At 42.2% G+C, this 288,358-nt stretch overlaps 3 protein-coding genes across 12 annotated transcripts in view; 1 reads left to right on the forward strand and 2 right to left on the reverse strand.

The window, feature by feature from the left end:
• Positions 1-46,338: 46,338 nt before the first annotated feature.
• On the forward strand, positions 46,339-128,975 carry KANK2 (KN motif and ankyrin repeat domains 2). Of its 8 annotated transcripts, XM_070741732.1 has the most exons (14): positions 46,381-46,712; positions 69,473-69,590; positions 107,892-107,957; positions 109,975-110,086; positions 112,443-113,966; positions 116,964-117,086; positions 117,166-117,268; positions 117,731-117,967; positions 119,122-119,209; positions 121,571-121,790; positions 123,795-123,937; positions 124,541-124,741; positions 125,788-125,886; positions 126,760-128,975. In XM_070741732.1, exons 4-14 carry the CDS (start codon positions 110,050-110,052, stop codon positions 126,832-126,834), a joined length of 2,850 nt encoding a protein of 949 aa, XP_070597833.1. In that variant the 5' UTR covers positions 46,381-46,712; positions 69,473-69,590; positions 107,892-107,957; positions 109,975-110,049; the 3' UTR covers positions 126,835-128,975. The 8 variants fall into 8 exon arrangements, with proteins under 8 accessions (XP_070597831.1, XP_070597832.1, XP_070597836.1 ...); XM_070741733.1 differs by lacking the exon at positions 69,473-69,590 and having other exon boundaries at positions 46,381-46,481; XM_070741730.1 differs by lacking the exons at positions 69,473-69,590; positions 107,892-107,957 and having other exon boundaries at positions 46,339-46,481.
• Positions 128,976-148,795: 19,820 nt separating this feature from the next.
• Positions 148,796-187,757, reverse strand: LDLR (low density lipoprotein receptor). The gene is made up of 18 exons (XM_070741646.1): positions 187,513-187,757; positions 175,425-175,547; positions 173,562-173,684; positions 172,588-172,965; positions 165,540-165,662; positions 164,590-164,712; positions 161,386-161,505; positions 160,726-160,851; positions 160,422-160,593; positions 159,850-160,077; positions 159,208-159,326; positions 158,847-158,986; positions 156,868-157,009; positions 156,545-156,697; positions 155,645-155,842; positions 155,165-155,242; positions 154,751-154,908; positions 148,796-152,189 (listed from the first exon to the last, which is right to left on the reverse strand). Exons 1-18 carry the CDS (start codon positions 187,586-187,588, stop codon positions 152,154-152,156), a joined length of 2,616 nt encoding a protein of 871 aa, XP_070597747.1. The 5' UTR covers positions 187,589-187,757; the 3' UTR covers positions 148,796-152,153.
• A 42,192-nt stretch (positions 187,758-229,949) lies between these two features.
• Positions 229,950-288,358, reverse strand: part of RASAL3 (RAS protein activator like 3) — a 91,885-nt gene continuing 33,476 nt past the window's right edge. For 2 of the 3 annotated variants that reach the window (XM_070741648.1, XM_070741647.1), the window contains exons 3-19: positions 275,467-275,576; positions 275,245-275,323; positions 273,926-274,005; positions 273,274-273,362; positions 258,915-259,020; positions 258,296-258,394; positions 256,956-257,498; positions 256,496-256,640; positions 255,342-255,486; positions 253,399-253,635; positions 247,884-248,085; positions 246,365-246,468; positions 234,706-235,009; positions 234,270-234,392; positions 233,083-233,282; positions 232,321-232,396; positions 229,950-231,799 (exon numbers count right to left, since the gene is read on the reverse strand). In XM_070741648.1, the coding sequence (XP_070597749.1) occupies positions 231,677-231,799; positions 232,321-232,396; positions 233,083-233,282; positions 234,270-234,392; positions 234,706-235,009; positions 246,365-246,468; positions 247,884-248,085; positions 253,399-253,635; positions 255,342-255,486; positions 256,496-256,640; positions 256,956-257,498; positions 258,296-258,394; positions 258,915-259,020; positions 273,274-273,362; positions 273,926-274,005; positions 275,245-275,323; positions 275,467-275,576 (2,765 nt within the window). In that variant the 3' untranslated portion in view covers positions 229,950-231,676. The remainder of the gene's footprint in view (positions 231,800-232,320; positions 232,397-233,082; positions 233,283-234,269; positions 234,393-234,705; positions 235,010-246,364; positions 246,469-247,883; positions 248,086-253,398; positions 253,636-255,341; positions 255,487-256,495; positions 256,641-256,955; positions 257,499-258,295; positions 258,395-258,914; positions 259,021-273,273; positions 273,363-273,925; positions 274,006-275,244; positions 275,324-275,466; positions 275,577-288,358) is intronic. The other variant, XR_011558170.1, reaches the window with a different exon arrangement.

The raw sequence follows: 288,358 nt of genomic DNA on the forward strand, positions 1-288,358 counted from the left end.
CCAATGGCTTCTTTTCTTCATGCCAAAGGTTTTTGCAAATAGACAAAAGGCTTCGGGGGAGCAATCTCTCACTGCTTCAGGACTTCCATCCCTTTGCAAAAGCTTTTGGTGCAGAAAAGTCTGAAGGAGCACGAAACTGCACCCCAAAGGATTCTCTTTTCTCTTGTGTGAGTGGAGCTGTATATGTGCCAGTCCACTGCTCATACGGCCTGGTTCCCTTCTCCCCCATCAGCTGAGCCACTGAACCACAAAACTACCAATTAATTTATCAATCCAGGCCAGTTATTGTGTGATTCCCCTCTGTTGCTGAGCCCTCCATTTAGGGGGTCAGAAACTGAATGCTGCTGTGCTGTTCATGAGGTGCTGGGACAACAGCGCCGAGAAATCAGCTGGGAAGTTGGTGACTGCTCCAGGACACTGAGATGGAAAAACCTGTGAACTGAGCAAACCGAGCACAGCACCGGGAAGTGAGAGTGATGGGTGCCGAGGCGGCAGAGGCGAAGGGATGATGGAGCAGAGTTTAGAGCCGAAGTTGGGGTGAACTGATCTGCTAAGTGGGGCCGAAGACGCCAAGGAGCGGTGGCTGAAGATGCCGAGGATGCAGGCCAGTGAGAGCGGTCTGCTGCTGGTGTCGGAGGGTGATCGAGGAAATGTGAGCCGACACTGTTGGACGAGGAACAGCAGTCCAATCCCCTGCATGGCACGAGTAAGTGAGAGTTATGGTGCTGAGGGGGATGAAGGAAACGGGCAGACCGGAGGACATAAGAAGGAGGTCGAGGCGAGCTGGGGCCACCACATGGAGCTGAGGGCATCAGCTGGTGCTAAACTGAGAGAACTGAGTGACCAGAGCGACCAATGTTAGGGAGAAAGTGAATAATGGGACATCAAAGGCCAATTGACTGGGGGTATTAGTGAACATTAAGATCTTGCTTTGTCATCTTCCCCGCCATTCCCATCTTCTTTATTCTTTATTTTCTCTGAAGATCACTATTGAAGAATTGTGCCCCTAGTGGAAGATCTTATAACACAGCAGACTTAAAGAAAGATCTATGGAGGACATTATCTATTAACTTGACCTGGAGTGATTGATTGATTGATGATTTTTTTACAGAATTGATTTTAGATTAATTGATTAGTCAATTATATTAACTGTCTAAGTCTAATTTAATAATTAGCCGGTTAACCATTTTTAATTTTTATATATTATATTTTTAATTAATTTATTGTGGGGTAATTTTAGAGATGGATGTTTGGGACCAGATGGAAGGTATGTATGAGATGAATGGAATAATGAATGGAATGGATGATTGGGTCAGCCAGCCTGGCGATGTAGAGGTGGGAGGGATGGGAGAACCTATCTCCGGGGTAGAAGAGGGCCAGAATATTCCGGTGCTACTGGGGAGAGGCAGATATGGTGGGAGACATGGGGCAGGCCATTCCAGGGGAACGAGGGAACGCTGCTTGAAAGCGATCCCATGTTCTGGCCCCATGGACTCAACCCGGGGCTCTGGTGATGAGTGTAATCTGGACCCTGGACCCAGGCTGCTTCTGCTCAATGCTAGGTTGGTTGTGAACAAGGCTCTCCTCATCCAAGATTTGATCCTGGAGGAGGAGGCCGACCTGATATGTGTGACTAAAACATGGTTGGGCCCAGAGGGAGGAGTTCCTCTCTCGGAAATATGCCCAGCCGGGTTTCAGGTTTGGCATCAGCCATGACCCCAGGGAAGGGGGAGGAGTGGCTATTATAAGCAAGGAGACTATTAGCCTACGCAGACTCACTGCCCCCGAGATTGCGGGTTGTAAGTCCCTCTTTGTGAAGTTGGACCTAAGGGCTTAGGTGAGTTTGTTGCTCACATACCTGCCTCTCAGCTGCTCGAGGAGGTAGCCAGGCTGGCGGTGGAGTTCCCCAGACTTATTGTCTTGGGGGACTTCAATCTACCGTCACTTGGTGAATCCTCTGGGCTAGTGCCACCATGGCAACCATGGACCTGATCCAAGTAATTCAGGGTCTGACTCACAAGGGGGGGGACGCACCTGACATGATATTTCTCTCGGAGCAGTTGAGTGATGGTCTGAGACTAAGGGGCTTAGATGCATTGCCTTTGTCATGGTCAGATCATCTTCTGCTACGGCTTGACTTTGAGGCTCCAATTCTCCCCCGCAGGGAGGTGGAACTAACTAGGTGGTTCCACCCCAGATCCCTGATGGGCCCAGAGGGCTTTCAGAGGGCGCTTGGGGTTTTACCAGATTCACTCATACACAGCTCGGCAGAGTCTCTTGCTGTGGCCTGGAATAAAGCTGCAGCAGAGGCCCTTGACCGGATTGTGCCATTGCAACCTCTCTGTGGCACTAGGCCCCAGAGAACTCCTTGGTTTACCGAGGAACTCCAGGTGTTGAAATGCCAGAAGAGACATCTGGAGAAGCGATGGAGGAAGAGTACATTTGAATCTGATCGAACACTTGTAAGAGCTCATATTAAGACTTACAAAGTGGCACTCAAGGTGGCAAGATGCGTGTATCATGCCGCCATGATTGCATCAGTGGAATCTCATCCCGACCGCTCTGTTTAGGGTGACCCACTCCCTTCTTAATCAGAGGGGAGTTGGGGAGCCCTTGCAGGGTAGTGCCGAGGATTTTAACAAGTTTTTCGCTGATAAAATCGCTCAGATCCAGACTGACTTTGACTCCAATTGGACAGCAGTGTCGACTGACAACGAGTCAATTGAGGTGACTGGGGCCCGTCCTTGTCCATCTGTCTGGGGGGAGTTTGACCTAGTGACACCTGATTAATTGGACAAGGCCATTGGAGCTGTGAGTTCCACCACCTGTTTACTGGATCCGTGTCCCTCCTGGTTGGTTTCAGCCAGCAGGGAGGTGACACGGAGCTGGGTCCAGGAGATTGCCAATGCTTCTTTGGGGAGGAGGTCCTTTCTGGCTACCTACAAGGAGGCACAAGTGCGCCCCCTCCTCAAGAAGCCTTCCCTGGATCCAGCTGTACTTAACAACTACCATGCAGTCTCCAACCTTCCCTTTATGGGGAAGGTTGTTGAGAAGGTGGTGTCACTCCAACTCCAGCGGTCCTTGGAAAAAGCCAATTATCTAGACCCTTAGCAGTCAGGATTCAGGCTCGGCTACAGCATGGAGACTGCTTTGGTCGCGTTGATGGATGATCTCTGGTGGGCCCGGGACAGGGTTTTATCCTCTGTCCTGGTGCTTCTTGACCTCTCAGCGGCTTTCGACACCATTGACCATGGTATCCTTTGTTGCAGTATGGCATAAATGTTAGAATAGGATTTATATCTGGACCTCTAGCATAAAAATACTCTGCTTACCCTAAATCTATTATAAGCCAGGATAGGACAGCACTAACTTGCCTAGTCTGTATTCCTGGTAATTACTGGTGAAGGGAAACAAAATGGCTGAATAAACATCTCACTGATAAACAAAGTTTACATCACTCCGGACAGGACGTTATACAATCAAAGGGGGAGATTTACATTGCTTGAAGCATACACAGGACAAGGGGGTGATTAAGGAAGATTAGTTGTGATAAGGCAGAAGGCTTCAGAGAAATTAGGTGTGAGAAACATCTGCTCTCAGAAGTGTTTCTAGGAAATTGTTTTGTGATATCTGTGGGAAAAGGAAGAACTCAAAGATATGTTTGAAGTTATGTTATTGGATGTTTGTGTATCACTTGACATGTATGTGTAATTATCCCCATTTCCTTATGTTCCAAAATAAAAAGAGGTACATGGCTCTATACCATGTCACTTCACCCAGAGAGAGAATGTGTCCAAGTCTTCTTTCTAGGATTCGCGTTCGTGAGTGATCCCACACAGCTGGGTTGCACTTAGCTCCTTTTGAAGACATTGTCTTCATCAGGGACTTTGACAGCATCCACAATCCTTCTGCGGCAGCTAGAGGGGTTGGGAGTGGGGGACACTGTTTTGCGGTGGTTCTCCTCCTACCTCTTTGGCTGATCACAGTTGGTGTTGGTGGGGGGGTCAAGGTCAACCTCTAGGTCTCTCCCTTGTGGGGTGCCTCAGGGGTCAGTCCTCTACCCCCTGCTGTTTAATATCTACATGAAACCGTTGGGTGAGATTATCCAAGGGCATGGGGTGAGGTATCATCAGTATGTGTAGGGATTGTGTAAGCCAAATATTAGCTATGCTCTAGGATAAACACAGAAACAGTTATCTGAAATAGCATGGTGAAAATTTGCCCAGAGACAGTGAGTCATACAATAGCCATGAACTTTGGACACAGTAAGAAAAATCCCTCAACAGTGCTCCTGGCACGAGATAAGACACTAACAGTGTGATTGGCTGGCAACTCAGCTACCGATAGGTGCATAAAGTGAGAATTTAGTAGCCTATCATAAGCTGTAGATGATACCTTTTATAACCAATTAGAAGCTTAATAGAAATAGCCTATGAACAGTTGGGTGCTCAGAAGCCTTAATTTTGCATATAGATATAGCCTATGAAAACTTGCGTATTCAAAAGTTTTATTATTAGCCTATAGATTTGAAAAACCTTATATTTGTAGCCTAAAGGAAACGTATATTAGGAAAAATTAGACTTGTATTTAGCCAATAGAAAATTACTAGTTGAAACCCCTTCATTTGCATATGAAGGGTATAAAAGAGACATACTTGTAACAATAAAGCTTTGTCACTTTACCCAGACCATTGACTCCGTGTTTCATTGGTAAGCACTAGTAATGGTTTCAGGATCGGGCCTTGTAAAGTGAACCATCACAGGGTTGTTGAGACCCCCGTCCAGCGGGGATCGCGTCTCGTCAAGTGGTGACCCCAGACGGTGACTGATTGGCCTTAAGGACATCGCTGAGGGGGCAACGCTTGGATCACGCATCTCAGCGCACTCAATCTCCCATCTCTTACCAAGTACACAAATACGTAAGTATGGGAGTACGGCTGTCTTTGCAACAGGAACTTCATGTTTGGGAATTAGGACAGATAGTTGAAGCTAATAAAACTTATTTAAAAAAGAAAGGGCAATATCCCACAAAGAAGGGATTGGCCAAATTTTTATTATATATCTGGCAAGTTATCCTCATAAAGGAACATTACAAACTGGACAAAAATAGGTGAATATTTACATAAAGAACCAAGGGCGCCTCCACCTATTTTATTAACATGGAAAGTTGTTTTAACAGCCCTAAGGCTTCATTACGATGAGGACACTATAACAACTGATAGCCATAAAGAAGCCTTTAAGGAACCTAGCGCACCTCCTGAATATGAGGAAGTAGAAGCTAAAAAGATGAATAGATCTAATGAGGTGGTAGAAACCATATACCCTGTAACCACACTTAAAACAGAGAAGGGAGCATTAATGACGGGAATAGAACTAGCCAGAAAAGATCCCTCAACTTCAATTGATGATTTAGAAACTATGTCAGCGTTTCCCGTGGATTTTGCCGGGGTAGCGCCGGTATATACCCCGCTACCATTCTCTTTAATTAAGGACCTAAAATATGCTGTACAAAATTATGGGCTGGGATCCCCCTATGTATGTGGTTTATTGGGAAATTTAAGAACACTCTTGCCGGTGGAATGGGTCACCCTGGCAAAATCGCTGCTAAATCTGACCCAATTCATGATGTGGAAAGCAGTTTTTAAAGAAGAAGCTGCAAAAAAAGCTAATACACATGGGGTTCCCGATGCCCATGTGAGGGGTGTGGGGAATTTTCAAACCCAGCAGCAACAAATGGCTATTCCTCGAGCCACCCTAGATTACACTGCCCAAGCCGCCTTGACTACATTTTCAAAAATAGGCAACTTTGGAGATCAAACCTCCTCCTCATTTTTAAAAATTGTACAAAATAATGGGGAAAGTTTTGGGGATTTTGTTGAGAGATTGCAACAATCTATCAACAGGGAAATTACTAATGAGGAAGCAAGAAAACAACTCACGCTTAAACTAGCCTTTGAAAATGCCAATGCGGATTGTCAGCGTGTATTGGGTCCTCTGCGTACAGACCCCTCTAAAAAATTGATTGATTATGTGAAGGCTGCTGCTACAGTTGGCTCAGTAATATATCAAGCAGAACAAATGGCACAGGCTATAGCAGTAGTACAATCAGGGGATAACCATCAGAATAACCGTGTAAGGGGCCCACGAACGGGCACCTGCTATAATTGCGGCCGCCCTGGTCATTACAAGAGCCAATGTAGGGCCCCGGGGGGAGGGGCAGGTCCCGCGAGAGGTGGGCAGCGTCCTACTAGCCCTTGCCCAGTATGCCAAAAAATAGGTCACTGGGCTAGAGAATGTAGAAGCCACTATCGGATCAAGGACGCCCAAGACACCCCAGAAGCCAAATGGTCTCATCAGCCTCAGGGAAACTAGATGCGGGGCATGGCTCCAGCCCCGAACAAAAGGAAGCCACAACATTTGTAAAACATTTTTTGGACACTAAGGAGGAAAATGTGGTTAATATTCCCCCATATAAACCCCAAAGATATGAATCTAATATGCTTGTGCCCCCAGAAAAACCCCAACCCATGGCAGTTTTAAATTCTCATGATGAAAAAGAACTTTCTTATGTGCAGTCTATTATTGTGCAGGCTTCAGAGACTATAGACATGTTAACCCCGGGACTTGTGTATTTCCTCCCTGTAAATATAGAAGAACTTCACCTCCCCCCAGGCCAGCCCCTTATTATGTACCCTAATCGTAATCTTTTATCCAAAGGCATTTTGGCCTCACCCTATATTCTGCAAGAAGAAGACTTAGCTTCCCTAGCTTTAGGTTGCATACCTGATAGCCCCATGACAATTCAAAAGGGGGAGGATGTTGCTATAATAATATCAGTAGACCTGACATCCGATCCCTATGAACACAATGGTGACCGCCACTGTTGTATTGCCCCCTTTAAGGACTTTATTGAGGAAGATGTAAGTGCCCGGTTTACCACTAACGTATCAAATTCTAAACCCTATTTGACCATAGTTATTAATAATGTACCCCTTTCAGGAATTCTAGACACAGGAGCAGATGTATCTGTAATAAGCCTTCAGCAATGGCCCCGTGACTGGCCACTTCAACCGTCCCCAGCCGTTAAAGGAGTAGGAGGAGTTCAATTGGCTCAGTCCAGTGCCCAGTGGTTGGACGCTTCTATCCCGGGTTCATCACAAACGGCACGTATTCACCCCGTTGTTTTACCCTTGCATGTAAATTTGTGGTGAAGGGACTTATTATCCCAATTTCGAACCACCCTCACGCTGGACTAAGCGCAATGGACCCCTTAATGAAATTAACTTTAAAACATACCACCCCGGTCTGGATTGACCAATGGCCCCTCCCATACGATAAATATTTGGCACTCCAGGATATAATTTCTAATTTGATAGAAGAAGACAAAATTGAACCCTCTAATAGCCCTTATAACACCCCTGTATTTGTAATAAAAAAGAAATCAGGGAAATGGAGAATGTTACAAGATTTAAGAAAGATTAATAGTGTTTTAGAACCCATGGGTGCATTACAGTGTGGGCTACCGAACCCCAATATGATCCCCCAAAAATATAAATTAGTAGTAATAGACTTAAAAGATGCCTTTTTCTCAATCCCTCTTTATCCACAAGACAGAAAACTTTTTGCATTCACGGTGCCAGTAGAAAACCATGATAAGCCCACTAAACGGTATCAATGGAAAGTTTTACCCCAAGGGATGTTAAATAGTCCAACCATATGTCAATATTATATTTCAAAAATTTTAGAACCCTTTCGTAACAAATATCCCTTTGTTATTTTATATCATTATATGGATGACATCCTCTTGGCCGTAGAACAATCTAGATTTTATAAGACTATTTTTGAAGAACTAATACAGTTATTTAATAACCAAGGCTTTACGATAGCCCAAGAAAAAATTCAGCTTTCACCCCCCTATTCGTATCTCGGCCACAAAATGTTTTTTGATAGATCTGTTCCTGTGCTGCCACATATTGATCCTTTTGAGAATTGCACCCTAGTACAGTTACAACAATATTTAGGCATATTAAATTGGGCACGCCCCTATATGGGCTTAACAACAGAACAATTACAACCATTGTTTGCTTTATTGGGAGGCTCCAAAGAACCCTCCAGAATTATTCACATGGGCCCTGCTCAGGAACAATGTCTCCGTACTATTCAACAGGCAGTTTCTAATAAATGGGTGGATAGAAAGATAGATAAGGTGCCTATAGCAGCAGCAGTCCTTAATACCTCACGCCTTCCTACTGGTTGTTTATTACAATGTCATGAGAGTAAAGTGTATATTATTGAATGGATCCATTTAGCAAATACCCCAAAGAAAACTATATCTACTCGCCCTTTTTTAGTGTCTCAACTAATCTTTAAATTGCGCTTACGCTGCCGCCAGCTGGCCGCTGCAGATCCCTCCACCCTATATGTCCCATTCCCCTTACCTGTTTGGGAGCAACATTTTAAAGTGTCAGATGATCTTCAATTGGCACTTGCAGATTTTGTCTCCCCTGTAAAATATCATTTGCCTGTTGATCCCCGATTTGCCCTTGTCACTACTTTACCTATAACTATACAGTCACAACAGCAAGCCATGCCCATAAAGGGAGCCTTGACTGTTTATGCAGATGGATCAAAAACCATGGGAGCATGTGTATATAAGGAGAAAGATGACTGGATTGTACATCACACTTACCCTCAGACTTCTGCCCAAAGGGCTGAGCTAGCTGCAGCGACACTAGCATTTCAGAAAAAGCCAGAAGAGCCCTTTAACTTAATAGTTGACTCTTTGTATGTCTATCACACCATTCAGAATATTTTTGGGAGTTATATATCTCCCTTGGTGGACAAAAATTTATTGGTTCTGTTTAACACGCTACAAGATGAAATAGAAAAAAGAGCTTTCCCCTATTTTGTTGCTCATATAAGGAGCCATCAACCTTTTCCAGGCATGTTAACGGAAGGGAATAATAAAGCAGATGAGGCATCCCGAGCAATTTTTTCTCTTGAAACACCGTGGGAGAGCCATTCCTTTTTTCACCAGAATGCGTCTAGCCTTAGTAAACAGTTTAAGATTACAAAAACAGAGGCTATTATTCAACAATGTCCCACTTGTAGCAAACAAGCACACGCCCTCCCTATGGGGGTTAATCCTCGGGGACTTAGTCCTGCGCAAATTTGGCAGATGGATGTTACCCAATACCCCCCCTTTGCCCCATGGAAATATTTACATGTATCTATAGATACTTTTTCTAGCTTTCTTTTTGTAACCCCCCAGCGGGGAGAAACAGCAAAACATGTTATTAATCACTGTATACGCTCTTTTTCAGTATTACAGAAACCCGCTGAATTAAAAACAGATAACGGTCCAGCATATGTCAGTAAACAATTTTCGGAGTTTTGCAATAAATGGGGAATTGTTCATAAGTTTGGCCTCCCTTTTAATTCGACGGCTCAGGCTATAGTTGAAAGATCTCATTTAACATTAAAAAATATGCTGGATAAACAAAAGGAGCCGATGGTAACATCGCTGCCCGCTGTTCAAAATGCAATTGCAAAAGCTCTGTATACTTTAAATTTTTTAAATCTTACAGGCACCCATAACCCAACAACAGCCGCCCAGCGGCTGTTTCAGCCTAGTGTAGTTTCTCCCCGCCCCCCTGTTTATTACAGAGAACTCCCCGACCCGGAGTGGAAAGGACCTGCCCAGCTAATTACGTGGGGACGCGGCTACGCTGCTGTACAACTCCCGGACACTGATCGAGTTCTGTGGGTGCCAGGCCGCTGTGTTCGTCCGTATCAGGTGACCAAGAAGACACCTGCCACACCTCCCGAAGAGGATATTCATTTTTTATTCCAGTAAATGTGTTGGTTCTGCTTTTGCCCTTGCGCAGCTTGCTGCTGTTCACACTGTCCGGCTTGTGTTTTATGTACTAATTGTCTAGTGCCTTGTGACGTCGTCGTGATTGACCAATTCTTGGAAGAATATATTTCTCTGACACCACATGAACGCTGTACAACTTTGACTCTCACACCCACGGTATTGTACTCTTTGTTTCACCCCTTTTACAATCCTTACCACACAGAATGAAGATTTTTTCGACTCATACAAACGTTTGCCCTATGGGCTGCCACATTTGTGAACCCCGTCCCACTTCTCCTCCTCGGTGTCCAATATTCAGGGGACCTGCACCAGGACATCGTCTCACCTTTTGGGATCTTTTGATGCACCCGATGTCCCTTAAACACTTCATATATCACCTTTTGCCTTTCATTATATGTTTGTTGGTTGTAGGAGGGGGAGTGCACCTGGCTATGATATATACCCATGCCAATTCACGACACACTAGATCGGTGTCATTAGATGGGAAATCTGATACGCCCTTTCTTCAATGGATCGGCCCCCCCAAACAATTTAAAGAAGAAAGGCAATATACCACTATTAGATGTGGTCTATGGGAAACAACTGAAATCCCTTACCAGACTTCGCTCCCCTGTCACGTTAACTGGATGTTTTATCCTATTAACAGCAGTCAACCCGTACAATTTTTAAAAGGTACCCAATTTGGCAAAAACGAAGGATGTCTCAATGTTATACAATTTATAATTAGCAATGAAACCACGGGTACTTATGTTTGTATTCAATCCCCAAAATGGCAAACTTATTATATCCTGGCTCAGGTGCATTCCCAATATAGTTTTAATTTCCCTATTAATGATCCTTGGTTAAAGGCTTTTAGACAACAGCAATTTACTCGCAAGAAAAGAGCCAATGACGCTATAGAACAGACTTGTGCTCAATGCATTGTAAAGACCGTATTGGGAACACGCATCCAATACACTTTATTACATACCAATATCCCCCCAGTAGGAGGTAAAAAAGACGGTGTGTGTATTCATGAGGGAATTCAATACGATATATATCAAACAAAGGACAAGCTATGGTGCTCTAAACCGTCTGCACCAGTAGCCATTAACATCACTATTTACGCAGGGGATGTAGGTGTACGCAATTCACATTTTACATGGCTGTCGTTTCTAAATTCAACAAGTATCATTTTTATAAAACCCACTACCGTTTCCCTCATCATTGATGCATGTAATGCCATGTCCAGATCCGTATCTCCCGGAACTATTAAATGCGGATTGGACAGCTGGAAATCCTCATATCACTTTGATCATAAATATTTGTGTAAAGCAGATACCGGCCAACAAGCAGCCAACATCATGCGAAAAAAGCGAGTGGTCTCATCAGGAGACCGTCGGGATGATTTTTTCTCCCTCGCACCTAGCCCATGTCATGGACGGCACTGTCAAGGCTGGGGATGTGTATGTTATCATACGGGAGGGGGATACTCTGGTAAGGATTGTCCAGACATTTCAGAATTCACATGGCTTTCTGCTTCCAACCGGATTAACATCCAATGGAAAGTTTCTAGTAAGAACTCACTTACCCGCACCTATGGTTTGGGCATAGATGGAGCAGGCTCAGACCCCCTAACATATATCACCATTAAACAAACAATTTTACGAAATAATTCTGAAATAAAATGGTCAGTATATCAGACATTGGAAAAAGCAGGAAAGCAACAAATAGTTACCGATAAAGCCAGAAATTTGTTTGTAGAATTTGCCAGTGATGTAGCCACCACTCTAGGGATAAAAAATTGTTTTGTGTGTGGGGGAACAAATATGGGTAATCAATGGCCATGGGAAGCTACAGAAGCCCACGGCCATGTGTTTAACAGCATGAAAGAATCGGGAAATATCACTAAAGGTCAATTGTTAACAGATGAACAAATTGTGACATGGGCTCTTACCACTAACATAGTGGGGGTGGAATGTTACAAGAGAAATTTAACCAATGGGAATTATGTGGGAGATTTAATGTGTTTAGGATATTGGGAAAATGATAATTGGACTTCTCCTTCGAACTTGTCAAAACCAGAAAAACACAATTTTAACAACATAGCCAATGTAACATCAGGTAAACCATGGACTACCCCAAAGGGTATGTATTGGGTATGTGGGAACAGAGCTTATTCCCAACTAGATAGCGACTGGTCGGGGTCGTGTATTTTGGCATGGATAAGACCTTCCTTTTTTCCTCATTCCTCTAAGTAACGCCCAAACTCTGGGAGCCCCAGTTTATGACGCATGGAAACATAATAAAAATAAAAGAGACTTAAACACAGGGATAGGATAGGAGGTCTGCAGGTAATGGGAAAAACTGATGATATTTGGACACCTGAGAGAATCATTGCTTACTATGATCCTGCTACATGGGCAGAGGATGGGTCTTGGGGATATAGAACCCCAATATATATGCTTAACAGAATCATACGTTTACAAGCTATCTTAGAAATAGCAGGAAGGAATATTGACTCTGCGTTAAATAACATTGCAACGGAACAAGACAAACTTAGGACAGCAGTTTACCAGAATAGATTGGCTTTAGATTATCTTTTAGCCGCAGAGGGAGGCGTTTGTGGGAAATTTAACCTAAGCAATTGCTGTCTACAGATAAATCCCGTAGGCAAGGTTGTCGCTGATTTAATGGCAGAAATGCGAAGGATCATCCACGTACCTCCTCAGAAATGGACAGGAATCTTGGATGATGGAGGATTTTTAGGTGGAATATTCCGTAATTGGAAGCAAGCTATATTTTTTGCAGGAATGATTTTACTTGCTATTATTATGTTACCCTGCTTAATACCTATATTGAAAACTATTATGCAGTCGGTAGCTGAGTCTGTTGTTCAAAAACATTCTGTCATGTGTGTTGTTAAGTGTCCAGAGGAAGACCTTTTCATCCCAGGATGTCCTATGATGAACCAACTGCCAAAGTCACTGCCCACGTTCCCAGTCCCCTCTATATTTAAAAAGAAAGGGGGAGATGTAGGGATTGTGTAAGCCAAATATTAGCTAAGCTCTAGGATAAACACAGAAACAGTTATCTGAAATAGCATGGTGAAAATTTGCCCAGAGACAGTGAGTCATACAATAGCCATGAACTTTGGACACAGTAAGAAAAATCCCTCAACAGCGCTCCTGGCATGAGATAAGACACTAACAGTGTGATTGGCTGGCAACTCAGCTACCGATAGGTGCATAAAGTGAGAATTTAGTAGCCTATCATAAGCTGTAGATGATACCTTTTATAACCAATTAGAAGCTTAATAGAAATAGCCTATGAACAGTTGGGTGCTCAGAAGCCTTAATTTTGCATATAGATATAGCCTATGAAAACTTGCGTATTCAAAAGTTTTATTATTAGCCTATAGATTTGAAAAACCTTATATTTGTAGCCTATAAGAAACGTATATTAGGAAAAATTAGACTTGTATTTAGCCAATAGAAAATTACTAGTTGAAACCCCTTCATTTGCATATGAAGGGTATAAAAGAGACATACTTGTAACAATAAAGCTTTGTCACTTTACCCAGACCATTGACTCCGTGTTTCATTGGTAAGCACTAGTAATGGTTTCAGGATCGGGCCTTGTAAAGTGAACCATCACAGGGTTGTCGAGACCCCCGTCCAGCGGGGATCGCGTCTCGTCAAGTATGCTGATGATACCCAGCTTTACATCTCCACCCCATGTCCAGTCAGTGAAGTGGTGGAAGTGATGTGCCGGTGTCTGGAGGCTGTTGGGGTCTGGATGGATGTCAATAGGCTCAAACTCAACCCTGACAAGACGTAGTGGCTGTGGGTTTTGCCTCACAAGGATAATCCCATCTATCCATCCATTACCCTGGGGGGGGAATTACTGACCCCCTCAGAGAGGGTACGCAACTTGGGCATCCTCCTTGATCCACAGCTAACATTAGAGAACCATCTTTTGGCTGTGGCGAGGAGGGCATTTGCACAGGTTCACCTTGTGCACCAGTTGCGGCCCTAATTGGACAGTGAGTCTCTGCTCACAGTCACTCATGACCTCATCACCTCGAGATTTGACTACTGCAACGCTCTCTACATGGGGCTACTTTTGAAAAGTGTCCGGAAAATTCAGATCGTGCAGAATGCGGCCGCAAGAGCTATCATGGGCCTCTTTAGGTACGCCCATGTTTCATCAACACTCCATGGTTTGCACTGGCTGCCGATCACAATTCAAAGTGTTGGTAATGATCTATAAAGCCCTACATGGCATCGGACCAGAATACCTATGGGCCCGCCTTCTGCCGCACCAGTCCCAGCGGCCGATTAGGTCCCACAGAGTTGGCCTCCTCCGATGCTGCGATTTCACTGAGGCTTCCCTCGCTGGGAAACTCCACCTCTGGACTTCCGTTCCCAGCCGAAGCGCCCATTTTCACGCTGGTGGGATTCCCCTGCTTGGATTCCCCTGCAGCATCGCAAAATCCGGAGGTGGGGTTTCCCATGAAGGGGAGCCTCAGGGGAATCCCACCAGCGCGAAAACGGGTGCTTCGGCTGGCAACAGAGGCAGGGTTTCCCAGCAGCGGCGGCGGGTTCGTAAGGTGAAAATAGTTTGGAAGAAGAGGCAAAAAAATCTTAAACCCCGGGTTTGTATCTTGAAAACTTCACATGATGAGTGGTTCGTAAGACAAGGTATCACTGTATTAGATTTGTACCACGGTTTGTTGTATTTTATTATTGTTGTGAGGCGCCCCGAGTCCCTGGAGAGGGGCGGCATACAAATCTAATAAATTATTATTATTATTATTATTAATTATTTATTATTATTATTATTAAATGTTGTTGACCACTGTACTAGAGCCAGTTTCAAGGTTTTATTCACAATAGTAATAGTAGTAAAATCATTTTTAAAAACCCTAAAATTCATTAAGTCACTGGGAGTTATTGCACTTGCAGAGAAGAGTGCACTTGTTACATGTGCATATTGTGGAATGTGCTGCTGTCTAGACAAACCATAGCTTTCAAATGCTCTTCAGGGGCATGTAAAGTGCATTGCTCTCAGCCCGGAGGTGACTGAGGTTTCTGTTAAATAGGTTAATAGGATTAATAGGTTTCTGTTAAATAGGTTAATAAAAAAATATAAAGATTGAAATGTACAATGTATTTTTGAAAAAGTTTTATATTTGAAAAGATGAGGATTGAAAATATGTAAATTTTAAATAAGAAATATGAAGAAATGACAAAGGTTTCACTCAGGTCTGTGATGGTGAAAAGACAGGAATTTCACCGCAGGAATTAACATATTCTACATATTTCTTATTTAAAAATTTACATATTTTCAATCCTTTTCAATCTTCATCTTTTCAAATATCAAACTTTTTCAAAAATACATTGCATATTTCAATCTTTATATTTTTCTATTCTTCAATCTTATTCTGTTTTATATTATTTTATAATTTCATTTCTATATGTTACTCATTATATTTTATTCTTGTCTCAATAAACAATTTTATCATACTTATTAAATTAATTAATTAAATTAATCAAATTAAACATCATCTATCATCAAACTTCAAAAATACTTTTATTTCCCCCCCACACAAAACATATTTAAAGTTACATATTTTCAATCTTCATATTTTCTATTATAAGGGTTATAGTGTATTCAAAAATATTACTACTAATTTATACCTTTTTATTTTTCCTTTATCCCTTTCTCTTTTAACTTACTCCAAAGTTCTAGTCCTCTTTTCTTTTTTGTTTGCTTCCCCCACATTTCTTATAGCTTCCTCTTTTCTTTCTTTAACTCCTTTTTTCTTACTATGATCTCTACCTTTCTCTCTTCTCTTTATATTTATTTATATCCTTTTTATTTTCTAATACAGTGATCCCCCGATCATTGCGAGGGTTCCGTTCCAGGACCCCCCGCAACGAGCGGGTTTTCACGAAGTAGTGCTGCGGAAGTAAAAACACCATCTGCGCATACGCAGATGGTGTTTTTACTTCCGCAGCGCTAGCGAGGAGCCGAAGATTGGGGGCGGCGCGGCTGTTTTAAAACGTCGCCGCCGGCATGGGGGGCTTGCCAGCACCCCCCGGACCTCCAACCCGGGTTTGGGGGGCTGCTAGGAAGCCCCCCATGCCGCCGGCGACGTTTTAAAACAGCCGCGCCGCCCCCAATCTTCGGCTCCTCGCTAGCGGGCAGGCGGCGGACAAGCCGTTCGCTGGCACCGCTCGCTCGCGCTTCCCAGCTGAGTCCTGAAGCGAATTCGCTTCAGGACTCAGGTGGGAAGCGGCGAGAATGAACGGCGTGGGCGGGCGATGCGCGAGCGGGCGGCGGACAAGCCATTCGCTCACGCTCGCTCTCGCCGCTTTCCAGCTGAGTCCTGAAGCGAATTCGCTTCAGGACTCAGCTGGGAAGCGGCGAGAATGAACGGCGTGGGCGGGCGAAGGGCGGGCGGCAGCGAGGAGTTTGCGTGGGCAGTGGGGAAACTCCTTGCTGATGCCCGCCGCTCGCCCTCCGGCCAGCAAGAGGGGGAAGACCTAGGGAAGCCGCCCAGCAGCTGATCTGCCCGGCGCCATCTACACATGCGTGCCCATAGGAAAAAAAGGGCGCGCATGCGCAGATGGTGTTTTTACTTCCGGGTTGCAAAATCGCAAATTAGCCCGTTCGCAATGATCGGGAACGCAATAACCGGGGGATCACTGTATTGTTAGACTATTGTTAGAATGTGGCTTCCCTCTATCCTCCTGGTGGTCCCCCTTCACTTTGCCCCCTCAGGCATGAACTGTTCAGAGGCTGCCACAGAGGTCGTGGCTTCTGATCTTGCTGAAGGAGCAACCAGAAGTCAGAACTCCAGGCTTTTCTAGGCTTGTTAAACTTTTATAGTATTTTTCTGGCACAGAAGGTGACAGTATCTGAGCCAGTATACTAGTTGGTAGACAAGAAAGCAAATTGGCCTGGGGAGGAATGAAGCCTTGCCTTCTCTGATGTTAACTATTGTCATCTGATGGCATTCTTGTACAATATAATGAGACTCTGCCCCTCTCAGGAGCAATGTCTCACCATTTGGCATCAGGGATGTCATTTGCCATTAGATATCAAATGGGACCAAGGCCCCAATTGAGTTTTATTTGAAAATCCTATCAACAGTGGAACAGAACTGCAGCCAACTGGACAAGGAGGCGCTGGCTGTAGTGGCAGGGATCAAGTGTTTCCATGAATACTTATACAGCAGAGACTTTGAACTAATTACAAACCATAAACCACTACTTGGCATTTTTATAGGGGACTGTCCCACCCGAAACATTTTATTTCCATGTATGGCGAGATGGACAATTTTCATGGCAGCATATAATTACTGACTGATACACCCACAGCCAGGGCCCACTTCCAGACTTCATAGAGGATACTGCCCCCATTGCATCCGATTATAAGAAACAATAATCTAATCCAGGGTATTAATATAAAAAAAGAACAATTCAAATTACAAGTGTTTGCGGATGATGTTGTCTTCATTACACAAGATCCAATACAAACTGCCCCGATTTTATTAAAAGAAGTACATAAATTTGGTGAAGTATCTGGCCTAAAAATTAATAAGACAAAGACTCAAATTCTAACCAAAAACATGACCACCAATCAAATTACACTTCTGGAACAATTGATCAACAGCTAAAAAGATCAAATATTTGGGAATATGGATAACTTCAAATTATAGTACAATAAAAAAAGATAATTACGGCCAACTACTTAAAGAGGTACAAAAAGATTTACTAAGATGGTCAAATTTGAAACTCTCCCTGATGGGGAAAATATTTGCAATTAAATCTAATATAATATATTGGAGAAGACCAATATGGATTTGTTAAAGGAAGAAAGATTTATGAACCAATTAGAAACGTTGTTAATGTGATACACCATGCCACCACTACCAAAAGAAAACTAGGTATTTTAAAGTTAGATGTGTACAAAGCTTTCAATAAAGTTAACCATGATTACTTGTTTCAATTATGTAAAGATTTAAATATGGGAGACAACTTTTGTCAAATTATAAAAGCAATTTATAAGGATAATATAGCTTATATTAGGCTAAAAGGTAATAGAACAGAGAAGGTTAAAATTCAGAATGGAACTAAGCAGGGTTGCCCATTATCCCCAATGTTATTTGCATTGGCAATTGAGGTCTTAGCAAATAAAATTAGAAATGACAAGGAGTGGAGAGGTTACCAAATAGGAAAACTTGAATTAAAACTAAATCTTTTTGCAGATGATGCTATAGTATTGACTGAAACCCCAATTGAAATGATGAAAAGAATAAAGATTTTACTCCAGGAATTTAAAGATCAGTCGGGTCTTACAGTTAATATAGAGAAATCAGAAATAATTTGTTTAAATACAGGCCCTAAAGAGCAAATTGAGATACAAAAAGTGTCAGGATTGAAACTAGGACGTAAAAAAATGAAATATTTAGGAGTTTGGCTGTTAAAGAATCCTAATAAAACTGCGATGGTTAATTATAACTTAATATGGAAGAGACTTCAAAAGCAGATTAAAAGCTGGAAGAAAAAAAGGTTGAGAAGAATGGCTAAGATTAGAGCCCTTAAAATGATGATCATACCAAAAATGATGTATTTATTTCAGGTTTTACTAGGTACCTTTCCTGGGGCAAAATTGAGAGAATGGGATAGTAAACTAAATTTTTGGATTGAAGGAAACAAAAGGCCTAGAATAAGAAAAAAATGGCTGTTTGCCCATGAGAAAGAGGGGGGTGGGGAAGCCTGAGCTTAGAATTATATAGGGAAGCATTTCAAATAGAAAGATTAATGGAACTACAGTTATGGGGGGAAAAGAAGTGGGTGAAATTGGAAAAGGAAATCAATAATATAAATAATAAGGAGTTATTATTTAAAAAATTGAGTAAAATAGAAATTAATAATTTAACCGACCCTCTGAAAGCAGGTTTAGAAATATGGTTCAAATGGCAGGGGAAATTGGGAATTAGAAATTCAAAATTATCAACGTTACATGTATTGAATACAGGTAATGACATTAACTTAAGCAGAATTATAAAAGAGTTAAATAGTAAAGGGATAATGAGAATTGAATAATTATATGAGAAGGACAGGAGAGTTAGCAGAACTCGGCTGGAATGGTGGCTGGGTCAACAGAAATGGCTGCAGATTAATGCAATAAGTAAATATTTAAATAAAAGTGAGAATAAAGAAGCTTTCTTGGGAGAAGAAAATTGCTTAGAGAAAATATTAAAAGAAAAGATTAATGATACAAAAGCACAAGCTAGTAATATATATAGAATGTTATCGCAAGCAGAAGAGGAAGTAATAAAAGGCTTGACAAGATGCTGGCAAAATGATTTACAAATAGATGAAAGTGAAATGAAAGAAATAGTAGAAAATATACATAAGATTAAGAACACAAGAGTTAAAGAGATGAGAAGAAAAATTTTACATAAATGGTATTATACACCAGCACAACTTGCAGACTTCCAGGGGAAAGAGAAAGGTAATTGTTGGCATGGTTGCCAAAAGAAAGGAATTTTCATGCATATGTTCTGGAAGTGTGTAGAAATTCAGAACTTTTGGAAGGAAGTGCAGAACGAAATAAATAAAATGTTAAATATTAATTGGATAATTACAAAAGAAATAGCGATATTAATTAAACAAAGAGAACTAAGAGATTTTTAAGAAATAAAAACTGCAGCACTGGAAAGCACTCAAGTGGTGGTGGTATTGGGTTGGAAAGAGTCTATAAAATGGAGACTACAGAACTGGTACTGGTACATGGTGGGTCACATTCATTTTGAAATCATGGAAATAAGATTAAAGAACTTTGATGAAAATAAACTGGAGAAGCTGATGGCACGATGGAATAAGGTGAAAGGTTATATGCTGGGTAGAATCTGTGACGCAAAGGTGAAAAATAAACTCCAATCACTCTTTCAATAATAACAAATGCAAAGTAGAGCCAAGGAAATATATATATTTAACTAGTAAATATTTGAACCCCCCGCAATTGGTGGTGGTGGTTATTGTCAGTTGGGTGATGGGCACACGCACTGTGCACTGTTTTGTGTTTGTTTTATGTAACCATATCTACAAAATCAATAAAAATATATTTAAAAAAAAATAAATCTAATATCTTACCAAGATTTTTATACCTCTTTCAAGTTGCCAATAAATTTGACCAAATCTTTCTTTGATAATTTACACAGAGAAATCCAGAAATTTATCTGGTCAAAAAAAGAGGCCAGAATTAAATTTAAAAATCTCCAAGACTACAGAAATAGAGGTGGTCTAGGACTTTCCGATTTTCAATTATATCATGAAGCAGCAATGTTGACTATGTTAAAAGAATTGGTGATTCTTAAGAATACAAGACTCCTAAAGCTTGAGGGTTTTGACCTCGAATCCGGATGGCACTCGTTCTTAATGATGGATTTCCAAAAAATACCCAATTATTTTAAACATAACTATCTACGTAAAACGTTGATAGCAATTTGGCAAACTAAAAAACAAATTACTATCACTCCATCCCTAAATGGATAGCCCCCAATGAATTAATCACATACCCCAATCTTTTTTCATATTCTAGAACCCTAACATACCAACTATTATTAGATGAAGTTGACACTCTGTTAACAAGACAACAACTACAAGATATCAGGATAAATTTGGACTGGTTTACCTACACACAAATCAATTTTAAATACAATGATCATAAAAAAAGACTCGGTTTTCAAAAAATAGAACAATATGTTTAATTCTCTTTGGACCAAAAGTAAAAATGATATCTAAACTATACAACTATTTATTAGCCCAAGATAACTGTGAAGAACAAGTTAAAGGTTGCATGATTGCTTGGTGTCAGAATTTCGGCTATATGATCAATTTAGCAGAGTAGGAGAAAATTTGGGCCATCAACTATAAAATGACATTAGCAATGTCCTATAAAGAAAATCAACTAAAAATGTTTTACTGAAGGCATCTACCTCCGGCGAGATTATAAAAAATGTTTTCGAATCTATCGTCCCAATGTTGGAAGTGTAAAGTAAAATCAGTGACATTTTACCACCTATGGTGGACTTGTACTTATGCCAAAAAATATTGGAAGAACATTAAAGCTCTAATGGACCAAGTCATATTGATCGAAGTAACATTAAAACCGGAATTATTTTTATTAGGAATATTTAGACAAAAATTTACACGTCAAGAAAAATATCTCATGCTACACATTTTAGGACCCGCCAGAATTACATATGCACAAACTTGGAACAGCCAATAACTCCCTCGACTCTAACAGTTATTACCAAAATTATGGAATATGCTGAAATGACCAAAATGACTATGGAAATTCAGGACAAAAAAGAATCTGATTTTTATAAAATATGGGACAAGTGGTATCAATAGATAGCAGCAAAAAGAGATCAATCATTTACCTATTAATGATTAATAAACGCACCCCATCTTTGACCATTCTAAACAAAAACATTGGAGACTTCCGGGGTGGGGCAGGGCCGGTGCGACGTACAAACTTGGGGCTCCAGGTTTGTACTCGAAGTTTTCGTTCGTTAGCCGTGATAACGGAGACAGCTCCTCACGGTCGAGGGTGCTAAAGAAAGGGGAAGTCTCAAGGAAGGAGGGGTACGCAAAACCCCCGGGCAGAGAGGCGGATCCCCGTGAACGGGCGGAAAAAAAAGTTGGGGTTTACCTCAACCCGAAGGCCTAAAGGCCCGCCACACTAAACTACCACCAGGGAGTCGAAGTTACAGGCGGTGTAATCAGCGAGAATCAGCAGAGCACAATAGCAACTTTCCACTATTTAAACCAGAAGGTGTTGTGGTTACCTTTGCATTGAGGATTGTGAGTCTCCTGGAGTGCGGTAAAGCGGCGATCGTTGTGTTTGGAGCGTGAGTTAAAGAAAGTGAAAGGAAGTCGGAGTGAGTGAGAGGAAGTGAATGGTGGGAAGGTGGAGAAGAGGGAAGTGAGGAGAGAGACGGCCAGACTTGACTTCTGTGTGTTCTGCTGGCAACCGGAGCAATAAGTGGAGGAGCAGCGTTGGTAGCGTCTGTTCGGAAGGAAAAGCGGTGAAACAAACACACACAGAAGAGGAGAAAGGCGTGGTGGACGAGGAGAACGAAGGAAGGAAGAAACGAAGGAAGGTGGAGAGGCGGTGCGGCGGAGCAGCAACGGACGAGTGGTGGTGTGAAATAGAAGGAAGGAACGGAGAGGGTGAAACAGAAGAAGATTTGCTGATTTATTTGCCGTGTCATTTTGCCTCTTTTGAGGCCGGGAGAGCAATCGGGGGGGTTGTGAATCAGTTGTGTAGCGGAAGGCAACGGAAGTGACGCAGAGGGAACGAGGGAACGAGAGCCGAGGAAACGAGAGACGTCAGACGCCGAGGAACGAAGAGGGACGACGAAGAACGCACGAAAGAAGGAGGATTAGCACCTTAGCTCAGCCTGGAAAGTGGATTTTTATTAATTACTCCTAAACTAGTTTGTTTAGTTTGTAGCTTTTCTTTTCTTCCTCTTTTTCTCTTTCTTTTTCTTCTTTTTCCATTTTTTCCATTTTTTACTCTTTAACTGCTACCAAAACTTGCTTACTTATTAATTAGAGCATCTTAAACAACCTATATATTGTATATTTCAAATATTGTAAATTATAAATCTTCTTAACCTCAATCCCTTATTACTAACTGTTATTTAACTGTGATTATTATTAACTATTAATTATTGGTAGATTTAACAGATTTGAGAGATTTAATGAAGTTGATAACTATTATTTAATATTAGATAAACTGAACAGTAATATATTTGATATTTAAATTGGAATTCAATATATATGATCATTTGATATTTAAACAACCATTTTATGAATTGTATTTATGACAACATTTGTTAACATTTGATATTTAATATTTAATATTTAATATTTATTGAAGATTAATTTATTACTCATTAATAGTTGGTAGAAGGTATACATAAAACTATTCATTTAGTAAATTTTATCAGAAACTTGGGATTTAGGATTTTAGTAGTAAACCATTTAAACATTTCAAACATTTTAGGATGAAATAAAAAGAAAAATTTAGATACATGGTCTGAGGGCAAATGGAGAAGTGACTTAAACTTGTAAATTTGCATAATAGAAAAGAGTCAATCCAATCCATAACTAAATACTTCTAGATAATTGCATCACTCAAAAACGAATCTTGTACTATTAACTTCACAAGTAAATCCCTTCCAAGCATGTCAACAACATTTACGAAAACATCTAAGAAAACAAATATTGCAGGAAGCCCGAACACCCCCAACCTGAAACAGACCACGGAGATGGCCTCTATAGAAAAACAAAGCCAACTACCAACCTTGCAATCAATCCAAACCTCTCTGGATCTCATTCAAGAATTCATGGCAAGAAGTCAAGAAGCCTCCATTGCAACACAGGAAACAATGGTTAAAAACCAAGAAGAAACCAACAAAAACTTTGAGAAAATGGCAGACAAGATAGAAGGCCTAGAGGCAAAAATGGGCTCTGTCCAAGAAACGGTTAATAACCATGAACTTAAAATTAGAAGCATAGAAGCCAACATAACAAAAATGGATAAAAACATTGTTCTTGCCGAGGGGAGACTAAAGGCGGAAAATAAGGAGTTGGAAGGGGCCGTAGCGGTCCTAGAGATGGAGAAAGCCTCTTATTATCTTCATTTTCAAAATGTCCTGGAACAGGAGGATGAAGATTTGACCTCCAAAATGGTAAAGATTCTATCGGAAAATCTGCAGATAGATGAGGAAGAAGTGAAAAACCACATAGACGAGGTTTTCAGGATCCAAACTAATTACGCCAAAAAGAACAAAGTTCCAAGAGAGGTACATGTTCGTTTCACGAAAAAAACTGCAAGAGACGCGATCTACAGAAACACCAGAAACGAACAAATACTGTATAATGATAGAGAAATAACTATACTGAAACAGGTACCCAAGAGAATTAGAGAGAGGCGAAGAGAGTTCCACTTCTTAACCGCCAAACTGATGAGAAGAGAAATTCCCTTTAGATGGCTGATCCCAGAGGGTCTGTTGGTAACTTGGAAAGGCAAAAAGTATAAGATTGACTCTTTCGAAAAAGCTGATAATTTTATTTTACAAAACTTGGAAGGAGAAAACACATTTGGCCCTGAAGGAACCCCTCAGACCAGACTAGAAGAAAGTGAGCAAGGACAACAAAGTGCAGAAAGTGAGAAAGATCTCAGTTCTAGAGAAGAAAGTAGAGTGACAACAAGAGCAACAGCAAAAAGGAAGTAGAAAGGAAAGTACACAACACCAACTACAACAGAGCACACACTTAGATATAGATAAACAACAAACAATAAACACAGAAAGGGAACTTCAGCGAGCAAGCAAATAAAAAGTTAACTAAAAAGGTTCGGTTTTTTTTTTCTTTTTCTTTTTCCCTCTCCCTCTCTTTATCTCTCTCCGTATTCTTTAAAATAAATATGAAATCACTAAAAAATTTCTCAGTTAATATAAATGGACTAAACTCAATTATAAAAAGAAAACAAACGATGATTAAACTTAAGAAAGAAGAAGCGGATATAATCTGCTTACAAGAAACACATATTAGATCACAAGACCAGAACTTACTTAAGAATAAAAAATTAGGGAAATTGTTAATGGCGCTAGCAGAAACAAAAAAAAGAGGCATAGCGGTGTATGTAAAAGAGAGGCTACAACCAGAACTAATCTATGCAGATCCAGACGGAAGAATACTCAATCTGAAAATCAAAATTGGCCAAAGTCCTGCAGTCTTGATGGTGATATATGCCCCAAACACAAACCAATCTGAATTTTACCAAAAAATAAACGATCAACTAACACAACTAGAAGGGAAAAACATGTGTATATTAGGAGACTTCAATGCGATCCCTGACAAAAAAAAAGACTACAAAACAACAACAAAAAAGAATTCAGGATAGGAAAATTCTACCTAACAAATTTTTTGAACTAACAAGAGAATTTAATCTTTTGGACCTATGGAGAGAAAGACATCAGGGGAATAGAGAATATACTTTTTTTTCAAACCCACACCAATCGTGGTCAAGAATAGACATGGCCTGGGGTGACCTGAACATAGACAAATGTATAGAACAAGTGGAGATCGGCCCCAATATATGGGCAGATCACCACCCAATTATAATTAAGATAAAAGAACCAAAGAAAAACTTTCAAAAATGGTCCCTAAACCAATCATTACTTAAGGAAAAAAACTACACTGACCAAGTAAAAAGAGAATTAACTTTTTTTCTTAAAGATAACTGGAATGAAGACACTTCTATACAAAACCTATGGGACACCTTAAAGGCATATTTAAGAGGAATCACTATTTCATACTCCTCCAGAGTAAAGAAAATCAAAAACCAAAAAATTAAAGATTACCTAACTAGAATGAAACAATTAGAAACAGATTTACAACAAGATATTTCAAACGAGACACTTAAAGAGGAAAAGGATAAATTAAATCACCAAATCAATTTAATGACTCAGGATGAATTATCATGGAAACTAAAAAGGGCTAAATTAGACTATTTTGAAAATGCAAATAAGCCGGGTAGATGGCTAGCCTACAAACTTAAAAAAGAAGAAAATGAACGATATATTCATTCGCTAGAAGATAGCAGGGGAGAAAGACAATCCACGATAGAAGGGAAAAAACAAATTGCCACTGATTATTACACAGAATTATACAAAAGGGAAATAAAAACGTTAGAGGAACAAAAGAGGTATATAACAAAATCCGAACCAGGAGAACTGACTGAGAACGAAAGAAATAGGTTGAACAAAGAAATTACGATAACTGAACTGGAGGACACAATTAAAAACCTGAAAAACAATAAAGCCCCAGGTCCAGATGGTATCATTGGTGAATTCTACAAAGAATTTTCCACTGATTTAGGAGACCTCCTACTAACACTTTATAACGAAGTCCTAGAAAAAGGCTTAATGCCTAACTCTTGGACGGAGGCAATTACGAGTTTAATCCCTAAGAACGAAGAAGAGAAGCATAGAATTCAAAATTATAGACCCATCTCCCTGCTAAATGTGGACTACAAAATTTTCATGAGCATAATGGCAAACAGACTAAAAACAGTTTTAAATAACAAGATACATTCGGATCAAAATGGCTTTCTACCCGGTAGACACATTAGAAATAACACGAGGATAATATTAGACGTTCTAGAATTCTATGAAAAACATTCAGATAAACAATTGGCTCTCATCTTCCTTGACACCCAAAAAGCCTTTGACAATCTAAATTGGGGATTTATCATAGAATTAATAAAGCATATGAAATTTGGCCCCAAATTTATTAAAATGATCGAGACAATTTACTACAAACAACACACAAGAATCGCAATTAATGGGGATTTAACCGACAGACTTCAGATTGAAAAAGGGGTTCGTCAAGGCTGCCCATTATCCCCGCTATTATATATCCTTGTTACAGAAACCATGTTAAGACAGATTAGAGCCAACTCTAAAATAAGAGGATTGAAAACCAAAGGGCAAGAGTTCAAATTACAGGTTTATGCTGATGACTTAGTCTTAATATTAGAAAACCCACTGGAATCGGGGAAATACATTATGAAAGAGGTGGAGGATTTCGGCAAGGTGGCAGGTTTAAAAATAAACACTCAAAAAACTAAAATTATAACCAAAAATATGACAAAGGAGCAAGAAAATAATTTGGAAGAAATTTTGGAAATTAAAATAGTTAAAATAGTCAAATACTCACAAAAAAATGTAGCACCATTAAAGAAAATAATTATGAAAGATTATTAAAGACAACGGAGAAACAATTAAAAGACTGGGATAAGCTGCAAATTTCACTACTAGGCAGAATAGCGACAATCAAAATGTCAATACTGCCGAAATTCTTGTACCTCTTCCAAACAATCCCAACAAAACTAAATAATCATTTCTTCAATAGATTGAATAAAATTACTTCCAAATTCATATGGAACAACAAAAGGCCCAGGATAAGATTAAAATGGTTACAAGATAGAATCAAACAAGGAGGTTTGGGATTACCAGACTTTAAGATATATCATTTAGCATCTAATTTACTATGGATCAAAGACTGGATAGAGCTTAAAGCAGAGAGATTACTGGCACTAGAAGGCCACGACATGCTCTCTGGTTGGCACAATATGTTATGGAACCAGCACCAAAAGATTCCGACTTATTTCAAAAACCACATGATCAGAGATGTCTTAATAACAACATGGCTCAAATTAAAAAAAGATCATTATATAAAAATACCTAGATGGTATTCCAGTCTGGAAGCCCTTACCCACCCGAACATTACAGAATTAAAAAACATGATAACCTACAACCACTTATTAAATACAGAAGGAAATATAAAAACAAAGGAAGAGTTAGCAGAACAGAACAGAATTTTGGACTGGTGGCCATATAGGCTAATATTTTCAAAATGGCAAAAAGACACCAAGAATGAAGGAATACTGGCACAGGACACACCCCTTGATAAACTAATATTAGGAAGGAAAAAAAATTTTATTACAAGAATATACAGCTACTTAATAAATTATGAAATGGAAACTGAAATATCAAAAGACCCAATGACCAGCTGGGCAAAGAACTTTGGCTACAATATTCATATAGACCAATGGGAGACAATCTGGAATAAGAACTACAAAATCACTAAATCAGTATCATACAAAGAAAACATCATAAAAATGTTTTATAGGTGGCACATGTCGCCATCAAGACTAGCACAGATTTTTCCCAAAACCAGACCAAACTGTTGGAGATGTTCAAATCCCTCTGGAACCTTCTTCCATATCTGGTGGAGCTGTCCAAAAATAAAAAAATTATGGAGCAAAATAAGGTCCTGGATATTCGAAATTACAGACATTAATCTCTCATTCAAACCAGAGACCTTTTTATTAGGAATAATAGATACAAAAATAAAGAAAACAGATTACTATATAATCCAACACATTATAACAGCAAGCAGAATATCAATAGCTCAAAACTGGAAAAGGGAAGAGGTACCATCAGATAGAGAAATGATTAAAAAAATATTCGATTGCGCCGAGTATGACTCCTTAACACAAAAACTGAAAGACAACAAGGAAACAAAAAATATAACCACATGGGACAAGTTCTATAACTGGATCATTGAAAGGGAGAGAGCTAAGGAAGGGAAGGGAAACAAAATATAATAAAACAAATTATAAAAAGATCAAGAACGGGGGAGAGAAGGAGAAGAACAAAATATGACGATCTATTTGCTTGCTCGCTGACACCCTTTTTTTTTTTTTTTTTTAGGATAGAAATAAATTAGAACTATAATAATTATAATACTAAACACATTATTTAGAAAAGGAAGCTTTAGACCAACGATTAAGCAAACTTTAAGAAATATGATTCCGCTGACTAAATAGCCGGGAAAATAAAAAATAAATATAGCTGCAGACTGGCAGCGGGGTGGGGGGGGAAGGGGTTGTCTTATGTTCAATGTTATTGTTAAATGTGGTTCGTTCGACCCTATTGGAAACAATGATCAGATGCTTATGATATGAACACCTTGTCTTGTCAACACTGTTTTGTATTGTTTCTTTGTATATATTTGTATATAACCAATAAATATTATTTTACAAAAAAAAATAAACAAAAACATTATATACTATTATAAGTAATCCAAACACCGACAATAATCAATTGGATTCTAAATATGCAATATAAACTTTTTTCACCTCTTCAACCACTCCTAATTGAATTTATTTTTATACTAATTTTTTATATTTCTCCCTATATCATCTACACCTACTACTTCAACTTACTACTATATCGCACTTCCTACAAATGTCTGTGAATTGACAGACTCTCTTTATTGCTCCTTTTTTTCTTTTTTCTTTTCTTTTCTTTTTTCCATATCTGTTTCTCCCTCATCTATATTCTTTCTCGACTTTTCATTTCCTTTTCTTTTCTAATTTTCGGGTCTAATATAATGGTCCAATACTTATTTTTAGCTAACTGTTACTTAAAATACAATATATATAATTGATGCATATATGCTATGTGGTAAATATAATCATATCATTAAAAAAAAAATTAAAACTACAGAACCATCTGCACAATGATGTAACCACCTGTTTATCACTTTTATCTCTTTTGACCCATACCCCTCCCCTTTTGTGTCTTTTTTAAATGTGAAACTTAATAAACTATTTTTTCAAGAATTAGGGGAACTGGGAGGAGTAGTTGCATGAGAGGGAAAGTTACTAGCCAAATTCCTTTCTTAAAGTCCAAGGTCATCTTTTATTCTGCATCAACTGAAGTAAAAAGTCAGTAAATTCCCTGCACTCAGACTGGTCCTTGTGATGAACCTGTGATTATGGAGATGTGGGATGAACCTTAACCTGGGCGGTGTATTGGAAGGAAGTTAGTTAGTATCGGAATGGCAATGGCGTGACCAATATAGCTCTGCTAATAAATCGAACCTTGGATGAGAGAATTGGACTGGAATCTGATTTATTTCTCAGATGCTATTTGGGGAGCTGACAGGGTTGAACAGAAAAAATGGGAGATAAGTAATCTCAAATAACCTGGCCTTATGATTTCCCCCGGCAGCTTCCTGTAGATATTAGAGTGAGGAGAGGGCAGATTATTTGACCCTAGTAGGGTCTTGGGCTTGATCTCTCCCCACCTACCAGTCCTGGGCAAAAGAGAACTATGGGAATACTCGACCTCCCAATTCCAATCCTCCCCCCCCCCTCAAGGAAGCATTGACAATCTCCTGGACCCAGCTCCGTGTCACCGCTCTGCTGGCCAAAACCAGCCAATAGGGACACAGATCCAGTAAACAGGTGGCGGAACTCACAGCTCCAACGGCCTTGTCCACTTCATCAGGTGTCACCAGGTCAAACTCCTCCCAGACAGATGGACAAGAACGGGCCCCAGTCACCTCGACTGACTCGGCCGACACTGCTATCCAATCGGAGTCAAGGTCTGTCCGGATCTGAGCAGCTTTATCAGCAAAAAATGAGTTAAAGTCCTCGGCATTGCTCTGCAAGGGTTCCCCAGCCCCCCCCCCCCCCGATTAAGAAGGGAGCAGGTCACCCTAAACAGAGCGGCCAGGTGGGATTCCACTGATGCGATCAAGGCGGCATGGTACACATATGCCTTCGCTTCCACTCAGCTGATCTTTCCTGACAGGATGTATTAACCATCATATGCCATCTTAAGCAACCAGGAGGGACCTGGAGCAGAGGATATCCTCTGTGCTTTAAATTCTCCTGAGTTTAATCTTATTCCTAGATGTTCATATGGCAACTATAAATGAAAGTATTTATTGTTCCTTTGCAATTCCAAAGGAAGCTGATTATCTGGCTTTATCTTGAAGACATTCCACACTCAAGCCCACCCTATAGAACTATGTTCAAATTTATAATTAAATATGTTATTAAAAGAAGAAAATGTGTTAAAGGCTTATTTTGCTAAATAAGGCTCAATACTAAGGGTGGGGAAAATTTTGAGGAACTCAAAGCTTATGAAGCAGCAGGGTGGGGTGATGAAAACATGCATTTGGAGTCAGTATTATCAAATGTTAGAACAAGAAGTAGATGGGTGGGAAATAACATTCTTTACCCTGCAGACAAACTTCTTCCTGCTCCAATAAGAAAATATATCCCTCTTCATTTGACTATATGAACTGATACACAGATCTCTGGACAGTTGGCAATAGATCAACAAGGAACTCTGTCTCCTTAAATCTGAACAAGAGTCTTTACAAGAACTCTTTATTTACTCTATGAAGCAGGAGAGAAAAGTGCATTCTCAAAAACTAGCTCCTTTTGTGCAAACTCCAGTTCCACTATTGAAAGTAAAACCCATTGAAAGTAAAACCCACGTCAGAGAATATGCTTGCAAACACTTTGTGCTTGGGAGACACCCAGTTTGATGCCCGTCTTCCTGTTTTACACATGATGGTAGATTTCTGTCTATTGTGCAAAAACAAAGTTGATTCACATAAACCTTGATGCTACCTACTGCTGTCTTAAAATAGAAGGAATGAGGATATGTGTTCTTCTCATTATCTGCCTTAATGCAATTCTTTAACTTTGATTCAAATTCCATGTAACTCCTCAATTGTTTTGGTCTTAACTATCTGCCACCTTTCTCAATTTTTAACATAACTGTACCAGCAAAATGAATGCATATTGTTAGTTTTTTTAAAAATATACAGGATCGTTGCAATTAAATAATCTAAAGTAGTTTTGACTGCAGATGTACTAGACTATACTATTTCTTAATTTCTGTAATATAGCTGTGATATTGGGTAAGAATAATGGCAATCTCATTTCTGGTTAGAAAAAAATGAGAAAACATGACATATCTTCTCAATATAGTTGAATTGCAGCACTTGAGTATGGTGGCTCAGGGCCGCCGATAGACCGGTATTACTGGGAGTGGTGTAACGGGCCCAGCGAAATTGAAAAATTGGGGGGGGCGGCGCCCGCCAAAACCTCCCCAACCCCGATTGCGACGAACTCTGCCTCTGCGGAGCTTCTCCGACAGCCCCGCACCTTCTTCCCACCCCTGCGAGGAAAGAAGGCAAGGAGGCCGGCAGATAGGCAGGGAGCCCCGATGGCAGCCGCGGAAGGAGGAGTCACCGCGGGGGGCCGGAAGCCAAGCCGCGCTGCTGGGGAAGCGGAATTGAGGAAGCCGGGAGAGGGCTGAGCCCGGCCGGCTTCTCTGCCGGTCTTGTGTCCCCCCCGAGGATTGCGAGGGCAAGAGAGCCGCGCCTTTCGGCCTCTGGAGGTGCTGGGCCGTGGGTTCGGGGGGGGGGCGTGAACACCGCCCGCCACCCAGAGCCAATAGCTTCTTTTCGCTTGCATTCCTGCTGCTGCTGCTGCTGGGAGCAGGTAAGCGCGAGGGGGAGGCAAGTGGAGATCCAGGTCCCTCTTTTCATGCATCCGCTCAGTGAGCCTTTCTTTGGAGTTGCCTTTTTCTTTCTTTCTTTCTTTCTTTCTTTCTTTCGTTCTTTCTCTCTTGCTCTCTTGCTCTTTCATTCTTTTTTCTTTCTATTTCTTTCTTTCTTTCTTTCTCTTGCTTTCTCTCCTTCCTTCTCTCCTTCCATTTCTTTCATTCTCCCTCTCTATTTTTATTTATCTTTCATTCTCTTTCTTTCTTTTCTCCTTCTTTCTTTCTTTCTTTCCTTCTTTCCTTCCTTCTTTCTTTCCTTCTTTCTTTTGATTCTTTTTCTTTCTTTCTCTCTTTCTCTCTTGCTCTTTCATTCTTTTTTCTTTCTCTTTCTTTCTTTCTTTCTTTCTCTTTCTTTCTCTCCTTCTTTCCCTCCTTCCATTTCCTTCATTCCCCCTCTCTCTTTTTATTTCTCTTTCATTCTTTCTTTCTCTTTCTTGCTCTTTTTCTTTCTCTCTTTTACCTTCCCTTCCTCTATTTCTTCTTTTCTTTCTCCTTCCTACCTTCTTCCCTCCCTCCCTTCAGTCCTTCCTCTCTCCCCTTTCATAAGTTTCCTTGCTTCCTTCCTCTGTTCCTGTCCCTTCCCCCTTTCTTTCTTTCTTTCCTTCCTTCCTTCCTTCCCTCCATTTCTTGCTTTCCTTCTCCTTCCTCCCTTCTTTCCTCCCTCACTCTCTTCTTTCACTCCTTCCTCTCTTACTCTCCCCTTTCACACCTTTCCTTGCTTCCTTTGCACCCTTCCTCTGTTCCTGTCCCTTCCCTCTTTCCTTCCTTCCTTCCTTCCCACCCTCCGTCCATTCATTCACCCATTCCTTCCTTCCCACCCTCCGTCCATTCATTCACCCATTCCTTCCTTCCCACCCTCCGTCCATTCATTCACCCATTCCTCTCTTGATCGCCCCTTTTACCATTCCTTCCTTCCTTCCTTCCTTCCTTCCTTCCTCCCTCCCTCCCTTCCTTCCTTCCTTCCTTCCTTCCTTCCTTCATAGCTCGCCCTCGCCTTTCTTCCCTTCCTTCCAGATGGGAGTGCCCCCTCAAGACACCTGCCCGACTGCTGGTACCCTGCTTTTTCTCTCCCCTCGTCCTTTCCAACTCCTCGCCAGTGGCTGCCAGGTGTGGGATCCCCCTCCCCTCTCCCCTCGCTAGAAAGCACATGGTTTTGTCAACAAGGCCTCTTCCAAGAAGGGAGAAGTGCCAATGAGCCGTAAATAAGCCATGCTCCGCCTGACCAATGCCAGGAGGCTCTTTCTTTCATTCATTTCATTCATTTCATTTCATTTATTTAGATTTGTATGCCGCCCCTCTCCGCAGACTCGGGGCGGCTCACAACAGAATAACAGAAGACAATTTCAGCAAATCTAAATTTCTACTAAAAACATTTTAAAAACCCCATTTTCTAAGCACACATACATACACACATACCATTCATAAATTGTATATGCCCGGGGGAGATGTCTCAGTTCCCCCATGCCTGACGACACAGGTGGGTCTTAAGGAGTTTACGAAAGGCAAGGAGAGTAGGGGCAGTTCTAATCTCCGGGGGGAGTTGGTTCCAGAGGGTCGGGGCCACCACAGAGAAGGCTCTTCCCCTGGGGCCCGCCAACCGACATTGTTTAGTTGACGGGACCCGGAGAAGGCCCACTCTGTGGGACCTAATCGGTCGCTGGGATTCGTGCGGCAGAAGGCGGTCTCGGAGATATTCTGGTCCAGTGCCATGAAGGGCTTTAAAGGTCATAACCAACACTTTGAATTGTGACCGGAAGTTGATCGGCAACTAATGCAGACTGCGGAGTGATGGTGAAACATGGGCATACCTAGGTAGGCCCATGACTGCTCTCGCAGCTGCATTCTGCACGATCTGAAGTTTCCGAACACTTTTCAAAGGTAGCCCCATGTAGAGAGCATTACAGTAGTCGAACCTCGAGGTGATGAGGGCATGAGTGACTGTGAGCAATGAGTCCCGGTCCAGATAGGGACGCAACTGGTGCACCAGGCGAACCTGGGCAAACGCCCCCCTCGCCACAGCTGAGAGATGTTTTTCTAATGTGAGCTGTGGATCGAGGAGGACGCCCAAGTTGCGGACCCTCTCTGAGGGGGTCAATAATTCCCCCCCCAGGGTAATGGACGGACAGATGGGATTGTCCTTGGGAGGCAGAACCCACAGCCACTCCGTCTTATCCGGGTTGAGCTTGAGTCTGTTGACACCCATCCAGGCCCCAACAGCCTCCAGGCACCGGCACATCACTTCCACCGCTTCGTTGACTGGGCATGGGGTGGAGATGTAAAGCTGGGTATCATCCGCATATTGATGATACCTCACCCCATGTCCTTGGATGATCTCGCCCAGCGGTTTCATGTAGATGTTGAATAGCAGGGGGGAGAGGACCGACCCCTGAGGCACCCCACAAGGGAGAAACCTAGGAGTCGACCTCTGACCCCCCACTAACACCGACTGCGACCGGCCAGAGAGGTAGGAGGAGAACCACTGAAGGACAGTGCCTCCCACCCCCAACCCCTCCAGCCGGCGCAGAAGGATACCATGGTCGATGGTATCGAAAGCCGCTGAGAGGTCAAGGAGCACTAGGACAGAGGATAAACCCCTGTCCCGGGCCCGCCAGAGATCATCCATCAACGCGACCAAAGCGGTTTCCGTGCTGTAACCGGGCCTGAAACCCGACTGCTGGGGACCTAGATAATCGGCTTCTTCCAAGGACCGCTGGAGCTGGAGCGCCACCACCTTCTCGACAACCTTCCCCATAAAGGGAAGGTTGGAGACTGGACGATAGTTGTTAAGCACAGCTGGGTCCAGGGAGGGCTTCTTGAGGAGGGGGCGCACGAGCGCTTCTTTATAGAGTGATGGAAAAACTCCCCTCCCCAAGGAAGCGTTGGTAATCTCCTGGGCCCAGCTCCGTGTCACCTCCCGACTGGCCGAAACCAGCCAGGAGGGACACGGATCCAGTAAACAGGTGGCGGAACTCACAGCTCCAATGGCCTTGTCCACTTCATCAGGTGTCACCAGATCAAACTCTTCCCAGACAGGTGGACAAGTACGTGCCCCAGTCACCTCGACTGACTCGTTGTCAGTCGACTCTGTTTTACAATTGGAGTCGAGGTCGGCCCGGATCCGAGCGACTTTATCCCTTGCCGCTCCCGCTTCTTTCTTTCTCCTGGATGAGTCCACACAATCGGCTTAACCCAGTTCCTGAAATAGCCTATGGCAGTGTTTCCCAACCTTGACAACTTGAAGATATCTGGACTTCAACTCCCAGAATCCCCCAGCCAGCTGGCTAGGGAATTCTGGGAGTTGAAGTCCAGATATCTTCAAGTTGCCAAGGTTGGGAAACACTGGCCTATGGGACCGCCTCGCTTGGCGTGAAGCGGGAAATGATCCCCAGGGATCATTCCGGCCTCGGAAAAGGTGCCCCTGTGCCGCTGGTCATCCAAGAAGTTGAGGACAGGGTTCTTCTCTTGCAGCCCATCCTGCACAGGGAAGAGCGGGTGTCTTGGGCCGAGCCCGGGGCCACCACCTCGTGCCCCCAGCACCCCACTCACCCACTGCCTGTGCTCGTACTCTGCTCGAGTACAATAAAGACCAAATTTTTTTAAATAAAAAGTTGTACCAAAACATAATAAAAATTGAAAAAGGAAACATCTGTGTGATTGGGGACTTTAATATAATAATAGATTACGACAAAGACTATAAAGGTAAAGAAAAGAGTAAAAAGAAAAATACAATACCAGAAAAACTCAAAGATATTATAGAGGAATTTAAATTAAAGGATACATGGAGGGAAAGACACAGTGATGAATGTAAATATACTTATTATTCACACCCACACGACTCATGGTCTAGATTGGACATGATATGGACAAACATAGAATTACAACAAGAGATAATATCAGCAGAAATAGAACCCAACTTTTGGGCAGACCACAACCCAGTAAGTATTATAATTAGAGGAAACCAAACTAAAAAAAATAGATGGACAATGAATACAAAAATTATACAAGAAAACAAATACAAAGAATTTTCAAATAAAGAATTAGATATCTTTCTAGAAAAAAATTGGAATGAAGACACAACCATACAAAATATATGGGACACAACCAAAGCATATATATGGGGGATAACCATTGCATACACTAGTAAAAAAAATAAGGATAAAAATAGGGAGATGAGAGAAAATCAAAAAGAATTAGAACAAATAGAAGCCGAATGGATAAAAGATTAAAAAAAAACCGAACTAAAAGAAAAAAGAGATGTAATTAAACACAAGATAAACTTGATAGCACAGGAAGAAATAGCCCAAAAAATCAAAAGTGTAAAACAAAACTACTTCGAACATGCAAACAAACCGGGAAGGTGGCTTGCCTATAAAATTAAAAAACAGAAAGAGAAGAAATATATCCAACAACTGGAAGATGAAAAGGGGAAAAAACAAATTGACATAGAAGAAAAAAAAAAGATAATACAAAACTATTTTCAACAGCTATATAGGAAAGATGATATAAAAGAGGAAGAAATAGATCAATATTTGAACGAGATCGAACTACCCCAAATATCGGAGACTAACATAGATAGAATGGATAAAACCATAACTATGACAGAATTAGAGCTAGCAATTAAAAAACAAAACAATAACAAAACCCCAGGAGTAGATGGAATGCCAGCCGAATATTACAAAGAAATATACGAACCAGTCAAAAAATTATTACTACAGATGCTGAATGAGGTGCTAGATAAAGGAGCAATGCCTGAATCCTGGAAGGAAGGGTTAATAACACTAATACCAAAAGATCCGGAACAAAGATATTTAATAAAACAATACAGACCAATTGCATTACTAAACTCAGATTACAAAATCTTCACAACAATATTAGCAGAAAAGTTTAAAGGGATAATTAACAAAATCATACATCCGGACCAGAACGGCTTTTTACCAAACAGAAATATAAAAAATAATTTGAGAAACATTATAAATATTTTAGAATACTATGAGGCAAACCCAGGAAAGAATTTGGCATTAATATTTTTAGACGCGGAAAAAGCATTCGATAATTTGAATTGGAACTTCTTTATTAAACAACTGACCAAAATGAAATTTAAAGAAAAATTTATAAAAGCAATCAAGACGATATACTCTGCACAATCGGCAAAAGTTATAATAAACGACCAATTAACGCAAAATATAAAAATAGAAAAGGGAGTACGGCAAGGATGTCCCCTTTCCCCATTAATATTTATTTTGGCCATAGAAATCTTATTAAATCAGATAAGGTTAAATAAAAATGTTAAAGGATTAAATTTGAAAGGACAAGAATACAAAATTCAGGCATTTGCCGATGATCTAGTATTCAATATAGAAGATCCAATTGAATCAGGGGAAGTTTTATTAAAGGAGATCACTGAATTCGGAAAAGTAGCAGGACTAAAAATTAATAAACAAAAAACCAAAATACTGACAAAAAATTTAACAAATACAGAGAAGAAAATATTAGAAGACAGATTAGGCCTACAAATAGTAAAAACAGTTAAGTATTTGGGAATAAAATTAACAGCAAAAGCAATTACAATAAAGGAAGATAATTATACGGTTTTCATAAAAGAAATAAAAAGGAAATTAGAAAAATGGAACAAATTGCCTATCTCGCTCATAGGTAGAATCTCAACAATAAAAATGTCCCTCTTACCCAAGATTCTATATCTATTTAGGACGATTCCAATTATATTAAGAAAAGACTTTTTTCAAAAATTAAATAGAATGATTACAAAATTTGTCTGGGCCGGAAAAAAACCTAGAATTAGAATACAATATCTACAAGATAATATCAAACAAGGAGGATTTGCACTACCAGATTTCGAATTATATTATAATGCAGCAATTATGGATTGGTTGAAAGATTGGTTTAAATTGGAAAATAAAAGACTATTAATACTGGAAGGACACAATATGAGAACAGGGTGGCATGCTATTCTGTGGGAAAATAAAGAACAAACACATAGTTATTTCAAACAACATATAAAAAGAAACTCGTTATACACAACTTGGAAAAAAATCAAAAAAATGTACTACCACCAAATTCCCAAATGGTACTCGAGCTTAGAGGCGACGGTATACCCAAACTCAAGAGAACTAAACAAAATGTTAAATTATTATCAAACATTAGAAAAAAATGGGGAATTAAAAACTAGGGAACAATTAGAAGAAATTGGAATCAAAATCGATTGGTGGGCGTATAACGTAATTAAATCAAAATATCAAGAAGGGAAAAGGAAGCCGCCTCGAGTTTTCGGAGAGGGGCGGCATACAAATCCAAATAATAAATAAATGAAATAAATAAAGGAAATACAAATAAAAGAGATAGAATTAGATAAGATAATTTTAGGCCAAGAAAAGAAAATGATTTCCAAAATATATAGATATATGCTACACTACAAAATGGAGGAACACATCATTAAAAATAGTATACATAGTTGGGGCAAAAATTTTGGTTATAGCATAAATTTAGATAAGTGGGAATCAATTTGGACTAAAAACTATAAATTAACAAAATCTACAGCTTATAAGGAAAACATATACAAAATGTATTATAGGTGGCACCTTCCACCGGCAACATTAGCCAAAATGTATAAAGGAACAAACCCAAAATGTTGGAGGTGTAAAAAAATGGGGACCTACTACCACATTTGGTGGACCTGCTCAAAAATGAAAAAATTCTGGAATAAAATGCAGAATTGGATAGAAGAGATTTTACAAATGAAGATAAATAAAAAACCTGAAGCCTTTCTCCTGGGAATTATAGATAAAAAAATTGAAAAAAACAAACATTACTTATTAATTCATATATTGACAGCAATCAGAATAACGATAGCCCAAAATTGGAAGCAACCCGAACCACCTGACGACGATTTGATAATTAAAAAAATATTAGACTGTGCTGAATTTGACGCATTAACAATTAAATTAAAAAACAAAGAGAATTCTGAACACGATAAAACCTGGATACATCTTTATAACTGGTTTAAGAAAAGAAATAAAATTCAAAAGAAAAAATCAAATTAACAATACTTTATATCCTTTTTATTACATAGAAAAAAATACAAAAGACATATATACAAAAAACCTTTTTATAAAGAAAGATCTGTATGATATTAAAGAAATTAAATATGAATGAAAGAAGGCGGATAAGAAAGAATTAAACGATTTAAAGAACAGTGACAACCTACAAGAGAAAATGGTATACGCTGAGGACAAAACATACTTCACCAGAAAATAATTTAAAATTAAAAATTCATTCAAAACTTACCTCCTGAAGGGAATACAAGTACAAATATTATAAAATATGCTAAGTGAATAGTTATTGTTATTAATGTACTTAAATAAGCAATTAGATTTTTTTAAATAATATTTTCTTTTTGTTTGTTGGTTGGTTTGTCATGTTTGTTTGTCCGTTTATTTGTTACGCGTTGATTTAGCCTTGTATTAATATAAAACATATATTGTATGTAAATGTGTATATATTTGTAATAAAAAATTTTAATTTAAAAAAAAAAAAGAGAAAACATGACATATCTTCTCAATATAGTTGAATTGCAGCACTTGAGTATGGTGGCTCAGGGCCGCCGATAGACCGGTATTACTGGGAGTGGTGTAACGGGCCCAGCGAAATTGAAAAATTGGGGGGGGGCGGCGCCCGCCAAAACCTCCCCAACCCCGATTGCGATGAACTCTGCCTCTGCGGAGCTTCTCCGACAGCCCCGCACCTTCTTCCCACCCCCGCGAGGAAAGAAGGCAGGGAGGCCGGCAGATAGGCAGGGAGCCCCGATGGCAGCCGCGGAAGGAGGAGTCACCGCGGGGGGCTGGAAGCCAAGCCGCGCTGCTGGGGAAGCGGAATTGAGGAAGCCGGGAGAGGGCTGAGCCCGGCCGGCTTCTCTGCCGGTCTTGTGTCCCCCCCGAGGATTGTGAGGGCAAGAGAGCCGCGCCTTTCGGCCTCTGGAGGTGCTGGGCCGTGGGTTCGGGGGGGGGGGGGGCGTGAACACCGCCCGCCACCCAGAGCCAATAGCTTCTTTTCGCTTGCATTCCTGCTGCTGGTGCTGGGAGCAGGTAAGCACGAGGGGGAGGCAAGTGGAGATCCAGGTCCCTCTTTTCATGCATCCGCTCAGTGAGCCTTTCTTTGGAGTTGCCTTTTTCTTTCTTTCTTTCTTTCTTTCTTTCATTCTTTCTCTCTTGCTCTTTCATTCTTTTTTCTTTCTCTTTCTTTCTTTCTCTTCTTTCTCTCCTTCCTTCTCTCCTTCCATTTCTTTCATTCTCCCTCTCTATTTTTATTTATCTTTCATTCTCTTTCTTTCTTTTCTCTTTCTTTCTTTCTTTCCTTCTTTCCTTCCTTCTTTCTTTTGTTTCTTTTTCTTTCTTTCTTTCTCTTTCTCTCTTGCTCTTTCATTCTTTTTTCTTTCTCTTTCTTTCTTTCTTTCTCTTTCTTTCTCTCCTTCTTTCCCTCCTTCCATTTCTTTCATTCCCCCTCTCTCTTTTTATTTCTCTTTCATTCTCTTTCTTTCTCTTTCTTTCTTTCTTTCTTGCTCTTTTTCTTTCTCTCTTTTACCTTCCCTTCCTCTATTTCTTCTTTTCTTTCTCCTTCCTACCTTCTTCCCTCCCTCCCTTCAGTCCTTCCTCTCTTACTCTCCCCTTTCATAAATTTCCTTGCTTCCTTCCTCTGTTCCTGTCCCTTCCCCCTTTCTTTCTTTCTTTCTTTCTTTCCTTCTTTCCTTCCTTCCCTCCATTTCTTGCTTTCCTTCTCCTTCCTCCCTTCTTTCCTCCCTCACTCTCTTCTTTCACTCCTTCCTCTCTTACTCTCCCCTTTCACACCTTTCCTTGCTTCCTTTGCACCCTTCCTCTGTTCCTGTCCCTTCCCTCTTTCCTTCCTTCCTTCCTTCCCACCCTCCGTCCATTCATTCACCCATTCCTTCCTTCCCACCCTCCGTCCATTCATTCACCCATTCCTCTCTTGATCGCCCCTTTTACCATTCCTTCCTTCCTTCCTTCCTTCCTTCCTTCCTTCCTTCCTTCCTTCCTTCCTTCCTCCTTCCTTCCTTCATAGCTCGCCCTCACCTTTCTTCCCTTCCTTCCAGATGGGAGTGCCCCCTCAAGACACCTGCCCGACTGCTGGTACCCTGCTTTTTCTCTCCCCTCGTCCTTTCCAGCTCCTCGCCAGTGGCTGCCACATGGTTTTGTCAACAAGGCCTCTTCCAAGAAGGGAGAAGTGCCAAGGAGCTGTAAATAAGCCATGCTCCGCCTGACCAATGCTAGGAGGCTCTGGAGCTCCCTCTCGCCGCCGCCATCTCCCCACGACTGCCTGCAGCCGCTGCAGCCACCACCACCCCACTCCCACCGCCAGTGCCCTCCCGCCGGGCCACAAAGGACACTTGCCGCCGACGCCAGGTAAGCTCCAGCTGGGTGGGGCGCTGCCGGTGCCTCCGTCCTGGGGCTCCCACTCGCAGCTGTCCCCCGGCTCCTGCCTGATGCCGCGGTTTCTGGCGCTCTCCTGCTGGGCCCCAAAGAAGGAAGGCGGGAAAAAGGCGCGAAGAATGAAGTTCTCCTTCTTCCTGCCTTCCTTCTTTGGGGCCCAGCAGGTGTTCTGTCTGGGTGCCCCCAGACTTCAGCACCAACTGAAAAAAGCAGCCAGACACTCTGGTAAAACGCAAAGTCACTTTATATTTTTGAACACAAACACAGAGAAAAAACTGTTCTTACACACTGGGATGCTATGAGGCTTCACAGAAGAGTCATGACGGCCAGACAATACAACAGGCTTCTTGCTGGCACACCCACCACTGTAGAGAATAAGACCCACGCCTCCCCCAAGGTTTCAGCCTTCAAGGCCACAAGCCAGAATCAGAGACACCAAGGATTGCAGCAAGGTCACAGGACTCCCAAAAGATAATTCTCCACAAGACAGGAAGGGCGGGCCTGCCTTTTCAGCCTTTCTGGGGAGAACCACACCCAAACCCAGCTGTTGCCTATTAGGGATGGTAATACCTGGCTAATTGTCCCCTTCGTTGTGCTGCTCTTCTCTGCCTGAGATCGATGATGGCTTGTGCGTTCTCATCTAAGGACTCCAGGCTACTCGCTGGGGAGAGCTTCACCCCGGGGGTCTCAGGCTGTTCTGCCTCTTCCTCGGCCTGCAATTCCTCCTCCCCGTCTGCCTGGTCCTCCTCCTCCTCCTCCTGTTCCTCGTCCTCCCCCTCTGAGCATGGAGCCGGCAGAATGCCAGCCGTTCCCTGAGGAGCCTCAGACTGAATCACAACAGCAGGAGAGCGCCGAAAACCGCGGCATCGAGCAGAAGCCAGGGGACAGCTGTGAGCGGGAGCTCCAGGTCGGCACCAGCAGCGCCCCGCCCAGCTGGAGTTTCCCTAGGCGCTTCGCAGCACACCTGACCGTGTCTCGCGGCACACTAGTGTGCCGTGGCACACCGGTTGGGAAACGCTGATTTAGATGATGGACTTCTGACTCAGAGGAATTGCACCTAACTGGAATCAGTAAAATATGTTTACATGATTCAAGCCAAGCTTGATTAAGAAGCCTCTCAGCTGAATCTTGTGGGGATTTGGAGACAACGTCTCTGAAGTGTAGGCCTCGGGAAAAGGCACTGCTTGTGCATTATAGCATAAACAAGCAAGGGAGCTATAATAGATCCTTGGTTCAAAAACCGCACAGTCTTTATAGTCTAGCTCAGCTGTTTTCATAGGAATCACTGGATTTCCCAAGAATCTTTCAGGATTGTCTGCAAAATAAAAGAAGTAAATATTTTTACATTTCTTGGTTTTAATTTATAACACAGTATATAGACAATAGAAATATAACAACCCATATAAACAACAATTCTTTGGGGTCTTCTTCAGTCATTTTTAAGAACACAAAGAAGTCCTAAGATCAAAATATTTGAGAGCTGCTGGTCTCTAGATTCTAGTGCTGGAACTAATGCTGGAACTTGGCCAATAAAAAAATTCTATTCTATTCTTTTAAAAAAAAACCTATAAGGGGAAAAAATTCAAAGAGGCAAATATGACTTAACATTAACAAAAACTTAGCAGAATAAATTCTGTCACAGAAATACATCGATATAAATATTCTATTTGTTCAACAAGAACAGAAATAATAGAAAGGGAGGAGGAACAAATAAAACTTTGTGTTGACTGTTCCCCCATCCTAACAAGTAGATGATGATGATGCCTTCTGAAACAAATTGCAGGTCTTTCAAGCCTGAAGTAGCAGTGATAGGAAACTTTTATTACCTCAACATCTGTTGGGAGAGAAACTGCCAAGCATGGTCCTTCCCAAAAATTCTTGACTTACTGACAACTTTCAGGGAGTTGGGACTGGCAGAATAATATGTTATTTGCAATGATACTAAGCAATAGGCAAAGCTTACTTAGAATACTGAAACTAGCAGCAGGGATATAAGTGAACACAAAATGCTGGTATTATTGATTTTAAAGAAAATTGAATTCAAGTGTAGTCGAACACACAGCCTGGATTTTTATTTTTAAGTTGGACAAACTCCAATGAAGAATTAATAGGGGTATCCCATGGCAAGAAAAGCTCAAAATAAATGGGGTTTCTTTAAAAGGACATACGGAAACCACAACTACCAACAGTTCCAATAAAGGAAATGTCCTTAGGTTTAAACTTTTTTTTTTTACAGGAGAGGGGGTCAGCTTCATATACTTATCTAGAGCAGACAGGAATCCATCAGTTTGCATATAAAAACAAAATACAAAAATTACCAGGTCATTGTGGATTGGATTGCTATAGATCCGGAGTATCAATTCCATTGAAGGTCACATCAGAGTTATTTTTGGGGAGCTGAGGTGGGTGCGGCCAGCTCAACATCACTCATGTTGGGAGTGCCTCTGGTGGCCTAAGTGCTCTTCCAGTGAAAATGGGCTCCCAAGCTCCATTTTCACCTGTGACTGCCTCCTGCAACCCTCTTCCAGCGAAAACAGAGCTCGGGAGGGCCACAGCTCTTGCAAGCTCCGTTTTCACTGGCAACGGCACTGCAGCTTGGTCCTTTGTTGTTTCCAGGATGGCCCACAGGCCAGATCTAAGCACCCCACGGGCCAGATCTGATCCCCGAGGCCTTGAGTTTGACACTCCTGCTATAGATGTATCACCAAAACTTTTCACAGAGTACTCCACAACTATCAAATGGATGCATAATCCCTCCCCCAATGTTACTTGGAAGGTCCCATGGGGTCCATGATTCCGCTTCATCATGGGTACAGTGATCTCTCGGTTAGCGCGGGGGTTACGTTCCAAGACCTCCCGCGCTAACCGATTTCCGCGTTATATTGGATGCGGAAGTAAAACCACCATCTGCGCATGTGCGCCATTTTTTTCATGGCCGCACATGCGCAGATGGTGGAGTTTGCGTGTGGGCGGCGGGGAAGACCAAGGGGAGGTTCCTTCAGCCGCCCAACAGCTGATCTGCTCCGCAGCGCGGAAGCAGCGAGGAGCCGAAGATGGGGTAAAGGCAAAGGGGAAACCCCATCTTCGGCTCCTCGCTGCTGCCGCGCTGCGGAGCGGATCAGGTGTTGGGCGGCTGAAGGAACTGAATGTCCCTTGGTCTTCCCGCTTGCCGCTTGCCAGTCCACACACGCCCCCCTGGATGAGCCGGCCACAGGGGCGAGGGGTGGGGATGAAGGGGCAGGACTTCCCGGGCGGAAGGCATGCTCGGCTCTGCCGCTCAAGCCCCTTTCGGCCGAGCAGCCAGGGAAGTCGAGCCAGGCGTGGCGGCGGCCTGCGCCGATGTTCCCCGCTGCGACGGAAGGCAGTCGCTTGGCTAGGGAGGCTCGGCCGAAAGCGGCTGGAGCGGCAGAGCCGAGCACGCCTTCCGCCCGGGAAGTCCTGCCCCTTCATCCCCACCCCTCGCCCCTGTGGTCGGCGGGAATGAAAGGGCAGGACTCCCTGGGTGGAAGGCGTGCTCGGCTCTGCCGCTCCAGCCGCTTTCGGCCGAGCCTCCCTAGCCAAGCGACTGCCTTCCGTCGCAGCGGGGAACATCGGCGCAGGCCGCCGCCACGCCTGGCTCGACTTCCCTGGCTGCTTGGCCGGGGAGGCTCGGCCGAAAGCGGCTGGAGCCGAGCACGCCTTCCACCCAGCGATTGTTCCGCTGCCGCCAGCATGGCCTGGCTGGCAGCGGAAAATGTAACGGAGCCCACGGGGGATTCGCCTTCCTCCCACCCGCAGCCGAGACTGATTGTGGGCTCCTTCGCAACCTCGGAGAGCTTCCGGGGCAGGGAGGAAAGCGAATGCCACGGGGCTGGGCTCGGCTCCCCCCTCGGCTCCCCCCCTTACCAGCCCCGCCGCGGAAGGCTCCATTCTGTTCCCTGCCGGCCCGATTGAGCGACCGGCGGTCTCCATTCAGGGAACAGAATAAAAAAAAATTTTTTTTTTTAAAAAAAATTTTTAAAAAAAAATAATTTTTTTTTAAATAATATTTTAATATTTTATTTTTTAAATAATATTTTTTGAAAAACCGCGTTGCAGCGTTTCGCGCTAATCGAGAACGCGCAAGTCGAGGGACCACTGTATACCATAAGATTCGATTATGAGCAGTAAAGGGCTACCAAAAATTTTACTACCACACTGTGGGCGTGGCTTATGCAGGATGCCCTGCATTTTCTTTCAGTGCAAATTGGGTGCTTTAGGGTGGAGCTTCATTTTCACTACCCCACTGCGTCGCCCCCTCCCCCCACGTCCAGGCAGCAGCTCACTCCTAGTTCTGAGCCTTCTACATTTCAAGATTGTAATCAGTGATCAGGATGAAAAGATCGAGGAAATACTTATCAGCAGAGAACACAAAATTGAATGGGATAGCTAACACAGAAGAAACTGGATACATGGAGCTCATACTTCATCTCTGGAATAACACAGGGAAGATTTGTTAGAAGGGGTTAACACCTGAAAGGATGGTGCTTAGAAGGTTACTAAAGAAGGCTTCGGTGAAACTGTTCAAGAGGATGCCGGACAGTTTAGGATATTTTAATCTGAAGTGTTACTTGAATACCGCGGTGGACCCGAAGGCACAAACAGCACAAACAAGGCCTTCGAGTTCTGTTTTTATCGGGGAGGGGGGGGGGACGACAATAATCTGAAATAGAGCTGTCTCTGCTTACCTACCAGAAGGACTGAAAAGCTACTAGGTTAGATAGTATTTTCCTTATTAAAAACGAAGAACGGTTTCTCGAGCCCCTTTTAGATTTACAACATTTCCACTGACAAGAAATGCAACCGATCGAGACAATTTAATCCTCTAGGACTCCTTCGCGTAAAACGCAAAGGTCAGAAGACGGTTCTCCTGGCGCGGGTTAGGAACTGGAACTTTCCCGGACAGCCGCAGCCCGCTGAGGGTGGAGTCAGGCAGACCCGCTACTTTCCCCCCACCCGGTCGCTTGGGCCATGCAACAGAGGAGGCGCGGCCTCATTGGGCGGGGGTGGAGTCTCAAACAGCCGCGGGGTCCCTGCTGGGCAAGTCCGCTTCGTTGGCAAGGAGGTCGGCTGGAGTTAGGAGCGGCGCACCGCAGGCGGGAGAGGCCGTTAAGGTACGCCGGCCCTATTGACCGGTCCTGTCCGATCGCCTAACTGCTCGGCGCGAAGATGCTCCTCTGCTTTTGCTTCTTGCCCGCAAGCTCCCTCCCCTCTTCTAGCTTAACGCCGCTTCTTCCGAGGCTTCTCCAAATTCCGCACCTCCGCTGCCTTTGCCTTTCTTCCCTTCCCGCTCGAATCTGAGAAATGACTCCGCGGACTGAGGGTCCCAAAGCGGCTCTTGAAAGGTAAGCCGGGACTCATCCCGTTGGTTCCCCTGGCTCGCTTGTGCCCCTGCTCCTTTGATCCCGGGCGCCTTTTCCTTGATTCGTCGTCCCCGCTCTCGCCTTAGGTCGGCCTCGATGGCCTCAAGCGGCTTTTGAGAAACCGAACTAGCGAGTCCCTTCAAACTCCAGAGAAAACCTGTCCGCTTGCCTAAATCCTGTCCAAACTCCTTCGCTGTGTTATGGTTTAAATTTAATATAAGCCCGTTGCTGTTCTTCTCCGCTGCCATCCCCTGAGATGGAAAAAGAGCCGAAGAGGACAAACACCATCTGTACATCCCCCCCCCCGCCTCCTTTGATTCGCCTCTCAGTGCCTGTTTTTAGGCTGGAGAAAGGCGGGGCGGCGACGTAGTGTGGTCATCTACAGCTGTTTGCCATTAGAGTGAGGCGCTCTCTCGCTGTGAACGGGAATACTGGTGTTTAAATTTGTTTTCCCCGCTCTCTCCTCTCCTTTTCTCTTTCTCTCCACCCCTCCCCCCTTTCGATCCTCTGCCTACCAGGCTGATGTTGATAACTTACTGCATTGGGACGTCCCAAAGTAGAGAGAAATATTGGATTTCCAAGTGGTGGGGCAGGAAGTACATTATGAATTCTGGAGATGGAAGCTCAGTGCAAAATAACGAGGGAGTGGAGCAACAGGCCAGGTTCCAGTTAACCTTGCTCAGGGCAGTGAAAGACAGGATGCCTGCTGCCTCCCCACCCCCCAAGCCAGCTGGACAGTAGAAGTCACTTGGAAAGACTGTGGTTTTTGGTTCTCAGTTAACTTTGGATGGCTGTCTTGAAGGCAAGCCGGACAGTCATATGTCCTATCCAGTATGTGACAACCATGATATTCCTTTTGTCCTGGAACCTGGCAAAGTTGGCCAAGAATGACTTCTTTTTCTAGAACAGTGATGTCTTGAGCCAGAACTCTAAAGCTTAGCTAAGTGTGTGAGACCCCCCACAAGGGTAGTTGGCTCTTCTATGACTTGTGGATTTCAACTCCCAGAATTCCTGAGCCAATTATGCTAGCTCAGGAAATCTGGGAGTTGAAGTCTACATATCATAGAAGAGTCAACTTTACCTATCCCTGGATTAGCAGATGGCTACAATTCTGCAATCCTTTCAGATTTTAATCATGAAAAACATCCAAGTTTGCCTTTAAATGTGGTGTTTTTTAATATAAACAACTCCCATACTGTGTAATAGAGCTATTTTACACCCTTTAGTGTAAATTTCTCTAGCAATATTTTTTCATTAACCAGAACATTAATATTTGGTTTTAGTTCAATAACAACATAAAATCTTTGGACCTAATCATCTGAAACTTACTAGGATTTATACTCACAGCAGATAAAGTTGTGTTGCAAATTATTTCCAATTCTGCCATGAAGTAAAAAAAATATTAGCAGTTTAATCACACCACCAACTGACCAGACTAACACACAAGATATTTATAAGCCAAGGAAAATAGGACAAGAAAATCATACTGATGATATTACCTAGTCTGGTAATGAAACATTCAGAAACTAAATTGAAACATGCTTGGAGAGCAAACCAAATTCTTATCTCTATTTGTCATAAATGTTCTGGAGCAGGGAGTTTAGAATCTGTTTTTATGCAAGAGAATTTCCTGTAATCCCACTGAGATCTTCCATTCCTGGGTTTATATTAATTTCATGAAAAAAATTGTCATCTGAATAAGGCTAGTTGTTTATTTTGTAGAGACCACTCAAAAGGGGAAGGGCCTGCCAGATGTCTAAGCACAAGATGGAATGGAGTGTTGTCTCACTCCCTGATGTGATGCTTGGTATTTTGAAGTGATATCTGTGTTCATACTGAGATTTATCTGTAGGGAGAGTTTTTTAAAAAACCTAGATATAGTAGTTGAAATCATATGAATGAAGTTGCACCCCTTTTTTCATAAGTTGTGTCAATATGCATAAGAAAAAGATGAGATTTTGGTTGCATTGCCATGACCACCAACTTGACTCTCTGCTCTATAGACCATGCCACTCGGGAGTGCAGTTAAAAATCACTAGAGATCAACCAGTGCTTTATTCAACAGACCAAAAAGAAAAATCATTCAGTGTCTTTCTAACTGAGTAAGGAGTTACAAAAATTCCATGAACCAAAGGGAAGAGGGAAGAGTACAGTGCTCGTATTCCCCTGCTCCCTGTGCTTTCAATGTGTGTTACGTGCACTTGGTCATTTTTAGGAAAACTGAGTCATATGTATAAAAGGAAAATTGCCTAACAGGATTGCAATCTTCCTATATATAATTTCCCACTGGAAACTCTGCAGGTGGCAGGACAGGTAGTTTTTCAGGCAGGTGCTTTCCCAACAATTGTAAGCACAGCATGGTTTTCATGCAGTGTTACTGGGAATAATCACTTGCCTAAAGGCAGAAAGAAAGTCTGATTCTGCATGCTGCACAGTTTTGTTTTGTTTTGCAAGGATTGTGAAATTATCCAGAAGAATTAAGATTCTGTTGCTGATAAAAGTTCCCTGTGAAATCCACCAGGGAACTCCAAATTCAAATTACAATGCAAGGGAAGGCAGGAGTTGTTATGAATGGAAAAATGGCCCCATCCCACACCCACAAGGCTCCACCATCACCAATTGCTAAATTGAAGAGTTGCTATGCAAGTGTACTGTGTCAGAGCTGGAAGAATGTTGGGTTGCTTGCCCATGGAGGACAATGTTGTAGGAATAAAGCAGAGCCATGCTGATGCCAGATTAGGCAATTGCTCCATATTGAGGGGTCCTTGGTAATGGGTGTGAGATTTTGTAACACTGTGGTTTTCCCTAAGTACACCCCACAGAATAAATTTTTAAAAAATCAATTCAGCGATAATTGCCACACAGAGGCTAAATCTTTCTCCTCTCCTTGTAAATTGTGTTTGTAGAACAAGGTTACTTTTCTTCTTCAGGATTTCATGTTCTTGAAATCTTTGAAAAGAAAACTGGCTGTGCCCAACTTTCACTTTCCTCTTAAACCCACAGCATCTGATTTTGCTATTGGTTCACGAGCCAGAAATATCCCAGATGGGTGGGCGGAGCCTTCCGCTGGCGGAACTACCGGTTCTAAGAATCAGTCTAACTGGCAGCAACCCACTGCCGATCTGATGTTATAATATATTACATTTATCAGGTGACTGACAAAAAATTATGTGGCTTCATGTGGCTATAAGATTGTAACTGGACCCCAGTATATTTATGGTAGAAGGAATTTCAGTTATAGATATTCAATCTTCCCCCAAAGAGTATAATACAGAAAGAAAAAAAGGTTCTTCGGTTCTCAAGCAATTTTCAGTTTATGTATTTGCAGAGTATTTGACAAGATGATAATAACAAATTCACAGGGCAGGAAGCTCCTCTTCCCCAATAAGTTTCCTAGGAAGGAGATGGTGGGATCTCAGAATTGACATCTGGTAATAACACAGGTCTTGTCCCATTTGAAAGGTGGCCAAAAAGTACCTTAGTGCTGGGGGAGGAGAAGTAGAAAGCTTTCAATCTACTGCTTAGAGGACAGTGACTATCTCCCCAACAGAAGGGAAGAAAAGACAGCAGACTCAAGGCTGTGTTTGGGAAGGATGCAAACAAGATACAGGGAATTGCTCACACTCTGCCTCTCATGGGGTATTAGAGATCATAACACCACAAATTACTTCAGGCAACAGCGATTGACCCTTCAAATAATCTTGTGCAATGCACTTTTGTTCCATTTCTGTTCAGTATTCAATTCTCTCCTGACATGCTTCCTTAGTCTAAGCCCCAACTTTCCAAATTTTGCTGCTATTCTCCAGGATGTCACACCTCTTTCTCATAAAACCACAAAGGAAAAACCTCAATTCTTCAGGTAATGCACAATCTTCATTTGCAGAGCTCTCTCCCCAAACCTCCCTATGAACAAACCATTGCCTGCAGGACATCCTGCAGTTCCAAAGTTGTTGGCTGAAGGGCCTCATTGTATAAATAGGCTCTGAGAGTTCAGCAAGATCAAACAATTCACTCTTTCAAGCCAGATAGAGTCACTTATTAAAATCCAATACCCTCCCTCCTTTTGCCTTTTCCCCTCTGTGGGAAGAAGTTGGGGTATGGCCAACATAATTTAACCTTTGCTAAATTTAAATTAGCACTTAATCTCACACATCCATTTTAGTAACGTGAAGCATAGAGAAAGAACCTTAATGAAAAGTGCCATGTTTTCTACAACACCTTCAGTGTCAATCACCATTACGTAATTACTTCTTCCTAGTCTTGCAATACATTGGTGCAGTGCTTGTGGTAAAAAATGGGAATTCTTTTACACATTCTTTCCATTATCTGAGCTTTAATCATTTAATTGTGGCTGATCAATTAATGTTTGAATTTCAGATGATGTGGGTCTTCAGTAAGTTGTTCCTTTCACGCCCAGCTATATAGTGCAGATTGTCTGTCTTCCCGAATGGCCTCTTTCATAGGCAAGTGACAGAGTCACCAGTCCTTAGAAATCATGAGCAGCCTGTTTTGTAACTGACTTTTTGGAAGGGGGCTATGAGCACCAAAACTAAATGTAATTACGGTAACAATTGTGTTTATGATTTTTTAAAAGCATAAGTGGCAGGGTACCCAATGTGAATAGAAATTAGAAGAGTAATCTAATCTAGAGCAAAGCCTTGGGTTTGCTATTTTGTTTTGGTTTTTTAAAATTACATTGTACTTAGTTTGGCTTTTAGGAATCGAGCCTATGCACTCTTTTTGAGAGTTTTTATTGCATGTATCAACAGCAGTCTAGCAAGAAGCCGCCCTCTTTTTCCTTGGCATAATGTTCTGAACATCTAACCATCTTAACTTCAAGCTGGAAAATCATTGGCATCCAGCACTGGCCTGAAGCCTATAAAGAAAGACTGACTTTCTGGAAGAGAGCAGAGAGTTGAACTGTAAAGCTCTTTTAAGTTTTTTCTGCTTCTGATATCCCACAGAACTGCAATACAACATTTATACAGTGTTTTATTTATTTAAAAAATTCTGCCATCTACCTTAACAGATTAGTACTGATAGAATATACTGAACTTCTATATATCTGATCTTTCATGCTCATTTTTCCCTTCTCCACTTCTATTCATTTTCCTGAACATAACAGATCTGTGAGATCCAGATTTATGGAACTCCAGCAAGCCTAGGCTGCAAGTTATTTTCTAATAGCAAAGAAGCATTATTAATATATTAGCATTTTGTTACTTTTAAAAATAAAAAACCTGCATGTATTAATTAGCATTGTTCAGTAAATTAGCTAAGGCAAATTAATTTGTAAAATGAGAGAGGGAGAGAGAGAGAGAGAGAGAGATCCTCACTTTCTCAGAATTTGGGCTCAGACACAGCATGGAGATGATTAGAAGACAAAAAGAACTATATATGCAGATACAGAGGTACACCCAGGGGTGGGCAACAGGATGGGGTGGAACACAGTTCCACTGGCGGAAATCAAGCTACATGTGCAGCTCCAGCTAACCAGCAGCATTAGCTTCCTGGATTACCGGTTTCGGCTTGGCTCTCCTTCCCCCCCCCTTCTGTCGCGCATTCCTTGCTTTTTTCCTCTTTCCTCCTTCTTGGCCTCAGTCGAGCTTCCCTTTCTCCTGCCTGACTCCCTCCAGCCTCACGTGGCCACTTCCCAAGGCCAGGAAGGAGAAAAGAGGAAAAAAGCAAGGAGGATGCAGCAGCAGCAGGCAAAAAAAGGAGAGCCGCGCCGCACCAAAGCAGTCTGGGCTGCGGTCTTTTTCCCCTTGTGAAGCCCTCCACCCGCAGCTAAGATGTAAAGGCATTGTGCGGCAATAATAACCTTGTGACTCTCCCTCAGCTTTCCAATATTTTTAAATTCCCCCCTCCCGTCCTCCTCCTCCTCCTCCTTGGAAAGCAGCAGGGAGACCAGCACCAGCAGGATTTGCAGGGGGCCCTTTTCCTCCCCCCTCTTTTCTCAACAGCTGATTAGCACCTGTTCACCTAGCCACCCAGCGTGATGGGTGGGGTGACCCAGGAAATAGAGCATGGGAAATGCGAAGCAAATTGTCACCCCAGCGAGCAACACTGGTGAGGTTGTAAGTCGAGGACTTAACAGCTCACTTGAACGATGATGATCATTCAAGCCACTCCCACCTAGTCAAAATGGCCAGCAAACAACATCCACAAAATAAGCCACAGCCACAGTGTGGCAGTAAAATTTTTGACTGCCCATTACTGGGTACACCTCTGTATTAGTAGGGCTTTTTCTGTTTTGAAAGCAAAAGGTTAACAATTAGGCAGAGGTGAGATGGACAATTTCTCTATGCTTCGGGGTCCTGTGGTATTTTCTGTTTCCCTGCCAATGTGTACATCTCAAGCTAAGATCTATACCTCTCCAGTCCTGCTGGGCCAGACTAGTGTGTTTCTGCTCAGAGACTAACTATGAAAGTTGACCTATATTATCCTGGTGTTTGTTGAAGGATAAAACTGAGTTTCAGCTCTCCCCCGTTTGCTCATATATATCATATGTAATTATCTATAAGTAGAGGAGCAGGGAAGCTTCAATTCAATGTTCTCTGTTGATGCTAAGGGCTCCATTGGAAGACTATACCTGGGTGTGTTTTAGCAAGAGCTCTTTAGCTCTTGAGAATAATCCTGTTTCATTAAGAATATTAAGTGGCTTTTTTCTATCTCCAGCACTTAGTTTGAGACTAGCATTCCCAGCCCTAAGAACCAGATAGCCTTAGGAAATATTTTCAAAATAATTGAAATCTCAGTATATGAAAGAAGGGGTACCCTGATCCCATGATCTGAAAAGACAGGAGAAGGCTGATTGAGAAGGGCAGACTTTCAAGGGAAACACACCTAACTGCTGTGCTCCCAGACTTTGCAGAGAAAATCTAATTGAATCCTTTTGTATGAATGGCAGCTGGATAAAGCTGCTTTAAAGAGGTGAATACTTCTGCATTGATTTTAAAGTGCAGAGCTGTGCAGGCCAGAATAGCAAAAATGTGGTAGATGAACTATCTATCTCTTTGTGTATGACTTGTGTTGCTTTTTAAATGCTTTACTCAAGCCACTCTTTCAGATCAATTTCAAGTAAAAAAGGCTTAAGCTATTGATGTTCTTTTCGATAACAGCTGAACTGATAGGTCTAATAAAAACATAGGTCTGTTTAAATAGTTAAAGGACATAGAGGAATTGATGCCTTTAGCATATCCATCTTGTATAATGTCCTACTTCTCTAGTTAAAATCTAAGGTTGGTTCCTCCTGGTTTGCACCAGTTCTATAGAACTGATAGTGAACCAGTGGTGACGTCACGGAGCCAGTTTTGTCAGTACCGGTCTTTTCTTTTTTCTTTTTGCATTTTGTTTTGCTGGTTTTGCTTCTGTGCATATGCAAAATCTGAGTTTTTGGCACTGTGCATGTGCGTGTGCACAAAGCACCTGCATGGTGTGGCCACATGACACACAATGTGTGCGCAGCCATATGAGGCGCAATATTTTTGCAGCCACGCAGCACGGGAGGAAGCAAACTGGTCGCGAGGCAAGTTAAAACCCATCTCTGATTTAAACCAATTCACTGAAACACTTGAGAAGTATAATATTCCAATGATACGTTCCAAGTTTTTGTCCTATCATTGCATATTACATATTTTTAAATAAAAATTTATGTAAATATTTCAAATAGATCTTATCTTACCCATTCCCCAATAAACAAACTGCATGCAAGTAGTAGCAGAGTAATTTCCCCCTTCCCCTTTACCTCTGGAGTTGAGGTAGACCCTATGGCATGTCTTCTTCTTCCAAAGTTGAGCATAGAAACATGGAAAAAGTCAGTCACTCAAGTTCTGGAAAATAGCAAGGAGGGATGGGGAAATTTCTGAATCCCATAATGCTGTCAGCTTTCATCTGACTATTAGAAGAGTCCAAGTGAATGAAGAGGATGAGGAAGACGGAAGTAAATACCGGTACTGTTTTATTTTTTTACCAGGAACTCTTCTAAAACACCCTTTTGAAGTTTAGATCCTTTTTTTTCAGTTTGTTTGAAGAAGTACCAATATTAGAGAAAAAGGAGATCCATCATCAAATCATGTTTGATAAGTAGTTAATGTAGACTAGTTAAGGCCAGTTTTGTTTATTAATTTTAATAATTTCTGAGATAATTGGAATTCTAGATCTAGAATATCCAAAAGGTGAAGACCAAAACTTATGGTCTAACAAGGTGCTTTTAGATTGTTGTCAATCTCTGCTTTCTATCAGTGTTAGGAACACTGACTTTTCCACTGTTCCACTGGACAGTAATGCTGAATGGCAAGCACCATGCTCTCCTAACAGAATTTGTAAAGCTTATTCTCTTTCAGAATCTTCAAAATCCAGAAATCAAACCCAAAACCAATTATAGCAGTTTGCTATAAATGTTCAAGGATATTTTGTGCTGGAAAGGTGATTGCATCAGGAGTGGGTTCCTCCCACTTTGGACTGGTTTGCCTGAACTGGTAGCAACCCCTTAGTGATGTCATGATGACATCACCGAACCAGATCAGTCGGTGCTGGTTCCTGGTGCTGCCATCTTTTTTAAAAAATATATTTTTAAAATTTCCTGATTTTTTTACTTTTTTCTTTTGAACATAGGCAGAAGCCAAGTTTCCGGCACTGTGCATGCGTTACCATTTTGGTTTTGCTGTTTTTTAAAAAAATATTGGTGTGTGTGTATTGCACTGCGCACCACAGAAGGAAGTGAACTGGCAGCAAAGTAAATTGGAACCCAGCCTTGGATTGCACGTTCGCAAACATTTTTGTCATATAGAAGTTTGTTTCTTGGTTTGTTTATGCATTTATTTATTCAGTTTTTATAGCTAGCCAATGATTGTGGGTGGCTTACAATTCTAAATTTATGAAAATGTAACTCTAAACCTATGATACAAAATGAAAAGATATATTTTGCAAAAACCCACACACAAAAGCATGGAGATAAAGATTTGAATATCATTTTAAAAACAGACTAGAAAGTAAGCAAGCCAGATTGCAGTTGACTCCCCCAATTCTTCCACTATATTATATTGTTCCTTGTAACAGGAAGCCACATTTATTGCTAAAATAATGTTCTAGTTTCAGTCTCAGGCATTAGCCAAATCAATCCTAGCTCACCAAAACAATTAACATGAAGAAAGAAGTTATGCCTTATGCATCCCTGGCCTAATAAAATATTTGCTAATCAAATTAAGTTCAGCTACTTTTCATGGAGTCCAAGAGTGCATAGTCTCCTTGCCTTGCCTCTGGGGCATCGTACTTGCTACTTGCTAAGGAATTGTGCTTGGAGCCTCCACCTCAGGTCCAATCCTATGCAAACACTTTTATGCCACATGGAGGAAGAACTTGAGGAAGATAAGTTACCCATTTGGCTCCAGTTGATCCACTGCTTCCCATCTGGCCTTTAGGCTCTGTGCCTAACTGTGAGGAAGAGGAAAAATAACAGGTATCATCACCCCTGGGAGTCCATCATGAATCCTTCTAAGTTAGACACATAGCTGTGGCTGCCGTTGAGTCTGGTGGCAATGCCCTTGCAAACAGTAAAGGGGAGAGGAACTCATCACCTGGCAAGAATCCCCTTGCCTTTCCTCCTTCTTGCTTTCCTTTCTCTGATACCCACAACAGCAAGTAACACTCACCCTGGATTATTGTGGGGGTAGTGATATTTATGCAGCCTACATTCTTCCTGTGTTGAGGATGAAAATTAAACCTACCTTGTGAGCTGCATGAACAAGTCTTTATTCTTACTAAAAAGTATGATTTGCTGGAATCTCTGGAAATGCAGAATTACTTGCATCTTTTAAATGCAATATTGGGCACAGCTTTTTCACATACAAGGCTTAACCTCAACTGGATGAAGATGATACACGCATAAGATAATTTGGTGCAGATAATAGCAAACATGGCAAGTTGTAAGATAAAGTCCATCCCAGCAGTCACAGTGAATATAAATGTGGTTGGGTCTTTTTCAGTGACACTTTTTTCACTCATTAGGCTGCCCCAGTTGTTGCTATTTATCCAACAGCTGCCTAGTGCTGGCCTTCCTGTGGTCTATATGCACTTACCCTTCCTCATTCCAAAGTGATGATAGGTATCAGAGAACTTGGGAATTAGATATTGCTTCTTTAGTTATTTGTCCTCCAACATCAGACAGAGCAAATACATATTTTTACAACTGACAATGTCAGCTATCATAACCATAGCTTCTCCCCAAGGACTTATAATGCTGCCAGTGGAGAGTTCTCCCATCCTGTTTCCATAACAGTGTGATGAAGTGAGCTACTTAGTGTCAAAAGGGGTCCACAGCTGAACAGGATAAAGAATCCAGGTTTCCCTGGTCGAACAACAAATATTCTATCCTCAAAATGTGCAATTTCCTATCAAAGACAATTCAAGCACATGGTTTTTTTCCCCATGGGAACATTTCCTTGATATTGCACCTCTTGTATTTGAAAGGAGCAAGAAGAGAATTTCAAAGAGCACAGAAATCTTAATATTTGAAATGCCTAAGATGCTTCCTGAGGTCTGACCATGTACCAGTGTGAGAAATTATGAATAGCCCATATGGGCTATTATGAAATTATGAAAGCCCATATGAGCTTTCAGATGAATGTAGTGGGCTCTAAGAGTAACTTTAAAGAACAGGAAGAACAATTACAACTAGGACAATGGCCAGGTAAGAGAATTGTGAGTCCGAAGGAGGAATATAATTGGAGGAAATGTCTCAGATTTTATCTTTCCTAGTTTTCTCAATATAAAGTAGGGAGAGGACAGGTGTATTCAGACTTGCAATATTCTGTTACTGTAGTCTTATAATAATTACTGGAGAAATGCAGGGAACAGCCACTTTTTGTAGTGTTTATAGATCTTACAAAAGCTTTTGACCTGGTTAGTAAGGCTGACTTTTATAAAATCCTCCCCAAGATTGGCTGTCCACCCCAGCTCCTCAACATCATCAGGTCCTTTCATGAGGAAATGAAGGGCACGGTAATTTTTGATAGCTTAACATCAGTCCTTTGACATTCGAAGTGGAGTGAAACAGGGCTGCGTCCTTGCGCCAACTCTATTCAGGATCTTTTTTGCTGTCATGCCGAAGCATGCTTTTGGAACTGTAACAGAGGGAATCTATGTCCAGACCAGATCAGACAGAAAACTCTTTAGCCTCTCTAGATTGAGAGTCCAGCTGAAATGCTTACGGGATTTCCTCTTTGCTGATGATGCTGCCATTACTTCTCATTCTGCCGAAGATTCATTCACTGTTTTAGCAAGGCCTGCCAAGATTTTGGATTAACAATCAGCCTGAAAAAAACATAAATTATGGGTCAGCACGTGGATTCACCTCCCCATATTACAATCTTTGCACAAGAATTGGAGGTCATCCATGACTTTGTGTATCTTGGATCAACCATCGGCGACACTCTCTTTCTAGATACTGATATGAATTAAACATATTGGTAAAGCTGCTACCACATTCACATATTAAGTATGACTTAATAAGAAGCTGACAGAACTTACAAAGATCCAGGTTTATAGAGCCTGTGTCCTGTGCACACTTTCCTATATGCAGATAAATATAAACAAATCAGAGATGGGCAATGTGTGGCCCCATAGCCACATACCACTTTTGGCCTGAGGTCAAAGGCCCTGTGCAAAGAAGTAATTTTAGCAAGGTCAGTTTGGGTCTTTGTGAAAACAGCTATCAGAAAGCATGTCGACTGGAGAGGTGGTGTGGTCTTTAGATTATTCTGTTGGAAGTACAGGGTAGGGAGGCTGATGAAGGACATCAAAGATATTCATCAAATGTTTGAAATCAGATTGCACTCTATGGTGCTTGAAATAGAAGAGTTTCGGCAAACTAGAGAGCCAGTTTGATTGAAGCACCAGCTGCCAGAAGTGGGCAACTATAAGTTTAAGTCCTGCCTTATCATGAAAGCCAGATGGATATCCTTTGGCCAGTCACTCTCATATTAGCCCAACTCACCTCATAGAGTGGTTGTTGTGGGGAAAATAGGAGGATGAGGGAGTGTGGGTTATCTTCCTCACCCTGAATTGTAAAATAAAAGTTAAATGTGTGGTAAAGCTAAAATCTTTGCAGCTCTGAAATCTTGGCAGCAATCTATATAATTGTGGTTATAAAATAGCAGCTTAGGATATGGAAATCAAAGATTTCCCCAATTCTTCTTTCTTTCAAGATGGGACAATGTTAAATCTCTCCAGGAACTTTCCCATCTGCCTCAGAAATTCACGTGGTACTTGATAGAGTCAATGTAAACATTACAAGAATATTTGTACACATTGATCAATTAAATTTCACAAATAGCGCATTCATATTCCTCCTTGTATGTAATGACTCCTTTTTCATTCTGAAGCATGATCAAGAGGCAGTTTGAATAATGAGGGAGCAATTTCAGAATGGTAGAATTATTATTATTATTATTTATTAGGGTTGTATGCCGCCCCTCTCTGAGGACCTGGATAATTGTTAAACAGATGAGGTATTAATGGTTTTCCTTTTACATTTTGTATAAAAGATTTTTTCCCCTTTAGCATCTATACATTTTAGAAAGTAATGAGTCCTTTGGGATTGGGCAGCATAGAAATCAAACTAAATAAATAAATTTCTAACTCTGATTTCATTGAACGAACAAACAAACAAACAAACAAATAAACAAACAAACAAACAGGGAGAACCAACTGGAGTTTGGTAGCTGTGTTAAAGGGAAAGACCCATGACGTTTCCCCCCCCTGTTTAGATTGACAATATACAGATTAAGAAAATGGAAATAACTAAAAAGAAGCAACATTTTTCTGTTGATGGTGTCCTAAGAAACAAAACCTTCCTGTTGCAAATTTATGTAGTAGTGCCTGAAGGAAAAGAAAGAACATTGGAGTAGCAAATAACCCATACATTCATAACAAAAGAATTATGTTAATCTATGGTAGCCAAAATCAGGAGTCTGGTTTTCAGTCCAGCCAGTTTTATTGAAGGACATTAAGCATTCAGGAGCTATAGCTTACTTCATTAGACTCTTTCTGATTGTAATGTGAGGGCTTCAGGCACACTTGTTGGGCATGCAACCAGGAAGAGGAGCTGCCCAGGGGGCATGCTGGAAAATGAATTTCTGATTTCCAACATGTGCATGGGCACTGGCCAGCAAGTCTTCCAGTTGCTGCCAAACATGTACACGTGCTGATGAGCTAGGTGGCATGCATGTTTTCACAAAAAATGGGAGACCAACTCTTCTGGTTTCCGGCACTGCCACATGCACAAAAGCCAGCTGGTTGTCAAGTGCATGCCAGAAACCTGGAAGAGAATGGGCAATTCTGAGCATGCCAGGTGATATGGCTCCATGTGCCGCTTTGGGCACACATACCATAGGTTCACCATCATGGTGATAGACCATCACTAGTTGCAGTTCCATTGAGGACTGCACGTTGAGTGCAGTTGGTCATCCAGTTATGAATCCATCTGGTGGTGATACTGTCTAACCCACATTTTTTGTACCTTACCAAGAAGTAGGTTGTGGTTTATCCTGTCAAATGCTTTACTCAAGTCCAACTATGTCCACTAATTTAATGTTGTAAGCTGCCCCAAGCCCTAGGAGAGAGGTAGCATAAAAGTCAAATAAATAAATAAGCTGCCCTGAGTCCTTGGAGAGGGGTGGCATATAAATCCAACAAACAAACAAACAAATAAATAAACAAACAAACAACCTCACTGCTAATGTGGGCAGCCTCCTGCCCCTACTCCCTTATCTTTCTTGGATACCCCAATCTACCTCACATTAACCGAACCCTAAACAAATGCACAACTGAACCCATCCATACAACCTTATACAACGCTGTTACCAATCTAGGATTCGACCAACTAGTAACGAAGAATACTAGACTCAACAACTGCCTCAACCTCATATTCTGCAACAGCAAAAGCACAATTTTCCAACAGTGACCAGAGCATGATAGACCTCAGCCTCAATCTACAAGGTGGGAAAAAACGGGAGGGACCCATGGAGATCAAGAGAGGAGAAAGGTGCAGGACAGGGTGGGAAAAAATGGGAGGGACTCAAGTCTGGAGGTGGGGCGGCAGGTTTGTAAGGTGAAAAAAGTTCGTAAGAAGAGGCGAAAAAATTCCGAACCCTGGGTTCGTATCTCGAAAAGTTTGTATGACGAGGGGTTCGTATCATGAGGTACCACTGTACCTCTATAACCTCTAACACCTCTATGACAGTAATGGGCAGCCAAAATTTTTACTGCCACACTGTGGGTGTGGCTAATTTTGTGGGTGTGGCTTAATGGTCATGTGACTGGGTAGGCGTGGCTTGCCAGCCATGTGATCAGGTGGGAGTGGCTTGAACGACTATCATCATTCAAGTGAACTGTTATGTCCTCGACTTACAACCTTACCAGTGTTGCTCGCTGGGGTTACAATTTGCTTTGCGTTTCCCGTGTTCTCCTTCTGGGGTCGCCTCCCCACCTCAGGCTGGGTAGCTAGGCGAATGGGTGCTGCCAGAAGCATAAATGCTGCCAGTGCTGCTTCCATCCACACCTTCTCCCTGCACCTCAGGCTCAGGAGGTGGCCGCATGACGCTAGAGGGGAGCTGGGCAGGAGAGAGGCCAGGAAGGAGGAAAGATGAAAAAGGAAAAAGGCAAGAAGTGCAGACGCACAGCAGCAGCAGGGGAAAAAAGGAGAGCCGAGCTGAGCCGAGCTGAGCCGAGCTGAGCCGAGCCAAGACCAGTAATCTAGGAAGTGACAGCCAACAATCAGCTGGAGCTGCGCAGACATCTTCATTTCTGCCGGTGGAACTGTGTTCCACCCCATCCTGCCTGCTGCCCATCCCTGCTCTATAACCTCTAAAACTTCTTCTTGCTTGAAATCAAAAGAGCTATCAGACTACACATACCATTAATAACCACCATAATCAATAAAAACAAACTACCCATATCAATAAGAAAGCTACAATCCCCCCCAAAAGTCCCTCTGATGCAAAAACAAAACAAGCTACCGTGTTTCCCTGATAGTAAGACCCCCCCCGATTGTAAGACATATGGGGGGTTTCAGGGGGGTCGGCTAATATAAGCCATACCCCGAAAGTAAGACATATGTCTTACTTTCGGGGAAACACGGTACTAAAAGCGAGGGAGGCGTCCGCTACTCCCGCCGCCTTTGCTCTCCCCGCTGCGCCTGGGGCTGCCTGCCTGCCTGCTGCCGTAGCCGGGCTGGGCGCGGGGCATCCTCAGTGTTGGGCAGCAGCGGGAGGAGCCGCAGCCTCCGGAGCCGGCCAGCCGGGCGCCCCCAGGACGCGCATCACAGACCGGCCCCGCCGCGGCACAGGAGGGATGGAGGCCGGGCCCGACGGGCAGCCGCGCATGCCACGCAACACCGCCTAACGCCGCCCGCCCGGAGGAGAAGAGGCCTCGCCCGGGCCGAAGCCGCCTTTGGTCTCCCGGCCGCGCCTGGGGCTGCCTGCCTGCCTGCTGCCGTAGCCGGGCATCCTCGGCGTTGGGCAGCAGGCAGGCAGGCAGCCCCAGGCGCGGCGGGGAGAGCAAAGGCGGCTTCGGCCCGGGCGAGGCCTCTTCTCCTCCGGGCAGCCGCGCCTGCCGCGCAACGCCGCCTAACGCCGCCCGCCCGGAGGAGAAGAGGCCTCGCCCGGGCCGAAGCCGCCTTGGCTCTCCCCGCCGCGCCTGGGGCTGCCTGCCTGCCTGCTGCCCAACGCCGAGGATGCCCCCGCCCAGCCCGGCTACGGCAGCAGGCAGGCAGGCAGGCAGCCCCAGGCGCGGCGGGGAGACCAAAGGCGGCTTCGGCCCGGCGTGGCGGCGAGAGCAGGCAGCCCCAGGCGCGGCGGGGAGAGCAAAGGCGGCTTCGGCCCGGGCGAGGCCTCTTCTCCTCCGGGCAGCAGCGCCTGCCGCGCAACACCGCCTAACGCTGCCCGCCCGGAGGAGAAGAGGCCTCGCCCAGGCCGAAGCCGCCTTTGCTCTCCCCGCCGCGCCTGGGGCTGCCTGCCTGCCTGCTGCCATAGCCGGGCTGGGCGCGGGGCATCCTCGGCGTTGGGCAGCAGCGGGAGGAGCCGCAGCCTCCGGAGCCGGCCAGCCGGGTGCCCCCAGGACGCGCATCGCGGACCGGCCCCGCCGCGGCGCAGGAGGGATGGAGGCCAGGCCCGACAGGCAGCCGCGCCTGCCGCGCAACGCCGCCTAACGCCGCCCGCCCGGAGGAGAAGAGGCCTCGCCCGGGCCGAAGCCTGAAGACGAGCCGGTGCCCGGGACAATATAACACATACCCCCAAAGTAAGACACAGTGGGGCTTTTGGGGGTAAAAAGATAGTAAGACACTGCCTTACTATCGGGGAAACACGGTATGTAGCCAACTTCAAAAACCGCTACAAAAATATATGCCACCAAATATAGACAGAATGCTTTAACTATCACAACAAACGGGAAAACCTTCTGTGCACCAAATCCAACCGCGCCTCCTACAATTTTGTAAATAACAAACTCAAAAACCTGAGACCCATCCCACCACTAAAAGGATCCAACAACAAAGAATGACAAGTGGTCATAATAGGGAGCGCCATATCTAATCCTGTTCGGGTTAACAGCAGTGTACCCCAAGGCAGCATACTAGGACCAACATTCTTCATACTCTATATAAATGGCCCTTGTGATCACATTAAAAGCAACTGCGTTCTCCATAGTAGGAGGAGCTAGTTTCCAAGGATGGATGGACCTTGTCCGCAGCCAATCAGGACCGAGTCTGCCAGCTATAAAAGTTGCCCCTCACTTTAGGATACCCCTCTTTCTGACTCAATCTGAGTCCAGGGCACGTGTCTGTTCGCTTCCAGCAATTATCCCAAGCAATATTTATCTTCCATCCATCCTTGGAGACTTGCATCCATCATCCATCCTTGGAGACTTACATCCATCCACTGTTGACCTTGACCTGATTCCTAAGAGGTCAGTAAGGGGCGTGCATAAGTGCACCAGTGTGCCTTCCATCCCTCTCCTAATGTTTCCCTCTTATTAGTATCCATCTCATGTACATAAACTGTTATATCTATGTATACTACCAATACGTACTTGACAAAATAAATAAAATAATAAATAAAGTTAACATTTTAAAGCAGAATGAGTGAATGAAGTTTCTTTTTTTAAAAAAACAGCATCAAAAGGAGAAGAAGAAAGGAGAAAAAGACTAGGAGTGGCTTAAAACTGATCATTTGGCAAGTCTATGAGGTGTCATTCTTAATATAGTAGTAACTTTTTACATGAACAGCAACTGGGTCCTGGTGGGGCAAGAGTCAAATTCTGTTTCACTGTTTCCTGGCAACTTAGGGCTCTATTGCTATTCTTTTTTTCCAGACCTCTGGGCAAGCCCCATCTCCAGAAACAAGCCAGAAATTACTCAAAGGCAGCATCTGGACCAGGGAGATTTTTGTTGGGATCCCTAGTAAGGCTGCTCTTGATGTCTGCTTGTAGAGAATTTGTTCTTTTCAATCCTCTCTCTCTTTCCCGAGTCTTCTGTTTTTCTGTCCCTTTGTTCCTGAGTTCCAAGCTGTTTTTCATCTCCTCCTTCCCACATAAGCAGGCCTTTGTGCTTGAAAATGCTGGCTTCATTCCACCCTGAGTTCCAGATGCTAAGAATAGCCCTGAGCTCCTGCTGCTGCAGAAGCTACAACTCTTTTAAGACTTGTATCTGAGCATCTGATCAAGGCATCCTCTCTATTCTAGGGGATAAGGATTCAGCTAAAAAACCAGGATGCAATTTTCCAAGGGGTCCTCTACAGGAACGTCTATAGCAGTGTTTCCCAACCAGTGTGCCGCGGCACACTAGTGTGCTGCGGGACATGGTCAGGTGTGCCGCGAGCCCGGCCTGGCTGGAGCTTCCCTGGCGGTGACGGGAAGTGAGCTTTTGGAGCTCGGTGGGAGGGCGCCGGCCACTGTTGCTTCTAAACTGTGTGGGTGTGCGCCCGCACAGTCATTAGGACCCTACCCCCGCAGAATTTTTTGAAGTGGCGCAAAGCCACGCAGTCCTGAATTGCTCCCTTCTCCGGCCAGCAAAGTCGGCTGCCCGGGAAAGCGCCGCATTTGAAAAGCCAGCGCAAACTCTGCCGTTGCCTTCGCCTCCGCCTAAGAGGCAGCAGCCACATCCAACCCTTCGCCCTCCCAGGTGTCTATGGCGCTCAGCGCCTGGCCACGCACCGCCTCTGCCTCCCGGTACCCCGCCCGACTTCTACCTGCAGGAACGGGTGGTGGGGCGCCATGAAGGCCGGCACTTGGAGGCCACCACGGCACCGTTGTCATCACGGCGCAAAGCCACGCAGTCCCAGATCGCTCACTTCTCCGGCCAGCAAGCCGGCTGCCTGGGAAAGCGCCGCATTTAAAAGGCAGTCGGCTTGCTGGCCGGAGAAGCGAGCGATCTGGGACTGCGTGGCTTTGCGCCGTGATGACAACGGTGCCGTGGTGGCCTCCAAGTGCCGCCCTTCGTGGTGCCCCACCACCCGTTCCTGCAGGTAGAAGTCGGGCGGGGTACCGGGAGGCGGAGGCGGTGTGTGGCCGGGCGCTGAGCGCCATAGACACCTGGGAGGGCGAAGGGTTGGATGTGGCTGCTGCCTCTTAGGCGGAGGCGAAGGCAACGGCGGAGTTTGCGCTGGGGCCATGCGGGGCTGCTAATCCAGGGGGCCGCGGACCGGCAAGCCGCCCTCCACTCTCTCTCCGCTCTCTCTTTCTCTCTATGTTGCCGGCGTGGTGCACGAGAGAGAAAGAGAGAGAGAAGGAAAGCAAGAGAGAGAGAGAAAGCAAGGAAGAAAGAAAGAAAGAAAGAAAGAAAGAGAGAAAGCAAGAGAGAAAGAGAAGGAAAGCAAGAGAGTGAGAAAGAGAGAAAGCAAGAGAGAGAGAAAGCAAGGGAGACAGAAAGAGAAAGAGTGTGTCTGAGAGAGAAAGCAAGAGGGAGAAAGAAAGCAAGAAATAGGGAGAGGAAGAAAGAGAGAAAGCAAGAGAGAGAGAGAGAGAAAGCAAGAGAGAAAGAGGAAGAGAGAAGGAAAGCGAGAAAGAGAAAGAGAGAGAGAAAGCAAGGGAGAGAGAAAGAAAGAATAAAAGAGATAGCAAGAGAGACAGAGAGAGGGAAAGAATGCAAGAGAGAGAAAGCGAGAAAGAGGGAGGGAAGGAGGGCGAGAGAAAGAGCAAAAAAGAGAGGAAGGAAGAAAGAAAGAGGGATGGATCGAGAGGGAAAGAAAGAGGGGGGGAGAAATAGGGCGAAAGGGAGGAAGAGAGGGTTTTTTTGTCCAAACATTTTACACCCACCCCCCGCTCCCCCCCGCTCCCCCCCCCCGCACTCAATGTTCCCCAAGATTTTGTAAGTGTGAATAATGTGCCGCGGCTCAAAAAAGATTGGGAAAATCTGGTCTATAGGAAACATCAGGAGCATCAGAACAGATTGTAGCTAACAATCATGGTGGTTATATTCCAAAAATAACTCAAAGAATGAGATCACAAAGACTTCTGTGTGGCTTCTTATCATTATTTCCTTCCTCTTATATTTTGTATCTTAGATACTTTTGTGATAGGAGATTGGGTTTGAGGGGAATATTTTGTTGTCCTGATGTGTGAATGAGCTTTTAATACACCTACCTGGAAAAAATGCCACAAAGTGTAGGGAAATGGATTAGTAGAAATAATTGGATGAATTTACCAGAACACATTGTATCTCCATTTTTCTCATAATACAAGATTATTTAATGGATAAAGCTGCAAGCATAGGTAAATTTGACTTGTGATGTTGGCAAATGCTGCCAAGAAGATTTCAGTGTGCTGCAAGGAAAATTTTGCTCCTTATGAAGTGCTTTGGACAATTGCTTTCTATAGTGTTTTATGTGCAATGCTCATTTACTGTATATTATATTTTATAAATATGTCAAAAGTGCAACAAATAGCTGTTTGGTACTCCAGAAGACTTCTGCTGTTTTCATCCATCTACATGTTTGCTATATAATTTCACTGATACCTCAACTGAAATCAGTAATAGTGGTCAATAAACCAGAAAGCTTATGAAGGCATTGGAAAGATGTCCATAGACAAAAGTATACCAAGATAGAAAACAGGAGACTGAGTTCTAATCCTGCCTTAGATAGAAAAGCCAGGTAAGTGACTTTATGCAATTTGGAAGTGATGATTACACTGGTGCACTGGTTACTAGTCTGCTTCTGAATGCCATTCAAGACGTTCAATCCCTTCATGGCGTGGATCTAGGTTACTTGGGGGACCATCTCACCCTGCTGGGATTGGCCCATATCACTTGTGCCAGCAGGGGTTGCATCAGCCCGATTGTTGCAGCTGATGGGGTCTAGGAGGAGGGCCTCCTTTGCTGCTTCTCCTGCCTTCTGTGAAATCTTGTTATCCCTGGTGTGAGATTGGTCCTAAGCCTCCTATCAGGCCTAGGGCCTAAAGATGTGGCTTTGGCTGTTGGCTTGGGGCCGCAATAAGGGATCAGTGCAGTGGAGATGGTTGACTGAGTAATAATAGATTCCACCTCCCCCCCCACTCTGCCCCCACCCTCCCCATATATCTTTGATTTTAAGGTTTGATTTATAATAGTTTTGTTTTAACTAACATGTAATGTAAGCTGCCCAGAGTTACCCTATGATAAGATGGGCAGCCAATACATTTTATAAATAAATAAATTAAGGTGACCAGATCTCTTGCTTTTGGCTTTTTTGATAATTTGTCCCACGTCCCGCAGCATTTCAAAAATGTCCTGCTTTTTTTAGAGATCAACTGCCATGCAGAGATAGCTGGCACGACAGTCACCGCCAGAGTCATTAGCAGCTCTAGGCCAGGTAGCCTCCCAACAAGCCACCCCCACTGGCCTAGACCCCCTCCTGAATACCACCCAGATGGATTTTCTCCGGGCGGACCCTCCAAGTCCAGCTGAGCCGGACCGCTCCCTGGAGAGGCAGGCAGAGCTGGCAGACAGTAGGAGAACATTGCCATACTTTTCCATATAGAAGAGGCAAAGGTTATCCAGACAAGTTGTACAAACTTATGGTAAACTGCTCCAAACATGATTGCAAAAAATACAACGTCAGTAATAGATTGTCATTAATTATTTTTTAAATAATTATTATCAATAGTAGTAATTGGCAATGGCTGGAATGCATTACCTAACTCTGTGCTTTCTTCCCCATACCCCAAAAACTTTAATCTTAGACTGTCCACTGTAGACCTTGCCCCATTATTAAGAGGTCTTTAAGAGGTATGCATAAGCACAACAGTGTGCCTACCATTCCCGTCCTAATGTTCCCTTTTATTCATATCCATTTCATGTATTCATAGTTATGTTTATATTTACTGGTATATCTGTTATCTAATACATGTCTGATGAAATAAATAACTACATAAATAAAAATTAAAATTAAAAAATAAAATGTATATCAAAAGGGAAAAAAGAAAAAAAGCAATTAGAGTCCAGCAAGGGGTTGAAATAAATCAGCGTTCAATCACTAATCAACTTTTAAAGCAAAACAAAAGTCAAAAGGTGAAAAATAAAATTCTGGCATGCTTAGAAAATGAAACTGCTTGACAGGAAGGTGGATATGCCCAGGGACTTTTCAATTGCTTCCTGAGGGAATTGGAATCTTCAAGAACCCTCTCCCTTCCCCACTGGGTCCACGATCATCCAAAAGTCATCTTGGTTCACTCCTAACTGCTGCCATTTGAAACCAGGGAGCAGCATTGCCAAAGAACCAGTTTTTTAGCAGTGAAATTAGCAGATCATGGGTAAGTGGGGGGAAAGAAACTCTTACCAGGCATGCAACAGTCATCTTGAAAAGGGAAAGTCCTCATTTCCTGTGATCTTGACATTAAATCTCTGGCGTACCACCTCCATGTTGAATTGATCCACTAAGGAGCACCTGTTGGCACAGTTACTCTACTGGAAATCCATCTAGTAGTGAGACAATCCCATCTCACAAGAAGAAACAGTGGTCAGTTTGAGGTACTGTAGTTCTATATATGGTTTTCCTTTCTCTAAATAAAGGAAATAAATTTAGGAAAATATAAGCAACTATAGGGTGGCATTATTTATTATGCGGTGTTATGCCAAGTATGAGGCTTGCAAGAGACACAAGAACAAGATTTGGATGAAATTGTGTAAGCAAGGAATGCTGATTTTTACAGCACAGAATATTATGAGAAAATATTATGTTGAATTGGAGAGATTCAGAATAGAATTTTCTTGTTCTGCCCTCTTTTTTGTATATGGCAGCAGTTGCTGAATAACTTTAACAGTTCACTAGTGATCTCAATCTGAATATTTTAAGGTAAATTCATGTATTTCTAAATGTGTGTGTGTATGTGTGCGTGCGTGTGTGTGTGCATGCATGGGTGTGTGGGTGCGTGCGTGCATGCGTGCGTGAATGTATACACACACACACACACACACATATATATCCCTGTCTCACACCAGGGATAACAAGATTTCACAGAAGGCAGGAGAAGCAGCAAAGGAGGCCCTCCTCCTAGACCCCATCAGCTGCAACAATCGGGCTGATGCAACCCCTGCTGGCACAAGTGATATGGGCCAATCCCAGCAGGGTGAGATGGTCCCCCAAGTAACCTAACGGTCCCTTTCAACTCTATTAATAAATAAATAAATAAAATAAATATCCTTTTGTACAATAAAATGGAAATTTGGTGGGGAAATGGAAGATCAAAATTTCCTCTTAAATTTTGTTTTGCAGGGTTATAGTTACATTTGGACTGTTGGATAGAAAAGAAAGGAAAACAAAAGACAGACAAGCATGTGGTTTCAGCCTTCTCTGTCCGGGCAACAGTGATAGGAATGTAGGTCTGATCCAGGTGAGGAAAAAAACTTTCTCACTCAGGCATCTCTTATGGTTGCTTTTATGGCCTTCAAAGATTGTTTCTTTTTATTAGTACAATAGAATACATGCCCTGGCCTGTATTTGAAGAAAATTGCAAAATATTGCCAACTGCCAAGTCGAGCTGTGCTTTAAAAAAGCCAGTTCTTATTCTTATGTTGGAGAGCAACTGATCATTCTTCTCCTTCAGAGACCTGGGACCACAAAGTAATGGTTTCCTTCTCTGCCATGAAATTGAAATACTCTAAGAGATTCAGAGATGACTAGCTCAGGGTTTAGGACCTGGCTTATTAAATCTCATTTCATTGTGATAGATTCAGGGCTATTGCACAATACAAGATATAGCCAGTCAGTGCCAGTCAGTGATGGACCTGGAAAATGTGATTCAACACCTGAAGTTCAAAACATAGTCTCTTTAAATTATAAAGAAAATGGAGGCTTGGTTGAACGGGAATTTAAGACAAAAGACTGACTTCTTCCAAGGGCAATTTCTGAGGGAATGACAGAATTATTTCATGCTCTGGTTAGAGTATTGGGCAACTGTGTAATAGCTCCTCAATATTTATTTACTGAGAATAAATTAGTATTCATTGTTCTCTAATCAGACAAGTGAAAACAGAAATAAACATTTGAAAACAACATTGGAACAGGAAGAGAGGGACAATCTAAAAGGGCTTAAATGAAATTGCAGCCATTCAGAACAAGGTCTAACTTCAAAGAAAGATGGGGAAGATGGGAAGCTAGCCACTTGGTTAAGGATGCTTTTTGAACATGGAGATGATCCTAATAATATCATGTAAGTTTCTGAGAGGAGGAAGGGGAAAAACTATTTCAGGATTCAATACAGGTAGTCCTTGTTTAGCGACTGCCTCATTATTTAGTGACCATTTGCAGTTACAGTGGTGATAAAAAGTAACTTTTCAACCATGCCTTACAATTATAATTTTTGCAGGTCCCTAAAACAAAGGAAAGCTGAAATAAAGGCATAAGCATTGTCACATTTCACTTGACAACCACTTTGCCTATTGACTGAATTGCTGGTCCCAACTATGATTGCTAAACAAAGACTACCTGTAATCTGAAGATATTAAGGAAGAGAATGGAGTGGTGAAAATCAGTTTTAATTTGGAAATGCCTGCTTTATTTCTTTATATTTGTCCCATGAAGCAGGTGAGTTGAAGGAATAATTGTCCACAGATATTTATCAAAAGGGAGGGGAAGGTTGAAATTATCTGAAGTGATAGCTAACTATGAGCAAACTTGTATATTTAGAAAGCATACATGTGAATGATTTTCTATTCAAACTGATGTTTCTTCTTATCCAATTTGGATTCTCCTTTAGAAAAAAAGAACTATTGCTTAAGATTATCATGCTGTGGAACTCAGACATGTATTATGTGTATCCTAAAAGCATGTGTGTAGGCATGTGCAGTCACACACACATTCAAGCACACACAAGCACACATTTAATATGACCTGATAAAAATTAACAAACCAGGGTAGAAAATTATTGTACAGTATCCATGATGACAGACCTTCATCTGCTTTGGTAGTGCTTATCACCTGATCTTTTTTGAAGTGCCTAGCTTAGCCATTCCTCCTTGGACACCAAATCTTATTAGAATTAAATTATTGGAATAGATGCAACAAATTCCCATTTGTTTTCCTCACTGAGGCAAAATCCCTCCTCTCCCCTAGAGTTAATTCCAGGACAAAAATACGCTTAAGCGGTACATGAACATTGAGATTACATCTTGCCAAAGTGATAGTCAACTTGATCAAAGTACTAATGACCCATGTACAACCTATGCTTCTGGCAGAGTTGATACCATTTTCCTCTCAGCGTTTATTCTGGCCAGTTGCTGCGTTTCTGAAGAAGATAAATTTCACACTTACTATGCCATAAGATTCAGTTGTGAAATGTTTGTGCAAAGAAACTGGGCACTGTTTTGTCAGCATTGTAAAAATAAAAGATTATGAAATTGTCAATAGCAGACATTTAAAATTCAGATTGAATTATTAAACAAAGTGCTAAAAGTGGAAAAGAGGGTACCACATAACCTTTGTTTCCCTTCTGTTAGGGCAGTGTTTTTCAACCAGTGTGCCGCGAGACATGGTCAGGTGTGCCGCGAAGCTCAGCTTCCGAGATCGGAAGCTGAGCTTCATTCTTCCCACCTCCTTTGGGGCCCTGCGGGAGAGTGCTGGCAGCAGCAGCATCGGACAGTAGCTGGGGCGGCGGCTGCGAGTGGGAGCTCCAGGTCAGAGGCACCGGCAGTGCCCCGCCCAGCTGGAGATTCCCCAGCGGCACCAGGAAGTAGCCGGCAACACAGCACCCTTTTCCAGTGCCGCGCAAGGAGCCAGGCGTTGGAGTTTGGGATGAGGAGCGATGGAAGTGTGGAGGCCGGCGTCGCGGCCGCCCCCATCCCCCAGTGCCTCCGGCCCCGTCGCGCCCCTGGCTTCTCGCCACTGATGCTCGCCCGATCCGCCCCTTTCTCCAGCTCCTCCTGCAGCGGTGGCTGCAACAGCGGCGAACGCTCAGAGAAAACATCACAGCGGAGGTCGGTGAAAATTCTTTGGAATGTCGGGGGCGTGCGCGTGCGCCCCATCCCCCAGCCAGCCGACCCGGAACATTTAAAATAAGAAAAAGCTTTGCCGGCCTCCACAGAGAAGAAAGGAAGAGAGAGAACAAGAGAGAGGAAGAAAGGAAGAGAAAGAGAGAGAGACAGAATGAGAGAGAGAGAGAGAAAGAGAAAGAAAGACAGAGACAGCAAGAGGGGGGAAGGAGGGAGAGAGAAAGAGAGCAAAAGAGAGAGGAAGGAAGGGAGAGAGAGAGAGAGAGAGAAAGATTTAGCAAGAGAGACAGAATTAGAGAGAAAGAGAAAGAAAGAAAGAAAGAGAGAGAGAGAGACAGCAAGAGGGGGGAAGGAGGGAGAGAGAAAGAGAGCAAAAGAGAGAGGAAGGAAGAGAGAAAGAGATAGCAAGAGAGACAGAATGAGAGATAAAGAGAAAGAAAGAGAGAGACAGCAAGAGGGCGGAAGGAGGGAGAGAGAAAGAGAGCAAAGAGAGAGGAAAGGAGAAAGAGAGCAAAGAGAGAGGAAGGAAGGGAGAAAGAATGAGAGAGAGAAAGAGACAGCAAGAGGGGGGAAGGAGGGAGAGAGAAAGAGCAAAGAGAGAGGAAGGAAGGGAGAAAGAAAGAGATAGCAAGAGAGACAGAATGAGAGAGAGAGAGAAAGAGAAAGAAAAAAGACAGCAAGAAGGGGGATGGAGGGAGAGAGAAAGAGAACAAAAGAGAGAGGAAGGAAGGGAGAAAGAAAGGGGTGGAGAGAGAGAGAAAGAGGAAGGGAGAGAAAGAGGGAGGGAGAGAGAAATAGAGTGAAAGGGAGGAAGAGAGATTTTTTTGTCCAAACTTTTTTGCGCCCCCCCCCCACTCTATGTTCCCCAGGATTTTGAAAATGTGAATAATGTGCCGTGGCTCAAAAAAGGTTGGGAAACACTGTGTTAGGGGACTGGCTCAATCTCTAAAAAGTGATTTCCTCACCCATTAGGATAGTGGTGAGATACTGAATTTATGGCAACTGCAGAAAATAGTTAAAAGGACAACATATTACAAGACCTAATCCAGATAACTCAGTGAATTCTGAAAACCTGTTCCAATGTAGTCAAAAAGGTGTCATCTGAAGGGGAGACGGGTTATAACATAAAGCATTATGGGGAGAGATTTAAGAAGATTCTGATTGACTATATATCCTCAGTCATTGCAAGGATCCAATGACCCTGCACTCTGCCATCATGTTTCCTATTCTACTGATCTGTGGAAGGGACACCAAATTTCCACTTTCTTAAATTGGTTTTTGCAGCCTCAATTATATTTCAACTTTGTTCCTTTGTTCACCTCACCACTTCCTGCTCCAGGAAAATCCTGACTGCCAAAATTCTTGATACTTGCAATCCCTTTAGGTTTGTGTTTTAGTTTCTACTCCTCCCTCCTCATTGTGAAGATCTCTCTGTGGGTAAGAGGAAGTTCTCATGTAACAGTCTACAAAACTGTTTATTTTTGGAGAAAATTGCTTCCATATAGGGGGAAAAGGCCAGCACTGTGTTCTGTCTTGTCTCTTGAAGAATTCTCTCATCCTGCTGTTTTCACATAAAGCACCTACCTTGGGATAAAATGTTCAATTTCCTTTTGTCCCTCATCAGCAGCTCTTGAATTTATTATGTCATTAGTCCATGGCTCTTATTCTTGTAACTGTGTAACTGTGGAGAACATGGAATTTTTGGTAACTTTAGAGTATACTGTACATGAAATTATCTTTTTTTTAAACTAAAATTATTTTATTTTTTAATATAACACACACATATTTTGTGGACAGTGTATTGACTGGATCAAACCTTATTGAAATAACGATAACACTAATAATAAAACTAAGTATGCATAATACTAGTCTTCTAACTTCAACAGTACCATTCTCTCTCTGTAATTCTTTACCATTTTTCCATTTTGTTTGTTGGTTTATGCTGCCCTTCTGAAGTGACCCTGGGTGGCTTACAACAGAATAAATACAAATATAAAATGTGTAAGAAATTTAATATTAAAAATCTAAAAATTCTAAAATTCCATTTTTCCTAAAAACACAATCATCCACATTCATCCAACTGGATTTTGCCATTCACAACATCGGACGGAGTTAGTTCTTAACATTCATGCCACCCCCATGCCTGCTGGAAGAGATGGGTCTTCAGGGCCTTGCGAAATGCCAGGAGGGTGAGGGCAATACAAATCTCCCCAAAAGGCCAGAGTCTTCACAGAGAAGGCTCTTCCCCTAGGCCCCGCCAGATGACATTGCCTGGCCAACAGGACCTGGAGAAGACTGACCCTGTGGGATACATGAAGCAGAAGATTGTCCTGCAGGTAATCTGGTCCTAAGCCATGAAGGGTTTTATAGGTCATAACCAACACTTTGAATTGGATCCGGAGACAAATTGGCAACCAATGCAGTCATGGAGTTGAGATGTGGGCAGATCTTCGAAGACCCACAATAGCTCTCACGGTTGCATTTTGCACTATTTGCAGTCTCCAAACAGTCTTCAAAGGTAGCCCTATGTAGAGAGCATTGCAGTAGTCAAACCTTAAGGTGATAAAGGCATGAAGTGATAAAAGTGTGAGAAGTGACTCCCTGTCCAAATTGGGTGGCAACTGGTGCACCAATCGCACCCGTACGAACACCCCTCCACACCACAGCCGAGAGATGGTCTTCTAAGCTCAGCTGCAGATCAAAGAGGATGCCCAAGTTGCGGACCCTTTCTGAGGAGGGCAAAAGCTCCCCCCCTCCAGGGTAATGGACAGACAGGTAGGATTGTCCTTGGGAGGCAAAACCCACAGCCACTGTGTCTTGTCAGGGTTGAGTCTGAGCCTATTACCACCCATCCAAACCCTCACAGCCTCCAGACACCGGCACATTACTTCCACTGCTTCATTGAGTTGACACAGGGTGGAGATATAAAGCTGAGTATCATCAGCATACTGATGATAACTCACCCCGTTGGATGATCTCACCCAGCGATTTCATGTAGATATTAAACAGCAGGGGCAGGAGGACTGACCCCTCAGGAACCCCACAGGGAAGGGACCTAGGAGTCGACTTCTGTCCTCCCACCAACACCAACTGCAACCGATTGGAGAGGTAGGTACCATAAAATGGTGTCTTGGACTCCCAACCCCTCCATCTGGTGCAGAAGGATACCATGGTCGATGGTATCGAAAGCTGGTGAGAGATCAAGAAGTACCAGGATAGAGGAATTACCCCTACCTCGGGTCTGCCAGAGATCATCTGTCAGCATGACCAAAGCAGTTTCAGTGCTGTAACTGGGCCTGAAAACAGACTGCTGAGGGCCCAGATAATTGGCTTCATCCAAGGACCATTGGAGCTGGAACAACACCACCTTCTCAACAACCTTCCCTATAAAGGGAAGGTTGGAGACCGGACAATAGCTGTTTAGAACAGCTGGATCCAGGGAAGGCTTCTTGAAGAGGAGGAGCACAATTGCCTCCTTGCAGGGAGCTGGAAAGGATCCCTCCCTCAGAGAAACATTGACGATCACCTGGACCCAGCCCCGTGTCACCTCCCTGCTGGCCAAAACCAGCCAGGAAGGACACAGGTCCAATAAACAGTGGCAGAGCTCACAGCTCCCATGGCCTTTTTCACTTTATCAGGCATCACTAGGTCAAACTCCTCCCACACGACAGGATTAAGATGAGCCTCTGTCACCTTGACCGACTCATTGTCAGCTGACACTGCATTCCAGTCGGAGTCAAGGTCTGTTCAAATCTGAACGATTTTATCTGCAAAAAACTTATTAAAGTCCTCAGCACTGCCCTGCAAGGGTTTGTTAACCCTCCCCCTGGTTAAGGAGAGAGTGAGTCACCATAAATAGGGCAGCTGGCTGGGATTCTGCTGATGGAATCAAAGCAGAATGATAAACGCATTTTGCTGCCTTGAGTCTTGATTAGTCTCAATATAAGATCTTACATGTGTTCAGTCAGATTTACTTTTTCTCCAACGCTTCTCTATTTAAGATGCACAAAAATTCTATCCTATCCTATCCTATGCTATCCTCAAACTGTTTTCTAGGAGATGCTTCACTCTTAACTGTCTACTCCCCATCTTGAAAGTTTATCCCTTTTCTTTCTGTCCAGAGTGTTTTGTACTTATCCTTTTTCTTGCCTTTCAATTGCCTGGCCACTACAGTATTGGGGTTTTACAATACTTTGATTTAAATTCTCTGCTCTCAGTTGCTGCTGGTCTGTCATACTGCTCTCAGCCATGGCTGGTCCACTTCAATGCTTTTATTTATTTATTAGAGTTGGAAGAGACCTATGATCCAGGATTTTTGGAAGATTGGTTTTAGTTTCTGCTCTGGGCACTCCACTTCTCTGCCACTTAGCTCTGCACTACTGCTGCTCAAGTTCTGCTGTGCTGTTCATAGCCACTGATCTGATGCTCAGCTGCCTTCTGGGTCACTAGGCTGCCTCTCTGTCTTTCAGATGGGCTGTCTCTCCATCTCAGATGGGCTGTCAGGCCACCTCTCAGTTGGGCTATCTCTTAATTGGCACATTTCAGACAGGCCACCTCACAGCTGGGCACCTTACAAAATTTCCCCCCAAATTGTAAAAAATTCTAGAAGCTTATTTTTAAAATCTCCCAAATTTAGAAGATTTTTTTTTTTAAAAAAAAAACCATTTACAATGAATTTTGTATTCATAAATATTAGTATTCTGGAATAATAGAAGTGCTGACAGGACATATGCCATTCTGGACAAATGCCTGCCTCCTCTAAGAAATTTCCAGAACATCTGAAATCAAGCTATTCAATTGGTTAATTGTTTACATTGTCAAGAAATGTTACCTTTGTTCTGTGAGTTCTAAGTTCTCCTTGAGAATATTTTTTCCAAACTCAGAAAGGCAAATTGAAAGGATCACAAATGGTTTCTTTAAAAAGAATGGTTTTGCTTGTCCCAGCAGAGTCATTCCAATCAGATCCTTAGATTGAAGCCCCAGTATTTTCCCCCTCAATTCCCAGGAGAATTGATTCTGGGATCTGGCTTCTTTCTGGTGTCAGTAGTGAACTTATGCTGCCAGCCATTTTCACTGCAGTGCTAATGAAATGAACCAGCTGTTCCTTTGCGAAGAAAAGCTGTTGTTGAATCAAAACAGTGAGCCCATTGAGAATTTTTTTTCATGATATGCCTCTTTTCATCTTTGTAGCAACAGCAAAGTAGATGTTAGCATGTGAGCTCAAGCACCTTAAAACATACATGCTGCTATTAAGTAAGAGTTATAATGCATGCAAATTCCTGTACCTGCTATGGAAATGAAAGGTTTGATGTTTTAAATCTTTCTCCCATAAGTAGAGCTATGTCCACACAACATATTTTGCTATTTCAAAAATAGTTTTGCACCTGTGGGATGGACTTCCCATTCTGGTTTTAGGATCTCTGCTGATTTATTTCTAACTCAGGTGCAATACTTCTAGAATTGCAGGAAGATTTTTCATTTCCAACTACCGGTAAGTTTATGGGAGGTGGTTTTCCACATTGACAGGGACGTTTGTCTCAATCCAATTCTGAAGATCCTAGTCACTAGCAAGCATTGGTCTTCCTTATCTGTTTTCATAAAGCAAGACCATTTCCCCCCCTGAAGTCTATCACTGGCATCTGAAATAAGCTTTTATTTTCCTCCACCCCATCATATTTTCCTTCAAAACAACCTTCTCCTCAAACTTTCTCTTCCAGACAGAAAAGCAGATTCTATTCTATTGAGTAACATTGAAAGGACCTTTGTATTGATATCTAACTGCCCCAAGTATTAGTTGGTAGTACATATGACTTATACATGAAAAAAAATGCTGATACAACCTGTGTATAGTGTTAAAAAAAACAACAGGAAAAACCCATCTGGATCAACAGCTGGTTACAGCATCCTGTTTTCCACAGACACCCTAAAGAGATCTAACTCAGGGCAGAAAGGCAACAGCATCTGATAATAATAATAATAATAATAATGATAATAATAATAATAATAATAATAATAATAATAATAATAATTTATTAGATTTGTATGCTGCCCCTTTCTGAAGAATCGGGGCGGCTCACAACAGTAATAAAAAGCAGTATAGCAATAGAACAAATCTAATAATAAAAAGATATATAAAACCCCAACAATTAAAAACCATACAGCACATACATACCAAACATAAAATCTAAAAGCCTGGGGGAGATGTCTTAATTCCCCCATGCCTGGCAATATAGGTGGGTCTTGAGTAATTTGCAAAAAACAAGGAGGTGGGAACCGTTCTAATCTCCGGGGGAGTTGATTCCAGAGGGCCGGGGCTGCCACAGAGAAGGCTCTTCCCCTGGGGCCCGCCAAACGACATTGTTTGGTCAACGGGACCTGGAGAAGGCCAACTCTGTGGGACCTTATCGGCCGCTGGGATTCTTCATACTTGGGACTTCACAGCAGGATCCTCCATATAATTTTTGCTTTCTTTGACACTACATTTTTTTAAAGGGTGAAAAGAAAGATCTCTAGAGTAGCAATCTTGTCTACTTACATGTGCAGGTGAAAAGTCTTCAGAAAATTAAAACAATGCTTGTTTTACAGAAACTTATTACATATGAGTTTAATTTCATGTAGATTATAGGTGGACCTCCTTTATATTGCTGGAAACCACTTTTATTTGTTTGGGGGGAGGTTACAGGGACAGAAGTGATGAGACAAGTCCCATGGCGTTTAATTCTTGATTAGGGTTGTGGAGAGAATTGGATGGGGAGGGGAGTCCCTTTAAAACGGGGTTAAGACTATGTTAAAAGACTTACACAACAAGGGTTTTTTTATTCATGGATTAAAACTTTGAGAAATCACAGTCACTTTCAAAAATTGCACATTCAAAATTCAACACCCTGATCAACAGAGATGTAGGTTGCATGCAGGTTGTCCATCCCTAATGCAAACAACATTTAGTATCAGAAAAGAACTCAACTAGGTAAGCAATTTTACTATTTTGCTTGATCTGTCTAACCAATATCTTCACAATTTATTGATACTCCATAACATAAAATGTATTTATGAACCATTGCCATTCTAGGGAAAAAGGTAAGATATCAATGAACGATTGCTGTATATGCCCAATAAAGCTTTTTAAAAATACCAGCAGTCTTTTAAATGGAAGAACCTTATGTGGGAGACAGGAAGTGGGGATATGGTGTGCACTGTACATTTCTATTCTGTTCCTCGATCCACAATGTTCAAAACATTGAACATCCATTTCCTCCTATGGTAGACAGCTGACCATTTTTCATTCCACACCTGTGTTCTTCCACTTGGAAGATTACATGGGGGAAAACAAAAAAGCTTCTTCAGAGAACTGAAGACTAGCTGCTGCTGCTGCAAGACCTGGCATTTGAAATAAGCTTTTATTTTCCTCCACCCCAAGTGATGCAAGTGATCTCAGAGGCCGATGCCTTAGAAGAACTTGAAAGATTAAAGATAAAGGTGTTGGATGAAGGTGGTGCTGTGGATATTGCCTATCTGGACTTCAGCAAAGCCTTTGATATGGTTCCACATAAAGAGCTGATAGATAAGATTGGACTTAATCCCTGGATAGTTCAGTGGATTTGCAGCTGTCTGAAGTGTAGATATCAGAGTGTTGTTGCTAATGGTGACTATTCTAAGCAGAGACTGGTTACAAGCAGTGTGCCACAAGGGTCTGTTCTGAGTCCTATTCTTTTTAATATGTTTGTGAGTGATGTGGGGGAAGGTTTGGTAGGGAAGGTTTGCCTATTTGCCGGTGACTCTAAAGTGTGCAATAGGGTTGATATTCCTGGAGGTGTCTGTAATATAGCAAATAATTTCGCTTTACTAGATAAGTGGTCAAAGCAATGGAAACTGCAGTTTAATGTTTCCAAATGTAAAATAGTGCACTTGAGGAAAAGGAATCCTCAATCTGAGTACAGTATTGTATTGGCAGCTCTGTGTTAGCAAGAACTTCAGAAGAGAAGGATTTAGGGGTAGTGATTTCTGACAGTTTCAAAATGGGTGAACAGTGTGGTCAGGCGATAGGGAAAGTGAGTAGAATGCTTGGCTGCATAGCTGGAGGTATAACAAGCAGGAAGAAGGAGGTTGTGATCCTGCTGTATAGAGTGCAAATGTGAGACCACATTTGGAATACTGTATTCAGTTCTGGAGACTTCACCTACAAAAAGATATTGATAAAATTGAACGGGTGCAAAGACGGGCTACAAAAATGGTGTAAGGTCTTAAGCATAAAACGTATAAGGGAAGACTTAATGAACTCAATCTGCATAGTCTGGAGGACAGAAGGGAAAGGGGAGACATGATCAAAACATTTAAATATGTTAAAGGGTTAAATAAGGTTTAGGAGGGAAGTGTTTTTAATAGGACAATGAACACAAGAATAAGAGGTCACAATCTGAGGTTAGTTGGGGGAAAGATCAGAAGCAACGTGAGAAAATATTATTTTACTGAAAGAGTAGTAGAAGCTTGGAACAAACTTCCAGCAGACATGGCTGGTAAATCCACAGTAACTGAATTTAAACTTGCCTGGGATAAACATACAGTATATCCCTCCTAAGATAAAATACAGGAAGTAGTATAAGAGTAGACTAGATAAGGGCAGGATTTGTATAAATTCCCCCAGTTTTCCCCTATTGGAGCTTGCTTGTTTCCCCCATTGGAGCCTGCTTACTCCCCCTCATCAGAGACTGATTGTTTCCCTCGTCAGAGCCTGCTTATTTCCTGGACAATAGATTGGGATTGATAGATTGGGACTGATCACTGATTGTTTAATTTAATCTAATTGATTAATGGATTGGGACTTTAATTGATTGGTAGATTAAAATGATCATAGGACCTGTGCTGTCCCCAGAGACAGAGATAGTTGGACTGTATTTAGGCATGTTTCTTTAAGATATTGCATTAGGGGAAATGTAGTGAATTTGTACTCTGGGTAATGTAGTTTTACATGTGACCACATTTGTGTGTTCCTATTGGCTCTGACTCGGGATGAGGGCTAATTGGAGAGAACGTTCCAGAGGGTCTTTGTCTTCACTCACCATTGATTGTTAGTTGATTAAGGAATTTGATTGTTAGTTGATATAGGGATGCCTGCTAGACTAATAGCCAGGCTAATTGAGCAGAGTAGCGCTGATTGATGAACAACTACCCAGCTAATTAAAGATAATAAAAAAGCTTCTTCTAACACATAAACAACAAGAAAAAAAAATCAAGGAAATGGTCCACTAAAGACAGAAGATGGCAAAGAAGTAACAGATAGCAGAGCTACTTAATATGTTCTTTGCATCAGTCTTCACACAAAAGGAAAGTGCAGTTCAACTATCCAGCAACACAGATATAAAAAATAGACTCAAAACAAGATTCAACCTAAGCAAAAATACAGTAAGAGATCACCTGTTTGAACATAATGAATAAAAAAAGCAACAGGACCAGATGGATTACACCCCAGAGTCCTAAAAGAGGTAGCAGATGCCATTGCAGAACCACTGCACCACATCTTCCACAAATCCTGGAACACAGGGGAACTACCCGAGGACTGGAAAAGAGCTGATGTGATCCCATCTACAAAAAAGGTTAAAAAAAATAAACCCAGGAAACTACAGACCAATTAGCCTAACGTTAATAAATGGGAAAATACTGCAAAAAATAATTAAAAAGTAGATATCCCATCATCTAGAAACAAACCAAGTAATAACCAACAGCCAACACGGATTTGTTAAGAACAAGTCATGCCAAACCAACCTCATTTCATTCTTCAACCCTGTCACCAAATTAGTAGACCAGCAAAATGCAGTGGACATAATATACCTGGACTTAGGTAAAGCATTTGACAAAGTAGACCACAACCTACTTCTTCATAAGTTAGACCAGATGGATTAACGATAGAGTTATTTTGAATTTGCATTGGAAACATGGATACCAGAAACACATAAGCAGGAGTTCTTTCTTCAGAAGGCTCTTTTACTTCTTCAGTTGTATCAAAAAGTAACTACTTACTCTACACTATATTATAGAACAAACCACCAACCAACCACACTATACTAAGCCACTAAACCAAACCATCAAATTAGACCACATAGAAACATAGAAACATAAAAGTCTGACGGCAGAAAAAGACCTCGTGGTCCATCTAGTCTGCCCTTATACTATTTTCTCTATTTTATCTTAGGATGGATATACTGTATGTTTATCCCAGGCATGTTTAAATTCAGTTACTGTGGATTTATCTACCATGTCTGCTGGAAGTTTGTTCCAAGGATCTACTACTCTTTCAGTAAAATAATATTTTCTCATGTTGCTTCTGATCTTTCCCCCAACTAACTTCAGATTGTGTCCCCTTGTTCTTGTGTTCACTTTCCTATTAAAAACACTTCCCTCCTGGACCTTATTTAACCCTTTAATATATTTAAATGTTTCGATCATGTCCCCCCTTTTCCTTCTGTCCTCCAGACTATACAGATTGAGTTCATTAAGTCTTTCCTGATACGTTTTATGCTTAAGACCTTCCACCATTCTTGTAGCCCGTCTTTGGACCCGTTCAATTTTGTCAATATCTTTTTGTACGTGAGGTCTCCAGAACTGAACACAGTATTCCAAATGTGGTCTCATCAGCATTCTATATAGCGGGATCATAATCTCCCTCTTCCTGCTTGTTATACCTCTAGCTATGCAGCCAAGCATCCTACTTGTTTTCCCTACCGCCTGACTGCACTGTTCACCTATTTTGAGACTGTCAGAAATCACTACCCCTAAATCCTTTTCTTCTGAAGTATTTGCTAACACAGAACTGCCAATACAATACTCAGATTGAGGATTCCTTTTCCCCAAGTGCATTATTTTACATTTGGAAACATTAAGCTACAGTTTCCATTGCTTTGACCATTCATCTAGTAAAGCTAAATCATTTACCATATTACAGATGCCTCCAGGAATATCAACCCTATTGCACACTTTAGAGTAATCGGCAAATAGGCAAACCTTCCCTACCAAACCTTCCCCTATGTCACTCACAAACATATTAAAAAGAATAGAACCCAGAACAGACCCTTGTGGCACACCGCTTGTAACCTGACTCTGCTCAGAATACTCGCCATTAACAATAACTCTCTGATGTCTACACTTCAGCCAGCTGCAAATCCATTGAACTATCCAGGGATTAAGTCCAATCTTCACTAATTTATCTATCAGCTCTTTATGTGGAACCGTATCAAAGGCTTTGCTGAAGTCCAGGTAGGCAATATCCACGGCACCACCTTCATCCAACACCTTTGTGACATAGTCAAAGAAATCAAGGAGATTAGTCTGACATGATTTGCCTTCAGTAAAGCCATGCTGATTTGGGTCCAATAAGTTATTGTTTTTTAGGTGCTGATTTATCCTCTTTTTGAGTAGAGTCTCCATCATTTTAACTACAACTGATGTCAAGCTAACTGGCCTGTAGTTACCAGCTTCTTCTCTACTGCCCTTCTTGTGGATAGGCACAACACTGGCCATTCTCCAATCCTCAGGAACTTCTCCTGTTAACAAGGATTGGTTAAACAAATCAGTCAGGGGGGTAGCAATGACAGATCTGAGTTCTTTAAGAACTCTGGGGTGGATGCCATCTGGACCCATTGCCTTATTTATCTTTAATTGTTCAAGTTCTTCTAAGACATCGGCTTCTAAGATCACTGGAGCTGAATCCGTACAGCTGGAAGCAATGCTATATCCCTCTATAGTATTATTTTATAAGGTGTCTTTTGAGAAAACTGAACAGAAGTAGCTATTGAAATGGTCAGCGATCTCCTTATTCCCTGACCATTTCAATAGCTACTTCTGTTCACACCCACACAAAAGGTGTATTACATTATATACATGTACTGGCCAATCAGATCATACAACAGTTTGCATCATTCTGCTGATGCACCATGACTCGGAATTCACTTTACTTCTACTGCACTTGTAATATTACTTCAGGTTTATATCCTGACATAACCAACTGTACTCAGCGAGTAGTCCTCAATGGCTCTAAATCCACATAGAGAGAAGTAAGCAGTGGGGTACCACAAGGTTGTGTCCTAGACCCAGTACTCTCTAATATCTTAATAAATGACCTAGATGAGGGAATATCAGGAGAACTAAACAAGTTTGCAGATGATACCAAACTGACAGGAGTAGCAAACACCCCAGAGGACAGACTCAGAATCCAGAGGGATCTTGACAGACTCAAAAACTGGGCCCAAACCAATAAAATGAAATTCAACATGGAGAAAATCCTATACTAGGTAAGAAGAATCAAAAATACATATACAAACTGGGCAAAACCATATTCAATACCAGTGACTGCAAAAGAGATCTTGGAGTCTTGATAGACAGCCAACTAAATATGAGCTATCAGTGTGCAGCAGCAGCCAAAAAGGCTAACACAGTCCTGAGCTGCATAAATATATGCAGGACCAGAGAGGTACTAGTACCATTATGCCTTGGTCAGACAACACCTAAAGTACTGCATCCAGTTTTGGTCACCACACTACAAAAAATATATTGAAATTCTAGAGAAAGTGCAGAAGAGAGCAACCAGGATGATAAAGGGTCTGGGAAATAAAACTGAGCTTGGCCAGTTTGGTGAAGAGAAGGGCGAGGGATGACATAATAGCAATGTTCCAATACTTGAGAGGATGCCACAGAGAGGAGGGGATCAGTCTTTTCCAATGCACCAGAAAGCCAAACAAGGAATAATGAATGAAAGCTGACCAGGGAGAGATTCAGCCTGGAAGTGAGGAAAAACTTTCTGATGGTGAGAGTGATCAACCAGTGGAACAGCTTGCCAATGGAGGCTGTGAGCGCCCCGACACTTGCAACCTTCAAGGGGAGATTGGACTGTCATTTGCCTCAAATGTTATAGGAACTTATGCTTGAGTGGGGCTTGGACTAGATGACTTGCAAGGCAGTGATGGGCTCCTATGGGTATGGTCAGGTACGCAGTACTGGTAGCAAAATTTTGGTTTTTTTTCTTTTTTTCCCTTCTGGGCTCTGGGTATGCTTTTCCTATCGCAGTAAATGAACTTGAACGTGTATAATTTTAGAAGATCTGTGCGTGTGCATGTGTACATACACTTTATATAGTAGATAATAATAATAATAGTTCAGTGTTTCTAGAGAAGCAGCTACATAAGATTAGATTTACAACTCTTAATGCTTTTTTGGCAATGATTTTACAGAGGGGAAAGAATACAGTGGGGTAGCAAAAATAGAGCTCCACCCGAGAGCACCCAGTGCATAAGCCACGCCCACAGCGTGGTACTAAAAATTTTGGTAACCCATCACTGCTGCAAGGTCCTTTCCTACACAAATAAACAAACAAACAAACTGCAAGGCAGACCCTATTTTGTTTGTTTGTTTGTTTGTTTGTTTAGCAAACAAATATAGATTTATAGTTTGTGTTGTATCCTGGAATGGCTACCTTGTAACGCTGTAAATAGTTTGTTCCTCTTTTCCAGCGCTGTCTGAGCCCAAGCAGGAAGTCGCTCCTGATTGGCTCAGACGCGGCCGGCTCTCGCTTTGGCGGGAACCGCAAAAGTATAAAAGAAGCGGTTTCTTCCTGCAGAGTCAGTCGGTACTCGCTGAACTGTCACTTTACCTTGCTGAGCTATCACTTGTTCTCTGAGCTGAATAAAAGTACCGATTGCTCAAAACCCTGTCTCTGGGTCTACTTCACTGGCGACGAACGAACGGAAGAACTTCGCGTGCAACATGGACAAAATCCAGATCGGCCAGGCTCCAGAACTCTTCGATTCCGAGAAAATGACATGGGACGAGTACATGGCCACCTTCGAGATATTCCTCGAGGCGGCGGGAATGCAGGACGCCGGAGCCGATCGCAGACGGGCTATTTTTCTCAACTACTGCGGCGCAGAGATCCGTAGACTTGCCCAAACTCTCACCGAGCCAGAACAAGCAAGAGCCACAGCGTGGGACGTCCTTCAACAGAAACTAGCAAGCCATTTTAAACCAACCAGACCAGCCATGGTTTACCGGCATCAATTTCACATGATGGCTCAGAGAGAAACCGAGTCAATCAGCCAATTCACAACGCGGCTTCGAACGGTACTTGCTCAATGCAAGTTTCAAGACCCGGAAGCTCGCCTTACCGACGCCTTGGTTTTCGGCATGAAGAGCAACTCGGTGAGAAACAAACTCCTCACCGAAGAAGAGCCGACGCTACAAACCGTAATTAAATTAGCACAAACCGCGGAAGCAGCCGACGCAGCGGCAAGAGAATTAAAGGAGCACGGAAGGCGAGAAATCATTGCCAAAATCAACGCCGAGTCTCCCAGCGCCGAGGGAACAGACGACCTCAGCCAGCCGACTAGAAACGGGGACAACTGCCTCCTCCTGCAAGACCAGCCGAGACATCCTAGAGCTACTCACCCAGCCCCCTGCGCGGGCTGCCGGGGAAATCACCAGCGCCATCGATGCCCCTTCCGAGACGCTACTTGCCACCGTTGCAACCGGAGAGGCCACATCGCCATCGCATGCAGAGCAACGGCACCAGAAGAAACGTTTGCCACACAACAATACCAGCGACCTCAAAACCAACCCCCCCAATCGCGAGAAAGGAGACCGTTCCGCAGCTCGGGTCAAAGGAACTACTCAAGCGCTAACCGCGACTACAATAGAGGTAACTCTAAATTTTCCGTGAATAACACGGCAACCAAAAAGGGGGCTAAAATTGTTATCTCATTGTTACTAAATAACCAGCCTTGCTCAATGGAGCTGGATACGGGCTCGAGATATACCATCATGCCCTGGGAAAAATTTAAACTATACATGCCTAATGTGTCTAAGGCTGACTTAACTCAAACCTCATTGGTGATCAGAGACTTCCAAGGGGGGGTAATCTCGGTCCTGGGAACAGCAAATGTACCTATTGCCTTTAAGAATGTGAAATGTACCCTTCCCATGCTTATTGTGACGGGGGCCAAACACTCCCTGCTGGGTCTAGCGTGGATGGAACCGTTGGGGATCGAAATTTCGGGTGTGTGTAATGTAAACTGTGATAATATGCCTAACTTTGTGAAAGAGTTCCCTGAAGTGTTCAGCCCCACCTTGGGATTGTATAAGGGACCCCCTATATCTTTCTCTATCGACCCAAAGGTCCCACCGGTCAGACTGAAACCTCGCAGGGTTCCCCTTCCGCTTCTCCCCAAGCTGGACATGCAGCTGGACAAACTCATTAGTCAAGGTATTTTGGTCCCTGTGGAACAGGGGCCATGGGAAACTCCCATAGTAACACCATTGAAGCCAGATGGCTCTTTAAGAGTTTGCGCTGATTACAAATCAACCTTGAATAAGGCACTCCAACACCACCCCTACCCCATCCCGGTCGTGCAACAACTCTTACACTCCCTGGGGGAGGGAAAAAGGTTCGCAAAGATCGACCTGGCCCAGGCTTACCAGCAGCTTCCGGTCGATGAACAAACAGCAAACGCCCAAACGATTGTAACACACAGGGGGGCTTTCAAATGCACGAGGTTACAGTTTGGGGTAAGCATAGCCCCAGGAATATTCCAGAGCATCATGGAACGCCTATTGTCAGGGGTAAATGGGGCAATTCCATATTTTGATGACATCTTAATTGCAGGGGAAAACCAGGGGCAAGTGAACAAAAGAATAAGGGAAGTACTTAAGAGGCTACAGGACAAAGGGTTACGAATCAAGCCTGATAAATGTGTCTGGGGAACTGACAGTGTTGAATTCCTTGGGTATAAAATAGATAAGGAAGGTATCCACCCCACAACAGAGAAGCTGAGAGCAATTAGAGAAGCCCCAGAGCCACAAGATAAGAATGAGTTGCAGGCATTTTTGGGCCTCCTTAATTTTTATTCCGTTTTTTTAAAGCAGAAGGCAACAGTAGCAGAGCCTCTCCATCGTTTACTCCAGAAGGAAGCCCGCTGGACATGGGGGAAAACTGAACGTGAAGCTTTTTCTCAAATAAAAAATTTAATAACTTCTGAAAGTGTAGTAGTCCAATATAGTGCTTCACTACCCATTAGGCTCACGTGCGACGCTTCGCCGTACGGCATAGGAGGAGTCTTAGCTCACGTTCTACCGAATAAGACAGAGGCCCCAATAGCATTCTTTTCAAGAACCATGACCAGCACAGAGAGGAATTATAGCCAGTTAGACAAGGAGGCTCTAGCATTAGTGGCAGGGGTAAAGAAGTTTCACAATTACATTTTTGGGAGAAGCTTTGAGCTAGTCACTGACCACAAACCCCTACTAGGCCTGCTAGCCCCCAACAAGCCCACTCCACCTTTTATGTCTCCAAGACTAATCAGATGGGCCCTTTTCCTCTCAGGGTATCAGTATGAGCTCACCCACAAGGGGGGGAAGGAAATCAATCATGCAGACGGCCTCAGCAGATGCCCCATAGCAGACTTGGTAGAAGACCCTGTTCCTGCCACTGATGTGCTAATGATAGAACTCGAGGAAAACCCACTAACCACAGCAAAAGAGGTAGCTGCACACACGCAGCAAGACCAAATCCTTAAACAAGTGGTGAACTGTGTTCTAAAGGGATGGCAAAATGATATTGTTAAACCTGAATTGTGTGATTTTAAGAACAAAAGGCTTGAATTATCATATGTAAAAGGTTGTTTGCTGTGGGGGGATAGAGTGATCATCCCCAAACGCCTAAGGGAAAAGGTACTCAAAATGTTACACGTGGGCCATCCTGGGATTGTCAGGATGAAGAGCCTAGCAAGGGGGCATTTATGGTGGCCAGGGCTTGATGTTGATATTGAAAGTTGGGTTTCAAAGTGTGACCCGTGCCAAGAGTCTAGGCCCAGTCCCCCCAAAACAACTCCGGCTGAGTGGGAACAGCCTGCTGGCCCTTGGTCTAGGATCCACATTGATTTTGCTGTCACAGTGGGGTCTCAGTACTTCCTAATAGTGGTTGATGCTTTCTCCAAATGGTTGGAAATAATAGCAATGAACAACATAACCACAAGTGCCACTATCAAGGTATTGAGCAGACTGTTTGCATCCCATGGTTGCCCTGATCTATTAGTGTCTGACAATGGACCACAACTAACAGCCAGGCAATTCGAATTATTCCTAGATGGCCTAGGGGTCAGACATGCCCTCATCTCGCCTTACTCGCCCTGGGCTAACGGGTTGGCAGAACGTTACGTAAGGGTGGCAAAGGAGGCATTGCACAGGTCAGGCCCTGGAGATGTGCAACAGAACTTGGACCAATTCTTATTAACCCAGCACATTACCCCTAACTCGCACACACATGTAAGCCCTGCAGAGTTATTGATGGGGAGAAAGTTGAGGTCACCATTAGACAGGTTAAACCCAAGGTTCTGTGTGAATAATAACCAAATGTGCATGAAACCAGAAAGAGAAATGTATTTGGGTCAAAATGTATATGTAAAATGCTTTGATGGAAATGTAAACTGGATGAAGGGAATTATTGTTAAGCAAAACGCACCCAAGACTTATATTGTTAAACTGGAGGATGGTCGTTTGTGGAAACGACACATAGACCACATTCGGAAACGAACTGAAAACCAATTGCAACAACCCGCTGACTCGGACTCTCCCCCTTCAACAGACTTTTGTACATTGCCCGAACTAAGAAACACGCAAAGAGACTTATCGGGCCAGGGGGAACCATCCAGCGACGCCGAGCCATCCTCGTCCTCCGAGGCCTTCGTTGGGCCCGCCAGGCCAAGTCCGCCGCACCGGGAGAGCAGCGGCGAGCCATCCTCCACAGTCAGTGGCGAAGGAGAAAATGGACTGCGCAGGTCAGCGCGAGAGCCTCGAAGGCCTCACCGATTGGACGACTTCGTCACGTGGCTTTCTTGATGGATGAGTCCAACTATGAGGGGAGGGGTGTTGTATCCTGGAATGGCTACCTTGTAACGCTGTAAATAGTTTGTTCCTCTTTTCCAGCGCTGTCTGAGCCCAAGCAGGAAGTCGCTCCTGATTGGCTCAGACGCGGCCGGCTCTCGCTTTGGCGGGAACCGCAAAAGTATAAAAGAAGCGGTTTCTTCCTGCAGAGTCAGTCGGTACTCGCTGAACTGTCACTTTACCTTGCTGAGCTATCACTTGTTCTCTGAGCTGAATAAAAGTACCGATTGCTCAAAACCCTGTCTCTGGGTCTACTTCAGTTTGTATTAACATAAGTAGAAAGTAGTGATAGAAAGGATAATAAGACAGTAGGAGAGGGACAGTAGGCACAATGATATGCTTATGCATGCTTTACTGACCTCTTAGAAAAGGGAGAGGTCAACTGTAGATAATTTAAGGTGGAAGATTTTGGGGTTAGGGGAAGAAACAACAGAGTCAGGTAGTGAATTCCAGGTGTTGACCACTGTATTGCTGAAGTCGTATTTTCTGCAGTCTGCCATAGTTTGGAGCGATTTACATTTAGTTTGTATCATGTGCTCTTGTGTTTTTGTTGAAGGTGAAGTAGTCATTAACAGGAAGGACATTATAGTGTATGATTTTATGAACAACAGTTAAATCAGTTCGAAGGCAACGTAGTTGTAAATTGTCTAATCATAGCATTTGGAGGAGCAAGGTAATTTGTTTCGAGAGGACTCTATCAACTGTATTAATGTCTGTTATGCAATGTGGGTTCCATACAGGTGAGCTATATTCCAGAATTGGTCTGACAAATGTTTTTTATGCTCTGGTTAGCAGTTCAGTGTTTCTAGAGAAGCAGCTACATAAGATTAGATTTACAACTGTTAATGCTTTTTTGGCAATGATTTTACAGTGGGCTCTAGCACTTAGGTCATTGGATATGAGCACTTCAAGGTCTTTGACAGAGTGATATCTTTTTAAGGATCCATCCCTGGACAGTTCCCTGCAGAGGGAGTCACAGTGTTTCACACTCCTCTTCATATTCATTTTGCACCACTCTTCTGCTCTGGCCCAGGCATTTTTCCTGAAAGGACTTTTGCAATCCTGCTGCTGCCAGGCCTTGGCTGCAGTTGCTGGGGGAGTGTGGTAATGGAGAAGGCTGAGGTAGCAGCTCTGTCTAGAGGTTTGAGGCTTTGGACAGAGAGACCCGAGATTATCTGCTGACCCAGCGCTGAGGAATTTGAAGTGGGTGGGGAGGGGGAGTCAATGAGCAAGGAGGAAGTGTCCTTCCCATCTGATTTTCCTCGTGACTGTGTTTTCCAGCCAAAGAATGTGTAACCCTCAATGAGAACATGGATGAAGACAGGAATGTTTATGGTTTTCCCACAATGTCCCCATAAATTTGAGAGATGCTACTCCACGGAAAACAAAATCCCATTCAGTTCTGCTGCTGCTCTTGTCCAGCACTCAGGCTTTCTGCCAGATGGAAACCCAGATAGTCTCCATTCTCAGCATCTGCCCAGCAATATTCAGCATCTGCTTCTGTCATGGTTCCCTGATGGTTAAGCAGTCTGTAAAGTAAACATTGCATTTTAAAGGTACTCCATTGTGACAAAGGCTGAAGCTGTGGGCCAGCCTGACAGGCAGTTGGAGGCAATGGCCTCAGGTTTCACCTTAGGAAGGGGTGGGAAGAGGGAAAGAGTAGCAACAGCTGTCCTATTCTTCGTGACTGAGCTATTTGGCTCTCCTGGAAAAGAGAGGGGTATGTTCTTCCCAGCTTTTGCTTCTCCAAACCAAGCTTACTACATCTGGATATGATGGAGAATGTTTCTCCCCTCTCTGGCTTCCCTAAAAACTTGCCTGAGCCATTTTGGATATGATTTGAGGTGAAAAAAAGCATGTTTTATGTCCCGGGAGTTTCCTTCTATGGGAGGAATCTAATCAATTCTTAGATGGGAGAGAGACTTTTTGTCCCCAATTCCCCATTGTTGCTCCCAGATGCTATTTCTCCTTAATATGCTAAGAGCAAATATGCTATAGAAACATAGAAACATAGAAGACTGACGGCAGAAAAAGACCTCATGGTCCATCTAGTCTGCCCTTATACTATTTCCTGTATTTTATCTTACAATGGATATATGTTTATCCCAGGCATGTTTAAATTCGGTTACTGTGGATTTACCAACCACGTCTGCTGGAAGTTTGTTCCAAGGATCTACTACTCTTTCAGTAAAATAATATTTTCTCATGTTGCCTTTGATCTTTCCTCCAACTAACTTCAGATTGTGTCCCCTATTTAACCCTTTAACATATTTAAATGTTTCGATCATGTCCCCCCTTTTCCTTCTGTCTTCCAGACTATACAGATTGAGTTCATTAAGTCTTTCCTGATACGTTTTATACTTAAGACCTTCCACCATTCTTGTAGCCCGTCTTTGGACCCGTTCAATTTTGTCAATATCTTTTTGTACGTGAGGTCTCCAGAACTGAACACAGTACTCCAAATGTGGTCTCACCAGCGCTCTATATAAGGGGATCACAATCTCCCTCTTCCTGCTTGTTATACCTCTAGCTATGCAGCCAAGAATCATACTTGCCTTTCCTACCGCCCGACCACACTGCTCACCCATTTTGAGACTGTCAGAAATCACTACCCCTAAATCCTTCTCTTCTGAAGTTTTTGCTAACACAGAACTGCCAATGCAATACTCAGATTGAGGATTCCTTTTCCCCAAGTGCATTATTTTACATTTGGAAACATTAAACTGCAGTTTCCATTGCTTTGACCATTTATCTAGTAACGCTAAATCTTTTACCATATTACAGACCCCTCCAGGAATATCAACCCTATTGCACACTTTAGAGTAATCGGCAAATAGGCAAACCTTCCCTACCAAACCTTCCCCTATGTCACTCACAAACATATTAAAAAGAATAGGAATACGCCCACATCTTAAAGATGGATCAGTCTGCCCTTAAAGAATTCGACACTAGAGACACTCCCCGAAATGAAGAAGCTACCTTTGATGACAATCTGATAAACAACGATCAAGAATTACAAATTCAGAATGACGAGTCAAGCAAACATGGACCAGTTACCCGGGCAAGAGCTGAGGCAAGAAAGGAGAAATTTAAGGAACCAACACCACAACAATAAACAACCCCAAATCACACTATTCTCAACAAACATAAATGGTCTGAACTCATATAAAAAGAGACAAAAAATATTCCATAAACTATTTGAAAACAACTATGATGTAATTTCACTACAAGAAACCCACATTAAAAATGAAGATACTACTCTTTTAGCTATCCCCAACCTTAAAATTAAATCTGAGTTTGAATTCTTTTGTGCTTCCGCCCCCGAAAAAAAGAGAGGCATAGTTCTATATGTTAAAAAAATTTATTCTCCAACATTAATATATACCGATGAAAATGGTCAATTACTAATTGTGCAAATAACTTTACAAAATAAAAGAACAATAAATATAATATCAATATATGCACCATCTGTTAGACAATCTCCCTATTTTAAAAACTTACACAAAAAAATATTAGAATTAGATCTAAACAACTTTGTAATAATCAGAGACTTTAACGCAATAGTTGATGTAAACAAGGATTATAAAGGTAACTCCAAGTGCCGTACTCGTAACATTATTCCCTCTACCTTTCAACAAATAATTTATGAATATGCCTTAAAAGACATTTGGAGATACTTTTACCCTAAATCTATACAATATACTTTTTTTTCTCCCCCCCATCGAACCTGCTCACGTATTAACATGGCTTGGTCTAATATAGAAATCATAAATCAAATAATTGATGTTCAAATACTCAATGCAACTTGGGCAGACCACAATCCCCTCCTACTCACAATAAGAGACAATACTTACAATATTCCGCATAGATGGTCGATGTACTCAACAGTGATAAACCAAAAACAATTCCAACATAAAATACAGAATGATATCCCCCCTTTCATCCAAATTAACTTTAATGGCGAGATACCCAACGAAATAGCGTGGGACGCCACTAAAGCATATATACGCGGTATTTACATCTCATATACAGCAAACAAAAACAAAGAAAAATATGCGCAACTTCAAAAACTAAACATCTCTCTTCAAGAAGCAGAAAAGCTACTTTGCAATGATCCTAAAAATAACATAATTCTATTAGAAATAAATACGATCAAACATCAAATAAATTTAATAACACAACAACACATTGCTCAAAAGGTTAAAAATGCGAAACAAACATACTTTGAATCGGCCAATAAACCAGGACGTTGGCTTTCTCTCAAACTAGCCCATCAAAAATCCGATAGAAACATAGATACTTTAGTTGACCCTTCTGGACAATTGAAAACGACCAATTCTGATAAAAAACAAATTATCCAAAACTTTTATCAACAACTCTATCAAGTCTCAAATTTGGAGGCCGATTTAATATCAAAATATTTACAAACAAATGAACAAACAACCATGATAACAGATGACCAAAGAACCCTTCTAAACAAACCAATTTCTATTTCGGATATTGAGGCTGCAATAAACAAACAAAAAAACAATAAAACCCCAGGACCAGACGGAATCCCATCTGAATTTTATAAATATCATATTGATATAATGGCACCCATACTCTTAGACATCTATAACAATGCGCTCTCACATGCAAAACTGCCCACGTCCTGGTTTGAATCCTATATAACCCTTATCCCTAAAGACATTGAAAATAGACATCATTTGGAGAATTACAGACCGATGGCATTACTTAATACTGACTATAAAATATTTGCATCAATAATTGCGGACAGACTAAAAAAATATATTAAACAAAATTATCCATTCTGACCAAAACGGATTCCTTCCGGGAAGAAACATTTCCACGAACACAAGAACTATACTAAATGCCTTGGAATACTATGACAAAAACTATGACAAAGCAGCTGCATTAGTATTTATGGATCTCAAAAAAGCTTTTGACAGTCTTCAATGGCACTATCTTATAAATCAAATTAAATACATGAATTTCGGCTCCAAATTTTTCAATCTAATCAAAACTATTTATTCTACCCAATCGGTCAAAATTCTCTTTAACAATGATATTACCAACACAATTACTATAACTAAGGGTGTACGTCAAGGATGCCCTCTGTCCCCACTTATTTTTATTCTGGCCATCGAGACCTTTCTCAAAACTATAAGAAACAACTCACAAATTCACGGTATTATGATTAAAAAAGAACATTACAAATTGCAGGCCTTTGCGGATGACATTGTATTTATCCTACAAGATCCAATTCGAACAGCACCCATTTTATTTGACGAAATTTACAAATTTGGTGAAATATCTGGCCTGCAAATCAATAAAAATAAAACTCAAATTTTGACAAAAAATATGATACCAAAAGAGATACTTACCTTGGAAGAATTAATTAAAATAAAGACCACCAAAAAAATTAAATACTTAGGAATCTGGATGACTTCGAATTATGCTACGATCAAAAAAGACAATTACGAACGATTAATTAAAGAAATACAACAAGATCTTAACAGATGGTCAAAATTAAATCTATCTATTATGGGGAAAATAGCTGCCATAAAATCAAACATTCTTCCAAGGTTTCTTTATCTATTTCAAGTTGCTCCAATAAATTTGAATAAAACCTTTTTCAATACTCTTCACAAACAAGTAAAGAAGTTTATTTGGACCAAGAAGAAGGCCAGAATAAAATTGAAAAACCTTCAAGACCTTAGATCCAGGGGTGGACTTGGACTTCCAGATTTTTATATGTATTATCAAGCTACCATTTTAACCATGATTAAAAATTGGATTACGCTCCAAAATACAAGACTCCTAACCCTGGAAGGATTCGATCTTCTTGCTGGGTGGCATACTTTCTTGACAGCAGACTACCACAAAATACCTAAATATTTCAAAAATCATTACTTACGCAAAACACTAATAACAATCTGGTTTACTATTAAAAAAAATTATTACACCTCAATACCAAAATGGATATCCCCCAATGAAATACTAATCTTTCCCAATCTTTTCTCGCACTCTAAAATTCTGAGATACCAACAGTTACTCGACGAATCAGATGCTCTTATCCCTAAACAACAACTGAACAATCAAGGAATTAATATAGACTGGTTAACATATTTACAAATTAAATTAAAATACGAACAACACAAAAAGCAATTTGGATTTCAAAATAATAATGTAATAGACACGATTCTTTTTGGCCCCTCTACAAAAATGATCTCAAAATTGTACAACTACTTACTAATCCAAGAAAATCCCGAAGAGCAAGTGAAATGCTGTATGATAGCCTGGGCTCAGAATTTTGGATATACGATTAACTTAATTGAGTGGGAGAAAACATGGACATCAAATTATAAAATGACAACGGCAATGTCTTACAAGGAGAACCAAATTAAAATGTTTTATCGTTGGCATTTGCCCCCAGCAAGAATATCCAAAATGTTTCCCAACTTTTCACCGAACTGCTGGAAGTGCAAGACCAAACCTGGAACTTACTACCACACATGGTGGACATGCCCAATTGCACAAAAATATTGGACAACAATTCAATCCCTAATCGACCAAGTCATGTCAATCAAATTACCACTCAAACCCGAGCTTTATCTTTTAGGTATATTTAGACAAAACCTTACCAAGACACAAAAATATCTTATACTACAAATTATAACTGCAGCCAGAATATCATATGCCTCTCTTTGGAAATCTGATCAAGTACCCTCTTTCTTTACAATAATTACGAAAATTAATGATTGCGCTGAAATGTCTAAAATAGCAATGGAAGCACAAAACAAAAAAGACTCAGAATACTACGAAGTATGGGAAAATTGGCATAAATGGGTTTCTCAGAAAAAAATACAAAAAACTTTTACTGTAAAATTCACACTTTATCACACCCAAAAGTACCTTCAACACTTAAATTAATATTAAAATAAATTAGAAAAGAAGCACCAAAAACTAATTAAATTTGCAACAAGAAAATATATTAAATCTCTTTTTATCTGTCTTCTAACTAACTCAACACACACTATAAACGTATTAACTACCTTTAGAATAACTAATCTTTATATACACCCATTATATCACCTATATACTCCCCACACTACAACTAAACAAAAGTCGTCCATAAAAACGTCTGCATTAATTGCAGATTCTTCTCTCTCTCCCTTTCCTTTTTTTTTCTTTCCTCTTCCTTTTCACCGCTAGAACTTTAATGCCTATATATACTAAGAAATACGACATTTGAGTTATTTCCATATATAAATATTAAGATTAGGAAAGTAAGAGTTATTACATTCCCTTTAAGACACTTGTGTATTACAACTCACATGTATTACAATTCTATTATAAATGTTTTGTTTTTGAATTCTCCCTCCCCTTCCTACCCTACCCCACCCTCATCCCTTCGTTCTGTCCCCCTTCCCCCCCAATCCCTTTCCTTGTTTTTAATTATATTTGTAAATAAATAAAGTATATTTTCAAAAAAAAAAGAAAAAAAAAAGAATAGGACCCAGAACAGACCCTTGTGGCACACCGCTTGTAACCTGTCTCTGCTCAGAATACTCGCCATTAACAATAACTCTCTGATGTCTATGCTTCAGCCAGCTTGAAATCCACTGAACTATCCAGGGATTAAGTCCAATCTTCACTAATTTATCTATCAGCTCTTTATGTGGAACCATATCAAAGGCTTTGCTGAAGTCCAGATAGGCAATATCCACAGCACCACCTTGATCCAACACCTTTGTGACATAGTCAAAGAACTCAATGAGATTAGTCTGACACGATTTGCCTTCAGTAAAGCCATGCTGATTTGGGTCCAATAAGTTATTCTTTTTTAGATGCTGATTTATCCTCTTTTTGAGTAGAGTCTCCATCATTTTAACTACAACTGATGTCAAGCTAACTGGCCTGTAGTTACCAGCTTCTTCTCTACTGCCCTTCTTGTGGATAGGCACAACACTGGCCATTCTCCAATCCTCAGGGACATCTCCTGTTAACAGGGATTGGTTAAACAAATCAGTCAGGGGGGTAGCAATGACAGATCTGAGTTCTTTAAGAACTCTGGGGTGGATGCCATCTGGACCCATTGCCTTATTTATCTTTAATCTTTCAAGTTCTTCTAAGACATCGGCTTCTAAGATCACTGGAGCTGAATCCGTACAGCTGGAAGCAATGCTATATCCCTCTATAGTGTTATTTTGTAAGGTGTCTTTTGAGAAAACTGAACAGAAGTAGCTATTGAAATGGTCAGCGATCTCCTTATTCCCATCAATGCATGTATTATTCCCAGTACTAAGCTTTGTGATGCTGCAGTTTTTCTTCTTCCTATCACTAATATATCTGAAGAAGGTTTTATCCCCCTTCTTTACAGATTTTGCTATTTCTTCCTCTTTTGAGGCTTTAGCAGCATATATTATCTGTTTCGCCTCCTTCTGTCTCATTTTATACACCTCTCTATCAGCTATACTTCCAGACTCTTTATACCTCCTATAGGCAGCCTTTTTTTCATTGACTATAGCCCTTACATCATTGCTAAACCATAGCGGTTTCTTCTTCCTTTTACCTTTAGTTACTTGCTTTACATAAAGTCTTGTGGCTTTTAAGATGGCCTTTTTTAATACAGTCCACTGGGTGCTCGCTCCTGCCAATTTATTCCTCCCCTTTAATTCATTATTTAAATATTCCCCCATTGCATTAAAATTTGTTTTTCTGAAATCCAATACTTTGGTTGCAGTATAGGATTGCTCACAATCAGTTTTTACATCAAACCACAAACATAGATGGTCACTGCAACCTAAATTTTCTCCCACCTTGACCTCTGAAACCCAATTCCCATTTGTAAAAACTAAATCTAGAATATTCTCCCCTCTAGTTGGTGTCTTAACTAGCTGTGCCAGAGCTGCTCCTGTAAAGGCCTCTACTATATTCTTACTTTTGCATGTAAGGGCACTGGGGATATTCCAGTCAACATCAGGCATGTTGAAATCACCCATAACCACAATATCTCCCTTTACTGCCATTAGGGTAATCTCATCCACCATCTTGTTGTCATGTTCCTCAGATTGCCCTGGAGGCCTATAGATCACCCCAATTCTAATGACAGAACCGTCTTTATTTTGTATGCAAATCCAGAGGGTCTCCAGATCTTTACATGTATTTTGAATTAGTATTGCTTTTAGACTTTCTTTAACATAAATGGCTACTCCACCTCCCCTTCTCTCTATTCTATCCTTCCTATACAGTGTATATCCTGGTATGGATATTTCCCATTCATTAGAATCCTTAAACCATGTCTCAGTTATGGCAACCAGATCCAAATTATCTCTAGATATTATGGCCATTAACTCACAGAGCTTGTTGCTCAAGCTTCGAGCATTCGTGTACATTACCCGAAGAACATTATTTTCATTATTAGTTTGCCCCTTATCATCAACAACTACATCTATTTTATTTACAGCTCCCTTTTCATAAGCTTCCAGAAACTGATTTATCCTCATTGGTCGGGGACAGAAATCCTCCACATCTGGTACATCTCTGTCCCCTTTACCTAGTTTAAATGCCTGTCCAAAAAAATTCTGAATTCCTCACCGAGCACCTGGGTACCTCTGTATGATGGATGCAAACCATCCCTCTTAAACAACTCCCTATTAGACCACCTACTGACATCAAGACTTACATAACCAAAACCTTCAGCTTTACACCACTGCCTTAACCACACATTAAACTCTCTGATACAACTTGTTTTACCCTCCTGGCCACAAACCGGTAACACCTCTGAGAAAGTCACTGAATCAGTTATTTTACCCAGCTCCACACTTAGACATTGAAAATCTCTTTTTACTACATTAACATTTCTCTGGGACAAATCGTTTGTGCCAAGATGCACCACCACATCAACTTTATTACCTTTACTCACAGCCTTGACAATGTTTGTAATCCGCCTCCTGTCCCTGTGGGCAGTGGCTCCTGGAAGACACCTCATCACCTTCACCACATCCTTCCTCTGTCCCAAATCAACACCTCTGACAATCGAGTCACCCACAAGAACATGTGTCCTCTCTTTATTTCTACTAACTGGACTTGGTTTGGTGACACTATGCTCCTCATTTACAACAACTTCTCCTTTGAACATCCCCTCATTCTCCGCCTGAGGGGCCTTGCTAATATCTACAACATCCTTACTATTTAAATCCGCAAGAACATTATAGGAATTGGATACAGAGAGACCAAAATTGTTATGTTTTTGTTCAACTGCACGTAATCTTCCTGAACCAACAGTTGTCCAAACAGCCCTCCTCCTCGGGGGGCGCTATGGAAGTGGAGGCTGCACACATGGCTGCATTACAGCACGTGGCTGGGACAATCTTTCCACTTCTGACTGCAAGCTACAAACTAAGGACTGCAATCTAGAGATCACGCCCTCTAACCTAGATGTCCTAATGCAAAGAGGGCAGTACCCCAAGTTCCACAAGGTACTACGGAATACAACAGCCAAACAAGTGTTACACTGTACCAAGCCAATCATCTTAACAATGTATTGAAATACAGGTACTTAGCAAGAAAATGAACCCCTATTGCTACCAAACTTTGCTGATTTTGGTTTATAGTTATATAATTCGTGCGCCGTCAGGCGCGCGGGCCACTAGTTATCTATCCTCTTCCTCTGTGTTCTGGAAGTGCAGTTTAAAATGTTTTTTCTCACTCTGTTAAACTTCCCAGTCTAGTCCCCTCCTCCCTGAATTCAAAAACACAATCAGCCAATAGAATTTCCCCTTACAACCAGTTATATCCTCTCCCCCTTGAATTCAGAAATACAAACTGTAACAGAGCACTAGTTATCTATCCTCTTCCTCTGTGTTCTGGAAGTGCTATATGATCAAATTTAGGTAAATTGGTTGAGTTGTTGGAGCTGAATATGTAGCCTTCCTGATAATTAATTCTATCCTCTTCCACTAAATGTAAAAGAGACATATTTTTAAAAACCATTCTAGGCCCTGATAGCAATCCTAGTTAAGTAAATGTATTTGTTTGTTTGTTTAACAAATTTATATAGCTATCGAAATCACATAGAGGTGACTCTGGGCAGTTTGCAGCACTTAAAAAGTAATTGTATAATAAACCCATACTGAACCCCATAAAACATTTTTCTAATTTGATAGATTAAAACATAATAAACAAATATTTTAATTTTACCTAGAAAAATGCTCTATGCATTTGGTTGAAATAGTTGTTAAACAATATGCAGGCCATACTGAAAGTCTAAGGGAATGGATAATTCTTTACTTTTGTTTTATGTACACTGAGAGGATATGCACCAAGACAAATTCTTTGTGTGTCCAGTCACACTTGGCCCCCCCAAAATATATTTTATTCTATTCTATTCCACCTACACTTCCCAGCAACTGATCAGATCCCACAGAGTTGGCCTCTTATTTATTTATTATTTATTACTTAGATTTGTATGCCACCCCTCTCCGAAGACTCGGGGCGGCTCACAACATGTAGAAACAAATCATAAGCAATCAGACAAATTTAAAAATATTTAAACATTTAAAAACCCCATATGCTAACAGACACACACACAGACATACCATGCATAAATTAAACGTGCCCAGGGGGAGATGTTTCAGTACCCCCATGCCTGACGGCAAAGGTGGGTTTTAAGGAGTTTACGGAAGGCAGGAAGAGTAGGGGCAATTCTAATCTCCGGGGGGAGGTGGTTCCAGAGGGCCGGTGCCACCACAGAGAAGGCTCTTCCCCTGGGGCCCGCCAACCGACATTGTTTAGTTGACGGGATCCGGAGAAGGCCCACTCTGTGGGACCTAATCGGTCGCTGGGATTCGTGCGGCAGGAGGCGGTCTCGGAGATATTCTGGTCCGATGCCATGAAGGGCTTTAAAGGTCATAACCAACACTTTGAATTGTGACCGGAAATTGATCGGCAGCCAATGCAGACTGCGGAGTGATGGTGAAACATGGGCATACCTAGGTAGGCCCATGACTGCTCTCGCAGCTGCATTTTGCACGATCTGAAGTTTCCAAACACTTTTCAGAGGTAGCCCCATGTAGAGAGCATTACAGTAGTCGAACCTCAAGGTGATGAGGGCATGAGTGACTGTGAGCAATGAGTCCCGGTCCAAATAGGGCCGCAACTGGTGCACCAGGCGAACCTGGGCAAACGCCCCCCTTGCCACAGCTGAAAGATGTTGTTCTAATGTGAGCTGTGGATCAAGGAGGACGCCCAAGTTGCGGACCCTCTCTGAGGGGGTCAATAATTCCCCCCCCCAGGGTGATGGACGGACAGATGGGATTGTCCTTGGGAGGCAAAACCCACAGCCACTCCGTCTTATCCGGGTTGAGCTTGAGTCTGTTGACACCCATCCAGGCCCCAACAGCCTCCAGGCACCGGCACATCACTTCCACCGCTTCGTTGACTGGGCATGGGGTGGAGATGTAAAGCTGGGTATCATCCGCATATTGATGATACCTCACCCCATGTCCTTGGATGATCTCGCCCAGCGGTTTCATGTAGATGTTGAATAGCAGGGGGGAGAGGACCGACCCCTGAGGCACCCCACAAGGGAGAAACCTAGGAGTCGACCTCTGGCCCCCCACTAACACCGACTGCGACCGGCCAGAGAGGTAGGAGGAGAACCACTGAAGGACAGTGCCTCCCACCCCCAACCCCTCCAGCCGGTGCAGAAGGATACCATGGTCGATGGTATCGAAAGCCGCTGAGAGGTCAAGGAGCACCAGGACAGAGGATAAACCCCTGTCCCGGGCCCGCCAGAGATCATCCATCAACGCGACCAAAGCGGTTTCTGTGCTGTAACCGGGCCTGAAACCCGACTGCCGGGGACCTAGATAATCGGCTTCTTCCAAGGACCGCTGGAGCTGGAGTGCCACCACCTTCTCGACAACCTTCCCCATAAAGGGAAGGTTGGAGACTGGACGATAGTTGTTAAGTACGGCTGGGTCCAGGGAGGGCTTCTTGAGGAGGGGGCGCACAAGCGCTTCTTTATAGAGTGATGGAAAAACTCCCCTCCCCAAGGAAGCATTGGTAATCTCCTGGGCCCAGCTCCGTGTCACCTCCCTGCTGGCCGAAACCAACCAGGAGGGACACGGATCCAGTAAACAGGTGGCGGAACTCACAGCTCCAATGGCCTTGTCCACTTCATCAGGTGTCACCAGATCAAACTCTTCCCAGACAGGTGGACAAGTACGTGCCCCAGTCACCTCGACTGACTCGTTGTCAGTCGACTCTGTTTTACAATTGGAGTCGAGGTCGGCTCGGATCCGAGCGACTTTATCAGCGAAAAACGTGTTAAAGTCCTTGGCACTACTCTGTAAGGGCTCCCCAACTCCCCCCTGGTTAAGAAGGGAGCGGGTCACCCTAAACAGAGCGGCCGGGCGGGATTCCGCTGATGCAATCAAGGCGGCATGGTACGCGCATCTTGCCGCCTTGAGCGCCACTTTGTAAGTCTTAATAAAAGCTCTTACAAGTGTTCGGTCGGATTCAGACCTACTTTTCCTCCATCGCTTCTCTAGACGTCTCTTCTGGCGTTTCAACTCCCGGAGCTCCTCGTTGAACCATGGAGCTCTACGGGGTCTAGCACCTCGGAGAGGTCGCAAAGGCGCAATCCGGTCAAGAGCCTCCGCTGCGGCCTTGTTCCAGGCTTCCGCAAGAGACTCTGCCGAACTGTGGACAAGTGCCTCTGGTATAACCCCAAGCGCCGTCTGAAAGCCCTCAGGGTCCATCAGGCGTCTGGGGCGGAACATTTTAATTGGTTCCGCCTCCCTGCGGGGAAGGATTGGAGCCAGGAAGTCAAGCCGTAGTAGGAAATGGTCTGACCATGACAAAGGCAACGCATCTAAGCCCCTTAGTCTCAGACCATTACTCAGTTGCTCAGAAAGGAATACCATGTCAGGTGCGTGCCCTCCCTCGTGAGTCGGACCCTGAACTACTTGAGTCAGGTCCATGGCTGTCATGGTGGCCATGAACTCCTGTGCCAACCCAGAGGTTTCGCCGAGTGACGGCAGGTTGAAGTCCCCCAGGACAATAAGTCCGGGGAACTCCACCGCCAACCCGGCTACCTCCTCGAGTAGCACAGGCAGGGCTTTTGACACGCAGCTGGGAGGCAGGTACGTGAGAAATAAGCCCACCTGAACCCCTAAGTCCAACTTCATCAAGAGAGACTCGCAACCCGCAATTTCCGGAGCAATGAGTCTACGCAGGCAAAGGCTCTCCCTGGCAACAATAGCCACTCCTCCCCCCCTTCCCTGGGGTCGAGGTTGATGCCATATCTGAAACCCGGCTGGGCAAATTTCAGAGAGGGGAACACCTCCCTCCGGGCCCAGCCAGGTTTCAGTAATACAAGCCAGGTCGGCCTTCTCATCCAGGATCAGGTCCCGGATGAGGAGAGCTTTATTTACCACCGACCTGGCATTGAGCAGCAGCAACCTGAGCCCAGGGCCAGAGTTACACTCATCACCAGTACCCAAGATTGGGTTCACAGAGCCGGAACAAGGGACCGTTATTAAGCAACGGTCCCTCGTTCCCCTGGAACGGCTAACTCTGTGACCCCCGCCGTATCTGCCTCTCCCCAGCAACACAGGGATATTCCGACCCCCTGCCACCCCAGAGATCGGTGCCCCCTCCTCTCCTGTCTCCCGGGCGTCAGGTGGGCCAAATCTATCTTTCATACTACTATCAATCATCTCATCCATACCATAACCCCACCCACCCCGCCAACCCAATCGTGCCAGTCATTCCACTCATAGCCACAAGCATATTTATCCCAATCATCCATTAATTTAGAACCCCGTTATATTAAAAAATCAATTAAATTAATAACAATATAAAATAGCCGTAATAGCAATAAAAAACAATAACATTAAAAATATCTATAAATATATAAAATGTAAGATAAAAAATCATATAAATATATAAATTGATTTTGATGTTATAAAATCAGATCTTAAAACATTCTTTAATCATCAGGAATCCATCAGTCCAGGTATGATGTTCTTTTGGTCTTTGGGTCTAGGTCTTAAATTTAATTTAGTTTAGTTTAAAGAGTCTTGGTCTTAATCTCCTGTCTTTATAGTTGTCTTTTTAAGTCAATCCACAAGGGGGCATAGTTCTTCAATTAATCCATAATCCACAAGGGGGCATAGTTCTTCGGTGATGGTACAAACAGATCAGGAATTAAGGTTGAGAGGGGAAAAAGGGGGGGGAAGGGAGGTTGATAGCATAATCCTCACCATAGTCTCCCCCTGGCCCCCAGTAGCTCCCACCCACTGGTGCCATACGGGGGGGGGCAAAAACATTGCCCCTCGATATCCTCATTTATCGCATCTCCGTCGGCGTCTGCAGTTGTTCCTCGCCATCGGACTTCATCCCCTCCACCGTTTCTCGCCCTCACGTCGTGTCCGCCGTTCCCAGTCTACCCCGGACCTCTCACCTCCGGAGTCAGGCTGGGAGTCTATCTGAACGGGGGCTCGACTCCTCTCACTCCCCTCAATTCCTCTCAACATTTCCTTCGGTGCCGCGACCCTCCATCCTCTGTCCGGTCCCGTCGCCATCCTCCGCACCGGCTAGATGTTTTTTCCGGTGCCACGCTCTCTCTCGGCTCCCCTCGGCACCCCTGCAGCAGCGGCTAGCCATTCCTCCATCCTCTCCCACAAAGGCTGCATTCCTCCGTCCTCTCCTCTTCCACACAGGCTGCATCTTCCGCAAGGCTCCGCCAGCCGCCGCCGCCATCTCCATGCCTCAATCGGCCACCTCTCCTTGCCGCGGTCTTTCTCGGCGTCCCTCCAACAGGCGGAAACATTCCCAACCCTCAAGTTCTTAGAAATAGAGGGACAAAGTAGGCAGTGGACTCTGACCTATCTCTGACCGTCTCGGACCTGGACTGACCCATTTCCTGACGATTTACCGTTGTTTCAGAGGAGCAGCGGACCCACCATTCTCCTCACTGCTCAACCTCACTGCTCATTCTCTCCTGGTTTTGTCGGCCAAACAGTGTCGACTAGTGCAGCAAAGGGCTCCACTTACTTTTTCCTACTGGTATGGGATGCTGAGGCCAGCGTACGCACACCCGACACATGTGCACGCACCTCCGTGCAAGATATCATTTCTGCGTATGTGCCTGAAGTGATATCTCACACGAGGATGCTCATGCAGGTGAGATTTTGGCAATTTTTACCTATTTTTTGTTTCTGTGCATGTGCAGAAGCAAAAAAAGGGGTAAATATTGCCAAAATCTCACCTGCGCAAGCGTCCTCGCAGGAGATTTCTATTTTGGAGCATGTGAAGAAGCAAAATATTGTGTGGGGACATGCACACCCATGTCGGGCGCACATGCACCCAGCCCAGCCTCTGGAACCCATTAAAAAGCCATAACGGATCACCAATCCCATTCGTACCAGGTTGGGCCCCTTACTGGAACTGGTGGAACCACAGGGGAGAGCCTTCTCTGTGGGGGCTCCGACCCTCGAACCAACTTCCACCAGAGATCTGCACTGCCCCCACCCTCCTGGCCTTCCGAAAGGCCCTAAAAACATGGCTTTGCCACCAGGCCTGGGGCCATTGAGCAACAACATACAGCTCTGGTCTGAAGGGATGAATGACTGATGGATGAATGTTTCTAATTTTGGGGTTTTATTCATTGTACATTGTTTTTATTGTCGTACGCCACCCTGAGTCCATTTTGGAGAAGGGCGGCTTATAAATCTAATAAATTAAATTAAAGTATTATCTAGACCAATAATAGCAAACCTTTTCAACACCAAGTGCCCAAATTGGAATGTGTGTGTATGCATGTGCATGCACGCATGCCAGCAGGCCAGAAACCCAAAGACCAGCTGGCCAGTGCGTGCATGCCTGGGGTTTTTTTTGGGGGGGGGCAGCTTTTAGTCCGTTTTTAACCTGGGTCATTTTTCACCCTGAAAAATAGCCTGTTTTGGGGCGTTTTTGGCTGTTTACTGGCATCCAGTGCCCGCAAAGACCAGCTTAGCCAGCATATTCACACTGGGAACCAAAAGAGCAGCTGGCGGTAGCATGCGTGCCCACAGAGAAGGCTCTGCATGCCACCTCTGGCATGTGTAGCATAGATTCACCACCACAGATCTAGACCCTTATCTTGCTTCAGCAATTTTAAGAGATATTGTCAAAAACAGCCAAGGTACAGATAGTTTATTTGAGAGAGTATAAAAATATCTTGCATATTTACCTAATTTGGGAAGAGGTGATTATGAGTAAAATCACAACCATGACCAAGATTTAGACTTGCATGTGTAGACTCAGATGACCAATTTTTTCGAAAAGCCAGTGAAGCTTATAATAATATGCCACAGCACACATTTTCTGTATTCTGAACAATTCCAAATTATTTAATTTTGTATTTAGAATTTTTATTTTGTAACTATACTGCAGTAGCTGTAGAATTGAACCTTAGGAGGAAAGGTTGGTGGTCTCAACTTGCTTCTTCCAGAAACCCTCAAACCAGAGATAGATTCCTGCCAGTTTGGACCAGTTCTTTAGAACCAATAGCGGGAATTCCCCATCCCCCACCCAACTCACCAAACCAGCAGCAATGGCTGGCTGGACACGTCCCTGAACCAGCTGGACATTTATTTATTTATTTATTATTTAGATTTGTATGCCGCCCCTCTCCGAAGACCCTGAACTCACTCACTCTCTCTCTCTCTCTCTCTCTCTCTCTCTCGTTTTTCACTTCTGTGCATGGTGTGCATGCATGTGGCATGGCCGTACAGTGTGCCCATGTGGTGAACAATGTACATACACCCATGCAGTGTGGGAGGCAGCACACTGTTAGCGAGGTAAGTCAGAATCCACCCCTGCCTTAAACCTATAGCTTAGCTTTACTCCTGGCCTTGGTGAGTAGCCTGTGAATTATTGCTGCCACTAATTCTCTTCTAGGAAACACCTTAATTGCTGGCTTCCCCCCTAACATGAGTTGTAGGTGTGTGTGTGAGAAGGCTTCTATATTCCCTGTTGTTTTCTGGGGGAAAAGGAGGGGTGGTGGTGTAAATCATATTTAATAACACATTAAATAGTGCCACCTCCTGGCATGTGACTAGCAGAATCTTTTCCCTTCCCTTGGGAAGATTACGGTATTAAGAAAGCCAGTGAGAATGTTTTAGTTTTCTTTAGTTTTCAGATATACAAGCAAGATACTGAATAGTAAAAGGGAAAATAATATACAGAGAGACATGCAAATTACAAACTCTGAAAAGTACAAGTTTATGAAAACTTCCTGAGTTGTCCTTTAAGACACTTATTCCCCAATGCTGGTGAACTATATTTTATTTATTTAAAACATTTTTCACAATGTAAATAAGAACAGGAGAAATACAGTACTTTAAACAACAGAAGGAATATTATTGAAGATGAAAGGTGGAATGGTGTGAAAGGTTTTTTTTAAATATTTCTGATTATTAGCAAGCAAGCAACATACAAATAGTTTTAGATAGGATGTATTTTATGGATTAGCTTTCGAATTACACTCAATTTTCCTCATTTTTATTGCATAGCTTTTAAAACATTTACAAATTTATTGCTATTTTTGTTCTCTGTAACTTGAATATAATTATTGTGGGAATAACCCTGTTGGGAGTTGTAAATACTCTAATCAAGAACTGTTGTGCCACTTTGATGTTCAATGTGACACCTACCTAGCACAAGATTGGTGGATTGATTACTCACTTAAAGGTGTTATTGAGAGTAATTACGGTATCCCAGAGGGCAGTGCCCTGTTTTCAGAAACTGCTGCTAAATTCCTATCAATTACAGTGATCCCCCGCTCGTTGCGAGGGTTCCGTTCCAGGACCCCCCGCAACGAGCGGGTTTTCGCGAAGTAGCGCTGCGGAAGTAAAAACACCATCTGCGCATGTGCAGACGGTGTTTTTACTCCCACAGCGCTAGCGAGGAGCCGAAGATTGGGGGGGGCGCGGCTGTTTGCCGCCGGCATGGAGGGCTTCCTAGCAGCCCCCCAAACCCGGGTTGGGGGTCCGGGGGGCGCTGGCTCTCGCCGCTTTCGAGCTGAATCCGGGAGCGCTCCCGGACTCAGCTGGAAAGCGCCGAGAACGAAAGGCGTGGAACGGCTTTTCCACGCCGTTCATTCTCGCCGCTTTCGAGCTGAATCCGGGAGCGAACTCGCTCCCGGACTCAGCTGGAAAGCGCCGAGAACGAAAGGCGTGGAACGGCTTTTCCACGCCGTTCATTCTCGCCGCTTTCGAGCTGAATCCGGGAGCGAACTCGCTCCCGGACTCAGCTGGAAAGCGCCGAGAACGAAAGGCGTGGAACGGCTTTTCCACGCCGTTCATTCTCGCCGCTTTCGAGCTGAATCCGGGAGCGAACTCGCTCCCGGACTCAGCTGGAAAGAGCCGAGAACAAAAGGCGTGGAACGGCTTTTCCACGCCGTTCATTCTCGCCGCTTTCGAGCTGAATCCGGGAGCGAACTCGCTCCCGGACTCAGCTCGAAAGCGCCGAGAATGAACGGCGTGGGCGGGCGAAGGGCGGGCGGCAGCGAGGAGTTTGCGTGGGCGGTGGGGAAACTCCTCGCTGACGCCAGCAAGAGGGGGAAGACTCAGGGAAGCCGCCCAGCAGCTGATCTCCCGGTTGCCATCTACGCATGCGTGCCCACGGGCACGCATGCGTAGATGGTATTTTGACTTCCGGGTTGAAAAATAGCGAAGTACCCTGTTCGCAATGGTTGGGGACGCAATAAACGGGGGATCACTGTATTCTCACAAACATTTAAGCAGTAAGCAGAACCTCAGTCCCTGGTTGTTTTAAGAATATGTGGATTAAGATAGCATTAATTTCTATTTTCAGGCAAAGTGGGATTCCTATGAGCTGTGAGAAGGCTTCTGGGCTGTTTTGAACGTGCATATTGATCAAGTGGAAAAAATGGCCCAGGTTCTGCATATGGGGACTACTTTCCCAGGTAAGAGTATATGATGAGTACTTTTGAACAGAGAGCATCAGCAGATAACACTGGACATCGTTTGTGCCAATGCAGATAATTTAGACCACATTGCCCCATTCAATCTCTGAATTATTCTCACTGAAAGGTCTTTAATTTCATATCATGGGAAGGATTCAGTGGGATACAGTTCTGTTTCCTTTGTATGAAAATATGTTTCCACTTGATACCTGTAAATACAGTTGGGATTTAGTGATATAATACAGTATTTATAGGATACAGGTAGTTCATTTTTAGTGACCACAGTTGGAGTTGCTAATTCAATGTTAAGGGAAACTTCTATTGTGCTTATGATCTCACTTCAGTTTTCTTTTGCCTTACAAACCTGAAAAGGTTGTAAATGCAAGAACTGATCCCAGACTTTACCATATTTTTCAGAGAATAAGACACACCTTTTAGCCCCTTTGTGGACTTCAATTCCCATTCCTGAGCTAGCATGACTGGATTCTGGGAATTGAAGTCCACAAGTCTTAAAGCTGTCAGGTTAAAGTTTGTACATGGTTATTAAAAAGTATATCTGGTTGTAAAAAGTATCCTACTACATTGGTATTTTATTAAATAATATATTACTACACCATTTGGTTCAGAATACCTTTTTCCTTATTTTCCTCCTCTAAAATCTAGGTGCGTCTTATACTTCAAAAATATGATACTTTTCATCTTAATGATCAGTTGCTGAATTGTTAAATGAGAACTACTATAAGTAGTTCCAGAATATAAGTTGGGAATCAAAGTGATTTCTGACGAAAAGCAAAAATAGTGAAAGGACACAATTGGAAATTCTAGCCAGATCACTAAATTAAGATTTGATAGACAATAAAAATCTAATTCTAGGAATGTCTAAATGCTACATAGATTTGAGGAGTCAGTGGTTAAAGTGGCTAACTCAGCCCATAGGCCATAGCCTAGAGCTTGATCCTGCTGAGGCTCAAGGTTGATTTAGCCTTCCATCCTTCCAAAGCCAGTACAATGAAGACCCAGATTGTTGGGGGCAATGTGCAAATAATGCTTCTGCATTGCAAACCACCCGGAGAATGCTATAAAGTGCTATGGAGAGACATATAAAATAAAATGCTACTGCTACTGCTATCTGTTTCATCTATAGGTTAGAGAAAAGGGGTTGGAAGAAATTCTAGATTAAAAGAATAAAATTGTTTTCTTATTAGAACAAACCAAGTCCTATCTGCACTTCTGTAACCAGCTAGATGCCCAAATATGGCAACTTAAGAAGTGCATCTAAGGTCAGTTTACAACAAGAACAAGCTAATAGTACCCATTCCCTGTTTCTATCCAGCATTTTAGAAATACATTGTCTCTGAACACTTTTTGTATTCTTTTGGACACCATACATGCACATGCAGAACACTAACATTTTAAAAAAACATACAGTATTTGAATAACTTTTGGAACAAACAACATTGAACAGAATAATATTTTTCCCCCATCAGTGTCCTCAGGGCTAATCAATGGGACTATTGGAAAAAAGTTATCAGGACTGCTGAAAGATCTGTGGTCCACAAAGAAGGGCATAGAGTTGCCTGTGAACTAGGAATTATTTATTTATTTATTTATTTATTTATTATTTAGATTTGTATGCCACCCCTCTCCGCAGACTCATTATACATGCCAGCTGTATTTTCTTATATTATGTCAGTACCGGAGTTGGATGAGATGCTATGACACTTGATATGCGACAATAGAATAAAGGCATCAAACTCTATAAGATGTAGCTTTGCAATCAATTAATCAGTGATGCTTGTTGGTTTGGCAGTCAGATCCATATAATGCAAAATTGAAGAAAATGTAGAGTTTCTGTTTACTGGTTACAAGTACTCAATTTCATTCAGAAGTTGTGGGAGCTTCATAAATAGAAGCTTTCAAAAACAACTGGACTGCCATCTGTAAGGTCTCCCAGGCTGGGATGACCTACCTGCAAGGTCCCTTACAACTTTGTTATTCTGTTATCTCCTTATTTGAGGAGAGCTATTTTGATGCAATAAGCAGATTTAAAAATACAGTTGATTCTAAGCTAATTTTTCTCAAGGAATGAAAATAGGAGACAATAATAATAATAATTTATTAGACTTGTATGCTGCCCCTCTCCGAAGACTTGGAGCGTCTATGGACATCTATGACTACATTTATCTATGCTGAGATCTATGCTGAGATCAGCCAATACATGCCATAATATGCAAAACATTCATTATTCAACTAGATCATGGTGATCCCAGCCTTTCTGTGGTTAGTCCTTTTATGCACATCCTCAACCCTGACAAAAAAGTGTTCTAAACTGATCTTTCTCTTTTGTGTTTTGAAGGAAAGGTCAATCCAGCCTCTACTACAATCTTCCATGGAAAGGAGCAGGATTTAACTTACTCATTGGAAACTCCTTATGGCTACCGTCTTGATCTGGACTTTCTCAAATATGTGGATGATATTGAGAAGGGCCACACTATTAAGCGCATCCCAGTTCATCGTCGACCACGCTACAGCTCATTGCCACGGGGCTATGGCTACACTGGTTCATGGTGGACATCCACTGAATCCCTCTGTTCCAATGTCAGTGTGGACAGTCGCCATTCCTCCTATTCTTATTGTGGCCGTAGCTTCTACCCACAGTACGCTAATACAATTCACAGCAATTTCAATGCCCGTGTGGAGAAAACTTTGCTTGATGCTAGAAAGAAGTTAGAAGACCAGGCAGATTTAAATGGGGAAACCTCCACAGCAAGTAGTCTAGGAAGTCTTCACAGCAGTGTATCTGGATCAACAAATTCTTTGGTTGGATGCCAGAGTATTTCCCATCAAACTTCTTACAATGGCTCACACCAAGGTGCTCCTGGACAATTCACACCAATTGGTTCTGGGTTGTCCACTCCAGTCTCACCAACTCCAGGGCATCTTCAATATGTTCGTGAGCAGATGGCTGTAGCTTTGAAGAAATTGCACCAATTAGAAGAACAGGTCAAGATGATCCCAGTCCTTCAGGTGAAGATCTCAGTGTTACAGGAAGAGAAAAGGCAGCTAAGTGTTCAGCTTAAAAGCCAGAAGTTCTTGGGGCACCCAGGAGGATTTGGCAAGGGCAAATCACGAGGGGAACTCTACATAGACATCCCTGAAGAGGAGGCAGGTGTTAATGCAGAGGACAGCAGTACCAGGTCTGACATTAAGGGTAAATTGGATAAGAAGGAAGTGAAGTCAGTGGGTGTGGGAAGGACAGTTGAAGATGGAGAAGTGAATGTGGACATGGGAAGATGTGACATAGGAGTAGCAGTCAAGGAGGAGGAGTTGAGATTGCCTTCCCCAGAATTGGAGCAGCAATGCAAAGCTATTCAGACTCTATCCACCAAAATTGCTGTGTTAGAAACACAACTGAAGAGAGCACTTCAAGATCTCCAAGCTGCACATCAGAAACTGGAGTATCAGGGTAGGGAGAAGGAAGACAAAGAAACTTCAACAAGAGATGAGGGTCTGATAGAATGGGAAGCAAGGGGAGAAGGTGAACAGCAGGGGGATGCCTCCATTCAGGTTGATGCAATCAAAGTTGTCCAAGTGGAAAGGGAGGTAGAGATCGCAGCCAGCATAGCTACCAGGCCTCAGAGAGCACAGGTCCTGGAAAGCAAGGAGCCCTATACCAGCCTCAGGCCTTCAGCAGGCAAAGATTCTGTCTCTGAGAAAATCCAGGTGCCAGTTTGTGCCACATACCACAGCAATGAGGTGATGGAAACCACTTTCCCAATTCATGCTGGAGCAGCAAACACAGCCACCACCTTTCACTCTGTGAAAAAGATCAGCATTATCAACACAGAAGAGGATGGGGATGGAAAGAAAGAAACAAGAGGTAAGGAACAAGGAAAGTAACGTAGGCTTGATTTGGTTTCAGGGGAGCAGAACCCATTCATCCAGACAAGATTACTCAATTCAGTTTCTTCAGTTATTTTAATACCAATTGCAAAGATACTGTATATGTTAAGACAATAAGATAGAGAAGTGAAAGAGTAAAGAAGAAGCAAAGTACTAACTAAACAATAAAATAAAATAAAAATGATATAGCTCTGAATATATACAACAGTTCGTTTAGTGACAGTTTGAAATTACAGTGGCTCTGAAAAGGTGATTATGACCATTGCATTCCCACAATCATGTGATCAAAATTCAGATGCTTGGCAACTAGTTCATATTTATAATGGTTGAAGTGTCCTGCAGTCATGAAATTAATTTTTGAGAACTTCTGATGAGCAATGTCAATGGGGAAGTCAGATTCACTTAACAACTGTGTTATTAACTTAATAAATTCAATGATCCATTTAACAACAGTGGCGAGAAAAGTTGTAAAACAGGGCAAAATTCATTTAACAAATGTTTCACTTAGCAACATAAATTTTTGACTCAATTGTGGTCATAACTTGAGGACTACCTCAAGAGCTAAAACTTAGCCCAAGGTTAACTTGGCATTAAAAATTCAAATGTAACTTTGCTACAGGTCTTGGTGAGGCCTCATTTTCTACTACCTGGTTTTGTACTGTATTCACTTCGCAATTCCATGTCAAGGATTCTTTGCTGTGGCCTGTTCTTGTTCCAGTGTCAGCAGTACATCTGGGAAAAGCTCTATTTATGAATTTTACCTTCAATTTGGTAGATGCAGTATATTGAACAGATAGACTGAAGAAATTAAGACAAGTCAAACCTTGTGCTTAAAAATTAATGGTTAGCCAGTGTTTAAATATACATAGCTACGTCCTTGTTTAATTTGCCATAAGCCCATTGGCTGCACTAGAAATAGGATTTTACCATGAGATAATGCATCTTTCTCTTCACTTTGTCAAGCAAGGTTGTATTACAATATTTTATTTTATTATTTTATTTATCAAATTTAGAGACTACTTATCCATTCATAGAGCAACTGTGTACATTTAAAAATATAAAAACCATATAAATATCATACATCAATAAGAGGCTAGCAAAACAGGAATAAATTAAAAGTAAAACTGGGGGGCACCTTCTAGACAATTAGCCAACCCCAAGGTTACTATTCCCCTTCAAGTCAGGCCAAAGGAAGTCAGCAGAGCCAGGTCTTCAAATTCTTTTGCTTCTCTATTTTCCTTTAACTGGAATCTTACCCTATAAAAAGTTTATTCTATAAAATGTAAGATATGTAATGACTATACTTTCAATTCATGCACATAATGTTTAAAATGACATAGCACTAGATTAAATTAAAGTCAGTTTATATCTGGATCTATTAAAAATAGCCAGGACAAAAGACTTGGCAGGATTTCCATAGTCTTTAGAGAGATAAAATAATTATGGCAGAATCCCCTTGTCAAAGTTGGGAGGAAAATATTAATGTCTGGCTTGCAAATTTATGGCAAAATTCAACTATTTTCTCACACAACTCTAATCTTAAAAGAAGCATTCATTGATTTTTGGGGGCACAATTTATAGTAGGAGCAAAACAGAAAGGTAGTTTTAAAATAGTCTCTAAAATTCCCAATGGGGAGGTAAATTTTTTTAGCAAAATGATTATTGGAAGCTGAAGCTATGATGAAGATAAGCTAAAGTTACCTTGGTCCAATAGAATCTATGGGTTGGACCAGAAGTGTTTCCTCAGGCTCAGAATTAGACTGAGCACCAAATCTCAGTCTGGAGGACCCAACTCTCCCACACAATTCTTTTCTAAGCTCTCTGCTGGTACTTGGTGTGTTCTTAACTCTGCATGTAGAAATCACAGCAGAATCTCCAATGTGAGGTAGAAATTAACTCTGGTCCTGTGGGATGAGCAGCCTACATTCTTGGCATCAGAACCTGGTTAAACAATGTGAGCTTTTCCAGCTGTTGCAGAATTGCAACATGAAACCCAATTGAGTCTCCATGGATCAATGAATGCCTTTAGGGTGGTTCCCTAAGATTTTACTTGTCTGTGCTTCTGAGCTTCTTCCTGCTGCAGTTGTACAATTCACTAGAGTACAGTTTTTAGAGTAGTGAGTTGCCTGCAAAATAGCTGCATTGCTTGGGGTCTATTGCAATGGGTGGTCTGCAGGATGATAGAAAAAATGTTCATCCCGCTCCTTTAATCTCTGCATTGGTCTGTTATCCCACATCTGATGTGGGGTAACAGGGCTAAAAGAAAATAATTCTTAAAATAACCCATGATCTGATGTAAGTTTCTTCTGGTGGTTGCTGAATGGAGATTGTAGACAAAGGCAAGGAGATGATAACCTTAATTAAACCAGCAATCATTGGTGAACACATTATTTTCCATTTAAAGAGCATTATATCCAGGTTCTACAACAAGATGCTTGACTGAATGTGTCCATGAATATTTTCCTTGACATCCCCAAGGTATAGTTAAAATGGTTGTTTATATTAGCAAATTCATTTTTAAAAAGGAAGGAGAAGTGCCCTGTCACTAAGCAAAACTCCAGTCCATTTATGACGGTTGCAGTGCCCAAGCCATGTAATCACCTTTTGCAACTTGATGATAAGCAATGTCAAAGCCAAATTCTCTTAACAACTATGTTACTAACTTAACAGCTATAGTAAAGGTCATAAAGTGGGTCAAAACTCATTTAACAACTGTCTTGCTTAGCAATGGAAAATTTGGGCTCAGTGGTGGTTGTACATTGAGAACTACATTGTTCCCTATTTTCCATGGTTAGAATATTAAGTTACTCTATGGCCAGGTTATAATCAAGCCATATATTCTATTACATACATGAAACAATATTGTATTCCTTAATATGAGCCCACAAAACAGCACAATTAATAATATTCATATAATCAAAGCATCAAAAAGATGTTCAAGGGGCAGAAATCTGTTGCTACTCTCCTGTTTCAGAGACCAAGGAATCATTAGAGAAAACTGAAGATTCCCTTCTTGACTCCCTCCAAGGAGAACAAGTGGTCCCTTGTGTCTCTCAAGAACCTAAACTGGATGTTCAGAAGGAGGAAGAGGATCAAAGTAAGAAGGTGGGGTGGAGAAAGATACAATGGAATCATCTGAAAAGCTAATGTTACTACCTTTCTTTGTTTCTCCATAGCTTCATCGACTGCAGGGATCCGGTCAATTATGAAGAAGAAGGAAGAACCTACAGAAATACTGACTAGCAAGAAGAGTCTCCAATTTGTGGGTGTCAATGGAGGGTAAATCTCAGTTTCAGAATTATAAAGAAAATGGGAAGCTCCCAATTCATCCCTCAATTCCTTAATAGGAAGTAGTAAAGCATACAGGTCCATAGCAGTATTTCCTATCTTGTTTGCTTCTGTTAACCTTTAATTTGGAGTTCGGAGAAGCAATATACCATCTTCACCTGAAAGAAATGCAATGAGTTTTCCTAGGAGTCCTATCATAATCTATCTGGGAGGGAGCTCTACTTATCCTTGCTGCTTTTATTGTAAGTTGCTATTTGCACTAAGACAGGTTTCCATTGTCCCATTGTGGCCTGCAAGATTCAAAATCACCTGACATCCCTGAGGTTCTTCATTCTGAAGTGCAGTGGTAGCACACAGCCAGGGTTTGCCATATTGTCTTGCTGTTCTGAAGAGAATCTGGGAATACCTTCTCAGGTTTCTTTTGGCTTGCTTCTCAACCCTGTGTTGTTCCAGGTATGAGTCTACCTCCTCTGAGGACTCCAGCACAGCTGAGAACATCTCAGACAATGAAAGCACTGAGAGTGAATACCATGAGGCAAGTGAGGGCCTCCCTGCCGGGCAGGGAATTGTAGCTGAAGCTCCGAAGCTTTCTGGGATAACCACAGATACATTACATCCTGAAGTCCCTGTCGAGGTGGGGGAAATAACCACAGCAGAAGGTCACAGCAAGGAACCAGCAGGCAAAACTGGGTAATCATCAGTTTGGACATCTTCAGAGCTCTTGAGAGTCTGCACTGTGCATTGTGTGCTTTACATAGCCATTAATTCCACTCCTCAACTCTTTAGAAGCAATTTAAAGCTGACCTGCACCTATCATCATACTCTCCTGACCTCAAAACCCCCCTCCCACAAAAAAAACCCCTCCTGAAATTGCACTATTGTTATTTGATAACATGTGAGCATCACAAAATGGTCTTTCCCTGTTTTACACAATGGCAAGCCCTGGAAACAATTTCAAAGTTCCTTTCTTGAGTAAAACACCTGTCTCCATATGTTGTGTCGTAAAGGTGGTAATAGTTATTACACAACTATCATTGAATTATAACCCTGGAATTAGCACAAAACAGAACAATTCACTGTAAATTCTGTATCTCTCTATTAATTTTACCTCTCAGAAGAACTTCCTAATGTAATGTTAAACCACAATTTAGGATTATTGCTCTATGTAATTTTGAACAAAAACTTGGTTGATATATTCTTCTTCTTCCTCCCTCTTCCATTTGATATATAGCAACAGTCACCAACTGGTGGTTCATAGATTACTGATGGTCCGTGAGAAAAGTTTGGTGGTTCACAGAAAAATTATTTGGAATTTTTTTAATTGCACTAAATCAGAGGTCTTCAAACCCTTGGGTCGTATGCATGCAATAAACATTTGTGTTGCTGCAGAGAGTCTCCCCCTTTTTCTGTGTGTGTGTGTGGGAGCCTGCAGAGAGTCTTTTTGTGTTGGTCAGAGGGGGACAGAAATTCTGACTTGGGGTCTGCTTCAGATTCCTGGTGCAGGGCTTTGGATGAAGGTGGTGAAGAGCTGGGGGGCCTTGTTCCAGTGGGACTGCATCATGGCCTGGAATCGGCTGACCATCTCAGCCCACTGAGCCTCCAGGCGTCAGTAGCTAGCCTTGCACTCCAACAGGTCTCTCTGCTTGGAAAGCTTACTCTCCTAGTCTTGTTCAAAGTTAAAAAAACAACACAAAATCATAAGAAGGCAAAATGAACCTACTAAACTCTTTCTTATAGCCATGAAAAAAGAAAAGCGAGGAGAGGACAAAAATACTAACATTATGTAAAAGCAGACAGGAGCTAAAATGTCCCTCTTTTTTTTTTCATTTTCTTTCCATTACCAGGTTGAGTCTCAGCAAGGAGTTGCTTTCAGCTTGTGCAGTTCTTCAGAAATACTTAGAGAGTTTGAATCCACAAATGGATGGAGAAACGGTATACATTTATTTCTAAAATTGGGCTGGATATATAGATGAAATAGCATCTGCTGATATCGGCCCATTTGCCAGAAGATGATAAGCAAAGTATTTTTCAGAATACAGTGGTACCTCGTGATACGAACCCCTCGCCATATGAACAATCCGAGATACGAACCCAGGTTTTGGAATTTTTTTGCCTCTTCTTCTGAACTTTTTCCGTCTTACGAACCCGCTGCCGCCACCGAGAAACCCTGCCGTCCAGCTGTCGCTTTTTGAAACAGCCGGGGGGCTTCTCAGCGTCCTCCCGAACCTGAACGCCAAACCTGAATCTCCGGGTTTGGCATTTGGGAGGCCGCCGAGAAGCCCCCGGCTGTTTCAAAAGATGACAGCTGGGCGGCGGGGCTTCTCAGCGGTCTCCCGAACCCCGAACCCGGAGGTTTGGCAAAAGTTCGGGTTCGGGTGGCTGCCAAGAAGCCCTGCCGCCGGCTGTCGCTTTTTGAAACAGCCGGGGGGGCTTCTCAGTGGCCACACGAACCCGAATGCCAAACCCGAACTTCCAGGTTCAGCATTCGGGAGGCCGCCAAGAAGCCCCCCAGATGTTTCAAAAGACGACAGCCGGGTGGTGGGGCTCCTCGGCGGCCTCCCGAACGCCAAACCTGGAAGTTCGGCAAAGTTTGGGTTTGGCATTCAGGTTTCGGAGGATGCCGAGAAGCCCCCCGGCTGTTTCAAAAGGTGACAGCCGGGCGGTGGGGCTTCTCGGCGGCCACCCGAACCCAAACTTTTGCCGAACTTCCAGGTTCGGCATTGGGAGAATGCTGAGAAGCACCCGGCTGTTTCAAAAGGTGACAGCCGGGCGGCAGCAGTTTTTTGCGGTTTTTTTCTTTCACGCATTAATTCATTTTACATTGTTTCCTATGGGAAACAATGTTTCGTCTTGCGAACTTTTCGCCTTACGAACCTCCCCCGGGAACCAATTAGGTTTGTAAGATGAGGTATTACTGTATAAGACACACCTTTTCCCACCCTTAATAGAGGCTGAAAATTTGGGTGTATCTTATACTCTGAATGTAGTTTCTTTGAAGCTTTTTTTCCAGCCCTAATGAGGTGCTAATGATCTTCCCCGTTTACAGCATGTTTTTATTCCTACTCCCTCCGAAGTAATTTTTTCTAGCCCTAGGTCTTTGCAGGCTTGTTTTCATTCCTGCTCTGAAGTGAAGGGTTTCTTGGCTCCAGCGCTACTCATCCACTCTTGGAGACTGGCACAGGCACATGGGCAATCAGTAGGCATGTAAGCGTTCACCCGCGTGAGATTCAGCTTCGACACAGGCGGCAGAAGCAAAATCTCACACGAGGATCTCGCCAGAAAGCAGAGGGGCAGAGGTGCGTTTGCAGACTCCAGTCACACCTGCTGGGAAGCCTCCCATTCCCTCAGCTCCTCCTTCCTCCAATCCTTCCTGAGGCCAATGGCCTAAAGGACAAGCAGAGCCATGCTTTGCCCCTTCTCCTCCAGGCTCGAAAGGAGGAAAGCGGCACTCCCATTTGATGGGGAGGTGCCTCCCCAGGCAGGAAAACTGCCTCACCCAGCCCGTTGACACTGCAGGTGCAGCCTCTGACAATCTGCCCACCAAACATGGTGCTTTCACATGCTGTCAGGGTGGCAGCAGTGGTGTGGATGCTGGGCGGCAGAGATCTCATGGTGCTGGTGGTCGGCCTGGGCTGGCTTGAGATGCCAGCTCCTTTTTGTGTTGGGATTGGGACTGTGCGCAATGGAGGGGGAGGGGAGGCATGCAAGTGGTGGAGGAGGAAGAGCCGGAGCCGCCGCCGCCACCAGAGTGGCTGCTGCATTTCGGCTGGGGGTTTTTGGCATTTTTTTTAAAATCGCCAAAAGAAATCACCAAAAAATGGCAAAATCTTTCACACACGAGCATCCTTGCACGAGATTTTGTTTCTAGCGCATTTGCAGAAGCCAAATCTCACACAGGCATGTGCAGGCATGCGTCAAGGGCATGTGTGTGTACATCTCCATTTCTGCTACCAGAACGGCGATCCTGACTGTTCTGGCTGCAACCTATTACTGCTGCTCCCTCTGAAAAAGGTTTTTTCCAGCCCTATCTAGGAGAAAAAAATAATGTGCTGAAGCTGAACAGACTAGGAAAGCTAGCCAGATGAATACCTGGTAGGTAGATTTCCCCCTCCCCCTATTTTCCTCCTCCAAAACTAAGGCACGTCTTATACTTGGGTGAGTCTTATACTCTGAAAAATACAGTACTGAAAAAGCACTGAGCATTCCAACATGAAGACAGCATGCAAAAATGGGCCCTAACAATTTCTTACCTACCTCTCCTGTTATTTCTTTTTCTTATATGTACCCTGGCAGAAAGCAGCCTATACCTCAATGCTCCACTATTGGCTCAAGCTTTCCTGCCACAAAGAAGCCGATCCAGAGTTGATCTCACTGCACTTGACAGATTTCTGGGCTATTTCACCACAGTTGCTAGAATTCATCATCAATATGGCAGATGCCAATGGCAACACAGCCCTGCATTACACAGTCTCACATTCCAACTTCCCCATTGTTGCAAAGCTGCTTGAAACTGGTAGGTGGGGCTAGAAGAAAGGGAGCCCTTTGTCAGAATAGCCCATCTAATGAACAGCAATAGCAGTCCAGGGCAGTCAATTTACCAGGGCATTTGGGGCTCTAGAGTCTAGGGCCATGATAGCAAACTTATTGCATGTATGCTACAGGTAGCACACAGAGCCATATCTGTGGGCACATGAGACATTGCCTTATGTCAGCTACAGCGCACATGTGTGTGCTGGTCTGATTTTTCGCATTCCAGAAGGTGAGGGGGGGGGTTTCACCTTCCCCAGGCTTCAGGAAAGCCTCCGGAGCCTGTGATTGGCAAAAAAAATGTGGCAAAAATGGCAACAGGCCTACCAGAAGCTCAGAAACAAACTTCCAGTAGGGCCATTTTTCGCCTTCCCCAGGCTTCAGGAAGGCTTCCCTCCCAAGCAAAAAAAAAAAAAAAAAAAAGTTCACCATCACTGATCTAGGGAGAGATTAAAGCCAAGGAGCCAAAGAGTTTGAAGGCAGGTTCCACTTTAGGCTGGTGAATTCTGAGAATGTGTTGGGTTGCTGTCACAGAGAAAATGATTTGCCAACTTAAAAAATATTTCCCATAGATTATTTGATAGAGTTGCCACATTGACATAACTTGCAGCGATTGCCACCTGCTTGCCACCTTTTTAACCCCCCCAGGAAGGTTTCTCCTCTTCTAATTTAATTTTGACTCCCAACTCAACCCAAGGTAGATTTGGCAGATTTCCAACCATACCCTCTCTAACTTTTATTTTCTGAAAAGCCTATCAGAAAAAAACTTCCTGAAATTGTATAGGGTCTCCTGCTTGAACAGAAAACTATAAGACTTCCTCCCAGCTCTATTCCAATTGGTTGATATCTAGAAGATGGCCATAAGGCCAACTTTATGGGAAACTCAGAGGAAAGATGTAGGGTTATGTCAGGAGACACACTGCTGAGAATACTGTCAGGAGGGCAGTATTCTCAGCAGTGTGTCTCCTGACATAACCCTACAGCTTTCTGTACACTTAAAGAGATCTTTGCATATTTTTCTTATGTTACCAAATTTTTAATATATATTTCTCTATGTGAAATGTACTATCATATTTGATCTTCCTTAAAATGTCTTTACCATGCTTGGGTTCAAAGTAGCATTTTCATAGATTTTGACGAAAGAAAGGCAGATAATAGTAGACTCTATCCAGTAACTTTTCTGTTTATGAAATCTCTTCCCATAGAAAAATTATAACTATTGCAATGCTCTCTACATGGGGTACCTCTGAAGAGTGTTCGGAAACTTCAAATCGTGCAGAATGCAGCCGCGCAAGTGATCATGGGTCTTCCCAGATACACCCACATTTCTCAACACTCCACAGACTGCATTGCTTGCCTATTGATTTCTGGACACAATTCAAAGTGTTGGTGATGACCTATAAAGCCCTACATGGCATCGGGCCAGATTACTTACAGGACTGCTTTCTGCCGCATGAATCCCAGCAACCAGTTAGGTTGGCCTTCTCCGGATCCCGTTGGCCAGACAATGTTGTCTGGCGGGGCCAAGGAGAAGAGCCTTCTCTGTGGCAGCCCCGGCCCTCTGGAATCAGCTCCCTCCGGAGATTAGCACTGCCCCCACCCTCTTTGCCTTTCGTAAGAGTCTTAAGACTCATTTATGTCACCAGGCATGGGGCAATTAGATCAAGCCCCTCCCCCGGTTTAATAAATGAAATGTGTGGTTGTGAATGAATTGGCTGATTGATTTTAGTGTATTGGATTTTTAGTTGTAATTTTAATTGATTAGATTTGTTGCTGTATTGTTTACATTGTATCCTGTGAGCCGCTCCAAGTCTTCAGTGAAGGGTGGCATACAAATCTAATAAATAATAATAATAATAATAATAATAATAATAATAAAAACAAATTTTACCACTGCTTCCCAGAGCTCATTTGAAATTGTGGAGCCCACAATATTCAAATATTTATTTCCAGAAGGATGAGTTTTTCTAATACTGTCTTGTTATTCTAGGTTTGTGTCATGTGGACCAACAGAACAAAGCTGGCTATACAGCCATCATGCTCACAGCACTGGCTGCCTCCCAGACAGAGAGTGACATGGAGACTATTATGCAGCTACTGAAAAAGGGCAATGTGAATGCCAAAGCCAGCCAGGTACTAACATTCCCAAAAGATTCTTGCAAAATTAGAAGGGCCATGATGAGAATGAGAATGATGGTGACAGACAGAAAGTAGTAATCCATGAGTACATGGAAATGGGACCACATAGGAGGGTCTTCTCTGTGGCGGCTCCAGCTCTCTGGAACCAACTGCCCGTGGAGAGATTCATACTGTCCACACCCTCCTGGCCTTCCGAAAGGCCTTGAAAACTTGGCTTTGCTGGCAGGCCTGGGTCCATTGAACTACACCATTCATACAGCCAGAAGTAATGAATGTTTTTGTTGAATTAATGTTTGAAGGGTTTAATATTGTTTTTTACTGTTTATATTGTTTGTACGCCATCCAGAAACCAAAAGGAGTTGGATGGCTTATAAATTTAATAAATTATATTAAATTAATAAATTAAAGTGTTCAAAATCTTTTAAAATGCTGTTTAACTGGCTGCAGTAGACATACAAAATCTTAATAGAGTTCATGTGTCTTCAATTTTTTAGATTGTTCTAAACACATGGTTTTTAAAAGCTAGGCATTGCAACATACTTTTCCCTATTCTGCATTTGGCTTATCTCCTTTGGGTTTTCCTCCCCACTCCTACAGGCCGGGCAGACTGCATTGATGTTAGCTGTCAGCCATGGGCATCTTGAGATGGTGCGTGCTTTGTTAGCAAGCGCAGCTAATGTCAACTTGCAAGATGAGGATGGCTCTACTGCACTGATGTGTGCCTGTGAACATGGCCATGCTGAGATTGTCCGCCTGCTATTGGCTACTCCTGAGTGTGATGTTGCCAAGTCAGACAAGGTAAGCCCTGGTTATGATGCTGCTACTGAGTTTGTTAGGTTGTCTTCCATCTCAGAGTCCATAGCGAAAACTCTGCACAATAGATTTAATTCAGTTCCCCAGGAAAATAAGAAGTCTTACTCAGTGCCAAGGTTTAGTACTGGACTATTTGAAACACTTAGCAATTATTTCTCATCACTGAATAATTGCAGCTCAAACTTAGGAAAGAAAGATAGAAAGAGGCAGGGCATTTTGAGAATAATATCATCAAATACTTCCACATTTGATTGTTAAATTCAAGTAATTCTACCTAACATTACACATGCACACACCAACCTTCTTAGTCCTATGCTTGGTTGAGCCTTCTACTGTAATTTACCATAGTGTTCCTATTATTTAAGTGTTTGTTTGGAAAATGAGAATTGTGTAGTTCTGGAGTGTCAAACTCAATTTCATTGAGGACTGTATCAAGGTTGTGTTTGACCTTGGGAGGCTGTGATGGGCATGGCCAGCTCAACCTTGAGTTTGACATCCCTGGTGTAGTTGATCAGGCACTCTGTGCACATTGCCACTTTCTTTCCAAGAAAAAGAAATCAGACAATGTCATTACATGTAAATTGAAGGGGATTGTTCTCCTGTCTTTGGGGTGAACATTAGGAATGAGGTAGACATCACATAAATCAATCAATCAATGTTCCAGTTAGCACTGTTGGAAAGTGGTAATTTATTTTATTTATGGCATTAGTAACCTTGGAGCTAAGGATGGTATACGTAGGAGTATATTTTCTAATTTTACTTCCATAATCACAACCTTGTAAAGTAGATTAAATTAGAGGAAATAATTGGCTTGGAGTCAACCAACTATGGTAAAAAAAAAACTGGTCTCTCTGATGCAAGTCTAATACCATACCTGAATTAACTACCTTGTATTAATTTTCAAAGATCTGTATGGCTCAGTCCCAGATAGCATTTCCTGGAATTCTAGGAAGTGTGAGGGAAACCAAAATGACAAAAACAGTGATCCCATCACTGCAATCATATGTGTATTTTCTTGCCTTCTTTTGTAGGATGGCAGCACAGCTCTCTCCATCACACTAGAAGCAGGTCAGAATGACATTGCAATGATGCTCTATGCTCACTTGAACTTTATCAAAGCCAAATCACTGGTGAGTTTCTCCCTATAAAAGAATCTGTCATAAAATTACTTGTAAACCATTTTCTCTTGAAATCCAGGAGCGCTGTTGAGGGTTTTTTCTTACTGTGTCCAAAGTTCATGGCCATTGTATGACTCACTGTCTCTGGGCAAATCTTCACCATGCTTTTTCAGATAACTGTCTCTGTGTATATCCTAAAGCATAGCTAATATTTGGCTTACACAATCCCTACACCCCTTATTTCCTATAATATTTGTGCAGTTGTTCCTTCCTTGACATCAACCTGCATCTGCGAACATCTACGAATGCCTCCTCTTCTGAACCTAACAATGATGATGATGATGGTTCACTAATGGGGTAATTAGCTAATGGGCTGCCTGTAATTCCCTCCTCCATTGATCCTACTTCACTAGAATCTTCCCCTGACACAGTCGCTTCGCTGTCGGAAGCTGTTGGCAGTAAAACTGGCCTCTGATAATGTGAGGATTCTCCCACATCAGCCCCCACAGTCCTTGGAGCAGGAGTTGGCCCAGAGCCAACCATAACAACATGGGTGGTTGGGCACTTGCAAGAGAATTCTAAGATCTTGTTTCATCCATTTTGTCATATGCACTCAGAGCAAGTTGCTTATCCTTCTATGTTTCAATTTGTTCCACGTTCCAATCTTAAAATTAAGTATAATTATAATCCACCCCAAATGGCTGCTAGGCTCAACATGGAGTGATAAGTGAGCAGGGGATGTGTGTATATGGATTCCCATGGATTGTTGCGTTTGTGTAGCTGTTGTCAGTTAAAGGGAAAGGTTGATTAAAAATGATACACTAAAATGAGGTTGGAAAAGTGGGGTCCCTTCATTAAGAAAAATAATGAGATACTTTTTTTCAGGATACCTTGGAGCAGCTGGAGCCTGAAAATGCAGATACAATATTCAGTGATTCTCTGTACTGTAATCCAAAATAAGATGCTATTGTTATCCACAAGTTTTCTTACTTCTGCTTGAAAATGTGGCAGTCTCGATGAAGGAAATATATATCTACAAAACCATAGCCATTGCCAATGTATACAATTTTCTAGAAATGCTTCCTGTCCTTAGCTTCTCTCACTGCCTTCATCAGCCGAAACCTCACCATTCACTGTGCTCGGCACTCAAGGGAAAAAAAGGTTCGCCATCACTGGTATAGGATCTCCTATTCAAGCAAGGTTTGGACTAGAAGACCTCCAAAGTCCCTTCCAACTCTGCTATTCTATGATTTATTCATGTTCTATTGCAAAAAGTGCAACATATTTTGAAGTGGCCAATGAAGGAATGTCTCTCTAAATCAACTCCATAGAGAATAGATAATCCTTTCATTTTCTGTTTTAAAGCTATAGAACTTCTTTATTTAATTTACTTGGATTAATTTTTCAAATCCTTAACCTTGTGTGACACAGTGTTTAAATAGATCTAAAATAAGTATTTGACACTGAATTTTAAGATTTTATAATATTGTCAAAATATTTGTATAATAAATGTATCACTACTTATACATATGCTATACATAATAAACACATACCCATTCCCAAGATTATACAGCAGCCATTTTTGGTTTAGACCACGCACATGCACACACACACACAGACACGCACACACACACCATTTTAAATATATATATTAAGGTAGAGTTGTGCAAAAATACTTGTTGTGCAAGGATGCTTACATAGCTCTTATTTATTTGAACAAAGTTTGCACAGGAAATTTTCTCCCAGTAAATTGGACTCAGCCTAAAATCTGTTCAGTCAGATTTACTGAAAGTGAACAGTTTTGATGCAAGAGCAATATGCAATTGACATTATTTGCCTAAGTATTTAAATCAATATTAGAATTTAGGCAAATCCATCTCTTTAGTTGAAAGAATCAAGCTGGTTATTAGATGAAAATTTATATTCCATTTGCTTTGTAAGCTGAAAAGTTCTCTGCACTTAATTCTTTGCGTGTCAGATGCCAAACTTTACTCTCCTAGCAAGAAGTATAATAAACAAGATTAACAATAGAGGTTTTTGAAATTGCTAATCATTTGAAGTAATAAAGGGCACATCTTATTTTTATATCAATATATACTGCAGTAATATACACCAAGAAAATGACTATCTATAAATTATTCCAATGCAAACTACATGAGGCTTTTAAAAAAACAAAAATACAAGGCTATGTTGGAAGTTTAGGAAAGAGGCTAGCCAGAAGAACTATTATCTGAGCTGCAAATAATCTGGCTGACACTTTACACAATTTATATCCTCCTTTGTGTAAAAGTTATTGGAAACAAGTTGGGATTTGTCAGAAATTGGCTGTTTTTTCTTTGACTCTGGGCACAAGGATTTATTTTTAAAATTATCTGCTGCTTCTTTGAAGCAGAATTTTAAAAGCAACAAGGACAGTTTCAGAAACTTTAGAAATGCAATGGAGTGAATCCAAATATTGTATTTGAGATATTGCTTTATATATATGTAATCTTTTATATGATTTTTTTCTATACATTTAAATGAACTTGATGCCATTTATATACATTATAATAAAAATAGAATAGAGAACTGTCTTTGCTTGATTAAAGATATGTGGGGGAAAAACCTGCAGAAACATTGTCCTATGTTTTCTTTCCATCAGAAATAAAATCCATTTAAATTTTATATTTCTACCAAATGTATATTTATGGAGCAGAGACGTAATTCTTCCAAAGGGCACAACCCACATAATGGGGAGCAGGGCTTGCCTGCAGCAAATGCCCAAATTGCCATTCCTCTAATACTTTCTGCAGTATCTACGTTCATCGGGATGGATAATTACAGAGAGCCCATAGGTTGCCCTCCCTTCTATTCTCCTTCCCTCTGTTTGCTGACTTGAGTCCTTGGAAGAGATATAGCGAAGTAGCGATGAACCCAGTGCCAACAAACTCTCCACATTAAATTGGGCTTTGGGCATATATGGATCCATGCCTCTCAAAGATGCAGGGAAAACATGTCTTCTTGTAATGCTGTGAGGGATGATATACACAGACTTGGCTTGACAAGTCATGACACGGATGCCTAATGAAAAAATAATTTAATAAAAGTATCTTGGAGTCGTATTTTATTTGGTTTGCCAATGATTCTATTGTGATGAAATAGTAAAGGGCTTTTCTCCCTCTGTTTTGAAAAGTTGTTTGCAGCTAGTTCTGGTGGGAGCTAGGATTAGTCTTTGGGTTTTGATACTGCACTCTGAATATTTCGTGGTACTGGATCTACAGTATTACTACAGGATGTACAAAAGTGTTTACTTTTAATATTTGGCCAAATGTAAATTGGTCAGTAATTATCCATCCATCCATCCATTAATTCATTCATTCATTAGATTTCTATGCTCCTCTTTTCCTCAGACTCAGGCGGCTCACAACAAAATGAAATACAAAAACATACAGAAATCTAAAGTTAAAATATATTTCTGAAACCCCACTTACTTAAAACCAATCCTCCACATTCATTCTACCATACATACAAATTAATTCATCAGCCAGGGCTAAATGTTAAACTTCGTGGCCCAAACCTGCCAGCAAAGATGAGTTTTTAAGGCCTGGCAGAAGGTGGGGAGGGTAGGGACAGTACGAATCTCTGGAGGGACTTGATTCCAAAGGGCCGGGGCCACCTTAGAGATGGGACCTGGAGAAGGCCAACTCAATGGGACCTGACCAGCCACTGAGATACATGAGGCAGAAGACAGTCTCATAAATAATCTGGTTTGATGCCATATAGGGCTTTAATGGCCAATCAGCTATTATTTAAATTATTCACTTACACATTTTTATAAAACATACCCACTCCCAGTCAAAGGATGTCAGGAAATGACAGAAAACGGGAGGTCCTTTTGATTTTCTCTGAGATTTTTTTTTTTTTTTTGCAATCAGTGAAGTCTTAACTTTCAATTTCTTATTGAGCCCCAGTATCATCTTTGTTGTGTCCAAGAAAGGGAATGTTAAAAACTAAATGCCAAGGAGGGTATTTCATTCTTCCTCACCACTTGTCCTATTGCCCTGGTAGTATTCTCTCTATCACCAATTTCTACTGCCAGCTATTTTCTTATTAAATTACTTAATTTCTAAAAAGCACAAAAGGTGGGAGGAAAGGGCATCATTTCTGTTTAACAAATTGTTTGACCAAATGTTCTAGAATGTTATAAAATTCTTTTAAAAAAAATGTATTCAAAAATATTCAGCCTAAATATTTGGGTCCTTGTGTAAATGTCAATGTCAGAAACTAGCACAACTTCATTATTCCCCTGCAAGGAGTATTTATCCAAATGCAAGGCTTTATTGACTACCTATTCGCTCCTCATTCCCATGGGTGGAGGTGAGGGAGATACTTTCAACCCTCAGCCAAGCCTTCTGCCCTGCCACTTGCAACTGACATAGAAACCACAGGACCAACCAGCATGTTTGGCGAGGGGTAACAGCAGGGGCGGGCCACGAATCTCAGCCCTGCTGGAATGTGCCAGGAGTACGCACTAGCGCGCCCGTGTGCGCGGAAACCAAATATCGTGTGAAGACGCATGCATGTGCGATTTCTGGGGGTTTTTGCTTCCACGCATGCGGGGAAGCAAAAACCCCCCAGAAATTGGGGAGAAGAGCTACCAGTTGCTCGCAACCAGCAAAACAAAGTAAGATCTGCCAGCAGGGGCTGCCCGCTCCTATATGCCCGTGGCCCCGCCAGCTCCCATGAAGCCCTTCCAGGCCCTGCTGGGCCGTGCCATGCCACCAGGCCACACTGCCCCGTCGCCAGCCTCCGCAGCCCCGCCAGGCCCGCGAGCTCCCATGGCTGCACCAGGCCCCACCGCCAGCCCCGCCAGGCCCCCGAGCTCCTGTGGCTGCACTAGGCCCTGCCACCAGGTCCCACAGCCCTGCCAGGCCCCGCAAGCTCCTGCGGCCCAACCAGGCCCCACCACCAGCCCCTGTGGCCCTGCCATCCCCGTGGCCAGCCCCAGCCCCCACAGAACCGCAAGCCCCACCACATTGCCAGGCTGGACCACCAATCCCTGCAACCAATCCAATTTTTACTGGAATCGTGCTGGTTGCGCGTGCATGTGCGTGCACACCGGACGGCAATGGAGCTAGCCTACCCACTCCATTGCCATCACCAGAATGGCATTCCTGCCATTCCAGTTTGAGGCCCACCCCTAGGTAACAGATTTATTTATGGAGAAAAATAGCCAGTTGCCATGTTGGAGCAGATGGTGCCAGTTCGTCAGAGGCAAACGCCAATGAGCGCCCCATAGCTTCTTTTGATCATCTCTCAAGGATTGGATAGAGGCATAGTATTGTAGCATTAGATTGACAAGCAACCTGTCATTCTTGAGGTCTTACCATGCAGCGCTTGATGAGTCATGTAGTCTAAGGCACAGCTGAGGAAGAAGAGGGAACCATAACCCAGAACCTGTCTCAAAACCCAGATTCCTGTCCCAAAAGAAAGTGTGTGGTGCTGGGGGAGGAATGGGGATGCTCTTTCTCCCCCACACCTCTGGTGGAGAACTCAGAAAAGTAATGTCTGAGGCTGCATGATTGTGGGAGTGTTCCTTAGATTTGGAGGGCTTTTTGCCTTTGCTCTGGAGCGACTACCCAGCATAGTTAAATAGCAATAAGTAGTGCAGACAGACCTCTAATATAAACTAGGGCTTCAGGAAGGAGAGTGGCCAATCACCACGGTGACATGGAGTTCCCTGCGCTCTGCAAGGGAATCCAATATCCATGTTGTCTGGGGGATCTGGTTCAGTCAGAATCAGACCAGAACCACCCTGGAGAGGTGGCAAAGAGGTGGGATGCTGTCAATGATCTGAGAGAGATGGCAACCCATCCGGAAGCCAGCATAGAGCTTGTTCTGCCTGACAGGGCCGGTTGAGTAACAAGGAAATACAAAACACACACACTAACTGAAGATTTACAAAACACAAAATATATTGCTATGGAAATTGGCTGAGAGCTCCAATGATGGCAGAAGAATGTCTGTTTATGACCCAAGCCAGGAATGAATGTCTCAAAATCCCCCAAGGTTTTGTCTAGAATGCCTCCAAAGTGGGCTGCACCAAAAGCACTCACTATTGTTCAAGAACTATTGTCTTTCCAAACACAAGTGTCCAAAAACTGAACTGTTTTCCAAAGATGCAAGATCTCTCCAGCACCTTCAGCTTCTATCTGTTCTTTCTCTGAGAGCCACACACAAGTCTTGGGTGCTCCGATGGACCCTGCTCCTCTGGTTCAAAATCTGCCACCAGAGGAGCTGCCGTGAGCCAACCACAATAGAGCCCTTGACCAGAGGTGCTGGAAAAGACTCACTGCAGTTGGCCAAGCTGCGGCAGCCACAAACAAACTGAATGTTCTTTTTTGAAAGACTGGATGCCATCTGGATAAAAGAATTCAAGATAGTGGGAATTTGAACTGCTGAATTACATTGCCAGAAGAAGCTTTTGGAAATTTCTTAAGCCTTAATGGGGAACAAAATGCCTAAAAATTGATTAAGCAGCTATCTAGCGCACAAAAAAAATCACAGAGGAACTAACTTGTAAGAAGTTGTAACTAAAGCCCAATTTTGAGAATTCTAAACTTTGAATTATGCAATGAAAAACCCAATGGACTTTAAAAAAAAAATATAATTTATTTATGAATACAAAAAAGGTGGGGGACGGAAGTATGAACAGAAAGGAAAAAAGCGTAAGGGGAGAGGATACAAAATCAAGGAATTTGGGAAAATGGTAGTGTTATACATAGTAATACATAAAATTCTTTGTATCAATATTATATTTCTCAAGGTATGTAAATAAAAAGTATCCTTATTATTACCATTTATATCATATATTTTAGTGGTAAATCTTACATCTAGTTTCCAATTAAATTCCAATTTCTAATACATGTGTGTGTGTGTGTGTGTGTGTGCGTGTGTGTGTGTGCGTGTGTGTGTGTGTGTGTATATCAGATCACCCTGGTATATTGAAGGAACGTCACAGCTCCTTTTTGCCTCTAGGCCCAACCCAGGACCATTTCAAGGCAGTTAATTTATTCATAGCCGACAACTATATTCTGTATGTAACAAATGTTTTTAGCTGGAATTTTAAAATTAAGGGAGACTAGGATGGTCCCATTTCGGCCTTGTTCTGCCCTCATCAGCTAGCCACACCCTTCCTTACTGGGATTCGATCTGTCAGCCTCTGCCTTGGACTCCCCAATTTTCATACATACTACCAGCCCACAATTCTAACAATGATAAGAGACTGGGTCATTCTTAGAAATACAAGACTTCTAACTTTAGAGGGCTACGATCTTCTTGCTGGGTGGCATGCATTTTTAACAATGGATTGCCATAAAATACCTAAATACTTTAAAAATCATTATCTCTGAAAAACTTTAATAACAATTTGGTATTTGATTAAGAAGAATTACTACACCTCAATACCAGTGGACTTTTTTAAGTGGCTGGGAGAAAATAAAGTATTTTGTTTTATTTGAGTTGATTTAAATTACAAGGAAAAGACTTGTGGAGAAATACTCAATTCTTTTTATAATTTATAACTTTGCAAGAGAAGAGAAAAGAGAAAAAGAAAGTGCTGATAGCTTTTAGTATCTTCTGGATTTTTAAAAAAGTATTTAATTCTTTTCAATAATCTATCAATTTCTAATATTCATGTGTATATATATATATATTAGGTAGTAAGAAATGAATAAGAATATTTTATGAATGTAAAAAGTAAAGGCAAAAAAGTGGTAGATTAGTAAGAAGAAGGATTGGTAAGGAGAGGGAAATAAAAATATAAAGAAAGGAAAAAAGAGAATGTGAAAGGAAAAAAGAAAATCTGCATATAGCGCAGACGCTTTTAGGTATTACGACATTGTGTGAAAGGGTAATAGGAGGTGAATATGTATATGTAGTAAGTATATATTTGTGTATGAAAAGAAAAGATGTAGTAATTGAGATCGTTATTAGTAGGTATTAGTAATGATATAGTGTATAATATATATTCTATTAGTTTAAAAACGGATAAAAAGAGATATGGTATAAAAGTTTTTTCAAGTTTTATTACAAATTAATTGGTTTTTGGAATTAGCTTTTAAGTTAGTTTAAATTTGATTTGAACGTTCGAAAGTAAAATAAGGTTGATAGTTTCATAGTATAAGAGTATGGTATTTTTTTGCTGAAACCCATTTGTACCAATTTCCCCATATTTCATAGTATTCTGAGTCTTTTTTGTTTTGTGTTTCCATTGCTATTTTTGACATTTCCGCACATTCTATAATTTTCGTGATGACAATTCTTCTTAATCAAATACCAAATTGTTATTAAAGTTTTTCAGAGATAATGATTTTTAAAGTATTTAGGTATTTTATGGCAATCCATTGTTAAAAATGCATGCCACCCAGCAAGAAGATCGTAGCCCTCTAAAGTTAGAAGTCTGTTTGATCCCGCTTCCAAAAAAGGGCAAATGAGATCCTTGCTGCTGTCAGAATTTGCAAAATGAGGTATTTTTGTGGTTTCGTAAGATTTTGCCTAAATATACCAAGGAGATAAAGTTCGGGTTTGAATGGTAGGTTGATTGACATGACTTGGTCTATTAAATTTTTAATGGTTATCCAATATTTTTTCACGTGCGTGCAGGTCCACCATGTATGGTAGTATGTTCCAGGTTTTATTTTACATTTCCAGCAGTTGGGTGAAAAATTGGGGAACATTTTGGATATTCTTGCTGGGGGCAAATGCCATTGGTAGAACATTTTTATTTGATTTTCTTTGTAAGACATTGCCGTAGTCATCTTATAATTTACTGTCCAAATTTTCTCCCATTCAATTAAATTAATCGTATAACCAAAATTTTGAGCCCATCCCTTCACTTGTTCTTCACATTTTTCCTGTGTTAATAAATAATTGTATAATTTAGAGATCATTTTTATTGAGGGACTGAAAAATATTATATCTATCGCGTTGTCGTTTTGAAATCCGAATTGTTTTTTATGTTGTTCATATTTTGATTTAATTTGTAAGTATGATTACCAATCTATATTTATCCCTTGATCGTGTAATTGTTGTTTTGATATGAGAGCATCAGATTTATAAAGTAGCTGATGGTATCTCAATATTTTGGTATGGGAGAAGAGGTTAGGAAAGGTTAATAATTCATTTGGGGATAGCCATTTTGGTATTGAGATGTAATAATTCTTCTTAATCGTAGGCCAAATTGTTATTAAGGTTTTGCGGAGGTAGTGGTTTTTAAAATATTTAGGTACTTTATGGTAATCCATTGTTAAAAATGCGTGCCACCCAGCAAGAAGATTGTAGCCCTCTAAAGTTAAAAGTCTTGTATTTTTAAGTATAACCCAGTCTCTTATCATTGATAAAATTGTAGCTTGGTAGTATGTGTAAAAGTCAGGAAGTCCAAGGCCACCTTTGGTTCTGTGGTCTTGAAGATTTTTCAATTTTATTCTGGCCTTTTTCTCGGCCCAGATAAATTTCCTTATTTCTTTGTGTAATGAATTGAAAAATGATTTGTTTAAATTAGTTGGGGCTACTTGGAATAGGTATAGGAACCTTGGGAGAATATTTGATTTAATGGCAAATATTTTCCCCATAAGGGATAATTTCAGTTTGGACCATCTAGTAAGACCTTTTTGTGTCTCTTTAAGCAATTGCTCATAATTGTCTTTTTTAATAGTAGAATAGTTTGAGGTCATCCATATCCCTAAATATTTAATTTTTTTGGTGACTTTTATATTAATTAAATTTTCCAAAAAGAGTGCCTGCTTTGGTATCATGTTTTTAGTTAGAATTTGAGTTTTGGTCTTATTGATTTGTAGGCCAGATATTTCACCAAATTTATCTATTTCGCCAAATAAAGTAGGTGCTGTTTGTATTGGTTCCTGAAGAATAAATACAATATCATCTGCAAAAGCTTGCAGTTTGTATTGTTCTTTTTTGACCGTAATTCCCTGAATTTGAGTGTTGCCTCTTATAATTTTCAGAAATGTTTCAATTGCTAAAATAAAGATAAGTGGAACTAAAGGACATCCTTGTCGCACACCTTTTGTTATAGAAATTCTGTCTGTAATATCATTGTTAAAGAGAATTCTGGCGGATTGGTTAGTGTAGATGGCTTTGATCAGGTTACAAAATTTGGAGCCAAAATTCATATATTCAATTTGGTTTATAAGATATTGCCACTGAAGACTATCAAATGCCTTTTTTAGGTTCATAAATATTAGTGCAAGTGTTTTATCATAATGTTTATCGTAATATTCGATAGTGTTCAGTATCATTCTTGTATTTGTTGCTATATTCCTTGATGGAAGGAATCCGTTTTGGTCTGAGTGGATAATTTTGTTTTATATCTTCTTTAGTCTGTCCGCAATTATTGATGTGAATATTTTGTAATCTGTGTTGAGTAATGCTATGGGCCTATAGTTTTCTAAGAGGTGTTTATTTTGGGTGTCTTTGGGAATGAGGGTTATGTAAGCTTCAGACCAAGAGGTAGGGAGTTTTGCATTGATGAGTGCGTTATTATAAATATCTAAGAATATAGGTGCAATTATTTCTGAGTGCTGTTTATAAAATTCAGATGGAATGCCATCCGGGCCTGGAGTTTCTGTAATGGTGATTAACTTGTTTAAAGAGGTTCTTTGCTCATCTGTTATCAGTGTTTTTTGTTCATTTGTTTGTAAGTAGTTCAATAATAAATCACCATCCAGATTTGAAGTTTTGTAAAGTTGTTGATAAAAGTCCTGAATGATTTGTTTTTTTATCAGAGTTAGCTGTTTTTAAGTGTCCAGAGAAATCTGCTAAGGCGTCTATGTTCCTGTCAAGTTTTTGATGAGCTAGTTTAAGAGACAGCCAACGGCCTGGCTTATTAGCGAATTCAAAGTATGTTTGTTTTGCCATTTTGATTTTTTGTACAATATGTTGTTGTGTTATTAAATTTATTTAGTTTTTAATTGTTTTTATTTCGAGTAAGATTGTATTATTTTTAGGGTCATTGTGTAATGTCTTTTCGGCAAGTTGAAAAGATGTATTTAGTTTATGTAATTGAGCTTGTTTTTCTTTATTTTTGTTTGCAGAGTAAGAAACATAAATGCCACGTATATAGGCTTTGGTAGCATCCCATGCTGTTTCATTGAGTATCTCACTGTTAAGATTAATTTTAATAAATGAGGGGAGATCGTTTTGTATTTTATGTTGAAATTCTTTTTGATTAATAATTGTTTGGTACATAGACCATCTGTGGAAGGTGTTGTAGTTGGTGTCTTTAAGTATTAACAATAAAGGATTGTGATCTGCCCAAGTTGCATTTAGTATTTGTATGTCTATAATTTGGTTTATAATTTCAAGATTAGACCAAACCATGTCAATGCGTGAACATGATTTGTGGGGGGGAGAAAAAAGGTGTACTGTATGGCTTCTGGATGGTAGTATCTCCAAATGTCTTTTAAGGCAAACTCATAAATTGTTTGATTGAAAGTTGAAGGTAAAATATTATGGGTATGATGTTTAGTGTTGCCTTTGTGGTCTTTATTTCTATCTACTATTGCATTAAAATCTCCAATTATTAAAAAGTTGATCAAATTTAATTCTAATATTTTTTTGTGCAAATTATTGAAAAAGGTAGATTGTTTAATGGATTGTGCATATATTGTTATTATGGTTATTATTTTCTTGTTTTCTAGTTTTACTTGGACAATCAATAATTGGCCGTTGTCATCAGCATATATTAATTTAGGGGAATAGATTTTTTTTACGTATAAAACTATATCTCTTTTTTTTCAGCAGCAGAAGCACAAAAGAATTCAAATTTAGGAAAGGCTAGTAGGGTGGTCTCGTCTTTTTTGATATGGGTTTCTTGTAGAGATATTATATCATAATTATGTTCAGACAATTTGTGGAATATTTTCAATCTCTTTTTATGCGAATTCAAGCCGTTTATATTGGTTGAGAATAGAGTAATTTTATTTTGTTTAGTGTTGTGGTATGATTTCCTTGGGTTTGTCTCTTCTTGCTTCAGTCCTTGCCCAGGTAATCGGTCCTTGTCTAGTAGATTCGCCATCTAGGATTTGGGGTTCTTTATCCTTGTCTGGAAGGTTATCATCAGAACTCATTTCTTCAGTCAGAAGCGTCTCTCTGGTATCAGTTTCTTTCGGGATGGTCTGGTCAGTTTTCAGAATGTGAGCGTAGAATTCTTTGGTGTCTTCGGAAGAGGTGATTTTGTATTTCTTATCTAGGAGGGAGATCATCATTCCTTCTGGTATAAGCCATCTAAATTGTATACCATTTTTATTTAATTTGGTTGCTAGAGTTTGATACGGCTTACGTTTTTCTCTCACCCGTCTCGGGATTTGACGCAGGACCACAATGTTTCTGCCTTGGTGCATCGCTGGGTTCTCTTTAGAGATGTTGTAGACTTCGTCCCTCGTTTTTCTTTTAAGGAAGCGAACGTGTACCTCTCTGGGGAGCCTGTTTCTTCTGGTGTACAAAGTGGAAATTCGGTACACCTCATCAATTTGAGTAAGCATTTCTTCAGTAGTTTTACCAGTGATGCTTGCTATTATTTCTGCCATTGTGGTGGGGTGATCATGTTGTTCAGATTCTGTTATATTCTGGAAACTTAAAAAGAAAGCTGATTTTTCTAATTCAAGATTTATAAGAGATTCTTCCAGAGATTTGTTGATATATTCCGCCCTGGCTTCAGAAAATTGGAGTCTGGTGTCCATTCTGTCGGTAATCTCTTCTACGTTTGTTATTCTTTGGGAATTTTGCACAATGGTCTCGTGAACACCTTCCATTCGGTCGTCTAATTTGCCCATACGTTCGTCAAGGTGGCCCGCATGGTCTTGGATTTTCTTAATATTTTCTTTCATTATTCCCATTGTTCCTCTTAGGGATTCGAAATTTGTATCTAATGAGTCTTGCATTTTAATCATCATTTCAAATAAGGAATTTAGTGTTATCATTTTTTTTTTTTGTTATACTTTATTTATTTACAAGAATAATTAAAAACAGGGAGAGGGATTGGGGGGAGGGGGGACAGAATGGAAGGATGGGGGTAGGATAGGGTAGGGGGGGAGAATTCAAAAAAACAAAAGATATTATAATAAAATTGTAATACAAGTGAGTTATAGTACACGAGTGTTTTAGAAAAAAAAACGTAATAACTCTTATTTTCTTAATCTTACTATTTAAGTAACTCAAATATAGTATTCCTTAGTATACATATATTGACATTAAAGTTTTAGTTATAAAGAGGTGGAATAAAGAAAAAGAGAAGGAGAGAAAAGAAAAGAAAAAAGGAATATATAAAAAAAAGAAATGAAAGAAAGAAAGAGAGAAGAGTCTGCATTTAATGCAGACGTTTTTATGGACGACTTTTGTTTAATTGTGGGGTGGGGAGTATGTGGGTGATATGATGGGTGTGTATAAAGATTGATTATTTTGAAAGTAGTCAGTATGTTGGTAATGTGTATTAAGTTAGTTAGAAAACAGATAAAAAGAGATTTGATATATTTTCTTGTTGCAAATTTGATTAGTTTTTGGTGCTTCTTTTCTAATTTATTTTAATATTAATTTAAGTGTTGAAGATAGTTTTGGGTATGATAATGTATAAGCTTTACATTAAAAAATTTTTGTATTTTTTCTGAGAAACCCATTTATACCAACTTTCCCATGCTTCGTAATATTCTGAGTCGTTTTTGTTTTGTGCTTCCATTGCTATTTTGGACATTTCAGCACATTCGTTAATTTTCGTAATTATTGTAAAGAAAGAGGGTACTTGGTCCGATTTCCAGAGAGAGGCATATGATATTCTGGCAGCAGTTATTATTTGTAGTATGAGGTATTTTTCTATCTTAGTAAGATTTTGTCTGAATATCCCCAAAAGATAGAGCTCAGGTTTGAGTGGTAATTTGATTGACATGACTTGGTCGATTAGGGATTGAATTGTTGTCCAGTATTTTTGTGCAATTGGGCATGTCCACCATGTGTGGTAGTAGGTTCCAGGTTTGATCTTGCACTTCCAGCAGGTCGGTGAGAAGTTGGGAAACATTTTGGATATTCTTGCTGGGGGCAAATGCCAACGATAAAACATTTTAATTTGGTTCTCCTTATAGGACATTGCAGTTGTCATTTTATAATTTGATGTCCATGTTTTCTCCCATTCAATTAAGTTAATCGTATATCCAAAATTCTGAGCCCAAGCTATCATACAACATTTCACTTGCTCTTCAGGATTTTCTTGAATTAGTAAGTAGTTGTACAATTTTGAAATCATTTTTGTAGTAGGGCCAAAAAGAATCGTGTCTATTACATTATTATTTTGAAATCCAAATTGCTTTTTGTGTTGTTCATATTTTAGTTTAATTTGTAAATATGTTAACCAGTCTATATTAATTCCTTGATTGTTCAATTGTTGTTTAGAAATAAGAGCGTCTGATTCATCAAGTAGTTGTTGGTATCTCAGAGTTTTGGAGTACGAGAAAAGATTGGGAAAAGTTATTATTTCATTGGGGGATATCCATTTTGGTATTGAGGTGTAGTAATTTTTTTTTATAGTAAACCAGATTGTTATTAGTGTTTTACGTAAGTAATGATTTTTAAAGTATTTGGGTATTTTGTGGTAATCTGCTGTCAAGAAAGTATGCCACCCAGCAAGAAGATCAAATCCTTCCAGAGTTAAGAGTCTTGTGTTTTGGAATGTAATCCAATTTTTAATCATAGTTAAAATGGTAGCTTTATAATACAGGTAAAAATCTGGAAGTCCAAGTCCGCCCCTGGATCTAAGGTCTTGAAGGTTTTTCAATTTTATTCTGGCCTTCTTCTTGGTCCAAATAAACTTCTTTACTTGTTTGTGAAGAATATTAAAAAAAGTTTTATTCAAATTTATTGGAGCAACCTGAAATAGGTAAAGAAACCTTGGAAGAATGTTTGATTTTATGGCAGCTATTTTTCCCATAATAGATAAGTTTAATTTTGACCATCTGTTAAGATCTTGTTGTATTTCTTTAGCTAATCGTTCATAATTGTCTTTTTTGATCGTAGCATAATTCGAAGTCATCCAAATTCCTAAATATTTAATTTTTTTTGTGGTCTTTATTTTAATTAATTCTTCCAAGGTAAGTATCTCTTTTGGTATCATATTTTTTGTCAAAATTTGTGTTTTGTTTTTATTGATTTGTAGGCCAGATATTTCACCAAATTTATAAATTTCATCAAATAGAATGGGTGCTGTTCGAATTGGATCTTGTAGGATGAATACAATGTCATCCGCAAAGGCCTGCAGTTTGTAATGTTCTTTTTTAATCATAATACCGTGAATTTGTGAGTTGTTTCTTATAGTCTTGAGAAAGGTCTCGATGGCCAGAATAAAAATAAGTGGGGACAGAGGACATCCTTGGCGTACACCCTTAGTTATAGTGATTGTGTTAGTGATATCATTGTTAAAAAGAATTTTGACCGATTGAATAGAGTAAATAGTTTTGATTAGATTGAAAAATTTGGAGCCAAAATTCATGAATTTAATTTGATTTATAAGATAATGCCATTGAAGACTATCAAAAGCTTTTTTGAGATCCATAAATATTAATGCAGCTGCTTTATCATAGTTTTTGTCATAGTATTCCAAGGCATTTAATATAGTTCTTGTGTTTGTGGAAATATTTCTTCCCGGAAGGAATCCGTTTTGGTCGGAATGAATAATTTTGTTTAATATATTTTTTAATCTGTCCGCAATTATTGATGCAAATATTTTATAATCAGTATTAAGTAATGCAATCGGTCTATAATTCTCCAAATGGTGTCTGTTTTCAATGTCTTTAGGAATAAGGGTTATATAGGATTCAAACCAGGACGCGGGCAGTTTTGCATGTGAGAGCGCATTGTTATAGATGTCTAAGAGTATGGGAGCCATTATATCCATATGAAATTTATAAAATTCAGATGGGATTCCGTCTGGTCCTGGGGTTTTATTGTTTTTTTGTTTGTTTATTGCAGCCTCAATATCCGAAATAGAAATTGGTTTGTTTAGAAAAGTTCTTTGGTCATCTGTTATCATAGTTGTTTGTTCATTTGTTTGTAAATATTTTGATATTAAATCGGCATCCAAATTTGAGACTTGGTAGAGTTGTTGATAAAAATTTTGAATAATTTAGTGTTATCATTGGGGTCACTTGCAAAGGCTGTGAAAGAGTTGTTTTGTCTGATGAGATAGATTCTGCAGGACGTTGTTGAGTTGGGGTTGCTGATTGGTTAGTATTTTTCTTCCATGATTTCATTAGAGTTGATTGGTTTGAAGTAGACATCTTTATGTTGCTTGTAGGTAAAAATCAATGTGGTGAGGTAATTATATAAAATGCTTAAATTATGCAGAGTTAGCCAGAAATGAGAGAGTATATGTATGAAAAGGTAGAGATATAGTTTTGTAGAGTTGAAATCGAATGGAGAGTTGTATTATATTAATTAAATATGTAACAAGTAGGGTTAGTCAAATGTTAGTGTAAAAATGTCAAAGCTTTATGAGATTCAGATCCTACGCTAGAAATTCAGTAAATTCAGTAAATTCAATAAATCAATAAATTGCTAATTCAGAGTAATCAAAATACTGGTATCTAGTCCAATAATTCAATATAAGATAAGAAAGACAATCAGTCAATTAATCAGTTAATCAGTTGGCACAATAATTTACTATATGCTTCAATTTATAAAGTCTATAAAGTCTATAAAGTCATTGAGTTAAGTCTTTGTTTAAGTTTAATTATGAGTAATAATGTCTAAATTCATAGGAAATAAATGTATCGTTATCACAATATAAATTATTTAAACTAAATCAGTAAATAGGTTGAATAGGTCATATAAATATCAAAATATCGTGGATATTAGACAGTTAAGTATTTAATTTCTATAGTCTATAGTTAAATATTTAATTTCTATAGTCTTTAATCAATTGTATTTCTATATTTGTATTAAGGGTATGTTAGAATGCTTTATTATTATTATTACTATTACTATTACTATTATTATTATTATTATTATTAATTAGATTTGTATGCCGCCCCTCTCCGAAGACTCAGGGCGGCTCATAACAATGATAAAAACAATATTATAGTGAAACAAATCTAATATTAAAAAGAAATATATAAAACCCTATCATATTAAAACCAAACAACACATACATACCAAACATAAAATATAAAGAGCCTGGGGAAAAGATGTCTCAAATCCCCCATGCCTGGCGGTATAGGTATTATTATTTAGATTTGTATGTCGCTCTTCTCCAAAGAGTTGGGGCAGTTAAAATACACAGACTGTCTGTCAGGGATTCCTGCCAGAATGCTGTGAGTTTTGGAACAATTTATAGACCTTATCTTTAATGAGCGGTTGGACTCTGGCCTGGGAAAGGATCAGTTGTCGGACAACTTGCTGTATGAATTGGCTGGAGTAGAGATTCCTCCTACGATGGAAGCATTGGTGCAGTTTTCTTTAAGAATTGATGCCAGACTGCGGAATAGAAATGCCCATCGTGCTGTTCAGCCAACTCCTGTCGTCTTGCCAGGTCCTGTCCCACAATGTTTTGTTCAGATGCCTCCTGTACGTCCTGTTGATTGCTCAGTTCCAGGTTCACGAGAGGAGCCCATAGATCTGGGTGCAGCCAGAACCCCGCATATTCAATGCGGAAAAGGACAGATGTCGACCAAGGGATTATATTTGTATTGAAGAGAGGTGGGCCATTTCACCATCGCGATATGGGGCATTAGTTTCTGCTCCTGTTATTCAGTTACAGGCAACCAGAGCCTGGCCTAGGGGAAACATTGGGCACCAAGTCAGACTCTAGTTCTGCAGATGTAGATTCTGAACCACTGAGACATTTGATCCTAGCTACCAAGGTATTCCTCGGAGTCCTTGGAGAGGGGCAGCATACAAATCCAATAAATAAATAAATAAATAATTCCTTGAGAATCATATCTGGGGCCTTCCAGCACATGCCTTGTTGAATTCCGTAACAAACACGAATTTCACAGATGAGTCATTTGCTTATCATTATGCTGTTCCCTTGTGACCAGTGAAACCTCCTATGCTGGTCGAGACGATCAATGGATGGGTGTTGCTGTCCTGACCGATCAAATTCATCACCCAATCTGTGCACCTGACCATTGGATAGCATGAGGCCATCCAGTTTTATGTGACTAAAGGACTTCATTTCCCCTTGGTTCTTGATTTGGCATGGCTGAGAACTCACAACCCTCGCATTGTGCAGTCCCAAAACTTTGTTTCTTTTCCAAGCCTGCAATGTGTGGACCACATACACCAAGTCTGCACAGCTCAGTTTCTGGGGCAACGTGATGTCTCATTGCTGGCTGACCTCTCTAACTTTGCAGACATGTTCAGCAAGAAAGAGACAGACCAATTGCCCCTGCACTGGCTGTATGATTGTGCCATTGAATTGCTCCCAAATGCCAAGCTTCCGGTGGGGTGCATTTACTCAATGTCAGAACCCATGCTGGCCGGATTATGCGACTTTGTGGACAAAAATTTGGCCAGGGGTTTTATCCAACCCTTGTCATCGCCTTTGTCATCTCCAGTCCTCTTTGTGAAAAAGAAAACTGGAGATTTGTGTTTGTGCTGTGACTATCATAAATTGAATGCCATTACAGTGTGCAACCAATACCCTTCGCCTTTGATTCCAGAACTAATGGAAAGACTTTGATCAGCGACCATTTTCATCAAGTTGGATCTGCATGGCATCTACAATTTGTTGCGCATCCAGGAGGTAGACGGGTGGAAGACAGTGTTTGAGACTCAGAATGGCCATTTTGAGTATATGGTCATGCCTTTGGACTCATGAGTGTTCTAGATGTCTTCCAACACTTCACGAATGACATTTTCCGGGATTTATTGGATCAATGATTTATTGATGATATTTTGATTTACTCCACATCACGAAAGAGTCATATCCTGCATCTCTGTCAAATCTTGCAATGTCTGAGAGACCATCACCATTATGCCAAGTTAGAAAAATGTCAGTAGTCCTCTAGATCTCTCCCTTGTGGGGTGCCTCAGGGGTCAGTCCTCTCCCCCCTGCTATTCAATATCAACATGAAACCACTGGGTGAGATCATCCAAGGGCATGGGGTGAGGTATCATCAGTATGCTGATGATACCCAGTTGTACATCTCCACCTCATGTCCAGTCAGCAAAGCAGTGGAAGTGATGTGCTGGTGCCTGGAGGCTGTTGGGGTCTGCATGGGTGTCAACAGGCTCAAACTCAACCCTGACAAGATAGAATGGCTGTGGATTTTGCGTCCCAAGGACAATTCCATCTGTCCGTCCATTACCCTGGGCATCCTCCTCGATCCATAGCTAACATTAGAGCACCAGACTGGGACGAGGGAGTTTGTCCAGGTTTGCCTGGTGCACCAGTTGCAGCCCTATTTGGACCGGTAGTCTCTCCTCAGTCACTCATGCCCTCATCACCTCGGCTACTGCAACGCTCTCTCCATGGGGCTACCTTTCAAAAGTGTTTGGAAACTTCAGATCGAGCAGAATGCGGCTGCAAGTGCAATCATGGGCCTCCCTAGGTACATCCGTTTCATCAACACTCTGTGGCCTGCACTGGCTGCCAATCAGTTTTCGGTCACAATTCAAAGTGTTGGTTATGACCTATAAAGCCCTACATGGCATCGGACCAGAATACCTCTGGGACTGTCTTCTGCTGCACGAATCCCAGCAGCCGATTATGTACCAGAGTGGGCCTTTTCCGGGTCCCGTCAACTAAGCAGTCATCTGGCGGGACTCAGGGGAAGAGCCTTCTCTGTGGCAGCCCCAGCCCTCTGGAATCAACTCCCCTCAGAGATCAGAACCACCCCCACCCTCCTTTCCTTTCGTAAGTTGTTGAAAACTCACCTTTGCCTCTAGGCATGGGGAAATTGACACCTCCCCTAACTAAAGTTTTATGTATGGTTTGTGTGATTATTTTATTAATAAGGGTTTTTAAATTGTGTTTTTAGATATTGGATTTGTACATTGTTATTATTGTGAGCTGCCCCGAGTTCTCGGAGAGGGGCGGCATACAAATCTAATAAATTATTATTATTAATTATCATTACAGTGATTTACATTATATTAGGGTATGAGATTTTTATTTGATTTATTGTCCCATAAAATGGAGCAGGTTTTATTGATGATTCCAATGGGTTTACAGATATTTTTATAGAATAGGGCATGATGATTCCACTGGGTTTAGAGTGACATAATTAGTATAGGGTATGAGGATTCTATTGGGCTCATAGTTGGTCCCCCCCCATAGAATAGGGCACGATGATTCCACTGGGTTTGCAGTGATAGAATTAGAGCAGGTTATGATGATTCCACTGGGTTTACAGCGATAAATAGAGTATGTGGACTTAATTGGATTTATAGTGAAAAGAGATATATGAAAGGGAAAAAGTTTTTTTCCCTTCTTTCTTTTTTGTGTTTTTCTTCTTTTTAATTTTTTTTTTAATTTGGTATTATTAATTAGGCTAATTGAGACATATGTGACAAATTATTCGAATTTCCCTCATCTCTCAGATTGATATACTTTTTATCCCTGTAACAGTTAGATAAAATTTAGGATTTAGATGACTTGATTTGAAATTTTGGTTTCTTTCTTTTCTTTTTTAAAGGGCAACTATAATAAAAGTAATGGTAAGAAATATACATGAAATTGATATTAAGAATATTTATTTTTATTTATTTATTTATTGGATTTGTATGCCGCCCCACAGCCTAAATGATTAGATGTAATTAGAAAAGAAGCAGCCTAAAAACTGTTAGTTAATAGCCTTTTAAATGCATATAAGAAATTTGAGTAATTATTTTTTGTCCAGATGTCATATGTAAAGGAGGTAGCATTGGATGGATTATGAATACTGAATTAAATTTTTTTAAGATTGATGGTATATTATTTTGCATATGTGATTGGAGTGAAAAAATAAAAATTTGCCAAAGAAGTGTGCACGGAAACTCATACATGGTTGCTGTCACTGCAGTGCGAACCTCCTGTGACTCTCAGCTGATTCTCTGTCTTCAGGAATTCAAAATGGCTACCATTAAGAGCAGCTCAAAAACAATTCCTTTTAATAATGCTGGCAAGAGCTGAGGCTCCTGTGCACATATGCAGCCGCAATTTAAACAGGGAATCTTTACAGGCATTCAAACAGCTCTTATGGGAGTGAGAAGCCCCCCCCCCACACCCTGTGGCAGATTGAGGAATCATAATAAATAATAATAATATTTGTATGCCGCCCCTCTCTGAAGACTCAGAAGAATTACAGCCTCTGAGTAGTGCCAATATTCTATGTTGCTGGGTTCAGAATTAAAGCTCTGTATAGCCCTCCCTCTAGCGATCAACCCCTTGGGCTATATCAGCTGTGGAACACTCACAATTAAGAAATCGCTCGCCAATGGAAATTCTGCTTCAGATTAAAAAAGGTGAAATTCATTCCAGAATGGGAGAAAAAGCATGACACATTTGTCCAGATTGAGGACTGAGCCAAAACTGGGGATCCTAGTGACAGAGACAGTTTTATAAATTTCACAGACTCAGTCCTATATGATGAACAGTCGAGGTCAACCCATTCCATTACTATGGAAAAGTGTGATGTTGTGTGCATTGCTGGCCGATATTACTGTATCTTCATGGGTCTTTTCCATATAAAACTCAAAGCAGCAAACTTATTAATACTTCTTTCTCCTTTCCCCCCACAACTACCCCTCAGTAACGAGAGGTACATTGGGCTGATAGGAATGGAGTGGCCTAATCATTCAACTAGTTTTTTATACCAAAGGCAGAGTTCAGTCTCTAGGCCAACATCTTAACCACACTACCAAACTTGCTCTTGGGGAATAGAAACATCACAAAAACAAGACATTGAATTATGTCTCATCTCCAACTGCTCATTTATAGTTCTTGTTGTGAGTGATCTACATCCGGCTCAGCTGGTCAGATTTTGAGGACCAGGAGACGGAGGAGTACTGGCATCGCAGGCCAGTGTTCTTGCCATCTGAGTCTGAGAATGAGAAAGAGTTACATACTGAGGAATGATCAGAAACTGTAGAACTCCCAGTTGTCTAAGTCAGAGGACAAATGGGGATTTTGATGATCAGCCCCCCTCCTCCCCATTAGATGCAAGAATAAGGAGGATGAGATCTAGACATGAATATCTCTCTAGAAGGGGTTCTTGGCCACATCTTGGTAGTATATAAAAACATGGGTAAGGGGTGTGTGGTAAACAGAGACAGAGCCTTGGAGTTGAGATACTTTTCTGTTCCCATGGATTTCGATTCCTGCTTTTGATTTGAGCTGTAAAATTCCCGTGGACCGTGTGAGTAATTAGTCAAAGAAGAAACATCAGTAGCAGAGATTTGACTCTATTCTGGCTGGCATCACGGACTCTCATTATCTCCTGCTAATGAAATGCAGCCAATATCACATTCCTTGTATTAACCCTTGTATTGCAGAATTTTGTTTGATGGGTGTTTTGGAACCAAAATGTGAGTGGGTCTTTATTTTTGATAATTGATCTGGCCAGACAGAACAGTTCTAAACTTGACACTTGCCTTCCATTCTTTAGGAAAGTGCTAAGCTTTGGATTTTTCTTCATATTGGAAGATTTTGGCTTCTTGGAGACCATCCAGTGGGCCAGTGCAATCATTCTATCTAAACATTTGTTGGAGCCTTGACTATATCATCTACCAATGGGCCTTGGCAACATGAGTCTTCTTGAATTTCAGTTTCATAAAAACAGTATGTGACGTATTTTCACAAATCCAAAAGCACCAACTTCAAATGTATTGAGATAAAATAACAACCAAGAGCACTCCTCCCCCAAGTCAACACTTATATTGAAATTCAGAAAGCATGAAACACTTTCAGCATATTTAAATATTTATTAAATTCATTCATTATGTGGGGAAATACCCCATAAATTTCAAGAGGCATGTTTAATATTTAAAAAAATAAAGCTCAATGAATCTGTAAAGGTACAATTTCTTTGTCAGATGTTTACATATAAAACCAGTTTATCTATTCAATTAAAATAACTTAACCTGAATTTCCTTTGCCTCAATTCAAGAAGGCAATAGCATCAACACATGGCAGCATAAAGGAAGAACCCTGCCATCCACTGCATTCCAAGTCATTCTTCAACCTTTCCACCACCCCAGAGGCAAGTGAACAAACCAAAGGCTGGTAATTCTCTTCAGCATCCCAACCAATCCCAACTATCCTCCATAGGTTTTTCTGCTTTTGAAAAAAAAGGTTCTACTTGAAAAAGTCACTGAGATTTAACAAGCATCCTGAAACCTAACTGAATCCCAAGGACAGAACAAATTTGTTAAGCTCATGAGTTGTAGGCTGAAAATATTCTAGTTTCATAAAATGAGAACACAGTTTCATGCTAAGGTTCTATTATTCAACTCGGGAGTCATACAGATCCACAAGAAGTATTAGAACAGAGCTCTAGATTGCTGTAGGAGAAAAAATGGCACAATATTCCCCAAATCTACACTTTTGTCCACACTAGCAAATCACTGATGCTTGTGTAAAAAAATTGCAGATTTTAGAACACAACAAAATCAAGAAAACCCATTGAATATGCCTAGGCTGTTTTGAGGGTTAAGCCTCCAATTGGTGAGATTTTTCACAAGGACTGTCATTGTAATAACCAATTAGATAAAATATTAAAGCATCTGCTTAGCACTCCAAGAGAAGTTTATCACAGTAGGCAGCCTTTTCATCAATCTTGTGATTTCCCCCTCCCCTTTAAAACAATTTATCAAACTGATTGGTTTTAGAAAAAGCCTCTATGATAATGTTTAATATAATACCCTAAAAACATTCAAAGTTTATTTAAGGCCCCTAAGTTATTACATTATATTTTCTGTCCTTTTTGAAGATGTAGAAACAGAGCCTCCTGTAATTATTGATCATTAGAAACTTTGGTTGACCCTCATAATTCACTCATATGCAGAATTAAAACAAATTCACAGTGCAACAGCAAAAGGCACCAGAACCAAAAACAATCGATTCCCAACTGCCTCCAGCTATAGTCAATTCTGCTAACCCAGAAGAAAGAACCTGGGCAACAGAGGACAATAACAAAAAACATGCAGCGCCATAGCTATTTATGAAAATGCTGTCAAGCAGTTAAATGTAATTGAGATATACTTTTAAGTTAAGTAGATTCATAAATATTGAAAAGACAAAATTAACTATTCATTTGGTATCAGTTCCTCGCTACCAGGTACACTATTCAGAGCACCAGTAGGGGAGCAAAAATAATTTGTGACTCAAACCTGTCAAAGAGAGAAGATACAAACCATGTGAAGTAGCAATAGATCTGTGTTCTCTTTGAAAAGTACACTTCCACAAATGTCTATGTTGCATACTGTACTGTGTTCACCTTGTCTGGCTTACTTCAAGTAGGAGCAACATTTACATCATACACAGTGGATACACTAAAAGCAGTTTTTGTGGAAAGGCAAAGAATGAAAAAGACATCGCAACGTGAGGTGGGACAGGAAAAAAAAGGCCAATTAATAACCTCAATAATATAAACATATAAATAAATAAGTCATGTTTTTATGAACATATATACAAATAGACAAGGCAAATTTTGTGCAAAGAAAAGATATACCTTAACATGGACCACATACGTTATTTACATACTCTATACTACGTGAAAGAGGTTAGCATCTTTCACAGCTTTAGGACAAAAGATCAATCCTTGCATTTAGTGCTTTCCCTCTCAAAGGAAAAGTATCAGGCCAAGAGCAAAAAATCCTCCTTGTTATTCCAGGCAATGATTGTTAGATTACGGAAGAGAGACAAGATGCACAATTTGTTTCTGAGATGGAATGAGAAAGATTATACTAATAGCAGTTATTTTATATTTATATCCTAATTCTACTTTTCTGTAAATATTAATACCAGTATTTTAAAAGTAGCAAGTGGTCAGGATATTATTTATCATTTTAGAAATTTAGGTTGTCATACAAAAAATACACTTAGTTTTCACCCACTTCAGAATGTGCGACAGACACTGCCTTCAACTATAAAAGTGACACATCTAAGATAGGTTCTTTCTACTTTACATGAAATTGATTTGGGCTACAATTTAGTGGAACAAGGGACAATCCATTGTGCATCTCTCTTCCAGTATAAAAGACATTTTCTTTAGGAAGGGAATGGATACAAGTATAAAAAGATAACAATGAAGAAAAGAAAGATGCAGCATTAAGGCAACAGTACAGAAGTGACTTTAGACGGAATATGAAAAAAATGGCTTCCGATTCCTGTTTTTTGGCCAGCACAGTCTATTGCCCATTTTTGTTTATCTGCACTAAAGGCACAAGAGGCCCAGCACCAAGCAAAAGCAACAACCCCATCCCTACAGTCAACCTGTTTGTATCATTGGTTTACATTTTTCCACCCTCTTACTTTCTGAGCACAGTTGACCAGAGAGGCAAGGAAAACTATCAAGTGCAAATATTGTTATACAAGATTACAGGCTATGTAGATCACAAACTGAACCAAAAAACAAAAGTGCATGGTAGATTGGACAGGGAATGCTGGAAGAAAACAGACAACCCTGAACCAACAGGGAGATTCACAATAGATCCTTTCCTTTCGAGTTAAAAGTCACTGTTTTTTGTTGACAACGTGGATGATACGATCCATTTTAAAAACTTCTCTGGTCCAGTTTGTGATGGAGAGTGGCACCTAGAAGCTTGTGGATTAGGTGACTTTGACTTCTTGTCTCAAATTAGATTTAGATTCTCAACCTTTCCAAGCTCACTACATGTGTAAAAAAATGGGGCAGAAAGATATCTCCAAAGGGAGACCTCAGCACACCCAAGCTTGCATCCAGAGAAGAATTTCTTTGTTGAATCCCTGTTTTCAATACTTAGGAATATTCTTACCATGTCAGATTAAGAAGACCCAGGACATATCAGAAGTACCAGTGTCCTGTTAGCGCTGGGCACAATAAATATAGAAAAAAACATTAAAATCCAACAATGCCATAAATTGCTCAATGTCCTGATAAACTGGCAGCTGACCAATGTCCTTCTTAAAAAAATTAAGGAGAGTGGGAACAATCCATCAAGTCACTCAGGGAGTAGTATTGGATGCCTGGGAGAGAACGGAAGCCAGACCATTTGTGTTCTTCTTCCCAGAAAATAAGCAGCAAAGTCCTAAGAGAGGCACTTGAGGTGAAGAGGCAGTTTCATGCTGCATCATCTTCTAAACTGACCATCTGTCTCTAAAAGAAAGATGTGAAATGAAGAAAACAACTATTGAGGTATGTTAAGTAGGATATGTTCAGAAAATATTGGAAACAAATCTTAATTTAGCGGTTAAGTGATCTTTGCCAGCAAAGTATTTATTTTGCTTAAATAGAAACTGGGATACTTAAATTTCCAGTTTATTTTCTTTTCGACTTTTAATTTCGTCAACTTTACTCAACTTTCCAGAAATCCTAAGAACTGCTTCAACTTTGGAAAGCTATAGATATACAGTGATACCTCATCTTACAAACGCCTCGTCATACAAACTTTTCGAGATACAAACCCAGGGTTTAAGATTTTTTTGCCTCTTCTTACAAACTATTTTCACCTTACAAACCCACCGCTACCGCTGGGATGCCCCGCCTCTGGACTTCCGTTGCCAGTGAAGCACCCGTTTTTGCACTGTTGGGATTTCCCTGAGGCTCCCCTCCATGGGAAACCCCACCTCCAGACTTCCATGTTTTTGTGATGCTACAGGGGAATCCCAGCAGCGCAAAAATGAGCACTTCGCTGGCAACGGATGTCCGGAGGTGGGGTTTCCCAGCGAGGGGAGCCTCAGTGAAATCGCAGCATCGCAAAAACACAGAGGTCCGGAGATGGGGTTTCGAGGTGCTTCGGCTGGCAAAAGGGGTGAATTTTGGGCTTGCACGCATTAATCACTTTTTCATTGATTCCCATGGAAAACATTGTTTCGTCTTACAAACTTTTCATCTTAAGAACCTCATCCCGGAACCAATTAAGTTTGTAAGACAAGGTATCACTGTATATACATATAGGACAATATGTATATATAGACAGTGGTACCTCATCATACGAACTTAATTGGTTCCAGGAGGAGGTTCGTAAGGTGAAAACTTCGTAAGATGAAACAATGTTTCCCATAGGAATCAATGTAAAAGCAAATAATGCGTGCAAATCCTTCAGGAAAATCCCAAACTTTAGAAGGGAGGCGAACAGAGGGCAGGGAGGAGTAGCTAAAGGGGGCGGGTGGAAGAAGCAAGGCTAGGCTAAAGGGTGAGTGGGAAGGAAGAAAGGCAAGGGGGGGCGCCCCTCCCTTTTCTTTCTTCAAAAGACACCCTTTCAGTGCCTTTGCAAGCCCGTTGTTCCCTGCAAAATCTTTCCTCCTCCAAGCCGCCCCTCCCTTTTCTTTCTTCAAAAAAAGGGGGGGGAAGAAACCCCTTCATCCCAGCAGCAGCTACTTGGGTTCGTAAGGTGAAAATAGTTCGGAAGAAGAGGCAAAAAAAATCTTAAACACCGGGTTTGTATCTTGAAAAGTTCGTTAGACAAGGCGGACAATCAAAATGTAGGACAGTTCAAAAGAGATGCAAAGCACTTTGGAATCAAAGTATTTTCTATTTTATGGAAAACTGAACTATAGGAAAGGTATGAAACCAAGTTAGAGAACTGAACACCAGCTTCCAAGGACTGGGCATCCTAGCATTTCCCCTGAAACTTCATGAAGTCATTTTAGCAAACCAAAACCTTAAGATAAATGAATTACAGTAATGTAATTAATTCATCGTTTAGAGCAAACCAACAATTTCTCTGAATAAACTTCATCTACCCTCAGTAAGGATGGTTAGTAACAAAAGCTGTTTGTTTTACTCCCATATTTCTAAAAAGAGATACCAATGGGTTTTTGGCAGTGGAGGGTGTGCTATAAAAGCCAATTGGTAAGCTCAGAATATTTGAATTAATCTAAGTTTGAAGGCTGCACTTAAAATATTTTTAAAACATCTTTTTAGTACCAACGGGCTAACTGTACAACTCTAAAAAAAATAGAAGTATCTATTTGATAAAACGTGTACTTTTTAAAGGAATTCAGATTAAGAGCTATTACATATTCCATTTATATTATATACATGCCATGGATGTGAAACATTTAAATTCTAGTTCAACTAATATGAACTTTTTGTTTAAAAAAATGTGCATAAACTGGAAATTTTAGTATCCCAGTTTCTATTTAAGCAAAATATTACTGAAGGCATTTTCTGTGTCTATGAGACTAAAGGAGTAAGGAATCAACCTGAGTTAGCAACAGTACCAGTAATCTTTGATTTACTACCATTCATTCTGCAAGTATTCAAAGCACTAAACAAAGGGACTTGCATTCAGCCCCCAAAATTAGGCTACTGCAGTGCTTCTGCGATTAGTCTGAATACTTTGCAACTAGTTCACACCTATGACCAGTTGCCAAGCACCTCACAATCATGCAATCACCATTTGCAATCTTCCTTGCTAGTGATCCTCAGAAGTCAATGGGGGGAAAAGGCAGGGGAGATTGCCTGGTAGAGGGCTGCCTTACCCAATGATCAGGGCATCCACTTTATGATAGCAACTGGGACAGTTTAGATTGAATTTTACAACCACATTGCTTAGCAGCAGCAATTCCGCCCCCAACTACCATTATATGTCAAGAACTACTTGTAAAGCAAGTGAAGGAAGTCATGTATCTTGGCAGTAATTTTGAAGTCTAGCTCAATGTTGCCCTACCAATGTCGCCTTCTGGAAGCTTTTATCTTGAATGTTGGCTTACCGATGGGTATGTATATCCTTCCTGGCTCCGACAGATATGAATTTCATCCTCAGTTGTCTTCTGATAAACGGGGTTATCAAAATTGATACTGTTGATGTTCTTGAGACGCCAATTCTTCCAAATGAGGAACATCCCAAAAGACACTAAGCTAATCAGTGCTGAAATGAAACCCACCCCCAAGAAGACACATCAATTTAAGCAACCCAACACAACGGTTTAGAACAAGGAGCATACTAATTATACAGGTAAAAATTGTAGATCAAATCATAAGTAATTAGTAATTTCATTAATATGTCTTCTGAACAAAATGCTTATTCTTTGTAATAGCCATTAATTAGAGATTAATCATTGTCAGTTAGAACATCTTTTTCTCCCCCTGCACCCCAGTGACTTTTTCCGAAATGGGAAACTTACCGAGAGGTAGAACAATAGTGAGTGCTGAGGGACCCCTCCGTTCTATCCCATCTGTTTCTGCAGCAATGCCATTTCGAACTATGGAGGGAAGAAACGCAAGGCTAAAGTTAACTCCTCCAACATGGTATGTGCTAAATTTCTATGGAAAACGAAGAGGATGATCACTTGTCCTCCAATTTGAAACTTCCTTCAGTTGCAGAACAGATTCAAGCCAAGCTTTCTCCACTCAGGGTTAGGTAAATTCTAACACTATACTTTCACTACAGAGATCTTATTCCAAGATTACAAAATCTTAACATGCATTGGTAGAAATTTTTAACAAGATGGAAACAATGTTTTATTTTCGGGATAGATTTTTTTGTATCTTTTCCACTTCTGCCAGTTAGTTCTCAGGTAAATGGTACTAAGTAATAACTGGTTTTGTACTGAAAGATAAAGGGATTATATCCAGGATCCCTGGATAAAAAAGAAGCCTCTCACCTTGCTGGGACAGAGTAACCATCTCATGAGTGGTATGTTCTGGGATGTTGGTAACAACATTATTCAGTACATCTGCAGGCACATGATCCATTTTCTGAGTTGGAATTTTACTTGTAGATAGCAGCCAGGCTGTAGGTGAAATCTTAGCAGAGTGCACTTTTGTAGCAGCCATAGTTGGGAGATCAGATGTAGCATTATCTGAATGGCAGAAGAAACTGCTATTTAATATTGCCATGCAAGGAAGCATTGTACTTTTGCAATTGTACTCTTGCAGCCGCGAGAGCCGTTGTGAGGCTTCCAAGATTCGCCCACGTTTCTTCAACACTCCGTGGCTTGCATTGGCTGCCGATCAGTTTCCGGTCACAATTCAAAGTGTTGGTCATGACCTTTAAAGCCCTACATGGCACTGGACCAGATTACCTCCGGAACCACCTGCTACCGCACAAATCCCAGCGACCGATAAGGTCCCACAGAGTTGGCCTTCTCCAGGTCCCGCCGACTAAACAATGTTGTTTGGCGGGCCCCGGGGGAAGAGCCTTCTCTGTGGTGGCCCCGGCCCTCTGGAACCATCTCCCCCCGGAGATTAGAACTGCCCCCACCCTCCCTGTCTTTCGTAAACTACTCAAGACTCACTTATGCCACCAGGCATGGGGGAGTTAAGATATTCCTTCCCTCTAGGCCATTACAAGTTTTGCATGGTATGTTTGTGTGTATGTTTGGTTTTATAATAAGGGTTTTTAGTTGTTTTATTAATTGGATTGTTACATGTTGCTTTTTATCATTGTTGTTAGCCGCCCCGAGTCTAGGGAGAGGGGCGGCATACAAATCCAATAAATAAATAAATACATTTTCTCCATGTTCCATACAAGGGCCCTGGCTTTGTCCCCACCACTTCTGTACCTTGGGTGCAGCTTCTCATGTCAGTGTCCAGGTGCATTCCATCAGGGCAGACACAGGTGTACTTGGGGGAGTGGAGATTGATTTGGGGAGCGGGAAGGCAAAGATACTGGCAGCCTCCATTGGGGATGCCATTCTTCTCACACCAATTTGTACCTGGAAAAGAAACAAGCCCTCTTCTTTCAGAGAAGATTTTACAAACTGTGGACAAGTTAAGTGGGTGATATTTATAAAAAAACAAGTTATCAGGTTTTAGGTACTGACCCAAATAACTAACGAAGGCCAACATTTAAACTTAAACTAAGAAAAAAGAAGAGGCCTCTTACCTTTTGGTTGCCGCACAGAATGAAACAGTGTCAAATCTTCCGGTGAAGAGAGATTGTCTGCCACTTTCACAATATTTGAACCGGTTCGGCGGTTGGCACTAAAGATGGCTTCATTTAAGACATCGGTCCAGAATACTTTATCCTGGATAAGGGGTTAATTTGGACAATGAATTTTGTGGACTAATAATTGTATTCCAAATCTGGCTTTGGATATCTTCCAAAGGTATCCAGCCACTGCATTTTTCCAAAGCAAAAGGGGAATTCATTCAGTAAGGGGGTGGGGGAGAGATTAACAGGTCTAAATTTGCTGATAAATTGGCTGCTCCTAAGACGTGAATAAATTGCTTTAGGTTTTAAACTTCAAATGAAATAGAAATGCAATAGAAAGTTGGTTTTAATTGTTCTATGCACAGTCCTTGGAATGAAACTCCTGACTCAAAAATCCTTTATTTTATGAATAAATTAAACTCTTTATTGATATAAGCACACATAATGAAAGCAGGTTTTAAAAGACTCGGAGAAGGGAGGATTTTCGTTTTGGGAGCTAATTGTCAACAAGGTCCAAGAAAAATGCCAAGCTTGGCCGAATTAGCATTCCGATAAATAACAAAGTCCATTTATCATTTAAGCATATGATTTACACTCACCAGATTCCTGGAAACAAGCATCCATCTGAGGATGAGTGTTATTGAGGCAGAAATCATGGTTTTAAAGCTTCGTTCAAGTACACCCCCAGTTTCACATCTCTTCCATTGAATGTTGAATCTCCACCTCATTTCCCACAATCCTTCGCCTTTATACTACCTGGACGTGACATCACACCTCAAAGAGGCTAAGGCTGTAAACTAATACCTTTTACTATGTAACTCCTCTCCCCTTCTTGATAATTTTCTATAGCGAGGCTCAATCCATTGACTTTCCACTCTCATGTCTTCCTCATCCTCCGACTGGGACCACTTCCCCATTGTCACATCAGCCCCCTCTAGTAGTTCCTCAGGCTCACTCAAGTCACTTTCTCCCTCTCTCTGCTTCATCTGTCAAACCCCCTAGCCCAGGATATCCAGAGAGGCCTGGCTCATCCTCCTCAGAATCTGTCATGACCTGAGGTGGACAAGGAGCACTCACAACATTAATCATGACATTAATTTTTTTTGTATGAAAAGTATAAGCAAGAATAGGAAATCTGGAGTCATAAAGATGCTGATGGATTGTCAAACATCCCTCCCTACACTTCATGCTGATGGGAGTTATAATTCTTTAATATCTGGAGAATTAAACCTGGCCTAGATTTTTATCAAGAAATCCATGCTTTTGACAATTTGACAGCCTTTCTCAAGTGCACCTCAGATGTAAAAAATTAAAATTTCCACTGCCAATTCTTCTATTTGTTCTTTATAATCCTATAATCTATTTATTGGTTTTTAGAAATGTTACCAACTTTCCAAGTATTCCTGCAAGTTGATGGGTTGTGTGTATTTAAATTGGTCTGGGGTTTACAATTACTATTTCTGTCTCTTCACCTTTACTGATCTGATGGTGAGGATGATGGCTCTTTTGATTATAAACCAGAAAAAAGATATAACTAAATTCCATCTCAGTGTGAGATCTTATCCAAGCAATCACACATCACTATTTGGTACAGGTAGTCCTGGACTTACAACAGTTCATTTAGTGACATAATTGAAAAAAGTGGTCACATCAAAATTCAGATGGTTGGCAACTGGTTCATATTTATGATGGCTGAAGTGTTCTGGGCTCATGTGATCTAATTTTGAGACAAGCAAAGTCAATGGTGAAGCCAGATTCACGTAACAACCATGTTACTAATTTAAAAACTGCAGTGATTCACTTAACAATTGTGACAAGAAGGCAAAGATCAATTAACAAATGTTTCAATTAGCAATATAAATTTTGGGCTCAATTGTGGTTGTAACTCAAAGACTACGAAGATTCAGAAATATTTTAGCAACCTACAATACCTCAAAGACTGCAATGCCAAAAGGGTGTGCCAACATCTCTTCATCCACAAGAATAGTTCTTCTGTTTCCCCCATTCACATCAATACTAGAGACTGAGTGATATTTGGAGTCTACCCAATAAAGGCGATGGGTAATCAGATCTAATACAGAAGAAAGGTGTTAAAATGATATGTAGCAAAATTCTACATAGAAAATGAATCACATAAGGCAATATTTCAAAGTCAGACCTTTGTCTCCCATAAGTTCTCCTAAACTGCTTTCAATATCAGAAAAATTTGACCCAAACAACTTCCTCTCATTTTTATACTACCACTGAGAAATCTGTCCTCAAACCCCATCCATAAGAAAAAACTTGACATACCTAATGTTATTCCATTAGGCCATTGAATGCCTTCCTTCACCAAGGGGAAACTGTCCACTCCATTCAGACCACTTTTGGCAATTTTAGCAGACATCCCCCAGTCAGTCCAGTACATGAACCTACCAGAGAGGAGAAAGGGAGACAAAAGGACAATTAAAACTAAAAGTGTTAAACCAACTCATCCAGTTGTAAAACTCACCACCATGAATTTGTATCCCAATATCTTCTTTCCTTAGTCTGCCAAGCCTTTCTGCTTCTCCCAATAGCCCTCCCACAATTCTAACACTTGAAATATCACAAGATATCACAAGACCTAAATTTGCTGTCCTAAATTTTCAAATCTAGGATGTACCAAGCACTTATATTTTACTTTTAGTGTCTACATATACGCTGTATACATTTATAAAGACTGCTGAATTGGTCTATCTTGGTTGCCCAGGTTTTCAGTAGGACTTTTCCCTGAATCTAATGAAAATGCCAGGGGCTTTGTCTAGGATCTTCTTCATGCAAGTATAATAATCCTAACCCTTTTCCCCATTAAGCCTTCTTAATAATTCTGAAGCTATTTCTACAGTATGTTCCCACAGAGAAGGACTCATTCTCTCTCATTTCCTCCAACAATAAATATTCCAAGACTCATACCCATGGACTGGATCCACCACAATGGCACGTGGTTTGGCACCGACTTCCTTGATCAGAGTCTTCCTTTTCAAGCCTTCACTGCTGGCTACAGAAATGGTGCCTAGGCCAGAGTCAGTCCAGTAAATATTGTGATGCACCCAGTCGACAGCGAGGCCATCTGGAGCCTTGATGCCACTGCTAATCACAGTAGTATGGTGAGAATGGTTGCCAGCCTTATCAATTGGGGTACTGTGTGGAAGATAAACAGAGAAACCTCACTGAGATAAGGGCTGCACAATGGCAGAATTTGGTGGGTGTAGGATTAGTGGGCAAATAGCATCTATTTTTCATATACTTTCAAGAAAAATTCAAAAGCAAATAATATCTCGATAATCAGCAGAGAAAGTTTAACTAGCCTGATAAAGAGCACTCAATAAATTCAAAGCACCTACCGGTATTTCTTAACAGTAACCCAACTTACAAATATGCTCACAGAACCTTTTGGGATGCTGATAATCAGTTCTCTTTCCCAGGACAATTCTGCTTCTTCACTACATTGGTTCGTTCAACAATCACAAAAGCAGCACACTCACCTAAATATTTTCTTGTGAAAGTTGTCAGACCAGTAGATTTTATTGTTGCTGATTTCCATATCTAAGGCCATTGCTTCTTTAAGATGGGGGATCAAATTTGTATACTCGCTGTGGTCTAATGTCATTTTCCTGACCTCATGGCGATTGGTAAAAAAGAGGTAAGCAATGGTGCCTGTAAAGGAAGAAGAGCAGAGACTCTGGGACTCCAGGGGCCATTAATCCCCTCCCCCTCTCTCTTACACAGAAAACAGCCCAAGATTTTCTAAAAGCTTTCCCCTTCTACACAGACAGAATCCTAACTTACCAATTGCTTTGCAAGCCTTGGTAGATGGATCAATCTGATATCCTTCTTTACATTCACATTTATAGCTTCCTTTCAGGTTCACACAGACTTGACTACAGGCATCAGGGTTGAGACACTCATCTATATCTACAAAGTCAAGAGGATGTTGTTAAGCATTCAAAGAAGTAGGTTATTTCTCTGGTCAATATTTTCTTGAAAAATACTTTATGTACTTTGTATTCCCCATGGCATCAAGCAAAAGAAGAAGGGCAAGGGTTCCTATCCAGGTTTGCTTCTTCAGCTCTGACTGAGAATGGAAGGATTTCTATCCCCTACAGACAATATAGGAATATAAATCCTTCCATTCTACACCATCCAGTCGGAGCTGAAGATGCTTCTTGGATGAGAAGTGAAGTGTCTTTAAAGAAAAACAAGAAAGTCCAGTTGTCTCTTGAAAAAACACCTTTGGGACAACCACGACCTGGCTGATTGAAAATTTCCATAGACTCTTCATCAAGTAGGAATTTTCATCTCCAAATAAGTTACATTTATCTTCATTGTTATCAACGCTCACTTTAAATGAGGATTATATTAACAACACATCCAGAAGCTAAAAAGTTGGGGAAATAAGCATTAAATCAAAAGCTTCTTATAGAAAATTAAGTGTCAAGATATTTTTACCTTCGCAGGTTCTTTGATCAATCAGGTGGAAGCCATCAGGGCACAAACATTCATATCCAATTTTGTGGTCACTGCATATATGGGAACAACCTCCCTTATTAGCCAAACATTCATTGGTTCCTGGAAAGACAGCAGAAAAATATATTATGGAGCTGATCTCAGGGAAACAATCTTGAAGTTCTTTTAATCTTTTCAAATATCTGCAAACCTTTATTATTTTGCAAAATGGTTTACTGTCAGGTTTACAAAGAGACTTCATAAGCAATTTGAATTTTTAAAATTCTTTTAAACTAATATAACTTTATTAATGATTTTTTTTAAAAAAAACCTAATACAAATTAATAAAAATTAATAAAATAAAAAACAGGAAAAAATTGGGGGGAGGGGACCAGATGGGCAATGGAAAAATAGGAAAAAGATAGAAAGAAGTAATTCAAGAGACTGGACTGCCCTCTGTCAGAAATAATGTAGGATGCCCTGCCCTGTTTGGATGGTGGTAGTTGGATTAGATGACCTACAAGGTCCATTCCAATTCTGTTATTCTGTTTCATATTTTAATAACAAATCATATATTTCAGTTTCCGATTTCATTTACAACTGTTAAATATATTTATAAGTTTGTCTCTTCTTTCTATAATATATTCTGTCTGTAACATATTCTGTCTAATCATATGTTAAAACTATAAACTGTTGAGTTTTTTCATGAAAAATATCAGTAAAGGGTTTTCAGTCAGGAATAAATATAGCTAGATATTGTCTTTTCTCTGATCAGAGTAGTCAGTTTAGCAAGTTTCATCCTTTTCATTTTTACCAACTATTCCTCCGGCATACAAATCTAATAAATTATTATTATTATTATTATTATTATTATTATTATTATTATTATTATTATTATTGTGGGTACATATAGTTCTCGACTTATGACAATTTACATTCAAAATTACTGTCAGGGTTCTGACTAATGCCCTAATTAAATTATGAATTTCAAACTGAGGTTCAAAAGAAATCCAGTTATTTATTAGGAGCTTCATGTCGGAACATACCAAGTGAAGCCAACTCTGACCTCACTTAATTCACACCTTGGCTCTGACACTGTTTCCCTTTTCCCCCAAGGTGTGGCATCAGTCATATCCCTCAATGAAGCAATTTCGTGGGTTGTATAACTCCCTCCCTCCAGCCACTGTGGATCCCTGCGGAGATGGCCTTGACATTTGCTTAGTGGAATGTGCTTTGTTTTCAGTAAGGTGCAAACTCCTCGATACAACTGCGAGTCTTCATTCCCCATCCCCCAGCCTATGGCTACTTGGGAGAAGGTTAGGGAAGCTTCACAAATTGATAATTACAATGACAATGAACAAAGAGACTTAGGATCTGTATCAGAAATTATGGGTACTGCTGCACTCGCATGGTCACAAGAGCAAAATGTGAGTGCTTGAAAATCTACCCACCTTTAGATCAATTGCAGAAACACTGAATCCTATCTTATCTCCCGGCCTCATTCCATTCTGCTGGTCCCTTGGGCCTGTCATCCACCTGTCTGGGTCCCACTGTCCTTGGGCCCGCTTCCTTCCCCACTGGGTCTCATAATCTTTGGCCTCCTGTCACACCTTTTCAGTTAGCTTTTCCAAGGATTGCCCTTTCCCAAAGAGAACCAGCTGATCCACTGTATGCCCTTCCTATACAGAGATTATGTGGTGTCATCCTGGAAGCGGGCACTACAGTTCTTGAGTTCTGAAAATTGTGGCCACTTCCAAAATGGCCTCCACTTTTGGCAAATACCATGAGGCATCTGTATTGGGCGTTTGGGCGGCGAATTTGCCAAGTCTCCTTCCAAGCAGAACAGTAGAATAAGTCATGAGAGGAGGCCAAGCATGTGGGGCTAATTGGGGTGGGAACCTGTGCAAGGAGCACTTTGGAGTAGGGGAGTGTTTGGGAAAGTTACATTTGAGCTTGTGAAGTGCTACATTGTGGGCCTGTACCAGGCCTCCCAAGATCTCTCTCACCTCTCCGAGACAGCCCATGCTCTGCTCAGTAATCATAGTGGGGACAGCAGGAATTGTGGTTGTTAAGTAAGGTGACTATGACTTACAACCATAATTCTGGGCTCAATTGTATTGTAAGTCAAAGACTACTTATAATGGCAAATCTTTCCAACTTTGTTTATACAATAATTTCACTGCACCCCCCCCCCCTCAAAATCTATTTATCCATTAATCCCAAAAGAAAAACCTCTGGTATTTATTGTACATATATTAATATTTAAAATCTTCTTAGCCAGTGTATTCGAATTATTTGAATCCAGAATTTTCTAGTTTTATCATCAAACATAATAAAATCTTTCCAATTTGAACATCAATTTGAAGTGCTGTTATGCTTTCTAAACAATTTAGTTACATATACAAAAGTACATCATTTTATATTTTTTTTGTTTAAGATTATTACATAATGTAAATTTAAATCTTTTCAACCACATATTTTCCCATTGTTCCATTTGTATATTACAAACAAAAAAATTAGATCACTTTATCTTTACTTGTTATTCTTTAATATTCTTCAATAAGTTTACACATTTTAGTAATTATATGTTATATCAACCTTCTGCAAGGATTTCTACAGGCTCAGCTTTCACAGCTAAACTACTAATTTCATGTATATTGCCATGTCTCCATGTCTACTGTTCCTGCTCATCTCTAGTGTCTGGCACAATGTACCAAATATCACACCAGATAAATCTCTTTCTCTCCAGAGTCCAACTGGCAAAAATGATTGGACACAGGGATTTTACTGTATCCACCAGTTAGGAGAAACTGAAAGAATTCTTACCAGGCTTGGGAAAATCTTGTTTTAAGCCTTTTAGAGGGGTAGGTAAGCAGTAGATTAATTCTGGTCAAGGAACCTGGAATTCTGATCTGAAGCAGAATACAGATTTAGAAAACTAAAACAAGAGAGTCCTTTTTGGTCCTGGCCCCACAACATCCATGTAGGGATTTATTTATTTATTTTTGGCAACAATAGGAAAATACTGGTTTGACAACACCATCTTCCTGGATGCTTTTTTAACTTGCTGGTCTAGTATTTCTAGTGGTTGCTATTCAAGTACCAGCTCTGATTCTGTTTGAAGTAATTGGGGGGAAAGATTCAGCCAAGGTCAGTTTATCAAAATTGTTGCAGCCACAGAATATTCAGGGAATATTAAATACTTACGGCATTCTTTAAGAGGTTCGTCTGACCAGTCCCTGCAGTCTTTCAATCCATTGCAGACCTTGTCCATGCTGATACATTCTCCAGAACTGCACTTAAATACATTTGATCCCTTGCAAGTTGTCACTGTTGCAAAAGTAAAAGTATTGTTTAATCTCACTTTGCAGTTTCCCTTTGGCTTTTCTGTTTTTTCTTTTCTTATCTTCACTTTCTCAACTTTTTGTTCAGAAGATAACTGAAGATAAGCAGAAAAGCATCAACAGAAGAAAGCAGAGGCATTTAATATTTTAATAAACATTATTGTTGATTTAAAAAAAAAAAACTTTAAACACAAGATGGCAAACTTATGCCATAGTTCAGCTCCAATGCACACTGGTCTGCTGTTTTTTGGCTTGTGCTGAGGCTCAGGGAAACATTTTTCGCCTCCAGAGTGGGGCAGGGGAGGCCGTTTTTGCACGTCTCAGGTTCCAGGGCCTCTGGAGCCTGAGGACGGCAAAACATGGGTCTACGAAAAGTCAGGAAATGGGAAAGCAGGGTCGTGCGTGCAAGCGCTGGTGATGGGGCAGTGCATGGGAGTTGCAGGCCCAACTGCAGGGGGGTGGGCACCCAAGGGAAAAAAGGTTCACCATCACTGCCCTAAACTATATTTCATCCCGAAGACCATAAGGAAACGTAAAACATTATGATGCTATAAATTCAGTTCTTCCAGTTTCTTCAAATAAGCTAATCCAGCCAAAGATTTTCTCCTCATTGTCCAAGCCACTGTATTCCAAAAGACCACCTCTTCTCCTTTGCAAATGCATTGCCTGCTTTTCTGAATGACCTGCAGAAGAATTTCCTCTGAAGACCTCAGGACTGCAGACAGAACATGGCATGGGCTCTTCCACCCTGAACATGGCATGGGCTCTCTCCCCCCCTTCCCCCTCCTACATAAAACTACCAACAGGACTCACCATTGACACAGCCAACCTCATCACTCAGGTCTTTGCAGTCAGGCTCTTTGTTGCACTGTAAGCTCCCATGGATGCACATCCCATCATCACACTGAAATTCATCAGGGCGGCAGGTTGCTTTAACTGGGCAAAAGGCAAGAATATCTTTGAGCCAAGCAACACCAGAATGCTAACCCAGTGTTTAGCTTTGCATAAGACATAGTACATTAGTAGAGTTCATTGCACTTCATTGAACCAAGCTTTGGGTGTAAACTTGCATCTCCAACTCTTCCACACATTACTAGAGCCCAGAAGGACCGTTGAAACTTACCTGAACGGTCTTCTCGATGCACTGCAAGGAGAGTCCAGGATGGGTAGTTCTCAATCTGATTGGTCGGGACTGAGTTTAATTTTAATATTAGGCAGGCACCGCCCCCTTAGCCCTCCAGTCTAAAGGAAACGAAGGAGCAGTAAAGCTAACAAACTTTTATTAAACCCTCAGGTAATCAGAACATCCAAACAAAACAAACCCCACAACCTTCCAATAATAACCCCGGTCCCGGATTCGGGCGGGTCTGGACTCTCCTTGCAGTGCATCGAGAAGACCGTTCAGGTAAGTTTCAACGGTCCTTCTCCAATGCACTTGCAAGGAGAGTCCAGGATGGGATATACCCAAGATCTTAACTAAGGGAGGGAGAAGGACGGACCGGGGGCTCTGAAAAGGAAACCACCCGCTGTAACACCCTCCTCCCAAAGGCTGCTTCCGCAGAAGCAAAGGAGTCAATTCGATAGTGTCTGATAAATGAAGACGGAGCCGCCCAAGTGGCCGCCCTACAAATGTCTTCTAGAGAGGCCTGGGTCCTCCAGGCCGCTGTAGTAGCCGTACTGCGTGTGGAATGTCCGGTAAGTCCCTGTGGAACAGGTGATCCCTTAGATCTGTAAGCCTCCCTGATGCAATCACACAACCAACGGCTTATCGTCCTAGAAGAGACCTTAGTGCCCAAAGTCCTAGTTGCAAAGGAGATGAATAAGGCCTCCGAAATCCTGAATCCCTGAGTCCTGCGGATATAAATCTTCAAAGCTCGTCTCACATCGAGCTTGTGCCACCGCAGTTCCGAAGGATGAGTCCCATGGCTACAGAAGTCCGGTAACACAATCTCCTGTGCCCTGTGAAAGGTAGAGTTGATCTTAGGGAGAAAGGCTGGGTCCAGTCTCAATACAACTCTATCAGGATGAAATCTACAAAGGTCCTCCCTGGTAGAGAAAGCTGCAATTTCAGAGACCCTCCTGGCGGATGTGATCGCCACCAAGAAGGCAGTCTTGAGTGTTAACAAACGGAGCGATATATGGCGAAACGGTTCAAATGGAGGACCCGTTAAGGCATGAAGCACCAACGACAAGTCCCAGGACGGGAAGCGATGAATTGGTGGTGGCCTGATGTTGGCGGCCCCTTTCAAGAAGTCCCTAATCCAAGGGTGTCTGGCGAGGGACCTGTAACTATCCCCGCCTATGATTGTGGATAAGGCGGCCACATGACGACGTAAGGTGTTGGGCGCTAGTCCTTTTTCTAGGCCCGATTGAAGAAAACTTAAGACCAAGGGAGGGGAAGCCATTTGTGGGTCCACCTCCCGCTCCTCACAGAACCTGGAAAAGGAAGCCCAGGTTGTCTGGTAAATTCGTCTTGTCGAAGGTCTGCGAGCAGCCTGAATTGTATTGATAACTGAATCTGGTAAGTTATGACGTTCTAGGTGTTGCCGCTCAATCTCCACACGGTCAGCTGCCACCACTGAGGCTCTGGGTGGGAGATCGAGCCCTGAGAGAGAGATATCCTGTGATCCGGAATCCTCCAGGGGGGAGACACTGACAGTTGCATCAAGTCCGCAAACCAATTGCGGCGCGGCCAGTAGGGCGCCAGCAGCAGCACCTCCGCCCGTTGCTCCAGAATCTTCCGGATTACCCTGGGGAGGATGGAGGTCGGCGGAAATGCGTATAGAAGTCCTGGTGGCCACTGTAGCCGAAGGGCGTCTACCCCTTCCGCACCCGGTGTCGGGAAGCGGGAGAAGAAGCGTGGGAGTTGAGAGTTGCTGTGAGAAGCGAACAGGTCTAAGATTGGCTTCCCAAACCTGTGCACAATGTCCAGAAAAATTGTGTGGTCCAGCCGCCACTCCCCTGGGTCCAAGGTCTCCCGGCTCAGCCAGTCCGCGCACACATTCTCCACCCCTGAAATGTGTTCCGCGGACAGGGAAGCTAGATTGGCCTCCGCCCACCTGAGCAGGGCCTCCGATTCCCTCATCAGTCGTCGAGACCGAGTCCCCCCCTGTCTGTTGATGTGAGACCGGGTAGAGACGTTGTCGGTTCGGACTAGGACATGCTGACCCCTTATCAGGTCTGCGAAACTCAGGAGAGCTAGGGAAACTGCCTTCAATTCCAGGAAATTGATGTTGACTTTTCTCAGGTCCGATGAATCCCAGAGGCCCTGGGCCAAATTCGATGAAAGATGGGCTCCCCAGCCCGTCAAACTGGCGTCTGTTGTCACCGTAAGAGGGTATCGTTCCAGAAAGGGGGAACCCTTTGCTAGGGCTGGGGATACCCACCACTGTAAGGACCGTCGAACCCCGGAGTCGAGATGCACCTGTAGGTGGGAGTGGCTGATCTTCCTTCTCTGGAACGGCAAAAGGAACCACTGGAGGGGGCGTAGGTGGTACCTGGCCCATGGAACGATGTTGATACATGACACCAGTGTCCCGAGAAGCTTGGAGAGGAAGGAGAGTTGAGGGCATTGCTGTGATGCCAGGCCTCGAATCATTTCCCTGATGGTAGATTGCCTCTCCTGGGACAGGAAGACCAGGCCCTTCCTGGAATCTATATTGGTTCCCAGGTGAGCCAGCCGAGTCGTGGGGTTTAAGTGGCTTTTTTCGAAGTTGATCGAGAAGCCATGATCCTGTAGCGACTGAATTGTTAAGTGTAAGTCCTGCAACGCCAGGTCCCTTGTTCTGGACAGAATCACGATGTCGTCCAGATAGGCTAGTAGGCGCACCGATCGCTGTCTGAGACCAGCTGTTAGGACATCTAGCAGCTTTGTGAATGATCTTGGGGCCGAAGAAAGCCCGAAAGGCATGGCCCTGTACTGAAAATGGGCCCCATCTAGACTGAAGCGCAGATATTGACGGTGAGGCGGAAAAATGGGGACATGGAGGTAAGCCTCCTTTAGGTCTATGGATGTCATGTAGTCCCCTTGTCTGATGGCAGCCAGAATGGAGCGTAGAGAGTGCATTCTGAACCTCCTGTACTTTACGTAGCGATTTAGCCCTCGAAGGTTCAGAATGAGCCGCGCCCCCCCTGACGACTTTGGAACCAAGAAAATAGCTGAGTAGAATCCCGTACCCTGTTGAGGCAAAGGGACCTCCTCGATGGCTCCTATCTCCCGCAGGTGAGCTTCCTCTTGGTATAGGAGCCTCTTTTTGGGAATGTCCAAGGGGGCACGACAAGGCAGATAGCGGCAAGGTGGAGGGCATAGAAACTCGATTTTTAGGCCCTGAGAAACCGTGGCAGTCGCCCAGGGGTCCGATGAGGTGTTTGACCAGACGTCCGAGAAGTGGATTAGCCTGCCGCCCAGAGGAGTGTCCGTAGGAAAGTCACTTAGTCTTTCTGAACCCCCTGCCGGAACTTCTGAAGGGGCGTCGGCCCTGGAAAGCTCTAGTGCGGTCAAATTGTGGGGTCCTGTCGGAACGAAAGGAGCCCTGACCAAAGGATCCAGTAAAGTAGGACCTCGACCCCTGGTTGTTGGTCGAGGTGGAGTCATTCCGAAAGGGCTGTCTCCGGTTGTAGGGGGTAAATCGCCTTCCCTGCTTTTTGGTCGAGTTGGGCATCACCTTTTTCTTGTCCCTGTCCTCCACCAATACATCGTCCAAGATGTCTCCGAAGAGCTTCTTGCCCTTGAACGGTGAAGAAGCAAGGGCCCACTTAGACTTCACGTCGGCCTGCCAATTCCGCAACCAGATGAGCCTGCGGGAGGCGACCGACGAGGCCATTGCTCTAGAGGCGAACTTAGCGGCATTGACTGTTGCGTCCGCGGAAAATTCAGTGGCCGCTAACAGTTTGTTCAGGTCCTGGCGCATTCTCGCATCTTGCGGATCGACTCTGGACTGGATGTCTTTAATCCAGAGGAGCGTAGCCCGATTAAAGAAAGAGGCTGCCGAGGCCGCCCTCACGGCCCAAGACGCCATTTGATGGGTCCTGCGAACGACATTGTCCGCCCTTTTGTCCTCGGCCCTCAACCCCTCCTGAGATTCCGAAGGGACGAGGGCATTGGAGACCAGGCTGGTGACCGGCTTGTCCACCGTAGGCAGCTCCAGAAGATCCTCCATAGCCTGGTCAAAGGTGTAAAAGCGTCTGTCCAGGTTAGACGGGCCCTGTCCCGTCGCAGGGCTCTCCCATGGCCGTTGCACAGTCTCCAGAAATAAATGAGAAGAAGGTACGTTAACAGTTTCCTGCTTCGGGAACACGAAGAGGCCCCCTGAAGGTTGACCTGGTGCCGAAGGAACACCCTGACCTCCTTCGCCCGCCTGGTCTATGGTCATCTTGGCCTTGTTTAACAGGACCTTGAAGAGGGCGGATTTGAAAAGGCCAGGTAACGCAGGAAGTTCTGGTGGCTGGTCATCGCCGGAGAGCTCGTCCTCCGCCTCGCTGAAGTCATCCCTGGAAAATTCATCCTCATCCCTGGACTCCAAGCCGGAAGGAGAAACTGGAGCAAGCCAGGGGTCCCTGAATCTCGATGGAATAGGGCCCGCAGGTGGTGGCTGTTGTTGAACTACACTTGCTTGACCCTGCGTATAGGCACTGACAACTAGGTCCTGTAAGGCCTGGGGCATACTCTGCCAGGCATCCTGTGCCGTGCGCAATCCAGCAGCCGTAGGGGTGAAAGTGGCTGTTTGTGCCTGACCACATTGAGGCAGGACTGGCTGTGGAACAGAGAAGGTGGTAGGCCACGCTGCTTGTCTCGCAAATGTGGATGTCTCAGGCCTAGAAGAGGTAGAGGGTTGGAAAGGCCTCTCCGGTGACCAATCCCTCTCCGATGCCGAGCCTACAACCCCTGGAGCAAATAAGGGGGAGACCGGCGGAGGGATGGCAATGAGGGGTTGAGCAGGCATAGGCGGTGGACCCCCAGCCCTCTGAGAAGATTCCAGCTGCTTCTCTAGCGCTTTAATGCGCTTCTCAGCCTCTCTAAGAGCTGCCCCCTGTGAGGATTTCTGCTTCTGAGGCTTTATTTTGGGGGTAGTAGGCCTGGTGACGCTGGCCTCCTCCCCGGCCGGAATTGACTGGTCAGCCATAACTATTAAAAGCGCTTTCTCAATCTACTCACAAAGTTCGCTGATAGAGTGCTTCGCAAACGCTAGCAATAAAGACCGCCAATTGCAACTGCTCGGTTGAGGACTGCGCCTGCGTGCCACCGGGAAGAGGAGACACTTGGCGCCAACCGAAGATTGATTAAGGCGTTCCGGCGAAAATTGCGTCATTCAACATGGCCGCCGGATCGTTGTCCTGGCAACCAGAGACGCTCGCCGAGCGCGAACCGGCCTGCCCGTTCAATTTCGGGCTCTCAAGATGGCCGGCGCGATGTTATCAAGGAGGCGGGCGGGAAGTTTCCCTGACCCGCCCGTCCTTCGCCTCCTCCTGAACGCCTGGGGGAAAATGGCCTCAGCCGATACTTCCCATGCCGCCGGTATTTATCTGCACAATCGGTATCCAGTCGGCAGTCCTATGCCGATGTCGAGGGGGCGGGGGGAGCGCAGTGCCACTCCCCTGCTGCAGAGCCTCCCTAGGCACTCCACGATCCCAGGTATTTTCGCAACGGGCGGGGCGGACCCTCCCGAGGCGTCAACCTCTTCCTCTCCTCCGGGGTCTACCTCGGAGGTAGTTTCCCCGGGTGCTCACTCCAAAAAAAACGGCTTGCAATGGAGGAGCTGCAAGCTCCTGGATGAAACCCACTGGAGGTTTTAAATCCAGGGCTGCATGAGGAAAACTTTCCCCCAACTGCACCTGCAAGAAAGAAAAAGACATAAAAGAAATTAATACATAGAAAAAAACACAATAAATATACATTTATTGAAGAGAAAACTAACTCTAAGTCCCTTTACTGCGACTGAGTTTTTAGACTGGAGGGCTAAGGGGGCGGTGCCTGCCTAATATTAAAATTAAACTCAGTCCCGACCAATCAGATTGAGAACTACCCATCCTGGACTCTCCTTGCAAGTGCATTGGAGAAGTTTGCATATTCTTGGGCAATATATGGAAAGCTGTCACTATGCACGTTGAGCATCACAAGTGAAGAAATGGACCTCCAGAACAGTTTGAGGTTGTAGTTGTAACTCTATCAGGAGCCAGAGAAACTACAGGTAGTCCTTGTTTAAGCAACTGCCTCAGTGACATTTTACAGTTATATTGGTGAATAAAGTAACTTTGCAACCAATTTTTGCACTTTTGACCTTTACAGAACTGTAAAGCAAAAGAAAACTTTCACTTATCAATTGCTGCACTTAATGACAGAGTTGCTTGTCCCAATTGTGGAACCTCTAGCAGAGAAAAGCACTTCTGTCAAGCCTAAACTGTCAGTCAGAAGGGGTCCTGGTTTTACCTGATGCACCTCCTCTCATAGGGTAGAGATGTTACTGTAGGGCAATGTGTCATGAATGAAACTGGAGGCAAATTTTAAACTGTCCAGCTTCTTGCTCAACTCTCACTTGGGTCTGGATTTGAGAATACCTACAGCACCTGTTCTACTCAGATTATCTGGCAAGTTTTTTAATTTTAAAAAATAACCTCTAATTCCTAATTCTTTTTTCTGAAGTATTTTTGAAGCCTCTCAGGACAGTTTGTTCCACCTCTTTCATATTATCTTGAAACATGCTACTTAAAATAAACATTTTGCCCTCTTATTTAACCACGAAGTTTCAAATTTAATCACAAAAGTTTCAATCAAACTCTGTCTGTGATGGATCTTGTACCACATGTATTATAACCTCCCTTAGCTTTTGCAGAGAGCTCTGAGAAGTGCTCAGTTTATGCTTACCACAGTTTGCCTCATCTGATCTGTCATTACAATCAAAGCTTCCATCACACTGCCAACGCTGGTGGATGCACTCGCCACTCCCACAATGGAACTCCAACGGAGAGCATGGATTGGTTTTCTTGGCTCCCTGCTGGATCCCACAGAACTCGGGTGATTCATCAGATCCATCTTTACAGTCTGCGTCATTGTCGCAGGCCCAGAGCTTGGGAATGCACTCTGAGCTGTTGCAATGAAACATTTCAGGATTGCAAGTTGGGGCACGACAGTCTACTTCATCACTCTTATCTCCACAGTCATCATCTTCATCACAGACAAAGTCAAAAGCAATACAATTCCCATTTTGGCACTGGAATTGACTATCTGCACAGCGTTTAGGAGCTAAAAAGGAAGAAGACAAGGTTATCAGTCACAATCTACATCAACAATGGGATACAAAGGTTACAAATGGGTGATTCATTTCTCTTCAAAAACGATGGACAAACATCCTCAACCATCCATATATATGTTTTATGCTAAACTGAGAGGTCTTTTTCTTGAAGTGCATGCAATTTCTCGTGGATTCAAAGGTGTCTTGCTGGGGTTTTTTTAACCTGTCCAAGATAGATTGCAGTAAATGAATGCAAGAATCCTGACACCTCGACTAATAAATATGGCAGAGGGAAATAAATAATATTTTAGATTCTATGCTCTAAAATTGAAGACTGATAGAATTTGAAAATCAAAGTCTACAATACACAATAGGGTACATTCTTTCTCATCTTTAAAAGTAATGGGATTTCGAATTTCTATTCCTGTTGGTTTTATTATAATTAACATAGCATCCTTTATTTAATGTGACAGTAATAATAATAATAATAATAATAATAAAATTAGATTTGTATGCCGCCCTCCTCCGTAGACTCGGTACCATCTGCTTTTATGATGCCATTATGACACAATCACCTCCATCACTAAGCCATGCAACCTTGACTTACGGCAATTGTCTTCATCTGAGCCATTTTCACAATCCATTTCCAAGTCACACCGCCAGGACATATCAATACAACGATTGATGCGGCCGCCACAGCTGAACTGGGTTGAACTGCAAGTCACAGATTCTGAAAGGATACATACAACCCTGATTGTATTACACTGTATCCCACAGCCTTAGCAAAGAGATCCCTTAGTCTTAGGGTTGTTGTTCACTGGCTAAAGAGCCTAGAGGAAATAGCACAAGTTCTGGCAGAACAGAATTTGAAAAAAATATGGAAGTCAACTCAGATGAGAAATATGTCTCTGCACTTGCTCTCAGTTACCAAGTACAGCATTATAGGAAGTTTAGTGAGTAAGAAAGATGACCTTGATGTCATTCTGCCAATATGCAGGAACTGTTACCTAGGCAAAAGAGGTTGAAACATTTTTAGCCACAAAACAAGGAGATAACTTTTGGAAGTTATACAAGACTAAGGCAAGCACCAAAGTCTCATCGCCCCTGACACAAGCTTCCCCCAGCAGCAGACAGAACTTGGCTTGTGGGATGAAAAGGCGGGCAGACAGGAACACAGAATGGTATGGTGTGAGAATCAATGGAGGCTGGTTCTAGATTGCCATGCCCACTGTGTAGGCAGGGCAAAGGGGTGAATGCGGGACTTCCAGTGGACAGGGAGAGAAGAGTGCAGGGCAGCACGAGCCAAGCACTGGTGGGTGTTGGCTTCAGATCTTACTCCCCACTAACTGGCAGGGGTGGAAAGGGGAATGCAGGGGAGACAGGACATCAGCGCTTGTGTGCAGCTGGAGATGGTATGGGGAGGATTTGAACAGTGCTGAGGTATGGGGGGGGGGGGAGCCAACTGCCCATTCAATTTTAGGCCAGAGTCTAGGTGAGAGGCAAAGGCACTGGGGAGGTCAAAAGGGGAAGCTCTTGCTCACTGATGCCTGCCCATTACTTGTGGAGATATCCCAATTTCACCCCTTCCACATGCAGTTTGGCTGCCCCCCCCCCCCGCACCCAGCACCATTTGACCTTTTAGGCACCCTCCCTAGCCGTGCCAAACACCAATGACCTGCTGTCCTCCCCTCCTCCAAGACATCAGAAACTGCACAGGGCAAGACAGGAACACTGAGTGGCACCATATACCCATGGACAAGGATGACTGTGCCCCGTGAAATACCATGGCTCGAGCAGAGGAGGCTGGACCCTGTATCTACCTGGAGGAGGAGCTGGGGGCCAGTTAGTGATGACAGTCCTCTGGGCTACTTGGAGCCTTGGGCAATATATGGCAATCTCCCAGACCAGCCCTCAAGTTTCTGGGCCCCTGCAGCCCAGCCCTGCTTCCCTGAGGGGTGCCCAGGCTTTTGCTGCTTCTGCCACAGGAAGACGTGAGGTGAGACTGGGCATAGTGAGGAAAGGCTGGGTGAGGAGAGGAAAGGCCGGGCATGACAATGTGAATGAGCTTCACCTGCTGCTAGGCACCGTCGGCCCTGTGTGCTTGCCACCTATGCATGTGTCCAGGGAGAGTGGTCCTGGCCAGTTGAGGCAGCAGAGGCTTGTCCCTTGCTGTTTCTGTGGCAACCCCACAGGCTAGATCTAACCATCTTGTGGAGCGGATCTGGTTTTCAGGTCTTGTGTTTGACATGTCTGGCTTACTATATTGAGCAATCATAGCTAGCTGTGGTTTATTCTGAACAGCTTAGCTAGCAAAATCATGGCTTAGTATGTACAAATCCAGCCTCTACACAAGAGATTGTAGAGATCCAGTGTATATTCTTTTAGGCAAAGGCACGTGAACCCTTCATGTGTGGCTTTTGGAGAGATTAGAAGAGGAAATTTTGTTCAAAATTAGCATTAGCCAACTTACTGCATGCATCCAGGGATTCATCAGAACCATCCTGGCATTCAGGGTTGCCATCGCAGATCCATTTGTAAGGGATGCAGTCTCCATTTCTGCATTGAAATTCATTTCTTCCACATTTACCCAGCTCTGCAAAAGAGTTTCATTAACCATTAGAAAGAGAAACCACCACATTATGACTTCAGGCCTCACCTGTATATGGAGAACTTCTTAACAGTAAATTAAACAAACTTATTCATAGGATATTTATTAGTACCTTCACCAGAAGATATGAATCCAAGTTTTATTTTATATACACCTGTACACACAACTTTTAAAATTAATTCTATGTGCACATGTATCCATTTCAAACTCCATGAAGGTAAAAGAGGCATGCAGGCAAGAGACTTGACAAGATCTTACCAGAGATTTATCTAGAGTTAGATATCTGATTGTACTCACAAGCAAAGTGAGGTGAGACAATAACAGTGGGGAAATCTATCTGAAAGAACTGGAGGAAGAACTGCAACCCACTGGTACAGCCACTCTTTACTTATGGAAATTGAATCCCCTGAATGTCAGTCTGGAAAAACTACATTTGAAACTCTGGGCGATAGGTACCAATAAGGATTGTCAATGTGGCCCAGTGACCCAGTTTAAAGCTGCAGCTTGTACTGTGGCTTGTGAAGAGGCTGCCACTTGGGCTTCTACATGAAGCCATGAAATATTGAGAGCATTCATTTCAATGAAGCTATATCCTTCTTTCTACTGCAACTATGCCACTCAGCAGTTCCATCCCAATTATATTTTGTAGAAAGTTTTGAAGTATGAAAGCTGGAGAGCTGCTTTCTTGACGTATGCCTGTTTCTAGTCTGAGTTTGGACTGGCAGTATCTTCAGTAGGTTCAGTCTTCTTTTATGCCAGGGCAGACCCCTTAAATGGGCCAAGAGCTCTGCTTGCCTCATTGCTTATAAGAGATTGTACATACAATGCTCAGTAATCTGTAGATTTCAGCTAAGGGGAAATTTTCTGAGGGAAAGAAATTACTAGTATGTTTGATTACATTATTGGTAGCAGAAGCCTTCTTATCATCCCCATAGGTGATTTATTTATTTATTTATTTATTTATTACTTAGATTTGTATGCCGCCCCTCTCCGAAGACTCGGGGCGGCTAACAACATGTAGAAACAAATCATAAGCAATCAGACAAATTTAAAATATTTAAAAAACCCCATATGCTAACAGACACACACACAGACATACCATGCATAAATTAAACGTGCCCAGGGGGGAGATGTTTCAGTTCCCCCATGCCTGACGGGTTTTAAGGAGTTTACGGAAGGCAGGAAGAGTAGGGGCAGTTCTAATCTCCGGGGGGAGTTGGTTCCAGAGGGCCGGTGCCGCCACAGAGAAGGCTCTTCCCCTGGGGCCCGCCAACCGACATTGTTTAGTTGACGGGACCCGGAGAAGGCCAACTCTGTGGGACCTAATCGGTCGCTGGGATTCGTGCGGCAGGAGGCGGTCTCGGAGATATTCTGGTCCGATGCCATGAAGGGCTTTAAAGGTCATAACCAACACTTTGAATTGTGACCGGAAATTGATCGGCAGCCAATGCAGACTGCGGAGTGATGGTGAAACATGGGCATACCTAGGTAGGCCCATGACTGCTCTCGCAGCTGCATTTTGCACGATCTGAAGTTTCCGAACACTTTTCAAAGGTAGCCCCATGTAGAGAGCATTACAGTAGTCGAACCTCGAGGTGATGAGGGCATGAGTGACTGTGAGCAATGAGTCCCGGTCCAGATAGGGCAGCAACTGGTGCACCAGGCGAACCTGGGCAAACGCCCCCCTCGCCACAGCTGAAAGATGTTGTTCTAATGTGAGCTGTGGATCGAGGAGGACGCCCAAGTTGCGGACCCTCTCTGAGGGGGTCAATAATTCCCCCCCCAGGGTAATGGACGGACAGATGGGATTGTCCTTGGGAGGCAAAACCCACAGCCACTCCGTCTTATCCGGGTTGACCTTGAGTCTGTTGACACCCATCCAGGCCCCAACAGCCTCCAGGCACCGGCACATCACTTCCACCGCTTCGTTGACTGGGCATGGGGTGGAGATGTAAAGCTGGGTATCATCCGCATATTGATGATACCTCACCCCATGTCCTTGGATGATCTCGCCCAGCGGTTTCATGTAGATGTTGAATAGCAGGGGGGAGAGGACCGACCCCTGAGGCACCCCACAAGGGAGAGACCTAGGAGTCGACCTCTGTCCCCCCACTAACACCGACTGCGACCGGCCAGAGAGGTAGGAGGAGAACCACTGAAGAACAGTGCCTCCCACCCCCAGCCCCTCCAGCCGGTGCAGAAGGATACCATGGTCGATGGTATCGAAAGCCGCTGAGAGGTCAAGGAGCACCAGGACAGAGGATAAACCCCTGTCCCGGGCCCGCTAGAGATCATCCATCAACGCGACCAAAGCGGTTTCCGTGCTGTAACCGATGTCACGTGGGCCTTATTAAAAACTTAACAGCTTAACATTACCATAAAAGAACAGGACATAGATCTTTAATTAAGAGCAATTAAGCAATTCCTTAATCAGATTATTAATTTCAGATCCAAAACATTATCAATATCTACTGCAATGTAGCATCAGAGGTAATCTGCTTTGGACACTAATTTACTCCTCCTAATATAAAATAGACAACTATGACAAATGCCTCTAGCTTGGAGAAGCTCCCTGAAGTTGACTTACTCATACCCAAGGCATGAGTAAGGGGCTCTTCAGTTGCATGATTGCTGCAGTAGATAAGCGGTTCTTTATATCTGCTCTATAACATTTAATTTGATCCCCAGGTATGAATATGGAGGTAACCTGTTCAAATTCTCAGGTACTGTGAGATTGCTAACCAAACCCTGCCATTAAGCCTACCTCATGTGAAGTTTGGACATGTCCACAGGCTTATGCTCAAATATTTAGTATATACAGTAATACCTCGTCTTATGAACCTAATTGGTTCCGGGGGGAGGTTCGTAAGACGAAACATTGTTTCCCATAGGAAACAATGTAAAATCAATTAATCCGTGCAATGAAAACCCCCCCGCAAAAAACGCCGCCGCCCGGCTGTCACCTTTTGAAACAGCCGGGTGGCTTCTCGGCGGCCTCCCGAATGCCGAACGCCAAACGTCCGGGTTCGGGAGGCCGCTGAGAAGCCCCCCAGCTGTTTCAAAAGGTGACAGCCGGGTGGTGGGGCTTCTTGGCGGCGGGTTCGTAAGAAGAAAAAAGTTCGTAAGAAGAGGCAAAAAAATTCTGAACCCCGGGTTCGTATCTCGGGTTGTTCATAAGACGAGGGGTTCGTATCATGAGTTACTACTGTACTATACAGTGGGTAATTTTAAAAAGAGGGTTTTCTGCCCCATTTGTACAGGTCATAAATTACAGATGGCTTTACAGATCTAAATTACAAGCATGGAGTATATCTGATTAAGATCTTGAAGACATCTTAAATAATTGTATTTAAATTTTACAAGGGACTGCTCTAGCTGGGCTGAAAGTGCCTGAAATTATTAAACCTTTCACATAGATAATTGTGAAAAGTGTACAAGCCTGAATTTTGCCCAGAACTGTGATTTATAGCTGAAAAACTGCAAATATAGCAAAATGATTATCTTCTGATTATACAAATGGGTAAGATAGAGATTTCAGCTGAGTAACAAAGCTATTCCCCACTGCTCCTGCCTTTGATTAGAGAGAGACGGCTGGTTGTCATTGCCAACTGTAGACATTCTGAGGCAGAACTTCAGTCATGCCACCAATTCTTCTTACTTTCATGACTTCTCTTAGAAAACAAATTAACAGAAGGAGGGTCAGTCTAGATCAGGGGTCGGGAACCTATGGCTCGCGAGCCAGATATGGCTCTTTTGATGGCCGTATCTGGCTCGCAGACAGGGCTCCTAGCACTGAGCTCCCGCTCGCAGCTGTCCCCTGGCTCCTGCTCGATGCCACGGTTTTCGGCGCTGTCCTGCTGGGCCCCAAAGACGGAAGGCAGGAAGAAGGAGAGCTCCATTCTTCTCGCCTTTTTCCCGCCTTCCGTCTTTGGGGCACAGCAGGACAGCGCCGAAAACCGCGGCATCGAGCAGAAGCCGGGGGACAGCTGCGAGCGGGAGCCCCAGGAGGGAAGTACCAGCAGCGCCCCGCCCAGCTGAAGCTTCACTGGCGTCGGCGGCAAATGTCCTTTGTGGCCCGGTGGGAGGGGGGGGCTGCAGCGGCCGCAGGCAGTCGCAGGGAGATGGCGGCGGTGAGAGGGAGCTCCAGCTGGGCTGGGGGTTCGGGGGGGCCATGAACGCCGCCCGGAGCCAATGGCTTCTTTTGGGCTTACTTGAATTCCTGCTGCTGGTAAGCGCGCGCGGGTGGCCGGGTGGGAAGGGCGAGGCGCGAGGGGGAGGCAAGTGGAGAAGCGGAGAGAGAGAGAAGTGGACCAAAAGAAAGAAAAGGGAAAGAGAGGGAGGGAAAGAGAAATGGAGAGGAAGGAAGGAGGGAGGGAGGGGAGGGAGGGAGAGAAGGAAGGAAGAGAAAGGAGGGTAGAAAGAGAGGGGGAGAGAGAGGAGAGAGAAAGGAAGAGGAGAGATAGAAAGGAAGAGAGAGGAAGAAAGAGGGATAGAAAGAGAGAGAGAGTGAGAGATGCTCAGTGAGCCTTTCTTTGAAGTTGCCTTTCTTTCTTTCTTTCTTTCTTTCTCTCTTTCTCTTTCTCTCTTGCTCTCTTGCTCTTTCATTCTTTTTTCTTTCTCTTGCTTTCTTTCTTTCTCTTTCTTTCTCTCCTTCCTTCCCTCCTTCCATTTCTTTCATTCCCCCTCTCTATTTTTATTTCTCTTTCATTCTTTCTTTCTCTCTTTCTTGCTTTCTTTCTTGCTCTTTTTCTTTCTCTCTTTTACCTTCCCTTCCTCTATTTCTTCTTTTCTTTCTCCTTCCTACCTTCTTCCCTCCCTCCCTTCCTTCAGTCCTTCCTCTCTTACTCTCCCCTTTCATAAGTTTCCTTGCTTCCTTCCTCTGTTCCTGTCCCTTCCCCCTTTCTTTCTTTCTTTCCTTCCTTCCCTCCCTCCATTTCTTGCTTTCCTTCTCCTTCCTCCCTTGTTTCCTCCCTCATTCCCTTCTTTCACTCCTTCTTCTCTTACTCTCCCCTTTCACACCTTTCCTTGCTTTCTTTGCACCCTTCCTCTGTTTCTGTCCCTTCCCTCTTTCCTTCCTTCCTTCCCACCCTCCGTCCATTCATTCACCCATTCCTCTCTTGATCGCCCCTTTTACCATTCCTTCCTTCCTTCCTTCCGATGTGGGCCTGGGCCAGCAGAGTAGTTTGCTTTTGCACCCCGTCTCGAGCTCCCTTGGTGCCAACCCGGCCCTCCCCACTTCAGAGAGAAGGGGGAGAAAGAGAGAGAGAGAAAGAGAAAGAGAGAGATAAAAAGAGAAAGATAGAGGGAGGGAGAGAAAGAGATAGAAAGAGACAAAGAGAGGGGGAGAGAAAGAGAGAGAGAAAGAAAGAGAGAAAGGGAGATACGTACGGCTCTCGCGGAATTATATTTCAAAATATGTGGCGTTTACGGCTCTCTTAGCCAAAAAGGTTCCTGACCCCTGGTCTAGATAATCACAATATTTGCAGAATGAACAGCAAGCAACAGTCTGTTCTTCATTTAGCCATGGTGATATTGTTTGAAACTGACTACAAAGAGTAAACTCCTCTCTACAAGGAATTTGCTACACAGCTTCCTGTAGAACTAGGAGCCTGAAATTAAGTAATACTTCTTATATTTGCATTTTGTCTTATTCCAAACATGTAAACAATTTAATGTTATTTCTAATAACATGTAATCATCAATGACTTATTATAGTAAAAGTCCACAATATTTATTTTTACAAATTTCTATCTTTAAAAAAATAGGTTTGTAACATAGACTTAACCTCTTCACCTGTATTTATTATTAATTTTATTAACTACAGACTAGCATTTCTGGAATCAGATTCAAATGTTACTTACCAAAAGTTAAAGACAGATTAAATGAGAAAATGATATAAGATAAAGAGGGATGACACTGAATGCTATGTGTCTTCCATTAATGAAATTATATTTACATTATTAAGATGAATAATTTTGCATGCAAGTTGGGGAATTCTGGGAGCTGAAGTACTACACACTTCTTAAAGTCGCTATACAAAGTTAATAACTTTTATTTTACTGAAGTTCAAAACTGTTTCCTGTACTTGCTTTAAGATGCTTTACTAGCTTATATGACTGACATCACATAGTCAGAAGAGGAAACAAGCAGATTTATATTTATGTAACCTCAAGGTGTGTTTTTTTAAATACAAAATTCAAATAAGGCACCACCTTCCTAGAAACCTTCAATATGAAACAGTGGAATACAGGACTGGTGATACAGTGATCCCTCGATTTGCGCGTTCTCGATTAGCGCGAAACGCTGCAACGCGGTTTTTCAAAAAATATTAATTAAAAAATAAGTCCGCGTTTTTTTTCCTACACCACGGTTTTTCCCGCCCGATGACGTCATACTGATTGCTGATTGGCCAAAATCTCGACCAATCGTTGCAAACGCAAAAAAAAGCTTTGCAACTGTTGGAACTTGTTCAGACTGAGAGGAAGGAAGGAGGGAAGGAGGGAGGGAGAGAAGGGAAGGAGGGAAGGAAGGAGGGAGGGAGAGAAGGGAAGGAGGGAGGGTTGCCATTGCCATCAGCGCTGCCCCAAGAAAGCTGGTGAGAGAAAGGAAGGAGGGAAGGAGGGAGGGAGAGAAGGGAAGGAGGGAAGGAAGGAGGGAGGGAGAGAAGGGAAGGAGGGAGGGTTGCCATTGCCATTGCCGCCAGCGCTGCCCAAAGAAAGCCGGTGAGAGGAAGGAAGGAGGGAAGGAGGGAGGGAGAGAAGGGAAGGAGGGAAGGATGCCATTGCCATTGCCGCCAGCGCTGCCCTGTGGGTAGCGGCGAGGAGCCCGGAAAAATCACCATTGCATTGCCAGCCTCCGAACTTGCGTCGCTCCACCTTCTGCGCACGTGCGGCCATGGAACAAAGGGCGCGCATGCGCAGATGGTGTTTTTACTTCCGCATCCAGTATAACGCGGAAATCGGTTAGCGCGGGAGGTCTTGGAACGTAACCCCCGCGCTAACCGAGGGATCACTGTATTGTACGCTATTCTCCACAAAGCTTTCCAAACAATTTTTAGAGCTTAACAACTTTAATAGTCATGTATTAAGGCTGGGGAAAGTTGATTCAAAGGATAATACTTTATCCTTCAAAACTGGATACTTACATAGCTACGTGAACCACTATTTTATAGTCTGGCCTATAGTAAACATCTTTTCAGAACTATTGTAAATAAGCCTGCCTGCATTACCCAGAATCAACTTATCGCTTCCATAAAACATTATCTCCCAAATTCAACCCATAACCTCACAAAATACTCTTACCTCTTATGTGTATTTATTTTATAAAGGCATTCTGGAATGATGAGTTTGCAGTTGCTCATTACCAAAGGCTGGCACTAACCAAGAACCTATTTCTACTGAAAGACACACACCCAAGTACTGTTTTCCTGGCCAGACTAAAATGATTAATCCGGTAGGAGTTTAGATTAATTAAGTTCAGTAGTGAAGTGCTCACTGGAGTTGAATTTCAATTCCTACTATTCTGGCTTCAGAGCTGTCAATGGGACATACAAATCACATTCAACTGAAGCTTACTGAGGAGCATTTGCCCTCAATTCAGTATGTTTGGGAGGCTAACAAGCTTAATAGAAATGTATCTTAACGCAGTCTACCATATGGTGGAAATATAAAGCAGTTCCTGCAGCAAGTAAATGGATTTTGTAATTGGGGCAGCATCACACAGCTATCCTCCTGGCAATGTGGTGTGCACAAGTCAGGAGTTACACTTCTTGAAGAAGACTTGTCAGGAGGCAGAATTTTGCCTGCACACATTTCACATTTCCTTAACATATTCTGGGCAGGACAGCTAGACCAAAATGCTTGTCATTCTTTACACATGGCTATTTTCTCCTTTCCTCTCTTGACTAGAATTGTGCTTATTCATAAGGTAAAAATATTCCTTGGGCCAGCGTTTCCCAACCGGTGTGCCGCGGCACACTAGTGTGCCGCGAGACATGGCCAGGTGTGCCGCCAAGCTCCAGCTGGGTGGGGCGCTGCCGGTACTTCCGTCCTGGGGCTCCCGCTCGCAGCTGTCCCCCGGCTCCTGCTCGATGCCGCGGTTTTCGGTGCTCTCCTGCTGGGCCCCAAAGAAGGAAGGCAGGAAGAAGGAGAGCTCCATTCTTCGCGCCTTTTTCCCGCCTTCCTTCTTTGGGGCCCAGCAGGAGAGCGCCGAAAACCGCGGCATCGAGCAGGAGCCGGTTGACAGCTGCGAGCGGGAGCCCCAGGACGGAAGTACCGGCAGCGCCCCGCCCAGCTGGAGCTTCTCTGGCGTCAACGGCAAGTGTCCTTTGTGGCCCGGCGGGAGGGCACTGGCGATGGGAGTGGGGGGGGGGGTGGCCGCAGCGGCCGCAGGCAATCGCGGGGAGATGGCGGCGGGAGAGGGAGCGCTCTCTCTCTCTCTCTCAGCTGACTGCAAGCGGGAGCCCTGACGGTGGCGGTTGGACGTGCTGCTGGACGTCGTACATGCTGGCGCTGCGGGCCTGGCATATACGGTGTCCAGCAGCACGTCCAGCTGCCGCTGTCAGGGCTCCCGCTTGCAGTCAGCTGAGAGAGAGAGAGAAAGAAAGAGAGACATATAAGAGAGGCAGAGAAAGAGAGACAGAGCAAGAAAGAGAGGCAGAGAAAGAGAGATAGAGAAAGAGAGAGAGAAAGAGACATAGCAAGAGAGGCAGAGAGAGAGAAAAAGAAAGAGAGACATAGCAAGAGAAAAAGAGAGACTTAGCAAGAGAGGCACAGAGAGAGAGAGAAAGAGAAAGAAAGAGAAAGAAAGAGAGATAGCAAGAGAGGCAAAGAGAAAGAAAGAGACATATAGCAAGACAGTGAAAGAGAGAGAGCAAGAGAGAGAGAAAAAAGCAAGAAAGATAGCAAGAGAGACAGAGAGAGAGAGAGAGCAAGGGAGAGAGAAAGACATAGAGGAAGGGAAAGAGGGAGAGAGAAAGAGAGCAAAAAAGAGAGGAAGAAAGAAAGAAAGAGGGATGGAGAGAAAGAAGGGAAGGAAGGAAAAGAGAGAAAGAGGGAGAAATAGAGTGAAAGGGAGGAAGAGAGAGGGTTTTTTGTCCAAACTTTTCTTTACGCCCCCCCCCGCCCCCCCTTTCAGTGTTCCCCAGGATTTTGAAAATATGAATAATGTGCCGCGGCTCAAAAAAGGTTGGGAAACACTGCCTTGGGCAATGAAAAATATCCCAATCCTTTTCTAGACCATGTCAAGATCTTCTACCCAAATACTACACTGCTTTAATATTGAGTTCTAAATTTACTCTAGGACACCTTTCTAACCCATGGGTTTCAAACTTGACCATGTCATGGGACGTATGGCAACGGTTTTTGCTTCTGCAGAGCTGGGTGGGTGTGGCTTTCACGTTACACATCTGACCCACAGTTTGTCACCCCAATGATTCCACATGAGCTGGGAATTCTGGAAGTTGCAATCCCAACACATAAAAGCTATTATTGAATGCCAAATTTTGGCAACGGTTTACTGATATTATAGCTTGCCAAAACAAGATTCATGCTAGTTTGTTGTGGTAAAATCACTACCACCTGCAGGATCATCTTAACTTTACAGTAACTTTGAGAAAGATATTACCAAACCACAACCAAGTAATGACCACGTAGCCTCCTTTTGTAAACATGACTGAAGTTCATGTCAGATTATGGCATCAGATTTTTAAATGCAAATATATTAGATACATTAAAAATAGGGGCAAATTGTCCTTTGGAACTAACAGATATATTAAGCAAGAACAGATTTCCTTCAATTATTAACAGATATGTGGCAGAAAGTACAGTAGTTCTTTCTTATATTTAAATATAGCAAACGTGGAGAGGTTGCCTCTTTGAAAATAAGCACAGAAACAAAGTGAAATCATTTCTTGTCAATTTATTAATGTATTTTGGAAATATTTGTGATAAAAATTGGGGGCAATTTTAAATAAGGAGACATTGGGGTAAGATCCTATTCCTTATTTTCAAATCCTCCCCATCAAAACATTTTGTCATACCTAGCAGATATCCTGTTTGTATGTAGAGAAGTCTAAACTGCACCATGTATACTAGTCTTGATCTAATCTAACCAGGAATTTGCAATGGGATGACAGAAACCAATGAAAAATGGATGCCTAACACCAAAGAAGCTCAGCTAGGGAATCTTCCTTCTTTGGCCTGAAATTGCTCAGAGAGAAGTATGAGGTGCCCCATTTTCCTCACAGGCCAATAGGCAAGAGGAACATATGGAAATGGTAACCTCAGAGTGAGATGAGGTCAATGACTGCCTCCAAAAGGAAAAGTTACAGGCCACACAGCCCATTCTTATTTACCACCAACCTTCCACTGGTTCCAAATAGAGCCTGCCTAATAAACATGCTCTATACCAGGGCTCTCCAACTTTGGCAACTTTAAGACTTGTAGAGTCCAGCTCCCAGAATCCCTCAACCAGCTTTGTCAAGGTTGGAGAGCCTTGCTCTATAGGGCTCTTCCCTTACACTCCCATAAATAGCTGCAATTTGCAGCTGAGAGGGGCGGCATACAAGTCCAATTTAATACAGTAAATTAATATATAAATTTCAAAGCAGAAATATTTAATAAATGTGCACAGATTCTCATATATTAAAACATTAATGACCTGCAGTTCCAAAAGTTATATTTCTGGCATATACACTGAAGGTACCTTCTAAGGAAGTAAAACCCCAGAAATTATATCTTTATTCTCCCCTACTGGGTCTGCAAGGTTTTTGCAACTCAGGGAAGGAAACTGATACGGCTGTCCTACCACTAGTTCTTTTGAAAAGGATCTACACTTAGCAGGGGGTGCTTATTTCCAGGCCTGCCCTACCCACATTCCGGTTTCCGGTCTCCTGAGAAAGAAGTCCCGTCTGCCACGCCTCAACTTAAAGCCCCACCCAAATACCTAAATCTCCAGCGCGAGTCTGAAAATCCTCCTAGGCTTGAAGGTTAAAAGCGCCAATGATTCTAAGAGGATTTGTATGGTAACAAACATGTGCTTGTTGTTGAGTAAGTTAAATGCTCTATCACTATTTGACTTTTTAAGGAAGAGATAAACAATCCATCGTGGATCTTTACCGGATCATTCAAAAGAAGCCATATCGTTTAACTGAAGAGCAAAGGGAAGCGACTCCCAATTACTGTAAGCGCCCCGCTGTCTCTCCGGTGAAAGTTGAATCGCGATGCCTCGAAGTGTCTGAGACCAAGCCGGGCTGCCATTTAATTAATGCCACGAAAGAAACTCGCGCTGGGAGGGCCTGGCGCTTCAGCTCATCTCATCTCTCGCGTTCAAGCTGAAGGGCGGAGTAACTAGCGCTGAGAGGAGAGTCCTGAAGCCTTGAATGAGGCACCTAAAGGACATAGGCAGCTAGTTGGGATTAGGAATGGGGTGGGCCAAAAAAGATACCAAAATCCAAAGGACAACACGTTTATGGCCATTTTCTGTAAAAAGCGAACTATGCTATGCACTGAAAAAAAGAAAAACGGCGGAATTCCCTCCAAATTGGAAATCCAGTTTTTATACCAGGTGCCTAGGAACGAATTCGAACCAAGTTATTAATGAGCCCCGTCAGGGAGTTGTAGAGGGATGTGCGTTCTAACCCAAGCCACGCGGAGAGGGGAAGGGGGCTAATTTTCAAAGCTTTCTTAATGAGAGGAGGACTTTAAGTCCCCTTCGGCCCGAGATTCGGGTACCAGTTGTAATGTGAGGAGAGGGGGATAGAATTCGCAGGTTTCCCGGTTGGCGTTGAAGGATTTTTCGAGCCCCACCCCAAATTCCCTCTACTCCCCACGCTTTGACGTCTTAACTGCCAACGAAACGTACGCCGGCTCCTCATGGCTTGCTCCTTTGCTTCTCCTCTCGACATCTGAAAAACTAGTTAAATTTCAACTCCTTGCCAGCTCCCTCTTACCGTTTGTGGAGACTCGGCTGAGGATACCTAACATCATCAAGGCAAACAATGAAGTTTCCAATCCACCTGAGCTCATGGTTCGCTGCTGGCGGTCTTCTTTCTCTGCTCTAACTTCGGCTGCACCTGGGTGGCTCAAGGGACTAGTACACAAAAACGCAGAATCCGGGCAGGTGCCAGGCGCTCACCATTCACAGGCACACGCGGTTCATTTGCCCGATTTCTTCTCTCTCCTCCTCAAGGCAAGCGGGAGGCGGGGCTTCCAGTGGGGTGATTTTCAAACCTCCCCACATTATTGCGAGGAGGCGGAGTTCCAAACGCACGATGTGACGTTTTCGGGTTTAACCCCGCCCGGGCCGGTTTAGGATGCTCTTGGCTTGACGTAACAAAAATCTGTGAAATTCGTGGAAGGGTGTCCCAACTTAAAAAGCAAAGCAAAAAAGCATTCCAGGCGTTTATTTCCACTTTTCGTGAAAAAAATCTGGTCGTCCCTTCCTGTAAAAAGGAGTTGCTAGTGCGCCCTGTCCTCAGCAGAGAAGAGTAAAGCGTTGCGCAGCCTAATCGCCGGCCCTGACAAGTCCGGCGGGTGGGGTCCTTCTTCCAATGCTGAACTGCTTGTGCCAGACAGCCCTTTGCAATCAATTTTGCAGGCTGGCTCGCTGCAGACCCTTTATTTATTGTTTGTGTTGGAAGGGGCCTTATGGGTCGTCTAGTCCAGTGATTTTCAACCTTTTTTGAGCTGCGGCACATTTTTTACATTTACAAAACCCTGGGGCACATTGAGCGGGGGGGGGGGGTGGCTAAAAAAAGTTTGGACAAAAAAATTCGCTCTCTCTCTTCCTCCCTTTCGCTCTCTCTGCATCCCTCTTTCATTCTCTTCCTTCCTTCCTCTCCCTTTTGCTCTCTTTCTCTCTCCCTCCCTACCTCCCTCTATGTCTTTCTGTTTCTCCTTCCTTCCTTCCCTCTCTTTCTTTCTCTCTCTTGCTTTCTTTTTCTTGTTATCTTTCTCTCTCTCTTGCTTTCTTTCTCTCTCTGAGCTTCGCGGCACACCTGACCATGTCTCGCAGCACACTGGTTGAAAAACACTGGTCTAGTCCAACCTCCTGCTGGTGCAGGAGAACCTACATGAGTAATGGAGAACCTATGGTGCTGGTGCCACAGGTGGCACATGGAGCCATATCTGCTGGCACCCAAACTGTTGCCCTAGTTCAGTTCCAATGTGCATGTGTGTGCCGGCCAGCTGATTTTTGGCTCACAGAGGCACTGGGAGGGCATTTTGGGCTTCCAGGGGGTAGGGGGAGAGCGTTTTTTTACCCTCCCCCAGCTCCAGGGAAGCCTTTGGAGCCTGGGGAGAGTGAAACACTAACCTACTGGGCCCACCAGACATTAAGAAACAGGCCATTTCTGACCTCCAGGGGATGGAGGAAGCTGTTTTCACCTTCCCCAGACATTGAATTATGAGTGGGCACTCACACATGTGTGATAGCGCTCGCCTATGCTCTTTCGGCACCCAAGGGAAAAAAGGTTCGCTATCACTGCCCTACACTATCCCAGATATCCCTTCTTGAAGGTCTCCAATGTTGGGGCATTCACAATATCTACGGGCAGACCATTCCACCAGTCGATTGCTCTCACCATCAGAAAGTTCTTCCTTATTTCCAGGTTAAATCTCTCCTTCATCAGCTTCAATCCATTGTTTCTGGTCTGGCCTTATGATGCCCTGGAAAACAGCATGACTCCCTCCTCTATGTGGCAACCCCTCAAGTATTTGAAGACTGCTATCATGTCCCCCCTGGCCCTCCTCTTTACTACACTATCCATGCACAGTTCCTGCAACCTCTCCTGGTATGTCTTGGTTTCCAGTACCTTTATCATTCTAGTTCAATTCAATTTATTCAATTCAATTTATTAGATTTGTATGCCGGCCCTCTCCGAAGACTCTCTTCTGTACCCTCTCCAGAGTTTCAATGTCTTTTTTGTAATGTGGAGCCCAAAATTGAATACAGTACTCCAGGTCATAGTTCCCTCTAAGCTGAGCAGTGAGCAATCGCTCACTTAAAAATCATCATCAACTCAGAGTTTTCCAAACCTGCCCAGAAGCCGAGAGGGAAAGAGTGAGAGGGAAGGAGAGAGAGAGGAAGAGAGGAAGAGAGAGAAACAGATAGAAAAAAGAGAGGAAGGAAAAGAGAAAGAAAAAGAATGGGAGTAATGAAGAGAGGAAGAAAATCAAAATCTAGTTTGAAACTAGCTCAACTATTTAAGTGGCATTTTGATATTGATAGAGTTGCCCTATTATGAGCTCACTGTTATAGACACACAATATTTTATTTTGAAATTCTCTGAGGCAAAACAGGGTGGGTTTTTTGTTTGTTTGTTTATTATTTCTGTGCCTCCCAGTCCCAAAGGGACTGCCGCTCAGACACTATACTTTTCCGCCCACCCCCCCAAAAAATTAGAGGGGACACTGCTCCAGGTGTGGTCTGACTAGGGATTTATATAGTGGTACTATTACCTCCTTAGTCCTAGACTGTATCCCTCTCTATCCCTTGCCGCTACCTGGATATTTTTCCCCGTGAAAAAGGCTCAAAATGTCATCCCAAGCAGTGTATAATATTACAGAACTTAAGAACTGCATTTTTAAATAAGAGTTACATGCAACTAAATAGAGCCTAAACAAATGAATGGGGGATTCCATTACAGACCAGATACCGGAATGTTTAGATGCTCTTAGAGAGAAATTACCAAGGATGGGCTCTGCCCTATGTAGGAATCAAAGTGTATTGCTTGCTCTGCCATTTCACGTTCACAAGTCCGATTTTGCTGTATACAGTTCTCAATGTAGGGGAAATAAAGTCAATTCTATGTACAGTATAGCATTAATCTCTTTTTGAGTTTTATAAGCCAAAATCAAAAGTCTATCTTGGGCCCAGAAATACATTAGCTGTCATAAGATCTGACATAAGATCTGTCATGAGATCTATATACATTTTCATAAAGAAAAGTAGTGAAAAATAAAGGAATAATTTTAAAAAGTCAGATATTCATTTAACTATCATCTGATAATTGCAAAACAGTGTATCGTAGCTTTACTTCATTATATTAACATTAGATTGCATCATATGTTTTTCAACAAGAATCTGGAAGGCGTCAAAAATGGGAGGAGGGAATGATATCTATGCCATCTTGAGCTCCTGATCAAAAGATGCAATATAAATATCTTCCCAAATTGCTACCACTTTAATATCTTTTCCAAGGTTTGAACTGTTCTGTTTCTTTTAGTAGTAGAACATAGGATATCAAGAGTAATGTTTCTAAATCTTAGCAACTTTAAGGCTTCTGGGGAATTCTGGGAATTGAAATCCACACATCTCAAATTTGTCAAGGCTGAGAAACGATGTAGAGCAGTGATGGTGAACCTTTTTTGTCGTTGTGTGCCAAAAATTGCAGCATGTGCGCACTATTGCATGTGCACATACCCATAATTACCCATAATGCAACATGCCGCCCACATGCACACACAACCCCCCCCCCATCCTCCAGGGATTCCCTCGCACTCCCATAATCTTATCAGCCTTTGCGGCTGCGGCTGCTTCTACGAGCACACATGCCTGACTCATAAAAAGCCAACAACACCAAAACACAAGGGAGAGGGGGTAGTCAAGCCAGCATTCTCAAAACTTGGGGCGGATGAGTGGGGAGGCCAGCAGGGGTGCTCTCGTCATTTTAGTGAACATGGTGGGCTTTGGCAGCGTGTCTCCCAACCTCGGAAGGGAGGGAGCCTGACTCGTGAACTCAGCTTTTAGGCTTCCTCCTACTGGGCGGCAGCGGTGCCAGCAGGAGGAAGAAGATGGTGGTGGCGGTGCAACTCTTGCTCCGTTTTCAGGTCTGCCACCGCCCACAATTCCATTCCTGTCAGACTTTCAAGCCATCAAGAAGGCAAAGATCAGAATCTGGGTTGCCAAGCACTGCCTTCTGCTTCTTCCTGGTTGCTTCGCCCTTAGCCAGGGGTGGGGTTTTCACAAAGATGTTTCGAAACTCAAGCAGGAAAAGGGAGAAAGGGAGCTGAGTCTCCTAGCAAAGAGAGCAACATCTGAAAGGCAAGCGGGCCTGGCTGTAGCCTTCTCTTCTTCCATCGGCACCAGGTGCTTACCAGAGCCTTTCAGATCTTGCTCTCCTTGGAACAACTGTGGTGCAGGCAGGCAGGCAGGCAGGCAGGCAGGCAGGCAGGCAGGCAGGCAGGCAGGCAGGCAGGCAGGCAGGCAGGCAGGCAGGCAGGCAAGTGAGCTGGCCAGTGGCTGCACAGGGAAAGATCTCCCAGGTAGCAGAGCTTCGGAAAAGCCGCTTCTTGGGAGCAATCAAAGGGACATGGACCAGGGACCAGGTTTGGTGGGTGGGGGAAAAGCGGCTGAAAGCAGGATGTTCGTGGCAGGAGCGCTGCAGGGGCTAGCAGTGCTGATGCCTGGCAGAGCAGCCCAGAGTGCAGCGCAGAGGGGCTGCCCTCCATTAGAGCCTGGCAGGCTGAGACCCTTCCTGCCTCCACTAGCCTCTATTTATAGCAATTCCAGAGGTGGCCAGTAATGAGACTAGAGGCTTCGCTCACCTGGTGGCTACTCTGGCCCCATGGATGCAGTCAGGGCACTGCGCAGTCTGGAGTCAGCTGCCAACACTCAGTGCTTTTTGCAGGGAAGGGGCCAGCCGGCCGGCCAGCCCAGATGCATCTAAGGCAGAGGATCCAACTGAAGTCTGCACAGCGCCCCTGCCTGACTCCTGCCATGCCTGCTGCTAGCCAAGCCAAGGAAAGAGCAGAGGGCAGTGCAGATGGCCACCCAGGCAGCAAATGTTGCCTCTTGCATCTAAGCCAGCTCCTAGCATGTCTTGTGCACAACCTCGCCACCCAAAAAAGCACCGGCAACTGCAGAGTGGAAGGGCAAGAGTTACTCGCTCTCCCTCCTCTTCTTTTTTGCTACTGCTTTGCTGAGCACATTTGTGCCTGACCACTGGCTAGCTCACTCATCTGCCTGCCTGCATCACAGTTAAAATTACTAAAAATAGAAGTTGGTGAAGACAGGGAGGGTCTCAACCACCCAGCCCAAAGGGCTTGGCTGGGCTCCATTGAAGGGTAGCCCTTCTGTGCTGCGCTCCGGGCTGCTTTGCTAGCCATCAGCCCCTACAGCGTTCCTGCCATGCACACCCTGCTCCAAGGCACTTTTCCCGCACCCACCAAACAGGTCCCTGGTCCCAGCACAACTTTGCTCCTTCTTATGGGTTCTGCTTCCTTCGGTATCTTTCCCTATGGGCTAATGGCCAGTTCACTTGCCTGCCTGCCTGTCTGCACCACAGTTGTTGCAAGGAAAGTGAGATCGTAAAGGCTTCATGCTGATGGAGGAAGGGAAGACGACAGCCAGACCCACCTGCCTTTCGGATCTTGCTCTCCTTGCTGAGAGACTCAACTCATTTTCTCCTTTTCCTGGTTCCAGACCCCAACAAACATCCATTGTTTCAGGCAAAATAGACTCCAGCCCTATTGGTGACCCAGCCCCTTACCATTGGCGTGCCGTCATAGCTGCCCCACTGGACCCTTTTGGCTCTGCTGGCAGGAAATGACTGACATCATCTTGCTTCATCCCATTGGTGGCTCTGACACTCTGCCATTTGGCACCCATGCGCAGCTTTTGCAGGAGGCTTTTCTGAAGCCTAGGGAGGGCAAAAATGGCCTCCTGCCTGCAGAAGGCTGAAAATCAGCTGGCCACCATGTGCATTATTATTATTATTGTTATTATTATTATTATTAATTAGATTTGTATGCCGCCCTTCTCTGAAGACTCACACACACAATTAAAATAAACAAAATTAACAAACATGCTTAACATTAGTAAGAGTTCTTTGGCTTACATTTCAGCAGTTTACCGTTCTTTTTTCTATATACATTTTAAATTAATTAAGTATATTTACTATTATTTATTCTTATTTAATTACCCAGTTATCACTTAAGCCTAGACTAAATTTATGCATGATAAAGAAAAAAGAAAGAAAAGAAAGAGAAAGAAAAAAAGGAAAGATAAAAGAAAGGAAAGGAAAGGAAAGAAAAGAAAAAGAAAGAAATACTAGTGGTCAGCTATTTCCGTTGGCTCACATATTTAAGCAAACTGTTTCTAAGTATATTTATGCGATTAGTGAATTCTTAGTTTGCAAATGCTTACATGTACAGTAAGATACATTTGTTTAGAATGATATAAATATATGCAGAGGTGATGTATGTTGTCGTGTGATCTACTGGTCATTAGTATGGTATTTGTTAGTTTCTGTGTAAGTTGTATTTGAAGTAAGTTTTATTTCATCAGTTAGTGGTGTGGTCTGTTAGTTTCATATATCTTCTGCACTGGGGTGCTGTTTGTTTTGCTTCTTTTAGGCTTTGCAGATATTTTTTTCTGATCCAACCATTTATACCAATTTTCCCAGGCGCTGTAAAAATCAGATTCATCTTTTTCCTGCAATTCAAGAGTCATTTGGATCATTTCTGCACATTCCATGGTTTTAATTATTAAGGATAAAATTGAAGGAGTTATTTGTTTTTTCAAAGTTTGTGCATATAGAAATCTGGGGGCTGTTGTGATGTGTAGAATCAGTTAGATATCTTTTTAAGTGAATTTTTGTCTAGCAATGCCTAATAAGAATAATTCTGGTTTTAGTTTAATTGTTTGTGAGATGACTTGCTCCTAACATTTTTTAACTTATTTCCGGAAATTCTTTGTGACTGGACAGATCCACCATAGATGGTGATATGTCCCTATTTCCCTCTTGCATTTCCAACATATTGGTGGTATGACTGGATACATTTTGTTTAGTCGCGCTGGGAGGAGAAGCCAGTGATAGAACATTTTGTATATGTTTTCCTTATATGGTATAGCTAATGTTAGTTTGTAGTTTGCATTCCAGATTCTCCTCTTTCTGCTAGATTTATGGTGTAGCCGAAATTCTGGGCCCAGGCTATCATTGTTTCTTTCACCTCCTCCTCTGCTGTTTTGTCCACAAGGAGGAGGTTATATAGTCTGGATATTATTTTCTTATTTGGGCCCAGGACGATTTTGTCTAGATTGTTGATATTTTGAAAGCCATATTTGGTTTTGTCTGTTTTGTATTTTGATGTGATTTGTAAAAATGACCACCAATCAAATTTAATACTTTTTTCAATAAGGGTTTGTTTTGAGATTAGTTCGTTTTATTCATCAAGTATTTGTTTGTAGGACACTATTTTCTTGGGGTCTAACACATTTGGGTATATTACTGCCTCTACTGGAGAGAACAATTTTGGTACTGAGTTATAGTAATTTTTCCTAATTTGTAACCATACATCAGTCAAGCTTTTCCTCATATAATGTTGTTTGAAATATTTAGGAATTTTGCTTTCGCAGCCTAGAAAGGCGTGCCAGCCCAGTTGCAGGTCAAATCCTGAATATTTCATTCATTCAGATCTAGGATGTGTTATTTGAGTGTTCCCTTTATCTTTTTGAGCAGTATATATGAACCAGATACCCAGTCTGCTGGAGGGTATCACTGGATGAGTACCCAGAACCTTTCCAACACCAATACCACTTGAGTAAATACTTCATTGGGGTCACATTATGAACACCTAAAATAGAAATCTAGATTTCTGTAATTCAGAAATCTATACAGCAAATTGTATTACAAACTCAGATAAACTCCAAACAATTCCTAGCTGGTGCAGCAAATGTTGCCATTGCTATCTTCCACATACCAAACTATGTGTCAGATCTGCCTCAGCTTGGACTCCTAAGTAGAAACTTCATTTGTTGCAAAAAGAATAGTTTTATTGAAAGTCAAATGAACATTAGAGGTAACCTCTTTGTCGGAGGCTACCTGAGTTAAGAGTTGGGATGTCAAAGCTGATAGGTTAATTAAAGGATTCCCAAAAAAATACCCAACCAAGCCAAAGGGTGAACTTGTGGTTATGGGGACAAGGGATGAACCTTAACTTGGGTGGGGTACTGGAAGGAAGTTAGTATCAGGATGGCTACAGTGTAACCAACATGGCTCTGTTAATAAATTTAACCTTGGATGAGAGAATTGGACTGGAATCTTTTGCAAAACATTGAATCACAAATCACAGTTGAAAAACCACAATGGTTGGATTTGCACAACTGATCATAAAGTCAATACAGTGTTCCCTCGATTTTTGCGGGGCATTTCGAGACCACCCGCGAAAGTCGAATTTCCACGAAGTAGAGATGCGGAAGTAAAAACACCATTTTTAGCTATGGACAGTATCACAAGCCATCCCTTAACACTTTAAACCCCTAAATTACTGTTTCCCATTCCCTTAACAACCATTTACTCACAATTACTGGTACTCACCGTTGAATAAGACATTTAGTGATCCTGATATTTATAAACATAATTATTTATTAACAATAATTATTATTTTTTGTTATTTATTTGCAAAAATTATTAACATAACTAGGGATCTTCTTCAATCACCACTTCATCGGGCACTTCTGCAATAGACGCTGAAGGCGATGGCGTGACAGACCTCTTGGATTTTGTGATGAACATAGTTATGGGTAGTTTTTGGCACAGTTTCTCCTCGGCTGCACCTGTATCTGCTGAGGCAGCTTCTCCATGCAATGATACGCTCCTCAGGCCACAGCGCCGTTGAAATGTATCAAACCAGCCCTTACTTGCCGTGAATGTGGATGGGGTCGGAGAAGCAGTTGATGTTGATGACTGGGGGTCTTCTAAGTCATTGGCACCTTCATCAACATCTTCTTCTCCCTCAGCTGCATCACCTCCTTCTTTGTTCACCAGACAGGTGTAGAGTTGTTGTGCCTTTGTCCATATCATATTGGTATCCAATGCAATGTTCTTCTTACAGCAGTCTTGTACCCAAATGGACAAAGCAGCTTTCATTTTCATAACGCATTTATTTCTAGGTGTCACCATCCTTTTTGCTTCCTTGTTAAATGTGATCGCAGCTGTTTGTCTTATCTTCTTTTCATCTTTTCGAATGTATCTCACACTCAATTCGTTTATTCCATAATGCTGCCCAACTTCCGCATATGAGCGACCCCCTTTTAGCATATCTAACAGTTCAATCTTCTGTCTAATCGTCAGCATCTTCCTACTCTTTACTGTCACTGCCTCCACTCTGTATGGAACATTTAGGAGGCATCTTGGGCATGTCTTCTAATAAGATGTAATAGTTGTAAAAGTACTAATGCACGCCGGGATAACACAGTTGATTGGCTGAGATTTCGGGCCATCAGCGATAACGGGCGAAATTTTTGCAATAACAATGCTGATTGGCTGAGATTTTGGCCAATCAGCAATGGCAGACAAAGTTTTGGCAATGACGTATGACGTCATCAAGCGGGAAAAACCATGGTATAGAAAAAAACCTACGAAGTATTTTTTAATTAATATTTTTTTGAAAAACCGTGATACAGGCCATTCACAAAGTTCAAACCCGCGAAAATCGAGGGTACACTATTCAAACAGACTCAACGGTTAGAAGAACCTGCTTAATTACTAGAGCAGGTTGATAGTGGAACCAATTGCCTAGAGAGGTACTGGACTCCCCTTTATCTGTTTAAAATGAGGATGCTGAATAAGATATTGAATACACTGGCCCCTTCGAACTGAGCAATTCAATGAAACCAAAATATGGCTTAATGGGTTCTGTGAAGCAAACTCTAGTGAAAAGATTCACTCATGAGAGGATACTATTTATTGGGTCAAAATAATGTTTAGGTCACAAACACTAAACCACGGGAATCAAACTCAATTGCATCACATGACATATCACGATGTTTTTTTGCCTTTGGAGAGCCGGAGTGGGCATGATTTATATGTGACGCATCCATCTGCAGGCCACCAGTTTTACAAAGCCTGCTCCAAAAGCAGCAAAGCAAGTTGTAGCTTACCAAGATGAGCAAATTAACAAAGAGCGAGTGCAAAAGCAGATTAACCAAATGGCCCCATATCAACATATCTCTCCATATTAGAATTTTATATGAACAAAAAGGTTTGTAACATAATGACCAGATGTGCGCAAGTGAAATATAGGTGAACCTTGGAATCAGTAACAGTGCTATATTACTAAAATAAATGGAGTTTTCTATCTTTTTTTCCCTTTAGGAAATTGTAGCAGCAATTTTACCACAAGATAAGCCAAGAGAAAGAGAAAATTATTGCCTGTTGCTTATGTCTTTCCATAAGCAACCCATAAGGGTTGTGGATTAAAGGGAATTTTTCACACTTGTGTATTGCTGGGGTCTGCATTCTGGCTAATGGGGAGGGGTCTCTTGTTGGGTCTCTGCCCAGAAATAGCGCGTCGCTGTCTCATTGGGCGATTCTTATCACTGGGAGAAGTTGCTGAGTTTTGGCGGGAGCAGGGCGATGTATTTATTGGTTGTTTGACTTTTCAGCCGGGTATAAATAACCTGTCATTGCCATATTGTTTGGTTCTGCCCTGTCCGCTGCCTCTGTCAATAAAGTTGAGTTCTTTAAGACTGGCCTCCAACTTAATACTGGCGACAAAGGATTCCGTTCCCCACGTTGTGGCATCTTCACCCGGACAGTGATTGTGTGAGTCACCATGTCTACACAACTCACCTTTCCCCCCTTCGATCCCCAGGGCAAGACCTGGGACTCATATGTGACCAGATTTGACTGTTTTCTCATTTCCAATGGCTACACTGAAATTTCTGGGGATCGTAAACTTTCCTATTTTTTAGGGTTCTGTGGAACTGAAATGTTCGAAATGGCACGAGCCATGTTTGGCCCACGATGTTCCATGGGATGAATTTCTCACCACCTTGCAGGATCATTATGCTCTCGCTCCCTCCTACTGTGCTTGGTGTTATAAATTCTTCCACCATAAACAGCTTGAGGGAGAGTATATCAATGAATTTGTTGCTGCGCTTCGCCGTGCTTCTCTTTACTGTGAATTCGATAATTTGGACGACTACCTACTCGACAGGCTGGTGTTTGATGTCAGGGACGGATGCCTTAAACACCGTCTCAAGACCTGTCCTTTAAGGCCGCCCTTCTGAAGGCGTGAGCTTTTGAAATGTCTACCCAGCCACCGTGGCAGCCTCTGGCCAGGAGATCTCTCGTCTGCCTCAAGATCTCAAAAAAGTTTTGGCCCTGGAGGAAGAGGTTTGCCACCTCGCTAGTTCTCGGTCACGAGATCCCCCTCCTGACCATCCCCGCCCACCTCCATCATCGTGTAGAGGTTGTGGCAGCGATAATTTCCATGTGGCTTGCCCTTTTAAGAATGCTATTTGCTGCCGTTGTGGGGGCTGAAGCCATATCACCCATGTTTGCAGGCTCCATCGTTTGCCTTCGACGCCTTCTTCGTTCTCAAGGGACCAGTTCTCCAGTATCTCCTGAGCGTCACCAAGGGAGCATTTTGCTGCTATGACTGTAACGCCGTCTACTCTACCTCTTCCTCGTCTTCGGCTGCCGTCCGGACCACCAGCGTCCAATGTTCTGACAAAATCTGCATTTCTGTCCACCTTGGCCATGCCTCGTGCTCGATGCAAGTTGACACTGGCTCCGCCCATTCCCTAGTGCCGTGGGCTACTATCAAACTTTGTTTTCCCCACCTGTCAAAACATCTCCTGCTACCTTACCCACTGAACCTCCAGGACTGTCAAGGCGCCCTCATTCTGGTTGTGGGACAGGGCTGTTTCCCTGTGTGTTTCAAAACCTTCTGTGGCCTTTTGCCACTCATTATTGTTGATGGGCCTTTTACTAATTTGTTAGGCCTGGATTGGTTTAATTCTCTGTGTCTTTCTGTGTCTGGGGTTAACCTTGTATCTGAGGGAGGGGCATTTCCCAAGTTGGCTGCCCAGTTTCCTGACGTCTTTGATGGTAAATTGGGTTGCTATAAAGGGTCCCCTGTTTCTTTTGGTTTAGATCCTATGGTGCCTCCTGTTTGGCTGAAGCCTCACTGGGTTCCTTTAGCCTTACGTCCGAAACTTGACACTGAATTAGACCGCCTCATATCCCAGGACATGTTAGAGCCCATCGATCAGGCTACCTGGGAGACCCCCATTGTTATGGCCATTAAGGTGGGCGGCGGGATAAGGATTTGTGGGGATTATAAATTTTCAATTAACAAGGCGCCACTCCTACCCAGTCCCAGTGGTGCAACAGGGAGATGGTACCATATTCGCAAAGCTAGATCTTTCCCAGGCTTACCAGCAGCTTCCTGTTGACCCGCAAGCGGCCAACGCCTAGGCCATAACTACCCATAGGGAGGTGTTTAAGTGTCATTGTTTACAGTTTGGGGTCTCTAGTGCCCTTGGTATCTTTCAGGCCCTTATGGAGAGGCTACTCTATGGAATTCCTGGCACAGTTCCCTACCACAGTTCCCCTTCGGAGAGTGTGGCATACAAATCTAATAAATAAATAAATAAATAAATTAATTAATAATAATAATAATAATAATAATAATAATAATAATTTCAATGATGTACTTGTCTCTGCATGTTCAGAGACTGAACTCCTTAACAGGGTTCAGGCAGTACTTTCCAAATTTCAGGAGGCTGTTCTTAAGATCAAGGCTCATAAATGTGTATTTGGGGTACTGCAGGTGGAGTTTCTAGGGTTCGTCATTGACGCGGATGGTATCCACCCAACACTTGAAAAGACAAGGGCCATACCTCCGGAACCGCCTGCTACCGCACGAATCCCAGTGACCGATAAGGTCCCACAGAGTTGGCCTTCTCTGGGTCCCGTCGACTAAACAATGTCGTCTGGCGGGCCCCAGGAGAAGAGCCTTCTCTTTGGTGGTCCTGGCCCTCTGGAACTCCCCCCGGAGATTAGAACTGCCCCCACCCTCCTTGTCTTTCGTAAACTACTCAAGACCCACCTATACCGCCAGGCATGCGGGATTTGAGACATCTTTACCCCAGGCTCTTTATATTTTATGTTTACTATGTATGTGTTATCTGGTTTTAATATGATAGGGTTTTATATATTTCTTTTTAATATTAGATTTGTTTCACTATAATATTGTTTTTATCATTGTTGTGAACTGCCCCGAGTCTTCGGAGATGGGCGGCATACAAATCTAATAAATTATTATTATTATTATTATTATTATTATTATTATTTAATTATTATTATTTATCTGGAACGCCCCTGTTCCTCATTCAAAATCTGAACTACAGGCATTCCTGGGACTGCTTAATTTCTATGTGGTCTTTATTCCACACATGACATCTTTGGCCGAACCCCATCACCATCTCCTAGATAAGAACAAACAATGTATCGGGGGACCATGGGAGGTGGGCACTTTTATGGCCATAAAAAAGATACTCACTTCCAACGCTGTGCTGGCCCAGTATTCCCCGAGTTTGCCCCTGGTTTTGACCTGTGACACATCCCCCTACGGGGTGGAGGCTGTGCTTAGTCATAAGCTACCAAATAGTTCTGAAGTACACCTGGAGTATTTTTCCAGGATCCTGGCCAAGGCCAAAAGGAATTTTGGCAACATCGACCGGGAAGCACTGGCTTTAATAGCCAGGGTCCGCCGGTTTCATGACTATCTTTATGGTTGGTCTTTTGAGCTCGTAACAGATCACCAGCTGCTCTTGGGACTTCTATCGGGAGATTACCAGAGCCCAAATGTCCTATCCCCACAGATGTCCCGTTGGATTGTTTTCCTAGCCATCTACTCCTATCACTTATTGTACCGGCTGGGGCACCATATTGCCCATGCAGACGCCCTCAGCCAGTGTCCTCTGCCCGAGTTGCTCACTGACCTTGCCCTGATGTCCTCTATTTTGGCTATAACAGACAGCCCCTTGCCACTGTCCACTTCCGATGTGGCCAAAGAGTCCCGCCGTGACCCCTTGATAACTGCTGCATTACAGTGGGTCCTGCATGGGTGGCTCCCAGTTGTGCCCTACACAGATTTTGCCCCATTTTTCTGCTGTAAGGATGAACTTTCCATCATCCAGGGCTGCCTTTTGAGGGGGTGTCGAGTCTGTGTTCCCCAAACCCTAAGGGCTAAGGTGCTTTTCCTCCTGCATAGGGGCGTGGTTCATATGAAGGCTCTGGCAAGAGCCTATGGCTGGTGGCCAGGCCTCGACTGGGATGTAGAAACCCGAGTAACTTGATGTTTATCTTGCCAAGAACATTGCTCTTCGTCCCCTCAAGCATCTCCATTGGTTTGGGAACCTACATCGGGTCCTTGGACCCAGCTGCACATCAACTTGGCTAGCCCATTTATGGGCCAAGTATTTTTTGTAGCCATTAATGCTTACTCACGGTGGCTGGAGGTCAGCCACTTACATTCCACCACTTGCTAACTGTGGTCGTTGGCGCACTAAACTCCCTCTTCTCCACCCATGGTTATCCGGACTTAATAGTTTAGGATAATGGGCCGCAATTTACTTCATCCTACTTTGAAGGACCTTTTTAGCCAACACTGGCATTCGCCATGCCATGATTGCGCCTTGGCACCTTTCGTCTAATGGTCAGGTTGAGTGCATGGCGCGGACAACAAAATGCCCTTAGGAAAATGTCCTAAGGATAAATTGGCGGAGTTTTTGATCTCTCAGCACACCACACTGTGTACCCCAATGCAAAAGTTGCCAGCCGAGCTCCTTATGGGCAGAAAACTTCGCATCGTGCTAGATCGATTACACCCTCTGTACTATTGTATGGGATGAATTTGATCATGTGACTCCTGAGAATGTGGACAAGGCTGTTGGAGCGACATGTTCCCCCATGTGTTGGTTGGTTTTGGCCAGCAGGGGCCAAACACAAGGCTGGCTCCATGCTTTAGTTAATGCCTTTTTGACAGAGAGGTCCCTCCCGCAACCATTAAAGGAAGTGGTTGTGAGGCCCCTCCTCAAGAAGCCTTCCCTGGATCCAGCAGAATTAAGGAATTTTCATCCAGTCTCCAACAATGTTCCCTCTAATTTTTTTTCGGTGTGGGCAGAAAAGTATAGTGTCTGAGCGGCAGTCCCTTCGGGACTGGGGGACATAGAAGTCTAAGTAAGTAAGTAAGTAAGTAAGTAAGTAAGTAAGTAAGTAAGTAAGTAAGTAAGTACATAAACAAACAAACAAACAAATAAACAAACAAATAAATAAACTTTCATGCCTGAGCACCTAATTTTTTTCACAGATGTCACCCAAGACAGCTTATTGCGTAATTATTTGGGGCTCGGTGCTGGGGTAGAATAAGCTTCCTTCCCACTATGTTATTCTGTTATTTTATATTTCAATTAATATCATTATCCTCTTATAAATCCAGATAGGCCATCATGCCTACTTCTCCTTCTTATACATTCTTCTTAAAAGAAACAAAAAATGCTTATACAACTTTTTCCTAATTAGGAAAAAAAAACCCTTCTTTTTTATTAAAAGAAATTAGTAATAAAACAAAACCAAAAGCTATTACTATTGAAACTAAAACAACCAGCAAAACCAAAAACACTACCGTATTAATAAATCCATGCTTTAAAATCTTCATTTCTTAAATATTTATCATAGTATTTTATTAATCTAATAATACCATGAAAATCTATCTGAACACCAATGCATCAATTAATATATTTCCTTATTTACTTTTCTATAATTTCATTCAATATTTTCAAGCTCAATTAATTTTCAGGCACCTAGCATTTACTATTATTAACTTTCATCAATCTTCTACATTTCCAAGTAAATGTAAATTATGTTAAATTCATAATGCAAAGTCATAAAATCAGATTCCAGGCCCATCTGAATCTGGGCAAATTTATCCGACAGAAACCGAACAAATTCTTCAGCTCTACCCTCAAGGGCTCCTCCGTCCTCTCTACATTGAGAAGGGAAAGTCACTCTAAAGAGGGCAACTGGGCATGAATCAGTGGACTCATTAAATGCAGAAAAATGAGAACATTTTGCTGACCATGTAGGCACTAAATAAAGGCTATTAACAGTGTTTGGTCAGATTCAGAATTACTGATTCTCCAGCGTCGCTCTAGATGTCTCTTCTGGCACTTCATCTCCTGGAGCTCCTTGGTAAACCATGGACTTTTAGATCATGCCCCACTATTGGCAGAACTGAAAATGGGTCAGGAATGCAATGAAAGAATCTGGAGATATAATGCGGTGGTAGTCTCCAATGAACAAGTTAAAGATAAACTGCTTTATCTTTAGAATTTCTAAAGAGTACTTTAGAATTAATAATGTAAGCTGTATACAACAATCAATTTTTTTGGATGCATGCAAGGCCTATATGAGGGGATAATGTATATGTATGGAAATAGATATAAGAAAGGTGGGGTAGAGAAAAGAGCAGGATAAGGGAAATAGATTTGATACAAGAGCAATTGAGAATAACCAAGAGTAAGGAATGGAATACTCTATTGAAATTGAAAAGGAAACAATTGAATAAATGGAATAAAATGAGAATGACAATGAGACAAAAAATAATGAGTTGGGGAACAAAATCTGAAACAAATAGCAAGATATTTGAAGAAGAGGAAAGAAAAATTATGCTTATTAGCATTAAGAGACCTTAGTGGAGTGGTTAGATACAGTAAAGAGCAGCTGGAGATGATAATGAGAAAATATTATGAGGATTTGTATAAAGAAGAGCAGGTACATGTATGAGTCTTTAATGTTGGGAAAATAGTAAGCAAAGAGGATAAACAAATATTGAATGCAGAAATCGCAGAGGATGAAATTGCTAGAGTAATTAAAGGGTTAAAACAAGCCAAAGCCCTGAGCCCTGATGGGTTTACAGGATCATTTTATAAAACCTATATAAATGAATTGTTGCTTCATTTGGGGAAATTGTTTAATTATATATTGCAAACTCATGGCATTCCACAGACATGGAAGATTTCAGAGATTGTTACTATCCCGAAGACTGATCACGATCTAAGAGAGCCTATTGTCTTATCAGTTTGGCAAATCAAGATTATAAAATATTTATGAAAATATTGGCAAATAGACTTGAAAATATTTTACCAAAAATAATTGAAGAATATCAATATGGGTTTGTAAAGAGTAGGAAGATAAGTGAACCAATAAGAAATGTAATAAACGTGATTCACCATGCTACTGTTACTAAAAGGAAATTGGAAAATTTAAAATTAAATGTGTATAAAGCTTTTGATCAAGTTAATCATAGTTATCTATATAAATTATGTAAGGAAATAAATATGGAGGACAAATTCTGTGAGACTATAAAAGAGATATACAGTATAAAGGAAACGAAGCATATTTATTAATTAATTAATTTATTAATTTATTTATTTATTTATTAGATTTGTATGCCGCCCCTCTCCACAGGGGCGGCTCACAACAATAATAAAACAATGTACAGAGAACAAATCTAATATTTAAAAATATCTAAAAACCCATTATTTAAAAGAAAATACATACCATACATGTCTCAATTCCCCATTGCCTGATGGCAGAGGTGGGTTTTAAGGAGTTTGCGAAAGACAAGGAGGGTGGGGGCAATCCTAATCTCCGGGGGGAGCTGGTTCCAGAGGGTTGGGGCCGCCAAAGAGAAGTCCCTTCCCCTGGGTCCCACCAGATGACATTGTTTAGTCGACGGGACCCGGAGAAGGCCAACTCTGTGGGACCTAACCGGTCGCTGGGATTCGTGCTGTAGAAGGCGGTCCCGGAGATATTCTGGTCCAATGCCATGAAGGGCTTTATAGGTCATAACCAACACTTTGAATTGTGACCGGAAACTGATCGGCAACCAATGCAGACTGCGCAGTGTTGGTGTAACATGGGCATACCCATGGTTGCTCTCGCAACTGCATTTTGCACGATCTGAAGTTTCCGAACACTCTTCAAAGATAGCCCCATGTAGAGAGAATTACAGTAGTCAAACCTTGAGGTGATGAGGGCATGAGTGACTGTGAGCAGTGACTCCCGGTCCAAATAGGGCCGCAACTGGTGCACCAGGCGAACCTGAGCAAACGCCTCTCTCACCACAGCTGAAATATGCTTCTCTAATGTTAGCTGTGGATTGAGGAGGATGCCCAAGTTGCGAACCCTCTCTGAGGGGGTCAATAATTCCCCCCCAGGGTGATGGATGGACAGATGGAATTGTCCTTGGGAGGCAAAACCCACAGCCACTCCATCTTATTAGGGTTGAGTTTGAGTCTGTTGACACCCATCCAGACCCTAACAGCCTCCAGGCCTCGGCACATCACTTCCACTGCTTCGCTAAGTGGACATGGGGTGGAGATGTACAGCTGGGTATCAACAGCGTACTGATGATACCTCACCCCATGCCCTTGGATGATCTCACCCCAGCGGTTTCATGTAGATATTAAATAGCAGTGGGGAGAGGACCGACTCCTGAGGCACCCCACAAGGGAGAGACCTAGAGGTTGACCTCTGACTCCCCACTAACACCGACTGCGACCAACCGGAGAGGTAGGAGGGGAACCACTGAAGGACAGTACCTCCCACTCCCAACCCCTCCAGCTGGTGCAGAAGGATACCATGGTCGATGGTATCGAAAGCCGCTGAGAGGTCGAGAAGCACCAGGACAGAAGACAAACCCCTGTCCCGGGCCTGCCAGAAATCATCCAACAACGTGACCAAAGCAGTTTCCGTGCTGTATATATATATAAGAGTTAATGGACAAAGAATGCAGAGGATTAAAATTCAAAATGGCACTAAGCAGGGCTGCCCACTACCCCCAATGTTATTTGTAATGGCAAAAGAGACACTAGCTAATATGATAAGACAAGATAATATTTGGGGAGGATATAAAGTAGGGGAATTAGAAATGAAATTAAACCTCTTTGCGGATGATGCAATCATATTGACCCAGCCCCTGATGGAGATGATTAAAGGCATAAAAATTATTCTGCAAGAGTTTAAACAGCAACCGGTGTTATCGGTCAATATGGAAAAATTAGAGATCATGTGTTTAAATATAGGTTTGAGAGAGCAGATACAAGTCAGGAAGGAATCAGGGTTGAAGTTGGGACTAAACAAAATGAAACACTTTGGAGTTTGGTTATTGAGTAATCCAGGGAAAATTGTGGAGGTGAATTATAGACAGATATGGAGGAAAATGTTTAAACAGATGAGGAGTTGGAAAGAGAGAAAGTTAAGGAGAAAGGTTAAAATAAGAGCATTAAAATGATGATAGTTCCCAAGATGATGTATCTGTTTCAGTTATTGCCAGGGGGTTTATCAGCAGCAAAGTTAAGGGACTGGGACAAAAAACTTAATTATTGGGTTAAAAAAGATAAAAGACTGAGAGTAAGGAAAAAGTGGCTAATAGATAATGAAAAATATGGCGGATAAGGAAGCCCTAGCTTGGAGCTGTATAGATATGCATTTCAAATTGAAATATTAATGGAGCTGCAATTATTCGAAAATAAATGGGTGAAACTAGAAAAAGAGATGAATTGGATAAAGAATAGAGAATTAGTATTTATAAGGTGGAATAAGAGCAATCTAGATAACTAATAGATCCCTTGAAAGGGACTGTGGAAATTTGGAAAAAATGGCAGGGGAAATTAGGATTATACAATCAAAATTGTCATAGTTATATGCAATAAATAGAGACAATGAAACAAATTTAAATAGGGTAATTGTAGAGTTGAAGGGAAAAGGGATAACTAGGATAGAATAGTTATACGAGAAGGATGGGAGGGTAAGTAGAAATCATATAGAATAGTGGCTGGGCAAGGGAAGATGGCTACAAATTATAGCAACTTGTAAATATTTGAATGAAAGGAAGAATAAAGAAGCACTACTAAGGGAGGAGATAGAGTTAGAAAAAATAATGAGAGAAAAAACTGATGGCACCAAGGCGCAAGCAAGTAATATATATAAGATGTTATTGCAGGCAGATGGATGTGTGATCCAAGGATTAACTAAATGCTGGCAAAGTGAATTACAAGTAAATGTGCAAGAGGTGAAGAATATAGCTGAGAATATAAGGAAAATCAAGAATATAAGGGTTAGGGAAATGAGAAGGAAAATACTACATAAGTGGTATCACACACCTGCTCAATTTGCATACTTGAAGCAGAATGTTAAGAATACTTGTTGGCACGGATGTCAAGATAATGCATATGCATTATGCATATATTTTGGGAATGCCCGGTAGTGCAGAAATTTTGGAAAGAAGTGCAAGAGGACACTAATAGGATGTTAAATATACAATGGACAATTACAAAGGAAATGGCAGTATTAGTCCAAAGGAATGAGATGGGAGAATTTAGAGAAATAAAAGAAGCAGCAATAGAAAGTGCTCAGGCAGTAATAGTCCTAGGCTGGAAGGATGCAACAAAATGGATAATACAAAATTGGTATCGGTACGTGGTGGATCATATTCAACTTGAGATTATGGATAAGAGGATGAATTCGGCCAATGAAACTAATCTGCGGGAACTGATGGGACCATGGGACAAGGTAAGAGGATATGTGGTTAGTATAATTTGAGACCAAAGTATAAAGAATAAATTAGAATTACTTTATAATATGTAAATGCATATTAAGTTAAAATGATATATAGAAATTATGCCCCCATTTGGGTGGGGGGGTATGAATGTTGTTTGGTGGTGGGCACTTAGAACACTGAGCACACTGTTATGTGTTGTGTGAATGTTTAATGATTATATTGTTAATATGAAAATCAATTAAAAATTATATAAAAAAAGAAAGGTGAGGAAGCAATATGGCTTAAAATTAAAAAGAAAGCGAACGATAACTATCTTGATAAATTAAGCTAATTGCGGTCAATTTGGGAAAAAAGTTTTTTGTAATTAATTGGTAGAGATTCCAGAAGACAAAATTAGATTTTTCCCCCTTTTTTAAAGAAGGGGTACTATTTTAGTAAAATATATCTGGAATAAAGTGTTATATATAAAGAATTTATGAATAATTGATTAAAATGTATAACTTTGTATTTCACTGAAATATTGTAATATTTGAAGGTATATTGATTTATATATGGAGTGATGGAGAAAAAATAAACTTTTTGCAAAATAAAAAAGGAATCTTACCCAGTGCTAAACTCCCTAAACCTAAGATGTACAGCAAGTCCCTGCGGGAGTTAGAAGAACTGAGAACTTTCATTGAGAAAATCCTAGCAAGGGGTTTCATCGAACCAGCTCAACCAAAAATTGCACCCCCAGTGTTATTTAGAGAGAAAATAGATGGTTCAAAATGTCTGTGTGGAGTTTAGAAATCTGAATACCATCAGTGTAGAGAATATCTACCTTGTGCAAGGTTTTGGCCATTTTTGCTGATTTCTTTGCTTCTGCGCATGTGCAGAGGCAAAATTTCATGCGGGGGTTCTAGGGGTGCACGAGGCGACATGCAGATGTGCACCCATTGCTGTTTCCACTACCGGAATGGCGATCCCAGGCGTACCTGATGAAAGATATTTAATTTAATTTAAATTTAATTTATTAGATTTGTTTGCTGCCTCTCTCCGAAAACTCGGGCTGGCTCACAACAATAATAAACAATGTACAAATCCAATGTTTAAAACACAATTTAAAAACCCTTATAATAAAATAATCACACAACCCAATCAAACCATACATAAACTAAGTAGTTAGGGGAGGTGTCAACTTCCCCATATGCTAGTATACCTCACTAAAGGGAAAAAAATTCAAAACTGGGCATAAGGGAGGCATACTATTGGATCAGAATTAGTGTTTATGAAATTAATAAACGAAGAGAATGTCTCTGGTAGGTAGAACTAAAGTAATAAGAGAAGTAATTGCAAATTGAAAAGCTGTGGATTGTTACATATCACTCCCAGTTCTTCTGTACCATGTACATTTTTTTCCTTTTTCCTACAAGGGCAGGGCTATTTTTATGAATCAAGAATTAACTCACTGGTTGCATCAGAAATTGACTGACTGGCTTGTCACGTAAGGCTGACATTGTGAGTTGAGAGAGCTTGACTGGCCTCAAATCATCCAGCCAACTTCCATGCCTAAGGTGGGACTAGAACTCACAATTTTGCAGTTTTCAACCTGGTACCATAACCATTGCCTCTCTCTTTGTATAGAGATATTTTATTTGTCTTTATTTATTAAATTTACATGCTGCCTGTTTCACTGTTGAGAAACAGGCAGTTAATACAAATTCCATGGCACTGATTAAGAGATTCATTAATTAACTAAAGTAAGTACACACAGTGTGATATCTAGCAGAAAGAAAAGGCAGAGAAGCTGATGAAATATGAGGAGTCTTCTCAATTCCCAACAAAAGTAGATCTGAGGATCCACTATTCTCATTCTTCTCCTAAAAAAGGAATTAAACTGAAATATCACAATAAGTCATAAAGTTATTTGTTTGTTATTGGCTTCACATATTGTAAAGTGCCCTTCAATGAAATATGAAACATGAAAAAAGTGCAAATAATTTTTGTTTCTACTGGGATTTCAGTTAGCTAATAACACTGGCCTGTCACATCCCATTTTTTGGGGAATAACTGAAGAGGAAAGCAAAATTTCTGATCTATATAGCCATGCATCCTACAAATGATTGCTCCCAGTTCAACTCACCCTCACTTCCTCTATTTCGTTAAAAATCTTCTCCCCTTGTCCTTCCTTGTAGAACTGGCTGAACTTTCCTGACTTTCTTGGCAAATGAAACCATAGCTTATTATGTTTATGAGGGAACACCTTCCACAACAGAAAACCACAGTGAGAATTTGTTAAATCTTTCCCTCATTTCTGTCCTTAATTGCAAGACACAGCAATAGCAATAGCACTTAGACTTACCGTATATCCTGTTTATGGTGCTTTTCATCCTTCTCTAAGCAATTTACAGAGTCAGCATATTGCCTCCAACAATTTGGGTCCTCCTTTTACCCAGCTCAGATGGAAATCTGAGTGAACATTGAGTTTAGTGAGTTTTGAACTGCCAAATTTCAGTCAGCTGGCAGTCAGCAAAAGTAGCCTGCAGTACTGCACTCTAATCACAGTGCCACCATGGTTCACAGAAGAAAGGAGGAACTCCAGTGCTCCTATTCAACATGGCAAATAGTACACGCTTGCACACAATTTGAGAGAGTCCTTGGTAACGGCTTGGAAAATGGCCACCCAGGGGGGTTCTTGACCAAATTGCACCTTTCCGGCCTCTCTGTGGTAGTTGAGCCAAGAGATCCCCTTGGTTCACCAAGGAGCTCAGGGGGATGAAACGCCAGAAGAGATGCCTAGAGAAGCATTGGACGACCAGTAAATCTGGATCTGACTGAACACTGGTATGTTCTTATATTAAGACTAACTCAGTGGGCCCACACCAACAAAATGATCTTCCACATCGACAAGAGCAAAGTCCTTCACCTAGGTAAAAAAAAAATCTGGACACACATACAGCCTCGGAGAAACCCCTCTTAGCAGTAGCGACTGCGAAAGAGATCTCGAAGTCTTGGTGGATAATCAACTAAACATGAGCCAATAATGTGCAGCAGCAGCCAAAAAAACCAATACAATCCTAAGCTGCATCAGAGAGAGACTGCGGGAACTGGGCATGGATAGCCTAGAGAAAAGGAGGGCAAGAGCGGACATGATAGCAGTCTACAGGCAATGTTCCCTCTAATTTTTTTTCGGTGTGTGTCTGAGTGACAGTCCCTTTGGGACTGGGCGGCATAGAAAAATAAATAAATAAATAAATAAATAAATAAATAAATAAATAAATAAATAAGAAAAAAATTCCCTTCTTTTTTTATTAAAAGAAATTAATAATAAAACAAAACCAAAATCTATTACTATTATTATCTTCTCTTTTTTCCATCCCTGTCTCCTCCCCCCTTGTGTGTGTGTGTGTGTGTGTATGTGTGAACTCTTGAACCATTTCCAATTAGAGGTGAGCTATTGGAAATGAGTCAAGAGTTCACACACACACACACACACACACACACACACACACAAACGGCTGGGGTTTTTTTTCTCTGTTATTATTTGCGTGCTTTTTACCATATGCTTTAAATCAAGAGTCATTTCTCTCTCTTTCTCTCCCCCCTTTCTTTCTCTCTCTCTATTGCTTTCTTTCTCTCTTACTCTTTCGTTCTATCTCTCTTACTTTCTCTTCTCTCTCTTGCTAGCTCTCTCTCCCCCCTTTCATCTCTCTCTCTTTCTCTCTTGTTTTCTTTCTCTCTCTCTCTTGCTTTCTCTCTCTTCTCTCTCTTGCTATCTCTCCCCCCTTTCTCTCTTTCTCTCAGCAGCGGCATTGGGCAGTAGCCGTGGGGTGGCGGCAGGGTGATCAGCTGTGAGGCAGAGCTCCAGAACAGAGGCACCGACGGTGAGGGGGCTGCGAGCATAGTTCCCTCTAAGCTGAGCAGTGAGCAATCGCTCACTTAAAAATCATAATCAACTCAGAGTTTTCCAAACCTGCCCAGAAGCCGAGAGGGAAAGAGTGAGAGGGAAGGAGAGAGAGAGGAAGAGAGAGAAACAGATAGAAAAAAGAGAGGAAGGAAAAGAGAAAGAAAAAGAATGGGAGTAAGGAAGAGAGAAAGAAAATCAAAATCTAGTTTGAAACTAGCTCAACTATTTAAGTGGCATTTTGATATTGATAGAGTTGCCCTATTATGAGCTCACTGTTATAGACACACAGTACAGTATTTTATTTTGAAATTCTCTGAGGCAAAACAGGGTGGGTTTTTTATTTATTTGTTTGTTTGTTTATTTATTTATTATTTCTGTGCCGCCCAGTCCCAAAGGGACTGCCGCTCAGACACTATACTTTTCCGCCCACCCCCCCAAAAAATTAGAGGAAACCCTGGCTGCGAGAGCGCTTTCTCTGAGTGCTTCGGGAACGCCTGCCCTGCCTCTACTGCAGCCCCCTTGCTGGAAGTCTGGGACGAAAGCGCTCCCAGCGAAAGGGCTGCGAGAGGGGCGGGGCGGGCATTCCCGAAGCCCGTGGAGAAAGCCCTCTCTTGCAGCCCCCTGGCTGGCAGCGCTTTCATCCCGCAGCCGCCACTGCAGCGAGAGAAGTCGCGCCCCAAGGCAGGAGGCAGCGGAGGAGGAGAGGGGGCGGATCGGGCGGGTGGGGGGCAGGGCTAAGAAGCCAGGGGCGTGTTTGGCCGGAGGCACCGTGGGGAGGCAGGGGCGGCCACGGCTCCCTTTCCTCCTACTGCCGCACCTCCCCGCCCGCCCCCCCGGGCTGGCAGGGGGATGGGGAGTGCACGCCCATGAAAAAGGGCGCACACGGGGTATTTTGGAGGGTGCGCGTGCGCACATGCACAGCTTACAGGGAATGGTGTCTACAGGTATACGAGGGGTTGCCACAGAGAGGAGGTGTTCACTTTATCCTCCAGGGCACCGGAGGGCTGGATGAGGAACAACGGCTGGAAGCTGACCAAGGAGAGATTCAACCTGGAAATAAAGAACTTCCTGATGGTCAGAACGATCAGCCAGTGGAACAACCTACCAGCGGACGTTGTGAACTCCAATACTCTGGACATTTTTAAGCGGAAATTGGACTGCCATTTGGCTGGGATGCTATAGGGTTCCTGCTTAGGTAGGGCGTGGACTTGATGACCCTCATAGTCCCTTCCAACTCTAACAACAAAGAAAGAAAGAAAGAAAGAAAGAAAGAAAGAAAGACGTATTTAGTGGCGATCAAGGCAGCAAAATCTTCACATCTTTCAGCAGTGATTATATCAGTGGAATATCACTCAGCTGCTCTGTCCAGGGTGACCCTCTCTCTCCTTAATAAGGGGAGGATGGAGGAACCCTTGCAGAGCAGTGCTGAAGATTTTAATAAGTTTTTTTGCAGAGAAAGTCGCTCATATCCGGGCAGACCTGGACTCCGACTGGAAAGCAGTTTCGACTGACAACAAGTCAATTGAGGTGACTGTGGCATGTTTTAGTCTCCTTAAGTGGGAAGAGTTTGACCTAGTGACACCTGATGAAGTGGACAAGGCCATGGGAGGTGTAAGTTCCTCCATCTGTTTATTGGACCATGCCCCTCCTGGCTGGCTTCGACCAGTAGAGAGATGACACAAGGCTGGATCCAGGTGGTTGTCGACACTTCTTTGAAGGGTGTGTGTGTCTTTACTAGCTCCCTTAAAGGAGGCACTTGTCCTCCACCTCCTCAAGAAGCCTTCCCTGGATCCAGCTATTTTTAAAAACTATCATCCTGTCTCCAACCTTCCCTTCTTGGGGAAGGTTGTTGAGAAGCTGTTGGTGCTCCAGCTCCAATGGGCCATTCATGCATTCCAGTTTCAGGCCTGGTTACAGCACTGAGACGGCTTTAGTCACACTAGTGGATGATCTCTGGAGGGCCTGAGATAGTGGGTACTTCTCTATCCTGGTGCTTCTTGATCTCTCAGTGGTTTTCGATACCAGTGACCATGGTATCCTTGTGCACTGGCTGGAGGGGTTGGGAGGCACCGTTTTATGATGGTTCTCCTTCTACCTATCCAGTCAGTTGCAGTTTGTGTTAGTGGGGGGTCAGAGGTTGACCCCTAGGTCTCCCTTGTGGGGTGCCTCAGGGATCTGTCCTTTCCTCCTGCTGTTTAATATCTACATGAAACTGCTGGGTGAGATCATCCATCTACATGGGGTGGGTTACCATCAATACGCTGATGACACACAGCTGTACATTTCCACCCGGTGCCAATTTAGTAAAAAAGTCAAGGTGATATGCCTGTGGAGGCTGTGACGGTCTGGATGGGTGCTTCAACCCTGACAAGACGGAGTTGCCTCCCAAGGACAATTCAATCTGGCCATCAATTATTGGGGGGCGGTGGTGAAATCCTTGACCCCCTCAGAGAAGGTCTGCAATTTGGGAGTCCTCCTCAATCCACAGTTAAATTTGGAACAACATCTCACAGCTGTGGCGAAGGGGACATTTGCACAGGTACGCATGGTGCACTAGTTGCAGCCTTATTTGGACAGGGACTCTCTCCTTACAGTCACTCCTCCCCTCATGATCTTGAGGTTTGATTACTGCAACGCTCTCTACATGGGGCGTTTGGAAACTGCAGATAGTCCAAAATGCAGCTGCGCGAGAAATCATGGGCCTTCTTAGGTATGCCTATGTATCGAGCTGCACTGGCTACCAATTGGTCTCTGAAAACAATTTAAAGTATTGGTTCTGATCTATAAAGCCCTACATGGCTGAAGACCAGATTACCTATGGGACTGTCTCTTGCCTCATGTATCCCAGGGACCAGTCAGGGTCCATAGAGTTGGCCTTCTCCAGGTCAGCTAAACATTATCGGCTAGTGGGCCCTAGGAGAAGAGCTTTCCCTGTGGCAGCCCTGGCCCTTTGGAATGAACTCCCCTCAGAGATTCACACCACTTCTGCTGTCCTGGTTTTCCGGAAGACACTGAAAACATACCTATGCCGGCAGACCTGAGGCCATTGAGCCTGGATAAGCTGCTCCAGCCCCTTCTATGAGAGAGATATGGATGAATGAATTTGCATGCTTTTATGATTCGGGTTAGAGAGGGACTTTTTGTCAGGTTTTGCAATCCTGGGTGATATTTCATTGTATTACCCTATAAGGTAAAAGATAGAATGTAAGCATGTTAATGCTGAGTCATAAGGTGTGTGAACTGCAATGTGATTGGGCCAGAGCATTATAAGATGCAAATCAATTTCACTATGATTCTGTGGTTGTCTGCTGTTGATGGTGGTTGTTAGTTGGCTAGCTGGAGCAGTTTAAGCATGAGTTAAATACAGTGATACCTCATCTTATGAGCGCCTCTTCATACAGACTTTTCGAGATACGAACTTGGTGTTTAAGATTTGTTTGCCTCTTCTTAAGAACCATTTTCACTTTACGAACCCAAGCCCGGGTGCATGGGCTCTCTTTCTGCCACAGGGATTCCCCTGCCTTGTGACTGCCACCACTGGGATTTCCCATTTGCTTGCCGCCCCCTGCTGGGATTCCCCGCTTTCTTTTGCTTGCACTTACAGTCCCGAGGCGGGGAATGCTGGAGCTCCCCCATTTCCCTGCCACTTTCCCCTCTAGCCCTCTGCTTCCTCTGCTCCTCGCAGCTGCCCCATCCTGCTGCCAAAATCCCCCCTAGCCTACCGTTTCCTTTGCCCCATCTCGCTGTCAAAACCACCCCTCCAAAAGCTTCCTACACCGCCCCAAATCACTCCCAAAACCACCTCTCCAAAAGTTTCCTACGCTGCCCCAAATTGCTCCCAAAATCACCTCTCCAAAAGCTTCCTACACCACCCCAAAACGCTTCCAAAATCACCTCTCCAAAAGCTTCCTACGCCGCCCCAAATCGCTCCCAAAATCATCCCTCCAAAAGCTTCCTACGCCGCCCCAAATCACTTCCAAAGTCTTCCAAAATCACCTCTCCTTTCAAAATGCCTCGTTTCTCCTTGCTGCCTTTCTTCACTCCATTTGTCTTCGTTAAAACCTCGATTTGGGGTGGCATAGTAAGTGTTTGCCTCGTTTCTCCTTGCTGCCTTTATTCACTCCATTTGCTTTCGTTAGGACCTTGATTTGGGTGGCATAATAAGTATTTATCTCATTTCTCTCTGCTGCCTTTCTTCAATCCATTTGCTAGGACCTTGATTTGGGGTGGCATGGGAAGCGTTTGAAGGGGTGATTTAGAGGCAATTTGGGGTGGCATAGGAAGCGGCTGGAGGGATGATTTTAGGAGCAATTTGCGGCAATGTAGGAAGATTTTGGAGAGGTGATTTTTGAAGTGATTTGGGGCAACGTAGGAAGCTTTTCGAGGGGTGACTTTTGGAGTCATTTGGGGCAATGTAGGAAGGTTTTGAAGGGGTGATTTTGGAGGCAAATTGGGGTGGTATAAGAAGCGTCTGGAGGGGTGATTTTGGGAGCAATTTGGGGCAGCGTTAGTCCTCCATTCCTCGCTTCTCCTCGCTGTCCATCTCTACTCCATTAGCCTTCACTTTGTCTGCCTGCCACTTTTTTTTAAGCCTTAAAGTTTAAAGTTTAAAGTTTAAGCCTTAAAGATTTTCCTAATGGGTTTGCACTCATTATTTGCTTTTACACTGATTCCTATGGGAAACATTGTTTCATCTTACAAACTTTTCTACTTATGAACCTCCTCACGGAACGAATTACATTTCTAAAATGAGGTATCACTGTATTGAGTAGAGTAGTAGTAGTGATACGAAGAAACCTGGATTGGTTTAGTATCTACTTGTAACCTGGATTTGTTGAGTATCTACATGTAAGTAAGCTGAATATAGCTAATGTAAAGTTCCTGTATATAGAAGAATGAAGATATTTTGCACTGAAGAGTAAAACTATTATTTTCTACAAACATGTCTTCATCTTTTATCTGGTTCATTAATTGCCACAATATATTCTGGTATCTTATCTAGTCCTGCTGTGTTACTCTGCATATATATCGGGACACTTTTAATATGTTTTATAGGTTTTAGAATTGTATTTTAGTTTAAATTTAAATTTCTGACTTGCTTTGTATGTATTTAATATGTTGTAAGCTGCCCTGAGTCTCAGGAGAAGAGCGGCCTAGAAATCGAAATAATAAATAAATAATAAATAGACAAATAGGCAAAATAACACCTGATGTGCTTATCAGTAACACATTCTAGAACGATTAGCTAACACCACATCAGGTTGTTTTTAAACTAACTGATTTATTTTCTACTACCTTGTTTCCCCCAAAATAAGACATCCCCTGATAAGAAGTCCAATCAGGCTTTTGAATGCATGGCAATAAGGCCAAGCACTTATTACAGGGGTCAGTAAAATATAAGACCGTCTTATTTTTAGGGAAACACGGTAGAAAAAAGCTGGTTTCTCCTTTTCAATATATTGTATATGTTCTGCTGGCTCCTGGCACAAGCCTTCAATTAAATGCAAAAGTAGCAAAAACAGACACACACACAGGACAAGGCAACAATAGTTTCTTTATACAAAGAAAAATAGAAAAAAAAACCTCTTTTAAATTCAAAGGGCTCACTTGTAAAAACAAACAAACTTGAATGCAGTGAAATAATAAAAACAACAAACTCAAGTCAATTAACCAGTAGCTGTGAATTCGTCACAGCTACTCCTCTTCAGACATTGTAAACTCACTATGATTTATGGTCAGAGTCCTGAAATCCAAACACAAGGTCCTGGGAAAATCCAGAACAGCAATGCAAACTCCACAAGTACAATCAGATAATCTTCCACACCGCGAGGCCGGCACACTGCCCATTTAACAGCAGCCCTAATTACTTGAACCCCACCCAACCACAGGTGGACTCTATTATCTCCTGTAATACCTCCGAAGCTGTTCTCTTCTATGCATAGCTCTACTCATGCGTGGGTCTATCACAGCTTCCTCATCAGAGTCTATTGAAGATAAGGAAGATGATGACTGGCTTCTTCCTGGGCTGCCTGCCAGGCCCCCCTCTGAAGGTCCCATCTCACAGTCACTCCCTTCTTCAGAGGATAATTCGCTGCCTGAAGCTGTCACAGCAAAACAGGCCTGTGACATTTGGATGTTTCACCCACATCCACCCCCACAGTCCTTGGGGCAGGAGCTGAGCCAGAGCTAACCACAACAGTATATAGCTCAACAGAGATTGTGAGACTTCTATTTTCCCATGCTTCACCTCTCCTATTGGCTCCTGAATTCAGTGCAACCATTACAAAATCCCATTCCTGCTGTCTGTCAGTGGCTGTGTTTGCACTTTTCCTCTGCTGCAATATACAACCATTATTACAATTATTGTGCAAAATACTGATTGCAAAAAATCTTGAGATGTTATCCTTTTACTTTCACAGCTGACATTAAGCTTTATACTAGTGCTACTGCTACTGTTACTGCTGCTGCTGCTACTACTACTACTACTACTACTACTACTACTACTACTACTAATACTAATACCAAAAATGTACAGCCAGATTGCAATAGCTCTCCGACTGGCAATTGGAATAGTTCAGGATAAGGCACACTTTGATTGAATTACTTGCTTTGCATTACGTGGGGAGATCATTAATTAGGTCATGGTGTTTTCAGCACGTTCTGTTGGAATTTAGCTTCCTCCACTGCTATATGATTATTCAGTTCCATTCACTCTTATTAATAGAAGTAAATGTAAATTATCTGCAGGGTGTAGTAAGAAAACTCAAGGAACAACAAAAATGGAAATATGATAAAATAGTGAAAGTTTTAACTGTGTGAAAAAATAATTTAATACCAGGTTTTAATAGTTGTGGTTGTAATATTTATTATAGTACACAATTGTTCTTTTATCTGTTGGTTTTGACCCACCCAGAGTTTGGTACAAGATATATGCAACACATAGGGCACATAGCAAAGCAGTTTTAGGGTAACAGGACCATAGAATTAAGCTGCAAAGTAAACCATCATGAGTGTTTTGTCTTTCAGCCTTTCCTCTTGGCAAGAAACAACTCTTGAGGAGGCTTTCACATGTCAATCTACATGGGCATTACATGGTATATGATGAAATATATGACTCATTCACTTAAGAAGTGGATGATGCATGTTCCAATTTTTATTCTGATGCTCAAAATTAATGACTTTTCTTGACTGCTTCCAGGATAAGTTACACCATACATTAAGGATAATGGTTTCAACATATACATCAGTTTAATATATGGGATGCTGAGAGAGAAAGATGTTATAAAGAAGGAACATCATTTTCTCAATGAAGCTGGTCATAAGATATTAAGAACTGACTCTATCACATAATTAATTGATCTGCGAAAATATCTAGAAGTTTAGCAAGAGGGAATGATTATCCTAATCTCTATTTTTCCCAAGGGATAACTTCCCTGGCTAGAAAAATATTAATTTTATTTTTCACATTGAATTGCAGGGATGAAGCAAGGATTGTTCAAACCATATTTGCAATTCAAATAGCAATAGCCTGTAACTACATCACATCCAGCCTTCTAGGTTTCAAATATGACTACCATGGACTCTTGTTCTAAACACAGCAGGTATTGTTCTTCATTACTAGATACTAGCCACAACAAATTCCTTCCAGAAGTTTCAAGGTCATCCTTTGTTCAGCACCAGCGGAAATACAGGGGAGGATCATGGATGTTCAGAGCACCGCAGTGGTCTATGTGATGAACTTGTGGGTATGGGGATAAAGGATGAATCTTAACCTGGGTGGGAAACTGTAGGGAAAGTTAGTATTGGTTTGACCACAGTTTGTTTCCTACATGACTCTGTTAATAAATTGGAACTTGAAAGAAGGACAAGGCTTGGACTCTGATTTATTTCTTGGATGTTTATTGGGATGCTGACACTCCAGGCCCATGGGCCAGATGCATCACGTGCTGCCATGCCCACACCTGGTTTAGTAAAAGGGAAAAAATTCCCAATATGTCACATGATGCTGCCGTGATGACACGAGTTTCATACTCCTGCATTAGATCTTTTGGTAGATTGATTCAGTTAAAGGCTGGAGGAACTATGTAGGTAATTGGATAACACAAAATAATTCTTGTTTCCCTATGAAGCCATTGCTCCTTACTTGCATGTTATATCTGTCTTGCCCTTACAATACCATTTTTAACACTGGGATTGGGAGATTTGGAATTCTATTGCATTTGCAGGATATCAGAAGGAGGTTCTGGGTCAAGTGAAAGCAACTTAGCCTTCCTATGTTCCTGTTTTAATTTTTGTTTTGTTCATTGCTTGCGCAAGTCTCCTTTCATCACAGATTCCATTGCAAATTTCTACTACATTCTATGTGTTTCCAAAATCGGCTAAGATTTCTCAATTAAAATCCTGATTCAAATGTGGTTCTGCAAAAGGAGGAGTTAGGAGGGAAGTCAACATTGGCTTTTGTTGATTTTCATGACAGCATTTCAGCTTTCATTTTTATTAATTTATGGCAGTAAGACACAGTACATGTTTGAGGCTATCTGAGATAAGAGAAGTCTTCAACTACAGATTAACTCCTGCCTTTTCTCTGTTATTCTGGTTCTATCCTATTTTCTCTGTGGTTGTAGCATTATGGAACAATCAACAGAAACATAATGCAATATCTGAAGCAGTTTAATAATACATAATTGCATGTTTACTACAACAGGGATCATTCTAGGATTTAGTAGCAACACAGTCCTCAATCATTATTCAAGGACATTTTGCACTAGAACATAGAACATAGAATAACAGAGTTGGAAGGGACCTTGGAGATTATCTACAAATAGTCCTCAATTTATGACCACAAATGACCCAAAAATGTATGTTAAATGAGAAATATGTTAAGTGAACTTTGCCCCATTATACGACTTTTCTTGCCACATTTGTTAAGTGAACCATTGCATTAGTTACGGTAAATTAGCAACAATGTTATTGGCTTCCCTATTGATTTTGCTTGTTGGAAAGTTGCAAAAGGGGATCATATTACCCTAGGAAACTATAACCATCATAAATATGAATCAGTTGTCAAGTATCCAAATGTAATGAATGGATGTGGATGCTTCAATGGTCATAAGAGTGAAAAATTGTAATGTCACTTTTTTCCATGCTTCAAACAGTCACTAAACAAACTATTGTCAGTCAAGGACTAGCTGTAGTATAACCCCCTGCTTGAGCAGGATAGTCTATACCATTTTAGGCAAATAGCTGTCCAGTCTTTTCTTGAAAGCCTCTGGTGATGGGGCACTGTCCTTTAGTGGTTCTCCTCCTACCTCTCTGGTCAGTTGCAGTCGGTGTTAGTGGGGGGTCAGAGGTCGACCTCTAGGTTTCTCCCTTGTGGGGTGCCTCAGGGGTCGGTCCTCTCCCTCCTGCTATTTAATATCTGGGTGAAATCATTAAGGGGCATGGGGTGAAGTATCATCAGTACGCTGATGATACCCAGCTGTACATCTCCACCCCAAGTCCAGTCAATGAAGCAGTGGAAGTGATGTGCCGGTGCCTGGAGGCTGTTAGGGTCTGGATGGGTGTCAACAGACTCAAACTCAACCTTGATAAGATGGAGTGGCTGTGGGTTTTGCCTCCCAAGGACAATTCCATCTGTCTGTCCATTACCCAGGGGGGGAATTATTGACTCCCTCAGAGAGGGTCCGCAACTTGGGCATCCTCCTCGATCCACAGCTTACATTAGTGAACCATCTTTCAGCTGTAGCAAGGGGGGCGTTTGCCCAGGATCGCCTGGTGCACTAGTTACGGTCCTACCTGGACCAGGAGTCACTGCTCACAGTCACTCATGCCCTCATCACCTTGAGGGTTGACTACTCAAGTAATGCTCTGTACATGGGGCTACCTTTGAAGAGTGTTTGGAAACTTCAGATTGTGCAGAATGCAGCTGCGAGAGCAATCATGGGCTTCCCTAGGTATGCCCATGTTACACCAACACTGCGCAGTCTGCATTGGTTGCCGATCAGTTTCCGGTCACAATTCAAAGTGTTGGTTATGACCTATAAAGCCCTTCATGCCATCGGACCAGAATATCTCCGGGACCGCCTCTGCCACACGAATACCAGCGACTGGTTAGGTCCCACAGAGTTGACCTCCTCTGGGTCCCGTCGACAAAACAATGTCATCTGGTGGGATGATGTAATGTTTTTATAGAGCAATGAAATGCATCTAGTCTTAAAAAAGAAGACACTCTGTTGACACTGAAGTGATTGAATTCAAAAGTGTCCTCCAGGTTGGCCAGAATCTCTTTCTTTCTTTCTTTCTTTCTTTCTTTCTTTCTTTCTTTCTTTCTTTCTTTCTTTCTTTCTTTCTTCATTCATTCATTCATTCATTCATCAAAGCTGGAAGGCTGAGTCAAACGTGAGCGGGTGATGAGCTTTGAACCACTGACCTACAGATGTACAGTCAGTTTCAGTGGCCTGCAGTACAGCACTTTACCTGCTGCGCCACCCTGGCTCTTATTATGCAAAGTATTCTTTCATACATAGAAAATTTGTAAAAATACGCATTCATTTCTATTTTCATACCACTGTCTTATTAAGATGCTATCAATTGCCTCACTATTGGTTCCTTTTAAATAGAATATGAACACATGGTGGCTCCAGTGTGGCATTTTGAATAGCCACCCTGCACACTTAAGGATCTACTGTAATTGACAAGGCTATTCCACTGTTTAATTTGTCTTCACTTAAGAGATTTTTGGTATTTCATTCCAAATGCCATATGCTGGTTGATATATTCTTACATGATAAATAATTTACATTTGTTAAGATCATATCCCAGATTGCCATCAGATAGAAAGTCTGTACTGGGCATATTTTATTAAGTGACTTGGTTATCTTGGCTATAAGTAAATCTCTCTTTCTCTTTCTTTTCATTAAAATAACATGATTGTTTGGTTGTCTTTGCCCTTTGTAAATTCATACCATGACTAACTGTTCCATGTATGTGCAATCTTCATTTGATGGTTTTGTGCCCATACCCCCATAACATATGACTGGATCTTAGAAGGAGAACATGGACTTGTTTCCACTGCAATTTACTTCTGTTTGCATTTGTAGTTTAGTTTATGTTCATTTACTAATCTAAAATTGAACCTCAATTTTAGGATCAATGCTTCAATGGTGGCCTTTAGCTCTTCTGCATGTCTCTCATCTTTCTCTATGGGGCTCAGGTCAGGCAAGTTTGCTGGCCAATCAAGGACAGGAATATCACGGTTATTGAGCCAGGTTTTGGTACTTTTGGCAGTGTGGGTAGGTCCTGTGGCCAAGTCCTGCTGCAAAATTGAAGTCAACATCCCCATAAAGCTTGGCTACAGAAGGAAGCATGAAGTGCTCCAAAATCTCCTGGTAGACACCTGCATTGACCCTGGACTTAATGAAGACACGTGGACAACACCAGCAGATGACATGGCTCTCTGAATCAGCATAGATTGTGGAAACAACAAACTCATCTGAGCTGAACCCCATGGATAAAGATGAGAGACATAAGACTGAACAATGCAGAAGGCTGTCATTGAAGCATCCTGATCTTCCATAACACCTCAGCAGTGCCACAAGCTGATAGCTTCCATGCCATGCCTCATTGAGGCGATAATTGCTGCAAAAGGGGCCCAAACTAAGTACTGCATGCTTATACTTTTCAGAGGTCTGATATTGTTCTATGTACAATTCTTATTTTATTGATTGCATATAATCTTCTAATTTTCTGAGATGGTAAATTTGTGGTTTTCATGATTTGTCACAATTATGACAAATCATGGCTTGAACTATCTTGTCTTGCATCTTATGATTATTTCTCATATATTAAGTATCACCTTTTAAGTTGTATTACTGAAATAAATGAATGTTTGCATGATATTCTAATTTTTGGAGTTTCACCAAATCATGTTGGATTATCAAGGGAGAGGGGGATTGGGAGAGGGAGAGGGAGGAGAAAAGAGAGAAAGACCCAAAGTCACTTCGCCAGATGTCATGTCCGAGAGAGAACTAGAATCCGTGAATTTCATCTAGCAACTAAACCACTGTAACATACAGATTTTTGACAGAATTAGCTTCAGAACAGACATCATGATAATGGGAATACACCCTACATCATTGTTGCATGTCTTCATGAAAGTCTGCTCATCTGATGCTGAAAGGCCTTATCCATATTCTCCGCCAATGATAGAAGTGTCACTTTTGCTTCTCTTTCCTTTTCTTCTTACTAAAACATTATGTGCAAGTATCTTTTACAAGTGCAATAATGCCACCCTTTCAGTAGGGTCCGTTCCATTTGAATAAATTCTTGCCTACCAGTCTTACATACAGTGAAGGGCTACCAAAATTTTTACTACCACACTGTGGGCATGGCTTATGCATTTTCTTTCAATATCTTTCAGTGCAAATTAAGTGCTCTGGGGTGGAGTTACCCCCTCGTCTGGGCAATAGCCCACCCCTGATTACATACAATAGCCCCACCAAATGTTAGTGATGATTCACATTGTACTGGTCATCCTCTCCCTGTTTGTTTCCCATTAGTATGGAGATATCTGAGATTTTGAATGGCCTCACCTGCTGGCTTTAATGTTGTTTCTACAAATTTGAAGTCCTCATAATGAGCTGCTGCTTCTCTCCTTATGTTGAGTGTCAACTTTATAAATGACACTAGCTGAGGGTTTTTTTTTTCATTCCTCAGTTGCCACACAGTTGGGGGAAGAATGGAAGTTTGAAATGCTATTCTATGGTGGACTTGACATAACACAGGTGGAGGCTGGTAGAGTCAAGGTAATCTCCTCAAGTGCTGAGCAAGAAAGGAGGGGAGTGCCTGAAGAGCCTGCCATTTACTCAGTTGGGTAATGTGATCTGTGACAGTTGGGTGGAGGGAATAATTTATTATTTTAATTATACTGAACAGCAGGAAATATTTAGAGTTGGCTTGACATTTTGAATGTACCCAATAAATGTACCCAATAAAGAGAATCTTTGAGAAGAATTCCAGTCTCAGAGTTCTGCCTTGGTTGGGATGCTGCTAAAGCCTCAAAAGAGGAAGAAATTGCCAAATCTGTAAAGAAGGGGGATAAAACCTTCTTCAGATATATTAGTGATAGGAAAAAGAAAAACTCAGCATCGCAAAGCTAAGTACTGGGGATAATACATACATTGATGGGAATAAGGAAGTCACTGACCATTTGAATAGCTACTTCTGTTCAGTTTTCCCAGAAGGCAGCTTGCAATATAATACTATGGATGGATATAGCATTACTTCCAGCTGTAAGGATTCAGCTCCAGTGATTTCAGAGGCCGATGTCTGACTTAGAAGAACTTGAATGATTAAAGATAAGTAAGGCAATCAGTCCAGATGGTATCCACCTCAGAGTTCTTAAAGAACTCAGATCTGTGATTGCTACCCCCCTGACTGATTTATTTAACCAATCCCTTTTAACAAGAAATGTTCCTGATGATTGGAGAATGGCCAGTGTTGTGCCTATCTACAAGAAGGGCAGTAGAAAAGAAGCTAGCAACTACAGGCCAGTTAGCTTGACATCAGTTATAGCTAAAATGATGGAGACTCTACTCAAAAAAAGGATAAATAAGGACCTAAAAACCAATAACTTATTGGACCCAAACCAGTATGGCTTTACTGAGGGCAAATCATGTCAGACTAATCTCATTGATTTCTTTGACTATGTCACAAAGGTGTTGGATGAAGGTGGTGCCATGGATATTGCCTTTCTGGACTTCAGCAAAGCCTTTGATACGGTTCCACATAAAGAGCTGATAGATAGGTTAGTGAAGATTGAACTTAATCCATGGATAGTTCAGTGGATTTGCAGCTGGCTGAAGCGTAGATATCAGAGGCTTGTTGTTAATGGTGAGTATTCTGAGCAGAGACTGGTTCCAAGCAGTGTGTCACAAGGGTCTGTTCTGGGTCCTATTCTTTTTAATATGTTTGTGAGTGACATAGGGGAAGGTTTGGTAGGGAAGGTTTGCCTAGTTGCCGATGACTCTAAAGTGTGCAGGGTTGATATTCCTGGAGGCATTTGTAATATGGCAAATGATTTAGCTTTACTAGATAAATGGTCAAAGCAATGGAAACCGCAGTTTAATGTTTCCAAATGCAAAATAATGGAAAAGGAATCCTCAATCTGAGTATTGTATTGGCAGTTCTGTGTTAGCAAAAACTTCAGAAGAGAAGGATTTAGGGGTAGTGATTTCTGACAGTCTCAAAATGGGTGAACAGTGTGGTGAGATGGTAGGGAAAGCAAGTAGAATGCTTGGCTGTATAGCTAGAGGTATAATAAGCAGGCAGAGGGAGATTGTGATCCTGCTGTAAAGAGCGCTGGTGAGAATACTGCGTTCAGTTCTGGAGACCTCACCTACAAAAAGATATTGATAAAATTGAACGACCCGCAAAGACGGGCTACAAAAATGATGGAAGGTCTTAAGCATAAAACTTATTGTGAAAGACTTAATGAACTCAATCTGTATAGTCTGGGGGACAGAAGGGAAAGGGGGGGACATGATTGAAACATTTAAATATGTTAAGGGGTTAAATAAGGTTCAAGAGGGAAATGTTTTTAATAGGAAAGAACAAGGAGGAACAATCTGAGGTTAGTTGGGGGAAAGATCAGAAGCAACATGAGAAAATATTATTGGAACAAACTTCCAGCAGGCATGGTTGGTAAATCCACAGTAACTGAATTTAAACATGCCTGGGATAAACATATATCCATCCTAAGATAAAATACAGGAAATAGTATAAGGGCAGACTAGATGGACCATGAGGCCTTTTTCTGCCATCAATCTTTTATGTTTCTATGTTTCTTGCATGTATAATTGATTGTATGAGTCTTAAGAAGGCTGGAAGAATAGCTTGAGAAACAGGAAAAAAGCAACCAGGACAATGGTCAGGTAAGAGAAATCTGAGTCCAAAGCAGGAATATAGTTTGAGAAAGCATCCCTGATTACCCCACTCTAGTTCAATTAAACATAAAAACAGGGAATGGGGAGGTGCATTCAGACATACAAATTACTGTAACCTTTCAATAACAATAATATTCACATTCATAATTTGGTTTCCTCAAAGAGTTGACTTAGTGATCTCTATCTGTAAATCTGTGTAATGTTTTTAGATATATACATTCCAGTTTAAATACTGAACATATGTGAACTAACTAACTAATTTGTATGCCACCCTGAGTCTACAGAGAGGGATGGCATACAAATCTAATAAATAAATAAATAAATAATAAATAAGTAAATAATGATAATAGCTTGGTAAACTTTCTTGTATTATCTTGTCCTTTCTAAATGATCAATGATCGAGCTGCTTTATGACTATCAGGACTAAAACTGAAATTGCAGCAGCAGTGGGCTGCTCCCGGTTTGGCCTAGTTCTAAGAACTGATAGCACCAGAGGCGGGATGCTCTGCCCATCCACCTGGAACACTTCTGCGCATGTGTAGAAGTGTCATGCACAAGCGCAAACCGGTAGTAAAGGGTTTTGGACCCGCTATTGAATTGTAAGCTCAATTACAATAATAAAGCCTCTTCTTTAGCCAACATTTTGAGATCCTATGAATTAAAGTGAGAGAGACTACCTGGTGTGCTTATTAAAATACTATTAGCTTGCAATATTTAAATATTCAATTACTTTGTTGTATTAGTAGAGTAGATGGAACAGCTGCATAGATCCCCAGCAATTAAAAAATCCACACCTCCATACTGTTTTCAGGCTCTCCCTATCCCATAACATTATTGTTAAAAACATATAGAAGTACAGGTTAAGACTTGTATTCTAGTCTTCATTTTTATTTTTATTTGCTTTGTTTCAGTTTCATTTAAAAGTTCATAGAAGTAAGCAGTCCCCCAGATTCTGGCTCCAGGCATCTGTCAGCATTTAAAATAGACAAGAATCTTCATTCTTTTTTCAATTCACAGAGGATACAACATTGAAAAAAGGGATTGCTTCTTCTTTCAATTCACAGATAATAAGTTAACCCTGTTTTCTTTGCAGTCCTGAAAAATCACATTGCTTTTTTGTGGCCTGCCCTTGACTAATATCATGCTGTGTTTTCTTATGCTCTAAATGGCCTTCAGATACAAGATTCAGCCAAGGCTATGTTAAAATGGACACAACCCAATCTGTGTGGAGTCCTTCAGTGGCTCAGTGGTCAGATACTCAGCTTGTCAGTTGGAAAGCAAACAGCCACGGTTTGAGACCTGAGTGCCACCTGATAGGGTGAGTTCCCATTCTTGCTCCAGCTCCTGTCCACCTAGCATTTGGAAAGCATGTAAATGTGAGTAAAAAAATAGATACCACACCTTTGGGAAGAATCAGTGCACTAAGGCATACAATCATGCTGGCCACATGACCACAGAAATGTCTTTACACAATGCTGGCTGCCTCATTCAAGAAGCAGAGATGAGCACTGCACCCTAGAGAGAACTGGACATGGGAAATCTTTTCCTTATTTTTGGGACAGCTTGTGAATATTGTACAGTATCGTAGTTTCATTTTAATCTAGGTTCTTTTCTAGTTTCTCTTGTCTTAAACTTGTTGTAAAGAATACTGACTGTAACATTGCTGCAGCTATTCCCACTGGTAGAGGTAGAAAATAGAGATGAGATGTTCACAAGCCAAGGCTATCTCTGCCATGATCTGTTACTTAATCTAGGTGAGAATCTCAGTGTAAATGTGGATCAGGTGTGTGCCTCCAGGGTTTATGTCAGCTAAAAGTAAACCAGCTTATTATGCTGTAAAAAAAATCTGAATTTCAATTTGCTTTATTTTTTGTGGTTGCAAGTGATGCTGTCCTTTCAACTTCAGTGTAGGATTACTTAAGGCTATTTAAGGGCAGGTGCCTCAGCTATGCTTGTAAACCACCACTGGGAAAAACTATCAACAATCAATCAATCAATCAATCACCAAAGTGGCATGGGATGGAATTAAGTAAGTATATACACATGCCTGGGCCAGTGGTTTTAGCTATCGTTAAAGTTGCCAAAGATACAATGGATAATGTAATATTCCTTTATCTAGATAACAAATAATTTCTGAACCCAAGTTTATGTCTACCTGGAATAATGTTTAAACTGTGTCCAAGAAAGGAACAGGTGAACCAGGAAGTTGCTTTCCAGTACATCAGGGGTCTCATACAGTCCAACTGCGGCCCTTGGGACAATAGTTTGCGGCCTCCACCTCAATATCAAAGTTTAATGTTAGTGCAGCCTGAGTTTGGTACGAATGGCACTTTTCAGTGTTGTGTGCGGAGCTGAATGAACCTACCAATCACAATGGGGTATATTGCTCATGGAGGCAGGACATCAGCCGGGCTTATTGTGAACTTGTACCATTACTCTGGGCTCCGAAGTGGAGGCGTCCGTAGAAATTGCTACTCAGTGAGACAGGAAAAAAAGCGGCTAAAGTTTAGCCGCTAAACACTGAAACAGTGACACCAAGTGGAAGCCTTAGAAAGATCACACCTATAATACTGCATCCAGTTTTGGTCAGCACACTATTACAAAGATGTTGAGACTCTAGAAAGAGTGCAAAGAAGAGCAATCAAGATGATCAGGAGACTGGAGACTAAAATATATGATGAACCATTGCAACTACTTGGCATGGTTCATCTAGTGAAGAGAAGGACCAGGGGAGACCTTGTATCAGTGTTCCAATATTTGAGAAGCTGCTACAGAGAGGAGAGATCAACCTATTTCCAAAGCACCCAAAGGCCAGACAAGAAATAATGGAATAAGGATGAGTTTCCTGACAGTGAGAACAATCAACCAATGGAACAACTTGCCTTTGGAATTTGTGAGAGCTTAATCACTGGAGACTTTCAAGAAGAAACTGGGCTGCTATTTGTCAGAAATGGTGTAGGGTCTCCTGCTTGGGTGGGGGGTTGGACTAGATGACCTCTGAGGTCCCTTCAAATTCTGTTAATCTGTTAAGTCCCCCTGAAACCATCTGACTGCACGGAAGGGAAAGTCCTGCTCCCCCACCTCACTCTCAACTGTGAATTACTCACACTTGGGGCTTTGGGATTGGAGTATTCATTGTCACAAAAGAGCATGCTAGGGGAAAAAGAAGGGAAACGGAAAGTGAAGGAAAAATCCATTGTGTATAAAATAATTTAAGTTTTATTTTAAGAATATCAGTATTTGCTGTCTGTAGTTTCTGTCTTTAACAAGATTAGGATTTCCTGTTTTTCCTTATCTTGTGACTGTCATTTTGGGATCTGTTTTTAACAAGATAAATGTTTGCTAAATAACAAGATAAATGTTTGCTGTTTAACAAGATAAATGTTTGCTGTTTACCCAATAAACCATATAAGGTGCTATTCATCTCCGGGAGAGGGAGGCAGGATGTGGACCATATTTGGGCAAGGAATTCTGTGTACCCCTATGATAAGTTGAGAAATTCTATGTACCTTTGTGATTTGTAAAACCTATATAACCTGCTCTTTAGCTTCTGTACAAGTGTCCCTTCCCTTGTGAAGAGTACCCGCTTTGCAAACTGTTTTTGGTATACCCAGAGAGAATAAACATTTCTGTTCTCTTTGTCCAAACGTCTCGTGTGAACTTTTTCATAAAATTTCAGCGCACAGAAAGGAAAGAGCAAAGTTACATTAAAGAAAGCAGGATGCTTTGTCTGACTTGACTACCAGCTAGCAATTAGATTACAATTAATACTCAGACACAGAGTTGGGAAGTATAATAGTCTATTGTACAAGCAAACTTGTTGAAACCCACAAATTAAAGCAAAGAATGTCCTTCAACTGCCAAAATTCAAAGTGAGCAGCAAAACCGATAAGGAATGTTCTAAAACAGAATTGTAACTTAAAGTCTTTAGCTTAGCTGAAGCAGAAATACCCACAGACTTCTCAAAACTATATTTTTTCATGATTACAGCAATACTTGAGGGGGGAGAATCTGAACTTACTCTTTCCCTCTTGTAGTTATAAACGTTAATTTTCTGCGAAGGGAACTTCACAGTCTCCTCCCCTTTTAAACACTGTGTATTACACACTGCACAGCAGTATTCAAGGCCTCCCTTTACGTCTGCATAACTGCTCTTGTCTTCCATACATTCTTCTCACCCATGCATCTAGAATAGGATTCACAATCTCCCCCTCCTCATCAGACCCAGACAAGGTCCTAGCTGGGTGTTTCATATTCTCTGCAGGACCCTCAATCTCCATCCCTTCCTCACTCTCACTATCTGACTCCTCTGGCAGCCACAGGGGCTTATGGTGTTCAGACAAACCTGGTTCCTCCTCTTCAGAGTCTGTGAGTAAAGGAGCTGGCTGTGATCCAACCACAATACTGCATAGCAACAAAATTATAAACTCACTGAAGACCTTCATTTGGTCTATTAGGAGTAAGAGAAAATTATTTCCCTAACCAAGTCACAAGCACAGAAAAGAAGTGTACAATAAAGATGTCTGGCCTTTCTGGCAGCCACAGTACTATGGAGATATAGAGTCATTTAGCCAACTGGAAGAGCCACATATTTTCAAGCTCTGGAAATTCTTTGCCCATAGGTTGGGAATGATCTGGAACTGAGATATTCTTCCATTTCTCAGGGAAAACATTTTCAAGTGAAGGCAGTTCTGCAGTGAGAAAATGGTAAATGAGGTATCTTTAAGCCGGAGGATGGAATGTGTGTGAATAAACTTTCAGGAAGGGATGGATTGGAAGCTGAAGCAATGGCTGAATACTGTTGAGAACTCTTAACATGATGCTGTCCTTTTTAGTGGAAGGCACATTTTTCCATCCTTTTGACTTCTCTGGATTCCATACAAGAGCTTTGTGGGAAACATGCCTTTCCCATTCTCAGTCTTATTATCCACACAAGCCCTGGGAGTTGTTGCCATAATGTGATTGGTTATCTTGATACCCCAGCATTTGGCTAACAGCACGGAAAAGTTGGTCGTGGTCTCTTTCTATTCTGGATACCTGCAGATCCTATAAGACACATGCTAGAGAGAGTCAGTCATGCCACACCACTTCTTAATCTAAAGCAAATTAATCTCCAGGAAATGGGGTTGCCACCTCTGTGGGCATAAGAGGCTTAGTAATGCATGATAGGAAGAAGTCAAGTACAAACTCAATCACAGAAGCTTTTTATTTCCTACTGAAATTCTCCATGGAATGCATAATGGCATCTACCAGTGGAGGGTCAAATGAAGCAACATGGTGGATGCCACAGTGCAAACCCCACTCCTTTTGTATCTGCATGTAGTGTCAATGCACATACAAAAAGGATGGGGTTTTCACTGTTTACCCTAACTGCAAACTTCTCTTTCTTTGACACCTCCGCTTCCACAATGCTGCCACCCAGGTGGGATGTTAGCTAGCTCTGTGCTGGTTTTTCAGCCTATTGTTCATAATTTAGAACCATCTTTCTGTTATTTATTCAACACTTTAAACAGCCTTTGCATAGGTTGGATGCGCTTTGCTACACATTGCCACTGGAGGGCTCTTACCAGCTGTTTGGCCTTCTCCTCGCTCACTTGTAGCTTTTCATGATCCTTCTTCCAGCTGGCCTCTGTGCAGGACACCCTGGATAAACATAGCAGTCAGGTTTCCTTCAGATCTCAACTTAGATGGGTTGTGGTTTCAACCCTTCTCCTGCTAGTTAGCCACTGACCCTCAAGATTCTCATGGCAACAGTTTCAGGGATGATAAAAGACAGAATAAAAAAAGCAAACTGATAACAAATCGAAGTTAGAAAAACAAAGAGAAGTCTACATTAGCCTTTCTGTATAAATGATATATTTTCCACAATCTGAAACTTCCAGATGTCCAGTCTATATGAGAATTATTATCAGTGGCACAGCCAATGAGATACTTCATCAAACTGTGTTTTCCAAGACGGATTGCACTGTCATGTTTGTTTTTCAGCCCAGTATAAGACTTCAGCTGTGGATTGTAGCTCAGATTTGCTGGTCTTGCCATGGGAAATGGCAGGAACGATTAGTCCATGGATGCTTACTTCACTTCATCAGCCCCAACAGCTTTTTACTTCCTGCTTGGTATAAATGGATTGGGGCCAACTATGCCCTGCTGGATTCCCAGAACAGGAACCCTGGACTGTTCTCTTCATTATCTCCTGCCATTGGATTTGCATTGCCTACTAAATTGCAACTTAGACACTGAATGGAATGAAAATTCCCATCAGGGCTAGCAATCCTCCCCCCCCACCCCATTTGACATTGTGCCTCTGCCTCCTGTTGCTGCTCTCCTACCTGCTGCTGAGCTCTACCAGGCAAAGTTCTGTCTCCTCTAGCCTCTTGCCAAGAATCTCTTCTCGTTCTTGAAATCTTGCCTGCTCCTGCAGCAGTGCTTGATTCTGGGCAGACAGCGACTTCACCTGCTCCTCCAGGAGCTGCTGTTTGTTTCTGGCTGAACTCAGCTTCATTTGCAGCATTTCCATCTGTCTTGAAAACTAGGGAGTCGGACAGAGGGGGCAGTAATGAAGCTTAGAGCACCCCTGGATTCAAGACTACGCAAAGACTCAAGGTTAAGAGAATGAGGAAAAGTTATGCAATAACAGACAGAAGCTGGATAAGGGGAGGTTTTAGTCTCTTCTCATTTTAAGGAAGACTCCAATTATGTCTTAAGAAGTCTTGAAAAAGTACTGGATTCAATTGACAAGATAACTTCAGTAACACACTGTGTTGAACCAATATAAAATTGCAGCTTTGAGGTTTTTCTTTCCTAGTCTCATCTTCCCTCAATTAGGGGAAAGATTTTCAGGGTTTAGACATTGCTTTTGTATAATATTTCCCTAGTAAATTAGAATGGCTATCTCTACCTTTTGAACATAAGTTTGTTACTGCTAACAACAGAAAAATATATGTTTCATGTCTTCCGCCATTAGAAAACTTCAGGGGAAGAACTGGGAAATGTAAACGTGTGAACCCAAAGCAAGAAAAGTGTCTGAGGTTGTTTTCGGTATTGGCCAGTGCAACAGGTCAACTGCCCATTGCACAGGGGTCTCAGTTACTCTCTTATGAAGGCATATTTCAGTTTCTCTTTCAGGAAAATTAACATGCAATAGATTTTCATTTCTTAAACTTTTGCAACATGTGGCTATTGACCTATCAAATCTAAGGGTCATTGACCAAACATTCCTAATGAAGATAAGTCACCCAAAGTAATTATAGGTGAGATAGATGAATTGGATAAACAAACAAACAGACAGACAGACAGACAGACAGACAGACAGACAGACAGACAGTAGTAATTTATTATTTTTATGGAATGATATCATCTTTTTTAAAAGTTATTTTGCTAGATACATGTATGCAACTTTCAATGGCACACATTGCTTACCATCATTTATGTGTGCGTGTGTGTGGATTTTTAATAAGGAATAGATTAACAGAAAACTAAACATTTGGGTGGTCCTCTGCGGACAATCTTCCTATACCTGTTCCAGGGGTGGCATGGGATATAGGCAATTTTGCATTCCTGATACATCCTCAGAATGTCGTAACCAAGGGACTGATGGTTTCTGGGGCAGCGATACAGATGGGTGGAGCTTTGAGCATCCCTAAAGCAGAAGAACATTATTTGGTAAGTTTGAAGAGAACAAGAATAAAGAACAATTAGATAAACATGAAAATACTTTAATCCACTTGCAATACAAAATGCCCTTTAAATGGAGCTTCCGTGCTGAAAAACGAGGAAAATAAGAAAACCATGCAGGTTTTAAAGCTCAGATGGACAAATGTTGAGAAAGTCTGAATGGTGGATTTGAACAGATCTTCTCTGTAGAACTGGAGTGAGGAGGGAAGGGAGTTATGGGCCATCAAGACCACATTTTAATAAAGTAGTTTAGCAAATTGGTCCATAACTCTGCTTACCTGGGATGCCTTGTGACTGCTACCATTGCATAAAGAGGAATCATAAGGCTGAGAGTTGTCCTTACTGTCACCCACTTGCTCTATGCTACTCTGTTTGTGGAAACGTCGAGATGCCTTAGTCTGTGTTGGCACACTCTGAGTACGTTGCACTTTGCTCCTGGTTTTGTTTTCATGTAAAGGAGACAGAATTTCTTCCTTGCCTCTGTTCTTTTGGATGCTGGTCATGGACTGGCTCTTGATCAGAGGACTATACTTGCTCAGATCCCGTGGGGGCACAAACCCTAGTTTCTGTTTCTCAGTGTATCTGAAACACAAAGAATGAAGAGTCAGCTGTGCAAAAGACATAGTAATTCAGAACAATACTGACAATCTCAATTCCAGATTAAGTCTTCAGTCCGAAACTTGGCCCATATCTATACATCCTTATTAAGGGTGAAATTCAGCAGGCTCTATGTGGTTCATATCTGTTGGTAGTGACAGTGGTGGGTGGTTCAGCGAGCCAGTAGTGCCGGCAGTGGACGATCCCCTCCCCACAAACCAGGATATGTACGCGCATAAGGCTTTGTGCAATGCAGATGATGGCATATGTGCGAGTGAAGCGATCATGTGCAGAGCACATGCACATTAGTGAGCCAGTAGGAAAGAGAAATTTTACCCCTGATTCTTATGTTTTGATGCATAACTTTATCACATTTTGCATAATGGTTTCTCCATCCCATTTTCTTAACCCAGAGAAAGTAGTTTAGGGCAATTTCTGTGTGCTATCAAATTAAGGGCACAGGGGGCCGACCACAATAAAGTGCAACCCACTGGTCCTTTAATCAGCAGAAAAATATGCCAGCATAAAATCTACTATCCTGCCAGCAAAGCCCCATTCTGTTATATTAATGAGGTTCAAGAGTGATCTTATCCTTATAGTTTCAATATGTGCAATTAAGGAACGGAAATGATGGCTCCTCCAGCTTTGTTTATCCTCTCTCCACATGTTTCCTGAAAGCATGAAAAACATCTAACCCATCACTCTCCTTCAGAAACTGCCTCTGGATTAAGCTTGTTACATTGTGAGCCTTATACCAGAGGGATGACTTCACAATGGAGCTGCTTGGAAGGCAGCCGAAAACTACTGGCGGCTGGAGGCTTGCTGGCTAAGCCTCACCAGGGACCCTCACCAAGACACGGATGAAGGTGAGCGAGGTGAATGGTGAGCAGGTGGCATTCTTTCCTTTGGTGAGCAGAGTGGTCAAGGTGCACAGGCGAGTCTTCGGAGAGGGGCAGCATACAAGTCTAATAAATTATTATTATTATTTATTAATTAGCTGGGCCACATGGTGAAGGCAAAATATATAATCCATGGGCAGGGTGAGCAGGAGGGTGGGGCGAGCGGTTAGCAGGCAGGAGGGGTATGTGGTGGGCATGGGAGAAGGCTACCGGACAGGGACAGTCCCAGCCAGAGGTTTGCCAGTTCAATGAATCAGTTAAAATTCTCGCTACCTGTTCAGGTGAACCTGTCAGAACCAGCTGAATACCACCTCTGGGTACTTTCTTTTCCTGGGGCTTGAACAGCTATTTACAGAAGGGTTGGCATAGCCATAGAAGAAATGGCTGAAAAACAGGCTGCAAGTTTGGTATTGTATCTTATTTTTTTTACTGCCTTTTCTGAGGGCATGTGATTTTTTCTTAAATCTGGATGATTACTTTAGGACAGTGATGGCAAAACCTTTCGGCACTGAGTGCAAAAAAGGTTCTATGGAAACATCATGTGTGTGCACATTTATTGGGGCCACGCTCTGGAAAAGTCAAACTTTTGGGTTCTAGTGCGCGTGTGTGCCCGCCGATTAGCCAGTCAGCATGCATGCATGTGCAGGCTGGCTTTTGACACACCTGCATAAGGTGTGATGGTTCATTCGCATCCTGCACAAATAGTTATGAACTCCGAGTCCGAGGACGCAGAGGTGGTGGAGGGGTGAGGCAGGTGTCCTGTATTCCTGGCACCTGACATGACAGTGACAGGGGCCCCTGAGAGTGACAGGGGCAGAATGACAGCCAGGGCCTTCAGCTTCCTGGCATGGGTGAGTCAGCAATTCCTGTCAGCAATGAATTAGCATTTCCAGAGCTGAAGAGGAGGAGCTGCTTCTGGATGCTAGTGTTTGAATGTCATATAAAAGGCATGAATGATTGGCTAGGACAGTGATGGCGAATTTATGGCAGGGGTGCCACAGGTGGCACGTGGAGCCATATCTGCTGGCACGTGAGCTGGCACCCTAGCTCAGCTCTAATGTGCACGTGTGTGCCAGCCAGCTAATTTTTGGCTCACACAGACTCTTTGGGAGGGCGTTTTTGGCTTCCAGAGAGCCTCCAGGGGGATGGGGGAGGGTGTTTTTCCCCTCCCCCAGCTCCAGGGAAGCCTTTGCACCCTGGGGAGGGTGAAAAACAGGCCTACTGGGCCCACCAGAAGTTGGGAAACAGACCATTTCTGGCCTCCAGAAGTGGGAGAAGCTGTTTTCGCCCTCCCCAGGCATTGAATTATGAGTGTGGGCACTCACGCATGCACAATAGCATGCGCACAATAGCACGCGCAGAACTGAGTCCTTGGGTGGAACCAATGGTGCGGACGAATTCTCTCCAGAACCTGGCTGTGAATTGGACCCCCCCGATCTGATATGATTCTGTGGGGAGCTCCATGCAACCTGTAAATGTGTTTTAGGAACAGCTTAGCCAAATGTCTGACTGTGGGTAGCCCCGAACAAGCGATGAAATGGGCTTGTTTGGAGAACAAATCAATGACAGTCCAAATAACAGTGTTACCCTTGCTCTCGGGGAGCTCTACTACAAAATCCATCGCTATTTCTTCCCAGGGCCTAGTAGGGTTGGCTACTTGCTGCAGCAATCCAGTGGTTTTTCCCGGACGATGCTTTCTGGTGGCACAGGTGGCACAACTTCTCACATAATCTTTGACTTCCGCTCTCAGAATGTTCATACTAGTAAATTAGCGAGACTAAAGGAAGAAAAGGCCAGATCATGGGCCAACCATGAGAAAGAAATGGCCAGAGCACAGGCCAATCATGAGGCACAAATGGCCAAACTAAAAGAAGAAGTAGCCAAACAAAAGAAAGAAATAGCCAAACTTGACCAATTGATGAGTAAGAAGACGGGCCCAAACAACAGTGGCAAGGCCTATGTAAAAGAACAAGATTTGCTACAGCAGGGAGGTGAATCTCATCAGCCAGAAGTACCAAAAGGTCAGATATGTGACATCGCACAGTCTGTATCACAAGATCCCTCCCTCACCATTACAAAACATAGCCTGATGGACCAAGTCACTAAGAGTAACCAAGGAGATCCTTCAGCAGCGGTGAAGGAGTCCCAGCCAGAAGGTTCACAAGCAATTGTGAAGTGTAACCTCAATGCTGAAGCTGAGACATTACCGTCAAACCTGCAAGACCCCTTGAATGTGGGACACCAGATATATCCAGAGGTATGCCTGGAAAAGGCCGTGAAACCGTATGCAATGATAGACACACAAAGCAACCAATCATTATCTAGGTCTGCATTTCTTGACCTCTTTGACATCCAGACCGAGGAAGCACGCTACACGATGTCAGCGTGCACTGGATACCAGCGCATGGCGGGGAGGAAAACCACTGGATACTGCGTAGAATCATCAGAGGGGAGTGCAACATTCACACTACCACCACTGCCAAAGAATGCGACAAGTTGCCAGGTTATCACAGCCAAATCGCGTTCCCTGAAGTAGCAAGCAGTATAATCCACTTGAAGCCATGCCAAGAAGAGCTCATAACTTTCAAAGACAATCCTGTCCTAGAAGTGACAGTACTCCAGACCAACAAGGAGGATAATGACTTAGCCACCTCAATAGAGGACAAATGTTCTCCACAGCTCATGGGAGGAGAATTTAAACAAGACACTAGCGGAAGCTGGGTTGTACCACTGCCCTTTCAACACTCGCCTAACAACCATGAGCAAGCTTCCTCCCACCTTTTTAACCTGAGAAGACTTATGAAAAAGAAGCCTGAAATCAAAGCTCATCTGGTGGAGTTCATGGACAAGATGATCCAGAACGGACACACTGAACTTACTCCATCTCCTAAAAGGAACAAAGAATGGTGATACTTGCCATTCTCTGGAGTGTACCTTTCACAAAAGCTAGAGCAGAAATGAAAAAGGGAGTCAAGACATACCTCCCTGAGTAGTCTTCAAGGCATCAGTGTACAATGCCTGCCTGCCACCATGACAAAAAGAGCTCCATGTTTCCTCAGATGCATCCATGCAAACAATAACAGCCATGGCATATACCTGAATCTACGGCGGGAAGCATAACTTCCAAGCCTCTTTTCCAGCTTCTGTTCCTACTTCTGCTCCTGTTCTTGTGGAACATCTTCTAATTTCTATTCCAGGCCCAGATCCAGGTCCAGTTTTCGATCCTGATCCTGTTCCAGTTCCTACGGCATCTGCTCCTGTTCCTTATCCTGTGGAACCTGTTCCAGTTTCTCTTCCAGGTCCAGATTCTGATCCAGTTCCTGTTCCAGTTCTGATTGCACCTGTTCCTGTTAATCTGTTCCTGTTCGTGTTCCTGTCCTGGTTGTACCTGTTCCTTGTCCTGTTGCAGGACAAGAACACATCTCCAAACTCTTGGCACATGGGACTTGTGCTCTAAGTTCTGCCCAGCGCAAAAGATGTTCGCTAAGAAGATCTATGCCATACCAGTCACCAACCTAGTCTTGCTGAAAAGACAGATCGAGCTTCAAGACTGAACCTCAAGCTTTGCATGCCTTGTGTCTACCTCAGTGTTTGCATTGTTTGATGATATACTTCATTTACCTTTGTTATTTAGTTTGGATAGACTGTTATTCTATGCCCTTTATTTAGTCAATTGGATAATTATGTTACATTGCTTACGCTATGCATTGTTTACCTTAGTAAGATAGTTAAGCTGCAGTATTTAGCCTATATCTTTGTTTATTTCAATTTATTCGCTAGTTAGTGTGGAATTTTACAAATTCCAGGCGGGGAGTGTGCTGTCCCCAGAGACAGAGGTAGTTGGACTGTATTTAGGCATGTCTCTTTAGGATATTGCATTAGGGGAAATGTAGTGAAATTGCACTCTGGGTAATGTAGTTTTACATGTGACCACATTTGTGTATTCCTATTGGCTCTGACTCGGGATGAGGGGTAATTGGAGAGAACATTCCAGAGGGTCTTTGTCTTCATTCACTGAGCCAGCCAACATGTAGATGCTACACCTAGAGCCTGGGTCAATTCAACCTCTTTTTACCTGCACAATGGGAAAGATTATACTGCAGAAGAATTGCATCATAACTGTGAGTTATTATGAGAATGCCTGTAATAAAATGATCTGTGATACCTTATTGTGCTGAGTTATCTGACTGGGAAAAGTTGAGCTTATACCAGAACATACTCCCTGAAACCATTATATGTGATCTTTTCCTCAATACCATGTTCTGCTTCCTACTGTGCTACAGAGCTCCTGACTACAACATCAATCATGCAACCAAATTAACCTCACTACTAACATGGGCAACCTTCTGCCCATACCCCATTATCTTCCTTGGCAACCTCAACCTATCACACATCAACTGGACCCTAAATGAATGCAGCACGGAACCAATCCATGCTGCATTATACAATGCCATCATCAGCTTGGGGTTTGACTCAAATCTGTCTTGACCTCATATTCTGTAATAGCAATAGTGCTATATATGGACTGCATGTAAAAGAACCCTTTTCCAACAGCGATCATAGTATGATTAACTTCAGCCTCAATCTATACCACCCTAACACCTGAACAATGAAACACCCAAGTACAATTTTAGGAAAGCCAACTATGAACTCATAGATGCCAATCTCTCAATTCCTAACTGGCAAACTTTATTTTCTAACTGCAACACTATTGCTTATCTCTACATCACATTCTTACTCCAAATTAAAAGACTTATCAGACTACATGTACCACTAACATCAACCAGAGGTAAAAGCAAAATTAACTTACCTGTCTCAATAAGGAAACTACAAACCAAAAAAAGAACTCTGGCGTAAAAACAAAAAAGGCCAAGTAACCAACTTCAAAAGCTGCTACAAAAGCATATGCCAGCAAATAAAAGCAGAACGTCTCAACTATCACAGCAAACAAGAGGAAAACCTCCTTCGCACCAAATCTAACTGAGCCTTCTACCACTTCATCTACAACAAATTCAATGAGTCTAGACCTATTCCACCTCTTGTAGGACCCAACAACAAAGAATACCATGATGATCCATCCAAAGGTAACCTCTTCAATTCTTTCTTTGGCTCTGTCTTTGTTAACAGTAATGGCTCATCCCCCATCTTCGCAAATTGCACCTCAAACTCTCTCAACCACCTAACCCAAATCAATTTCACTGTACACCGTGTTGAAAAAGCAATCCGAGACCTCAAACCTTCTCTATCATTCAGACCAGATGGTCTTTGTGCATACCTCTGGGACCGCCTTCTGCCGCATGAATCCCAGCGACCGGTTAGGTCCCACAGAGTTGGCCTTCTCCGGGTCCCGTTGACGAGACAATGTCATTTGGCGGGACCCAGGATAAGAGCCTTCTCTGTGGCCGCCCCGACCCTCTGGAACCAGCTCCCCCCAGATATCAGAGTTGCCCCCACCCTCCTTGCCTTTCGCAAGCTCCTTAAAACCCACCTCTGTCATCAGGCATGGGGGAATTGAAATTTTTTCCCTTCCCCCTAGGCTTATAGAATTTATACATGGTATGCTTGTTTGTATGATTGGTCTCTTAAATTGGGGTTTTTAGATTATTTTTTAATATTAGATTTGTTACATTGTTTTCTTTATTGTTGTTAGCCGCCCCGAGTCTTCGGAGAGGGGCGGCATACAAATCTAATAAATAAATAAATAAATAAATAAATAAATAAATAAATAAATAAATAAATAAATAAATAAATAAATAAATAAATAAATAAATAAATAAATAAATAAATAAATAAATAAATAAATAAATAAATACCTCCTAAAAAAGCTTTCTTCTGCTATAGCTGTACCTCTAAGCATTATCTTCCAAAAATCCTTAAGGACCAGCATGCTCCCTAAGCTATGGTCAAAAGCATTAGTCATCCCCATCTTCAAAAAAGGAGACCCTTCTCTCATTGATAATTACAGACCAATATCACTATGCTGCGTCTCATGTAAAGTCGTGGAATCAATTATAAATCAATTACCCTTCACTTAGAATCTAATAATGTACTCTCTAACAAACAATTTGGATTCAGAAAGAAATTATCTTGCAACTTACAACTACTTCGCTGCAAAAACATATGGACTACCCACCTAGATCAAGGTAAATCCATTGATGCTATTTATATTGACTTTTGCAAAGCCTTTGATTCAGTGGTCCATGATAAACTACTCCTAAAACTCAAATCCTATGACATCTCAGGATTCCTCCACAGCTTGATTACAGCATTCCTGTCAAACAGGCAACAAGTTGTCAAAATTGGAAGCGCCATTTCCACCCCTGTCCCTGTTAAAAGTGGTGTTCCCCAAGGCAGCGTACTTGGACCTACTCTCTTCATTCTCTACATAAATGACCTCTGCAATCATATCACAAGCAACTGTGTTCTTTTTGCCGATGATGTAAAACTCTTCAAAACCCGGACAACACAACTACTCTCCAAAAAGACCTCGACTTTGTCTTAGATTGGTCTAACACCTGGCAACTTCAAATATCAACCAACAAATGCTCTATCCTCCACATATATAAACTGAATAAACAAAATCTCACAGACAACCCCCACTCAGTTAAAGACCTTGGAATACTAATATCAAATGACTTAAGTGCCAAAGCCCACTGCAACAATATCACCAAAAAGGCTTCTAGACTTGTTAACCTGATCCTACACAGCTTCTGCTCTGGCAGTCTCACACTACTCACCAGAGCCTACAAAACGTTCGCCAGACCCATCCTTGAATACAGCTCATCTGTCTGGAATCCATATCACATCTCGGACATCAACACCCTCAAAAATGTCCAAAGATACTTCACCAGAAGAGCCATTCACTCCTCCACTTGAAACAGAATACCCTACAAAACTAGACTTACAATCCTAGGTCTAGAAAGCTTAGAACTACGATGCATAAAACATGATCTAAGTATTGCCCACAAGATCATATGCTGCAACGTCTTGCCTGTCAACAACTACTTCAGCTTCAACCACAACAACACAAGAGCATGCAACAGATTCAAACTTAATATTAACCGCTCCAAACTTGACTGTAAAAAATATGACTTTAGCAATCGAGTTGTCGAAGCATGGAACTCATTACTGGACTCCCTAGTGTCAACCCCTAACCCCCAACATTTTTCCCTTAGACTATTCATGATTGACCTCTCCAGGTTCCTAAGAGGTCAGTAAGGGGAGTGCATAAGAGCACTAGTGTTCCTTCCGTCCCCTGTCCAATTGTCTTTCCTATATCTTGTGTATCTTTTCTTCCTTTCATATATCTCCTCCTCTTTTCTTCTTCTATCCTTTCCATGATGTTTATTACTACATGATTATTCTCTTCAATGTGTATGGTATATTGAACAAAATGGATAGATAGATAGATAGATAGATAGATAGATAGATAGATAGATAGATAGATAGATAGATAAAAACTGAGACCTAAATATGGTTAGGACACTTTCCTCATCAAAGTGATCATCAACCCAATCTTAGTTGAACTCTAACTGCTGAAATCCTTTAGGCACATTCACCCAATTTTCCATTGTAGTGTACTAAAATCAGAAAAACTGTCCCCTCTGTGCCCGACACCACTTTTGTCACCTGAGCCACTTATGATTGAGGTGGAACAACATTTTGAAATTAAGGACATTTTAGATTGTGAGAAATACCGAGGAGATACTCCAATACAGTAACACCTCATCTTACGAACTTAATTGGTTCCGGAAGGAGGTTCGTAAGGTGAAAAGTTCATAAGAAGAAACAATGTTTCCCATAGGAAACAATGTAAAAGCGATTAATGCGCGCAAGGGGGAAAAAATCGCAAAATGGCGCTTCGCTGGGCGCCGTCGCCCGGCTGTCACCTTTTAAAACAGCCGGAGGACTTCTCGGTGTTCTCCCGAAACCGAAACCGAACTTTTGCCAAATTTTTCGGGTTCAGGTTCGGGAGGCCACCGAGAAGCGCCGCCGCCCATCTGTCACCTTTTGAAACAGCCGGGGGGCTTCTCGGCGTTCTCCCGAATGCCGAACCCGGAAGTTCGGCAAAAGTTCGGGTTCGGGGTCCGGAGGCCGCCGAGAAGCGCCTGGCTGTTTCAGAAGGTTACAGCTGGGTGCCACCGCCTGGCAGAGTGCCGTTTTTGCGATCGGCGGTGGCGTTTTTGGCCAATTTGGAGGCTGAAACGGAGGTGGGGAATCCCAATAGGGAATTCCATAGGTGGAGCTTTGATGTTTCAAAAGGTGACAGACGTCCTTCCTGGAGGCCACATTTCGGCCGACCAGGAAGGACGTCTTCATGATGTCAAAGCTCCGCCCATGGAATTCCCTATTGGGATTCCCCACCTCCGTTTCAGCCTCCAGATCGGCCAAAAACACCGCCGCCGATCGCAAAAACGGTGCTCTGTCAGGCGCTGCCGCCCAGCTGTAACCTTCTGAAACAGCCAGGCACTTCTCAGTGGCCTCCGGAACCTGAACCCGAACTTTTGCTGAAATTTCTGGGTTCGGCGTTCAGGAGAACGCCGAGAAGCCCCCCGGCTGTTTCAAAAGGTGACAGGCGGGCGGCGGCACTTCTCAGTGGCCTCCTGAACCCAAACCCGAAAAGTTCAGCAAAAGTTTGGGTTCGGGAGAACACCAAGAAGCCCCCCGGTTGTTTTAAAAGGTGACAGCTGGGCGGTGGTGCCCAGCGGAGCGCCATTTTGCGATCTGTGGCAGGTTCGTAAGGCGAAAAAAGTTCATAAGAAGAGGCAAAAAATTTCCAAACCCTGGGTTCGTATCTTGAAATGTTCATATCACGAGGGGTTCGTATCACGAGGTACCACTGTATTTAGTTATGTGGAATGATTTTACTCTCTCTGAAACTGAACGGGTTAAGCAGATTAAAGCAGTGGAACTCCTCAAATGCTGCCACAATCAATATCCTGATAAGCCAAAATAGCTCACTTATCTAACTGTACATCTTCCTTGTTTCTTTCTCTATCTGTTGTGTCTTTTCATTTGTTTTACTGATTTCATTTACTGTTTTACTGATGTTCTTGTCAGGGGGTGAGGGGGACAGCATGTCAGATGCACTGTCTTCAGCTTGGGGTCTCGTTGGCATTCTGCCCTCAATCGAGGAAGGGAGCTGGGAACAAATGGGCACAAAACTGCATACCTTTATGATGGGAAATTGGGAGGGTGCAATTGACATTTGAAGAGGAACAGAGGATTTTGGAATCTGATTCATGCTGGCATTTTAAAGAATAGAATTTCACCAGTCCAAACATCTGTTCCCACTGGCAGTGCTAGATTGGTTACACACAAAAGGACCATGGGGAGCATGGGCTAGGGAGGAGCAAAGAATTAGTTCTGTATTGGGGTGTGGGAACTTCAGATTCTGCTTGACTCAGTGTTCCCTCTAATTTTTTTGGGGGGTGGGCGGAAAAGTATAGTGTGTGAGTGGCAGTCCCTTCGGGACTGGGCGGCACAGAAATAATAAATAAGTAAATAAATAAACAAACAAACAAACAAAACAAACAAACAAACAAATAAAAAACCCACCCTGTTTTGCCTCAGAGAATTTCAAAATAAAATACTGTACTGTGTGTCTATAACAGTGAGCTCATAATAGGGCAACTCTATCAATATCAAAATGCCATTTAAATAGTTGAGCTAGTTTCAAACTAGATTTTGATTTTCTTTCTCTCTTCCTTATTCCCATTCTTTTTCTTTCTCTTTTCCTTCTTCTATTTTTTCTATCTGTTCCTCTCTCTTCCTCTCTCTCTCCTTCCCTCTCACTCTTTCCCTCTCGGCTTCTGGGCAGGTTTGGAAAACTCTGAGTTGATGATGATTTTTAAGTGAGCGATTGCTCACTGCTCAGCTTAGAGGGAACTATGGACTCTACTGCAATCAGCATCTCTTACTAAAAGTGCCTTTTCACATCAACCAAATGGAGTTGAACATTTTACTTCCCTAAAAGATCAGACTGGGACAGGTTTGGACAAGTACTTTGTGCAGCAAATTCACCTTCTTTCAAGTTGCCAAACATGTCACAGATACTACGTGGTTACACACTTCTGATTAAAAAACAGGCTACCTTTGAATATAACTCTAGTGGATTGTACGTGTATGGGTGTGTGTGTTAAGGTTGGGCTAACAAGCGCAGAGAGGCGTACAGGGAAACAGTTCAGAACAAGTAAGCCACCCCGAGTCTTCGGAGAGCGACGGCCTATAAATCCAATGAATGAATGAATGAAAATAAATAAATAATAAATAAATAAAAGTGCTATAAGCTGGCCATAACCATAGCACCAAAAATAAGCAGTTGAAGGAGGCTAAAGGGCACCCTTCCTCAAAGGGATAAAAAGAGGCAATAAAACATTCTTTGTCAACCATCCAAGGACCACCTTATTGCTGCCATCACCTTGTGGCTGCCATTCATTACCTTTCCTCCATGTGGGGTCCAAGAAGAATGGAGACAGGCACAGGGGTTTCCTCTTGGATGGCGTGGAGGATTGCTGGCAGAGGCTGCAGTTTCTCCTGGATTTGCTTGTAAATAGAAGAACAGAAAGGGTCTACATAAAGAACTGATAGTAGGAATTGCTTTCAGTCTGGCCAAAGGCTGATCTATTTTCTATCCTTTGCATTTGTACATTTACACCAGTAATGGGTTCCAGGTTAGGTTATTTGGTGTGCCGTTCTGGTAGGGAAATCTGGGATGCATAGCAAGCAAAATCTTGTGGGAGAATGCTCGCGCGAGCAAGATTTTGTTGATTTTCGCTGATTTTTTTGCTTCTGCGAATGTGCAGAAGCAAAAATATTGGTGAAAATCACCAAAATCTCGCTCGCATGTACATCTTCATGCAAGATTTTGCTTGCTACGCATGGGTAGAAGCTAAATCTCATGCTGACAGATGTGTGCACGCACGCCAGACACTTCACTTTGCCCGTTGTGCTGTTTTTTGCACTCCGGAGCTTCAGAAAGCTTCCCTGAACCCTCTGGAGTGCAAAAAACAGCACAAAAGTCCAGCATTTTCCCGAACCTCCGGTTTGCCCATTTGGCCCTTTTTTTAATGCGCCAAGCTTCAGTAAGGCCTGTGCACATGCACAGAGGGCAACGCGAGAGAGGATGAGTACATGCAATGAAAGGGGAAGGGAAAGGGTGTGGGCACGTGCACACATACTAACATATCCACACACACACTTTTGGCACACAAACCAAAAAAGGTTTGCCATCACTGTTATAGGGACTCATTTTCAGTTATCCTCTGCTCTCAGTTTGCATGACATGGCTGGTTGGAAGAGGTTAGTTCAGGTCCCAAGGCTGTTGCATGAATCCCTTGTAACTTGATGCTGACCTGGTGTATTCCCAATATACTTTTGGCCTTCTGTTTTCCCTTCCTTCAATCTCATTTGTAATTGCAATTAGCGTATGGATAAAGTTATTGGTGTGCAAGCCTGTAGACAAAAGGCTCAAACCAATCCCAGAAGACTTTGATTTCAGACAATAGTTGGTAGCTTGAGCCCTAAATTTTAACATCTCTTTGTGTCTTTTTATTTTATAGATTTTATTAACTTTCACTGGGATAAAAAATACAGGGGAAAACCCCACAAAATTTAGAGAACTGAGAAAAAAGAGAAATACAAAGAAAGAGTGCTTTTCTGACTTTTCTCACTGCAGTAAAATACAAATAACAACCCTTTGCTTTGCATTTCACGATATGTTAAACAATTTCTACAATGACAAAAATAATCAAAACCTAAAATCAAAGTTTTATTTTTTCAATTTCAAGTAAAAAGTCCACAGAAGTACAGTACCTGTTTTTGTGTTGTTTCTGCACATGAAGAGGTCCAACCATGGTGGGTGTGATGCAGAAAGGTTTGTGTTGTCTTGCCACTAGAGGGCAGGCTAGTTTATCATGATAATCCCCTCTCACCCACACCCCCTTAACAGTAGCTGATACCTGTTCCAGAGTGGAGAAGATGCTGCAGAGCAGGGAGTGAAGGATGGACAATTCTAGAGCAAGATCAATTGAGTCATTATAGGCAGTCAATGCTATGGTACTACCAGGGCTTGAAACACTGCTGAGAAATGATTTCATGGTATACCAGTTGTGCTCAAGAAATTCATTCATGAAAGTCATATAGGCCTCCTTTTCCCCAAACCTATGGGAAATGAAATACCATGTCACTGCAATGGAGAGAAGAATGGCTGTACTCTGTAAATCAGAAATTCATCCCTTTTGCCACTGGTATTGTTGGCCAGATGGAGGATTTATAAATCCTGCTAAAACAATCCATTTAATCTTCTGAATCTGGGAAGTCAGTGGATTCCCATCCCTCAAGCTGCCAATGCAGTGCAACTAACTAATATAAAGCTGCTGAGCTCTTGTCTTTTGGTCCATTAATTGCACTATGAGATCTTTCCTGCTCTTTCAGCTTGATTCATGACTTTTCTTTAGCAGATGGTTCCTTGCAGCATACATGCCAATGGAAAATATCCTATATACAGTACTTAGGTTTGAGAGCCCAGAGCCAGCCTTAAATACTATAGTAATATTTGAAGGCCTTGGATACAGGTAAGGTTTTAAAGAAAGACTCATTGGCATCTAGGTTTTCTCTCATTTTTCAAGGCATTATGATGATCTTGGAACTGTGCTGAGTTTGGTTCCCAGCTCTGTCATAGAGTCACTGTCTAAACAACTTATCTCTGTGTTCTTAATCAACAAAGTTTAAACAATAACCCAATTCAAAGTTTTTGAAGCTATTTTGCAGAATTTGAGGGTTCCATGGAGGTGGAGTGGGGAATTAAATTCAAATGCAGTCAGGGCATCCATAGAACATCTGTCTGGTCATAATGAATATGAAATAATGAAATAACTGGGACCTGATGGATTACATCTGAGATTTCTGAATGAGCTGGTAAATGTCATCCTAGAACCACTGTACCATATCTTTCAAATATCCTGGAACACTGTGGAACTATCAGAGGATTGGAAAAGAGCTGATGATGTTCCCATCTTTAAAAAAAAGTTGTGGGGAACCAGACTCAGGAAACTACAGACCAATCAGCCTAACATCAATACCTGGAAAAGATAATTAAAAAACAGTCCTGCCAACATCTAGAAATGAGTAAAGTAATAACTAGAAGTCAGCATGAGTTTGTTAATAATACATCATGGCAAACCAATGTTATTTAATTCATCAGCATAGTGACTAAATTAGTAGACCAGCAAAATACTGTGGACATAATATATTTAGACTTCAGCAAGCCATTCAACAAAGTAGATCATAACTTACTTCTTGGTAAGCTAGAAAAAAGTGATAAAGATAGTATTACCACCAGATGAGATTTGCTCATATTTAATTGATTATCCACTAGGACTCTAACATACGCAACGAGTAGTCCTTAATAGGTCTATGTCTACATGGAGGGAAGTAAGCAGTGGGGTTCCACAAGATTCTTTCTTAGGCCCAGTACTCTTCAATATTTTCATAAATGTCTTAGATGAGAGAATAGAAGGGAACTTACCAAATTTGTGGATGATACTAAGCTGGCAGGAATAGCTAACACTCTAGATCAAGGCTGTCAAACCCTCAGCCCATGGGCTGGCTATGTTACGTGCTGGCCACACCCATGCCTGGTTTAGTGAACGGAATATGTCACATGACACCACTGTGATAACATGCATTTGACACCCCTGCTCTAGATGATAGGCTCAAGATCCAGATGGATCTTGACAGATTTGAACACTGATACCTATCTAACAAATGAAATTCAGTGCAGAGAAAAGTAAAGTCTTTCTAAGTTGCAATTAGAAATCAACTTGAAAGGGATTTTAGAGTCCTAGTGGATAACCAATTAAATATGAGCCAATGGTGTGCAGCGGCAATCATAAAGCCAATGCAATCCTAAATTGCATTAATAGAGGGATACAATCAAGATCTAGTGAGGTACTAATACCACTCTATAAAGCCTTAATAAGACAAAACCTATAATACTGCATCCAGCTTTGGTCAAAACAAGAACAACCAAGATGATTAGGGGATTGGCAGCTAAAACATATGATGATGGCTAGTCTAGTGAAGAGAAGAACCAGGGGAGACCTGAGGATCAAATATTAGAACACAGAGAGGAGGGGATCAAACTATTTTCCAAAATACCTGAAGGCCAAACAGGAATAATGGATGGAAACTGATCAAGGAGAGATTCAACCTAGAAATCAGGAGAAATTTTCTGACAGTGAGCACAATCAGCCAATGGAACAGCTTATCTTCAGAAATTGTAGGAACTTCATCACTGGAAACATTAAAAAAGAGACTGGACTGCCAGTTGTCAGAAATGGTAAAGGGGCTACTGCTTGAGTGGGGGATTGGACTTGGTGACCTACAAGGCCCATTCCAATGCTGTAGTTCTGTCTGTTCTGTTGTATTCTTTCTATTCTATTCTTATTTATAGTTTGTGTTGGAAGAGACCCTGTGGGTCTTCTAGTCCAACCTCCTGCTGGTGCAGGAGACTCTATACCATCCCAGACATATGGAAGTTCACTCTCCTCTTGAAGGTTTCCAGTGTTGGAGCGTTCATGACCTCCGCAGCCAGGCCATTCCACCGGTTGATCCCTCTCACCATCAGAAAATTCTTTCTTATTTCTAGTTGAATCTCTCCTTGGTCAGCTTACATCTGTTGCTCCTTGTCTGGCCCTCTGGTGCTTTGGAAAACAGTATGACCCCCTCCTCACTGTGGCAGCCCCTCAAGTATTTGAAAACTGCTACATGTCCCCCCTGGACCTCCTCTTCACTAGACTATCCACACTCAGTTCCTGCAACCTTTCCTCATATGTTTTGGTTTCTAGTCCCTTTATCATTCTGGTTCCCCTCTTCTGTACTTTTTCCAGAGTTTCAATGTCTTTTTGTAGCGTGGAGCCCAAAATTGAATGAAGTACTCTAGGTGAGGTCTGACAAGGGCATTATAAAGTGGTATTAGTACCTCTTTAGTCTTAGATTGTATCCCTCTGTTGATGTAGCTCAAAATTATGTTGGCTTTTTTAGCCACTGCTGCACATTGCTGGCTCATATTTAGTTGGCTGTCCACCAAGACTCTCAGATCTCTCTCACAGTCACTTATGGTGAGTATGGTCTCACCCAGTTTGTATGTATGTTTTGCATTCCCCCCCCCCCCCCAGGTGTAGGATTTTACTTTTCTCTACATTAAACTTCATTTTGTTTGTTTGGGCCCACTGTACAGGTCTGTCTAGATCTTTCTGTATCATAGGCCTTTTGGGTATTGGCCACTCCCACCAGCTTGGTGTGTGTTCTGCGAATTTAATTAATTCCCCCTCTATTCCCTAATATTTGTTTTTAGAACAAATTTGTTCTAAAATTTGTTTCATGCTAGAAATTCTATTCTATTCTATTCTATTCTATTCTATTCTATTCTATTCTATTGGAAACACAGGACTCAATCTCACTCTCTCTTGCGCACACAGATACACACAAACCACAGGCATGATTTTCTAGGATTTTTTTAACAAGTAGTTTCTGTGGCTGAAAACATTTGAACTCCTTTCACCGATCTAATTCCGATAATAATAATAATTATTATTGTTATTATTTATTAAGTTTGTATGCTGCCCCTCTCCGTAGACTCAGGGCAGCTCACAACATTAGAAGAAAACAATCTACAATACAAATCTAATATTTAAAAAACTAAAAACCCATAATTTAAAAAACATACACACAACATACCATACATAAACTATATAGGCCTGGGGAAGATATCTCAGTTCCCCCATGCCTGACGGCAGAGGTGGGTTTTAAGAAGTTTACGAAAGGCAAGGAGGGTGGGAGGGTTTCAGAGGGTTGGGGCTGCCACAGAGAAGGCTCTTCCCCTGGGTCCCACCAGACGACATTGTTTCGTCGACGGGACCCGGAGAAGGCCAACTCTGTGGGACCTAAACAGTTGCTGGGATTCGTGCGGCAGAAGGTGGTCCCGGAGATATTCTGGTCCAATGCCATGAAGGGCTTTATAGGTCATAACCAACACTTTGAATTGTGACCAGAAACTGATCGGCAACCAATGCAGACTGCAGAGTGTTGGTGAAACATGGGCATACCTAGGGAAGCCCATGATTGCTCTCGCAGCTGCATTCTGCACAATCTGAAGTTTCCGAACACTCTTCAAAGGTAGCCCCATGTAGAGAGCATTACTGTAGTCAAACCTCGAGGTGATGAGGGCATGAGTGACTGTGAGCAGTGACTCCCGGTCCAGATAGGGCCGCAACTGGTTCACCAGATGAACCTGGGCAAACGTCCCCCTCGCCACAGCTGAAAGATGGTTCTCTAATGTAAGCTGTGGATCGAGGAAGATGTCCAAGTTGCGAACCCTCTCTGAGGGGGTCAGTAATTTCCCCCCCCCAGGGTAATGGACGGACAGATGGAATTATCCTTGGGAGGCAAAACCCACAGCCACTCCGTCTTATCAGGGTTGAGTTTGAGTCTGTTGACACCCATCCAAACCCTAACAGCCTCCAGGCACCGGCGCATCACTTCCACTGCTTCGTTGACTGGACATGGGGTGGAGATGTACAACTGGGTATCATCAGTGTACTGATGATACCTCATCAGTCTAAGCCTAAGAAGAACCCAGCTACATTAAACAAATATCTCAGCTATTCAGAACATCTTTAATATTGTGCTGTGCCACCCAGAGGTTGAAGGGAAATGCACCAAAGCAAGGCACAAATGTAATAGGTCTGTAATGTAACAAGTGCTCTACAATTGTATAGATATAAAAGACAGCAGAGAAACTCATGGACAATGGAGACCAATAATGGCTATCTACATGGATCATCTGGAAAAAAATATTATTATGACTGCAATTCCAACTCAGTCAAATGGAGCCAGCAATACTTTAGTATACAGTTGTGTAGTTGTGCAAAGATTCAAGTAATCAGATTATTGTATCATTACTAACATGTGGGAGACCTCAAAATCCTGATTGCCAATTCATTGAAAGGATAAAAAAATAGAGGAGTATCATTCTTGTAATTATTTTCCCTACATCCCCACTTTAAAAAGTGTGTTTCTGACATCTTGGACTGTTATTAGTTATGAGGTGTTATTTTTAAATTGTACTTTATTAAGTTATGCATTAAGTTAAACAATAATCTTTTTTTGCTTTTGCATAGTTCCATAATTGGAAAGTCTGTTGCCTCCACATGCATTTTCAAAATCTGCTCTGTCTTCTGCACCTTCTGCAAATGCTGACAGGAGCACATAATGTCATTGCTCTGATTATCAATGCACTTCTTTTCATGGGACAGGCTAGAATCAAAAGGCTGGGACTCAAAGGTCTTTTAGTTCAACCCCATGCCCAGGGCAGAAGACATTTTACCATTCTGGACATATGGCCAATCTTTTTTTAAAACTCTACCTGAGGTCAGGTTTCTAGAATTCTGAACCAGGGGCGTGGTTACTTACGTGGTGAAATTGGCCAGGTTCTGAATAACCTTGGCCACCAGGGTCAGGGTGCGGGAGGTGGTGTCATCGGGATATTTCTGTGTGAGGCCAAAAAGGCTGGGGGACATAATGGCTGGACAAAGGAAGCGTAAGAATAGAGAAGCAGAGACAAGTCGCTGTCCAATGTCCACCTTGCCCCGCAACTGGCACGCCTCTTGCCAGGCTGTGAAGATCTCATTAAGCTCAGCTGGAAAGGAGCTGCAGAGAGAAAGGAGATGACAGACTGAAAGGAAACCTAAAGGTATACTGGTGACCAATGTTCCCTCTAATTTTTTTTCGGTGTGGGCGGAAAAGTATAGTGTCAGAGCGACAGTCCCTTTGGGACTGGGCGGCATAGAAAAATAAATAAATAAATAAATAAGAAAAAAATTCCCTTTATGTTTTTATTAAAAGAAATTAATAATAAAACAAAACCAAAATCTATTATTATTATTATTATTATTATCTTCTCTTTTTCCATCCCTGTCTCCTCTCCCCTTGTGTGTGTGTGTGTGAACTCTTGAACCATTTCCAATTAGAGGTGAGCTATTGGAAATGGTTCAAGAGTTCACACACACACACAAACGGCTGGGGTTTTTTTTCTCTGTTATTATTTGGGTGCTTTTTACCATATGCTTTAAATCAAGAGTCATTTCTCTCTCTCTCTCTCTCTCTCTCTCTCTTGCTTTCTTTCTTTCTCTCTCACTCTTTCTTTCTCTCTCTCTATTGCTTTCTTTCTCTTCTCTCTCTTGCTATCTCTATCTCCCCCCCTTTCATCTCTCTCTCTCTTTCTTGTTTTCTTTCTCTATATATATTGCTTTCTTTCTCTTCTCTCTCTTGCTATCTCTCTCTCCCCCCTTTCTCTCTTTCTCTCAGCAGCGGTAGTAGCCGTGGGGCGGCGGCAGGGTGATCAGCTGTGAGGCTGAGCTCCGGAATGGAGGCACCGACGGCGAGGGGGCTGCGAGAGCGCTTTCTCCAAGCGCTTCGGGAACGCCTGCCCTGCCTCTACTGCAGCCCCCTTGCTGGAAGTCTGGGACGAAAGTGCTCCCAGTGAAGGGGCTGCGAGAGGGGCAGGGCGAAGCCTGAAGCCCGTGGAGAAAGCCCTCTCTCGCAGCCCCCTGGCTGGCTGGCAGCGCTTTCGTCCCGCAGCCACCACCGCCGCTGCAGAAGTTGCACCCCAAGGCAGGAGGTGGCGGAGGAGGAGAAGGGGCGGATCGAGCGGCAGGGCCGAGAAGCCAGGGGCGCGTTTGGCTGGAGGCACCATGGGGAGGCAGGGGCGACCGTGGCTCCTTTTCCTCCTCCTGCCGCACCTCCCTGCTCCCCCCTCCCCCCGTGGGCTGGCAGGGGGATGGGGAGTGCACGCCCATGGAAAAGGGCGCATGCGGGGGTATTTTGGGGCACGCGCAGCTTATGGGGAACGGTGCTGGTGATCACTGATCCAGACAGTTTTACAGCCATGTCTTCAGGCTAAACAATCTTGCCTAGATATATTGAATTGTGTTTCAGAGTATGCTTGGGTCTGGATGGAGTGACCAACCACAGCAATTTGCCCATAGCCAGCCCAGGGACTTTGCTCAGATCTCACTTGTAGCCAATCCAACTTATTATTGCAAAATTGTTTTTGTGCACTCCTATGTGAAGGTGAGCTGCTTATACTAAGATAAGGATAAATTGCAAATGTATACTTATTATGCTTAACATTATATGCTAAACCTATTCTAGCATAACAGCCATTTTTCTAGTTCATTTGGGCCTTTAGGTTGTATGCTAGATGAGCCATCAAAGGTCCTAAATCAGGACCTTTTAGTTCAGCCATTTGGGAAATCAGCAACCCAGAAATTCCGCTACCATGCTGATTTGGCTTCCCCTCAGTGGTGGCAGGAGAAAAAACTCCCTGACCATGCTGGTCATGCTCAAGTACGCACTTGCTGGACATAGCAATCCTCAGGAAGACTTCTTCGCAGAGTTGCTGTAGATGGTTGCGATTGTCAGCCAGGTCACGGGGAGGGCATTTGCTTGGGTCCACTTCACAGCAATCTTCCAAAAGGTTTGGCTGGGTTATAATATCACCTGTGAGACATTCCCCCAGAGGTTATTGTTAGGTGACTGGGATGGCATAGCTGCTTGCAGAGCCACAGTTCTGAGTCATAGCCCACAATGGTATTTCTTACTTTCTTGCCTCCAATTAGAAACACTGACATATTTTTTGATGAACCTATTATTGCTTATTGAAGACATAATGATAGTCATATTCTAGGAATGCTAATGATGAATTTAGCTAGTTTTTCAGGGTCCCTCTGAACTGTAAAGAACCAAAGGAGTGGGAGATGGTTACTATCAGACATAGATTTGCCTTAATATTTTGCCTCACAATTCACCTTATGTACTATGTGTTCTGGTTTCTGGTAGAATTTTACTAAATGCAGTATTTCATAAACAAAGAAATTCCATCTTTATTCTCTTCCTTCTGTATTCAAAATACACTTCATACTAGCACATTTCTTGTTCTCCCGTTATCTCTCCTAATTACATTCCTTTTGCATTCCTCCCAGCCTCCTCCATTCACCAAGATTTATGTACTCACAGCATGATTCAAAAACAGCAGAAATGACTAGAAAATAACAAAGAATGAGTTTGCTTGCTTGGAAGCTGAACGGGAACACCTTCCATTTTTGTTCTACAACATTGAAACTCCACCCTTCTTCCCCACTGACTCCCTGACGTACCAAATACATCACTCCAGTATTTAACTCATTCCTCCCCTTAATATCTTCTTCCAAACACTTGTTCCTTACGTTTTTGGATCCTTCTGAATTTAGGATCAACCCAGCAAACGTCTGATTCTTCCTTGCTAGATTCTGGACTCATAGCAACATCCTGTAGCTGGCCTCCCACCTGTTCTACTACCTGTAACCCCAGGCCCACCACTAATTCATAAACACTATCTGTATCAGAGTCCTCAAGTTCTTCATCATCCTCCAACTGACCAGGAGTATGTACAACACTATGTAACTATTATAGGCAGCAACTCTGGGTGCATTTTCGTTAGTATTATAAAGCAGTTTCTAAGTTAACTTACTCAATGTGGCCAGCAGGTATGGGCTTCCCACAAGCTTCATGTACTCATCAATGGCCTTAGTGGCTAGCGTATTTTCACGAAAAATCAAAGCTTCCTGGTCATCAAAACGATCCAGCTCAGCTACACCTAAGTCAATGAGAAAATCCTGCAATGAAGATAGGAAGGGAGTCAATAGAATAAATTCCATCTTGTTCTGTGTTCACATTTAAAACCAACTTTCAACCAGGCTCAGGGTGTTAGGGAAAGGGTAAAATGATAGCAGGTTTTTCTCCTGTGGACCAGAGAGCCACCTTAGCAGCTAAAAGTATAATCCCACAACACTAGGTGATTTAGCAATAAAACAGCCCATGAGGGAAAAATCAGCATGACAGCATGAAGAAAATTCTGATGATGAATCTGGGTATCAGATTGCTTCTCAGGATCTTAATGACAGTCTGCCTATTAGTAAAATAAATTATACCTTGGCTTTTCCTGTGCTTTGCAAGACCCGCACTAGGACACTCATCAGCTCTTCCTTGTCTCTGGCACTGAGGCTGGGCTCCAATAAAGCACATAACTCCCGATAATGGAAAGTGAGATATTCAGCAAATTCTTTGTACTGTACGATGGGCAACACTTTGAAACTGCAGTATCGTCCTCGGAGTCGAAGGGTGGGCATGTTTGGCTTATCTTTGCCCAGTGGATACCATCTCTCCAAGGGTTGGTGCATAGCAGCCAGTTCCTTTAGAGAAACAGACATACTGACAATGGGGCTCTCCTTTGGCCACAGCCTTTCTTCTTCCTGTATCAGGCAGACCTGTAGTTCCACAGCTGGTGGAAGAGTCTTGAGGTCAAAGTGTTCACCCCAGAAGAGAGTTCCTGTGGGGCTGGCTTGCTTGGCTGTTGTGCAGGCATACAGGACCCCATCCAATTGAATTTCACAGTGGTAATGCTTCCTGGGAGACAAATCTCGGGCTTCATATACCCAAAGACTTAACTTGTATTCCATCCGTTGGCAATTGTCCTGGAAAATGGATGCATGGGAACAATATTAAGAGCTGGGATTGGATGCAAAACAAGATGTGCTACAACTTGTGCAGTGTGTCAACTTATTGATGTGTTGAATTGCAATTCCTAGGAAAGTCACACTTCTACCATAAGGACTGAAGACAACTGTGGTCAAGTGCAGAAAATCAGGAGTCCAGGGAGTTGAAATGAATATACTGTATATATAAGTTTATTGTATACTAAAGCTCTCCAAGAATCTGAACTAGTAATGGTCAAAGCATAATGGTGGTAGATCAGAGTCAATGGAATTCAAGATGTGATGGACTTTAAATCTCTTACGGTTATGAAAAGATTTGAGACTGATAATGTGTTTGACCCACCCTTGAGCTCAACCAGGTCATCTCCTACAGTTATGTGGCAATACACAAAAAATTTAGATATGAAGGTGAAGTCACAAAAAAAAGGCAAGAAACAAACAAACAAACAAACAAACAGGATTAGGTCCAAAATAGATGAAAGATTAAATATTTGCTGGTGGGAATAGTGAGTAGACACAGAAGTGGGAGAGGCTGGAGAGGCCTGTCAGTGCTTACGAGCACTGCCAGCTCTTTATGATTTCTTGGTCATAAAGATTAGAATTCCTGCTTTGGATGAATGACTGAGACAAGAACAGAGGCCATAACAGAAGACAAATGAAGAAGATATTTTTTAATAAGAGGAAGATATAGGGAGAAAGAAAGCGGTGTGGTGAAAGGAGTTTCCTATAGAAAAGTATGTCCATTTTATGAACAGAACAAGTCAAAACTGCTTTACCATACTGGGCTGGACAGCTTGACGTAAGTTCTCCATCCAATGGGTTCTCTCAGCAGCTGATGAACAGTTAAAGCAGTAGCGTTTCCCAGCCCTCAGGACCTAATAGAGGAAAAATCTAGTTAAGACATGCCTTGGACAAGGCTGGTCTCCTCTGACATTTGTAACAGTCCCATTGTCAGGATTAACAAAGTGGTCTAACTTATTCCAAATGCTTCTTTGCAGCCCTAACCAGGTGCTAACCATGTTCCCAGCTCTTACCAGCTTGCAAGCTCTTTCATTGTTACTCTCTCTGAATAAAGCCCTTTTAAAGCCCTAACCAGGGGATAAAATAATGTGCTGGCTAAGGATGCTAGCCAGATGAATATCTGGTAAGCAGATTCTTTCCCATATTTTCCTCCCCAAAAACTAAGGTGTGTCCTATACTCCGGTGCATCTTATACTCCGAAAAATAAGGTAAGCCTTTTATAGGCTTTTATAGATCTTGGCAGCCAAGAACCTCCTGAAGTCCTTCATCTAACCAAAACAATCTGAAGGTAGGTGACTCTCCAGGACCATTTTCAGAATGTAGAATTATTTCATTACTGAATCAAGTGATGAATAATATATAATTATTCTATACCTCAAAGCAGTGCTGCTCTCCTGCAAGGCTGCTATGAAGCGGTCGGATCAAGATATCTTTCTCATTGCTCAGGTCCAGGGTGAGAGCTGGGCCAGATAAGGCCTCCCTGTAGGAAGCAACAGAAAGGCCAGGACAGAATAAGAAATAGCATATGTGCATAAACTCCGGAGCATTTGCAAAGATCAATCATTTGCTGGACCTGTTGCTATTCAGAAATTATTTTCAGATCACTGAGGAAGGCATTATAGGCCTGCTCTTCCTACTAGGATTATACTAGAATTGAGTGAGACACCAGAAGAGGAAGAGCCCTGTCCAAAGATTCAAAAAATTCTACCAAAATCAACCTCCAACCTTCCCAAACCATATCCTGGAAAAGAGGCATTGCTTCAGAATTTAGGAAGCCAGTTGTTGTATCCTGTAATGGCTACCTTGTATCTCTGTAAATAGTTTGTTCCTTGTTAAAGCGCTGTCTGAGCTAGAATCAGGAAGTCGCTCCTGATTGGCTCAGACGCGCGCTGCTCTTGCTTTGGCGGGAACCGCAAATGTATAAAAGAAGCGGTTTCTCCCAAGCAGAGCAGACGGTACTAGCTGAAAGTCACTTACCTATTCTGAGCTGAATAAAGGTACCGTTCTCACTTAACCCTGCCTCTGGGTTTACTTCACTGGCGACGATGGACGAAAGAAACTACGCGTGCAACATGAACAATCTCCAAATCGGCCGGGCTCCTGAGTTCTTCGATCCCGAGAAGACTTCCTGGGACGACTACCTAGCCAACTTCGAGATCTTCCTCGAGGCAGCAGGAATATGGGATGCCGACGCCGATCGAAGACGGGCCATTTTCCTAAATTACTGCGGTCCAGAAATCCGCGCCCTCGCCCAGACTCTCACCGACCCGCTGCCGGCAAGATCCGTCGCTTGGGACGTCCTGCAAGCCAAGCTCGCGAGCCATTTCAAGCCAACAAAACCAGCCATGGTTTTCCGGCACCAGTTCTCCAGAATGGCTCAGCGCGAAGCGGAATCAATCAACCAATTTGCAACGCGACTTCGAACGGTGCTTGCAAAATGCAAGTTTGACAACCCGGAAGCTCGCCTCACTGATGCCTTAGTCTTTGGCATGAGAAACGCCTCGGTCAGGAACAAACTTCTCACCGAAGACGAACCGACCCTACAAACAGTGATTAAGCTAGCACAAACCGCAGAGGTCGCCGACGCCGCTGCTAAAGAGCTGATGGATCACGAAAGGAAAGAAGTCATCGCCAAGATAGACTCCACGTCTTCCCACGCCGAGGACCCAGACGACCTCAGCCCACCAGCTCGCAATGAGGACAGCTGTTTCCTGCTGCAAGACCAGCCGAGACAACACAGACTTCCTCACCCCGCCGCCCCCTGCGCTGGCTGCCGAGGAAACCATCAGCGCCAACGATGCCCATTCCGGGACGCCATATGCCGCCGCTGCAACCGACGCGGCCACATCGCCGAAGCCTGCAGAGCATCTGCACCGGAGGAAACCTTCTCCACCCCGCGCCATCAACGACCCCAGAACCAAACACCTCAACCGCGAGAAAACCGACCTTTTCGTTTTTCGGGCCGAAAGAACTACTCAGCCGCTAACCGCGACTACTCAAGAGGTAACACTCCATTTTCCGTGAATAACACGGCAACAAAAAATGGGGGCAAGATTGTTATTTCATTACTTCTAAACAACAAGCCATGTTCTATGGAGCTTGATACGGGGTCTAAATACACCATTATGCCGTGGGAAAAGCTTAAATTGTACATGCCTAGCCTGTCTAAATCTGAGCTATTGCAAACCTCGTTGGTAATTAGAGATTTTCAAGGGGGGATAATCTCTGTTCTGGGCAAAGTGAATGTACCTATCGTGTTTAAGAATATTAAATGTACCCTGCCTATGATTGTTGTTACAGGGGCTAAGCACTCTCTCCTGGGGTTGGCTTGGATGGAACCTTTGAGAATTGAAATTTCTGGTATTTGCACTGTTAACTGTGATAGCATGCCTAACTTTTTACAAGAGTTCCCTGAAGTGTTTAGCCCCACCTTGGGGTCGTATAAAGGGCCCCCTATCTCGTTTTCTATTGACCCCAAGGTCCTGCCTGTCCGGCTCAAACCTCGCAGGGTACCCCTTCCGTTCCTTCCCAAACTTGACCTGCAGCTGGATAAGCTCATAAGCCAAGGCATTTTAGTTCCTGTGGAGCAGGGACCATGGGAAACACCCATAGTCACGCCTCTAAAACCGGATGGCTCCTTAAGAGTTTGCGCTGACTATAAATCCACGCTAAATAAGGCCCTCCAACATCACCCTTACCCCATTCCAGTGGTACAACAACTCCTACACTCCCTGGGGGAAGGAAAAAGGTTTGCAAAGATCGATCTCACACAAGCTTACCAACAGTTGCCTGTCGATGAACCGACAGCAAACGCGCAAACGATTGTGACCCACAGGGGTGCCTTTAAATGTACCAGATTACAGTTTGGAGTAAGCATAGCCCCAGGGATATTCCAAAGCATAATGGAAAGATTGTTGTCAGGGATTAAAGAGGCCATTCCCTATTTTGATGACATCTTAATTGCAGGGGAAAACCAAGAACAGCTCAACAAAAGGATAAGGGAAGTACTTCAGAGACTTCAGGACAAAGGGTTGAGAATTAAGCCTGATAAATGCGTCTGGGGAACCAACAGTGTAGAATTCCTAGGTTATAAAATCGATAAGGAGGGTATCCACCCCACGACTGAGAAACTGAGAGCCATTAGAGAAGCCCCAGAGCCACAAAATAAGACTGAATTGCAAGCTTTTTTAGGCCTTCTTAATTTTTACTCCGTTTTTTTAAAACAGAAGGCAACAGCAGCAGAGCCTCTACACCGTTTGCTACAGAAAGAAACCCCTTGGACATGGGGGAGAACTGAATACGAAGCCTTTGTACAAATAAAGCAATTATTGACTTCTAAAAGTGTGGTAGTCCAGTATAGTACTTCGCTACCTATCAGGCTTACGTGCGACGCTTCCCCGTACGGCGTGGGAGGAGTCTTGGCTCACGTTTTGCCTAACAAAACAGAGGCCCCAATTGCTTTCTTTTCCAGAACGATGACCAATACTGAAAGGAACTATAGCCAACTAGATAAGGAGGCTCTAGCTCTAGTGGCAGGAGTAAAGAAGTTTCATAATTACCTTTTTGGGAGGAGTTTCGAATTGGTTACCGACCACAAGCCCTTATTAGGCCTTTTAGCCCCCAACAAGCCCACTCCTCCATTTATGTCCCCAAGATTAATCAGATGGGCCCTTTTCCTCTCAGGATACCAGTACGAGCTCATCCATAAAGGGGGTAAAACCATCAACCACGCAGATGGCCTCAGTAGGTGCCCCATGGCGGAGTTAGTGGAGAACCCTGCCCCTTCTGCTGATGTCTTAATGATAGAGCTCGAAGACAACCCACTAACTACTGCAAGGGAGGTGGCTGCACATACGCAGCAAGATCCAATCCTAAAACAGGTGGTTAACTGTGTACTTAAGGGATGGCAAAATGACTCTGTGAAACCTGAATTGTGTGACTTCAAAACCAAAAGACTTGAATTGTCATATGTAAAAGGTTGTCTGTTGTGGGGGGATAGAGTGATCATTCCTAAAAGCCTAAGGGTAAAGGTACTTGAAATGTTACATGTGGGCCATCCTGGGATTGTCAGGATGAAAGGCCTAGCTAGAGGGCATTTATGGTGGCCAGGTTTGGATGCTGATATTGAAAATTGGGTAGCCAAATGTGATCCATGCCAACAATCACGGCCTAACCCCCCCAAAACAACTCCAGCAGAGTGGGAGCAACCTGCAGGGCCTTGGTCCAGGGTCCATATTGATTTTGCAGGGCCAGTGGGGTCACAATATTTCTTAATAGTGGTTGATGCATTTTCCAAATGGGTGGAAATCATAGCAATGAACAACATAACCACAAGTGCCACCATCAAGGTGTTGCGCAGGCTGTTTGCTACCCATGGTTGCCCTGATATCCTAGTGTCTGACAATGGGCCTCAATTAACGGCCAGGCAGTTTGAATTGTTCTTAGATAACCTAGGAGTCAGACATGCACTCATCTCACCTTACTCGCCCTGGGCTAATGGGTTGGCGGAACGTTATGTTCGTGTGGCTAAGGAAGCATTGCGCAGGTCAGGCCCTGGAGATGTACAACAGAATATGGACCAGTTCTTGTTAACCCAGCACATTACCCCAAACTCTCACACGCACGTGAGTCCTGCTGAGTTATTAATGGGAAGGAAATTAAGGTCCCCACTGGATAGGTTACACCCAAGGTTTTGTACTAATAACCCAATATATGTAAACCCTGAAAGACAAATGTATTTGGGACAAAATGTATTTGTAAAAATTTTTGATGGAGGTGTAAACTGGATGAAGGGAATTGTTGTTAAACAAACTGCTCCAAAAACATATATGGTAAAACTGGAGGATGGTCGAATGTGGAAGCGGCACATTGACCACATTCGGAAACGCATGGAAAACCCCCTGGAGCAAACCGCTGACAAAGACTCTCCCATTTCAACAGACTATAACTCGCAACCCGATTTACTAGACATTCAAATGGACTTATCGGGTCAGGGAGAAGCCTCCAGCGATGCCGAACCATCGTCCTCCTCCGAAGCCAGCGTCGTGCCTGCCAGGCCGAATCAACAGGCCGGAGCCCAAACCAGGCCCCAGCCGCGCCGGGGGAGCAACAGCGAACCAACCTCCACCGTCGGTAGCGAGGACGCAACTGAACTGCGCAGGTCGGAGCGAGCCTTGCGGAGACCCGGCAGATTGGACGACTTCGTCACATGGCTTTCGTGATGGATGTATCCAAACTAAGGAGGGAGGGGTGTTGTATCCTGTAATGGCTACCTTGTATCTCTGTAAATAGTTTGTTCCTTGTTAAAGCGCTGTCTGAGCTAGAATCAGGAAGTCGCTCCTGATTGGCTCAGACGCGCGCTGCTCTTGCTTTGGCGGGAACCGCAAATGTATAAAAGAAGCGGTTTCTCCCAAGCAGAGCAGACGGTACTAGCTGAAAGTCACTTACCTATTCTGAGCTGAATAAAGGTACCGTTCTCACTTAACCCTGCCTCTGGGTTTACTTCACCAGTGACCCATTGTTTTGTAGACCTACCAGGATCATTTTTAGAAGCAGAGGTGTAACCAAATTTTAAATATCACACTGTGGGCGTGGCTTATGCAGGACACCCGGCATTTTCTTTCAACATCTTTCAGTGCAAATTGGGTGCTCTGGGGTGGAGCTCCATTTTCGCTATCCCACTGTGTTCCCCCCCCATCCTGGCAGTAGCCCACCCCTGGGTGTAGGCATACCTGAACATACTTTCAAACCAGAAGCCTATTTGGAATGAGAAAATGGGAAATGTATTCCAGAACAAGGCCCTGATGATAAGTCACAAATGAAGCAAACTGTGAAAATGATTGTTTGAGTTCAAGCCAGATAAACCTGAGGTATTCCATGTGTCCCTCTCTTTAACAGTGCATCTGCTTTTCTGGACTCTCCTACCAGATAGTTCCTGAGTAAGTGGAAACATTTAACTAACATCTTAGAACTAAGCAGGTTTGGTCCAAGTTAGAAATGACTTGGAAGACCATCTGGCTATTAACTAGACAAGAAAGTTGAAAAAACATCCTGGAGGATTGGATGGTAAAGTGGTTCCATAATGCTGCCACCAAAACTGCATGGATTGAGTCAGTTTGATTCAAGGGCATCTTATCAGCTAGTTCTTCAACCTTTTCATCTAGCTGAATTTTGGGCCAAATGTCAGGAGGTAGGGATGAGAAATGCTGGCAAAAAATATAACCATAAATGAGTTATACAATGTTTCCAGTCAGTTAAATATGCTCTAGAAACCATGAGTTGCTGCAGAATAAAATGTTTTTTTTTGTAAAAATTTGACCATTCAGAGAGAGCAAGTATACCTGGCAATTTCTCAGACTTTGAGAGATAACACTGATTCTCAATCATATTTTGAATCTTCCTAACAATCTTCTGACAGCAGCATTTTTGTTATGTCTGGATAGGGCTCTGTTTGTTTGCTAGATATGAGTAGCCCTTTGTTCCACTGCTGGAATATTAGGAGTTCTGGGGACAGCTATGACAGCTACTGCCACATGCTGCCTTAAGGCATCAGTAAATTAATAATAATAAAAAAGTAAACATAGCATTGATTCAAACAAAAGCATCACAGCAAGATTTGACCAGAAATGTCGTGGCGAGACAGACTAGAAATTAGGGACTTACAATGAGCATCATGAAACTCGGGCTGACAAACCACTGTCGGGGGGGTGGGGGGGTGTCTTCAGACGGGAACCCTCCTGAACCGACGGTGAAGAAGGAGAGGTATCTCAGACAATCTAGAGAAGCAGGCAAGTTCCTCAATTGGTCGGAGACAGCTCTTCTATCTGGTGTGTGTGTGTGTGTGACCATTTTCAAATGATGAGTATAAAGCTGGGGCAACCAGACCAAGTTTATGTGCCCAAGCGGTGTTTTGACAAAGTGCTGAAACCGGGTGAGAAAGTGACCAACTCACAAGTAAAGGGCAATTTTTCATGTGTAATTTAAAAGACTTTCCCAAGCTTAAGTAGCAGCTAGTTGGCACCAGAGAACTGCACAGAGAAAAGGGGGGAAATGGAGAGTAAATTATAAAAGCCCAAGAAGATTACTTGTACCTTTTTATTATTATTTATTAGATTTGTATGCCGCCCCTCTCCGCAGACTCGGGGCAGCTCACAAAAATAACAAGAACAATGTAAGAACAAATCTAATAATTTAAAAACACTAAAAACCCCATTATTAAAAGCAAACAAACACACAAACATTCCATGTATAAACTGTATAGGCCCGGGGGAGATGTGTCAGTTCCCCCATGCCTGACGGCAGAGATGGGTCTTAAGAACTTTATGAAAGGCAAGGAGGGTGGGGGCAGTTCTAATCTCCGGGGGGAACTGGTTCCAGAGAGTCGGGGCCGCCACAGAGAAGGCTCTTCTCCTGGGTCCCGCCAAACGACATTGTTTAGTCGACGGGACCCGGAGAAGGCCAACTCTGTGGGACCTAACCGGTCGCTGGGATTCGTGTGGCAGAAGGCGGTCTCGGAGGTATTCTGGTCCGATGCCATGAAGGGTTTTATAGGTCATAACCAACACTTTGAATTGTGATGGATGTAATTTCAATTAGAAAAATATAAAATAACAGAAGGAAGAAATTTGTGAGAAAGTATTTTGCTTTTATTGATTTAAAGTTATTTTTGACAGTTTTGACAATCAACTGGTGTGAGTATATTGGGAATTGGAGAGTGCCATCAACTGGAGAGAAGAAAATATTGCAACTTGTGGATTGTAGGAGAGATAGGGCAGCTATCTGACCTTGGCTGTAAGATGATAATGTGGAAAGGCTGAGAACTTTTAAGGACTCTTTGTTTTGCCTTATACTGCTTAGCTTTATTTTGGAATTGGAATGGTTCGGACTATTATTTGAATTGGACACAATAAGAAATTGAAAATTAAAAAAGACTATATAGATCTTAAGTTTTAACTCTGGTTTTCTGTCAAAAGTTACTATACACTTGTACTGTTCCGGGTCTACTTGACCCGGACTGAAAATTGTTCATTTTAGGTACTTATATTTGATCTTTTTGAAAACTTTTTTCCCTTAGAAACTAGTTTGAACATTTCTGCACACAATGAAATGAAAATTGAAATGAAAACATTAATGCTTATATTTTTATTTTGCTCATAAAAGCCCGCCCCCCATTTTTGTGATTTTCTTTTCAATTTATAGATAGTTTTGCCTGCAAACAATGTACAATTTTACTAAATTTGATGTGGGATTACTAGTATGAACATTTCTGAACATAATGATATGAAAATTGAACTGAAAAAATGATGCTTATTTGTTTATTTTGCTCATAAAATCCCCACCCCATTTTTTCAAGCATGACACTTTATAATTTTTTCTAGGCCCCTAATTCCAAATATTTTCAATAACTTTGGCATTGAATTACCAGTTTGAACATTTCTGAACATAATGAAATGAAAATTGAACTGAAAACATTGATGCTTGTTTGTTTATTTTGCACATAAATGTCCCCCCCCCGCTGTGTTCAATTATTTCAATTTATATACAAATTATGCTGTTAATTTCAAAATTACATACTTGTTTTTAGTAAAATGGATTTCTTTCATAAAATTAGTTGTCTGCTTGCTTTTCAAAAGGATATTCCCAATGTTTCTGTTGACACCCATCCAGACCCCAACAGCCGACTCACGAGGAGAGGCACGCACCCGACATGGTGTTTCTCTCTGAGCAATTGAGTAATGGTCTGACATTAAGAAGTGTTGCCTTTGTCATGGTCAAACCATTTTCTACTGTGGCTTGACTTCCTGACTTCAATCCTTCCCCACAGGGAGGTGGAACCGATTAAACAGTCCTGCAACAGATGCCTGATAGACCCAGAGGGCTTTCAGAAGGCGCTTGGGGTTATTCCAGAGGCACTCATCCACAGTCGCTTGGAACAAGGCTGCAGCAGAGGCTCTTGACTAGATTGCGCCATTGCGACCTCTCCGTGGCACTAGACCCCGTAGAGCTCCATGGTTCAACGAGGCGCTCCAGGAGTTGAGACGCCAGAAGAGACGTCTAGAGAAGCAATGGAGGAAGAGTAAGTCCGAATCCGATCGAACACTTGTAAGAGCTTTTATTAAGACTTACAAAGTGGCGCTCAAGGCGGCAAGATGCGCGTATCATGCTGCCTTGATTGCATTAGCGGAATCCTGCCCGGCCGCTTTGTTTAGGGTGACCCGCTCTCTCCTTAACCAGGGGGGAGTTGGGCAGCCCTTGCAGAGTAGTGCTGAGGATTTTAACATGTTTTTCGCTGATAAAATCGCTCGGATCCGGGCGGACCTGGACTCCAATTGGATAACAGAGTCGACTGACAACGAGTCAGTCGAGGTGACTGGGGCCCGTACTTGTCCACCTGTCTGGGAAGAGTTTGATCTGGTGACACCAGATGAAGTGGACAAGGCCATTGGAGCTGTGAGTTCCGCCACCTGCTTACTGGATCCATGTTCCTCCTGGCTGGTCTCTGCCAGCAGGGAGGTGACACGAAGCTGGGTCCAGGAGATTGTCAATGCTTCCTTGGGGAGGGGGTCCTTTCTGGATCCCTACAAGGAGGCACTTGTATGCCCCCTCCTCAAGAAGCCTTCCCTGGACCCAGCCGTGCTTAATAACTACCATCCAGTCTCCAATGTTGAGAAGGTGGTGGCGTTCCAACTCCAACGGTCCTTGGAAGAAGCCGATTATCTAGGCCCTCAGCAGTCAGGATTCAGGCCCGGCTACAGCATGGAAACTGCTTTGGTTGCGTTGGTGGATGATCTCTGGCGGGCCCGGGACAGCGGTTTATTCTCTGTCCTGGTGCTTCTTGACCTCTCAGCGGCTTTCGATACCATCAACCATGGTATCCATCTGCGCCGGCTGGAAGGATTGGGAGTGGGAGGCACTGTTCTTCAGTGGTTCTCCTCCTACCTCTCTGGTCGGTAGCAGTCGGTGTTAGTGGAGGGTCAGAGGTCGACTTCTAGGTTACGGGAAAGGAACTCAGTGGCCATCTAGTCTGACCCCCTTCTCATTCAGGAGACTCACAGAATGATAGAGATGGAAGGGACCTCAGTGGCCATCTAGTCTGACCCCTCTTCTCATTCAGGAGACTTGCAGAATGATAGAGATGGAAGGGGCCTCAGTGGCCATCTAGTCTGACCCCCAGATCAAGCAGGAGAATGGAGGTGACCGCAGAGGCCATCTAGTCTGACCCCCAGATCAAGCAGGAGAATGAAATGGAATGATAGAGAGGGAGGAGACCTCAGAGACCATCTAGTCCAACCCTCTTCGTTAGGAGAATTGGTCTTCCGGTCAAATTCTTGGGCTGCTAAATTGGCTGGTGGAACTCTTTGCCTCACAACAAGCTAATCCTTTAAAAGCTAATTTGGGAAACCAATCAGAGCAGTCCTCTCAAAAGAGGTTTGGGAGAGACTGCTAGTTAGCAAAGGACAGAAGTGAAGGTTGGTTTCTGTCTGGGGCCCCTTTATGACCTGCTACTCATGGTAATCTTTGGAATTTTTACGATGCGTGGAGCATTTATGACAAAAGAAAGTGTCAAGAGAGGCAAAAATTTGGAGGCCCCAGACATGGGGGTAGGGGGCCACCCCCCTCCACCCATACACATTTAACAAGAGTTGGAAGGGTCCTTGGTGGTCATCCAGTCCCACCCTGTCCTTCCGCCCATACACATTTGACAAATTCTGACCTGCTAAATTGGCCAGGGGAACACACTGCAACATGATCCTCTCTCAAACTCCCTTTGCATTTGTCTCTCTCCCTCCCTCTCTCTCTCTCTCTCACTCTCTCCAGGGTCCCTTCCAACACTTGGGATCGTCTAAATGCCCAGAGTATGAACAGACCTCTCTCTCTCTCTTCAAACAGGAGTTTTTTTCCCACAAAGCCCCCTGCCCCCCCCCCCCCCCCCACTTTGGGGATCCATGCCTCTTTTCACCTCTCCTTCATTCGGCAGTTAACCCTTACAGAATTGGATGGGACCTTAAGGAGGTCATATAGAATCATAGAGACCATCTAGTCCAACCAGCCTTCACTTCTGTCCTTTGCTAACTAGCAGTCTCTCCCAAACCTCTTTTGAGAGGACTGCTCTGATTGGGTTCCCAAATTAACTTTTAAAGGATTAGCTTGTTGTGAGGCAAGGAGTTCCACCAGCCAATTTAGCGGAAGAATTTGACCGGAAGACCAATTCTCCTGCTTGCGAAGAGGGTTGGACTAGATGGTCTCTGAGGTTTCCTCCCTCTCTATCATTCTGTAAGTCTCCTGAATGAGAAGGGGGTCAGACTAGATGGCAACTGAGGTCCCTTCCATCTCTATCATTCTGTGAGTCTCCTGAATGAGAAAGTGGGTCAGACAAGATGACCACTGAGTTCTCTTCCCTATGTATCATCCTGTAAGTCTCCTGAATGAGAAGGGGGTCAGACTAGATGGCCACTGAGTTCCTTTCCCTCTCTATCATTCTGTAAGTCTCCTGAATGAGAAGGGGGTCTGACTAGATGGCCACTGTGGCCCCTTCCATCTCTATCATTCTGTAAGTCTCCTGAATGAGAAGGGGGTCAGACTAGATGGCCACTGTGGCCCCTTCCATCTCTATCATTCTGTAAGTCTCCTGAATGAGAAAGTGGGTCAGACTAGATGGCCACTGAGTTCCCTTTCCTCTCTATCATTCTGTAAGTCTCCTGAATGAGAAGGGGGTCATACTAGATGGCCACCGAGGTCCCTTCCCTCTCTATCATTCTGTGAGTCTCCTGAATGAGAAAGTGGGTCAGACTAGATGGCCACTGAGTTCCCTGCCCTCTCTATCATTCTGTAAGTCTCCTGAATGAGAAGGTGGGTCAGGTCAGACTAGATGGCCACTGAGTTCCCTTTCCTCTCTATCATTCTGTGAGTCTCCTGAATGAGAAAGTGGGTCAGACTAGATGGCCACTGAGTTCCCTTTCCTCTCTATCATTCTGTAAGTCTCTTGAATGAGAAGATGGGTCAGGTCAGACTAGATGGCCACTGAGTTCCCTTTCCTTTCTATCATTCTATAAGTCTCCTGAATGAGAAGGGGGTCATACTAGATGGCCACCAAGGTTCCTTCCCTCTCTATCATTCTGTGAGTCTCCTGAATGAGAAAGTGGGTCAGACTAGATGGCCACTGAGTTCCCTTTCCTTTCTATCATTCTGTAAGTCTCTTGAATGAGAAGGTGGGTCAGGTCAGACTAGATGGCCACTGAGTTCCCTTTCCTCTCTATCATTCTGTGAGTCTCCTGAATGAGAAAGTGGGTCAGACTAGATGGCCACTGAGTTCCCTTTCCTCTCTATCATTCTGTAAGTCTCCTGAATGAGAAGGTGGGTCAGGTCAGACTAGATGGCCACCCAGGTCCTTCCCTCTCTATCATTCTGTAAGTCTCCTGAATGAGAAGGGGGTCAGACTAGATGGTCACCGAGGTCCCTTCCCTCTCTATCATTCAATGTGTGTGTTTGTGTATGAAAGATCAAGCTGTCCCATTCTTTCCTTCCAAAAGTAGCATTTTGTAACAACCGTTCTGATTGGATGGTGGTGAAGTGTCCCATGTGGCCAAAAAGCTGTGGCTGAATTTGGATTTTTGTGGTCAAAGGGCTGGGGCCAAGAGCTAGGGGCCTTTGGGCGAGGGAGTGAAGGCAGCGGCCGATCAGCTGCTGAGGAGGAAAGAGCTTCATCCAAAAAGTCCCATTCCCCTGTAGACCTATCCCACCTCTCAAAGGACCCAACAACAAAGAATACCACAATGATTCATCCAAAGCTAACCTTCTCAATTCATTCTTTGGCTGTCTTTGTCAACAGCAACGGCTCATTCCCCCAAATTCATCACTCACACTTCAAACTCTCTTAATGACCTAACTCAAATAGACTTCACTGAAGACGGAGTTGAAAAAGCATTATGTGACCTTAAACCTTCCCTATCAGTCAGACCAGTTTGTCTATGTGCATATTTCCTAAGAAATCTCTCTTCTGCTATAGCAGAACCACTGAGCATAATCTTCAAAAAATCCTTCAGAACCAGTACACTTCCTAAACTATGGTCAAAAGCTATGGTCATCCCCATCTTCAAAAAAGGAGACCCCTCTCTTGTCGACAACTACAGACCAATATCACTTTGCTGCATCGCATGTAAAGTTATGGAATCCATTATAAACCAATCAATTATTCTCCACCTAGAAACTAATAATCTTCTCTCTAACAAACAATTTGGATTCAGAAAAAAACTATCCTGCAACCTACAGCTCCTCCACTGCAAAAACATATGGACAACTCATCTTGACCAAGGAAAAACTATAGATGCAATTTATATTGACTTCTGCAAAGCTTTTGATTCAGTGGTCCACGACAAACTTCTTCTAAAACTCAAATCCTATGGCATCTCAGGATCCCTCCACAGCTGGATTACTGCATCCTGTCAAACAGGCAACAAGTGGTCAAAATAGGAAGCTCCATATCCACACCCGTCCCTGTTAAAAGCGGTGTCCCCCAAGGTAGCATACTGGGATCTACGCTCTTCATTCTCTACATCAATGTCCTTTGCGGTCTCATCACAAGCAACTATGTTCTTTTTGCAGATGATGTAAAACTCTTCAACACCACTGAAAACACAACTACTCTACAAAAAGACCTAGACTCAGTTTCTAACTGGTCCAACACATGGCAACTCCAAATCTGAACCAGCAAATGCTCTGTCCTACACATGGGCAAAAAGAATCAGAACTTCAAATACAAACTGAATAAACAAATTATCACAGATAATCCCCACTCGGTCAAGGATCTTGGAATACTAATAACTAAAGATCTAAGTGCCAAAGCCCACTGCAACAACATCACCAAGAAGGCCTCAAGAATTGTTAAGCTAATCCAATGTAGCTTCTGCTCTGGAAATCTCACACTACTTACCAGAGCTTACAAAACTTTCACCAGACCCATCCTAGAATACAGCTCATCTTTTTGGAACCCATACCACATTTCTGACATTAATACCCTCAAAAATGTCCAAAGATACTTCACCAGAAAAGCCCTTCACTCCTCTACCCGAAATAGAATTCCCTACAAAACTAGACTTACAATCCTGGGTCTTGAAAGCTTAGAACTACGATGCCTTAAACATGATCTAAGTATTGCCCACAAGATCATATGCTGCAATGTCCTGCCTATCAAAGACTACTTCAGCTTCAACCACAACAACACAAGAGCACACAACAGATTCAAGCTTAATATTAACCGCTCCAAACCTGACTGTAAAAAATATGACTTTAGTAATCGAGTTGTTGAAGCGTGGAACTCATTACCGAACTCCATAGTATCATCCCCTAACCTCCAACATTTTACCCTTAGACTATCCATGGTTGACCTCTCCAGATTCCTGAATGAATGAAAGAATGAATGAATGAATGGATAAATAGATAAATAAATAAATAAATAAATAAATAAATAAATAAATAAATAAATAAATAAATAAATAAATAAATAAATAAATAAATAAATAAATAAATAAATAAATAAATAAATAAATGGAAGCTCAGAGAACAGACAAATAACATTTGGGGCCATATATCAAGCTGGCTGTCAGGATATCAGCTAAAACATAAAGAATAGAATGAGCCTATCACACCTTAAACCAATATGTTCAGAAAAACAAAGTGAAAAAAAAAAGAGGCGCATATGATAAGGCACAAGATGAGAATTTCTGTTGGAACCTACCTGTTTACATTCACAACAGATTCACCCAAGGAATCAGTGTTAGGATGAACCCGTCCCTTCCGATCTCTGAACCGTTTCCAAAGCATCCCCTGGAAAAAGGATGAGAAAAAGGAATAATTTATTCTTCCCTTGAAGCAAAGGGGCATAGCTGAAAGAAAGCTAGAAATTTTTTGGCCCAGTTTTCTTCCAAGGTTCTCAGCCTCTCACAAACCAACCCAGGCAATGATTCTCACAGCAGAGAGCAAGAATAAATGGACTATGCCTTAACAAAATATTGTGTGGCAGTTAAGACCAATTGATCGAAGCCACATATCATAGCCAAAGACAGCATCTCCCCAAATGGATGTCCCTCAAGGCTTCAAATGTTGATTTTTACTTTAATGTAGGAAATTTGGAGATAATTCAGCTAGACACAAGTGACTGAGCAGGAGAGATGAAGCAGAAGGGTACAGTGATCTGCATTGACTGAGGGAGGACAAAAATAATGTGGCAAACTGCTACAATTCTGAAGTAACATTCCTGGAATAAGATTTTTATTTCAGATTCTGGAACACCTGGGGAACACGAAATTAGAGAAAACAGGGCCACAGAGGGTGTCATCAAGAGAGTGCTTTTATGCCCTGCCTACCCCCCTCCCTCACATCTCTTGTACCTTCACATTGCCAAGCTGTGTGCCTGAAGAAGCATCCTGGAAAGCCTTTTTCTCAAGAGCTTGTCCTCCCATGAAAACCTCTGCTGGAACAAAGTAAATTAAACAGAAGTCAAACACAGTGAAACAGCCAGAGGATGAAGGAGTTATAGAATCAAATGGTTGAAAGGAACTTCTGAAACTTTTCTAATCCCAGCAGCCTAATTTTGGTATCATGTCAGAGAAGTTTACCAAGCTTTTCTTAAATTTAGATTTATTATTAGAACGTAGAAGGGACCTTGTAGGCCATCTAGTCCAACACCAATACCACCCCTGCTCAAGCAGGACTTCCTACACCATTTGAGACAGACGGCAGTCCAATCTCCCCTTGAAGGTCTTAAGTGTTGGGGCTCTGGCAAGCTGTTCCACTGGTTGATTCAAGCTGGCAAGCTGTTCCACTGGTTGATTCTTGAAAACTTCATTGATAAAGCAACTATAACTACAGGAAAGAAGCTGTTCTTAATAGCTCTCATACTCGGGAAACTCTTCCTTATTTCAGTTTTGAACTTCCCTCTTTAAAGCTTCTACACATTATCCTTTGTCCTGGCTTGGTATTATAGAGAATAAATCCACATCTTCTTTCTTGTAATAGCTCTTATAGTATTGGAAGACTGATGTCATGTCTTCCTTTAGCCTTCTCTTTCTTGGCTGAATAGTTTCTATAACCATTCCTCATAGGATTTAACTTCAAAGCCTTTGTCACTCTTCTCTGCATTTTTTCCAGTTCCCCAGTATCCTTCTTGTACTGTAGAAATTCAAACTGGGCACAATATTCCAGATGTGCTGTGCACAGTACAGCACAGAGCAAAACTATCACATAACAGTATACAAGAACACAGTGGTTCTTTGCAATACATTGCAATTCTGGCTGTGGTCTGTTAGGATACTCAAATCCTTCACATAAGTAAGACTGTTGAGGCAGATACAACGTGTTTTGCTACCCAAATGCAAAGACTTGCTACTGAAGTGCTTTTTGTTAGATAAGGCCCAATGTTCAAATCAGTCAAGATCTTTTGAACTTTGAGCTGCTTCCTCCCTACTTGCAAATTGATTAGCATCCTTTCTATACTCTCATATAAAGTCATTTGTGACAATCTTGAAAAGCACTGGACCTAGAGGAACAATATTGCTTGCCTTCCTTCATGTGTGACATAGTTCATTAAGTATCATATATTGAGGCTGGTTGCACAATCAGCTGCATATGCATCAAAATGTCACTATGCGCACTAAAAGGAATCCACCCCTGCCTAGTGGTGTGTGTGCAAGAGAGAGACAACACTCACCATTCTCCTTATCTGGTCGGAATATTGAGTTATTCTCTGAAACAGAACCACCGGTTTGTTTCCGCTTCTCAAGCAGATTCTAAAACAGAAAAGAGAACTCAGTAGGTAGATTCACTACTTTGATATATTATAATTAATCTACTCTCAACCCCATAACTGCTGAGCATGCTTAGATTCTGCTCCTGCTCTTTCTTGAATTCCAAAAGTCAGAGATACTCTCACCTCCTCATCTCTGCTCCATAACATCAGTCGTCCATCCTGCAAAGATATGTTAACCACATCCCAAGGAGGAACAACCATGCTTGGAATCAACTGGACAAATGAATCATCACCTGCAGGGAGGAATATGGATAGAATGTGTGAATGAGGTGGAATTATGACTCTAAGCTTACCAGGATCAGACCACCAATATATAATATAGAAAAGTGAGCACTTCTCACATTTTCCTTACCACCATCATGGAGCCGTTTCCAAAGGTACAAGTACAGATTAGATGATGCCTGGTTCAAAAACAGAAACTGTGAGAAGGACCTTGGAGTCCTAGTGGACCACTTAAACATGAGCCAGCAGTATGTGGTAGCAGCCAAAAAAGCTAATACAATCCTTGATTGTATAAACAAAGCCATAGAATCAAAATCACATGAAGTATTAGTATGACTTTATAAAGCACTAGTAAGATCACACCTGCAATACTGCTTCCAATTTTGGTCACCACATCACAAAAAAAATTGTTGAGCCTTTCAAAAAGTGCAAAGAAGGGCCACTAAGACAATTAAAGGCCTGGAGACTAAAACACAAAACAGTTGCAGGATTTGGGATTTGGTTAGTGTAGAGAAAAGAAGAGCTGGCGAGATATGATAGCAATATTCCAATATTTGAAGGACTGTTACAAATAAGAGGGGGTCAGCTTATTTTCCAAGACAACAGAAGGCAAAAAAAACAATGGATGAAAACTAATCGAGGAAGCAATCTGGAATTAAGGAGAAACTTCATCACTTGAGGTTTTTAAGAAGAGACTGGACAATCATTTGTCTGAAATGGTACATGATTTCTTGCTTGAGCAGAAGGTTGGACTAGAATACCTCCAAGGTCCCTTCCAGCTCTATTCTTATTCTGATTCTGGTCTTTGGTTTACATGTGCCAGATGTTCAGATAACAGATGTTCTGCTTTTCAGTAATTTATTTATCTTGGCAAAGACCCAGAAGTTAGCATCCTTGAGAGAAGAAATGTGAGGTCCTGAAAAATGTGGTTGTGGGATGCAGTATATTTGTGAACAATTCATTCAGTCAAAATCAGATAGGAGCAAACAAAGCCCCAGAGATACAGTAGATTCTGGGATAAAATGAAATTGCATTTTAAAGCAGAACCAGCCTAAGATATGGGGTTTTATTTACTTCCCTCACATACCTGCCATCCTTGTATATGATGCTCCATTTAGTCTGGTTCATCGGAAATGAATCATGCATGGCTAATGTGGGAAGCTGCCCCCTCCACCCCCAGCTTGAAGAATGAAATATTTTGAGGAGTATTTTAAAAAGGCAGGATAAAATATGTCCCTTAAAAGAGCATTTTAAAAATCTTAAGGGAGACAGAAACTCAGAGCTCCAGCTCCCTGCCACCAGAAGATATTTTTTGCCCATTAAGAAAGACGGAGCCAACCTATCTACTGTTCTGTCTGGCTCTCTGGTAGAATCCTCCCGAAAATTCAAAGGTACAAATTTCAGACATATACACGTTTGCAAATTCAAAACAATATTTTTTATAACGGAAATTCAAATAAAGTAAGCACTCTTTTTGTATAGCAAAGAGCACTCGTCTCCAAACAACCTGGTAATTTGTACAAGTTCCTTATCAGTTCTTTGATACTTAGCCTGCAGCTCTGAGGCAATTCACAGTCCTTCTTCTTTCGCAAAGTGAAACACACTTTAGTTTCAAAGCGGGGAAAAATCAACACACAATGGTCGAAGTTAGTGAGACAGGCACAAAACACATCGATCAGATAATCCTCCACAATGGCCAAAACCACACACTGCTATTTATAGCAGCCTCACTAATTAAAACAGCCCCACCCAACCACAGGTGGCCTCATTTTCTTTGATAATAATCTCTCAGTTGTTGCTTCCTATGCATCGCTCTCCGCATGCGTGGCTGTATCATTAACTCTTGTTCCGAATCCAAGGAGGAGATAGATAATTGATCTCCTTCTGAGCTGTCTGCCAAACTTTCCTCCTCTCTGTCACTCATGTCTTCTTGGTCAGAGGAGCCTTCTGTCTCCCTTAAGATTCCACCGGGAGCAAAACAGGCCTGCTGCATGTGGATTTCTCCCCCATATCCACAGTCCTTGGGGCAGGAACTGGGCCAGAGCTAACCACAACATCTACAAAACAAAAGACTTTCAACTCTACAATCAATGTTCCCTCTAATTTTTTTTCAGTGTGGCTGTCAGGTGAACAATTAAGACATCTGAGAAAATAAATGAACTTCCACGTCTTATTTCTTTAGCGTAGAGTCATATTTATTAACAGAACGAAATTAGATTCAACATGCTTCATTCCAACTTAAGGTCCCTTAAGATTACATCCAGGTCAAAAAGCTCATCTACCATCCCCACACCCACAAGGACAATCATGTAGACAAATCCAATGCAGAGATTTATAATTCCTTCCTGTGTTCAGTTACTTTAGATTCTGCGTGAAAGAATGTGTGCTACGTGGCAAATTCTCTCAAAAAAACCACATTTTTTTTCTTTTACTGTGTCAGGCCAGCCTTTGAATTCACATTTTTACCTTGGGCCTGACAGGGTAGAAAAGTATAATGTCCGAGCGGTACATTTTCATGCCTGGGTGTGGATAAGTTAGAAACAAAAGGGGGTCACATGACCTCAGGACATGGAGCAACGGTCATAAATATGAAATGGCAGCCAAGTTTTGATCCTGCAATCATCGGGCTGCTGCGAAGGTCCTAAGTGTGAAAAAGGGGCATAAGTCACTTTTTTCAGGGCCGTTGCGACTTTGAACAGTCAGTAAATGAACCGTTGTAAGCTGAGGACAACCTGCCTCCCCCCCCAGATGTTTTCTGGGGAGCTTCAAAATGGACTCCTGATCTGCTGATCTACTTCTAAAAGAGTGCACTGGTCAGACAGATAATCCTCGACTTCTGTTCTGACCCCAATGGAGGCCAACATTTCTATCTCCTGAGTAAGATGGTTATTAAGTGAGTTCTGCCTCACTTTACCACCTTTCATGCCATAGTTGTTAAGGGAATCCCTGCAGCTGCTTGTCAGAAGATCACAAAAGATGTTCACATAACCCTGGGACATGGCCACCATCATAACTAACTTGTCAAGTGTCCAAAGTTTGATCCAATAACCCCTTTATTTTTCTAACAAAGTCCTTCCTTCCTAGAAGGAAGAATAGAAAAAATAAAATGGAAAAGGGGATTAAAAGGGGATACAAAAAATAAAAAAGAAAAGAGTTTGGTTCAAAGTTCTGCACAGATTAAAGAAATTGGAGTTTGAGAAGGGTTGATTAAGCTTGAGGTATTGTTTTGTTTGCTCTTTTTTAACTAATTGTTTTTTCTATTTAGATATATGAATTTAGGAATTGCTGATCTGTTTTAATAAAGTTAGAAGTATTGATTATAATAAGATATTTATGACACTTCCGGGTGGAGCTCGATCGCGCCGGAGGTGCGGAAGCCAAGCTCCGGCTCCGTGGCCTTCTTTCCACCCTGTAGGACGCCATGTTGCATTGTGTCGACACCCGGAGGGGTCGGCCCAGGACAGGGGGTCTCCTGGACCCCCCGGGACGGATCGCCGCGACCCCGGGAGTTTGGGACAGCCCCGCAGCTACAGGAATGGAGAGCTGCAACCGGACGGCCGTCTGGACGCAGCCATAGCGATCGCCGATAGCGGAAGTTTAAAGAAAGAATAAGAAGTCTACAAACCAGCAGATCGGCAGATAAGGGAGATCCATAGCACCACACGGAAATCTTTCGGAATCGGAGAAACTTTTTCCAGGAAAAAAGGGACTTTGAAGGCAAACACAAACAAGGAAAAAAAACAAACTGTAAGTGATATCCATACGTGGAGGAGAAACATAGCTGGAACTACTTGCCTTTGTTAAACCCAACAGTATAATCCTTTTTCTTTTACAATTTTAAGATAGTGTGGTGCCTTTATTTTCTATTTTCTTTTCCCTATTATTGTTTTTCTTTTAAAATTATATTCTTTCCTGACAATTAAAGATTGGCTTGACAACCATTTGATTAGATGAAGTAAAAACATTTAAATGAATTGAATATACGAACATATGGATTGAATTGAAATCACCCTATTCTAATGGAATTTTACTGAGATTATAATTATTTGGAGTAAATTTTGGATGGCATATCTTATTCTTCTATTTTTATAATTTTTTCTTCTATTTTTTTCCGATTTTTCCCCCTTTCCATGGACTAAGTGGGACTATTTTTTTCTTCAAAATGAATTTGGAGGTGTAAGGATATTTTTCGTTCTTCCTATTTTCTTTCTCATCTTTTTGTTTTTTTTCTCTTTATACAATAAGAAGACATCTATTTTAATTGGACATTATATTGGACATTATATTGGACATTGGCTTGGAGCATTTCTTTTTGGAGATTTTTATTAAAGCATAACCTATATTTGGCATTTTTGGACTTAATAGCTTTTTTGCTTCCTTTCTCCCTTTTTGGATCTTTCTTTTAGATTTTTTAGATTTTTCCTCCCCCCCCCTTCTTAGTTAATTGATTACTATCACTGTACTTTTATTATTTTTCTTATATATATTTTTTCATATTTTCTAAATATATAAAATAATTTTTTTTTCAAAGAAACTTTTTCCAGTTGTTTTTCTATTACTTTCTTTTCTTTAAATAAGCCCTTTTTATTTTTCTTCTTTTTCTTCTCCTTCCTTCCTTTCTTTTTTCTTTCTCTCCCTTTTCTATTTGTTATTTTTAATTATTTTTTTCCTTTTCTCTTTAATCACATTTATATCTTTTTCCTTTCTCATTATTAAATAGTTATGTGCTAGAATATCGGTTTCTTCTTTTCCCCCACCTGATCCCCTTTTTAAGGAGTCTAGGAACTTACTGAAATATTTTCTTTCCTCTCTCCCTCGCATTTTTTTCTTTTTTCTTTTTCTTTTTAATTAAATCAAACAATTAATTATTGTATTAATTGAATTGAATTAAATTGAATTGATACATTTAATTTTTTTTGTTCCATTTTCTTATTAAGAATATATAAGATTTAGATTAAAATAATTTTCAAAATAAAATAGTAATAGAAATTTTGGATTATGAAAGGTTCCCACAGGGCACAGAGTGTGACTTCGGTGACTACAATAACAACACAAAAACAACCAACTACTCCTGCCCCAACTTCTACACCCAAAGTTTCCCCAACTTCATCACCATTACAACAAAGGACCATAACCACAATGTTGGCCAAAGAGAAAGAAAAAGACAAGCCTACGATGGACCCCAACTTCCAGATTATCCAAGAAGCACTAGCAGATATCCAGGCATCACAAACTCAGGCAAAAACTCAAATCGACACAAATAAAGAAGAAATGAAAACGTATCTACAAGAACTGAAGCAAGAGCTGAGACAGGAGATGAAGGAGATGAAAGACGAAATCAAAAAAGAAATTGCGGAACTTAAAACCGAATTAACGGAAGTAAAAGGGAATGTTGCCGAAATGGACGGAAATATAAAAGTCATGCAACAAAATCTACAAGACAGTGAAAAAAGAATACAAGTGACAGAAGAAAAAAATCCAAGTTATGGGACAGAGAGTGGAAGAATATGAAGACCGTAACTATGCAGCCCGCAGAGACTTTGATACAGCAATAACCAACTTAGAACTCCAATCCGCATTACATGGTTTGAGGTTCCAAAACATTGAAGAAGAAAGATATGAAGACTTGCCTACAAAAATGGCAGAAGTCATGGGAGCTATCTTGCAGTTAGAACCAACTGATAAAAGAAATTGACGAAGTCTACCGAGTCCAGACCGGCTATGTAAGGCGCCATAATTTACCCAGAGAAGTCCACATTAAGTTTTCAAGAAGAATCGTCAAAGACGAGATACTGAGATTGACAAAAAACGAGTCTTTTCAACGTAATGGGAAAGAAATCACGATTCTGAAACAAGTCCCGAGGAGAGTCCGAGAGAGTAGAAGACAATATTATTTTCTTACAAGTATTTTAATTAGAAAGAACATTGTCTTCAGATGGCTGATACCAGAAGGCTTGACTCTAACTTGGCAATCAACAAGAGTGAAAATAGAAAGTGTGGAACAGGCAAGATCTTTCCTAGCACGCAGCTGATTGGACAGCACCGTACAAATTCAGATTCAACCAAAGAGTAGTGACGACACGATGGGGGCTATAGGTGGTGGAGGGGAAGAAGCATTGGTTGTGAAGCAGAAACAACCACAGATTTCACAGGAGTTAATTTTGGATACCCGACTCCGAGAACCAAAAGAAGCTAAAAGGTACTATAAATAAAGATGACACATGATCTGAAAATATTTTCAGTCAACGTAAATGGATTGAATAACCCAAGGAAGATAAATCAAGTATTAACTAAACTTATGAAACAAAAAGCCCAGATAAATATTCTACAAGAAGTTCATATTAAAAAATCAAAAAGAAGTCTTCTTAAAAATTCAAAATTGGGAAAATTATACACTAGTTTGGCCAATCAAAAGAAAAGAGGAGTAGCAATGTATATTGATGAATTAATTGAATCTAAATAAATATACAGTGACGGTGATGGAAGGATGTTGATAGTACAACTAGATTTAGAAACAAAACCACTTACAATTGTCTCAATTTATGCACCAAATGATAATCAAAAACAATTTTACAAAGATTTGCATGAAAAAATTAATGAGTTATCAATTGAAAATATGATAATAATAGGGGACTTTAATGCAATTTCAGATGACCAAATGGATTATAATGGGAAAAGAAAAGAAAAGAAAGGTAATTTTACCGGTGACATTTTGGAAAATGAGTTCAGAATTATCATTAAAAGATGTCTGGCGAGAACAGCATTTAAAAGATAAACAGTATACCTTTTATTCCAACCCACACAAGACATGGTCTAGAATTGACATGGCTTGGGCTCCTATTCATATAATGGAACAAATAAGTGAAATAGAAATAGAGACAAATACTTGGGCTGGTCATAACCCTTTATCTATATATTGGAAAGGTAAAAGGAAAATAAAGAATTGATCAATGAATAGAACTATAATAAAAGATCCCGAATATAAGAAATGGATAGAGAAGGAACTAGAGATTTTTTTAAAAATAAATAAAAATACTGATACTACTCTCCAAAATTTATGGGATACAACTAAAGCACAATATCATTTATAGCAAAAAAAAAAATAAAGAGAAGAAAAAATATCATGGAACATTGGTAGAAGAATTAAGAAAATTAGAAATTTTAATGCAAAAAGGGGACAAGGACGACAAATTAAAAAATCAGAGAGAATTAATAAGACATAAACTGAGATTAATAGAACAAGAACCAATTGTAGAAAAGATAAAGAGAGTGAAACAAGATCATTTTGAACACGCGAATAAACCCGGAAGATGGTTGGCATACAAATTAAGAAAAGAGAGAGAAAATAAAATTATAAAAAATTTGATAGATTCAAAAGGTACAATAAAACATAGAATAGAAGATAAAAAGGAAATAGTATTGGAATTTTATAGACAATTATATAAGAAAGAAGAGATAAGTGAGGATTCAATTTTTAAATATTTGGAAAAAATAGAACTCCCAGTTTTAACCGAAACACAACAGCAAAGATTAAATAGACCTATTACAGATATAGAATTAAAACAATCTATAAAGAATCAAAAAAATAATAAAGCGACTGGCCCAGATGCAATACCAGCTGAATTTTATAAATTAGAACTAGAAATACTTTTTTCAAATATGCTTGAGACATATAATCAAATATTGACAATAGGTAAATGACCAAAAACCTGGTCAGAAACTTTAATAACTTTAATACATAAGGCTGATACCAAGAAAGAAAAAATTGAAAATTATAGACCTATTTCATTGTTGAACGTTGATTATAAAAATTTTATATCAATATTTGCCAATAGACTTAAAAATATTATAAATAATATGATACATAGGGATCAAAATGGATTTCTACCAGGAAGACAAATTAAAAATAATTTAAGAATAATAGTTAATACTTTGGAATATTATGAGCAACATCCAGAAAAGCAAATGGCACTTATATTTCTAGATGCTAAAAAGCATTTGATAATGCGGATTGGAATTTTATGAAAATACAATTAAATAAGATGGAAGTAGGAACAATTTTTTTTAATATAATAGATGCTATATATTCCGAACAAACTGCTAAAATTATAATAAACAGTGAACAGACAGAAAAAGTAGTTATACAAAGAGGAGTAAGACAAGGTTGTCCAATATCACCATTGTTATTTATTTTAACCTTAGAAGTATTGTTGATAAAAATAAGAGCAGATAAGGAAATAAAAGGATTGAAAATTAGAAAAGAAACTTATAAAACACAAGCATTCGCCGACGACGTAGTGTTTGTTTTGGATGATCCAATAGAATCTATTTTAAATTTAATAAATATCATTGAAGAATATGGGAAAGTTGCAGGATTGAAAATAAATAAGGAAAAGACACAGATATTAACAAAAAATATGACTGAAATACAGAGAAAATATTTAGGAGATCTATTAAACATGAAGATTACGAAAAAAGTGAAATATTTAGAGATATGGATGACTTCCAAAGCTGTATCTTTAAAAAATGATAATTATCTAAAATTATTAAGTCAGGTCAAAAAAGATTTAGAAATATGGAGTAATTTACAATTATCATTTGTAGGAAGAATCTCCACAGTTAAAATGAATATCCTTCCAAAAATTTTGTTCCTTTTTGAAGTAATTCCAATAAATCCAGGAACAAAATTCTGTGCCGAATTGAATAAGATAATAAGAAAATTTATCTGGGGAGGTAAAAAATCAAGAATAAAACAAAATTCATTAGAAGATCGTAAGGAAAGAGGAGGCCTCGGTCTCCCAAATTGAAAACTATCATGCCACGGCCTTGACATGGATAAAAGAATGGCTGACCTTAGAAAACCAAAGATTGCTCAATCTAGAAGGTCATGATTTGATGGTCAGTTGGCATGCATTTGTATGGTATGATAAATTAAAAACTCATTCATATTTTTAAAATAATGTTATCAGAAAAGCATTGATAGAAGTATTGAATGAAATAAAGAAAAATCACTTCTTAGTAATGCCAGAATGGGTCTCACCCCTTGAAGCCATTGTATACCCGAATCTTAAAAAAAGGGTAAGATTTGGAAATATAGTGATCAATTAAATAATCAATTAAAATTAAGAACAAAACAAGAGTTACAAGAGTTAGGGATAGATTTAGATTGGTGGCATAATATGCAGATTAGTTCTAGATATCAAATAGACGTAAAGACTTATATTTTTTAAAAAGAAAATAATGTATTGAGTAAACTATTATTTCAAAATCAAACAAAGACAATTGGAAATGTCTATAAATATTTATTAAATTATAGAACGATAGGTTGGATATTGAAAGATAATATGATCAGTTGGTGCAAAAATTTTGGCAAAGGGATCAATTTAGATACTTGGGAAAAGATATGGATGTATAATTGGAAAATAACAAAATCAATTTCTTTTAAAGAAAACCAAATCAAGATGTTTTATAGATGGCACCTTCCACCATATAGAATTTCTAAAATGTTTCCATCTGTATCGCCTATTTGTTGGAAATGCAAAAAAGAAGTCGGTACATATTATCATACATGGTGGACCTGTTCTGAGACCAAAATATTTTGGAATAAAGTAGAGAATTGGATAAATGAAATAACAAAGGAGAGGATTAAAAAATCCCCTGAATTTTTCTTATTGGGTATTTCAAATATAAAGTATAAAAAAGAAATTTATTATTTAATAATACATATATTGGTGGCGGCATGAATAGTATTTGCACAGAAATGGAAAGAAAAGACGATACCGAAAGATACTGAGGTATTCAAAAAAATTATAGAATGTGCAGAATTAGACATGATGACTAAACGTTTGAACAATCAAACCGAAACAGAATTTTATAAAATATGGGATAAAGTATATGATTGGTGGAATGTTAAAAATAGTATTAAAAATTAAATATATAAGAATAAATGACTATTTGAAGAATTATAAGATAGAATGAAATAGTTTATATTATAACTAACTTAGAAGTGCTTATTTTATCTTTTTTCTGTATTACTAATAATTTGTTTATTTCTCTTTATATATATATATATATATATATATATATATATATATATATATATATATATGTATGTATGTATGTGTGTATATATATATATATATATATATATATATATATATATACACACACACACACACACAAGTATATCACTTTTTAAAATACAAAGAAATTTAATTAACAAGTTTAATGTTAAAAACATAGAATTAAATTCAATAAAAATGTAATTCACAAGTGTGGTACTTCTGCATAGATCTGGTAATAATTAGAGTTTTTTATATTCTGTATTAGTTAGACTTCTACGATAAGCGGAGCAATGGCAGCTCCTTAAATGTTCAATGTTGTATGTCTTTGTTTGTCCTTTTTTGAAAATAATAAAAAATATTTTTTTAAAAAAAAGATATTTATTTATTTTTATTTTTTTATTTTTTTATTGTTAGAGTTGAAAGGGACCATGCAGGTCATCAAGTCCAACCCCCTGCCTGAGCAGGCATCTTAAAGCACCCCAGCCAAGTGACAATCCAATCTCCTCTTGAAAGTGTCCAGAGTTGGGGAGTTCACAACCTCCGCAGGCAGGTTGTTCCCCTTGTTGATCAGAAAGTTCTTCCTTACTTCTAGGTTGAATCTCTCCTTGGTCAGCTTCCAGCCGTTGTTCCTCATCCGGCCCTCTGGTGCTCTGGAGCAGTGTTTCCCAACCTTTTTTGAGCCGCGGCACATTATTCATATTTTCAAAATCCTGGGGAACATTGAAAGGGGGGGCGGGGGGGCGCGGGCTAAAGAAAAGTTTGGACAAAAAAACCCTCTCCCTTCCTCCCTTTCGCTCTATTTCTCCCTCTTTCTCTCTTTTCCTTTCTTCCCTTCTTTCTCTCTCTCCATCCCTCTTTCTTTCTCTCTTTTTTGCTCTCTTTCTCTCTCCCTCCTTCCCTTCCTCTATGTCTTTCTCTCTCCCTTGCTCTCTCTCTCTCTCTGTCTCTCTTGCTATCTCTTTCTTGCTTTTTTCTCTCTTTCTTGCTCTCTCTCTCTCTTTCACTGTCTCTTGCTATATCTCTCTTTCTTTCTCTCTCTTTCTCTCTTTCTCTCTCTCTGTCTCTCTTGCTATGTCTCTCTTTCTTTCTCTTTCTCTCTCTCTCTGCCTCTCTTGCTAAGTCTCTCTTTTTCTCTTGCTATGTCTCTTTCTTTTTCTCTCTCTCTGCCTCTCTTGCTATGTCTCTCTTTCTCTATCTCTCTTTCTCTGCCTCTCTTGCTGTCTCTCTTTCTCGCTCTGTCTCTCTTTCTCTGCCTCTCTTGCTATGTCTCTCTTTCTCTCTCTCTCTGCCTCTCTTATATGTCTCTCTTTCTTTCTCTCTCTCTCTCAGCTGACTGCAAGCGGGAGCCCTGACGGCAGCAGCTGGACGTGCTGCTGGACACCGTATATGCCAGGCCCGCAGCGCCAGCATGTATGATGTCCAGCAGCACGTCCAACCGCCACCGTCAGGGCTCCCGCTTGCAGTCAGCTGAGAGAGAGAGAGAGAGAGAGAGCTCCCTCTCACCGCCACCTGGAGCTCCCTCTCACCGCCGCCATCTCCCCGCGACTGCCTGCGGCCGCTGCAGCCACCCCCTCCCACCGCCAGTGCCCTCTCGCCGGGCCACAAAGGACACTTGCCGCCGATGCCAGGGAAGCTCCAGCTGGGCGGGGCGCTGCCGGTGCCTCCGTCCTGGAGCTCCCACTCACAGCTGTCCCCCGCCTCCTGCCTGATGCCGTGGTTTCTGGCGCTCTCCTGCTGGGCCCCAAAGAAGGAAGGCGGGAAAAAGGCACGAAGAATGGAGCTCTCCTTCTTCCTGCCTTCCTACTTTGGGGCCCAGCAGGAGAGCGCTGAAAACCGCGTCATCGAGCAGGAGCCGGGGGACAGCTGCGAGCGGGAGCTCCAGGTCGGCACCGGCAGCGCCCCGCCCAGCTGGAGCTTCCCTAGGAGCTTCGCGGCACACCTGGCCATGTCTCGCGACACACTAGTGTGCCGCAGCACACCGGTTGGGAAACGCTGCTCTGGAAAATAGAGTGGCCCCCTCCTCTCTGTGGCAACCCCTCATATACCTGTATACAGCTATCATGTCCCCTCTGGCCCTCCTTTTCTCTAGGCTATCCATGCCCAGTAGTAGGTGATACTGATTTGGATTAATGCATAAATGGAATTGAATTTAGAATTGTTGGGGAAATTAATGATGTTAATGATTTTTAATTGATTGAAAATAGATAATATTTAGAATTCCCTCCCCCCCTTTTTTTTCTTTTCTCAAATTGACTGAAATTTAAGATTAACAATTAAGTAAGAAATGTAGATAGGTATTAATTGGCTAAATGTTAGATGGGCTGAAACAATTTTTAAATTTGGGATTAGATAAATGTACTTTTTAGGGGGGGGGAAGAAGTCTGAGATTCATATATGTTTATATTTTGTTTTTTATTTTCTTTTGTTAACATCTGATTGGCTATACAAGGTTTTCTTGGTTTATACAAAATTGTATAAAGAAAGAAGGAAGCACTTTGGCATAATGGTTAATAAGTTAGAAATATAAATGGTGTTGTAATTTTTGAAGGAATATTAAGGAGGGAATTCAATTAAAAGAAAATGTATGTAACTGGATGACAAAATTAGAAAAAAAAACTTTTGCAACTTTTTGTATGATTGATATTAGTTAACAAAATACTGCATTTTATTCATGGAAAATTAGATAGTGCACTGTATTGTATGAATGTATGTTGAGAGAAATTTTTAAA

This window comes from Erythrolamprus reginae, chromosome 2 (genome assembly GCF_031021105.1).
Source record: "Erythrolamprus reginae isolate rEryReg1 chromosome 2, rEryReg1.hap1, whole genome shotgun sequence".
In the NCBI taxonomy this organism is placed as follows: domain Eukaryota; kingdom Metazoa; phylum Chordata; class Lepidosauria; order Squamata; family Dipsadidae; genus Erythrolamprus; species Erythrolamprus reginae.

Excerpts from the sequence above, each read along its gene's own strand:
- LDLR (XM_070741646.1), bottom strand. The coding sequence starts at position 187,588 with ATGAGCTCAGGTGGATTGGAAACTTCATTGTTTGCCTTGATGATGTTA. Across the intron at positions 175,548-187,512 it reads CAGCCGAGTCTCCACAAACG|AGCTGGGTAAATGTGGAAGA; the intron begins GTAAGAGGGAGC and ends ACTCTTTTGCAG. Across the intron at positions 160,594-160,725 it reads CAAGGCTTGCAAAGCAATTG|GCACCATTGCTTACCTCTTT; the intron begins GTAAGTTAGGAT and ends CTTCCTTTACAG.
- KANK2 (XM_070741730.1), top strand. The coding sequence starts at position 110,050 with ATGGCCCAGGTTCTGCATATGGGGACTACTTTCCCAG. Across the intron at positions 121,791-123,794 it reads TGCAAAGCTGCTTGAAACTG|GTTTGTGTCATGTGGACCAA; the intron begins GTAGGTGGGGCT and ends TTGTTATTCTAG. Across the intron at positions 124,742-125,787 it reads ATGTTGCCAAGTCAGACAAG|GATGGCAGCACAGCTCTCTC; the intron begins GTAAGCCCTGGT and ends CTTCTTTTGTAG.